The sequence below is a fragment of the Grampus griseus genome (assembly GCF_964374135.1).
Source record: "Grampus griseus genome assembly, chromosome: 1".
NCBI classification, from domain to species: Eukaryota; Metazoa; Chordata; class Mammalia; order Artiodactyla; family Delphinidae; genus Grampus; species Grampus griseus.
This window is the reverse complement of record NC_139017.1, coordinates 43,560,531-43,848,888: the sequence shown is the minus strand read 5'-3', so window position 1 is coordinate 43,848,888 and position 288,358 is coordinate 43,560,531. Positions and strand designations below refer to the sequence as shown.

At 37.1% G+C, this 288,358-nt stretch overlaps 2 protein-coding genes and 1 long non-coding RNA gene across 4 annotated transcripts; 2 read left to right on the top strand and 1 right to left on the bottom strand.

Moving 5' to 3' along the window:
- Positions 1 to 58,422: 58,422 nt before the first annotated feature.
- On the top strand, positions 58,423 to 205,460 carry SYT14 (synaptotagmin 14; the record flags this gene model as incomplete). Its single annotated transcript, XM_082666857.1, is given in 7 exon segments — positions 58,423 to 59,209; positions 59,212 to 59,349; positions 62,959 to 63,174; positions 133,159 to 133,430; positions 137,981 to 138,430; positions 201,115 to 201,304; positions 205,147 to 205,460. Coding segments are annotated over 7 exon segments (2,367 nt in total).
- Positions 150,962 to 270,476, bottom strand: LOC309830367. Of its 2 annotated transcripts, none has more exons than XR_014297475.1 (4): positions 270,444 to 270,476; positions 267,294 to 267,392; positions 265,221 to 265,321; positions 150,962 to 151,043 (listed from the first exon to the last, which is right to left on the bottom strand). It is a non-coding gene; the product is annotated as an uncharacterized lncRNA (long non-coding RNA). The 2 variants fall into 2 exon arrangements; XR_014297476.1 differs by lacking the exon at positions 270,444 to 270,476 and adding an exon at positions 269,508 to 269,729.
- A 4,312-nt stretch (positions 270,477 to 274,788) lies between these two features.
- Positions 274,789 to 278,930, top strand: SERTAD4 (SERTA domain containing 4; the record flags this gene model as incomplete). The annotated part of the gene is made up of 3 exons (XM_082657892.1): positions 274,789 to 274,963; positions 276,193 to 276,308; positions 278,172 to 278,930. The coding sequence occupies 3 exons, from the start codon at positions 274,789 to 274,791 to the stop codon at positions 278,928 to 278,930; spliced, it is 1,050 nt and encodes a 349-aa protein (XP_082514018.1).
- Positions 278,931 to 288,358: the final 9,428 nt, after the last annotated feature.

Genomic DNA, 288,358 nt, shown 5'->3' with positions numbered 1-288,358 from the left:
TAAGGTCCTAGAGTTGCAGACAAGGGCTGGCTTTTCTTCCTTTCTTTTTCCTTTTTGAGTTGGCTTCTATCGCTATTTTATTATGTCTTCTATCCTCCAGTAGCATTTTACTCTTTGGTGGAAGAGATGGTGTGAGTTTATGGGTTGCAGTGCCATGAAAGAGGTAGCAGTGGCAGGCAGGGATCCAGTTTTAGAGGTCCACATGTCAGCTTTCTCCTTGTGTAGTTGATGGAAACCAAAAGCCTATAGAAGGCCTGCTGGTTATGTAGGTAGGGGATTGAATTTCTTGTGTTACCTTCCTCTTGTGTGTCTATGTATTCTTGTATATTTAATTTGTTCAGCAAGTGGTTAAGTGCCAGGTCCTGTTCTAGGTACTGGAGATATTGTGGTGAATAAGACAGCTTACCCGCTCTCCTGTAGCTTATATTCTTGGGGCTGATGGGAAACAGACAATAAACAAATAGGATTATTCTAGCTAACCATAAATGCTATTAAGACCAAAGAACAAACACAATGGTGAGTGAGAGAGAGAGAGAGAGAGAGAGAGAGAAAGAGAGAGAGAGAGAGAGAAAGTGTGTGTTTGTGTGTGTGTGTGTGTGTGTGTGGACAGGACTCTGAGGAGATAACGTTTAAGCTGATATCTACATGATGAGAAGGAGCTGGAGTGTGAAGGTCAGGGAAGGTCATAGTTAGAGAACAGGGAATGCAAGTGTTCTGAGGTGGAAACAAGGCTTGTCATGTCCAAGATGTTGAAAGAAGTATGGCTGGAAAAGTAGTGAGTGAGTAAGTGAGTGTGGAAAGTCTCACAAAATAAGATAGGAAAGATAGATGGTATCCAGAACCTGTATGGACTTATAGGCCATAGTAAGGGGTTTGTGCTTAGTTTGAAACACAATAGGGTGCTAAAAGAGGGTTTTAAGCAGGGGAGTGATGTGATTTGTTGGTAGTACATGATCTGTAGGGGGTTAAACGTGGAAGTAAGGAGACCAGATAGGAAGCTATTGAAATAGTCTAGGTAAGAAATGATGGGGCTTGGGTTATGACATTAGTTGTGGAGAAGTTGAGAAATGCTTAGATTTAGGACGTGTTTTACAGGTAGAATTGACAAAACTTGAAAGATTAATATGGGCGGGGGGCGGAAGGGTAAGGGAGGAAGACTAAGGTTTTGGCATCACTTCTGAACGGTGGTGCTATTAAGTGAAATGGGAAAGACTGAGGGAGGAGCTGCTGGGGCAGGGGTGGTGATGCACAGAAATCAGGAACTCTGTCTTGGGCACGTTAGCTCTGAGGTGCCTATTTATCTTAGATATCAGGAAGGCAGTTAGTTGGATATCTGGAGATCGGGAGGAAGGTCAGAGTAGGAGATAAATTTGGGGGTACATGGTATTTAAAGCAGTGAGGCTAGTTGAGATCACCCAGCAAGTGAGTTTAGATAGAGAAGAGAAGACCAAATACAGGATTAATGTTAATACAGATTTGCATGTAAACATTAAAAAGATGTTTATGTTGTAGTTGTTGGACATGAATAGTTTATTATCTTAATGAATTTGTTATCTTTGGAATTAATTTTAAAACACACACTTAATGGTTGTCTTGCATTCTGCCAGGGATAATTGTTTAATTTTCTCAACTAAAAGCATCATGCAGGAATAAATGTTCTCAGTCAGTTTTAATTTAGTGGTTCTTCTAGGGGTTGGGATTTTGACAATTAGAGCGTCGACAAGGTAACAAGCCATAGTTTGTATACTAAGTGAATAGAAATGGTATAGTTGAATTTCACCTTAAAGTGTTCTGTTACAAAGGAACTTGTGGTGTTGATTTGTGTTAGATCCACTTTTAAAAGGGAAGCTGCAGCAAGTCTGAATTCAAACAAAATTACGATGTATGTAACATTTGTCTTAATTATCTTTTCTTTAAAAGTTAAAGCTCTGATTATAAATCAAAGTAATGCTTCTTACATTGTGAATAAGAGCATTCTCTTAGCCCTTCCATCCTTTTCACCCAACCTACTCTCAGAGGCAAAGGCTCTTAACCCTTTTAGCTGTCTTTTTTCCTGCTTACCTTCATATTCTGAATAAAGTGTCTCTGTTTCTTGCTTTTGAAAATATTTAGGCATCTGTTGTTTTCCTGCTCTTGTAGGTAAAGAGTTAGTTCTGGTGGATTAGCATATTGGTTAGGTATATGGTTCTAGAATCAAGACTCATGGGTTCTAATACTGTCTTTATGCCACGTATTAACTGTTTGACCTTAGGTGAGTAACCTTACGTATCTCACTGTCCTCATCTATGAAATGGGATAACAGTATTGTCTTCCTTGTGTGGTGTTGTGAGGATTAAACTAGTTAATACATGTTAAGTGAATGTGAGTACATTTATTGAGTAAAACCAATCAGTAAAAATAAATAATAATAAATTCAATAATTTTAATCACTATGAAAATAATATTATTTCATCCTCTTCATGCAGTTGTCCACATCCCATTTCTGCTGTATAGTTGTATTTCAGTTTTAGTTTTCAGAATTTACATTTTTATGATCAATAATGTTTGCAGTAAAGGCTTATTACACAATAAAATTATATTTCCTTTTTTGTACAGCTTCACCTCTCCACTTAAAATACCCCTCTCTTTTTATTGTATGCTTTTCAGGTACCCACCTCAACTCCTCATTAACCAGAGCTCAGAATCCTTGCTGATTTCTCTGTCATTAACATTTTACTTCTACCACTACTCTTCCCTTCATGTTGACATATATCTCTTCTCTATCTTATGCCATTAGTTAATGTTTTTCTGCTTCCTTAGGAAGTAATTAGTCAGCATATTGTATTATTTAAGGTATTGTTAGCTGCTATGTGAAGCAAACCCGAACAAATAATGACTTGAATAGGATAAAGGTTTATTTCTCACTTGTCTAAATCAGGTGTATCAGGTTGCTACATCACACTCTTGAGCAGTGATTCAGGGATCCAGTCTTCTGTCTTGCGGCTCGGGCACCTTCATTGTGTAGTTTTGGAGGTTGCTGCATTCATCTGCATCAAGCAGGGGTTGTGGGAGAGGGAAGGGAAAGGAGGATTATGCCTAGGAGATGATTATGGACTAGGCCTGGAAGCAGTGCACATTCCCTCAGATTCATATCCCTTGTCAGTAATTCAGTCATGGCTACATCTAACCTCAAAACAGACTGGGAAATGTTAATGAACCAGTGAGCCCAAGAAGTACAGTGAGCTACATTCTCCCACTTATCAATGAATCCACTCTAATGTGCCTACTTTTTCCAAGTCTTACATGTTCTGTTTATGTTAAGGGTAATCATCTGGGTAAATTCCCTCTAGATGTAGCTGTGTACTTTAAAGGTGTGACTTCAGTGAGAGAATTTCAGGCTAAGTAGAAGAGGAGATTGAAATGGACAGATAGAATAAGGGTCTTTTGTTGTATTTTGTTTTGGCAGAGAAGGGGTTCTGAATCCTCTGATTTTGTGATTCTTTGGTCTTTGCTGGACTCTATCCCATTTTGCTGCTTTTCCTCATCTCCACCCAGTTGCCAAAGGGCCTTCTCCCTTGTTGCCTTTTTCTGCTCCAGAAATTGAGTTACAAAGACCACCAGACCACCGGTTTAAATCATGCTTGCCTTGTCAGCTCCCATGTATTGATACTTTGAGGTTCCTTCCCTGTGCTCTAATCTACTCAATTATTTATTTATTTTTTATATTTTCAGATTTAGGGTGGACTTATTTCTCTGACTGTAGTTTTAGGTCAGCCTTTGGCCCCCTTGTCGTCTTCCCCCTTCTGTCTTCTCAGCAGTTTTTCTTTTTCTTTGCTCATGACAAAGCCTTTCAGTGGGGTTGGAGCTGGGGTAGGGATGTGAGAAATTGTGCCCTATGATTTGTTAAGTTTTGTCTTTTTACTAACAGTTATTTTGAGGTTTCAGTATTCTCTGTATTCAAGTTATTCTGAGGACATGGCTTTTATATAGATTTACTTTTTACTTCCGGTTTTGTATAGTTTGGGGAGGACAAATTGGGAGGCATGGAGCTAGGCAGCTTCCATTTTTTGCAGATACTCAGAAATATCTATGGTCTTTGAGCAAAAATTTTAATATTAATTTAGTCTGACTTCTAAATATTCTTTTTTCATTCTTTCTCCTTTTCTCTCTTTAGCACTCTTTGAGACTTTGGGGGGGAAATAATATATTACTTTCAAAAGTTTAAAGTCTTAACCTTTTAAACCTTAAAGTCATATTTAAGTCATTAAAGCAGATGAAATTAATTTTTTTACATGGTTGAGGTAGGAACCTAATTTCATTTTTTCTTTATAGAGTTCTAGCACAATTTACTAAGTGTTCCAAATATTTCCCACTGTTCCATTAATAAACACTTATCTATTCCTTTACTTCACTAATTATTAGAGCTTTGTGATTCTTATCTATTAGGGCAGATTCTTTTTCTTTTTCTTTTTCAGTGGTGTCATGATTATTGCTGGGCCTTTGATTTTTTTGTATAAATTTCAGAATCAGTTTGTCCAGTTTCTCAAAAAGCCCTTTTGAAATTTTAATGAGAATTACATTGAATTTTTACATAAATATGGAGTTTAACTTCTTGTCTTGAACATGGTGTATCTTTGCATTTGTTTAATGCCTTTCAATAAAGTTTTAAAAATTTCTCTATAAAGATCTTGCATAATTTTTGTTAGATTTATGTTTAGAAATCTCATATTTTTTTGTTGCTGTGGTAAAAGAAATCTGATAATAGAAATGCAATAAATTTTTGTATATTGATTTTATATCCAGTCTTATTGCTAAACTGTTTTAATATTTCTATAGATATTTTGGGTTTTCTATGTAGACAGTTATATCACCTGCAAATAATGACAGTTTTATTTACTCCTTTTCAGTTATACTTTTTATTTCTTTGGCAGCTTCTAGGGAAAAATAAACAAAATAGAATTCTATAAGGATTATCTGTTGTCCACTTCCAAATGCTTGACTAAGGATGATCTTAAAAATGGACAGTAGCAAGCGTTGGTCAGATGTGGAGAAATTGGAATCTTCATGTATTGCTGGTGAGAATGTCAAATGGTGCAACCACTTTAGAAAACAGTTTGAAATTCTTCAGAAAGTTAAACATATATGGTTGATTTTTGAACAACATGGGTTTGAACTGCACAGGTTCACTTATATGCAGATTTTTTCAATAAATGTACAGTCGACACCCCACATCTGTGCGTTCTGCATCTGTGGATTCAACCAACTTCAGATGGTGAACTTAATACATGATTGATGGTTTTCCGAATCCATAGATGCAGAATCGTGGTTACAGTGGGCTCACTGTGGACTTCAGCATCATTGGATTTTGGCATTCACAGCAGGTCCTGAAACCAATCCCCCATGGATACTGAGGGACAACTGTAGTTATTAGATGACCTGGCAATTCCACTCCTAGGTGTATATTCAAGGGAATTGAAAATATATGTTCATATAAAGCTTGTACATGAATGTTCATAGCAGCATTTTTCATAATAGCCAAAACAGTAGAAACAACCCAAATATGCATCAACTGATGAATGGATTAAACAAAATTGGTATATCCATACAGTGGAATATTATTCACACATAAAAAGGAATAGAATATTGATGCAAGCCACAACATGGACACATCTTGAAAACATTATGCTAAGTGAAAAGAAGCCAGACACAAAAAGCCACGTATGATTCCATTCATATAAAATGTCCAGAATAGATAAATACATAGAAAAATATACAGAAAGTAGATCAGTGCTTGCCAGGGCTGGGAGGAAGGAGGAATGGGGAGGTATTGCTAATGGGTATGGGGTTTTCTTGAGGAGTGATGAACAGGTTCTGGAATTAGATAGTGGTGATGATTACACAACTCTGTGAATATACTAGAAACCAATGAATTATACACTTTAAAAATGGTTGCTTTTGTGATATTTGTATTTTATCTCAAAAAAATAAACTGCTTATATAGTGTAATTTTAGTCTTTTTTTAAACTAATTTTAGTCTTATTGGCCACTCTGTGCAAAAGTTTGCATCACCTGAAATTATGTTCCTTTGATGTTTATTACTTTAGATCGTTTATGTCTTTTATGAACTCATAATTAAGAATGCTATGCCTTACACAGGTGAATATGTGTGTTAATATGTCCAAGTCATATTAGCCTGGAAAGTGATATTTAGTTTTATGTTAAAGGACTCTCTCTATGGTCTTGAATATAGTATTTTCTATATATTAAATCTATCTTTATAGCATTACTGAGTAGAGTTTAATTAGTATTCACAAATCAACATATAATATCCTAACACAAATGACAACCTGTTTAGGAAATTGTAGAAAATAATTCTTGTATTAGTGGCTAGAGAATAGGAGGTATCAGTGGTGAATTTTTCTCTTTAAAAATGAAAATGGCTTTATTTTCCATGGGGAAAATGTATAGATGTTCAGATTTATTATCTGCTATATTTTTCCTTAACTAGAAGAAGATCACTTAGGTAAGCCAGTAAAATGTAAACGACTGGTCACAGTTGAGAAATAGTAACAGAGATCAGCTTTCTAATCTTTTAACCCGTTTGGATCAAAGACTGTCTTGAAGCTAAGTGGTCACCTGTGTGGTTCTTTGTGTGCTGCTCATCACTAGTCTAGATGACCCCGACCTTTATGGTTTCTTCCAAATATGATCCTGAATAATAATGTAAACCTCATCAGTTAACATCTTAGGGGGAGTAGTTATCACCCACCTGACAGAAGAGCCTTATATGAGTGTTGACAGGGTTGTGTTTGGTAACGGTAGAGTTACAAGTTATGGGGCTGGATTAGAGAATATCTTCTATTCATTCAATTTTGATAGTTTCTTGTCCTGATAACAGTTGTGAAGAGAGTACAAGGTATAAGAGAGAAAGAGAATTTGTAGACAATAGCTAGAGTGATTATAGTAAATAGAGCTAGGAGGGGAAGCTGGGCGTGGTGCTGCCTTCCCCAGCTTTTTGACAATTAAAGGAGCGTTTCTGTATGTTCTGTGCTTTTTCCTTTGAGTTGGATGCTACTGCTTTGTGGATAAATGGTAATCCAATTAGGTTTCCATCCTTTCCTGCCTGTGCCCTCAGATCCTCCTTTTCAGTTGGTGGACAGATTTGTTCTCTTTCCTCCTCTTTCCCCTTCAGTGCAGTCCGAGCATTTCCATTTCCCTCTTTTACTGGTGTTTTTAGCTATCTCTTTTTGGGGAAACATTGGATAAGTATCTGAAAATGTAGATAATAATTTTGAATATAGAATTTGCAAAGTTATAGAACTGTATTGTGACTTTTGGGGTGCTGGAGTAGGGTAGGAATTTTTTGGTTAGTGACCACACTTCAAACCTTTTGTAGTTCTAACGATCCAGAGTAAAAGAACAATAAAAAGTACTTTTTCTTCTTTCTAGTATTTAGAAGAGCTAGTGTTTAGTAGAAATAATCCACATTTTGGATTCAGGAGACATGGCTTAAATTTCCCAATTTGCTTTATCCAGGCTGGACAATTGAATAAGTCACTAATTTTTTTGAGTCTCAATTTCCTTATATATTAAATGGTGATACAATTAATGTTTTCTGAACTTAACTCACAAGACTTTTATGAGGACTGGATAAAACAAAGCACATGAAAGCATTTGTAGCCAGTGAGTTGGCATATGCATATTATTACCTTACTTAAGGGGGTAGTGACAGCTCTTGGAACTTGCAGACTCTTAGCAATGGGTCAGATGTATTCTGTGTGTATGAATCTGGAAGGTATGTTCTGATAGTTTCTACTGCTTATTCTTTTAGTGGTTTGACATTCAGCATTTTGAGCGTATGAGAGCTACTAGTGAGTTCACTAACATGAGTCTTCCAAAATGTTTCAGGAGTTCATTTAAATGATGGAATATGTATATAGGAAACACTTTGCTGATCTCTGAATAAGGAAGTGGCTCCTAGTATGGAAAATTCTGACCACTAATCTTGGATGTTGGCATATAAGCAGATCTCTATGTTCAATTTCTATGCAAATCCAGTAAAATCATCCTTCATATATTGTTAAATCAACACTCAAATGTGAAATACTAAAAGTTACGTAAAAATCGTAATTATGTTTTATTCCTCTGTTTCTTTATTGTGACTAAACAGTATGTTATAAATAATGTGCTCCTTTTCCCAGCATGTAATTTAGTTTGAATTTATCTTTTAAAAATATCTGGAGTCATAATATAGTTCTCCCTATTTATACTATTTTCATTTTTTCTGGCACCTAGGATAGCTGTCTTTCCCTTTCAGTACAGCTCAGTGACTTCTAGGTAGTGCTAATGAGAGATATTCTTTTGTTTTTTTTTTCTTTTGCGGTACGCGGGCCTCTCACCGTTGTGGCCTCTCCTGTTGCAGAGCACGGGCTCCGGACGCGCAGGCTCAGTGGCCATGGCTCACGGGCCCAGCCACTCCGTGGCACATGGGATCCTCCCGGACTGGGGCACGAACCCGTGTCCCCTGCATCGACAGGCAGACTCTCAACCACTGTGCCACCAGGGAAGCCCAAGAGATATTCTTGAGTTGAGGGGACGAATAGATTTTTGTAGCTATTGTGTTGAAGTACATTTTAAGGTTTAAGGTTTTTTTTTTCCCTGGCTCAAGAATTTTCAATTAGGTTGTGAATTTATACAGCCTTGATGGTAACGAAGAATAGGGCTTTTGCTACTATAATTAAAATGACACTTTCACTTACAATTTAATAGAAGGTGGAAATCATGGAGCTGTATTTTCTTTAATTCATTCTCAGCTTCCTTGAACTTCTTAATGAGAGGTTTATGTGCACCCAGAGGGAAGAGAGCCTACTGCATTGACACATGCTTGCTATTTTTAGTTTTATATTCCAAATTGAGGCTGCTGTAAGTTAATATCAGCATTAAGTGAGTAAAGCAGCCCCTCAGCAGTTGAAGGGGGAGGTTGAAGTTCAGGACTTAAGGGGAAAGAATGTATTGTGAAGGTCACAGGAGTACAAGAATCTGGAGTCATTGTCATAAAAATGGAGAGCACACTCATGATGAACACTGTGTGAGAGCCAGTCCTATACCTCACCAGGTCCTTTCTTTCTCTGAAATACTTCTGTCTGAAAGTACCACTTACTGTCTTATCCTCTTATTTCTTTTTCTAAAGCCTGTGTTAGTTGGAGTTTTGTGAGTGTAAAACTAAGGTGTTTTGCAGAATGACATCTGTGGACCAACTTCATAAAGTTAAAGGCTCTTTCCATTTTTCCTAAGCCAATATGCATTATTCAGCTATGTTATATACACTCTTTGATAACTGACCCTGAAAAAGGAAAGGAAGTTATTTATAAGCACTAGGGCAGAAGAACCAGAATGTTTTTAACTGCCCAGCCCTTAGTCCAAGGGAAGAGTTCTAGGCATACTTTGGCTCAGGACAGATGTCTCACTGATTTGAAGTGGAGATGTCCAGGGTATACTACCCATCCTTTTTTTTTTTTTTTTAACCCTTCAGAGAAGAGGATTAGGGATGGATTCTCGATGTCACCCTGACAATTGATGTCATACATACCAACCACTACTGCCATTATCAATAATAATAGTGCTCCCATTATCAATTTAGTTTTGATTTCTCTCTCCTAAGGTTTTTTTTCCCATCAGAAGCAGGGTAGGGGAGAAGAGATTTTTGTTGTTGTTCTTATGGATCTATTTCATCCTAAGACCCAGACAAAAGAGTGGGATGTATACTAATTAACATTGGCTTAAGTACATTTTTATTTATATGAACTTCATATACAAAGAGATATATATGGCTGGGTTCTTTGAGCAATAAATTTAATTTTCTGGTTATTTATGCTGCCTTACGACCATTTTCAAGAGGAGGGAAAATATCTACAGAGGAAAGTTTCCATACATCAGCTGAAATATGCTTCATCTTTTCCACCTTTTTTTTAAAAAATTTATTTATTTTTGGCTGCGTTGGGTCTTCGTTGCTGCACTCAGGCTTTCTCTAGTTGTGGCGAGCGGGAGCTACCCTTTGTTGCGGTGCATGGGCTTCTCATTGCGGTGGCTTCTCTTGTTGCAGAGGAGGGGTTCTAGGTGCTTGGGCTTCAGTAGTTGTGGCACGCTGGCTCAGTAGTTGTGGCTTGTGGGCTCCAGAGTGCAGGCTCAGTTGTTGTGGTGCACGGGCTTAGTTGCTCTGCGGCATCTTCCTGGACCAGGGCTCAAACCCGTGTCCCCTGCATTGACAGACGCATTCTTAACCACTGTGCCACCAGGGAAGTCCCTCTTTTCCACCTTTCAACCCCCAGAGTTAGATTACCACAAACAGACTTTAAAGAAATATGTCCACAGAGTGAGAGTGATACAGGTGGTGAATATGGCTTATATTTGGAGATGATTTCCCTAAAGAATTCAGTTTTCAACTCAGTGAATCTCTAAGTACTGTAAAATGTGGGCATCTTTAAACATTTAAGTCTTTAATTAACTTGCAAGTTATTTTAGTGTGAAGGAAGGACCCAGCTTAACATTTATCTCTGATTAACCAGTTATAAAAATACCAGTTGTTGAATAATTCATCCTTGCTAATGTGATATACCTCTGTTATTATAAACTAAATTATATATACATGGGTCAGTTTCTGTAGTTAGATTTTTTAATTTTCTTTTATTGATTTGTCTTTTCTGGAACCACAGTAGATTGCCTTGTGTAGTATGGACGTTTTAACAATATTCTTCTGATCCCTAAGCATGGTATATCTTTCCATTTGTTTGTGTCTTCTTCGGTTTCATTTGTCAGTGTCGTATAGTTTTCTGAGTAGATGTTTTTACCTTCTTGGTTTGATTTATTCCTAGGTATTTTATTCTTTTTGATGCAATTGTAAATGAGATTATATTCTTAATTCCTCTTTCTGATACTTGTTAGTGTATAGAAATGCAACAGATTTCTGCATATTAATTTTGTATCCTGCAATTTTACTGAATTCATTTATTAGTTCTAATAGTTTTTTGGTGGCATCTTTAGGATTTTCTACATGTAGTATCATGCCGTCTGCAAACAGTGACAGTTTTACTTCTTTTTTTCCACTTTGGATTCCTTTTATTTCTTTTTGTCTGATTGCCGTGGCGAGGACTTCTACTACTATGTTGAATAAAAGTGTTGAGAGTGGGCATCCTTATCTTATTCCTGATCTTAGAAGAAATGCTTTCAGTTTTCCACTGTTGCATATGATGTTGGCTGTAGGTTTGTCATATATGGCCTCTATACCCACTTTCTTGAGTTTTTATCATGAATGGATGTTTAATTTTGTCACAACCTTTTTCTGCATCTATTGAGATGATCATGTGGTTTTTATTCTTTATTTTGTCAGTGTGTGTATCACACTGATTGATTTACAGAAAATGAATCATTCTTGCATCCCTGGGATAAATGCTACTTGATCATGGTGTGTGATCCTTTAAACTTATCGTTGAGTGTTGGTTTGCTAATATTTTGTTGAGGGTCGTTGCATCTGTGTTCATCAGTGATACTGGCCTATAATTTTCTTTTTTGTTGTGTCTTTGTTTCATTTTGGTATCACAGTGATGTGGCCTTGTAGAATGAGTTTGGAAGCATTCCTTTCTCTGAATTTTTTGTAGTAGTTTCAGAAGAATAGATGTTAACACTTCTTTAAATGTTTGGTAAAAGTCACCTGTGAATTTTTCTGCTCCTGGACTTTTGTTTCTTGGGTAAGTTTTGATTACCAATCCAATTTCATTACTGGTAATTGGCCTGTTCATATTATCTATTTCTTCCTGATTCAGTCTTGTAAGGTTATACATTTCTAGGAATTCATTTCTTTTAGGTTGTCCGATTGGTTGATGTATAATTGTTTTTAGTAATCTCTTATGATTCTTTGTATTTCTTTGCTGTCAGTTGTAACTTCTCTTCTTTTGTTTCTGATTTTATTGGTTTGGGACCTCTCTTTTTTTTTTGATGAGTCTGGTTAAAGGTTTATCAATTTCATTTATCTTTCAAAAAACCAGCTCTTAGTTTCATTGATCTTTTCTATTTTTTTTAGTCTCAATTTCATTTATTTATGCTTTGATCTTTAATATTTCCTTCCTTAGATTAACTTCAGGTTTATTTGTTCTTTTTCTAGTTCCTTTAGGTATAAGTTTAAGTTATTTGAGATTTTTCTTGGTTCCTGAGGTAGGCCTGTTTCACTATAAATTTCCCTTGTAGAACTGCTTTTGCTGTGTCCCATAGATTTTGGAATGTTGTGTTTCCATTTTCCTTTGTTTCCAGGTGTTTTTAAATTTCTTCTTTGATTTATTCAGTGACACACTGGTTGTTTAGTAGCATATTGTTTATATTCCTGGTGTGTGTTTTTTTTCCCAATGTTCTCCTTGTAGTTGATTTCCAGTTTCATAGTGTTGAAGTCAGAAAAGATAGTTGATATTATATCAATCATCTTAGATTTATTGAGACCTGTTTTGTGGCCTAGCATGTGATCTATCTTGGAGTGTGTTCCATATTCACACATTGAAAAGAATATGTATCCTATTGCTTTTGGATGGAATGTTCTATATATCTATCTGGTTTAAGGTGTCATTTAAGGCCAGTGGATTTTTATTGATTTTCTGTTCAGATGATCTGTCCATTGATTTAACTGGGATGTTAAAGTCCCCTACTATTATTGTGTTACTGTCATTTTCTCCCTTTATATTTGTTCGTATTTCCTCTATTTAAATACTCTTATGTTGGGAGCATATATATTTACAAGCGTTATATTTTGTTGGATTGATCCCATTATCATTATGTAAGGCCTTTCTTGTTTTTTTTTTGTTACAGTCTTTGTTTTAAAGACGGTATTTGTCTAAGTATTGCTACCTCATCTTTCTTTCTTTTTTTTTTTTTTTTTTTGTGCGGTACTTGAACCTCTCTCTGTTGTGGCCTCTCCTGTCGCGGAGCACAGGCTCCGGACGCGCAGGCTCAGCAGCCATGGCTCGTGGGCCTAGCTGCTCTGCAGCATGTGGGATCTTCCTAGACCGGGGCACAAACCCGTGTCCCCTGCATCGGCAGGTGGACTCTCAACCACTGTGCCACCAGGGAAGCCCTCATCTTTCTTTTTATTTCCATTTGCATAGAATGTGTTTTTCCATCCCCTCACTTTTATCTATGTGTGTTTTTAGATCTGAACTGAGTCTCCTGTAGACAGCATATATATGGGTCTTGTTTTTCTGTCCATTTAGCCACTCTTTGTCTTTTGATTGGAGCATTTAGTCCATTTACAACTAGCATAATTATTGATAGGTGTGTACTTAGTGCCCTTTTTAAAAAAAATTATTTAATTTATTTATTTTTGGCTGCATTGGGTCTTCATTGCTGTGCGTGGGCTTTCTCTAGTCGCAGCAAGCGGGGGCTACTCTTCGTTTTGGTGCGCAGGCTTCTCATTGCAGTGGCTTCTCTTGTTGCGGAGCACGGGCTCTAGGCGCATGGGCTTCAGTAGTTGCGGCACGTGGGCTTCAGTAGTTGTGACTCGTGGGCTCTAGAGCGCAGGCTCAGTAGTTGTGGTGCACAGGCTTAGTTGCTCCACGGCATGTGGGATCTTCCCGGACCAGGGCTCAAACCCGTGTCCCCTACGTTGGCAGGTGGATTCTTAACCACTGCTCCACCAGGGAAGCCCTGCCCTTTTGTTAATTGCTTTCTCGTTGTTTTTATGCCTTTTCTTTATTTCATTCTTCTTGTCTTGCTCTCTTCCTTTGTAATTTGATGACTGTCTTTAGTGATATGTTTGGATTTCTTTCTCTTTATTTTTTGTTTATCTGTCATTGGTTTTAGGTTTGTGGTTGCCATGAGGCTCATATATAACACTCTATTTATCTACAGGTGTCTGTTTTAAGTTGATCATCTCTTAAGTTCAGATGCATTCTAACAGCCCTACATTTTTACTCTCCCACCCCACTTTTTATGTTTTTGATGTCATATTTTACATCTTTTTATCTGGTGTATCCTTTGAGTATTTATTGTGTGTATAGATTATTTTACTACTTTTGTCTTTTAACCTTTCTTACTAGGTTTGTATGTGATTGATCAACTACCTTTACTGTATGTTTGCTTTTACCAGTGAGATTTTTCCTTCCATCATTTGTTTATTTGTAGTTGTGGACTTTTTTTATCCTGCTTAGAGAAGTCACTTTAGAATTTCTTGTAAGGCTGGTTTGGTGGTGATGAACTCTTGTAGCTTTTTGTTGTCTGTAAAACTCTTCATCTCTTCTTCAATTTTGAATGATAACAATGCCAGATAGAGTTTTCTTGGTTGTAGGTTTTCTTCCTTTCAGCACTTTGAATATATCATGGCACTCCCTCTGGCCTATAAAGTTTCTGCTGAAAGTTAGCTGATATTCTTATATAAGTTCCCCTTGCATACAACTAGTTGCTTTTCTCTTACTGCTTTTAAGATTCTCTCTTTATTTTTAATTTTTGACATTTTAATTATAATGTGTCTTAGTGTGGACCTGTTTGTATTCATGCTGTTTGCAACTCTCTGTGCTTCCTGGACCTGATGTGTTTCATTCTCCAGTCTAGGGGAGTTTTTAGCTATTTTTTTTCTCAGGTGTGTTCTCTGTTCCTCCCACCTCCTTCTGGGACCTTATAATGTGAATGTTAATACACTTGATGTTGTCTCTAAGTTCTCTTAAGCTATCTTTCATTTCTTTTAATGTCTTTTTTCTGTTCAGCTTGATTTCCAGTACTCTGTCTTCCAGATTCCTGATCCACTCTTCTGTATCATCTAATCTACTGTTGATTCCTTCTAGTATATTTTTCATTTCAGTTATTATGTTCTTCAGCACTGATTGGTTCTTTTTTATATTTTCTAATTTTTTGTTGAAATTTTCTTTGTTCATCAGTTCTTCTCTCAGGGTTGACAAGTATCTTTATAATCATTACCTTGAACTCTTTATCAGGGAAATTGCTTATCTCCATTTCAGTTAGTTCTTTTCTTTGGAGTTTTTTTCTTATTTTTTCATTTGGAACATATTCCACTGTCTCCTCATTTTGCCTAATTCTCTGTGTTTATTTTTATGTATCAGTAGGTGTTTTACGTGTCCCAGTTTTGGAGAAGTGGTGTTATGTGGGAGTGTCATGGGGCCTAGCAATGTGCTCCCCTCTGGCCATCAGAGCTGGATTCTCCAGTGGTGTCCTCTGTGTGGGCAGCATGCACCCTTCTGTTGAGGCTGGACTGAGTATTGTTGGCCCCCTGGTAGGTTGAGCAGGCTCCCTGTGTGACTGGCTCTGCAGCCTGGCAGTGTGCAACTGTTTTGGGCCTGCTAGTGGGTAGAGCAGGCTCCCCTTGAGGCTGGCTGTGTGTCCTGGCAATGCATGACTGCTTTCAAAGATTAGCAAGTGGGTCTGATGCAGGTGCCTTTCAAACTACTGCTTCTGTGCCCTTTAAGAGTAGTCTCTGTTTTCTATAGCCCCCAGCTATCCTGAATGTGAGTCGTGCTGGGTTTCAAAACCAGATATTCTGGGGGCTCATTTTCTTGGTGCAGGACTCTGGGGCTGGCTCAGAACACTTGCTCCTCAGGGAGGACCTCTGCAGTTGTGATATCCTTTCTGTTTTGGGGTTGTCAGCCCTGATGTGTGGGTTCTGACTGGACTGTGTCTCTATCCCTCCTACCTGTCTTGTAGCTCCTTGTTTATATCTTCAGTTGTGGAAAATCTTTTCTGCTTGTATTCAGGTCATTCTCATAGATAGTTGTTCTGTAAATAGTTGTAATTTTGATGTGCTCATGGGGGGAGGGAGATGAGTTCAGGATCTTTCTACTCTACCATCTTGATCTCCCACCCCCTCCCAGTTGGGCTTTTGATAGAGATTTCATTGATTCTCTAGATTGCTTTATGTAGTATTGTTACCTCAATATTAACTTTCAATCCATGAACAATGGATGTCTTTCCATTTATTTCCATCTTTTAAAATTTCATTCACCAAAATTTTGTGGTTTTCAGTGTATACGTCCTGTGGTTTTTTGGTTAAATTTATTCCTAAGTGTTTTATTATTTTTGATGCTTTTCTAAATTGAATTATTTTCTTAACTTCCTTTTCAGGTTATTGATTCCTAATGTATAGAAATGCAGATGATTTTTTGCGTTAATTTGTACCCTTCAGCTTTGCTGAATTTATTTATTTTTTTGAATATTTATTTATTTTTGGTGTGTGTGTGTCTTTTAGGGTTTTATTCATATAAGATTATATTATCTGTGAACAGAGATAAGTTTTCTTCTTCCTTTCCAATTTGGATGCCTTTTATTTCTTTTTTCTTAGCTAATTGTTCGGGCTAGATGTTCCAGTATGATAATGAATTGAAGTGGCAAAAGCAGGCATCTTTGTCTTGTTCCTGGTCTTAGAGAGTAAGCTCTCAGTCTTTTACCATTGACTGTGATGCTAGCTGTGTGTTATTCATATATTGCTTTTGCCATTTTGAGAAAGATCCTTTCTATTCCTGGTTTATTGAGACTTTTTTTTAATTATGAAAGCATGTTGTATTATATCAAATGCTTTTTCTGCATCAACAGAGAGATGATCACTTTTTTTCCCTCCTTCGTTCTACAAATGACGCGTATTACATTGATGGATGTTGAACAACTCTTGCATTCCTGGAATAAATCCTACTTGGTTATAGTGCAGAATACTTTTAATATGCTGCTGAACTTAGTTTGCTAGTATATTGTTGAGGATTTTTGCATGTATATTTTTAAGGACTGTCTGCCTGTGGCTTTCTTTTATTGTAGTATGTTTGTGTCACTTTGGTATCAGGTTAATGCTGGCCTCATATAATGTGTTAGGAAGTGTTCCCTCCTTTTCTTTTTTTAAAAATTTATTTATTTATTTATTTATTTATTTTTGGCTGCATTGGGTCTTCGTTGCTGTGTGTGGGCTTTCTCTAGTTGTGGTGAGCGGGGGCTACTCTTTGTTGTGGTGCTTGGGCTTCTCATTGCAGTGGCTTCTCTTTGTTGTGGAGCACGGGCCTTAAGAGCCTGCGGGCTTCAGTAGTTGTGGAACACGGGCTCAGTAGTTGTGGCTCACGGGCTCTAGAGCACAGGCTCAGTAGTTGTGGCACACAGGTTTAGTTGCTCCGCGGCATGTGGGATCTTCCTGGACCAGGGCTCGAACCTGTGTCCCCTGCATTGGCAGGCAGATTCTTAACCACTGGGCTACAAGGGAAGTCCCCCTCCTTTTCTGTTTTTTGTGTAAGTGTGAGAAATTTTGGTATTAATTCTTCTTTAAATGTTTGCTAGAATCCACCAGAGAAGCCATGTGGTCCTTGGTTTTTCTTTGTTAGGAGGCTTTTGAGTTACTGATTCACTCTCATAGATTTATTCACATTTTCTGTTTCTTTTTAAGTCAGGTAGTTTGTGTGTTTCTAGGAATTTATTCATTTCATCTACATTATGCAAGTTGATGTACAGTTATTTCTAATATTTTCTTATAATTCTTTCTGTTTCTGTAATGTTGGTAGTAATGTCCCCACTCTCTGATTTTAGTAATTTGAGCCTTCTCTCCTTTTCTTCCTCAATCTAGTTAAAGGTATGTCAATTTCGTTGATGTTTGCAAGCAACCACCTTTTGGTTTCATTCATTTTTCTCTGTTGTTTTTCATTCTCTATTTTGTTTATCTCCACTGTAATCTTTATCATTTCATTTCTTCTGATAGCTTTGGGTTTAATTTGCTCTTCTTTTCCCAGTGTATTAAGATGGAAATTAAGGTTATTGATTTGAGATCTTTTTAATGTATGTGTTAGAACTTTTCCTCTTAGCACTGCTTTTGCTACATCCCATAAGTTTTGATATGTTGTGTTTCTGTTTTTATTCATCTCAGGGTATTTTCTAATTTCCCTTTTGATTTCTTTTTTTTTTAACATCTTTATTGGAGTATAATTGCTTTACAATGGTGTGTTAGTTTCTGCTTTACAACAAAATGAATCAGTTATACATATACATATGTTCCCATATCTCTTCCCTCTTGTGTCTCCCTCCCTCCCACCCTCCCTATCCCACCCCTCCAGGCAATCACAAAGCACCGAGCTGATCTCCCTGTGCTATGCGGCTGCTTCCCACTAGCCATCTACCTTATGTTTGGTAGCGTATATATGTCCAAGCCTCTCTCTCGCTTTGACACAGCTTACCCTTCCCCCTCCCCATATCCTCAAGTCCATTCTCTAGTAGGTCTGTGTCTTTATTCCTGTCTTACCCCTAGGTTCTTCATGACATTTTTTTTTCTTAAATTCCATATGTATGTGTTAGCATACGGTATTTGTCTTTCTCTTTCTGACTTACTTCACTCTGTATGACAGACTCTAGGTCTATCCACCTCATTACAAATAGCTCAATTTCGTTTCTTTTTATGGCTGAGTAATATTCCATTGTATATATGTGCCACGTCTTCCTTATCCATTCATCTGATGATGGACACTTAGGTTGTTTCCATCTCTGGGCTATTGTAAATAGTGCTGCAATGAACATTTTGGTACATGACTCTTTTTGAATTATGGTTTTCTCAGGGTATATGCCCAGTAGTGGGATTGCTGGGTCATATGGTAGATCTATTTGTAGTTTTTTAAGGAACCTCCGTACTGTTCTCCATAGTGGCTGAACCAATTCACATTTCCACCAGCAGTGCAAGAGTGTTCCCTTTTCTCCACACCCTCTCCAGCATTTGTTGTTTCTAGATTTTTTGATGATGGCCATTCTGACTGGTGTGAGATGATATCTCATTGTAGTTTTGATTTGCATTTCTCTGATGATTAGTGATGTTGAGCATTCTTTCATGTGTTTGTTGGCAGTCCATATATCTTCTTTGGAGACATGTCTATTTAGGTCTTCTGCCCATTTTTGGATTGGGTTGTTTGTTTTTTTTTGTTATTAAGCTGCATGAGCTGCATATAAATTTTGGAGATTAATCCTTTGTCAGTTGCTTCATTTGCAAATATTTTCTCCCATTCTGAGGGTTGTCTTTTGGTCTTGTTTATGGTTTCCTTTGCTGTGCAAAAGCTTTGAAGTTTCATTAGGTCCCATTTGTTTATTTTTGTTTTTATTTCCATTTCTCTAGGAGGTGGGTCAAAAAGGATCTTGCTGTGATTTATGTCATAGAATGTCCTGCCTATGTTTTCCTCTAAGAGTTTGATAGTTTCTGGCCTTACATTTAGGTCTCTAATCCATTTTGAGCTTATTTTTGTGTATGGTTTTAGGGAGTGATCTAATTTCATACTTTTACATGTACCTGTCCAGTTTTCCCAGCACCACTTATTGAAGAGGCTGTCCTTTCTCCACTGTACATTCCTGCCTCCTTTATCAAAGATAAGGTGACCATATGTGCATGGGTTTATCTGTGGACTTTCTATCTGGTTCCATTGATTTATCTTTCTGTTTTTGTGCCAGTACCACACTGTCTTGATTACTGTAGCTTTGTAGTATAGTCTGAAGTCAGGGAGCCTGATTCCTCCAGCTCCGTTTTTTGTTCTCAAGATTGCTTTGGCTATTCGGGGTCTTTTGTGTTTCCATACAAATTGTGAAATTTTTTGTTCTAGTTCTGTGAAAAATGCCATTGGTAGTTTGATAGGGATTGCATTGAATCTGTAGATTGCTTTGGGTAGTAGAGTCATTTTCACAATGTTGATTCTTCCAATCCAAGAACATGGTATATCTCTCCATCTATTTGTATCATCTTTAATTTCTTTCATCAGTGTCTTATCATTTTCTGCATACAGGTCTTTTTTCTACTTAGGTAGGTTTATTCCTAGCCCTTTTGATTTCTTCTTAAACAATTGTTTGTTTAAAAGTGTGTTAATTTTCACTTATTTGTGTATTTTCCAATTTTCCTTCTGTTTCTGATTTCTAGTTTCATTTCACTGTGGTCAAGAATAGATCGACTGTATGATTTCAGTCTTTTTAAATTTAATAAGACTTGATTTATGGCCTGTCATGGGGGACTATTATATATGCACTTGAAAAGAGTGTGTATTCTCCCATGTTGAGTGGAATATTCTATATAGGTTTGATAAGATAGGTCTAACTGGTTTATAGTGTTGTTCAAGTCCCTTATGTCCTTACTGATCTTCTCTCTAGATGTTCTATATTGAAAATGGTATATTGAAGTCTCCAACTCTTGTTGTAGACTATTTCTCCCTTCAGTTATTTCAATTTTGTCTTCATATATTTAGGGACCCTGTTGTTAGGTGTGTATATGTTTCCAATTCTTACATATTTTTGTTCTATTCAATCTTTTATTTTAATATAATATTTGTTTTTGTGACCCTTTTCTGTCTTAAAGTCTGTCTTTAATAATAATGTAGCCACCTCAGTTCTCTTCTGGTAACTATTGCATGAAATATCTTTTACAACTTTTTACCTTTGTGTGTTTGTATTTAAAGTAAGTCTGTTGTATATAGTTTCAGCATATAGATGGATCTTTTTTTTTTTTTTGCGGTACGTGGGCCTCCCACTGTTGTGGCCTCTTCCATTGCGGAGCACAGGCTCCGGACGCGCAGGCTCAGTGGCCATGGCTCACGGGCCCAGCCGCTCCGCGGCATGTGGGATCTTCCCGGACCGGGGCACAAACCCGTGTCCCCTGCATCAGCAGGCAGACTCTCAACCACTGGGCCACCAGGGAAGCCCAAGATTTCATCTTAATAACTGTTTTTAAGCAATTTGAGTATCATACTCCTTTTTGTAGTTTTGTTCATGATTCTTATACTTGGGTTGAATCAGCTTCTTTAGTTTGTCATTTTCATTAAATTTGTAAAAATTTTGAACTTCATATTTTCAAATGTTTTCTTAGTTCTCCCTTCTCTGGCCTCTTTTTTATGGACTCTAATTATATACGTATGTATTTGTGCACCTGAACTTGTCTCACAGTTGTCTCACAGTTGTGTCAAAGTTGCCTTTCTGTTCATTTTCTCCATCTTTTTTCTTTCTGTTTTATTCAGATGCTTTCTATTGGTTTGTCTTCAAGTTGACTAATGTTTTATTTTGTTATATTTAATCTGCTGTTAATCTTTTTACCTCCGATCTTATAGTTTTCATCTTTAGAAGATTGATTTAGGTTTTTAAAAATGTATATCCATGCTTCTTAACACATTCAGTCTTTCCTCTAACTTTTTGAACCCATGGGATACATCATAATAACTGTTAGTATCTGTGTCTGGTATTTTTGCTTTAACCATCTTTGCTGCAAGCATTTTCACCTAACTATTTGGGTGTAAGGCAGTTTTACCGTAAAAGATAAAATAACTCGTTGACAGTTTGGTTTCATTTCTCCATTGACACACTGCACCCCTTTTTATATTACACAAATCTTAGCCCTCATAATGGTCTATACAGTGACCAGTAGGCATGTGGTCTTAAAATAGTGCATGATAACAGCTACGTATATTGAGTTGATAGAAAATATGGTGATAAAACTTACTCTAAGTGTGAAATTAGAGAGTGTAAAGCCAGATTGCATACTGTACTAGAAAATAATGTATTATTTCTCAAGTCCTTTAGCGATTTGAAGGTTCAGAGATGAACTCACATTTCCCATAGAAGTTTGCAGTGTGTATCAACAGACATGTGACAGCATACCAAGAACAAACAACAGTGTAGAACAGCGGTCCCCAACCTTTATGGCACCAGGGACCAGTTTCGTGGAAGACAGTTTTTCCACAGACAAGGGGTGGGGGGATGGTTCAGGTGGTGATGTGAGCGATGGGGAGCAATGGGGAGCGGCAGATGAAGCTTTGTTTGCCCACCCCCTACTCACCTCCTACTGTGTGGCCCGGGTTGGGGAGCCCTGGTGTAGAAGGCTTTCACAGGAAATTCAAAGCTCAGTTTACAGGTTTGCATCCTAGTATTTGGAAACTGATATCTCTCTTAATGAAGAAAGAAATTGTATTGAAAAAGTACAAGTGCAGTGCCAAACAAGGAGGTGTATTAAGAAGGAAAAAAATGTATAAAATGCTGTGAATGAAAGACTTGGAGACAGTGCTTGTTACAACTCATAAAATAAAATCAGTTTTTCATATAGTATTGCTATGAATTTTTTTTACACGTTTTAAATATATTCAACATTTTTATATTTTGCTATAGTCTTTTTAATTTATTAAATTTATGTTTCATTATGTCCTTTTAAACATCCTTTTTTGTTGTTATTTTATCCTTTTTGGCAAAATTACCTCACGACCAATTAGTTATATGGTGAAAATATTTATGTTGATATGTAGCAAAGACATATACAGCAAAGATGCTTACGGCAAAATTACCTATAACCATGTATCCTTGTCTACTAATTCTGTCACCTTTCTGAGTCAGTTTTGATTGTTTTATTTTTTCTAATTTTCACCCCCCTTCTTTGCATGCCTAATTATTTTTTATTGGATTCCAGACGTTTTGAAGTTTTCCTTGTTGTGTTGGCTATTTTGTTTATATTTTGACCTTTGTTCTGTAATAGGTTGTTACTTGGAAACAGTTTGTTCCTTTTGGTCTTGCTTTTAATATTGTTTGGTGGGATCATACCCTGGTTTACTCTAGAGTTAACTTTTCCTCACTTTCGAGCAAGATATTGTAGTATTATAATCAGTGCCCCATAAGGTTCGGTATTTTTCATTTTGGACTTGAGAATAGACACTGTTTCTGTGCTGTGTGATATTTGATCACTCTTCTCTTTAATTCTTTTGCAGGATTCTTTTCCCAGACTCTGGTGGTTTTCTCACATGAATGTCTTGAGCAATACTCAGCTGTATACTCATGGGTGCCTCAGTGTGGCTTTCTGGACTTCTCTCTGCACAGCTTTCTATTCTCTGGTACTCAACCAGGCAAACTCTAGCCTCCGTAGCTTCCTTTTATCCCCACGTTCATCTCAGCTCAGGGAGACCACTGGGCTCTGCTTGGGTTCCCTTTCTCTTTGCTGCAGCCTGGAAACTTTCTCTAGGATAAGCTTGGAAAATAATAATCTCTTTTTTTTTTTTCCTCAATGATCACTGCCCTTTCTTGCCTGTGTCCAGTGTCTTGGTGCCATTATTTCATATATTTTCTCATGTTTTAGTGTTTTCAGGTAGTAGGATAAATCTTATCCCTGTTACTCTATCTTAAATTGGAATTCGAAAAAGTGATGATCAGAATAGGGCCATTTTTTGGTATCTAAATAGTTGATACATACATCTGGAGCAGAGGATATCAGGATAGAGACTAGGAAACTACACTTTTTTTTTTTTGCTGTGTTGGGTCTTTGTTGCTGTGCTCAGGCTTTCTCTAGTTGTGGCGAGCGGGGGCTCCTCTTTGTTGCAGTGCGCGAGCTGCTCATTGTGGTGGCTTCTCTTGTTGCGGAGCGTGGGCTCTAGGCGTGCGGGCTTCAGTAGTTGTGGCATGCAGGCTCAGTAGTTGTGGCTCATGGGCTCCAGAGCACAGGCTCAGTAGTTGTGGCGCACGGGCTTATTTGCTCTGCGGCAGGTGGGATCTTCCCGGACCAGGGATTGAACCTGTGTCCCCTGTTTTGGCAGGTGGATTCTTAACCACTGCGCCCCCAGGGGAGTCCTGGAAGCTACACTTTATTTTATTTTATTATTTTTTAAATAAGCTCTTTCAATTTATTCAACTGTAACATAATCCAGTAGTTCTGGTGAGATTCAATTATATAATGGCTTAATTGAAAGAAAATTAAACAAGTATATGTCTAAGTTCTTTCACACTAAATGAGATTTTAAATTACTCTAGGAACAGATATTTCAATTCTGATATGATGACTTTAAACAGGGTGGTATTTGATATTCAGAACAATCAATAAGAATTTCATAAACATTTGAGAGCTATCTTCTATTGATCTTGCACAAAATTAAATCAAATTACACTTTATGCCCAGATGACGAAAGTAAAGAAAAAGAAGTTGAAAAGCCAATTCAAACTTTGTTAAGTAATTTTAAAAAATGCCTTCCATGATAGTAGCAAGAATGGATTATCTTCCCTATCTTAGCCCTAGTAACCAGGCAACCAGGAGTAGGCTGCACATGCTTATCATCTTACAAATTAGTTAGGTATTTATCGAAAAAGCCTGCTCTATAACCACACTTTCATACCCTTCATGTTTCTACATAAATATGGCTTCTTGGATTTTATATATATATAGAAATATATATATTTAACATCTTTCTTGGAGTATAATCGCTTTACAATGGTGTGTTAGTTTCTGCTGTATAACAAAGTGAATCAGCTATACATATACATATATCCCCCATCCTCTCCCTCTTGTGTGTCCATCCCACCCTCCCTATCCCACCCCTCTAGGTGGTCACAAAGCACCGAGCTGATCTCCCTGTGCTATGCAGCTGCTTCCCACTAGCTATCTGTTTTACATTTGGTAGTGTATATATGTCAGTGCCACTCTCTCACTCTGTCCTAGCTTACCCTTCCCCCTCCCTGTGTCCTCAAGTCCATTCTCTATGTCTGCGTCTTTATTCCTGTCCTGTCCCTAGGTTCTTCAGAACCATTTCTTTTTTTTAGATTCCATATATATGTGTTAGCATACGGTATTTGTTTTTCTCTTTCTGACTTACTTCACCCTGTATGACAGACTCTAGGTCCATCCACCTCACTATAAATAACTCAATTTCCTTTCTTTTTATGGCCGAGTAATATTTCATTGTATATATGTGCCACATCTTCTTTATCCATTCATCTGTCAGTGGACACTTAGGTTGCTTCTATGTCCTGGCTATTGTAAATAGTGCTGCAATGAACACTGTGGTACATGACTCTTTTTGAATTATGGTTTTCTCAGGGTATATGCCCAGTAGTGGGATTGCTGAGTTGTACGGAAGCTACACTTTAAATTGATATGCATTGAGAGAGTCCTGGATTAGAGAATAAGATATGATGAAATTTAGTTAAGAACAGTAGATAGAAATTTGATTATTGAGAAGAATTAGAAATTGGACAGTGTAGATTTATGAATGAAAAGAAGTAAAAAATATTAAGGTAGAAAATTAGTTTTATCTTCTATTTATCTTAAGGGAAGACATTCTCTAGCCACCTGACATTTAACTTTTGAACAGTTGTTTTAGAATATTCCAGCTTGATTTCTGAATGGAATTACTTATTTGTTTTATTATTTTTTTAATTTTAAAATTTGTGTATTTTCCAGTTTTATTACATAATGAAAAGAGAATATAACATGTCACATTTCTAATTCTTTTATTTTTATTTTTTAACATCTTTATTGGAGTATAATTGCTTTACAATGTTGTGTTAGTTTCTGCTGTATAACAAAGTGAATCAGTTATATGTATACATACATCCCCATATCCTAAATTACTTATTTTAAATTGTAATATTCCAGAAAGGGTGATACCAAGGTAATTGCTTATATTATTTTTCTTCACTTGAAAACTTAAAATTTAACAATGATAGAAGATAACATGTATCATATTTACTTAAAAGTTAGATATATTTTATAATACTTTTTAAACACATGGGGGAAAATTAGAGTTTAGTGTACAGTTATGTTATCTTGTAGATATATGGTGCCATCTAATGGCTAATGTGAAAATCTGTTTGGTAAATAGCATAATGCTCAGCAGTTTGTTCTATGCTGAGTAAATTTAACACTGAAATCTTTGGTGCTTTTAATGTCCAAGGTACATTTTTTATTTAAACACTAAGGTATATGTGTATTTTCATTTCAGTTTATAGTATCTTTAAAATTCAACTACATCAGTATGATTTGTCATCACATATAAAAGCATATGTGTGCAATTTACATATTTTAAAATTTATTCAGTATAAATTTTGCATGTAAAACCAATTTTAATAAGCATGTCAGGTTTGCAAATCTTTCCATCTGCTATCTTATATAGTTCTTGTTCCCTCTTCCTGGTCCCAATATGTACTTAGAAATTAACGCCTTGTGGAAGTTCACTACTATTGTAACATAATTCATTCTTCTTCCCTCCTTTATTCTCTATTTACATTTTATAAAATATATCCAGAATGTGAGAACGATAGAAGAGATTGGCAATTTTTAAGTGTTGCTCCAGATTCTTAGAGATTCTGTGGAGTCACTCCAGGGGCTGGCATGGAGGTGGCTAAGGTTGGAGAATTAGCATTTTGAGAGCTCTAGAAGTCCTAATCCAGTTTTTCCTAAATATATTTTATCATGGAACCGCTGTCTTCCTTATTTTGGAAATTGTTCTGTATTCCCTTTTATAAAAAAAAATTATTATTTTTTATTATTAATTAATTAATTAATTTTGGCTCTGCTGGGTCTTAGTTGCAGCACGTGGGATCTTCGTTGTGGCATACAGGATCTTTAGTTGCGGCATGCAGACTGTTAGCTGCGGCATGTATGCAGGATCTAGTTCCCCAACCAGGGTTTGAACCCAGGCCCCCTGCATTGGGAGTGTGGAGACTTACCCACTGGACCGCCAGGGAAGTCCCCTTTTTTTTTTTTTTTTTTGCGGTACGCGGGCCTGTCACTGTTGTGGCCTCTCCCGTTGCGGAGCACAGGCTCTGGGCGCACAGGTTCAGCGGCCATGGCCCACAGGCCCAGCCGCTCCGCAGCATGTGGGATCTTCCCGGACCGGGGCACGAACCCGTGTCCCCTGCATCGGCAGGCGGACTCTCAACCACTGTGCCACCAGGGAAGCCCTGTATGATCCTTTTAATGTGTTGTTGGATTCTGTTTGCTAGTATTTTGTTGAGGATTTTTGCATCTATATTCATCAGTGAAATTGGTCTGTAATTTTCTTTTTTTGTAGTATCTTTGTCTGCTTTTGGTATCAGGGTGATGGTGGCCTCATAGAATGAGTTTGGGAGTGTTCCTCCCTCTGCCGTATTTTGGAAGAGTTTGAGAGGGATAGGTGTTAGCTCTTCTCTAAATGTTTGATAGAATTCACCTGTGAAGCCATCTGGTCCTGGACTTTTACTTCTTGGAAGATTTTTAATCACAGTTTCAATTTCATTACTTGTGATTGGTCTGTTCATATTTTCTGTTTCTTCCTGGTTCAGTCTTGGAAGGTTTTACCTTTCTAAGAATTTGTCCATTTCTTCCAGGTTGTCCATTTTATTGGCATAGAGTTGCTTGTAGTAGTCTCTTAGGATGCTTTGTATTTCTGTGGTGTCTGTTGTAACTTCTGTTTCTTCATTTCTAATTCTGATTATTTGAGTCTTCTCCCTTTTTTTCTTGATGAGTGTGGCTAAAGGTTTATCAATTTTGTTTATCTTCTCAAAGAACCAGCCTTTAGTTTTATTGATGTTTGCTATGATTTCCTTCATTTCTTTTCATTTTTTTCGGATCTGATCTTTATGATTTCTTTCCTTCTGCTAACTTTGGGTTTTTTTTTTTTATTCTTCTTTCTCTGACTAGTTTAGGTGTAAGGTTAGATTGTTTATTTGAGATGTTTGTTTTTTCTTGAGGTAGGACTGTATTGCTATAAACTTCCCTCTTAGAACTGCTTTTGCTGCATCCCATACGTTTTGGATCATCATGTTTTCATTGTCATTTGTTTCTAGATATTTTTTGATTTCCTCTTTGATTTATTCAGTGATCTTTTTGTTATTTAGTAACGTATTGTTTAGCCTCCATGTGTTTGTGTTTTTTACGGTTTTTTCCCTGTAATTGATTTCTAACCTCATGACGTTGTGGTCAGAAAAGATGCTTGATATGATTTCACTTTTCTTAAATTTACTGAGGCTTGATTTGCGACCCAAGATGTGATCTATCCTGGAGAATATTCCATGCACACTTGAGAAGAAAGTGTAATCTGCTGTTTTTGGATGGAATGTCCTATAAATATCAATTAAATCTATCCAGTGTATTGTGTCATTTAAAGCTTGTGTTTCCTTATTAATTTTTTGTTTGGATGATCTGTCCATTGGTGTGAGGTGTTAAAGTCCCCCACTATTACTGTGTTATGTCGATTTCCTCTTTTAGAGCTGTTAGCAGTTGCCTTATGTATTGAGGTGCTCCTTCCTGTGTTGGGTGCATATATATTTATAAATGTTATATCTTCTTCTTGGATTGATCCCTTGATCATTATGTAGTGTCCTTCCTTGTCTCTTGTAACATTCTTTATTTTAAAGTCTATTTTATCTCATATGAGTATTGCTACTCCAGCTATCTTTGGATTTCCATTTGCATGGAATATTTCATTTCATTTTTCATCCCCTCACTTTCAGTCTGTATGTGTCCCTAGGTCTGAAGTGGGTCTCTTGTAGACAGCATATATATGGGTCTGGTTTTTGTATCCATTCAGTGAACCTGTGTCTTTTGGTTGGAGTGTTTTATCCATTCATGTTTAAGGAAATTATTGATACGCATGTTCCTATTACTGTTTTCTTAATTGTTTTGGGTTTGTTTTTGTAGGTCCTTTTGTTCTCTTGTGTTTCCCACTTAGAGAAGTTCCTTTAGCATTTGTTGTAGAGCTGGTTTGGTAGTGCTGAATTCTCTTAGCTTTTGCTTGTCTGTAAAGCTTTTGATTTCTCCATCGAATCCGAATGAGATCCTTGCTGGGTAGAGTAATCTTGGTTGTAGGTTCTTCCCTTTTATCACTTTAAATATGTCATGCCACTCCCTTCTGGTTGTAGAGTTTCTGCTGAGAAATCAGCTGTTAACCTTATGGGAGTTCCCTTGTATGTTGTCATTTTTCCCTTGCTGCTTTCAATAAATTTCTTTGTCTTTAATTTTTGCCAATTTGATTACTATGTGTCTTGGCATGTTTCTTCTTGGGTTTATCCTGTATGGGGCTCTCTGCACTTCCTGGGCTTGGGTGGCTATTTCCTTTCCCATGTTAACGAGGTTTTAGTCTATAATCTCTTCAAATATTTTCTGGGGTCCTTTCTCTCTCTCTTCTCCTCCTGGGACCCCTATAATGTGAATATTATTGCATTTAATGTTGTCCCAGAGGTCTCTTAGGCTGTCTTCATTTCTTTTCATTCTTTTTTCTTTATTCTGCTCTGCAGTAGTTATTTCCACTATTTTATCTTCCAGGTCACTCATCCATTCTTCTGCCTCAGTTATTCTGCTATTGATCCCTTCTAGAGTATTTTTAATTTCATTTATTGTGTTGTTCATCATTGCTTGTTTCATCTTTATTTCTTCTAGGTCCTTGTTAAATGTTTCTTGCATTTTCTCTATTCTATTTCCAAGATTTTGGATCATCTTTACTATCATTATTCTGAATTCTTTTTCAGGTAGACTGCCTATTTCCTCTTCATTTGTTAGGTCTGGTGGGTTTTTACCTTGCTTCTTCATCTGCTGTGTGTTTTTCTGTCTTCTCATTTTGCTTATCTTACTGTGTTTGGGGTCTCCTCTTTGCAGGCTGCAGGTTCATAGTTCCCGTTGTTTTTGGTGTCTGTCCCCAGTGGCTAAAGTTGGTTCAGTGGGTTGTGTAGGCTTCCTGGTGGAGGGGACTAGTGCCTGTGTTCTGGTGGATGAGGCTGGATCTTGTCTTTCTGGTGGGCAGGTCCACGTCTGGTGGTGTGTTTTGGGGTGTCTGTGGCCTTGTTATGATTTTAGGCAGCCTCTCTGCTAATGGGTGGGGTTGTGTTCCTGTCTTGCTAGTTGTTTGGCATAGGGTGTCCAGCACTGTAGCTTGCTGGTCGTTGAGTGAAGCTGGGTGCTGGTGTTGAGATGGAGATCTCTGGGAGATTTTCGCCGTTTGATATTATGTGGAGCTGGGAGGTCTTTTGTGGCCCATTGTCCTGAAGTTGGCTCTCCCACCTCAGAGGCACAGCACTGACTCCTGGCTGCAGCACCAAGAGCCTTTCATCCACACGGCTCAGAATAAAAGGGAGAAAAAGTGAAAGGAAGGAAGGAAGGAAGGAAGGAGGGGGATAAAATAAAGTTATTAAAATAATAATTATTAAGAAAAAAAATTTTTTTAAAGAAAAAAAACGGATAGAACCCTAGGACAAATGGTGAAAGCAAAGCTACACAGACAAAATCTCACACAGAAGCATACACATACACACTCACAAAAAGAGGAAAAGGGGAAAAAATAATAAATCTTGCTCTCAAAGTCCACCTCCTCAATTTGGGATGATTCGTTGTCTATTCATGTATTCCACAGATGCAGGGTACATCACGTTGATTGTGGAGATTTAATCCGCTGCTTCTGAGGCTGCTGGGAGAGATTTTCCTTTCTCTTCTTTGTTTGCACAGCTCCCGGGGCTCAACTTTGGATTTGGCCCCGCCTCTGCTTGTAGGATGCCGGAGGGCGTCTGTTCTTCACTCAGACAGGACAGGGTTAAAGGAGCAACTGCTTCGGGGGCTCTGGCTCACTCAGGCCGTGGGGAGCGAGGGGTGTGGATGTGGGGCGAGCCTGCGGCGGCAGAGGCCGGCGGGACGTTGCACCAGCCTGAGGCGCACCGTGCGTTCTCCCAGGGAAGTTGTCCCTGGATCCCGGGACCCTGGCAGTGGCGGGCTGCACAGGCTCCCCGTAAGGGGTGTGTGGACAGTGACCTGTGCTCGCACACAGGCTTCTTGGTGGCGGCAGTAGCAGCCTTAGCGTCTCATGCCTGTCTCTGGGGTCCGCGCTGTTAGCCGCGGCTCGCGCTCGTCTCTGGAGCTCCTTTAAGCAGCACTCTTAATCCCCTCTCCTCGCGCACCAGGAAACAAAGAGGGAAGAAAAAGTCTCTTGCCTCTTCGGCAGGTCCAGCCTTTTCCCTGGACTCCCTCCCGGCTAGCCGTGGTGCACTAACCCGCTGCAGGCTGTATTCACGGTGCCAGCCCCAGTCCTCTCCCTGCTCTCCGACCGAAGCCTGAGCCTCAGCTCCCAGCCCCGCCTGCCCCGGCGGGTGAGCAGACAACCCTCTTGGGCTGGTGAGTGCCGGTCGGCACCGATCCTCTCTGTGCGGGAATCTCTCTGCTTTGCCCTCCGCACCCCTGTTGCTGTGCTCTAGTCTGCGGCTCCGAAGCTTACCCCCTCTGCCACCCGCGAAGGGGCTTCCTAGTGTGTGGAAACCTTTCCTCCTTCACAGCTCCCTCCCACTGGTGCAGGTCCCGTCCCTATCCTTTTGTCTCTGTTTTTTCTTTTGCCCTACCCAGGTACGTGGGGAGTTTCTTGCCTTTTGGGAGGTCTGAGGTCTTCTGCCAGCGTTCAGTAGGTGTTCTGTAGGAGTTGTTCCACGTGTAGATGTATTTCTGGTGTGTCCAATAAGTAGCTATACCCTCATGGACAATTTTCTTTCTTCCTCATTAAGGTTTTTTCCCTAAGGTTTTATCTTGTTCTTTTGTTTGAAATGCATTCCTCTGTTTCTTCATTTTGCTTGATTCTCTGTGTTGGTTTCTATGCATTAGGTGGAACAGCCACCTCTCCCAGTCTTGAAGGAGTGGCCTCCTTTTTTTCCCTTTGTGCTTGGTCTGTTTTCACTTGCTCATAGCAGGGGTTGTGTGCTGAGGCCACACATCAGCCCTTCAGACCAGCGTTCCTCTTGTGAAAGGGCCGTGCGCCACACTTCAGCTTTGTGGACCCCGCACAGAAGCTCCGAGACGACCGGTAGAGTTTTCTATTCAAAGTTTTTCTGGGCCTGAAAATTTCTTTTTCAGTAGTTTTTAAATCATGAATCAAATTTTTTCATAGTTTTAGGGCTATTTAAATTATCTATTTTATATTGGATAGTTCATACAGTTTGAGGAATTGGTCCATTGCACCAAATTGTCAAATTTATGTGTGTAGGGTTGTTTGTGGCATGCCTTTATTATTCTTTTGATATCTGCAGGATACATAGTGATATTCTGTTTCATTCCTGATGCTGGTAATTTGAGTCTTCTCTTTTTTTCTTTGTAATTCTTGCTAATCGTAATCTTTTATCCAACTAGATTTACACATTTATTTTGCTTACTTAACTCTGAATGTATTTGAGTTTTCACCCCCTAATTTATAATTTGTTTCATACAAAATATTTTTTTGTCAGATTTTGATGTCAGAATGATGCTAGCTTTGAAAAATGAACTTAAAGCTTTTTATCTTGTGTCCTAGAACATATTTGAAAACTTGCTTATAAATCTTTTTGGGCCTAGGAGTTTTATTTAAGGTAATTCTTTTGTACTTACACATTTTTATTTTATGCTGATTTTGTAGCTGTTTGGGAATGTATCTGTGCTGAAGTGTACAAAGTATTTGCCTTTAAAAATTTAAATATCATCTCTACCTATGGTTATATCCCTGTTCTTGTATATAGTATTCTGTATTTGTAAATGATATATTGGTTCAGATGATGAGATCTGAGTTAAAAAAAATCTTTGTTTGAATCTTGACTCCACCACTTACAACTCTGTGAATTTGAAATTATTCAGTTTATCAAGTTTCAGTTAACTTTTCTTCAAGGGTTATGGAATATGAATGAAATATTACCTGTAAAATATGGTATAGTAAGACTTAAATTAGTGTTAGTTTTATTGTAATTATTGATTAGACTTGCTAAAGGTGTGTATATTTTATTTTAGTTCTCCTCCACCCCCACCAAATCTAAGAAAAAGTTCTTAGATTCTTTTACTATTTTTACCTAATTTTAGTAATTGATGCTTTTATCTATTATTTCTTCCTACTGCTTTCTTTCTGGCTATTTTATGCCTTCTTTTAAAAACTTCTTCAGTGGAATGCTTCATAATTTTCATCCTCTTGCGATTAAAAATACAGCATTTAAGACTGAATTATGTTTTCACTAGCCTCCAAGTAATGAAGTTTTATTTTCAAGATATTTGTGAAAATACAGGAGATGAGATATCAGAAATTTAAGATCAGTGACTCTTGTTTTCATTGGGACTAGAAATCGAGCATTGTTTTGAATCTGAGATAACCTAAGACCTTCATTTCAGTTATGAAAATTTGCAGTGATAAGTTGGCAGCTTTGCTGTCTTCCTCATTTTAAAGTGAGTGCTTTTGTGTTGTAACGTCTTACCTTTAATTTTGTTTTCTATTCATTTTTGGTAGATTCTCTTTGTCAAGCTAAGGAAGTTTCCCTCCATTCTGAATTTACTGAGTTTTTTCTTTTTTATGTTATAGACGGATGTTGGATTTTCTTAATGAATTTTTTACCTCTATTGAAATGATCTTGTGTTTTCTTTTTTACTTTGTTAGTGGGATGAATAATATCAGTTGATTTTCTAATGTTCCATCATGTTTGCATTTGGGGGATAAATCTAACTTTGTCTTGATATATTTCTCCAAGTCTTTCTGGATTTGGTTTTTGATAATCATTTTTTATATTTTATGTTCATGAACATGGAGATCAAGCTATCACTGCAGTAATGCTACAGAACAATCCATTCTAAATCTCTTATAAATATAAGCATTTATTTTCACATATCTGAAGGTCAGCCGGTTTCTTGCCTTTTTGGAGCTTGCATTCTAGTAGGGCAAGGGCAGTAATAAACAATTAACAAAATTAATAAATTATTTGGTACTTTTGAAAATAGATATGGAAAGTAGACTAGGGAAAAGGAGAGGAAGGTTTGGTAATGGGTTGCATTTTTAAGTAGGATGGACAAAATAGTTCTCATTAAGAAGGTAACATTGGAGCAAAGACTTGAAGGAGGTGAAAGAATTAGCTGTGTGACAATTTGGGAAAATGCCATCTAAGCAGAGGGAGCAACCAGGCAAAAACAACCTGGCTAATATTTGAGGAACATCATAGTGGCTTGTGTAGCTGGAGTAGAATGAGCTAGTCCGGAAGCAGTAGGAGATGAGATCAGAGGAGTAATAGAGAGCCAGATCAGGTAGGAGATGGGGAACCATGGGGACATTTTGAGCAGAGGATAGCTAGTTCCGATTTACATTTTGAAGGGCTCATTCTGGATCCTGTGGTGAGGATAGACTAAGAGGGACGGGATTGGAAGTAGGTAGTCCAGATAAGAGCTCTTGCAGAGCTGGAATGATTTATCAGGTATCACCATAACCTAGGTAAACTGCCCCTAAGGACTATCCATAATATTAGTTCTTTTTTAATTTGAAGCATTATAAACATTAAAAAATAGTGTTTTAGAGCCAACACCTATGTAACTACTACCCAGGAAAGAAGTCGAATGCTGCTATTCTTTAGAAGTTCCCGTGCACCTTTCCTGATTTTATGTATATATGAAATTAATTTATAGGCATTCTTTATATATTTTAGGTATGAGCCTTCTCCCCCTTATATGTGTTACAAATGTATTATCCCATTCTTTGGTGTGCTTATTCATTTTATGGTATCTACTGATGACTAGAAATTCTAATTTTTAATGTAGTCATTTTCTTCTTTGTAGTTTGTTCTTGCTGTGTCTTGTTAATAAGAAATCCTTCTTTACCCTGGTAAAGTACAAAGACTTGTCTTCTAATTGTGAAGACAAGTCTTTTTAATTTAAAAAAAAAATACAAAGCTTTTCACATTTGGATCTGTAATCCACGTGGAATTGGCTTGTATGTAAATTCATTTCCCCCTATTCCTGGTTTTCCCAGCACAGTATATTGAGAAGATGTTCTCTCTCCACTGGTCTGCAGCCATCTTAGTCATACATCAGAATCCATATATGCATATGTCTATTTCTGGCCTATCTATCCTGTACTATTGGTCTATTGTCAATCCCTATGTCAGTATCACCTCATTTTAATTATTAAACTTTTAAAATAATTCTTGATGTCTGATAGAGCATCACCAGACAGGTTTTTATTCTGTGCCCATCAGGCAACTTTTTAATTACTGTTTCAGCTTTTCGGGTACCCTAATACCAGGATGATGGTTGTCCTGTTATTGTAAAAGAGTTTTCTCCAGTGTAAATTTTAAAAGTGGTTCATATATCCTCTCCCATTTGAATGTGGCTACTGTGCAGCAGAATCTGAAAGATGGATTGATCATTTCTATGCCAAAATTTATTTTTATTCCTCATATAGATCTTCTAGGCCCTAATAAAGACAAGTCTTGGACTTCTAATAGTGAAGACAAGACGTTAGACAGTGATGAACTCGTCAAAGATAATGCTATTATGGAACGCTGCTTGCTGGCCAATCAGTTGCTAGCAAGTGCTTCTTAACTTGCTCCCTTTAATCCATTACATGATATGCCTTAGTGGTGTTAGAATTTTTAAGTAAAATGTGAATATTTTTGAGTGTAGATTATACATTTTTTATGAAACAGTTATTCCTCATTCCTAAAACAAATGCTTAATGAATGCCTACCATATTCTAGGTCCTGTGCTAGGCATTAGGAAGGGAAACAGTGATGTATTTTAAAGTCCCTGTCTTTATGGAGCTATCTTTTGGCAGAGGGAGACAAATAAACTGGCAGTTACGATCCATTGTGATAAGTCCTATGAAAGAGACATGTTCAGGCACCATGCGAACATACATTTAGAGCCTCTTACTCATCCTTAAAGTCCTATTGGGTTTTCTGGAGAAGTCCACATCTGAGCAGGGTCGTGAAAGGTAAGAGATTTGAATTGGCAAGGTCAAGTGAAGAGAGAAGGGAGACAGAAGGGCGGTTCAACCAAGTATGTGGGAAAAACTGGAGTGAAAAAAAGGGCTGGGGCATATTGGAAACATAACACTTACTATGAATAAGCAACTCTGTCTTAGAAATTATCCTTCCTGATTTATAGGGAGTAATCGGCAATTTATCTTGACAGTTAGTAAAAGCTGTTTCTATTTCAGTGATTTGTAGGAGCTCTGATACCCCTCTTTTAAGTGTAAAAGGCTATTTGCATATAAAACATTCAAAGGAATTACCCCATCGCCTTGATCTTTTGATATTTTCACTCTAAAAGATCTAGGGGAATGATGTAGTAAACCTCATTAATAATTGACTTAAGCCATCCATTTAACTAAAAGATGGTGATTTGTCCAAACGAATATTCTAATAAGTATCAAAGTTAATTGAAATCTAGTTCTCAGAAAATTTTTTTCCTTTAGGAATTTTTCACTGCTTTGAAACTAAAGGCTAAGTGGAAGAATATGTATGTTTTTATGTGTTGAGAGGAGTAAAAACATAGGAAGTAGTTTTCAAGCAATTTAAAGAGGCTTGGCTGTCACACTCACCAGGACTGAAGGTGGGAGACTTAATAAAAGAGGAAAGAATGTGAGACAGGAGGAGTTGATTCCCCTTCTTTAATGGTCAGAATTGTAATAGACTCTGACCTGACCTTTAGGTCTTTACTTGCACCAGCAAAGACTTTGCCTTCCAACATTTATTAAACATTGCCTGATCTTTACAAATATCACTTTTCTTTGTTAATACTGTTTTCTTAGTTTCATTTACAAGTGCTCTTTTTAAAATAATTTTTCAAAATTTATTTATTTTTATTTATCTATTATTTTTGGCTGTGTTAGGTCATTGTTGCTGTGCGCGGGCTTTCTCTAGTTGGGGCGAGCAGGGGCTACTCTTCGTTGCGGTGCGCGGGCTTCTCATTGCGCTGGCTTCTCTTGTCGCAGAGCATGGGCTCTAGTTGCGCGGGCTTCAGTAGTTGTAGCACACGGGCTCAGTAGTTGTGGCTCACAGGCTCTAGAGCACAGGCTCCATAGTTGTGGCTCACGGGCTTAGTTGCTCGGCGGCATGTGGGGTCTTCCCGGACCAGGGCTCAAACCCGTGTCCCCTGCGTTGGCAGGCAGATTCTTAACCACTGCAGCACCAGGGAAGTCCCCCATTCATCTATTGATGGACATTTAGATTGTTTCTAACAAATGCTTTTTCTGTTTATTTTCTTCTGCTGTTTTGACTTAGTCCTTACTGTAACATACTCTCCAAATCCATCCTTTACTCTTCTTTTACAACTTTTCTGAGTTTCTGGATCTACCTTAGCATTTTTATACAATTATATTCAGCATTATAATTATCATCTATCAATACTAATTTATATCCCTGTTTTTGAAAGGTCTCAAAATTCCTTTATGAATATGAACTTTCTAAATATCTTCATCACACTAAATTTAGCCATTTGGGACTTGTTTAAAACAGGATGTTCTTAGCCTTTCTCTCAAGCAAATTGCTAATCTCAATGCTCTAAATTTTATATTCCTCCAGCCTTTCTTGATAGCCTGTTTTAGTTCTTAATCCTCACAGTTAAATAGTTATTTCTCTAATCAAGTTTTTGAGTATCATTACACATCATTTTCTATATTTTCTGATCTTAGAGTTCTGTATTATGTGGTCTAACTGTTCTGTATATACTAAAACCTTCAACACCTTTTGTCATTTCTTCCACAGTGCAAAGTAATTTCACCTTTGGCATAAGAACTTTTAATAGATATTTAGTGAATTTAATTATTTCTCTGTGAACCTTTTTATTGTTCTCGGTTGTATTTTGAAATTGGAGACCGTACTGCGTTAATAAGAATCTGAGAGCATAACAGAAGACTTAGTTTTCACTTGTTAGAAACTTTACACTGCTGATTTCTATCTTACTTGTGTTATACCGTTATTTTACATTTTTTCCCAGCACATTTTAAGCCAACATTTTTATTAACCTTTATCAGCGTTTGGCCCCTGGTGGGATAGTAACTTGCCATTATCTGTATTAAACTTTGTTTTGTTTTGATGTCTTATTTCTTTAATATATTGAGGTTCCTCATGTATCTTTCTTTTAATGAATTAGCCACCATGCCCAACCTAGTGTTCCTAGCATCTTCTACAGAATTAATGACCATATTCTCAGTTCCTTCATTCAGGTTATTGGTAAAGGTATTAAGTTATAGTTTTATAGAATGATTCTTTTTAAGCTGATTATGAATCATTGAGTTTTAGATGTAATCTTACATCCTTTTGTGTAGATTCATTCTTTCTCTCTCTATCCATATCCATATCTCAACCCTCAGTCATGGCCACAGCTATTTGCTATTCCCTGACTTTAGTTTGCTGGACCAGAAAAAGAGAATATTCAGTTAGGGAGGGAGTGACTTATATGGCCTCTTTGACATTAGACCTAGTCACCAATTAGGGCAATTATGATCAACTAGAGAGGTTGGCACAAGGCAAAACTGGCTCTAATATCAGTGCTCGCCTGAGAGATAGCCTAAGTGGTATGGCCTGCCATGAAGCCTAGTGACTTACTTGTTGGAGTTTCAGACCTTCATCTAGAATCTAGATCCTGTCTGTAAGTCTGTAGATGAAATTGAAATTTCATTTTAGAGAAAATTGTGAGCTTTTCCCAAGAAAGCTAGACATCGTATGTGTTTTCCTTGTCTACATAACTAGTCATTCTTTCACAGAAAGAAATTAACAAGTTATCCTGACATATTTCACTGAGACATAAAGATTGTTCCTTGGTGTCACATGTCTTTCTAGATAATTGAAACTTGGTATTTTGATAACTTGTACTAATAATTTCTCATGTATCTGCCATGGTTGTCTTTAAAAAATAATAGCATTTGGCATTTAACCCACAGACTATATTTCATTTACTTGAATATCAGTTGATATTCATAGAAGAAAGATCACTTGTCAAAGCATGTGAATGGATTGCCAACTTTCATATGCATTCAGAAAATCTATAAGTAATTTATATTTTGTTAGATGAGTGTGATATAATGCCATGGATTGGACGTTCTCTGTCATTGGAAATAGAAGCATTAATGGAGCAAGTATAGGAAAAGTATTTAAAAATTAATATAGGCCCTTATATTTGTGTTTTACCAGTTTATATATTTGAGACAGCCTGAAAGGTAGGCTCCAAGAAGTACCTCTTTCTTCTGGCCTGTTCAGTTGAGGCACCTAACATGTCAGGTATCACCATTTTTCGCTTGGATTACTGAAATTAAAAAATGTCTTTTACTAGTCCACTCCCATCTTTATTTCTACACCAGAGTGAACTTATCACTTCCATGCTTAAAATACTTTATAGAGCCCCTGTTGTTTTCAGGATAAAGTTCAAACTCCTCAACAGTCTTTACAAGGTCTTTCATGATTTTGCCCTTGCTTACTATCCAGCTTTATCTCTTGGTACTTTATACTTTTTATTCTATTCTCTTAATATGTCATTATCTCTTTCCTGTGGGCTTTTTTTTTTAATACTATAAATACTATTCTTTCTCTTTGCTTTGTTTCTTCTTTCTTACTCTAGAATCTTCATATTTCAGTTTAGGAGTCAGTTCCTTCGGGAAGTCTCTATCTCCCAAGCCAAGGTTAGGTGCCCCTGTAGTACTTTATTAAGCCTCTGGGTTCAGGGACCACATTTGTCTTATTCAGGCTTTCATTTCTATTTCTTAGTATTTATTGAATAAATTAAAATACAATTTAGTACTTCTCAGGCATTTACACTGACAGAAAAAAGAACATTTGCCCCCATGGGTACATAAAGATACCCACTAAAAGCATTAAAGTTTCATCATTTTGAATTTTATTTTTTAAATTTCTGCAAATTTTATTATTTAGTTTTGTATTTTGTTCATTTAAAATATAAAAAAGTTTACTTACTAGCTAAATTATATAATATCTCCCTAAATCTCTAACTAAAATAGACATTACTGAAAGATGTGTCATGGTACACCACCAGATTTTATTCCTCTTAGTTTCATCATTCCATTGCTTATCTCTTCTCTTTTTGATTGACATATTCTTTCTTCAGCTGTGTGATTAATGCTGATTTGTTACAGGTGATTTGGTTAACTTACAGAACCATTCTTTATTTTTAAAACATTTTTAATTAGTCCCTATTTTAATATTTAAAAATCGTATTCACAGCCTCTAAGTACCAAGACTCAAACTGCTTCCTATTTGATTCTGCTCCAACACTACCTTGCTTGTTCAGTAATGCTAACTGTAGCTGAAATCAGAGGGGATGTATTAGAGCTGTTTGCAAAGCTCTCAGAGTAATTTTTCTTTAAAATGTCAAATATTTTAGCTTTCATTATATCTGGTATGTTGTATCAACAAAAAAGGTAGAAAGGCATAACTTTGCAAATGGAACTCCACATTTTTATTCAATATGTGTTGGGAATTCAGGTAAATAGTCTTTAAATTTCAAATTGCTGTATTGAAGTAGGAATGCAATATGATGTTGAGCTTTTATCACCACTAAATAAAGTGTGCTGGACCTGTTTAGTGGTAAGAAGAAAACATGATATGCTGTTAAGGTAGATGCACTTTTGATTGCACACATACATATTCAGACACAGTAAATCCATATGCCTTATTTTCAGCAAAGGTTATGTCTTCCCAAAATGGATCAAGTTTAGTGCTAAAGAAAGATTTTTTTTTAGGGTGAGCAAAGGATGTTTTAGTCACTTCAGGAAGAGAAGTAGAGTGATGTCAGCAAGATTAGGCGGTCCCAACACTTGTCCCCCCACAAAAACAATGAATAATCAACTAACTACCAATGAAAATAGCTCTAGGACAGCTCTGGAGTACAGTGAAGCAACTGGAGCTATCCAGTGGAACATAAAAACTGAGAACAGGGCTTCCCTGGTGGCGCAGTGGTTGAGAGTCCGCCTGCTCATGCAGGGGACATGGGTTCGTGCCCCGGTCTGGGAAGATCCCACATGCCGCGGAGCGGCTGGGCCCGTGAGCCATGGCCGCTGAGCCTGTGCGTCCGGAGCCTGTGCTCTGCAACGGGAGAGGCCACAACAGTGAGAAGCCCGTGTACCGCAAAAAAAAACACAAAAAACAAAACTGAGAATAGTTTCATAGAAAAGTATAAGAAGCATTTTACTTGAATCACTCCATCTCCAAGTCCACTACAGCTTGACACCAAGAAAGATACCATTGGCATGACCTCCCCTCTGGGGGAGAGACAAGCAGCAAGACTCTTCCAGCTGTTGCCACTGCCATTGAGGAGCCTAGTAGCCCTCCCCACTGCTGTGGACACCTGCGGCTTTCACCCACTGAGGACCTCCACGATCTTTGTCAAAACTGACCTCAGCTGATGGAGTTGCCTGGAATCCACCCACTGAGTTTCCTTGGGGTCACCACCACTGTCTCCTTCACCCCACTGCCCAGGAGTAGAGTTGCTGCAACACCTGTATGGGGGCTAGAGCCACCTTTTTGCTCCTCCCCACTTCCAGGCTGGAGCTACCATATCCTCCCTCCACCCCTCCCCAGCCTGGTGCCACTGTCTTCATGCCTTAGATCCTGGCTCACAGTTTTTTCACATGCACTGGAACACTACCAATTGAGATTTATCCCTGGCATGCAGGGGTGATTTAACATACACAAATCAATCAATTTACTACAACACATTAACAAAATGGAAGGAAAGAACCATGTGATGATCTCAGTAAATGCAGAAAAAGCATCTAACAAACTCAATATCCATTCATAATTAAAACTCTCAACAAAATTAGTATAGAAGATACTTATTTCAATGTGATAAAGGCCATATATGAAAAGCCCACTTACTATGATAAGTGGGGGGAAAAAAATGAAAACTTTCCTTCTAAGATCTGGTGCAGGGTACAAGGAAAGAATTCCCAATCCACCACTTCTTTTCAACATAGTAGTGGAAGCCCCAGCCATAGCAGTTAGATAAGAAAAAGAAATAAAAGGCGTTCAAATTTGAAAGGAAGAAGTAAAATTATGTTTGTAGATGACATTGTCATGTTCATATACATAGAAAACCCTAAAGACAATCCTATTCACAATAGCAACTAAAATAATTAAAAACTTAGGAATAAAAGCCAAAGAGATGAAACACTGTACACTGAAAACAGAACATTGATGATGGAAATTGAAGAAGACACAGATAAATGGAAAGATGTCTTCTGTTCATGAATTAGAAAAATTAATATTGTTAAAATGCCCACGTTACCCAAAGTGAACTATAGGTTCAGTGCAATCCTTATCATGATCCCAATGGCATTCTTTACAGAAATAGAAAAAAAAACAGTCCTAAACTTTGTATGGAATCACAAAAAAAACTCAAATAGCTAAAGCAATTTTGAGTTAGAAGAACAAAGCTGGAAACATCACACTTCCTGATTGCAAAATACATTACAAAGCTACAGTAATCAAAAAACTATGGTACTAGCATAAAATAAGACATATAGACCAGTGGAAAGAACAGAGAACCCAGAAATAAATTCATGCATCTACAATTCTTTCACGAGGGTGCTGAGATCACACAGAGGTAAAGGATAATCTCTTCAGTAATGGTGTTAGGAAAACTGGATATCCATATGCAGAAGAATGAAATTAGGTTCTTTTCTCACACCATATGCAAAAATCAACTTAAAATGGATTAAACACTTAAATGTAGGACTTGAAACAATAAAACTACTAGAAGAAAACATAGGGAAAAAGCTTCTTGACATTGGTCTGGGAAAGGATTTTTTGGATATGACACCAAAAGCACAAGCAGTGAAAACAAAAGTAGACCAGTGGGATCGCATCACATTTAAAAACTTCTGCATGGCAAGGAAACCATCAACAAAGTGAAAAGGCTTCCTATGGAGTGGGAGAAAATATTTGCAAACCATGTATCTGATAAAGAGTTAATAACTAATATAATACTGTATATCAACTATAGTTCAATTAAAAAATGAAATATATAAGGTACTTATACAACTCAATAGCAAAAAAAAAATAACAAACAAGGACAAACAAAAGAAAACAAAGCAAATAACCTGCTTCAAAAATGTTCAAAAGAAAACATACAAATGGCCAACAGGTATATATGTAAAGATGCTCAGCGTCATTAATGCAAATGAAAACAACAAGATATCAGTTCACACATATTAGAATGACCTTTATCAGAAAGACAAAAGATAACAAGTATTGAAGAGGGTATGGAGAAAAGGGAACCCTTGCACACTGTTGGTGGGAATGTAAATTGGTACCGACATTATGGAAGAGTGAAAGTTCCTCAAAAAGTAAAAATACAACTACCATATGATCCACCATTTCTGGGTATATATACAAAGCAAGTGAAACCAAAATCTCTAAGAGGCATCTGCACTTCCATGTTCATTTCAGCCATTATTTACAACAGCCAAGATATAGAAACAACCTAAATGTCCATCATGGATGAATGGATAAATAAAATGTGTATATGTACAATGAGATATTTTTCACCCTTAACAAAGAAAGAAATCTTGCCATTTGTGACAATATGGATGAACCTGGAGGACATTATTATGCTAAGTAAAATAAGCCAGATGCAGAAGGACATATACTGCATGACCTCACTTAAATGTGCAGTCTAAAACACTTAAACTCATAGAGTAGAATGGTGGTTGCCAGGGCTGGGAGGAGGAGGAAATGGGAAGATGTTGGTGGAGGGGGGTACAAAGTTTCATTTATACAAGATGAATCAGTTCTGGAGATCTAATGTACAACAACGTGACTAAAATTAATGATGCTATATTGTATACCTGACATTTGCTAAGAGAATAATTCATAAGTGCTCTCACTACACACACCCACAAAAATGATAACTATGTGAGGTGATGGATATATTAATTAGCTTGATCCTGGTGATTATTTCACAATTCTACCTTAAATATATACAGTTTTCTGTTGTCAACTATGCCTCAGTAAAGTTGGAAAAGATATATAAAGCCAAAAAAATTTTTAAAGAAGAGAACTAGTTGATATAATATTAAAATATAGGAGGAAAGTCTTAGGTTTGAAAGAAACTTGTTTGTATTTATCAGAATTTAATGGTTCAGAATTAAAGTCTGAAAGAAGCATATCTGAAACTGTTTGACGTCACAAATTGGCTTTAACTAGAAGATTCTCCTGCAGTTGGTGTTGAATTTTCAAAATCTTACTAATGAGGATCTTACTGAAAGGGATGGGCAGATAATCATTGGAAAAGTAAAGTAGAGGAAGAAGTGGCCTCATCTTTTGCCCATACCACTTGACATTCAGATAATTTTGGAGAAATTCATATACATTGAATAGACAAAAAATTTGAAGCAGGGAACCCTAATTTGTTGTTTAAAAGAATGACTATGCTTTGCTATTGGGTGATTCACCAGGAAAAAAGTTTTCCTTAGTCTAAACTTCATTGGAATTATAATTCCGAAGCCTCAATCAAGACTGCCCTTGAAGACAAATCTCTCCCAGAGACAGAGCTTTATTAATTATTAATTAATAAGTATTTGCTTTAAATATATTATAAGTGTAGTAAGTATATTATTATCAAGTCTAAGTCTTAAGTGTAAGGTTTAAATATATATTTGGTGTTTCATACTTAATGTTTGAGGGGTTTTTTTCAATTTTTTTCAAGATTTAGTATTTTCTGCTGTTACAATATTTGAATGAAATTTCAATTTCAAGATTTAGTATTTTCTGCTGCTGTTACGATATTTGAATGAAATTTCAATTTACTACTTACTTATAGGAAACATAGGTTTAATTTATTGATGGTTTGACGTTTGAAACAAGTTGGGTAGCATCTATTTTATCAACCTTGTCAGGTAACTGTCTCCCAGGGGAGACAGACAGACACTGACTAAGACTATGATCTTAGTCAGTGTCCCACATCACTGCCATCTGTGCCTCCTCCCCCACCCCCATTGTCCCTTTAAATTACTCAGCAGTGAATTATATCACTTATGAGTAAACATTTTTTTTACTGATTGTTTTTTAATAAAATCTAGTATTATACTGATAGATATGTATTATTCCTTTCTTTGATTTATATGTCATTCTTCCAGTTTTGCATCATTTATATTATAATATAAAAATTTCACGTAAGTTTTCATTTGTGGAAGTAACTGAGATGTTACAAAAGGAACTTTAAACAAAACATATCAAATTAATCTTTTATATTCCCACATTGTTTCTTGGAATCTCTGATAAATTCTCTATTTTATGTCCAAACCAGAGCAAAATAAATTGTGGATTTTTTCTGATTAAAATATGTGAAAAATATTTAGGCCTTATTAAATAGGAAGCAAGTATTTCTTTTAAAATGAAAGTTGACTTCTTTTGTAGTTCCCATTTTGTTCAAGAGATAGAATTGCATCTATTAAATGAATTATTAAAGTCTCCATGACTTTAGAGGACTAGTGTTTCCTGCCCAGTAGGACAAATCAGCAATACAGACCTTATAATGCAAATTGTAAGTTGTTTCTTTTTATCCTTCTTTTTTAAAGAATTATAAGAATCATAGGTACTCCTTGTTTAATTTTGCATTTAAAATATAATGGATAAAATAGTTTTGTAATATTTATTTTGTAATTTATAGTTAATTTGTTTTGACACAAATTTTATTTAGAGAAGAATATTATTATATAAATAAGTTTATATTGAAAATATGTTGGCTTAATAAATAAATATCTTCCTTATAATTATATTTCTGTATATCTTTGTGTTTTTCTCATTAACTTTACATAGAAAATGTTCTTTTGTGACAACAGAAAGTAGAATTTAAGTAAATTCTACAATACTTTCAAAGTCAAAATAGATTTGATATTGCTTTTATTTTATAAGATTGTAATATTTTTGTTTCCATGACCATTTTATCAATAGAAATTAAAATGAATTTTACTATTATTATTGAAGCTTGAATTTTGACAAAAAGTGGTATTTTTTAGCTTATCTTTTATAAATATATATATTCATTTCTAAGTATATAGTACAGATAACTACTAAAGCCATTTCCATCTATATAGCATAAATCATTATTAATCTTGGACAAGCTAAACTGTATTTTCTGGTGAAATATGTCTTGTATGCTTCTTGACTTTTCAGTGTAGTCTTTAGATACTTCATATAGAGAATCATATAGTTCACAGACACTTTCCTTGTATTTTTATTGAGCATTACTAATACATATCAAGCTTATTGTTTTATAGCATACTTTCTGTTTTTAAATTTTTATTTATTTTATTAGCTTTTCAAACATGGCGTATAATAATAAGTATATAGTATTTATTTTGGCTTCTAAGCTGAGTTCTAAAGTTAATTTTAGAATATTTTGAAAAGTATCTTGAATAGAAAATATTATGATTCCAGTTTTATGATTTATATATTTATTTTGAGAAAGCTGAAATCAGTTGCTGTATTTCAATGTATATAAAAAGCTAAACCATGAAATGTTTTCTCATAATATATGTACTAAGCTATATTATTTGATCGCATGGCTTTCCCTTGTTTTTTATACTGCAGGTTGACATATAAGAAAGCAGTAGTGTTACTTGGTGTTTAAGACCATGGACTCTGGAGTCAAAATGTCAGGGTTTAAATCCAGGTTCTACCATTTCCTAGATTTGTGACTTTGGACAAATGTATTACTCTTTGGGCCTCAGTTTACTCATCTAAAGACTAAGATAATATATAGTATTTACCTATCACAGAATTGTTTTGAGCATTACATTTTAAAATGAAAGAGATTATAATAGTGCCTGGCAAAGAGGAAGCAGTAAGGATTAGTGTTTAACATTTTGGGAGCAGGAATCGGCGTGCCTGTATTCATATCAAGATTTTGTCACTGAATAATAATTTTAAGATCTGGAAAATTCTACTTATTCTTATTGAGCCTCAGTACCCATATCTGAAAAATTAGGTTGTAGTGAGGATTCAGTTAGATAATGCTCGTAGTGCACTTTCTAAAACAGCCCTTAGCAAATATTAAGCACTCTTTAAATGTTTGATATTGTTAATTTTGTTATTTGTTGGTCTTGGTTTTATTGTTTACATTAAAGTTTTGAAAATTTGGATATGAGAAAACAATACATCAGTGAATTTTGACTTATTAACTAACTCTAAATTTGCTTCAGCAAATTTATTTCTTCAAATCTGTAATATTAAGCTAAACAGTTTAACTGTGCGCTGTTAGAGATTTTGGAGGTTCTCCTTAAGAGGTAATATACATTTTTAAATAGCATTTACTTGCTTGCAGTGGATGATCTAGAATGTTTGAAAAGAGTAGATTTATCTATAGATAAATTAATCATAATCTTAGAAATATGTCGAATGGCTTTATAAGCAGATTTACAGTATAAATAAGAGTTTGGAGTAAATTCCATCTTATACTGAATGAAAATATATTTTATATTTGTGAGATCTGAGTTAGTGTAATTTTATTTAACTTTTTTGATGGTGTATAGCATTCATATCTTTAGGGTAATTTCGGTGTATTTTTCTATTGTAGTTTCATGGACAGGTGGGGTTTATCAAATGTTTTTATACCTAGAACTGTTACTGATCAACTTCTGGTATTATCTCATTTGAAATCATAAATGCTATTTCAATCCTGAGATAAGGATGAAAAATAAAAGTCTGAAGCTTTTTAATATTTTCTATTAGAAAACTATTTCTTTTCTACAATTACATTACTGTTTTAATATTTTAAATACAAAATGTTTTCAATGAAATGTAGGTAATGGGCATTTAGTTAAGCAATGGATAAAAAAGGAGTTGTATAGTATATTTACCTTAGTAGTATATTTGCCTTGTAAGTATAAGGCATCTTTCACCTTTTCTTAGTGAGAAAAGATTCTTTTCGTAGTTTGTTCAAATTTCACAGTATATATTTATCTAAAAACTTGTAAAGTAAGAGATTTACCATTAAAGCCTAGTACCTATCATCTGCCAGTTCGGTTTGTATTTAGTCAGTGATGTCTTTGACATGCAATTGGATGAGCAAAGGGGAAAACTCCCAACTCTTTTATAACGAACCTGACCTTCATCAGAGCATTATCTGCATGTTTCCCTGTTTACTAGGCATCCACAGTGAAGTAGTCCACTGACATTGCTAATATGTCAAAACCTAAACTTGGTACCTGCTTCTTTCCTACTGCTCTCTTAGCTCCCATGCCCTAAACCACCTGCCTTTCCTCTCGTATTTTTTTCATTTTGGTAAATGCTGTTACTAATTCACCCATTCACTCAAGCCAGAAACTTTAGAATTATTTTCAACTTCTCTTTATCCTCATCTTCTACAGTAATTGACTGGGTTATTATCAATTTTCCCTGAACAAAGTCACCCCTCTTCTCTGCCACCACTGCTACTGCTTAGTCCTCATATTTTGCCGCCATTCACTCCCTGCTATTTTCCAGGTTTTCTACTGTTTTAAGCAATATTGTTCTACAACTACAAAATATGTAGGATGGTATTCAAGGTTCTTTGACAGTTTGGACCTTGCTTTCATTTCCAGTCATAGCCGTTCTGGTATATTCTTGGTCTTTCCTGAACACACATTCATTCGTGCATTTACAAATATTTGTATAATGTCAGCTGGTGGTGCTAGGTGCTTGGAGGATACAGAGGTAAATAAGACAGCCAAGAATGTTGCCCATTAGTGCTGATATAATTCTATGCACACTGTTTCTCGTTTTGGATCATGCTCTTTCATCTGCCCTTTACACTTTAAGAGTTTCTAGTAATCTTTCATACCCTACCCAAGTGTCATCTCCTTTCTGAAGTGTTACAAACTTTGCCAGGTAGTGTTCCTTCTTGTGTTTCAGTAGTACTTTATATTCTATACTTCTATTATAGTGCTTGCTATATTATACTTGTTTATAGTTGACCTTTCTCCCTAGGTTAAATTTAAAAGTGGGAGGGGAGGAGAGAAATGAAGGAGGAATACAGAAATAAGGATTAAGGCAAGGCATAGGAAGAGACAAGAAGGGAAAGAGAGAAGGAAAACAGGAGAAGCAGTATGAGCAGTAAAGACATAGACTCTGAGCGTGGCCTGTGCTTTTCATGCGTCGCCTCAGGGAGCGCTCGCCTCGTCAGGAAGCTCAGGGTAAAAGCACAGCTGCCAAAGCAGGAGTGAGAGTGACTTGACATTGGGAGGCAGCCCAAAGAGGCTGCAGCCACAGGAGGCTGGAGTCCTGGCTACTGTCGGACTTCCCCGAGGGCTTCAACCGGGCCCCTCAGGCTGTGTACCGGCTGAGCGCCGCCCGCCTCATTTACCCCGTCCTGCTTCATGTCACTGACCCAGTCGCCCTGTTGCCAGAATGAGCTGAGGTCTGAAAATTGCTCAGCAGGACCAGGCATAACACGGGCCTCTTCTCTTGCGGTTTCACTTGCCAATGACCACTGTCTTGATAATTCCATGTAGCCAACAGGGTCTTGGTCCTCCCACCTGGTGTCAGGCCTGAGCCTCTGAGGTGGGAGAGCCAAGTTCAGGACATTGGACCACCAGAGACCTCCCAACCCCACATAGTATCAATTAGTGAGAGATCTCCCAGAGATCTCTGTCTCAGTGCTAAGACCCAGCTACACCCAATGGCCAGCAAGCTCCAGTGCTGGACGCCCCATGCCAAACAACTAGCAAGACAGGAACACAACCCCACCCATTAGCAGAGAGGCTGCCTAAGATCATACTAAGTTCACAGGTATCCCAAAACACACCACCGGATGCGGCCCTGCCCACGCCAAAGACAAGATCCAGCCTGACACACCAGAACACAGGCCACCAGGAAACCTACACAAGCCACTGAACCAACCTCACCCACTGAGGGCAGACACCAAAAACAACGGGAACTATGAAACCACAGCATGCGCAAAGGAGACCCCAAACACAGTAAGTTAAACAAAATGAGAAGACAGAGAAATATGCAGCAGATGAAGGAGCAAGGTAAAAACCCACCAGACGAAACAAATGAAGAGGAAATAAGCAGTCTACCTGAAAAAGAATTCAGAGTAATGATAGTAAAGATATCCAAAATCTTGGAAATAGAATGGAGGAAATACGAGAAACGTTTAACAAGGACCTAGAAGAACTAAAGAGCAAACAACCAATGATGAGCAGCACAATAAATGAAGTTAAAAATTCTCTAGAAGGAATCAGTAGAAGAATAACTGAGGCAGAAGAATGGATAAGTGACCTGGAAGATAAAATAGTGGAAATAACTACCGCAGAGCAGAATATAGAAAAAAGAATGAAAAGAATTGAGGACAGTCTTAGAGACTGCTGGGAAAACATTAAACGCACCAACATTCGAATTATAGGGGTGCCAGAAGAAGAAGAGAAAAAGAAAGGGTCTGAGAAAATATTTGAAGAGATAATAGTTGAAAACTTCCCTAACATGGGAGAGGAACAAGTCAATCAAATCTAGGAAGCACAGAGAGTCCCATACAGGATAAACCCAAGGAGAAAAACACCAAGACACATATTAGTCAACCTATCAAAAATTAAATACAAAGAAAAAATACTAAAAGCAGCAAAGGAAAAGCAACAAATAACATACAAGGGAATCCCCATAAGGTTAACAGCTGATCTTTCAGCAGAAACTCTGCAAGCCAGAAGGGAGGGGCAGGACATATTTAAAGTGATGAAAGGGAAAAACCTACAACCAAGATTACTCTACCCAGCAAGGATCTCATTCAGATTTGACGGAGAAATTAAAACCTTTACAGACAAGCAAAAGCTAAGAGTTCAGCAACACCAAACCAGCATTACAACAAATGCTAGAGGAATTTCTGTCGGCAAGAAACACAAGAGAAGGAAAAGACCTACAATAACAAACCCAAAACAATTAAGAAAATGGTAATAGGAACATACATATCAATAATTACCTTAAATGTAAATGAATTAAATGCTCTAACCAAAAGACATAGACTGGCTGAATGGATACAAAAACAAGACCCGTATATATGCTGTCTACAAGAGACCCACTTCAGACCTAGGGACACATACAGACTGAAAGTGAAGGGATGGAAAAAGATGTTCCATGCAAATGGCAATCAAAAGAAAGCTGGAGTAGCAATTCTCATATCAGATAAAATAGACCTTAAAATAGACTATTACAAGTACAAAGAAGGACACTACATAATGATCAAGGGATCAGTCCCAGAAGAAGATATAACAATTGTAAATATTTAGGCACCCAACATAGGAGCACCTTAATTAGGCAAATGCTAACAGCCATAAAAGGGGAAATCAACAGTAACACAATCATAGCAGGCGACTTTAACACCCCACTTTTACCAATGGCCAGATCATCCAAAATGAAAATAAATAAGGAAACACAAGCTTTAAATGACACATTAGACAAGATGGACTTAATTGATATTTATAGGACATTCCATCCAAAAACAAGAGAATATACTTGCTTCTGAAGTGCTCTTGGAACATTCTCCAGGATAGATCATATCTTGGGTCACAAATCAAGCCTTGGTAAATTTAAGAAAATTGAAATCATATCAAGCATCTTTTCTGAGCACAACACTATGAGACTAGATATCAATTACAGGAAAAAAATCTGTAAAAAATACGAACACATGGAGGCTAAACAATATGCTGCTAAATAACCAAGAGGTCACTGAAGTAATCAAAGAGGAAATCAAAAAATACCTAGAAACAAATGACAATGAAAACACAACGACCCAAAACCTGTGGGATGCAGCAAAAGCAGTTCTAAGAGGGAATTTTATAGCAATACACTCCTACATCAAGAAACAGGAAAAATCTCAAATAAACAACCTAGCCTTCCACCTAAAGTAGTTAGAAAAAGAAGAATAAAAATACCCCAAAGTTAGCAGAAGGAAAGAAATCGTAAAGATCAGATCAGAAAAAAATGAAAAGAAATGAAGGAAATGATAGCAAAGATCAATAAAACTAAAAGCTGGTTCTTTGAGAAGATAAACAAAATTGATAAACCATTAGCCAGACTCATCAAGAAAAAAAGGGAGAAGACTCAAATCAACAGAATTAGAAATGAAAAAGGAGAAGTAACAACTGACACTGCAGAAATACAAAGGATCATGAGAGATTACTACAAGTAACTATATGCCAATAAAATGGACAACCTGGAAGAAATGGACAAATTCTTAGAAAAGCACAACCTTCTGAGACTGAACCAGGAAGAAGTAGAAAATATAAACAGGCCAATCACAAGCACTAAAATTGAATCTGTGATTAAAAATCTTCCAACAAATAAAAGCCCAGGGCCAGATGGCTTCACAGGTGAATTCTGTCAAACAGAGAAGAGCTAACATCTATCCTTCTCAAACTCTTCCAAATAGGTAGGAACATTCCCAAGCTCATTCGTTGAGGCCACCATCACTCTGATAACAAAACCAGACAAAGATGTCACAAAAAAAGAAAACTACAGGCCAATATCATTGATGAACATAGATGCAAAAATCTTCAACAAAATACTAGCAAACAGATTCCAACAGTACATTAAAAGGATCATACACCATGATCAAGTGGGGTTTATCCCTGGAATATAAGGATTCTTCAATATACACAAATCAATCAATGTGATACACCATATTAAAAACTGAAGGATAAAAACCATATGATCATCTCAATAGATGCAGAAAAGGCTTTCGACAAAATTCAACACCCATTTATGATAAAAACTCTCCAGAAAGTAGGTAGAGAGGGAACCTACTTCAATATAATAAAGGCCACATATGACAAACCCACAGCAAATATCATTCTCAATGGTGAAAAACTGAAAGCATTTCCTTTAAGATCAGGAACAAGGCAAGGATGTCCACTCTTGCCAGTCTTATTCAACAGTTTTGGAAGTTTTAGCCACAGCAATCAGAAGAAAAAGAAATAAAAGGAATCCAAATTGAAAAAGAATAAGCAAAGCTGTCACTGTTTGCAGATAACATGCCACTATACAGAGAATCCTAAAGATGCTACCAGAAAACTACTACAGCCAATCAATGAATTTGGTAAAGTAGCAGGATACAAAATTAATGCACAGAAATCTCTTTCATTCCTATACACTAATGATGAAAAATCTGAAAGAGAAATTAAGGAAACATTCCCATTTACCACTGCAACAGAAAGAATAAAATACCTAGGAGTAAACCTACCTAAGGAGACAAAAGACCTGTCTGCTGAAAACTATAAGACACTGATGAAAGAAATTAAACAACAATACAAACAATGGAGAGATATACCATGTTCTTGGATTGGAAGAATCAATATTGTGAAAATGACTATACTACCCAAAGCAATCTACAGATTCAGTGCAATCCCTATCAAACTACCAATGGCATTTTTCACAGAACTAGAACAAAAAGTTCACAATTTGTACGGAAACACAAAAGACCCCGAATAGCCAAAGCAATCTTGAGAAAGAAAAACGGAGCTGGAGGAATCAGGCTACCTGACTTAGACTATACTACAAAGCTACAGTAATCAAGACAGTGTGGTACTGGCACAAAAACAGAAATATAGATCAATGGAACACGATAGAAAGCACAGAGATAAACCCGTGCACATATGGTCACCTTATCTCTGATAAAGGAAGCAAGATTATACAGTGGAGAAAAGACGGCCTCTTCAATAAGTGGTGCTGGGAAAACTGGGCAGCTACATGTAAAAGAATGAAATTAGAACACCACCTAACACCATACACAAAAATAAACTCAAAGTGGATTAAAGATCTAAATATAAGTTCAGACACTATAAAACTCTTAGAGGAAAACATAGGTAGAACAATCTGTGACATAAATCACAGCAAGATCCTTTTTTACCCACCTCCTAGAGAAATGGAAATAAAAACAAAAATAAACAAATGGGACCTAATGAAACTTCAAAGCTTTTGCACAGCAAAGGAAACCATAAACAAGATGAAAAGACAACCCTCAGAATGGGAGAAAATATTTGCCAACGAAGCAACTGACAAAGGATTAATCTCCAAAATATACAAGCAGCTGAATATGAAAAAACAAACAAACCAATCCAAAAATGGACAGAAGACCTAGAAAGACATTTCTCCAAAGAAGATATACAGATTGCCAACAAACATATGAAAGGATGCTCAACATTGCTGATCATTAGAGAAATGCAAATCAAAACTACAATGAAGTATCACCTCACACTCATCAAAATGGCCAGCATCAAAATATCTACAAACAATAAATGCTGGAGAGGGTGTGGAGAAAAGGGAACCCTCTTGCAATGTTGGTGGGAGTGTAAATTGATACAGCCTCTATGGAGAACAGCTCCTTAAAAACTGCAAATAGAACTACCATATGACCCAGCAATCCCACTACTGGGCATATAACCCTGATAAAACCATAATTCAAAAAGAGACGTGTACCACGATGTTCATTGCAGCACTATTTACAATAGCCAGGACATGGAAGCAACCTAAGTGTCCACTGACAGATGAATGGATAAAGAAGATGTGGCACATATATGCAATGGAATATTACTCAGCCATAAAAGGAAAGGAAATTGAATTATTTGTAGTGAGGTGGATGGACCTAGAGTCTGTCATGCAGAGTGAAGTAAATCAGAAAAAGAAAAACAAATACCGTAGGCTAACACATATATATGGAATCTAAAAAAAAATGGTTCTGAACAACCTAGTGGCAGAACAGGAATAAAGATGCAGATGTAGAGAATGGACTTGAGGACGTGGGGAGGGGGAAGGGTAAGCTGGGAAGAAGTGAGAGAGTAGCACTGACATATATACACTTCCAAATGTAGCTAGTGGGAAGCTGCTGCATAGCACAGGGAGATCAGGTCGGTGCTTTGTGACCACCTAGAAGGGTGGGATAGGGAGGGTGGGAGGGAGATGCAAGAGGAAGGGGATATGGGGATATATGTATACATATAGCTGATTCACTTTGTTATATAGCAGAAACTAATGCAACATTGTAAAGCAATTATACATGGCTAATGTCTGGGCATAACTTCTTGTTTTTGGTAGCAGGATCTGGTCCTCAACACCAGCTTCATATTCAGGCAGCACTCTTACCATTCCTGCCACCTTCTCCCTCACCCTCATCGTCCCTCCCTTACAATATCATTCTCTGCTCCATCCTCTGTGACAATATTACTGAGCCAGCTTTGAATAGGCTGTAATGTCATATCAGTTCTACACCTGGATGCCTGGCTTTCACAAATAACGAAAAGCTAGGAGATTAAAGCACTCATCATTGACTGGTGGGTGACTTCATTTTTAACAAATGAATTAGATGCTAATTGTCATAGCTCTTCTGATTGAAAGAAAAATCTTGAAGGAGATGACATTTTAGTTGCTGCTTGAGCAGTGGAGGAAGAAAGAGTAGGGGATATTTGAGGCTTAAGATTCATTCTCAACTAATAGTTGAGTATTATATGGAAGGCACTGGTGATAGAAAAATTTAGTTCCTGTTTAACTCCAAATGACTGGTGTAGAGAGATAATGCAGAAGTTGAAAGAAAAGAGATTGCTGAGGATTGGAGAAGTTGGAGAAGGTTTTGTCTGTTCTCACTCTACCAAATCTCCCTGGATGATTTCATGTATTCTCTTGAGATCAGATTCTCTTGAGAACCTGGTAGTTCATCATAACAAAGTTTCATGGAGTTTCTGGAATATATCATGATCTCCTGTCTCTATATGCACATGCTGTTTCCTCTGCCTGGAATAGTGTTAACTTGACTAATTCTTAATAATGCTTAAAATATAATCACAGCAGCCATTACTTTCAGAAAAGCTTACTTGATCCTTCAACACTGAGTTAAGTATTTCTGTAGTTCTCGTAGTCCTTGTTCTTCCCCAGTCATAACCTTTATTGCACCATGTTGTAACTGCCTTCACTAGACTGTTCAAGGAAGACAGGAAATGGGTATGTGATAATGCCTGGTATATGGCTGCTGCTCCAAAAATATTTGTTGGTTGAATGAATGAGTGGGATTTGGTAGAGAGGACACTTGGTCACTCCAGGCAAGGGGAAGAGGGCAAACAAAAACAAGGCATGGGGTAATGCGTATAGCTGATCCTGAGGCAGTGAGTGGAATCATTTGATTGGAGTGTAATATTGAAAAGAGAGGCTGCAGCTTTCAATGTGAGGAAGTCCAGAGTTTGTTTAATAAAAAAAGGCCATTGAAGCTTTTACAGATAAGAAGAATAATATACATTCCCATAAATTCGATTAAGTGATAGACCTGTGCTTGGGAAATAAGTTTTTCTAATTCTTGTTTTAAAATTTTTGTAATACTTTTCAATGGACTTAAACATATGATAACTGCCTCTTTTAAACATATGATAACTCCTCTTTTATAGACTCGTCTTTTAAGATTGTACCCACATAATTTATAGGGAAAGTTTTAGAAGATTTTAATACTCTTGAATAAATTGAACAACTCATTAAACTGTGCAATTTGTTTTTCTTATAAACTGAACTGTTGTGAACTATGAAAATTTTTAAATATAATTCAAATAAGGCAGTAATCTAACACATGTATAGGGGTTTCCTTCTTGTTTGTAACTTGAAGAAGAATAAATGCTTACAGCTGTGACTTTTTTTCCCCTCTAGTATCTCCAGAGGCAGTTGGATTTTTGTCAGCTGTTGGGGTGTTTATTATCTTGATGCTGCTCCTTTTTCTCTATATTAATAAGAAGTTCTGTTTTGAAAATGTTGGCGGGTTTCCAGATCTTGGTTCAGGATACAGTACAAAGAAGAATTCACAAGATAAAATTTGTAAGTATCATATCGCTGCTTTTCTTTGTTTGGTCTTTCTGTCTGTACTATTTATTACTTTCTTTAAAAATATATATATATATATATATAATAAAAAGCTTGATTTTGACATGTAGTAAACTAACCTTGAGCCACTATTCTGAGAGTAAAAGATGTATTAAGTAAATTATGTTCAGTTATCTTTTTATTGCCCATGAATTGCTATCATAGTGCATAAAGATGAATTGTATACCATCATTGAATGACACTTTTATTTTTCAAATATAAGGTGTGCTTTTGAGCCTGTTATATGAACACATATGCTTTAAGAAGAAGGATATATCTTATTACATTTTATGCTTTAATCCATTGTCCAGATAGTTCCCTAGAGAGCTTTTTTCCCGTGTCCCTAGAAGGCTTTTGAAAGTATTCACCCTTTATCTTTACATGCTGTTGAATTCTCAGTGATGGATAGTTTTATTGTTTGGAGAATGTGGTTTTCCCTGGTAACTTAGTGTATAAAGTCTGATTATGAAAATTAGTGTTCCTCTCCCTCCCTTGGCACCACAGGCATATTATATGACTTAGTGTTACTAGATAGCAGGAAAGATGAGGGCTGTGAAACTGTTCTTTCTCTTATGAAAACATTTTATATTTTAAAATAATTACAAGAGTTCTTTATTTGCTATTTCCAAAGACTGGCTTACGTAAATGATAGCAGGAGTAAGTTGAAAATTGTAAAAGTAAGACATTAATTGAGAAGAATTGTAAGGAACAGTAGAAGAGAAACCTTGCTTTTCTTGTCCATGAATATATGTTGAAGAGGTGCTTTTCTCTTATTTCTGATAACTTAAAAAGTGATAGCCTCATTGTTTATGAAAATCTTATTATCGAATTACATCACGCAGCTTTTGCATTAGGAAACTATAGTACTTTATGTGGTTTTGGTTTGATCAAGTTTAATGTTTCTCATACGTCACTTCAGTCCTGTTTTTTCATCATTTGTGTAGAATGAACTGGTTAAAGATACCTCTTTTAGCAGCCTCCAGTAATTCTGTGTTTTAGCATTTTTGGTAAAAATGCTTTTACCCTTTACACTTTTAAAAATTATTGAGGACCCCAAAGAGCTTTTGTTTATGTGAGTTATAGCTATTGGTATGTACCAAATTAGAAGTTAAAGGCTAAGAAAATTTTAAAATATTTTTTATCGATTTATTTTAAAATATCCAACAATAAGCCTATTACATGTTAATATAAATGTATTAATTTTAAAAACTATATATTTTCTAAAACCAAAAAAAAAAAGTTTGGTGAGAAGAGTGACATTGTTTTACATTGCAAATCTCTTTAATGACTGGCACAGAAGAAGGAAGCAACTGGATTCTCACATCTGCTTCTGCATTCAGTCTGTCATATGGCCTCTGGAAAATCCAAGTGCTCATTTGTGAGTGAATGAAAATGAAAAGTTACATATTCTCTTACTCTTATTGTAAAAATAGTTTTGACCTTGAGGATCCATTGGAAAGGTCTCGGGGACCTTATTAATTTTTCTGAGGCTGTTTCTTATTCACTTATTAAATAAGAATAATAATATTTACCTCCTAGAGTTATTGTAAGATCAAGTAAGATAAAATTTGTGAATCACAATGCCTTACATGTAATAGCAACTCTGCAAATGTTCACCCTCTGCTCTTCCCTATTCTAACCTCTATGCAAAATTGTTTAGATATGTAAACAAATATATATATAGGGGAAACCCTTAATATATTTTTTATTTTGAAATGATATTGGTACTTTGTTAATAAGATAGGGTAGTTCCCATACATAGACTATTAATAAATAAACTAAAAAGTACATAATAAAAATCCTTTTTATACTTCTTCTTGCAGGTATAGAATAAAAACTCAATAGTATTTGAGGGGAAAATATTGTCTTGCTGCTGTTATGATAGCTGTGGAGTGGGAAAAAGTCATTACGTTTAAACCAAGTGGTTTTTTTTTTTGAAGCGTCTTTACTTCAACATATTTCTTCCATTGCATAAGCATTTACAGAAAAATTAAAAGATACAATGTGAAATACTGATATTGGGCTAATGAATAGCACCATTTAAGTAAATGTTAAATTCAGACTTGAAAGTGGTTGATTTTTTGAGAAGAGAAAATTCCATTTTTGCACCTTTTAGGAACAAGGAGTTAGAAAATGGCATTTTTCAAAAATTTTCAGCAGAATCTGCCTTCAGTGTCCTCTCTGGTGGACACAATCAGTAATGCTGTGGAAGATTTGACCACTGCTGTGGGGGAAGTCAGCTATGCTTTCACTGACTCGGTTGCTGAACAGGTAGCAAGTATGATAAGCGGCTTCCGCCCAGAAGAGGAAAGCCCTGCAGCAACAGAAGCTGTAGATACTTCTAAACGAGAAAATACCACGTTACCAGAAGTCTCTAAAAACACTAATTGTCAGAAAACACAATTCGATTTAGAGCACCAAGCAAATCGAATAAATAGCTATAATACTTCAGTTTCACAAAAGCAAGATCAAGGAATGAATGAAGAAGGAGTATTTAAACATATTAATAATAGGCAACAGACACTATCAAAATATCAAGAAACCGATACTGCTGGTGATTCTTCTTTGAAAGGCCAGATGAGTGATGGTAGGATATCAGTTAGCAAGCAGTATGCAAGGGCTGGATCTACTTGTCAAGAACTTGAAAGTACTGACAGATGTAGAAAATATGGATTAGGAATTTCCAATAATGGTAAGCATGACCTAAAGGAGGTAAGATTTCAAGAAATGCAAGAAAATTATTTAAAGAAGGCTGAAAAACATATTAAAAGTAAAGGATCCAAAGGGAATAAGTGTTCAGGAAATGAATGTTCTCCAAAAGGTATTTTGGAAAGCAATAGACATATGATACAGAAATCCATTAAGAAAAAAGACATACATCCAGCAGCATCAACTAATTCTAAAGGTAAGTGTTATGGAAAATCAAAGAACAAATAAATCCAACAAAATACTACAAAGTGAAAGGAGACATAAAAACAAAGAAAAACGAAGCCATTTCTGCCAAAAAAGAAACAGCAAAGAGTAAAGATGAAAAATATTCTGAGATAATACCAGAAAAAGGTGAGGTCTCCTAATGTGAGTTTGAGTGATAAAATTTTCTCTTGATTTTTTACGTTAGGAAAGCATCCAAATTTCTAAATTTTTCTATACATGTCTGTATATCTAATTTAAGACTTTCTTGAATCCTCTTACTGGGAGACATTTTTAAAGTCATACAGTTTTTTTCTCACAGTCATTTCAAAAGCATTCATGTTATTTGTATACCTCTAATTTAGTTACTGCCCCTGGTCCCTGCATTATTTGGCCAATTTTAAGGGCCTTAATTTTACTTAATGCCCATTTATTTTTCAATCAGAAGTTCTGTGGTTTTCTTAAGTAGTGTGCATACTTTAATTGGAATTTATTTGGTGTGCTACAGTTAGATTTAAAAATTTTATATTTTTGTAACCAACCCTTAAGCCCTTTATACCGTGTTGCTCTTCACATCTTTCCTAGTAAGAATGTACCAAACGTTTTGTTTTTCCTTGAGAGCAATAGATTTTTATCTTATTGAATAACATGCTTCAGGATATGTATCTATTCATTTAGCCATACATTAAGAGTTCTATATGACATGTTTCCAATGTGTATACATGAACAATCTATTATTATTCATGAGTTCTCTTTGTAGAATTAAGATTCCAACTAAGCAGTTATAGTTTTCATCCACAATATTTGTGACAATTTTTAAAACAATTAGCTGACAGTTACTTGGTTTTGGTTGCAGAATTGCTTCATATCGCTAGTTAGTACACCTGGTTATCCTTTAGTCATTTTCATTAATTGCTGATCTGATCACAAGGCCAGAAGTACACTGGCTTTTATTTATAAAAGATACATACAGTATTTTTATGTATATTTACATTCTCATAAAATAACCAAAATACTGAGTAGCAGTAGAAATGAAGAAGACTGTTTCAGTTCTGCTACATGACTTTGTGCATAATAGGGTCTGCTATTTATCAATTATATGAATGTTTTTTAAATGGTATAATAGAGGCTGATCCAGGATGGATGAGCTAATTAAAAAGGAATGCCAATTTTTGGAAATACCTCCATTTTGAAGTCTATTCTTGTAGCAGTTTTTTGAATGTCAGATTCAGTGTTTTTTTGGTAGCCTTGGTTTAGTTTTGGTAGCCTTATTACTTGAAGTAGCAAAAATTAAAAGAGAAATAAAATTAAGAAGAATAGTTTACATATTATTTTATTCATAAAATAACAGTAGAATGGATGCTAGTAATAAATACTGCAGTAGCAATACAGAATTTTAAATTTTGTTTTGATTTGTTTTCATTAAGAAACATGCTGCTACCTAAAAGAAATCAAATATTTCTGCAGTATTCTAGATTATAGTCAGCACTAAACTGAAACATGTTATGTTCTAAAATCGTTTTGAAAATCATTTGACCCATATGGATTGTCCCTTCATTAGCTGAACTATAATGTTGCTAGTACCTGTGTCCTAGTTTCTGACAGAGCTTACAAGGTATAATAAGAGGAAGAAGAGTTTCCTTCTCTGTTCCTGAATGCAGGGCTACTTTAGGTAATATTTTGTAGTAGGTGAATTTCTAGTTACCCTCCTCAGAACTCTCCTGCTGCCTTAAGACCACCACCATGGTATCCCACAAGTGCTAAACCCTGGGAGTCAGAATGCCTAGGTTCTAGACTAGATCTGCCATCTCAGCAGATGCCATCTCTGTCCAATAGAACTTTCTGCAATGATGGAAAAGTTCTACATATCTATATTGCTTCATGCAGTAACCACTGTCTGCATGTAGCTATTGAGTACTTGAAACGTGGTTAGTAGCACTGGAGAACTAGATTTTAAATTTTATTATTTCTACTTAATTTAAATAGCTGCATGTGGTTGGTGACTACTAAATTGGACAGTGCAGAATATAACATCAGTCATAGTTTCACCCTTTGATGGTTTTATTTTGCTGAATTAAAAAGCAGGACTTAGACTAGTGACGTCCAAGCTCCCTTACTTCTAACTGTAAACATTCAGTTTCTATCCCATATTTTAAAATTACTCATTCTGTGTCTCCCCACCTGAATTTCAAACATTGATTTGTCTACTGCAGATGATCTTAGCTGAGTATAATGAGAGAAATATCTAGACTGAACTAATAAATTCTGACTGCTATGGTCTCTTTATCCTTCTAGAGTTATTTTATAATTCTGAGAAGGTTGCATCATGGTCTAAATGAATGTCAACATGATGCAGTTTCAAAATTTTTACCTTAAAAAAATGGTAATAACTAGTGTTTTTTTTTTTTTTTTTTTTTTTTTTTTTTTGCGGTACATGGGCCTCTCACCGCTGTGGCCTCTCTCACTGCGGAGCACAGGCTCCGGACGCGCAGGCTCAGCGGCCATGGCTCACGGGCCCAGCCGCTCCGCGGTACGTGGGATCCTCCCGGACCGGGGCACGAACCTGCGTCCCCTGCATCAGCAGGCGGACCCCCAACCACTGCGCCACCAGGGAAGCCCCACTAGTGCTTTTTAAAATAATATAAAATTAATTAATTTACCTTCTGAAAAATTTATTTGAAATTTGGGTATATTCAAGTAGAATTTTCATAGTAAGTCTGCCTTTCACAGATAATGTGTTAAGCTTGGTGTATATGCTTCCAGACGTTTTTGTATGTACGTGTAAACTTATACTGCATGTATGTGTGTATATGTTGCATGTAGGCATACGTATGTTAATCTCTTTTCTTCTCTTTTCTCTTAACATGAGAAAAGCTTCTCTTTTCTCTTAACATGATGTGGTAGTTATTCTTTCCCTGTGAGTACTTGTAAGTCCACCTCCTCATTTTTAATGACTGTATAGTATATCATTGCATAGATGTATCATAATTTACTTAACCAAGGCTCAGTGATGCACATTTAGCTCATATTTATTTTTGTTTTCCTTTGCTGTTAAACACAGTGCAGTAAATTGTCTCAAATACATATCATTGCTCACTTGTTAATTATTTTCTTAGGCTGAATTCTTAGAAATGGAATTGGTAAATTCCTAGAAATGGGTCAAAGACTATGCAGATTAGAAAGTTTGATATGTATAGCCAGATTGCTCTCTAGAAAAGTTGTACCACTTATAATTCCATCGATAGTGTATGTCTGTCCATTTCTTTGTTCTGCTTCTAACACTGAGCGTCATCAGTTACGAAAATTTTGACTAAGATGATAACCAAAAACATCTCTTGTAGCATGAATTATTTGAATCAGGTCCATATGTATTGGCAATACTTATAACTTCCTTTGTGTGCTACTGATGCTTTAAAAATAATTGTGTAAGATGGAGAGCCTTATTACTCTGTTTACCTGTACCGTGGTTGGAAAATCCCTATGACTAATATTATTTATATAATTCAAATATACAAGTCAGTTTTTTCTATTAAAACATAAAAATCTAAAGCTTGGGCTTCTTAAATGAAAAACTATTTTTCTAAAGCTGAAAATTCAGATTGTGTGTATGTGTATATATATGTTTATATATATATATATTTGTGTGTGTATGAATATATGTGATACATATATAAGCATGTAACATGTATGTAACTATAGCAAATTCGCTACATTTTATTGCGTTATATTTTGATCTGCTCTCCTTGTCGTTCCAAATAGATAATTCCTACATTGACAAAGATGAGCATGGTTCGTCCTCTGAAAGTGAAGATGAAGCACTGGGTAAATATCATGAGGCCTTATCCAGAACACACAATTCCAGACTACCATTGGCAGATTCTAGACAAAAGAGCTATACTTGGGAAACAAGACAGAAATATAGCCCTCTCTCTGCAGAGTATGATGGATACAGTAGCGAAGCATCAATAGATGAAGGTAAGATAGGTTAAGTTGTTTTTTTTTTTTTACACTATAGTATTTGATTATTTGTTTCTAAAACTCTAGGTGTCTGTGGTTGTACAATAAATAAGAGATAGCATATATGGTAGGGTCACATTTCTGGGAATATAATTTATTCAAATTCAAATCTTTGGGCTCAAGCCAAAAACCAAAACTAAAACCAAAACACCCAAAAGCAAAACACCAAATAATTTAAATACAGTGGTAATTCTCTCTTTTCATAATGAACATATGCCTAGCAATCATGAGATGGGAAGTGTGAATCTGCTGTTGTCTCAGATGCAATCAGTTCCTAAATACCTGTTACAGGAACTGATATGGTCTAAGAATCTCACAGTGTTGAATATGATTCTACTGTGTAAATGAATGCTTTTTCATTCAGTATGGGCCCTAACATGAGCCAGATACTTCATGTGGCATGAAGCAGAAGGAGTGGTGATCTCTTCCACGTAGGAGGAAAAACTGTCTGAGATAGATTTATTGAGAGCCAGTACTGTATACTACGAGACTTTAAGGGAAATTTAAGGAATTTTCAAGGATTTTTTTGTCCCCTGTTAATTTTTGCCTCATGTGCTGACATTGACATTAGAAGTCAACCTATGTAGAAGATACAGGTCCACTCTCAAGTGTTTTTATATCTTTCTAAAAGAGAAATAAAAAAGGTTTTACCATTACCTAAAGCATTTTTATTTCCACATCTAAGTAAGTTGTTTGTGTGATTGATACAATGTGTGACTACTCCTAGTAATTATTATATTTATGCCCAGATATGAAGAAAAGAGCAATGTATTTTAAATAGCATTTTTATTATTATATCAAACACAAACTAACCTTAATATTGTAGCTGTGGTTTGTGTTTTGGGGCCTGTTACTATTGATGACTTACTCTGGCACATACAGTTGTCAAAGGAGTTAAATTTTTGTATTTGGCTTCATGCTAACTAAAGATTGATATACCTCCCTTTTATTCTGCTAGTACATAGTACAGTAAGAAATTAATCAAATATGGAAGGCTTATTATGAGATGCTAGGAAAGAAATAAAAAATATTAGACATGGACTCTACCCTCAAAATTACCTTTCTTAGTACTAGAGAAAATAAGACATGTGCTTACAAAGAGAACTAAATAATGTAAACCCTGGCTCATGAATAGTAGAGCAGAAAGAGAATGGGTCTTGAAGCCTGATCCTTGTTCACGTTCTGGCCCTGTGACTTACCATATTAGCGGCAAAACCTTGGGCAGTGTACTTGATAGTTTCTAGGTTTGTTTCATCGTCTCTAAGTGTGAATAATACCTTGCTGATAGGGTTGTCATGGACATTAAGTGGTATGTGTGGTGTTTTTAGCATAGTGTCTGGTGCGTGATAGGTAAGTGATCAGTAAATGGTAGTCATAGTTATGGGTGGTGAAGCATTGATGGTGATGATAGTGAGTAGCTGCTGGCAAGCCCTGAGTGTGTAGTCTGTGACCCTAGACACTTCCCTTTCTGCAGCTTCAGTTTAGGGTTTTATTTTTCCCTGCTCACTCCTTCTTCTGCCTCTCTGCTGGCCTGATTGCTTCTTCCTTGTAGTCCTATTATTCTCGCGTGGCTCAACAATCTGTGGGAAAAGGGGTGAAGAGAGAAGCATAATCTCAGTGGCTCTTCTGTTCCTGCCCTCACCTCTGGAATCACCCTCTCATTTCATTTCACCTATATATTTAGGACCCACTTGTACTTTTCTACCATTTCTACCCTAAATCATTTGATAAAGCACCCAGGGTAGATTGATTTTAGGCATTCTGAAATTATTTATTTCATAAACATTTGTTGAAAGTTTTTTTATGTGCCATACTAGATCCTGTGGATGTAAAGATGAATAAAAACAAGCTTGTTTTAAAGAGCCCACAGACTGGAGGAGGATGACCAGTGAGTACATGTGTAATGTAGTGTGTTAAGAGGTCTGCTAGTTACATGAACAACGTAATGTAGAAATACAGAGGAGGACTGAGACTTTGTTTGGGAAGTGGCGAAAGGGGAAGTCTGATGTATGATGCAGCCTTCACAGGATAGGTGAACTAGACTTGAGGGAGAACTGTTCAACCACCATGTAATAGTGATTGCAGGAAAGCAGAAGACAGTGTGTTTCAGTGTCTTTAACCTAGGATCTGTGCTGAATGCCATGCTCAGGAGTTTGGATGTTGTCTTATAGGGAATGTAGAACCCTGGAAGGTTTTTAAGCTGGATAGTGTGGCACTTTTAGGTCAGTGTGTTTAAGGATTATTTAACTACTGTAATAGAAGATGAATTGGAGGTAGGAACTACTGGAGGCAAAAGCACTGGTTAGATAAACAGTGATGAGATCCTCATTAGCAATGTTAATTGAGGGACAAAGAATTTGTAGATTGAGGGATGGTCTCAGTATATCCTGGTGAGTGACTGAACATATGCAATGACTAAGGAATTAAGATTGTTTAATTAGTTTAGAAAGCATAAGAGAAGTAAGTTTGTGGGAGGGAGATAATTTAGTTTCAGTCATGCTGAATTTGAGGTGTCTGTGGAATATCCAGGTAGAGGTGGATATCCTTGTTGTTAAAATACTGTCATTGGGATTTAGGATGGGGAGATGATCAAGTGGTAATGTAAGATAACAGTAGACTAGGAGGATAGTTTTTTGTATCATAGATTATTGCTAATTGAAAAATCAAAGATTGCTGTGAGTGCAAAATACACTCAACAGCAATCAGTGGAGTCAGGGAAGAATAGGAAAACTTGATTAGAGAGGGAGATTTCAGAGCTCCAGATTTTAGAGAAAAGCAATTTCAAGTGATAGTAAGTTCTGAACATGCCCACAGGCAAAGATGCAGAAGTACGTATAAAATGCTAAAAGGTTTTAAGGAAGGGAGTGAATTACCATCCATTGGGGAAGATGTGAGAGAACATCCATGAAAATGGCAATTGGGTTCAGCTTTGAAGAATGGGTATAAAGTTGAAAAGAATAAGCAGAGGTATTTTAGATAGAGGGAAGTTCATAAACGCCAGAGTACGCAGTGGTAAAATGTAGGGACTATTTCAGGACAAGAGAAAAGTCCTCTTGGCTCTAACATAGGTGTATGTATGTATATGTGTGTGTGTGTGTGTATGTGTGTATATAAGTATATATATGTATCAGTATATCAGTATATATACTGTATATTAGTATACACACACACACACACACACACACACACACATATGTAAAATAAAAAGGAAAAAGGTGAGGTCTAAAGCCTGGAGTGCCTCACTGAGTAGAAGTTTGGATTTAATTTGTTAACCAGTGAAAACTCACTAAAAGTTTTTCACCAAGGAACCATGACCAGATGTGCTTTAGAAAGAGTAATGTAGCAACAGGAAGGCTATAGGAAAAGACACCAATTAAGGAGGTCTTTGGAGTCATCTATGTGGGAAATGGTAAAAATCTGAATTGAAGTAGTGGCAAGAGGAATATAGGAGGATAGGAGAGACATTACAGAGGTGCAATTTACTGGATTTAGGAACTAAATGTATTTGGAACATTAGAAAGAAGGAAGGAAGTGTCAAAGATGACACTAGTTTCCAGCAAGTATGACTAGGAAAATGATGAGGTCATTAATATAAATAAGAAATCCAGAGAGGGATGGTTTTTTCTTGGATGGTGGGTTGGGGTGGAAGATAAAAGTGGTTTTGTGTATATGGTAAGGCAGAATATTTAGGCAACTGGAAATGGCTGTGGATCTTGAAATCATGAATGGAGTTTGGGAGAAGGTTTTTTTCAGATTGTATATACTTAGAGAATAGGAACCAAGGGAAGGGATTAAATTGTTGAGGGAGAATATATGGAGAGAAAAGATAAGAGAGTCATTTCCTTTCATTAACAGAGAATTAAGGATGTCACTTAAACAGAGAAGAGAAAGTAACAACCATAAAGTGGAGAACCAGGAGAATGTTGCATTTCATCAGACACGGAAGGAGAGTTTCGAATGCTACACCACAGAGAAACTGGGGAGGATGAGAATTCAGACAAGCCCCTTTGTCCAGTAGAAGATGATCAGTTACTTTCAGTGTACATTTTAGTAGTGTAGGACCATACATGAGATTGAAGGTGGTTAGGAGAGAATAAGTGGAAGAGAGTGTACATTTGCTGCCTGCACTTTCATACCACTTGTTCTCTATCAACTTTCAGAGTCAAGAATCTTGAGAGGTAGTTGAAGGGGTTCACCTTCTCCCTCCAACCGAACAATAGTAACACTCCTCTGGTATATATTTGGGAAGGATGGGGATTTGTTTCTAATACACATTTGAGTCTCTGCCAGGTGGTTGTGCCTCTGCATAGTTGACTCAGGAGAAGTACTGCTCACTTCATGTCTGGTCACCTAAGAGGACTACTGAGTATAGTTCTCTTATAGGATTTGGTTCATTCTCCTGAGGTACAAGGAAAGGGATCGGTAGAGTAGGTTATGCTTCTCTTTACTGCTCTGACCCTTTGTTCTGCATACTATTCTGCAGGTTTATGAAGGTAACACTTGACTAATGTGGGTTGAGGTGACTAAAGGGAATTATAAGGTAGAAGGAAAAATATTTTTAAATGTACATTTTTTACATGACATATTGTTACCTCATTAGGGCTGGTAAAGAACCATTACCCCATTTCTCAATCTCTGAATAATTCCAGTAGAGAAGCTTTGGAACAGCCAATATTGGAAATATCTACAAGAGTAGTGAGGGTCAGGGAGGGCCTGGATAGGGATGAGGAGGACCAGTGCAAGAGAACTTTCTGATCAAGTAGGGAGAACTACCATTCATTGAGCTCCTACTGTGTGCCTGACTCTGATAGTTTCTGTACACATTGTTATACTTAGGCTTCACTGCAGCACATTGTGGTAGATAAGATTATTTCCATTTTACAGAAGTGAGAGGAGATTTTAGATCAAATAAGTAATTTTTAACCTAAGGTCACACAGTAAGTTTATAAAGGCTGTACTTGTCAAGTCCACTGCAAAAATGAATGATGCTTTAGCTTCTGTTTGGTCATCACTGCTGCTTTAGTGTCCTCCCTAAGTCTCTTTCATTCATAATTAACCCCTTCAGTTGGGTCCTTTAGAGCAGTTTATATATTATAAATCTGAAATACAGATACTGTAGAAAAAGTAAGAAAATATTATGGCCTCTATTTGTTGATCATATTTTCTCCTCTAGGTGGCCATGTTAATCTTCCATTTTTTGGAATACAAAAGGGGATAATATCTATAAGAAATTTTTCTAGGAAAAATAAACATTAAAATAATTTATCAAATTTTTTTGTTCACAATTTTAATTTATTTTACTATGTTGTTCTTAAAATTAAGCAGATTTTCTGATAATCCTCTTATTTTAAAAAGGCCTAAGAGTTAGATAGTAGGTTGTGATATCTTGTTTAAGTTGGTAAGATAGAACAACCTTTGAAATTCCATTCATGCTATTTAGTACTTCCCATTTTTATATTAGATGGTAAGATAGAACAACCTTTGAAATTCCATTCATGCTATTTAGTACTTCCCATTTTTATATTAGATAGGAGAAGCCTATTAGATTTTATATAAACAAACTTAGTGTAAAATTATTAGAATGTCTCTGTTATTTATAGCTTTGCATTCTCAGTTCACCATAGAGATTACCAAGCTATATTTACATATGGCGGAATAGCTATATTATTAAAAATCATATGATGTTATTTTTTTTGGTGAGTTAATTTTAAATGCTATTAAAAATAGTTTCCAGCATCACTTATGTCTTAAGGGTACATGTAACCCATATATATATACACACGCACACACTTGCCACTCTCTTTCTATGGCTGCTTCACAAGCTCCATGCTATTGATTTTGATGTTTTCTTAAAATTAGGGTCATTAAAACACATTTCTTTATTCCTTTTATTTAAATGTTACTTTTAAAATAATTTAGTACTTAAGAGTAATAAATTCTTTGTTTATATTTTCTTTAAGTGTATTTTAACTGCTTTATACTGTTCTGTTGATTTTCACAATTTCTGTGTGAAGAGGGTAAGTATAAAAAAATTGTGTCTGTGTTTTCCAGATGCCTTTGACACAAAAATTTTTAGTCTTAAAATAGTAAAAGTTATTTATATTACATGGTTTATTTAGATTTTTGATAAGCCTTTTCTTTGACTTCAGGTTTTTGTTCGTGAACATTTCTCCTCTGAAGAATTCTTTATTTTGTGTGTGTGTGTGTGTGTGTGTGTGTGTGTGTGTGTGTGTGTCTGCACTCTAAGTATGACCAATTTGGGGAGAAATTGATCTTGAAGACTTTTCCTGCATCTTTGTGTTTTGGAGATCTTTTTATGTGATGAGATCAATTGTTACTAGTAGTGTAGAATTCTTTTATAGTTCTACTTTTGCAGGCCACCTGTGACCTGTAAAATGAGATGTCTTTGTGCAATTTAGGTAAAGGCATAGCCTGCTGGGTGGATGAATTAGAAAGCAGTACCACCTTTGAGCAAACAGTTCATCCTGAGAATATAGCTCAGTTAGCAGATACCACCTATGTAAGAAGAAAAAGGCATTCCTTCCTCTAGGTGTAAGCTTTGGTGGACCCAACGCACACTGTACTTAAGCACCCCCCTCAGCCAGGTACTTATTGCAGTGCACAGCCTACACAGCCGTACACAGTGGTCCTAAAAACCTATTTTTATACACTTCCAGTCTTAAAATAAGCTGGTGGGATTGCTGTGTTTTCCATGGTAAATCTATATATATCTTTCATAATTTTTTTTTTGTCTGAGATACTTATCTAGTAGTGGAATGATAGAAATTAAATCAGAGACATTAAAGATATCCTTAATTGACTGATTACAAAACTGACACCTAGAGACGTGCAACTTTACTAAGATCATACAGTTCATTAGCAGCAAAACTGAGGCTCTAAGTGTTTGTAACCAGAGAACAGGTCAGTGCTTTTAAAAAGAACTATTCAGTAACCAAGCGAGTAAATAAGAGAGATACACTATAAATCGAACATGGCCTGTGTCCATTGCTAGGGGTTGAGGCATGTCTGGGAAGTGGAGGAATAATGCTAATGGCAATCTGACAGTTAATAGGACCTGACACTTTACAGGTTTCTGTTAGCAAATCCTATAGGAACTCAGTCTCAGATACATTTAGGGAGCGTTACATAGAGTCACAAATGGACTGACAATAATCTTATTACCTGAAGGCAATAATGGGTGATTTAAACTGACTAGAACATCTATATTTGCCGTAAGTTTAAGCTTACCAACAAGGTACATCTCCTAGGAAACTGTCCCTAATGAGGTAGGCAAGTGTGTTTGTACTTTGTGAGGTAATCTCTTTAAGGAAATGGAAAACTCAAAGCTATTTCTGAAGACTAGGCCCAACATGGCTGTCAACTTTGGAGCCCAGGGAAGAAACCCTCACTGTTTTAGAGTATAGTAGTAATCTGGAGGATAGCATGGTGGGAAGGCCCTATGGTAAAGGAGCCCTCCAGTCAGAGGGTTGTTTATTAATGTGTCTACAGTAATATATATGTTTATTGTGTTTCAAGCTCTGCTGAAGTCTTTGTATAGAACTTAATTTTATCTTCACAGAAATATTTTGATTTTATTACTTACTTATCTGTTTAATTAATTAACTTTGAAAAAGCAGAAGCTTAGAGAGGTACATTAACATGCCCAAGATTGCTATCTCATTGTTCTAAGAGAATTTCATGAAGACTTTGGACACCTAGGAAAATCAAGAACCATACAACTGGGAAATATCTGGGGTTTTGGTCTCAAACTTAGATATGAAGCATATTATGCCTGCTGTATTTAGCAGAAAACTTGAGCAGCCCTTAAGGAAATACTGGTGATTTATTACTTTACCTGCTAGGCTTATTCCAAAAAGCCAGAGCTGGTTTTTTGAGATACTATAAAACTTCATGATGGACTATTGTGGGAAATCACTTAGATAAGGGGAAGGATTTTGGGAGTTGGTTCCTATGGGAGGTATTCCAATTATCTTGGGTACAGAAATCTAGAACTAGTCTCCTGTCACCTGCAGATGTGATTGTATTAAGCATACCACCGCAAAGAGCATAAGGGTCTATGCAGGTGGCACACTACCTGTGCCCGCAGTGTTACACCTTAGTTTTATTATTATTTTTTAAGGTTTGGCAGAAATCTTGACTGTAGACCTTTGCTTTAGAATATGTGATAGGAGATTTAGGAAGCTCCATCTAATATTGTCTTTGTAACAGTCTCAACAGTAATAAAGGTAACACTATCACTATGATACTTAGGTATAGTTCTAGGAACTGTGAGAAGGCAACAGTTGTTAATATGGGCATCTCTGATAATAATAATAAACTAATCAACCAATAAAATGCTACACCTTCCCTTGTGATGGACTGGTAGGAACTTAAATGGTAAATACTAAGAAGTTAATGTCTGTCACTCATGTTCATACCACCCAGAATCAAGCACCATTAGTACTTTAGCATATTTTTTCCAGAAATTTTTTATGGCTATGTTTTAAAAAACTTTATGTAGTAATACATTGGATACATTTTGCTTTTAAAAATTTAACCTGTTAGGGTGGAGAGGGATGAGTACTATTGGCTGCCACCTCATCACACTTCCAAGCTGGAAACATGCACTGTGGGGAGGGAGGCTGCTAGTACATGCAGTAGCTAGGCACTGAAACTCGTGTGGTTAGCCCTGGGAGAGGACTCCATCTAGGTGCATGGAGACAGCCCTGAGGGCCTGGGATGTGGTCTGGACCGAACCCAATGTCAGTACGTGCATAGTGGGACATGGCCATCAGAAAATACCTCGAGACAAACAATAATGACAGCACATATTGGGATGCAGCAATTGCAGTTCTAAGAGGGAAGTTCCTCAAGAAACAAGAAAAATCCCAAACGACCTAACCTACCACCTAAAAGAATTAGAAAAATAAGAACAACAAAACCAAATGTCAGCAGAAGGAAGGAAATAAAGATCAGAGAGGAAATAAATAAAATAGAGATAAAAAAAACAATAGAAGAGATCAATAAAACCAAGAGCTGTTTTTTTGAAAAGATAAAATTGACAAACCTCTAGTCAGGCTCACTAAGAAGAAAAGAGACAGGACTCAAAAAAACAAAATAAGGAATGAAAGAGGAAAAATAACAAATGATACTGCAGAAATACAAAATATATATAAGAAAATACTATGAACAGTTATATGCCAACTAATTGGACAACTTAGAAGAAATGGACAAATTTCTAGAAACATACAGCCTGCCAAAACTGAGTCAAGAAGAAACAGATAATTTTAACAAATCAATCACTAGAAGTGACATAGAATCTGTAATAAAAAAAACTTCCTGCAAACAAAAATCCAGGATCAGGTGGCTTCAATGGGGAAATCTACCAAACATAAAAAGGAGAACTTACACCTATCCTTCTCAAACTATTCCAAAAGATTGAAGAGGAGGGAAAACTCCCAAATTCATTCTGTGAAGCCACCATCACCCTGATATTAAAACCAGACAAAGACACTACAAAAAAAAGAAAATTACAGGCCAGTATCTTTGATGAACATAGACGAAAAATCCTCAACAAAATATTAACAAACCAAATCCAACAGTACATAAAAAGGATCATACACTATGATCAGGGTGGATTCATTCCAGGTTTGCAAGGATGATTCAACATATGCAAAGAAATCAGTGTGATACACCACATTAACAAAAGAAAAGACAAAAACCATATGATCATCTCCATAGATGCAGACAAAGCAATTGATAAAATTCAACATCCGTGCATGACAAAAACTTTCACCGAAGTGGGTATAGAGGGAACATATCTCAACATATTAAAGCCATTTACAGCAAACCCAACAGCCAACATAATACTCAGTGGTGAAAAGCTGCAAGCCTTCCTGCTGAATTCTGGAACAAGTCAAGGATGCCCACTCTCACCACTTCTATTCAACATAGTATTGGAAATCCTAGCCACAGCGATCAGACAAAAAAAAGAACTAAAAGGTATCCAAATTGGAAGGGAAGAGGTAAAACTGTCACTATGTGCAGATGATATGATACTCTATATAGAGAATCCTAAAGACTTCATATAAAAACTATTAGAACTAATAAATGGATTCAGCAAGGTAGCAGGATACAAGATTAACATACAGAAATCTGTTGCGTTTCTTTAACAATGAAATATCAAAAAGAAAGTAAAAAACCAATCCAGTTTAAAATCATGTCAGAAAAAATACCTAGGAGTAAAAATAACCAAGGAGGTGAGAGACCTATATGCTGAAAACTATAAAACATTGATAAAGGAAACTGAAGAGGATTCAAAGGAATGGAAAGATATCCCATGCTTTTGGATTGGAAGAATTAATATTGTTAAAATGGCCATACTAAAAAAAAAAAAAAAAAAAATGGCCATACTACCCAAAGCAATCTACAGATTTAATGCGATCCCTATCAAATTACTCATAACATTTTTCACAGAACTGGAACAAATAATCCTAAAATTTATATGGAATCACAAAAGACCCAGAATTGCCAAAGCAATCCTGAGGAAAAAGAACAAAGCTGGAGGCATAGCCTTCTCAGACTTCAGACAAGACTACAAAGCTACAGTAATCAAAACAGTGTGATATTGGCCCCCAAACAGACATATATTATAGATCAGTGGAACAGAATAGAGAGCCCAGAAATAAACCCACACACCTGTGGTCAGTTAATCTACAACAAAGGAGACAAGAATATGCAATGGAGAAAAGACAGTCTCTTCAGCAAGTGGTGTTGGGAAAGCTGGACAGCTACATGTAAATCAATAAAATTAGACCACTCCCTCACACCATATACAAAAATAAACTCAAAATTGTTTAAAGACCTATATATAAGATATGACACCATAAAACTCCTAGAAGAGAACATAGGGGAAACATTCTCTGACATAAATTGTAGCAATATTTTCTTAGATCAATCTTGCAAGCAACAGAAATAAAAGCAGAAATAAATAAATGGGACCTAATCAAACTTAAAAGCTTTTGCATAGCAAAGGAAATGATCAACAATACAAAAAGACAAACATATGGAATGGGAGAAAATATTTTCAAGTAATACAACCAACAAGGGCTTAATTTCCAAAATATATAAACGGCTCATACAACTCAATATCAGAAAAACAATCTAATCAAAAAATGGGCAGAAGACCTAAATAGACTTCTCTCCAAAGAAGACATACAGAATGGCCCACAGGCACATGAAAAGATGCTCAGCATTGTTAATTATTAGAGAAATGCAAATCAAAACCACAATGAGGTATCACTTCACACTTGTCAGAATGGCTAGCATCAAAAAGTCTACAAATGGGGAATTCCCTGGTGGTCCAGTGGTTAGGACTCCACACTTTCACTGCCGAGGGCCTGGGTTCAATCCTTGGTTGGGGAATTAAGATTCCGCAAGCCTGTGCAGCACAGCCAAAAAAAAAAAGGAGGGGTTTGTAAAGCACCTATACTCCGATAAAAAAAAGGGGGGGAACTCTCCTATACTGCTGGTGGGAATGTAAATTGGTACAGCCACTATGGAAAACAGTATGGAGGTTTCTTTTTTTTTTAATTGTTTTTTTAAAAATTAGTTATCTGTTTTATACATACTAGTGTATATATGTCAGTCCCAACGGAGGTTTCTTAAAAAACTAAAAATAGAGCTACCATATGATCCAGCAATCCTATTTCTGGGCATATATCTGGAAAAGACAAAAACTAATTTGAAAATATACGGGCACCCCAGTGTTCATAGCAGCACTGTTTACAATAGCCACGACATGGAAACAACCCAAGAACCTATCAGTATAGCTAGTGGGAAGCAGCCGCATAGCACAGGGAGATCAGCTCAGTGCTTTGTGACCACCTAGAGGGGTGGGATAGGGAGGGTGGGAGGGAGGGAGACGCAAGAGGGAAGAGATATGGGAACATATATATATGTATAACTGATTCACTTTGTTATAAAGCAGAAACTAACACACCATTGTAAAGCAATTATATTCCAATAAAGATGTCAAAAAAAAAAACAACCTATCAATAGACGATTGGCTTACGAAGATGTGGTATCTATCTGTCTGTCTGTCTATCACATGGAGTATTACTTAGCCATAATAAAGAATGAAATATTGCCATTTGTAGCAACATGGATGAATCTAGAGAATATCATACTGAGTGAAGTAAGTCAGACAAAGACAAATATGATATCATTTATATTTCAGAATCTAAAACATAATACAAATGAATCTGTATACAAAACAGAAAGAGACCCACAGACATAGAAAACTAACTTATGGTTACCAAAGGGGAAAGGGAGCGTGGTGGGGAGGGATAAATTAGCGGTTTGGGATTAACAGATACAAACCACTATTCATAAAATAGATAAGCAATAAGGATATAAATAGGGAGCTATGTTCGATATCTTTTAATAACCTATAATGGAAAAGAATCTGAAAAAAATATATGTGTATATAACTGAATCACTCTGCTGTACATGTGGAACTGACAAAATATTGTAAATCAACTATAATTTAAAAAAATTTAACCTGAAAGCTGAATATTCCCTTGATCCCTTCACCCTTTCTCAGAGGCAACCATTATAGCTGGTATATATGCTTCTGGTCCTTGTTTTCATACTTTACATATACATATAAACTGTTGGAAGAAAGTATACTTTTGTGTGTTTTTAAACTTACATTAATGTACCTTTTTCCTTGTGGGAAGAGGAGTAAAGTAGATAGTAAAAGGAAGTCAGGAAATATCAGTTAATGGAACAGCTGGATAAGATCAGAATTTTTCCTCATTAGACTCTGAACTTCTTTAGACCAGGGACTGAGTCTTCTGTTTTTGTTTTGTTTTTTTTAAAGAATCAATTTTATTTATTTATTCATTTTTGGTTGCGTTGGGTCCTTGTTGCTGCACACGGGCAACGTGTAGTTTCTGTAGTTGTGGCAAGCGGGGCAACTCTTCACTGTGGTGCGCAGGGTTCTCCTTACGGTGGCCTCTCCTGTTGTGGAGCACGGGCTCCAGGCACACGGGCTTCAGTAGTTGTGGCACACAGGCTCAGCAGTTGTGGCTCACGGGCTTAGTTCCGCGTCATGTGGGATCTTCCTGGACCAGGGATCCAACCCATGTCCCCTGCATTGGTAGGCGGATTCTTAACTACTGCACCACTAGGGAAGTCCCGAATCTTCTGGTTTTAAATACACCTTTCCTCCTATCCCTTTGTGCCTAACGTAATCTGATTAAAGCCATTAAGTAATTTTCTTAGGGTGGGTTTATATCTCAAAGAGTTAATCTAAATCAATTTACAGTTAGTGCACCCGTGGAAGATTCATTATAGGTAGAAGTTTCTAAATTATCACTTGTCTATCTAAAACAAAAGAAGTTAAACAGGAAAAAGGGGGAAAGGAAAACCTAATCAGAGCATTAAAACATGAAATCATAATTGTCTATTTATGATGTTAACTCCTCATATATCTTTCTCTCATTTTTTCAGAAGTGATTCTGACTCTGTACTGCTTAGTTAAAAATCCATCACTGAGAAAGAATGTAAATAGTTATAAATGAATACTGGAACTGAAGAATATATCGGTGTTGTGTTGGTTTCTTATTAAAAACTTTATCGTGAAGACAATAATTAGAAATTGATTGATTTCCCTATACTGTTTTCCCAGTTTGCTCTTCCAAGTTTCTCATTCTGCACGTTGAGTGTGGTACAGACTTAACTAGGCATTTGCACTAAATTTATTTACATGTCCTCTAAACTTGTTCACAACACTTCTGAAATTTTAGCACTTTTTTTTTTAAAGAGTTTGTCTTGAAACTAAACCTCAGTGTGAGGAGAGATCATTCAAATATCCTTTCTTTCCAGTTTCTGCTATAACAAAAGATAGAATATGAAGTTAAGGGAAGAATAAGGAAGACAGTTATGACCACGAAAGCATGAACCAAATTGTTTATATGATAATGTCAGAAGGCTATGTCTTACCTGTCCCATGTTTGGGCAGATATTAATCATGGTTTGAATTTCAGAAGGAAAGGGAAAAGAGACCTGAGTGAATGCAAACTTTTATTGGGCAATGGGGATAGACTGTGAAAGTGGAATCAGACATATAACTATACAAATCATACATCATGGCATACTCCTGCTCCATTCATGTTGAATAATTACTGAGCTGTTTCAAAGAGGAAAATATCAACTTAATTATCAGTTTTTGGTGAAATGAAATTGAGGTTCTATTTTAATTTTAAAATTCTGAAAAATCTCTCATCTAAGCAGTCTTGATGTGGGGCTCTCCTTTGGAGACTTGCTGCCTTTAAGAAAATAAATTACATTGAAATCTCTGATGCGTGAATTCAAAATTACATTGAGAAGCTGAGAGGTGTTTTGATGCTTTGGCATATCTCTTTCCTTTTGCTTGATATCTACTCAAAGGATAACGATTTTCTTAGAACATATGGTTATATTTAAGTCTCTGAGGTGTTCAGAAATACCGTCAACTGAAACTAAGGTAATTTAAATGGATTTTGAGAATTCGTATGGTAGTTATTTAAGGCCTAGACAGTTACGAAGAAAGTTCTTTTCTTTTTACAATTTAAACCATCTTTTAGTTATTGTGCCTTGTCTTAGTAGTTAAGAGAAAAACATACTATGGGATTTTGGTCATTGGTAACTTTGGAAATGCTTCTTTAAGTATAAATTTAATTAAGCATCAATTATCTATGAGGAAAATATTTATAAACTAAATCTTTTAAAATTTCATAATGAACAGCTTTTTCAAGATGATAGATTAAAGTATTTTTGAAGTCTAAAAATCTGTATTTTTACTACATTGACAAAAGATTAATTGCAGTTCCATAAATTACATTAGTTATAATATGTTGAATGATTACACTATAGTAAACACTATTCTAAACACTTTACATAAATTAACTCTCTTAATTTTCACAATAATCCTAAGAGACAAATGCCGTCAGTGTCCATATTTTGCAGATGAGGACACTAAGCACAGTGAGGCCGAGTAACTTGTCTGAGGTTGTACAGCAACTGTGTGAGGGAGCCAGGATTCAAATACAGTCATCTGTCCTCAGATCTGATGCCCTGAACCTCTCCACTGAAATACCTCTGTCTTTTTACATAACTTTTACACCTAAATAAGTTCTTAATATTGCTGTTTTTATTGTGTAAGTAATACATGTTCATTATTGAAAAAATCAGAAGTTACAGATGAACGAATAGAAGTTACTCATATTCCCACCATCACAAAACTATTACTTTCATTTTCATGTATCCTTTTATAGATATTTCTCTTTGCATGTGTATTTTTAAATCAAAATGGCTTCTATTTTACACAGTGTGTAGTAATCTGCTTTTGTTCGACTCAAAAATATAGTTTTCCTTGCCAATATGTATACTTCTATGACATCAAATATACAAATTGTATAATATATTACTACATGGATGTACCATATTTATTTAGTAATTTCCAATTACTGACATTTAGTCTGTTTCTTATTTTTCCTTATGAATAAGGTTGTTCTTAATAATTCCTAAAATTTGACTTCTTTTCTACCGTGTTCTTTGACATTCTTTGTTCCTTCAAGATACTGACTTGAATTGCACTGCTCAGAGGAGCTTTTTTCACTCTGTGATTATGTTTTCTGTGTGTTGTTTTTTTTTTTGCGGTACACGGGCCTCTCACTGTTGTGGCCTCTCCCGTTGCGGAGCACAGGCTCCAGACGCGCAGGCTCAGCGGCCATGGCTCACGTGCCCAGCCGCTCCGCGGCATGTGGGATCTTCCTGGACCGGGGCACGAACCCGTGTCCCCTGCATCGGCAGGCGGACTCTCAAACACTGCGCCACCAGGGAAGCCCTGTGCTTATGTTTTTAATAAGGCATCTGGATGTGATTTGTGCATGTTCATGTTTTGTATAGTGCCAAAAACAATTCAAGGTGCAGTACATTTGTGAGGGCATTGTAGTGACTCAGAAATGGTGATGTTAAAAATATTTAACAACTGGTATGGTAATATAAACTAATATATTAATCAAGAGGAAATAAAAATTGAATATAGTCATTTTATTCTCTACCTAAATTAAAGTTTTTCTATTATAAAACTAATTACCAAAGGGTATAAGTTATAGGAAAAACTATCAAGTTATTCTAGTAATTTCATACTCATTTAATTGTTTTTAGATATTGTTGCTATGATCTTCTGTTTGCTGCTATTACCAGCTAAATGATATGCTTTTCTGAGCCATTATTTGACATTGGGAACTATCTCAAACTCTTCCAGTTATTTTCCCATTAAATTTGTAGTCATTAGTTGATTTGTCTTAATAACTAGAAACTTTCTCTTAATAGTAATGTTATTTATGATACAGAATCCTATATCAGCTTCTGCTGAACTAAAAAATTATATGAAAATGTTTTCTAGTCTGCATAATACTGACATATTTTTAATATATTCACTATCTCTAGAAACACTAAATGCACAAAAATAATTTATTGGAATGCTATATTTAATAAAGTTGAATTTAATCCATCAAGATAGATGAGAGAGAAAGAAAAAGAAAGAGGTGAACTTGGGCGCTTTGTTTCTGAGCTGCCCAGGTTTGAATCCTGACTCTGCCATCTTCCTCTCTGTGCTAATATTTTCTTATCTGGTAAACAGATGTGATGCTAATAAATATAATACCAAAACAAGCTAATATTTGTTTATAACAGTGCCAGTCACTGGACAACTGATAGGTAAAGGTTAACTCTCATTTTTAGTAATGAAATTAATATTATTATGCCAGTGTTGGGTAGGCATTCAATGAGTGTGTGAAACTCAGAAGAATATTAGGAAGGGGTTCCCTGTCCTGGGCATCTCCCCAGCTTCATATTGCCAGCCTACCGTGATCTCTGTCCCATTACAGGAATGTTTGCAGTGCAATACCAAGATGATGCCTGCAGTGACTTCCATTACCACCTACTCCTCTGCCATCCTTAGATCTTTCAGAGCCAGTCCTATAGCGGCTGTAGTTACCATAAGGAGCTGCATGAGGGGATGTAGACAGGCAGCAGGTAGCTATAACTTGGGTAGACCAGATGGACATTGAGCATTCGTTTGCTGGAGGGCCAGTGCCAATAGTGTCTCCTCCTGTAGTGTCTGTGGGAACATGTCAGGATAGGGCCTGGATCACTGCTGGGTGGGTGCTAAGGCATCCTTTACCCAGGGCTTCTGAGGTAGCCAGATAGGAGGCCTTAGGTTAACCTTCTGGAGTCCCTATGGTGTCCAGGAGATGGAACTTGGGGTGGCTACTTGCTAGACAACAACCAGCCTAAAGGAAGTTTCCAGATGACGAAACTGAAGCTATACTGGTACTATATGGTGAATGTCAGCCCTGAGCTGATCGCTGATCATGGTTTGATTACTAGTGAAATAGGTAAAGCCCAATAATTTACCAAAAATTATTTCCTAGGGGTAGTATATGTGTGTAGGCAATATATGAATGCTTAATATTTACACTGCTATTGAGAGATCTCCAGCATATATTAAGTGGGGAAAAAAAGCAAGGTCCAGAAAAATGTGTGTACTATACTACCCTTAATGTGAGAAAGGGAGAATATGTTTGTATTTGCTTATATTTAAAAATAATGGAAGGGAAAACAAGAACTTTAACAAATAGTTCCCTGCAAGGAAGGGAGGGATGGAAGGAGGGAATGGGGTAGAGGGGACAGGGATGGAAACTAGACTTCTCTGGAAAGCCTTGTTTTACATAATTATAAAACAGAATTAAATTTAAAAACACACCCTAAAAACCAAAAGTACAGTAAAACAAAGGAACTTAGTTGTGTATTCAGTTAGCTTAACCATACAGAGAGGGATGTTTAATTTTTTTTTTTTAAGTGAAAGTTAGGTTGGTAGGAAGATGTTACTGTAATCCAAAGGGCATATCATAGTTATCACCTGCAGTAGTAGCAGTGGGGATAGAAATAGGGAGATTTGAGACATATTTTGTTATGAAAATCGACGAACTTTCAATTCAATATGGGGGGTGACAGAAAGTGAGAAATCTAGGGTAGATTCCTGGGTTTTCGGTTGATCAGTGAGGATGGTATGAGAAAAACTAGGATAAAAATTAGGATTTTGTGGACATGTTAAGACAATTTGAGATATCCACTTAAAATATCAATTTTATAGTTCACTGTATGTATCTGAATACATAAATTTCCTTTCTGCAAGGAAAGATCTGGGCTAGAAATATGAATTTGGGAATCATAACTGTATACATGGTATTTAAAACAAGTAGCAGGATACAAAATTAATGCACAGAAATCTCTGGCATTCCTATACACTAATGATGAAAAATCTGAAAGTGAAATCAAGAAAACACTCCCATTTACCATTGCAACAAAAAGAATAAATTATCTAGGAATAAACCTACCTAAGGAGACAAAAGACCTGTATGCAGAAAATTATAAGACACTGATGAAAGAAATTAAAGACAAATACAAATAGATGGAGAGATATACCATGTTCTTGGATTGGAAGAATCAACATTGTGAAAATGACTCTACTACCCAAAGCAATCTACAGATTCAGTGCAATCCCTATCAAACTACCACTGGCATTTTTCACAGAACTAGAGCAAAAAATTTCACAATTTGTATGGAAACACAAAAGACCCCGAATAGCCAAAGCAATCTTGAGAACGAAAAACGGAGCTGGAGGAATCAGGCTCCCTGACTTCAGACTATACTACAGAGCTACAGTAATCAAGACAGTGTGGTACTGGCACAAAAAACAGAAATATAGATCAATGGAATAGGATAGAAAGCCCAGAGATAAACCCACACACATATGGTCACCTTATCTTTGATAAAGGAGGCAAGAATGTACAGTGGAGAAAGGACAGCCTCTCCAATAAGTGGTGCTGGGAAAACTGGACAGGTACATGTAAAAGTATGAGATTAGATCACTCCCTAACACCATACACAAAAATAAGCTCAAAATGGATTAAAGACCTAAATGTAAGGCCAGAAACTATCAAACTCTTAGAGGAAAACATAGGCAGGACACTCTATGACATAAATCACAGCAAGATCCTTTTTGACCCACCTCCTAGAGAAATGGAAAGAAAAACAAAAATAAACAAATGGGACCTAATGAAACTTCAAACCTTTTGCACAGCAAAGGAAACCATAAACAAGACGAAAAGACAACCCTCAGAATGGGAGAAAATATTTGCAAATGAAGCAACTGACAAAGGATTAACCTCCAAAATTTATAAGCAGCTCATGCAGCTTAATAACAAAAAACAAACAACCCAGTCCAAAAATGGGCAGAAGACGTAAATAGACATTTCTCCAAAGAAGATATATGGACTGCCAACAAACACATGAAAGAATGCTCAACATCATTAATCATTAGAGAAATGCAAATCAAAACTACAATGAGATATCATCTCACGCCAGTCAGAATGGCCATCATCAAAAAATCTAGAAACAATAAATGCTGGAGAGGGTGTGGAGAAAAGGGAACCCTCTTGCACTGTTGGTGGGAATGTAAATTGATACAGCCACTGTGGAGAGCAGTATGGAGGTTCCTTAAAAAACTACAAATAGAACTACCATATGACCCAGCAATCCCACTACTGGGCATATACCCTGAGAAAACCATAATTCAAAAAGAGTCATGTATCAAGTTCATTGCAGCTCTCATGTTCATTTCATAGCCCGGAGATGGAAACAACCTAAGTGCCCATCATCGGATGAATGGATAAAGAAGATGTGGCACATATATACAATGGATATTACTCAGCCAAAGAAAGAAACGAAATTGAACTATTTGTAGTGAGGTGGATAGAACTAGAGTCTGTCATACAGAGTGAAGTAAGTCAGAAAGAGAAAGACAAATACTGTATGCTAACACATATATATGGAATTTAAGAAAAAATGTCATGAAGAACCTAGGGGAAAGACAGGAATAAAGACACAGACCTATTGGAGAACGGACTTGAGGATATGGGGAGGGGGAAGGGTAAGCTGTGATAGGACGAGAGAGAGGCATGGACATATATACACTACCAAATGTAAGGTAGATAGCTAGTGGGAAGCAGCCGCATAGCACAGGGATATCAGCTCGGTGCTTTGTGACCGCCTGGAGGGGTGGGATAGGGAGGGTGAGAGGGAGGGAGACACAAGAGAGAAGAGATATGGGAACATATGCATATATATAACTGATTCATTTTGTTGTAAAGCAGAAACTAACACACCATTGTAAAGCAATTATACTCCAATAAAGATGTTAAAAAAAAAAAACCAAGGGACTCTATTTTAATGATGCCTGTTTATTATATACTACACTATAATCAAATCTGCCTCGCAGACTATTCCAGATTTTTGATTAGGATAATATTGACACAGTGAATTTCAGTAATGTGGACAAATGGAGTATGCTTTTTAAAAAAAAATCATGTAAAATATTATACTCCTTTGTATTGGCATCTCAGTTTAAAATAGTTCCCCCTTCTCTGAGGACTATCTCTAATTTCTAGGGGTGGAGCCCCAGCAGTTACATCTGTATTTCATGACCGTACCCCTGTGGCTGTGGTTGATTGATCCAGCGTTCTAAAGAGAAGGTGCGTCAACTTCCACTTTTGGGTCCCTAGAGGGATCCTGGTTCATGCCCCATTTTAAAGGCTTAGTTTTTCAGTCGTTTCTTGGATCATGTGACATATATCCTTTTTCATATACATTTATATCTCTAGCCTACGGTAGCTCTAGTTGGTTTCTGTTGCTAACTAATACAGAAATGTATGTGGAGACCCTTGTGTTTTACTATCTGAGGCTCTGTATTGAGTTTCGTTAAATTTTGAGAACCTTTAGAAATTTCACCTCAATTTTTCCCCCATTTAAGCCATTGCTGGCATCTATCCTTTTGTGGAAAACTTCTATTGCTTGAGACAATGTTTTAGTGAATCAAGGGCATAAGAATCTTTTGTTTCAGTTTCAGAACTTGTCAGGGTGCTTCCTCCAGCAAATGTGATGGATTTATTCTTTTTGGATCTAATAGTGTTGATATTAAAGATATCTTCCTGCTCAGACATTTTTATTCAAAGGATAAAAGTGTCTTAAAAGTTTTCCCCTTCCTTGGAATTTTCAGAAAGTGATTCTCTTTATTTTTTGATTTTTATTTTGTTCATAAATTTATTTATTTTTGGCTGCGTTGGGTCTTTGTTGCTGCACGCGGGCTTTCTCTAGTCGTGGCAGATGGGGGCTACTCTTCGTTGCAGTGCGCGGGCTTCTCATCGTGGTGGCTTCTCTTGTTGCGGAGCACGGGCTCTAGGCACACGGGCTTCAGTAGTTGCGGCACATGGGCTCAGTAGTTGTGGCTCACGGGCTCTAGAGGGCAGGCTCAGTAGTTGTGACTCACAGACTTAGTTGCTCCACAGCATGTGGGATGTTCCCGGACCAGGGCTGAAACCCCTGCAATGGCAGGTGGATTCTTAACCACTGTGCCACCAGGGAAGTCCTAAGTCTCTTTAATAATACTATATATTCTTATTGAATATATATATGTATAAAATTTTCACATGTATTTAGATTTTAAAATAATAGAAGCATTCAGTGCTGCACACATTCAGTTGAAAGTTTCTAATACAGTGAAAATTGTGGAAGTTAATTTCATCAGTGTGAATTAATCCACAAAATATTTTCCTAATGTATTTGACAAAACCTTGTCAAATGAAGATCTGTTTATTCAGAATAATGCTAAATATAAAGTAAATGCTTTTCCCAAATTAATAAGATTTCTGTACATATGAGGTGCTTTGAATGCGTTTAATTTGAAGTTTATTTATTTCAGAATGTTACATTTCCAATTAATACATTTTAAATTTTGTAAGTTTAGCATACTTTAAGGGAGGACATATTCTGTGTGTTTTTGTATGTGTGGGTTTTTTTGCATTCAGTTAAAATAAACTTTAAAAACAGAATAATGCTACCAGCATCTGTGAAGGAATATTCTTTCCTATGAGATGAAGGCTTGGAAAAAACCTTCCTCAAGCCATTTCATGTCTCTGATGTAATTGTAGTTACATGAATAAACAAGAAGGGTTTTTACCAAATGAAACAAAACTCCTCATCTTTCTGAACTCTGGTTTAGGATAGCATTTGGATGAGATCTACCCTTGTAATAAAAATTTAAGATCTCCTATTGTGTTCTCACCAGTCACACACACACCAAAAAAACCCACATATTTTTTAAAAACGGAGAGCACAAAGAAACATCTGGAGGTGATGGATATGTTTATTACCTTGATTATGGCGATGATTTCATGGGTGAATGCACATGTCCAAACTCATCAAATTGTGTATGTTGAATATGTGCAGTTTTTGTGTATCAGTTATACCTCAATGAAGCTGTTAAAAGAAGGAAAACTTTTAAATAGAATAGCACTTGGAGATAACATTTTGGAGGTGCATTTATCAGTAATAACTAGTAGACTCTGTGTATATGAAATCAAATGAAATATTAATAATAAATAAGTAAAATCATTATATTAAAACAGAAACTAGGGCTTCCCTGGTGGCGCAGTGGTCGAGAGCCCGCCTGCCGATGCAGGGGACACAGGTTCGTGCCCTGGTCCGGGAAGATCCCACATGCCGCGGATCAGCTGGGCCCGTGAGCCATGGCCGCTGAGCCTGCATGTCCGGAGCCTGTGCTCCGCAACGGGAGAGGCCACAACAGTGAGAGGCCCGCATACCGCAAAAAAAAGAAAAACAAAAAAACCCAGAAACTAGATTTTCTAAGTCTTTATGGGAATATTTTTCTTTGTTTGTATTATAAGTAGAACATTTCCCAGTGACTTTAGAACTTCTAAATTTTTAGAAAATTATCATCTTCTAATTAATCCTCAAATATTTTGCAAATTTTATTGTATGGTCTATTTGTCCTTGGGAAATACATTCTTTTGTGTCTTATTTGATAATATAAATTACACAGTAAAAAAAAATTACTTGATTTATTTTAATAGTAATTACTCATTTATTGAATACATTGTTTAGTAAGTATTTTTTAAAATCAGCTTTATTGAGATTATTTTACATATAAAATTTACTCATTTCAAGTGTGTAATTCAGTGATTTTTAAAGTAACTTTATACCGAATGGTACAGCTATCACCTTAAATTATTTCTGGAACATTTTTATTCTCCAAAAAGATCTCTCATGCACTCTTACAGTTAATCACTATTCTCACCCTTAGTCTCAGGCAATTGCTAATCTACTTTCTATAAGTTTGCCTATTCTGGACGTTACGTATAAATGAAAGCATACAACGTGTAGTCTCTTGTGTCTGGCTTCTTTCACTTAACATAATGTTTTTGAGTTTTATCTCTTGATGTTGATGTGTCGGTAGTTTGTTCCTTTCTATTATTGAGTCCTGTTTCATTGTATAGATATACCACATATTCTGTATACATTCATTGGTTGATGAACATTTAGTGCATTTTCAGTTTTTGACTATTGCAAATAATGCTATTATGAAGTCACATGCAAGTCTTCGTGTGGTTTCCAGTAAGTAAGCTAAGATCTTTATGTTTAATGCATTTAATCTTCTCAACATCTCTATATGTTAAATAGTAACATCATCCCCATTTTACAGATGAGGAAGCTGTAAAATTACGTTAACATCGTACACCTAGTAAGTGGTGGGCCCAAATATGTAACCACTTTCATTAGTTTCTCGTATATCCTTCCTATGGTTTTGTTTTTGTTTTTGCAGAAATAAGAGTGTGTATTTTATTATTTCCCCATTGTTATGTAAAAGGTAGTATACATATATATACATACGCACGTGTGTGTATGTATATGTATGTATATATATAAAATTTTTTATTTTGCATCTTCCTCTTGTTACTTAGTATATCTAGGAAATTACTAGGTCATAGAGATCATCTTCCTTCTTTTTACACCTGCAGAGTACACCTGAATAAGTATATAGCATAGTCAACCAGTCTCCTACATATCGGGGAAATATCTTTCAGACTACTTTTTAAAAATTTTTTTATTTAAAAAAAATTTTTTTTAATTGAAGTATGGTTGACTTACAATGTTATGTTAGTTTCAAGTATACAGCAAAGTTATTCAGTATTTATATATATATACACACACACACACACACACACACACACACACACACACACACATATATTCTTTTTCTGATTCTTTTCCCTTATAGCTTATTACAAAATATTGAGTACAGTTTCCTGTGCTACAGTAGGTCCTTGTTGGTTATCTATTTTATATATAGTAGTGTTTATATGTTAATCCCAAACTCCTAATTTATCCCTCCCTCCCTTTCCCCTTTGGTAACCATAAGTTTGTTTTCTATGTCTGTGGGTCAGACTACTGTCTATACAATATTAATATCAAGTTTCTTTGAAGACTAATCAGCCTTATATCTGTTACTTTGTTTCCTTTATACTTAATATGGTTGAGACTACTAAGTATATTTTAGTTGTTTTTAACAGATTATTGAACTTTCTTATTGGCTGTTATATATGGTAACTTTTGGGCCTTTTTTCACACACACACACACACACACGTGTATATATATATATATATATATATACACACACAGTCAAATTTCTTGGTTTGTATTCTGAACTGAAATCTATCAGGAATACTCAAAGTACTAACAATGACTTATTGAATTCTTTTCAAGCTCTTATCTGTTAAGTTACTCTTTAAGAGCAGTTTATTTGAACTCTTAATTACAGAACTTTTAGTATATTCAGGCTCTTGGGTGTTTTTTCCCCCATGGTAAACTGTTTAGAACCAATTTTAGATATTAAAAGCTTCCTAAGCACAGAAACAATGGCATTCGTAGGCAATTTAATAAATAATAAAGAGTTACCAGGCAGGAAGCATTGTGAATGGTTAGGGGTCCATTCAACAGATTGCTCACAGGAAATTAAAGAGGTATATTAATTAATAAAAAGTTCCACCTCTCTATTAAAAGTTTATAAGTTTTCCTTTTAAAAAATCTCAATCCATAATGTGTTACCTTTAAGTTTTAGGTGTGACATTAAATGCCAAGGTCATTCTGCTGTATTCTCTACATTTTTTTACAACTTCCAGTATTATAATTTTATACAGAATCTGCTACATGGCTGCAGACTTTCTCCCTTCATTTATTTACACATAAAGACATAGTCCAGATCAAAGAAGGCCAAATTATACCAAAACATGGAAATTTGGTATCCATACATATAATCCATTATTTACTTAATTCTTCTTTGCTCTTTTACTACTGATTTATGCCACGGTATTTTTTTGAATGCCTGCTGTGCTATGCATATGTAGAAAAATAGTTTTTAAGAGAAAATGAACTTCTTTCTCCTGAGTCTGAGCAGCGGCAAATGGTCATGAGTTGCTGGTAGTAGTAAAATATGAGACTGAAAAGTTGTTGGTATAGGTCATTTAGGTCTTCGCTGCTGGGCTAAGCAACTTAAACTTTCTTTTCAGTGATAAAGAGCCATTGTAAGATTTTTAAATAGGAGCATTACATGACCTGACATTTGTTCTAGCAAGAAAGCACTGCAAAGTCTATGAAGAATGGATTAGAGATCTGAGAAATTAGAGGTAGGAAGATAAGTTAACTGTTCAGGCAAGAAATTTTTATGGTTTACTTCAGCAACAATAGGAATCTTGTCAAGTAGCTAAATGTAACAATTTCTAGCGTTCATTAGGCAATTTTGTGGATTATGTCTGCAGAATGAGTGCTTAAATGTTCAACTTCTGGTATCAAACTCATTAAAACCTAAAGCCATTAGCCCTTATTCTAACCCTGGTCTTACTATCAGAACACCTTTTAGTTTTTATAAAACTAATTCATGTAGATAAGTACATAAAAAATCAGCAGTCTTCTGATTTACTTTCTCATTTTGGTGTAGAATATATCTTCCAGTAGCTTCCAGAGAAATGTTGTATTGAATGTGAGCTTTTTGAAATGTTGCACTTATCTTTATTTTAACTTCCTAAGTGATGGATGGTTTGGCCAGATATTTAATGCTACTTTAGAAATCATTTTCCCTTAGGATTGTGAAGACATTGCTCTATTGTCTTCACATTTACAATGTTGCTGTAAGAAGCCTATTCCATTTTGATTCTCAGTCATTTTTCGATGACTTATTTTCTCTGGAAATTTCAGCATATTCTCTTTCTCTTATATTGTACAATTTTATAATGAGGTACTTTGAGCACAACTTAATTATAACTAGTTTCTGATGCCATTCAGGTTTCTTTTTTAATAATAACTTTTATTTTTTTTAATTAATTAATTTATTTAGTTTTGGCTGCATTGGGTCTTCGTTGCTGCTCACGGCCTTTCTCTAGTTGCGGCGAGAGGGGGCTACTCTTTGTTGCGGTGTGTGGGCTTCTTATTGTGGTGGCTTCTCTTGTGGAGCACGGGCTCTAGAGCGCAGGCTCAGTAGTTGTGGCATGCAGGCTCAGTAGTTGTGGCTCGCGGGCTCAGGAGTTGTGGTACATGGGCTTAGTTGCTCCGTGGCATGTGGGATCTTCCCGGACCAGGACTTGAACCTGTGTCCCCTGCGTTGACAGGCTGATTCTTAACCACTGTGCCACCAGGGAAGTCCTGGCCATTCAATTTTTCAGAAGAATCCTCCATCACCCTTCTTTTGGTAGGCATGTGGTAGATGCTTGACTGCCAGCTCTCTAGGAACTGAGTAATAATAGGCAGCTAAGTGTCTTGCCAATCATCATACAGATTTTCACTTATTCTCTGTTTTCAGTATGATGACTCTCCCTCTTCCTCCTATGCCTATGTTGATGTCCCTTAATTGGGTACGTGGATGCTTAGTATGGAGGATGCAGTTTGAGGTCGGGATGCTAATTCCTTATCATGAAGCTTTTATCTGCCTTTCTTTGTTTTTGGCAAACACCTCCCCTACCACCTTCCATAGTACCTGAGCCTTTCTGGAGTTCTGTGGAGTGAATTGGTTTGTTTCTCATCATATTCTAACTTAGTCATGTGAGTCAGGAAATGAATACAGTGTGGACAAACTTAATTCGAATCCGTCTTTGATTTTTATTATCGGTGTAACACAGTTAGCTTTTGTGAGTATAATTTATTGAAAAAACTGAGTTCATAAACTTGGAACTATCTACAGAAATGGGAACAGCTGGCTTTTCACTGATGTTTTATTAGTCAAGAAAGCAAAAGTATCCCATTTTTTTCCTATCAGAATGTTACTCTTAAAAACAGAACTATCTCCCATCCAAAAAGTTAATTCCAGTTATAGTTACTGGTTAGATAGTTAAAATTTAAATTAATTTTAAATTAATTCTTAGTTACCATTTTCACTTCACCTCTGACAAACCTTTTAGAAACTACCTCTAAACAAGGATGTCTCTCTTCTTAGAGAACATTTAGAAACACCATGTAATTACGATTTTTGATGCTATATTTTAAAAGGACTTTGCTCTTTTGCCTATAACTAACCAGGATTTTGGTGAAAGTTCTTTAATTATACAGGTAGACGTAAAGTTTGCCTATTTTAAAATCACTTAAAATATTGATATAAATTAGACCCAAAGCCTTATTTTCATAAGTTTATGTTCTTTCAAGTACATTCAATGACAGTGTTAACAAAAGCTGTACTGACTTAAATATTTCCAACATTTGGACTAATGGAGCTGATGTCTCTCAAGAGCTTGCAGTGAAACCATGTATAAAGGAATCTAAGGGGTGTGAAATCAGATGAGAATTGGACCAACTAAAGCTAGTTGAGACCCCCAAAATATTCCACAATAATTAAACTTGTGCCCCTTGGCTGGGTTCTGTGGATCCTTAGGAGTAGCTTGCTCTAGGAGTGAGATCAAACGAGGGGTGGGAAATGAAAATGGGGAGATGGAGATCTAGCTCCTCATCTCTTATTGGCTTAAATAAGTTAGATTTTATTTGAGCATAGGTTTCTGTACCTAGAAGGTTTTTTCTGAAAGTTAGTAGTACTGATAGTTGAAATCAAAAGATTGAAGACAAATTTGAGCATAAGGTAGTATCAATATCTAAATCAGGCTTTCCTTGTTCTCCTGTTGCTAAACACCTCCTTCGGTTGGTTATTGTTTCCTGTGGTCATCATGCTTTTTCCTGACTTTGTACCTTTGTTGATATTGTACCCGAATTTGGAATATCATAGTCTCTTTCTACCTAGTTAGCTCTATATTTCAAAGCAAAAGTTAAGGCCAGCTCCTGCCATGAAGCTTTCATACTAACACTCCCACACATCGATCTTTTATTCTCAGAATTTCTGTAGCTCTTGATTATATTACTTTGGGTTGTTCTTTTGTTACATACGATAATTTATTTCACTTCACTACGGTGTGAATTCCAGTTTGTCACATAGCGCTCACAGGGTACAAATTTAATAAATCAGTAATTTTTTTTATTTAACTGAAACAAAATCATGAACCTGATTTTCCCAATTAAAATCTTTTTCCCTCATTACCATGAAACATTAATTTCGTTAATTATTTGCATATTTGGACTTGTGAGTGTGATGCTTTAATGTGCTTTATGCTCTTTCTCCTTTTGCATTCATCTTGATTTGCCCACAGAATGGAATGATAAATCATTCATATTTGACAGCTATGCTCCTACTTCCCTCTACCTTGGCAACAGAATTCTCCTTTGTATATGTAGATTCCTTTTGACTGTTTAGGGGTAAAGAGGATCATCCTTCAGAATATATGGAATATCTATACTTTGTGTCCCTGTCTGCTCTCACATAGGCATTTAATCTTCTTAGTTTGTATATCAGGACCTATGCTGCAACAAGTTACAGTGATGTTTGGGGATGATAGTTTATCCCTAGATCAGGATGTTTAATGGGACTTCTATTGAGACATCTGTTATACTGTAATTGGTAAGTCAGGGCCCAAAGATGGATTGAGGACATGATACGACTACATTCCGCACACCCTGTCCTAAATCTAGAGCCAACTGACAGTCTGAGTCAGAAACTCCCCTGAGTATTTATTACGAGGTAAGGCCAGACTGATTCTATTACCCCCAAATATTCCAACTCCCACATCTCCACTCCCATTCTGTATCAGATAGAAGACTGAGAAAGGAAAAGAGAGAGTTGGAGTTTGAAAGTTTGAAGATGGTATATTAACAGCTCTTTTCCCATTCCACCTCTCATTGGGCACTTAAAATTCTTGGAAGGCATGGAGATGTCTTCAAAGTTTCATGAGAAGGAGCATGGAAAGTCAAAGAGAGCATAGTCATGGGACTGATCAGGCAACCAACAAGCTAGAAGTTGCCCCACCTAATAAGGGGACTAGGGGCATGGGCTGCTGACCACAGGGGAGGGAAGACACGGCTGCCCTATTCTGGGGAGGCTGAGGTGAGGCTGAACATCACCCAAGTGAATTACGTGCATCAGCTAGGAAGAAACCACCACATCAGCAAAAGCTGCCACAGCTGATCAGAACTCCAGTGAGGTTTGGGGTTCCCTACCACCTACAGGCAGCCAGTAAGGCAGTCCTAGCAATTTCTGCCATTTTCCCTCTTCAACACATCATAGTAATTAGAGTTGGGAGAACAAGGGGAAGAACATGTCCCAGAATTAAGGTACCAAAGTTTTGGAGTAGAAGGAGGATTGAAAGTACAGACTATCCTTTGTCCCCCACTCAAGGTTCTGTGAGCACAAGCTTAGTCAACATCTGTGGGAGGGAGTAATAAAAGCTAATACTTGTGTCGTGCTTACTGTGTAAAAGGTGCTGTTTTAAGCTCTTTACTTGTATTCATTCATTTAATCTTTTAACAGCTCTATGAGCTGTTAACTATTAACTGTTATTAACTATTTTACAAATTAGAAAACTTATAGAGATTAGATTAGATTTGAGTTAGACCTGGGAATGGAGTTTTTAAATTCTACTAGCTTGAGATTTCTTACAAGCAGAAAGTGACTGGGAATGTATGAACTTTGCCCTAAGACCAAATTAAGGTCAGTATGGGGAAATTCAGTATCATACCACTGAAAGATAGAGGTCAGAGAAAAAAAATGTGCTACTTCATGCTATGGTCTACTGAATTGAGAATGTTTAAAACACTGCTTACATATTTAAAGTCAGTTGGACTCAGCTTTCATGTATTTAAAACATATATAATAAATACAAATATATATAGTATATAATGAAAACCCAGCTTTTTATGTTTTTCTGTAATTAATGAAATCCAATATTAGAGTTGTAGAGTATATAATATTTAGTAACTTGGCAATGAATTTAGTATTTAAGTGTTGATAAACTCATTCCTGCTAACCTGAATGAGAGAATGTGTGTGTGTGTATGTGTGTATCCATCTCAAATATTGCCAAGTTTCTCTGTCACGTGGACATGAATAGGATCACATTAGCATTAATGGTCAAATTTTAGTAATACCAGCTTTACCTGTGCATGCAGACACTCGAATCTCTTGCATTTCCCATTCCTTCAACTATTTTAGGGCGTTCTCAAGGGGTGCCATTTGCTACTCCCTTTTTACCTCCGTTGCTCTAAACCGATCTTCTTTCTTCTGCCCCCCAAAACACATTGTCAGCACTGCTTTTAACTGTACTAGTTGGTCTCTACCACCATGACACTCAGTAATCCCTGAGACATGACGGCTCAGCATTCTTTTGCAAGCGAGAAAAAGAATTATCTTTTTGCATTATGCTTAGTTTGGGGAATCCTGGCCAAGTTGTGAGCTCCAAAGTGTTAACAGGGTCTAAAGAGGCTCTTCTTTCAGTTCATGCACAGCATGTTTTCTTCCCAGAGTGTGAATACCTGGCCACAGTAGTTTGGCCTGATGGGTTCATCACCTTGCATGGGGGTCTCCTCTTTTCTCTAACTCCAGGCTCTAAAGCTTAGAGTGATTTTCTGTGACAGGTATCTCCTTCCCATTGCTCCTCTCAGAAATTTGGATTGTCTCATTCACTTCACTCTCTAATAGCCCAGACACACTGGCATGTAGTCTTAGCTTAAGATGTTTTCCGGGAGACTTCTCGTCCCTGAATATAAATCAGTGGGTGCAGGTAGCTCAACAGGGAGTGGAGAGTGGAGAAATGTGGGGATGTGAAGTGGGAGGTGGGAAGTTGGGGGATAAGCGTGTCATCTAATTCCATATATGAGCTGTATCTGCATCTTAGCTCTAGTCTAGCTTTGGCCTTTGCCATATCTGTATTACTGTTAAAACTTCATATGCAACTTCATTATTATTATTTTTTTTGCTTAAACCTACTTAAGATAAATGGTTCGAGCCACCATGTATGGTTGTACAGGTGTGTACTCAGCAGCCCTTAAGTGGTAGATATGGCTTCTCACCCTACCCTTCCTATAAACTGTTACTTTGGGCATGTCACAGGCTCTCTCTGCTTCCTTTTGCGGAAATGATAGGGTTGAGCAATATGACCTAAGGTTCATTCCAGTTCTCACATTCTGAGGTCCTGTGTTCCTGAGTAGAACTGTTAAAATTTCATTTTATTGCCCTCATAATTTCCAGTATAATAGGTAAAGTGAGTTGTGAAAAATAAATTATTTATGTATGCAGTTTATAGTCTGTAATCATTCTTTTAGTTCTTGTTTGTTGACTCGTAGCCGCTATGTCCAAATTAATATGTCCAAATTAATATGAAAATACTCTGCTCTTTGGTGCTATACGACAAATATTGTCCAAAGTAGGTTTGTAAATAAAGGAAGAAAACTCTGAGCTAATAATTTATCTTTGGAGAGCTTTAAAAACATTACATGGTTGTAGTTGTGGGCAAGAAATACAGAAATTTAAAGGGAAATATCCTCTAAAGGAAGGAAAAAAATTTTGGTCCATGGTCCATGCCACTGTTCTGGCTAGGTGATAGCGAACTTCCATCTTTTTAGGGCAGTTTTCCACTTGCTATTGCTATTGTAATTTTGAATTTCTGTGCATCAGTTTCTCTAGCGTTAATTGGTTGTTGAATTACTCTAAAACTTTTTTCCTGCTACTTTCTTACAGAATAGTTCTTGGACTGGTGTGGCTAATAGTGCTATCTATAAGCTCCTAATTAAATTCAGGTCTTAATCAATGAGGATATCTTTGATTTATCCACTCTGTCATCTGAACTTTTGTTTAAATTTTCCATCTCTGCAAGAAAACTGCAAAGATATATTCTGTGTAAGTGAACTAGATTCTCTGTCTTCATTGAAAGGACTTCCATGCCTTTACTGTATTTCCCAAAGGCCTGCCATTTAATCTTTTTTTTCATTATCTCAGATACCATTGAATCCTTTCTCACCATCCCATTAATTTCATCCTTCATATTACTGTACCTTGATATTAATGGACTGTCATGGTAGAGGATATTGTGTTTGGTATGTCTGTAATACTGAATAGCACTAATAGGAAATTTTTATAATTAAGTTGAGTTGCCCAAGCAAGGTTGTCGTTCATATCTGGAGGGTTTCTTTAAATGACGGGTCAAATTTGAAGCTTCGAGGAGGAGAAACTATCAAAATATATACATTTATTCTTGTTTATGAGAATTTTAGTCCAGAAGCGCATCAATTACGTGTCACATTTCAAGTTATTGTTAGATACAGTTATGTTTTTTAGTAGCCTCAAAAATAGACCTTTATAGATTAAGACCCAGTTATCGTTCGTATTTTATTTTTTAAAAGCAAATAGCCACTGTGAGGTGACAGGGACTAGAGTCTGGTATTGTAGATATTCAGGGCTATCTCTTGACATACTTAGCTGATAAACCTCAATTTAAATTCTTAAATAGAATCAAGCCTTTCTAGACCTAGGCCATTTCTAGACATATTACTAGTTATAGAAATTTAGTAGTTTTTATTTAAGAAATTTAAATGAAGTCAACTTTACTGATATTAAAACCGTAATCTGAATTTAAGTGTAAAAAGAACTCCCAATTCACAGTATAACTTAGATCCCTGATTTTGTAATTTTATGTATGTTCTGGTTGTTGGCAAAACTTCATATAATCTATTGTTATATTGTGAGCTTTGCTATTTGACTCGTGTTCAGCTTTATCTCTTTCACTATTTAGAATTAATTTTCTAAGACTACTGTAGTGCCTTATTTATTTTTTCAATTATCTCTTTATTCAATAGTGTAAAGATCTATTATACAGTGGCTTTGCATTTTTGGCATTCCATTGCAGAAAGTATCAATTTGTCACATAAAAAGAAAAATTAGATATACTTTATTCATGTTAAAGTCACACCCTAGCTTTTTTAAAGGCAGCTTTGACTTAGATTTGCAAGCCTGAGGATATTGATTTGAATTATGCATGACTGTCTGGTGTGCGGTTGCATTAGCCTGCTGGATGGATAATGTAAACATGTTCTGAATTTTAAGTACATGACAGTATATGAGTGGCAGGTTAAAAATAGAACTAATAACCAAGTGCATATTTGGATATTTGATTTTTACAGTGTAAAACTATACAGGGATGATCTCTGCAAATGGTTGACTGCCAATATAATAACTTGTTTTGTATTTTATAAATATAAAATATGTTATCTGATAAGTGTACTACGTCAGTAATTTTTTTCTAATTTGTTGAACTTTTGACAGTAGAAAACAAAAACGCAGTAATGTGCAAGTGAATAAGGATCACCTTTCACAGATTATGAGTTGATTGCTTAGGCATGCCATTTCCTACATGTGTGGGGTTTTTTTTTTTTTGACTCTTTGAAGGGTTTTTTTTTTTTTAATTCGGGTATAGGTGCTTTACAATGTTGTGTCTGTGTGTGTGTGTGTGTGTGTGTGTGTGTGTGTGTGTGTGTGTGCTTTAAAAGAAAAAGTCAGGAAGCTTTTTGTTGCTAGTTATAGCACTTTACCACAAGCATGTGCATTTTGAATTCTGGAATTGCAATGGGTATAACTAAACATTGTAGTTTACAAATGAAATTTGACATTCTAGCCTCTTAAAATCCTGTATGTTTCATTTCCATGGAAATTGGGAAAAAACAGTCAATTCTAATTATGGTCCATATCTTTGACACCTATATTTTATTTTACATTTCTAAATATAAATTTCCTCTAAAGCTATAATCGCTCTTAAATTGTGAAAAGAATTGCTAGTTCTAGAGTTTGATATTAAATGTTTTCACTTCTGACGTTTATGTGCTTGTATTACATATGTATGTATTAATATATTTGTTTGTGAGTTAGTGTTGGTAAATTTGACCCATTTTTCTTTTGCATTAATATTATTGATAAGAACCTATGGATATTAAGAAAATTAGCCGTAGTTGTTTGTTAATAAATATTTTTGTAGTTGGTTTTTTTAATATTATTGATACTGATTTTCTAACCCAGAATTTTAATGTTATGTTAAGATTTTTTAGTCTTTTTACTTTTGGCTTCTGGATTTTATGTTAGGTTTAGAAAGACCTTTCATATTTTGAGGTTTGGAAATTTTTTGTATGTTTTCTTCTAGTATTTTTATGGTGTCACTTTTTACCTGTAAATCTTTGATCCAGCTGGGATTTCTTTTGATATAATGACTGAAGTGGAGATCTAGCTTTTTTCTTTTCCAAATTACTAGCCATTTATTATTACGTTATTGACTGAACAATATAATATTTTAACTACTGATTTGACATACACTAAATTTCTTTTTGGACTTGTATCTATTTCTGAACTTTATTCTGTTCAATTACTTCCTCTATTACAGTGTCTAATGATATTCTGTAACATTATATTATTCTTTGTCAAATTTTTTTTTTTGGTTATTCTTGTACATTAATTTTTCCAGATGAACTTTAGAACAATTCACATACTATTTTGATTGGGTTTCTTTTTAACACTGATTTTAATTACCAATGTGAAGTTTTTCAGTGCCCCTTCTTTCCACTTCAAAATCTTTTTATTTTTTCTATCATCTCTACTACAGGTCAAATTTTCCTATGCTTTTGCTACTTTCTGCGTATGACCTCAGCTAGAATCAGTTATCAGCAATCACTTATCGTTTTTTATTATACAACTTAATTCTTTCCATGATTCACTTCCTTCTGTTCTTAAACATTCCGAGGTCTTCCTACATAAATGCTGTCCATCCTTCTAATTTTCTTCTTCTGTGTTTTTTCTTAAAGTATTTTTTAAAAATCAACTTAAGATAATATCTTTCTAATCTTTTGAGTTACTCTGTGCTAACACCCTCTTTCCTTTCCTTATAAATTCTCTTTAAAAGCAAGTTAACAATGTGTTCATATCTTTACCAGCTATTATTTCTAGTCACTTGAAAGCTGGATTTTAACTCTCTCACTCTTGTGAATTTTTTTTTTTTTTTTTTTTTTTGCGGTACGCGGGCCTCTCACTGTTGTGGCCTCACCCGTTGCAGAGCATAGGCTCCGGACGCGCAGGCTCAGCGGCCATGGCTCAGGGGCCCAGCCGCTCCGCAGCATGTGGGATCTTCCCGGACCGGGGCACGAACCCGTGTCCCCTGCATCGGCAGGCGGACTCTCAACCACTGCGCCACCAGGGAAGCCCTAGTGAAATATTTTTAAATTAATTTTGTTATTATGGTAAAACATACATAGCAGAAAATTTACCCCATAGATGTAGAACTATAAAATATTACTATTTTTGTGTCTGGCTTATTTCACTTAGCCTAGTGTTTTTGAGATTCTCCCATGTTGTACTATGTATCAGAACTTCATTCCTTTTTATGGCTGAATAGTATTCCACTGTGTGTGTATATATGTGTGTGTGTGTGTGTGTGTGTGTGTGTGTGTGTAAACCACTTTTGTTTATCAGTTCATTCATCAGTGGACACCTGGGTTGCTTCTACTTTTTGGCTACTGTGAATAATACTGCTGGTGAACATTGGTGTACCAATACCTGTTTGAGTCCTTGCTTTCAAGTCTTCTGGGTATATACCTAGAAGTAAAATTACTTGGTTCTGTCAGTTTTTACTTCATTTATTTTGGTGCTCTGTCATTACTAGGTGCTTCTATGTATATAATTTGTTATGTATTTCTGCTGGATTGACCCTTTTATTATTATAAAATGTCCTTCTTTATCTCTAGTTAACAATTTTTTTTGTTTGTTTTAAGGACTATTTTTTTGCTATCAGGATAGCCACTCCTGCTTTCTTGTGGTTTGTTTTGCAAAATATATCTTTTTCTAACTCTTTAATTTCATTTTGTTTATATCTTTTAATCTAACGTGTGTCTTCTGTAGACAGCATATAGTTGATCATGTTTTTCTAAATCCAGACTGACAATTTGTACCTTTTGATGGGATTGTTTAATCCATTCACACTTAATATTATTTGATACAATTAGAATTATATCTGCCATTTTATTTTGTTTTCCTTCGTACCTCAAGTCTTTTTTGTTTCTCTGCTCCTCCTTTAATACTTTCTTTTGCCTGATGGGGATGTTTATAATGTAGCATTTTAATTTCTTTAATTACTTTTTCATTGTATTATTTGAGGTTGTTTTGTTTGTTTGTTTGCCTAAGGGTTTACCATATACCTCTTAACTTTTCCAAATCAGCTTCAAATTTGTTAGCTTAACTCCAGTGATATATAGAAACATTACTCTTAGCTCTGTTCCTTTTCCCCTTTTATGTTGCATTATTATTATACATATTATACCATTAATTTTACAACTTGAAGAATGCATTGTTAACAAATTATTACTTTACCATTGTAGTCATTTCCTTAGCCAATATAGTTTTACTTTCACCTACCACACTTTGTGCTGTTACTAGCAAATATATTACATACATAGTACATTTCTATGTATTATAGGCCCAACAATATACTATATACATATTATTTCATACAATTGCTTTTTAAATAAGTTAAGAGAATAAGGAGAAAATACACATTTCTATTGTCTTTTATAATTAATTACCTTTACCATCATATATTTCCTTATGGATTGGAATTACCACCTGGGGTCACTGGCTTTCAGCCTGAAGAACTTCCTTTAGTATTTTTTTATAAGGTGAATCTACCAGCAGCATTATCAGTTTCTGATTATCTGGAAAAGTCTTTATTTTGCCTTCATTTTTAAAAGCTGACTTTGCTGGATATAGAATTCCTGGTTGACAGTTTTTTTCTTTCTTTTTTTTTTTATCGTTTTGAATATTTTATCCCATTGCCTTCCATGTTATTGCTGAGAAGTCAGCTGTTAATTTTACTGGATTCCTTTGTATGTGAGGAGTCATTTTTCTTGGGCTAGCTTGCAAGATTTTCTCCTTGTTTTTGACTTTCAGCATTTTTACTATGATATGTCTGTGTTTCTCTGCCTTTATCCTGTTTGGAGTTTGTTGTACTTCCTGAATGTGTAAGTTATTGTTTTTCAGTAAATGTGGGGAGTTCTTTGACATTAAATCTTTGACTATTTTTCTGCTTTTTTTTTGCTCTCCTTCTGATATTCACATTTCTTGTAGTTGGTGTGCTTAATGGTGATCCACTTTAAAACTCTCTTCATTTTTCTACATTCTTTTTTCTCCTGGTTCCTGGGCTTGTAAAATCCGTATGTATATAGCTCACGTTCACTTATTCTTTCTTCTGCCAGTTCATATCTACTGTGGAACCCTTCCAATGCAATGTTTATTTCAGTTACTGTAATTTTCAGCTCCATAATTTCCATTTGGTTGTTTTTTATAATTTCTCCTCTTTAATGATATTCTGTATTAGATGCAACATTCTGATCATACCTTCCTTTATTTCTTTAATCATGGTTTCCTTCAATTCTGTGACTTTTTAATGGCTACTTTAACATCTTTGTGATAAATGGTGTTTCTCACAGACAGTTTCGGTTGCCTTTTTTTTTTTTTCTTTTTTTCTAGTGTGTGATTCATACTTTCCTGTTTCTTTGAATGCCTCATAACTTTCTCTTGTTGAAAACGGGGCATTTTATATAATATAAGAACTCTATGTACTGATGCCCCCCATGCTGGGGGCTTGTTATTGCTATTTGCTTATTTTCTTGTTTAGTGACTGCCTGGGTTGTTTTCATGAAGTTTGTTTCTCTACCACGGGGTTCAGCTCTGATGTTAAACCACAGCTTTGGGGAAGGCCCACAGTCACCCTGGGTTAACAGTGGTTTCAGTAAGGCTCTCTTTCTCTCTTTCCCTGGCCACACCCAGCTGTTACACTCCATTAACTTCCAGCTGATTGCTATGGTACTTTTAAAAATGCCCTGAGTCGGGGCTTCCCTGGTGGCGCAGTGGTTGAGAGTCCACCTGCCGATGCAGGGGACACGGGTTCGTGCCCCGGTCCGGGAGGATCCCACGTGCTGCGAAGCGGCTAGGCCCGTGAGCCATGGCCGCTGAGCCTGCGCATCCGGAGCCTGTGCTCTGCAACGGGAGAGGCCACAACAATGAGAAGCCCGCGTACCGCAAAAAAAAAAGGATCTGCTTGTTCAAAAATGCCCTGAGTCATAAATTGCTCTGTAAACTAATCCGGTCAATGTCTACCTCCTTTGAAGGAACAGTTTCTGAGGTCAGTGTTTGATTTTTTTTTCTGACCTTAGGAAGGGTTCTCTCAGTTGTCTCAGTCCCCTGTTCCCGCCTGCAAAATAGCTGGCCTACAGTTTAGCCTGCATCCTTATTGAATCTAAACCTCCTCATTGTCTTTTCCCACAACCTCCTCTATTTTTGAGAGCACCTCTAGGCTTGAAGTTCTTCATTCTTTGTTGCAAAGAAGTCAGGTCTTTTGAGATTAGATTAGGAGCTAGGTAGATTTTATGACCTGTTTCAACCCCTGGCTGTACTCTGAGCCAGGACTTGGGAAATGGAGAATGGGGGTGGGGACAATGGCAGGCTTCTCTCTGACTGACACTTCTGCCCTAGGAGCTGAGTGCTCACTGTGGGGAGGCAGCAGCCTGAAGTTCTTTCTGACTTCTCTCTCCTGGTGTGGAACTCTGCCTCACCAGCCTGGACAAAGGTGATGAGAGCTGCAGTATTCTCGGCATGCCATGGCCAGGGTTAGAACCCTGCATTCCATGGTTGGGGGCTGGGCAGAAGAAGGGAGCCCCATCTCTCAGTTGCACTTGCTTGGGACTTAGCCACAGCAACACTGGAAACAGGATGAAAAATGCTGATATTTTGCTCCTCCTTGGCAAGAGCCCTCCATCTGGGGCTGAGGGGAGATGGAACCTTTGTTCTTGGCTGCAGCTATCTGGAGTAGTCTCTGCCTCGCTAAACTGGGAGGGGTAAGGGAGGGGAGCAGTCTTGGATCAAGTACTACAGACTCTTGTCTTTCTTTGCGAATTTTCATAGATATTCTTGAATAGATGTTTCTTCATTTGCTGTTTGTTTCCAGAGATTAAAATAAAAAAACTTTTTTTATAGTTTTCACCAGTTTCGCTGGAGAGCAGATGAGTAGAGCTCCTTATATTGTCAACCAGAAGTTGGTCTCCTAATAATTTATTTTTAAATTAAATATTTTAAGCATACAAATAAGTACAGATAATTTCATAATGATGCACACATTCTCTAGTTTTTTTAGATTCTAACATTTTATTATATTCCAAGAATTTTTTTTAAAGAGATGAAACCTTGGATAGATTTGAAGACTTCTGTATATATACCTTTGTAGTCTATAACTTGGTATTTATCATTCCCATGCATTTTTGACATATTTTAAAAATTTACCCTCCGTTCACAGTGTGTAAGCCTTGCAGCTGATCTTTTATATGTTCAGCAACACTTGTACTTGCCAGACTTCTGCATTTTTGGCAGTCTAGTAGATGGCATTCAGCATTGTGGTGGAGTTCCTAGAAAGAACAGATAAGACAGAAAAAGAAATGAAATTTGTAAAAATTTGAAAGGAAGAAATAAGATAGGCATTTCTGGGAAGTACGATTGTTTGCCTAGAAGAGGAACAAGACTGTATAGGCAATTATTAGAAAAGATATTTTATCCAGCATCTTTGTTCATTGTTTCTAATAATTTGTAATAATTTGCCTCTAGCTCTGGCTAGGAACTCCTGTACAGTGTTGAATGCTAACAAATGCTTCTCGATCCTGTTTTCAAGGGATTTCTTCTAATGTTTTCCTTTTGTTATATTTGCTGTAGGTATATAGAAGATATTATTTACTGAGTTAAGTATAACTTAAGGATAACCTTTCTGTTCCTAGTTTTCTAAGACTAATTATTTAGTCATAAATTGATGTTTAACTTTATCAGTTGCATTTTCTGATTTTACAAGGTTACATAGTTTTTAACTTTTAATCTGTTTATGTTATAAATTATATTTAAAAGGTATTCCTATGATAAACCAACCTTGCATTCTTGAGATAGAATCAAATTGTCATACTATATTTGGTTTATTGTTGTTTTGTTTCCCTTAGGATTTTTACAGCTATGTTCCTAAAGGAACTTACTATAAACTTTTCCCTTCTCATATTGCCCTTTGTTGAGTTCTAGAATCAAGGTTTTACTAAAATCACGAAATGAATTTTAAGTTATTTCCTCTTTCCCATTTCCTTAGAACATTATATAAAATTGAGTATCTGTTCTTTAAATGTTTGGTAGAATCAATCTGTAAAATCATTTGTACCTTATAATTTTTTTGTGGGTAGATTTTTTATTGATTCAATACTTAAATGTTGTAGGCATAATTGGGTTCTTTTTTCTTCAATCAGTTTTGGTAAATTGTATTTTCCCAGGAATTCTGTTTTATTTTTATACATTTTCAAATTATGCTTATAAAGTTATTCATAGTATTCTTATTTTGGCCCAAAGGGTTATTTTTTTCCTTAGTTTTTTCAAGGAACTTGGTTTGGGTTTTTAGCAATCTTCTCTGTTGAATATATTTTAAAATTTTATTTATTCTGTGTTTTTTTACTATTTCCTTTTTTTCCCTATTTTCTTTGGACTTAATCCTTTCTTTAACTTCTTGAGCTGAAAACTTTATTATCCTTGTCTTTTTTGTTTTCTAACATATTGCAATTAAGGATACACATCTCTTTACTACTTTAACTGTATCACACATTTTAGTACATAATATATTCATTTACATTTGTTTCTATGATTTCCTTAATTTCTGTCATGATTTCTGTTTTAGTTCATAAGTTATTTTGAAGTTTAAAAAAATATTCAAACTTACAGAAGATTTTGTATGGATACCAAGGGGGAAAGCGGCAGGTGGGAGGAATTGGGAGATTGGGATTGACACGTATACACTATTGATACTATGTACAAAATAGGTAGTTAATGAGAACATACTGTATAGCACAGGGAACTCTACATAATGCACTGTGGTGACCTGAACGGGAAGGAAGTCCAAAAGGGAGGGTATATATGTATATGTATGTGGCTGATTCATTTTGCTGTACAGTAGAAACTAACACAACATTGTAAAGCAACTATACTCCAACAAAAATTAATTTTTTAAAAAAAGAGGATTTCCAAATATATTGAACTTTAAAAAAATCTCTTGTTTGTGAGTTCTAAGTAATTACGTTGTGATCAGATAACAGAATCTATGTGATATTGACTCTTGCAATTTGTTAAGACTTGCATTTTATGGTTAATATATTTTTTTTTGGAGGAGGGGAAAGGTTGTCAATGTTCAATATCTCCATCAAAGGAATATGTATTCTTTAATTCTTGGCTGCAAGTTTCTATGAGTGTCCTCTAGTCAAACTTACTGTGTTCAAAATGCTGTATCCTTCCTAAATATTTTTCTGCTTTACCTTTTTTTTAAATTGAAGTATAGTTCATTTTCAATATTATGTTAGTTTCAGCTGTACAACATAATGATTCAGTATTTTTATAGGTTATACTCCATTTAACATTATTACAAAACAATGGCTGTTTTTCCCTGTGATGTACAATATATCTTTGTTGCTTATCTATTTTATACATAGTAGTTTGTATCTCTTAATCCTGTACTCCTAACTTGACCTTACCCCCTTCCCACTCCCCGCTGGTAACCAATAATTTGTACTCTATATTTGTGAGTCTGTTTCCATTTTGTTATATACGTTTGTTTATTTTATTTTTTAGATTCCACATGTAAGTGATAACATACAGTATTTGTCTTTCTCTGTCTGACTTATTTCATTAGCATAATATTCTCTAGGTCCATCCATCTTGTTGCAAATAGTTGTTTTTTATGGCTGAGTAATATTCTGTTATATAAAATATCATATAAAATAAAAAATATATATATTATATACATATAAAACAAAAATATATATTTTTATATATATAAATAAAACATCTTCTTAAGCCAGTCATCTGTTGATGGATGGCTTAGGTTGCTCCCATATCTTGGCTATTGTAAATAATGCTGCTATGAACATTGGGCTGCATGTATCTTTTTGAATTAGTGTTTTCATTTTCTTTGGATATATACCCAGGATTAGAATTGCTGCATCATATGGTAGTTCTCTTTTTAGTTTTTTGAGGAATATCTGTAGTGTTTTCCATCATGGCTGCACCAGTTGACATTCCCACCAACAGTGTACCGGGGTTCCCTTTTCTCCACATCCTCACTAGCAATTGTAATTTGTGGTCTTTTCCATGATAGCCATTCTGACAGATGTGAGGTAATATCTTATCTCACTGTGGTTTTGATTTTTCATTTATCTAATGTGTATCTGCTTTACCTTTCAATCACTGAGAGAGATATGTTATATCTTTCACTATTACTGTGAATTTATCTGTTTTTTCTCTTGGAATTCTGTCAGTTTTTCCTTAATTATTTTAAAGTTATGTTTTCAGGGACTTATGTTTATAAATTTATATGTTCTGGTAAATCATCCCATCTATCATTATGTTGTATTAACTATCTTTATCTTTTTATTTTTATACCTTTTGGAGGAGGGTCTCAAAAACTATTATGTTACATATATTATATATAGTATTATATATTTCCTATATATTTATTGCAAAACTTATTACAGTTATTCACGTTTGAATTTATTTCCACCATGTTATTTTGCTCTATTCACTCCACTTTTTCTATGCTGCTCTTTTTTTTTTTTAAGATTTCTTTATTATTTATTTAATTTATTTTTGGCTGTGTCTGCACTTAGTTGTGGTATGAGGGATCTTCATTGAGCCATGCTGGATCTTTTGTTGCAGCGTGGATTCTTCGTTGTGGCGTGCGGGCTTACCTCTAGTTGTGACGTGCGGGTTTTCTCTCTCTAGTTGTGGCATGTGGGCGCCAGGGTGCGTGGGCTCTGTAGTTGTGGTGCGCGGGTTCCAGAGAGCGTGGGCTCTGTAGTTTGCAACACGTGGGCTCAAGTTGAGGCACGCGAGCTCAGTAGTTGTGGCGCGCGGGCTTAGTTGCCCCGTGGCATGTGGGATATTAGTTCCCTGACAAGAGATCGAACCCTCATCCCCCCTGCATTGTAAGGTGGATTCTTTACCACTGGGCCACCAGGGAAGTCCCTCTATGCTGCTTTTTCTTCTTTTTGCCTTTATCCTGATGTGATTTTTATTTGATGGCATCTGTGTCTATAGAAATGTCCTCAAAAAAGAGGATATTACTTCTGAGATCTAGCATAATATTAATGTAAAATGTCTGAAAAATGTAACAGTCACTTATATTACTTGGTATAAACGTCTTCTTCTCAGGAGGGCAAAGCGTTTTTTATTCTTTTCCTCTTTTAATCTTTACCTGTAACCTTTCTTGACATGCTTTCCATCTCCTTTTGCATTGTGCAATCACCATACATTTATTTGTAGAATCGCGAAGCCAGATAGGATCTTGAGAGCTATGGAGTTATGCAGGAAGGTCTACATATCAAATATCAAAAGCAAAAAGTAGTTTTGAGCAAATAGACTTCAAGAAAGTAGAAGTCTAGTCTAGTTCTCTCTTATAATTCATCACATCTTTAGTAATTTTCACTTTAATTAATTTCTTATTTTATTCCAATTCCAAAATGGAACTGTTAAATGTTATGGATTCATAATAGTTAAAATTGCAAGGATCGTTTTTTTTTAATTGTAAAGATCTTTTAAATTATAAACTCATTTTCTTCATTTTATGCACACAGGCCCAGAGTTTATATGCTTACTTAGCTTCTTAGTAGCATAGTTTCAAACCCAGATTTCCTCCCTCCCTGTTCAATGTTCTTTATCTTTTCTTCTTATCTCTGACATAAATGCAAATTAGGTTTTCTTCTGGGGGCCAATGGAGTTTCAGTACCTTGCGTAGTGCCTAGCACAAAATAGGTACCAAAATAAATACATTTACCTTTTTCTGAAAGAGAAAGATAGGTAAACTTGGAATTGCTCTGTTTTAAGTGTTTTATACTTTGTTATATGTGAGCGCAGAAGAGGCCCGCTGAAATCAGGTGGGTGCTTTTCAGTATGGGTCTGCATGTTATTTCTCCAAACCACTCTTAACGGAACATGGCTTTGGGTCTCCTGTGGCAATCATGAGAGAAGCTGATTCAGGTGGTTACATTTTCTCTGGTATTCAGCTAAATTCAACAAGGATAGTTTGAGTATAATTTTTTCCACAAACTTTTGCTGCAGTCATTAGTGGTAAAGAAAGCAGATATTAAATATTTCCTGTGAGTCCTTATAAGAATTTCAGAGATGTATTATTTTTCCCTCAGCCAATTCTGATTTAAACCAAGTAATCCTATTTCCTTTAACCGTTCTTATGGTTTCTATTTAGAAACTTTCATAGTCTTTCAGTAACTACAAAAGATGCTTTCCCCCTCTACAGATGGAGAAACTGAAGCAGTATGAGGTTTGACTTGGAACTTGTGTGTAGAATTCACTGTATTAGACTGAATTTGTGTATTATATGTGCTGCTTATAAATTCAAGAGCTTTCCTTAAGTAAATCAATGTTTGTGTTTACTTAATCTATATGATCTCTAGATCACAAGTCCTTATAGATGGAATAATATGTATTACCAGGTTGATGTTTCTTAATCATAAAATTTAGAATAATTAAACGTTAACTGAAGGACATATCTGTCCATAATAAAGTAATTCTTGCAAATTGTTATGTCATGTGAAGAGAAGGAAACTGTGTATGTACATTTGTCTTTAAAAGTAAAATTATATAACTCTATAGGAAGTCTACCTCACCACCCCTTACGTATTTATATTATTTTTTAAAAATATAGGTCACAAAAGGAGATACTGAAATTATTTCTTGTTAGAAGTAGAGTTTGATCTTAAATTCCTGATTTTTTTTAAAAAATGTTTTATGTAGTGAAAAGTTTTAACTTATTAAGAAAATTAGATTGCTACAGTAAGGAAGGAAAAAATGTAGATAGAATGAGATGATTTCTGAAATTGTCCAAATAATTTTTTCTGGTAATTTTGCCTAATAATACAGATTCTATTCTATTTTGCAATGGTGTTTTTGGTACAAGGCAGCAGTTAACTTAGGCATTGTATATGTTCTCATAAATGAGTTCTTCTGAAAACTTTTATTGTGGGCTATATGATATGAACGTCCCTGTGAGATATTTTCTTTAACATAATTAGAAGTGTTCAATACTAATGATCTCAACACCTAAGTCTAAGTTTCACTTTGGACCCTATGAATTACTGATGGACTATTGTACTAGTTTATTTTAATATTTGAACCTTTTCTTTTATAATACCTTTTTTTTTTGCCCAGTGATTTGTTGTCTACTCAGATTTTTAAAATAATTTGCTGGTCAGCTGGTTTGTTTACTTAAAATTTTTTTTCTTTTTTTTAAAACACCATGAATAATGGTACAAACAGTTAGAAATTCATGGTATCTAGATGGCTTAATTCCTGCCATGTCAGTTTTCTTGTGTTTGATGAGACACATAAAGCAGTTGTAGGAGAATGCTTGTCACTGGTATCCATGGTAACTCCAAAGATACTTTGGAACTCAGATGGATAGAGTAAGCCACAGTAATAGGTCTCATTATAAGGGCAAAATACATAAAAGGTTCAGGCATATGCTTTTAATTAGTTTCCAAAAATAGCTAGGACTGGAAAAGATGCAGTGAAGTAATATTTTTCAGTGTTGGAAATAGTATGGGCAGCATTTGAATATGATGATTGTTTTTTTTCTTACTAAAGTAAGGGAAATGTACACTCTGAATACTCATGGTAGTATAGTTTCTTAATCCTAATTTGATCATGAGAGTGCACGTTGATAAAAGGTAGGCTTAGTTTCATATTGATACAAATGTGGAGTTTGCTTATCATTCTTAATTCTTATCCCTACAACATAGTTTATTCAAAACAGCACTATTTAGGCTTTTTCTTATAGATTCTAATGTACATAGGAAACATACTTTCTATCTACACAATGTGCAAGAATGAGTCCATGCATTTTTATTTTAAAATGCAAATAAGACAGTAGCCAAAATTCTTATTGTTCAGGTATATTAAATTTTCAGTCTTCTTTGGAACATATTACATTTGAATGAGTTAAGATAGGATTCTGGAAAACTAGACTAGAATAATTAAGTATTTTCTGTTAGAGAATTATGGTGGATAAAAGATTAATAACTCTTTTAAGACAAAATTCTTTAAAGATTTCCTTTTGAATTGCAATCTGTAAAGAATAATCTTGTATTGCATTGCAGTTCAACACATTATTTCTTCCTGTTGCTATAGAAACTAATTCTAGTGCAGCTGTGATTGCTAATCAAAATTCTAACATTATACAACCTTTTTTCCCCTTAGTGCTTCATTTTATTTTTAGTTACAAAATAATAAATTTCAAATGGTGAGTTCATAACAATGGTCAAAACATTAATGGAAATTTTTTTAAAAAAATGAGCCCTTTTCTATGAAAATAGAGGTATTCTTATTGTATAGTTTCAATATGAATAAAAAGAAAACAAAACCTTTTAGCTGAATTACAAAGATCTGTAATTGCCATATTACATCAACATTGTGAAGCACTTAACTGCTTCATAATCCTAAATTGCTACTATTTCAACCATCTATTTTTGAAGTGTCTGGTTACTTGGTATTACAAAAAATGAAAAAATAAAAATCCTTGGAATGCCTGAAGTCTTTTTACACAAAATGGTAATGAAATCTGCCTTATTGTTTCATTCTCAGAGAATTGAGATCACATCCCCAGTTTATGTCAGAAGGAAAAGCTAATTAGTTCTCATTCTTGCCTTATTAGTATATAACCACCCCCCTCCCAACCCCACCCCAAACTATACTGTTAACATCACCCACTATAAATCTGTGCATATTTTACAGGCCAGAGCTGAACTCCTTTTTTGTCTCTAAGAATATTGGGGTTTCTTTTCCGTTTCATAAAACAATTACTCACCAAATTATTCATAGCAAAAAATGTAGTATATAAACTCAACAAGACTTAAGCTCGATTTTAAAATTAAATCTTTGGTATGTGTTCTAGTATTATTTGCATATATGGTACTTAACATTTTTATTTTCTGATTTGATACATTAAATAAGGCAAACAGCTAAAAGTTATTATTTCAGATTATTGATTGATTTAAATTAAAACACATGTGAAAAAAACTGTTATCTTCTTTTATATGAATAAAATAAAACACAATGGGAAATGTGGCAGATAGGATTTTTTTTAATGTGTATTTATTTATTTATTTATTTATTTTCTTATTAGTCATCCATTTTATATACATCAGTGTATACATATCAGTCCCAATCTCCCAAATCATCACACCACCACCCCTACCCCCCCATCGCTTTCCCCCCTTGGTGTCTATACGTTTGTTCTCTACATCTGTCTCAATTTCTGCTCTGCAAACTGGTTCATCTGTACCATTTTCTAGGTTCCACATATATGCATTAATATACGATATTTATTTTTCTCTTTCTGACTTACTTCACTCTGTATGACAGTCTCTACATGCATCCACATCTCTACAAATGACCCAATTTCGTTCCTTTCTATGGCTGAGTAATATTCCATTGTATATAGGTACTACATCTTCTTTATCCATTTGTCTGTCGATAGGCATTTAGGTTGATTCCATGACCCGGCTATTGTAAATAGTGCTGCAGTGAACATTGGGGTGCATGTGTCTTTTTGAATTATGGTTTTCTCTGGGAATATGCCCAGTAGTGGGATTGCTGGGTCATATGGTAATTCTATTTTTAGTTTTTTAAGGAACCTCCATACTGTTCTCCATAGTGGCTGTATCAATTTACATTCCTACCAACAGTGCAAGAGGGGTCCCTTTTCTCCACACCCTCTCCAGCATCTGTTGTTTGTAGATTTTCTGATGATGGCTATTCTGACTGCTGTGAGGTGATACCTCATTATAGTTTTGATTTGCATTTCTTTAATAATTAGTGATGTTGAGCAGCTTTTCATGTGCTTCCTGGCCATCTCTATGTCTTCTTTGGAGGACTGTCTATTTAGGTCTTCTGCCCATTTTTGGATTGGGTTGTTTGTTTCTTTAATATTGAGCTGCATGAGCTGTTTATATATTTTGGAGATTTCTGTGCATTAATTTTGTATCCTGCAACTTTACCAAATTCATTGATTAGCTCTAGTAGTTTTCTGGTGGCATCTTTAGGATTCTCTATGTATAGTATCATGGCATCTGCAAACAGTGAGAGTTTTACTTCTTCTTTTCCAATTTGGATTCCTTTTATTTCTTTTTCTTCTCTGATTGCCGTGGCTAGGACTTCCAAAACTCTGTTGAATAATAGTGGTGAGAGTGGACATCCTTTTCTTGTTCCTGATCAAGAGGAAATGCGTTCAGTTTTTCACCATTGAGAATGATGTTTGCTGTGGGTTTGTCATATATGGCCTTTATTATGTTGAGGTAGGTTCCCTCTATGTCTGCTTTCAGGAGGTTTTTTTTTATCATAAATGGGTGTTGAATTTTATCAAAAGCTTTTTCTGCCTCTATTGAGATGATCATATGGTTTTTATTCTTCAGTTTGTTAATATGGTGTATCATGTTGATTGATTTGTGTATATTGAAGAATCCTTGCATCCCTGGAGTAAATCCCACTTGATCATGGTGTATGATCCTTTTAATGTGTTGTTGGATTCTGTTTGCTAGTATTTTGTTGAGGACTTTTACATCTATATTCATCAGTGATACTGGTCTGTAATTTTCTGTTTTTATAGTATCTTTGTCTGGTTTTGGTATCAGGGAGATGGTGGCCTCATAGAATGAGTTTGGGAGTTTTCCTTCCTTTGCAATTTTTTGGAAGAGTTTGAGAAGGATCGGTGTTAGCTCTTCTGTAAATGTTTGGTAGAGTTCGCCTGTGAAGCCGTCTGGTCCTGGACTGTTGTTTGTTGGAAGATTTTTAATCACAGTTTCCATTTCATTATTTGAAATTGGTCTGTTCATATTTTCTATTTCTTCCTGGTTCAGTCTTGGAAGGTTATACCTTTCTAAGAATTTGTCCATTTCTTCCAGGTTGTCCATTTTATTGACATAGAGTTGCTTAGGATGCTTTGTATTTCTGCAGTGTCTGTTGTAACTTCTGCTTTTTCATTTCTAATTTTATTGATTTCAGTCCTCTCCCTCTTTTTCTCGATGAGTCTGGCTAATGGTTTATCAATTTTGTTTATCTTCTCAAAGAACCAGCTTTTAGTTTTATTGATCTTTGCTATTGTTTTCTTGTTTCTATTTCATTTATTTGTGCTCTGATCTTTATGATTTCTTTCCTTCTGCTAACTTTGGGTTTTGTTTGTTCTTCATTCTCTAGTTCCTTTAGGTGTAAAGTTAGATTGTTTATTTGAGATTTTTCTTGTTTCTTGAGGTAGGCTTGTATAGCTATAGACTTCCCTCTTAGAACTGCTTTTGCTGCACCCCATAGGTTTTAGATCAGCGTGTTTTCATTGTCATTTGTCTGTAGGTATTTTTGATTTCCTCTTTGATTTCTTCAGTGATCTCTGGGTTATTTAGTAACGCATTGCTTAGCTTCCATGTGTTTGTGTTTTTTATGTTTTTTTCCCTGTAATTGATTTCTAATCTCATAGCATGGTGGTCAGAAAAGATGATTGATATGATTTCAGTTATCTTAAATTTACTGTGGCTTGATTTGTGACCCAAGATGTGATCTATCCTGGAAAATGTTCTGTGTGCACTTGAGAAGAAAGGGTAATCTGCTGTTTTGGGGATGGAATGTCCTATAAGTATCAATTAAATCTATCTGGTCTATTGTGTCATTTAAAGCTTGTGTTTCCTTATTAATTTTCTGTTTGGATGATCTGTCCATTGGTGTAAATGAGGTGTTAAAAGTCCTCCACTATTATTGTGTTACTGTCAATTTCCTCTTTTAGAGATGTTAGCAGTTGCCTTATGTATTGAGGTGCTCCTATGTTGGGTACGTATATACTTATAATTGTTATATCTTCTTCTTGGATTGATCCCTTGATCATTTTGTAGTGTCCTTCCTTGTCTCGTGTAACATTCTTTATTTTAAAGTCTATTTTATTTGATAGGAGTATTGCTACTCCAGCTTTCTTTTGATTTCCATTTGCATGGAATATCTTTTTCCATCCCCTCACTTTCAGTCTGTATGTGTCCTTAGGTCTGAAAGTGGGTCTCTTATAGACAGCATATATATGGGTCTGGTTTTTGTATCCATTCAGCAAGCCTGTGTCTTTTGGTTGGAGCATTTAATCCATTCACATTTAAGGTAATTGTGTGTATGTTCCTGTTACCATTTTCTTAATTGTTTGGGGTTTGTTTTTGTACGTCCTTTTGTTCTCTTGTGTTTCCCACTTAGAGAAGTTCTTTTAGCATTTGTTGTAGAGCTGGTTTGGTGGTGCTGAATTCTCTTAGTTTTGCTTGTCTGTAAAGCTTTTGATTTCTCTATCGACTCTGAATGAGATCCATGCTGGGTAGAATAATCTTGGTTGTAGTTCTTCCCTTTCATCACTTTAAGTATATCATGCCACTCCCTTCTGGCTTGTAGAGTTTCTGCTGAGAAATCAACTGTTAACCTTATGGGAGTTCCCTTGTATGTTATTTGTTGTTTTCGCCTTGCTGCTTTCAGTAATTTTTCTTTGTCTTTAATTTTTGCCAATTTGATTACTGTGTGTCTCGGCGTGTTTCTCCTTGGTTTTATCCTGTATGGCACTCTCTGCGCTTCCTGGGCTTGGGTGGCTATTTCCTTTCCCATGTTAGGGAAGTTTTCGACTATAATCTCTTCAAATATTTTCTCGGGTCCTTTCTCTCTCTCGCTTCTCCTTGTGGGACTGCTATAATGCGAATGTTGTCGCGTTTAATGTTGTCCCACAGGTCTCTTAGGCTGTCTTCATTTGTTTTCATTCTTTTTTCTTTGTTCTGTTCCGCAGCAGTGAATTCCACTATTCTGTCTTCCAGGTCACTTATCTGTTCTTCTGCCTCAGTTATTCTGCTATTGATTCCTTCTAGTGTATTTTTCATTTCAGTTATTGTATTGTTCATCTCTGTTTGTTTGTTCTTTAATCTTCTAGGTCTTTGTTAAACATTTCTTACATCTTCTCAATCTTTGCCTCCATTGTTTTTCCGAGGTTCTGGATCATCTTCACTATCATTAGTTTGAATTCTTTTTCTGGAAGGTTGCCTATCTCCACTTCATTTAGTTGTTTTTCTGGGGTTTTATCTTGTTGCTTCATCTGGGACATAGCGCTCTGCCTTTTCATCTTGTCTGTCTTTCTGTGGATGTGGTTTTTGTTCCACAGGCTGCAGGATTGTAGTTCTTCTTGCTTCTCCTGTCTGCCCTCTGGTGGATGAGGCTATCTAAGAGGCTTGTGGAGGTTTCCTGATGGGAGGGACTGCCAGATAGGATTTTATAATACAGTTGTATTAATTTTTTACTTCCATTTACTGATAATCATATTTTATGTGCTGATTGACATGAACATATAAAATTTTAGGAGCATGTAATATGCTGGACACTTGAGAAAGTACTGAATGTCTCAACTTTGCACTTGGAAATAAAGTCAGCTCTACTCTAATAGATTTGTTGCATCTCTGATGTAACAAATATAAATACTATGTAATCTGATGTAATGTAATATAAATACTATGTGTCTCAAGCTATCTATATTCCTCAAAGAGAGCTGGGAATTCTTTCCTTAAGCATGATAATTCTTTAATTTTTTTAATGGAAATCTTTCTGATTTGTATTTTATATGTAGTTTAATTGAATCTTTAATGGTAACTTAGGGTCTTCATTAATATTGATTACTAGGTAAAACCAAAGTATGTATGTAGAAGTAAAAATATATGAAAATAGCACAAAAAGTGGGAGGAAAAGTATTCTGTTGTAAGATTTTTGTGTTATATATGAAATTATTTGAAGATAGATTGTGATAAGTTAAAGATATATATTGTATAAATCCTAGAACCACTGGAAAATAAAGCAAAACTTAAGGCTAATAAGCTAATAGTGGTGAGAGAATTGAATTATAAAAGTACTCAATCTAAAAGAAGTCAGAAAAGGAAGAAAAACGAACAAAGAATAGTTAGGGCAAGTAAAAAACAAATTACAGGAGGGTAGATTTGTACTTAACTATATAGATGAGGTATTGACAAACTATTCCCCATGAACCAAATTTGGCATGCAGCCTGTTTTTGTATGGCCTGTAAGCTAAAAATGACTTTTACGTTTTTCTTAATTATGAAAAATATATGTAACAAAATTTACCATTTTAAACGTTTTAAGCGTACAGTTCAGTGACACTAAGTAAATTCACATCACCACCATCCATACCTTTTCATCTTCCCAAACTGAAACTCTGTACCCATTAAACTGTAACTCTCCATTGCCCATCCCCCAGGATCCTGCCAATCACCATTATCTTTTCTGTCTCTATGAGCTGACAACTGTAAGTAACTCATAAAAGTGGAAACATACAATATTTGTCCTTCTTTTGTCTGGTTTATTTCACTTAACATAATGTCTTCAAGATTCTTTCATGTTGTAGCAAATATCAGAATTTCATCCCTTTTTAAAAAATATTTTTAGATTTATAGAATAATTGAGCTGATAGCACATAGAATTCCATATACTTACCCCACTCCCACCCCTTAACCCTTTATTCCCACACAAAGTTTGACCTATTATTAATATCTTGTATTAGTGTGGTACATTTGTTAAAATAAATGAGCCAATATTGAAACATTATTATTAATTATAGTCAATAATTACATTGTTTTGTTCTTTGTGTTGTACAGTTATAGGGGTTTTGAAAAATGCATAATAACATGTATCCACCATTAGTTTTATACAGAATAGTGTCAGCACCCTGAAAATTCTGTGTTCAACCTATTCGTGTCATACCTCCCTCCCTTGGAATCCTTGGCAACCAATGATATTTTTATTGTCTCTATAGTTTTGTCTGTTCCAAAATGTCATAAAGTTGAAATCAACAGTATGTAGCCTTTTCAGACTGGCTTCTTTCACTTACCAATATGCATTTAAGGTTCCTCCATGTCTTTTCATGGCTTGATAGCTCCTTTCTTTTTATAACTAAATAATATTACATTGTATAGATGTACCATAGTTTGTTTATCCATTCACTTATTGAAGACATATTGATGGCTTCCAGTTTTGGGTGATTATGAATAAAGCTGATATAAACATTCATGCACAGATTTTTGCACAGACATACATTTTCAACTCAATTGGGTAACTATCTAGGAGCGCAGTTGCTGGATTGTAAGGTAAGACTATGTTCAGCTTTGTAAGGAATTGTCAACTAAAACGATTGTAGCCGTTTTGCAGTCCCACCAGCAATGAATGAGAGTTCTTGTTGCTCCACATCCTCACCAGCATTTGGTATTATCAGGTTTTTTTAAATTAATTTTTACTGGAGTATAGTTGCTTTACAATGTCGTGTTAGTTTCTGCTGTACATCATCCCTTTTTATGGCTGAATAATATTCTCTTGTATGTATATACCAGATTTTTCCAGTTTTAAAGTATTATTAAACACACACAGAGAATGTGTGGTAGACACTATATGTGGCCTACAAAGTCTAAAATATTTATTTTGTGTGGTCTGTTAGAGAAAGCTTGTTAGTTCTTGATTTTGATAATTACGCTAAATCTAAATGATTTAAATATGCCAATTAAAAGGCAAATATTGTCAGATGAGTTTTTTAAAGCAATATTCAACCATATATTGTGTATGAGAAACCTAATGTAAATATAAAGGCATAGATAATTTAAAAGTTAAAGGATAGAAAAAAATGATATACCTACCATGCAAACATGAATTCAGAGGAAGCTGAGAAGGCTGTATTAATATCAAAGAAGACTTTAGAATAAGTATTATTATCAGGGATAAAAGGGACATTTCCACAAGAATTTGAGTCAATTCATCAAGAAGACATAATAATCCTAAATAACAGCTTCAATAAACTTGAAGCAAAGGAGAAACAGAAATTCACAATTATATTATATTCAGAGATTCAGTATTTCTCTCGGTAATGAATAAGAGAAGTAGACTGAAAATCAATAAAGATGCAGAAGACTTCAGCCACAAAATCAACCAGTTTTTTTTTTTGTTGACATTGATAGAACACTCCACTCAGAAGTAGCCAAATACACTTGATGGAGAAATGGTTTTGACTATATTCAACTTCGATTCATGATAAAAACCTTCCATCAAACTTTTTCAATCTGTGATTACAGGCTCTAAAAAATAACAAAATTTTAAAATCCCACAAGGCTAATAATATTTAGTGGTGAAATATTGAATGCTTTTTTTTTTTTTGGTAAAATCCAGTATATGACAAGAATTTCCACTCTCACTACTTCTATTTAGTGTTTTTAATTGAGAGTCTAGCTAGAACAATAAGGCAAGGGGAAAAAAAGTCATAGAGCTTGGAAAGGAAGAAGTCGTCAAACTATCTTTACTTGCTGATGATATGATTATATAGAAATTTCTAAGAAATTTACAAGGAATTTTTAGGATATCAGGTCAATATACAAATATCAAATGTATTTCTATATATTAGCAAAAACAATTGGGAAATATGATTTTTAAAACAATATCATTTATAGTAGTATCATAAAACCGAATCCTTAGGAATAAGAGTAATAAGCAAGACACTGAAAACTACAAAACATTGTTAAGAGACTGTAAACAAGAATTAAATGTAGTGGTATAGCATGTTAATTAATTGGAAGATTCAATATTGTGAAGATGTTTATTCTCCCCAAATTGATCTGTAGATTAAATATGATCTCCATTAAAATTCCACCAGGCCTTTTTTTATTTGTAGCATATGACAGACTAAAATATTTATGGAAATGAAAGGGGCAGAGAATAGTCAAAACTGTTGTGGAAAAGAAGAGCAAAGTTAAAGGGCTTACACTACCTGATCTCAGGATTTAGTGTAAAGCCACAGTAATCAAGGAAGTGTGGTATTGGCACAAGGATAGACATATAATTAAGTGAAACAGAAGAGTCTGGAATGCAGACTCACACATATATGACAATTATTTTCAACAAGGTGCCCAGGTAATTCAATGAGGAAAAAAGTCTTTCAGTAAGTCGTTTAGGAACAACTGGATATCCATATGGAAAAAATAATAAACACCAATCCTTGCTTCACACCATACACAAAAATTAATTCTAGATAGGTCATAAATGTAAATGGTAAAACTTATTTAATTACTAGAGAAGACATAGATAATCTTTGTGACTTTGCATTATGCAAAGATTTCATTGATAGGAATCAAAAGGCATGAATCATAGAAGAAAATTGGAATGACTGTGACTACATTAAAATTTTTGCTCTTCAAAAGATACTATTAATAAAATGAAGAGGCAAGCCACAGACTTGGACAAAATATTTTAAATGTATTGCAAAGGAGAAATAGAAATTCACAATTATATTCAGAGATTCAGTACTTTTTCTCTCTTGGTAATGAATTTCTCATTTGCAATAAATGCATGAAAAGATGCTCAAATCATTAGTCATTTAGGGAAACACAAACTAAAACCACAATGAGATTATCACTACACAGCCAGTGAAATGCTTAAAATTTAAAAGACTATCAGTACCAAATATTGGTGAGGATGTGGAATAAATGGAACTCTTATGCATTGCATTTGAATGCAAAATGGTAGAGCCAATTGGGAAACAGTTTGGAAAGATAAATTGTATCCCTACAGTAGAATACAGATTAACAAAAAGTAACAAACTTCTGATAGACGCAAAAACATAGTTGAACCTCAGAAGCATTTACAGGAAGTAAAAGATGCCAGATACAAAGGACTATATACTGTGTGAGTCTATTTATATGATATCCTGTAAAAGGCATAACTATAGTGAAGGAAAGCAGATCAGTGGTTGGCCTGTGGCAAAACTTGTGGGAGACCAAGGGACATGAGAAAACTTTAGGGGAATGGAGACATTCTATATCTCCTTTGTGGTGGTGGTTACAGAACTATATGCATTTGTCAAAACTCATTGAAGGTTACATCAAAATGGCTGGAGTTTATTGCCTACAAATCATACCACAATAAAGAGGATTTTTTAAATGGAGGACTTAATTGTAATCCTCTAACTAACCATTATGGGAAGGCACTCTGAATTCCCCCTAGCACTGATTGACTTCTGATACCTCTGTTACTGCTACCTGGTAAGCCTTGGGTGGTCCGTCTTTGCACATGTACAGCTAACTCTTGGTCACAGACTCATTGGGGTCCTCCACACAGACTTTGGAGGCCCCGTTCTCTGCACAGCTTTCTCCTTTTCAGTGCCCTGCCCCACAGTTTCCAGCCACTTCAGCTGCCTCAAATCCTTCACTTCAAACTTCACACTTCAGCTGCCTCCGCAGCTCAGATGACTGTTTTGGCCTGCTTAGACTCTAGTTCTTGTTCACAGAAATAATGTGACATGCTTTAATTAGAAGAGTTCTAAAATGTTGGACAGTTAGTGACATCTTGTAATATCGGCAATTCTTTTATTTCCTTAATGTTAAAACAGAAAATACAGTTTGAGTTCATGGTCTGTAAACCCAGAAGTCTCACTGCCTTGCCAGTTAGGTTTGGGTCACATTGAGATCACTCTGCAACAATTATTTTGCCCATTAATCAACAAAAATGTTTAAGGTAATATACTGTGTTTCAAGCTTTGTGTTGCTACGCACTGCAGGTACAAAGGTAAAAGAGACAGTACCTGCTCTCTCAGGGAGCTCACAGTTCATAATATCTGAACGGATAAATACAATACAGTGTGCACGATAGAAGCAAAGTGTGTTGTAGAAATATTTAGTAGGAACACTTAGGCTAATCTACATGCATGGATGTGTGTATTTGGGGGGAGGGTGGATACATTTGGGGGGTAGGTGATGAATACAACTGAGAAGGCTAGGAGAGAGTTAATGTGAAATGTTTATATTTTAAATCCTATTGGATGAAACTAGGAATTCCAATCGAAGGAGCAGAGCAAAAAAGTAAAGTAATGCAGTTGTTATACAACTTAGAAACTTGTAAGTTGTAAGTTCTTTCAATCTGGGAAAGAATTTGTAAGTTCTTGTAAGTTCTTTCAATCTGGGAAAGAATTCGAATGTGTGAGGTTAAATTTTAGAAATGTTATCTGCTGCATATTTGTGTTTTAAACTATATTGGAAATGTAAATATTTTCAGGCACAAGAGCCATTCTAGGTCTGCCAGTCTTTCTTCTCCTAAGTTCTTACATCCGGCCGGACCCACTAATTGAGGCCAACTCTTATTCTAAGCAAAGTTGAAAACCAAACGGACTGCTACAAATTCTATCCACTGAGAAGAGTTTCCTTTTTTCTTATCTTTCAGGGCCACCTCTGAAAGATTATAAAGATTATAATCCTATATAATACCAGAAAATTCCAGTTCTGCTGGTTTGGGGCATATCATTAGACATAATTTTTTAACCCTCAGTTAAGTAGTCATAGCATACTTTGAGACTGTGCATGCAGGTGAAGCAAGCTACGGCAGGAGTAACTGTCATACCTCCCTGTGCCTTCAGAGCCTACTTAGTCCTCATGCAAGATCTGCCAATTCCCCTTGATGGTGGAGTACAGCTTGACATTCGTAACTCAATAGCTAGGTGATCACATGCGATCTGCTTCATACTGGACAGGTTGGATCACGTTGCTACCTGGTGTCCCTTGATCTTCCAGTTAGTCTCTGTTTGACACTAATATTTGGTCAGGAGCTGTTTCTCAACAACAAACCACTTTTCATTTCACTTGTGGAAGTGAGTATGATCTTTTATCAAAACCTAAGAGTCAAGAAATGAGAGGCAATGAATTGATTTTTGACTCAGAAAGTAGATGTGCTGAGTAAGATTGTACTGTTAGAAAGTCAGTAGCTACATGCGAAGTATGGTTTGAATCAGGAATTATTTCAAGCTACCAGGGAAATAAAGTAAGAAAGATTAGGGTTTCAAGGCAGGGTGCAAAAATAATCTGAACTCTGTCGTCTAATAAAATGTTTTTGGAGGTACGAAAACATCATAATTAAAAATATCTAAAGGCCTCCAATGCAATTCTACCATCAGAACTTCTCAATGATACTTTTAAGCATCATGACCTACTGCAGACATTTGAAGACATTTGGTTTGCTGAGTCTTAAAGGTCACGTGTAGAGCTTATGCTACTGTACCCGGATCATCTGGAGAGACTTAACTTGCTCTGGGTGCTACTCAAAGCTAATAGCTTTTTATTTTACCTTATAAATGGATCAGAGCTATACACTCAATTATGGAACATGCTGCTCTCAAAGTTTAAAGCGGCCAACCAAACTTTTTGTCTCCTTCTTAGTGGGAGGCAGACAAGGGGTAGCAAATGCTCTTTGACTTTGGGAGGAATATTCTAGCATACCCTGGATCCTCAAGAACTTCATTGAGGAGGCAAGCCCTGTGTTTTCTTAAGATTTAGTCCTCACTTCTGTTACACATGTAAATTTGCCAAGAAACTTCATCTGTCAACTCTTCTACTCTTACAAATCCTAATAGATTGCTGTCTTCTAGAGCAGGATCAAGGAGATGGAGCGTGGAATGTGGAGGCAGCCAAAGTCTCTGCAAAAGCGGATCACGGCATAGAGCAAGAATATTTTATTATGTTTCCCTGAAGCAGGGCAGTAGACGTATCTGTCCTTCCCACATGTAAATAACCTGTTGCTTTTGCTCTCTCTGGATTATTATGAAGGGAAAAGCATTTGCTAAATTAAAGCTACATATCAAATACCAAGGCTGTGTTAATTTGCTCAGTAAGGAGGCTCCATCTGGAGTGGCAGCTCCAGCTAAGTCATCCTCTAATTAACTTTATGATAATCTGCCATTAATTTTCAAGCCTGTTAATTTTTGTAGAGGCCAAACTAGTGAAGGCAGTCACCAAACCTGCAATTCTCAAGTCTCTGACTGAGACTAATCTCTGCTTTTCCCTTGGGATGTCTTGTTGCTGGAGAAAGGAAACTGCAGTGTTTCCAATTGTCCCTTCCTGTAACATAGACGCTGCTTGGAAAGCCAAAGTGTGGATTCTGCCAATTGTTCAGAGTACACATTCTAACTGTAAACCCAAGAACTGGAAAAAGAGAAGCAAGGTGATTTCTGAAATTTACTCTTAGATATTTGATATTATCTGATGCTATTATATGTGGAATTGGTTTTAAATTTCACTTTCTAATTGTTCATTGTGTGTATGTAGAGATTCAATTGATTTTTTAAATATTAATCTTGTATCCAGTGTCCTTACTAAATATGCTTACTAACTCTAATAGCTTATCTCTAAATTATTTTGTGATTTCTATATCGCAGTCATCATCTACGAGTAGTGACAGTTTTATTTCTTTCTTTCCAATCCCTTTACATCTTCTTTTTCTCACCTTATTACACTGGCTAGGACCTCCAGTACATTGTTGAATAGAGGTGGTGATAAAAGGCATCTTTGTCTCATTCCTGATCTCAGAGGTAAAGTTTTCAACATTTCACCAGTAAATTTGTTGTTTGCTATAAGACTTTCAAAGATACCCTTTATGAGTTAAAAGAAATTGCCTTCTATTCCTTGTTTGCACAGAGATTTTTTATCATGAATGGATAATTAATTTCATCAAATGCTTTTTAAAATCTTTACTTTAAAATAATCCAGAAAGGATGTGTGTGGAAAATGGAAGGTGTAAATGAAATACAGTGGTACAATTTTTAGTAATTATTAAAGCTGGATAAGTAAAAAAACCAAAATCTGTTACAATTATCACATTACTTTTAACTTTTATTCTTTAAATGCAGTGAATTTGATAGATTAATTCTCTAATGTTAAATCCATGTTGCATTTATAGAACAATTTTACAGTCCTTTTTACCACCTTGAGTCATTTGAGGGTAAATGGCTTGCTGATCTGATGCTTCTTGACCGCTAAATACATTAGTGTATATTTTTTACAAGTAGGAATATTCTCTTACATAACTGTAATCCAACCATCAAAAGTAAGACATTAATACTGATATATTTTTAACATTTAATTCTCGGAACCCACTCAAGGTCAACAGTTGTCCAAATAATGTGCATTATAAAAGGATCTAGTTCAAAATCATGCCTTGCATTTAGTTACCATGTCTTGTTAGTCTCCCTCGGTCTAGCACAGTTCTTTGGTCATTCCCTTTTGGAGATTACACTTGTTTTTTAGAATATCTGAGTTTGTCTGATATTCATCACAACTAGATTCAGGTTATGCATCTCTAGCTGGAAGCGGTACCATATTCTTCTCATTGCGTCTTATCAGGTAATGCACAATTTTGATTTATCCCGTCACGCAGAATGTTCAGTTTGATCTCGTCATTAAGGAGGTGTGTACCAGGCTTCTCTACTAGGTTACTCTTGATAATTAAGTCCTTTGTCAGAATGTATTTCTAACTACATAAATGACGTATTTCTCAAAATTCTTTCAGTTTATTCTTATATTTATATCTAGATGGATTCATGGTTTCCTCTTTTTCTCAATGTCTTATAATCGGTTACTATAATTATTTATTTTGAAGCTCAAATTGTTAGTGGGATTTAGTCAGTGTGAACCCCTTCAAGCTGGTTTCTTTGTCCTTTTGACACGACCCCATCATTCTTTGAGTGTGTCCTTAACTCTCAACACAAGAAGCTTGTCTAGGCTTGTCTTGTATTTTCCTTTTCTCAGCCCTGGAATTAGCCATTTCTTCATGGAGTCGTGGTTCCTTTTAGTGAAGAATTGATTGAAAAGCCAAGATCTGGGCAGTAGGTATGCTCATTGCTATCAAAGTGTTGTTCTTAAGCCCTCTCAGTGGATAGAGCTAGTATACTCAGGAATGTGTGTGTGTGTACACACATTATATGCATATTTACACTATAGTTCTACCTATTACTAACAACCTGAGTTCACACTGATATCTTTTCATTCTAATCCAACACCACAGAGTTTATTCTAGTGTCTTCCCTTTCCATATTTGTAACTCCCTTTTCAAACACTGAAAGGACTGGCTCGCATTAACCATTATATATTGTTTAATCACCACCACACCACTCCCCATCACTCTGCACACATCCTCCCCTTTCACCCCATTTACGTTCCAGTATCACATACAGCCTTTTCCACTCCTGGATGTCCTTGTAACCCTCAGAACATGGACTCTGACAGCCCAGGCCAGCTTGCCCGACATTGAATGTCCTCATCATCCTACCTAAGCTCTGACTTCCTGCTTGGGTTCTGACCCCATACTGCAGGACTTCCCCTTTTCCCACTTGGACTCAGACAGCGCACTCTAGGCTCTCCTCCCACGTGGATACCCTCCCCATCCAGCTGAGGTTCTGGTTTGCCTGTGTCAGGCCACCTGTTGGTGTGGATGCCCTCCTCAGCCTTCCTGGGCTTGACAGCCCACACCAGTGCCCCCTCCGTGGCTCTGATCCTACTCAGGCTCTGGCTCCCCTTCCCTCAGTGTAGACACACTCCTCACTCTGTTTGGGCTCTGTTGCCCCAGACTAGGCTTCCTGTCCATGGGGAACCTTCTTATCCTTCTGGGGCTCTGGTTCCCTATGCTGGACCTTTCTCATCCAGATTGGGTTCCATCATGCTGCATGGTGCTGCCCGATGTATGGATGTCCTCTTTGCCCTCCTTGTGCTCTGACATCTCACTTCTGGCCTCTCCCTGAATGAAGGCCCTCCTCACCCGACTTGTGCTCTGACATACGGCTCCGGGCCACTGCGGCTTCTTGTGCCACCACCAGGGCAGACCACTGCCTGCCTCTGCCCCACTGAAGAGCTTTAGAACTGATAAATTTCCAAAAAGGGAAGAACAAAGGGAACGCTTGCTATCTTTTTAATGTCTAAAGGATTTGAAATGATGTCTTCCTTTTTACTCTTGATATTAATAATTTATGCCATCTCTCTTTTGTTCCTGACTAGTCTCTTCTAGCAGCTTATTAATTTTATTAGTGTTCTCAGTGAATTTTATTTTGGTTTGCTGATGCTTTCTATTGTATGCGTGTTTTCTCTTTTTGATTTCTTCTCCTAATTTCATTCCTCCTACTTTGTTTGAGTTTCACTTGTATGTTTTTTAAATTTTTAACGTCTTGAAATGGGTACTTAGATCATTGTTTTCAGCCTTCCTCTCTCCCCTGCCCTCCCTGGCATATGCATTTAAGCCTGTAAATATCCTTCTTAGCCACATTCCACAAGTATTTCTTTTTTTGTTGTTGTTAGTTTCTGCTTTATAACAAAGTGAATCAGCTATACATATACATATGTTCCCATACCTCTTCCCTCTTGCATCTCCCTCCCTCCCACCCTCCCTATCCCACCCTTCTAGCTGGTCACAAAGCACTGAGCTGATCTCCCTGTGCTACGCGACTGCTTCCCACTAGCTATCTATTTTACATTTGGTAGTGTTTATATGTCTATATATACACTACTGCTTTCTCACTTTTCTACAAGTATTTCTGTGGATTATTTTTAATATCATTATTTTCAATATGTTTTCTAATTTCTATTATGATTTCTTTTTTAATCCATGGGCAATTTAGAAGTTCATCTTAATTTCTTGTTATTTTATCTAGATATCTATAGATTTTTTAGTTATATTTTTGATTGTGATTTCTAGTTTAATTCCACTGTGGTTAGATAACATCCTTTTTACACTTCCAGTTTTGAGAAGTGTGTTGAGCCTTAATTTATTACCCAGTATATGATCAATTTTGGCAAGTTTCCCCAGGCATTTGAAAAGAAATATGAATTCTACAGACGTTGACTATTCACCACTTTTTAGAGTTGCAGTTCCCAAACTCTGAAAACCACTGTCTTAAAACATGATGTTAAGAACTACAGGTCATATTCCTGATATGCATGCATCCTGTTTTTTTCTAGCATAGGAAGATACTTTGTCTTGTTTTGTAGGTACTGTGCAATATGCAAATGGAAAATTAAAATGCTTAAAATATATTCATGCATGAACCCTTTTATGGATATATCATTTCCATAAAATAGGGTATGAAATTTGATTGTAAAATGAGGGATAAGGTAATAGTAGGGCATCATCATCATTTTGGTGTTTGATAGTCCCACAAAAAATTTCTTCCCAAGGCTGGATGTTTACAGTATAATTTAACAACTCCGACATAACTTGTGTTATTTTATAAAAACAATTGTCTTAAAATGTTTGCAATAGCAATTCATTTTAAGCCAACTCTTAGTTATTACGCTGTATAGACAATATAAAGCAGTTATCAACTAGAGAAAAAAGATATTATTGCAAAAGTTAAAAAAGGAGAAATCCTCATAACTATCTTTTTTATGAAATTTAGATTCCAGATACATTTGGTGTTCTTCACTTTGAAAAGTAAAGTGCAAGAGTAAACTGAAAAGGAAAGAGAAAAGTGTGTTAATATTATTTTCAAAGCTTTGAGGATTTATACAATAATATATAATTATATAAACCTACATATATACAATTTATATATTCCAATGTTTATGTATATTATATATATATATCTCATTTATATGTTCCAAAATATTTTATATATTCCAATTCACAGCTTTAAAATTGTCTCTCTCAAATCCAGAAACAGTATTGAAGTCTACCCATGGAACCTACTTAGCACCTTTAAATATCACTAAACTTCTTTGGAGTAACTTGTGCCTTGGTCTTTGGAGCACATTTACACTAAATCTAAATAAGAGCCAGACGACTGGAGCTCAGCTGTGTAAGTCCCATAGTTGGTGGCAACTAGGCAGGGACCTGATATATTAAAAGTAAACCAAAGGAAGTAAGGTATAACATAATCACCAGACAGAAATTGTGTCGTGCTGTCCACATAAAAAGTTCAGAGAAGGATTATTAAAGTGGAAAAAGAGCTACAGAAAGAGAAGATATTTTAATAAAAATGAAAACTGAAATCAACTGCCAGACTGATGTATAAGGAGGGCAAGGATCCTTTATCTTTCTCCTTCCTGGAATCTTTAGGCATCTACTTTTTTGTTTTGTTTTGTTTAACGTGTGTGTATTTTTATACTCCCATTAGTGTATTTTGGAACGGAAATATTGAGTCATTTTTTACTTTTCCCAGTTTTATTGAGGTTTAATTGACATACAACTTTGTATTATTCCAAGGTGTACAACATACTGGTTTGATATATGTAAATATTGCAAAATGATTATCACAGTAAGTTTAGTTAACATCAGTCACTTCACGTAGTTACAAATTTTTTCTTCTGATAAGAACGTTTATCTACTTTTATTCTACTCTCAACAAATTTTAAATACACAATACAGTAGTAGTAACTGTAGTCCCTCTGCTATACATTACATGCCCAGGACTTATTTATCTTATAACTGGAAGTTTGTACCTTTTGACCACCTTCACCCTTTCCCCCCAACCCTCATCCCTGCCTTTTTTTGCCACTGTTTTCCATATCTATGAATTCGGTTTTTTTAGATATAAGTGACATCATACAGTATTTATCTTTCTCTTTCTGACTTATTTCACTTAGCACAATGTCCTCAAGGTCCATCCCTGTTGTCACAAATGGTAGGATTTCCTTCATTTTTATGGCTGAATAATAGTCTGTTGTGTGTATATACCACATTATCTTTATCCATTCATTCGCTGATGGACACTTAAGTTGTTTCCATGTCTTAGCTATTATAAATAATGCTTCAGTGAATATGGGAGTGCACATATCTTTTCAAGATAGTGATTTCATTTCCTTCAGATAAATACCCAGAAGTGGAAATGCTGGATCATATGGTAGTTCTATTTTTATTTTTTCTGAGGAATCTCCATATTGTTTTCCATAGTAGCTTCAACAGTTCACACTCCTACTAACAGTGCACAAGGATTCCCTTTTCTCCACATCCTAGCCAGCACTTGTTATCTCTTGTCTTTTTGATAATAACCATTCTGACAGGTGTGAGTTGATATCTCATTGTGGTTGATTTGCATTTCTCTGATGATTAGTGGTTTGAACACCTTTTCATGTACCTATTGGCCATTTGGATATCTTCTTTGGAAAAAGGAAGTTTTTACCAAAGACATTTTTTAGTTTCTCAACCCATTTTTTAATCAGATTGTTTTTTCACTGAGTTGTGTGAGTTCTTTATGTATTTTGGATATTAACACCTTATCAGATATATGATTTGCAAATATTTTCCACCATTCTGTAGGTCGCCTTTTAATTTTGTTGATTGTTTGCAGTGCAGAAGCTGTTTAGTTTGACGTAATCCTACTTGTTTATTTTTGCTTTTGTTGCCTTTGCTTTTGGTGTCAGATCTAAAATATTAAGAACAGTGTCAAGGAGCTTACCCACTATGTTTTCTTCTAGGAGTTTTATGGTTTCAGGTCTTATGTTTTAAGCTGATTTATGTATATGAGGTCAGACAGTAGTTCAATTTCATTATTTTGCATGTGGCTGTTCAGTTTTCCCACCACCATATATTGAAGAGACTGTCCTCTCCCCATTGTATATTCTTGGCTCCTATGTCATAAATTAATTGACCATACGTGTGTGGGTTTATTTATGGGCTCTCTATTCTGTTCTCTTTATCTTTGTGTCTGCTCTTTTGCCAGTACCATAGTGTTTTGATTACTATAGCTTTGTAATACACTTTCAAATCAGGATGTGTGATACCGCCAGCTTTCTTCTTCTTTTTCAAAATTGCTTTGGCTATTTGGAATCTTCTGTGTTTCTATACAAATTTTAGAATTTTTTATTCTATTTCTATGAAAAAAATGCCATTGGAATATTGATAGCAATTGCATTGAATCTGTAGATTGCTTTGGGTAGTATGAACATTTTAACAATATCCTTCCAATCCATGAGCACAGAATATCTTTCCATTTTTATTTGTGTCTTCAACTCCTTTCATCAGTGTCTTACGGTTTTTAGTGTACAGGTCTTTTTACCTCCTTGGTTAAATTTATTCCTTGGTATTTTATTCTTTTTAATGCAATTGTAAATGGGATTTTTTTTCCCTTAATTTCTTTTTATGATAATTCATTGTTAGTTGATAAAAACACAACTGATTTTTTTATATTGATTTTGTATCCACCAACTTTACTAATTATGTTTATTAGCTCTAACAGTTTTTTGGTGGACTCCTGATGGTTTTCTATATATAATATTATGTCATCTGCAAATAGAGACAGTTTTACTTCTTCCTTTCCAATTTGGATGTCTTTTTTTTTTCTTGCCTAATTGCTGTAGCTAGGACTTCCAGGACCATGTTGAATAAAAGCAGTGAGAATCAGCATCCTTGTCTTGTTCCCAGTCTTAGAGGAAAAGCTTTCAGCTTTTCACTGTTGAGTATGATGTTAGCTGTGGGCTTTTCATATATGGATTTTATTACGTTGATGTATGTTCCCTCTGTACCCAGTTTGTTGAGGGTTTTTATCATGAATGGATGTTGAATTTTACCAAATGCTTTTTCTATATCTATTGAGATGATCTTATTAGTTTTATATTTCATTTTGTTAATTTTTTTTTAAATTTTATTTATTTATGGTTGTGTTGGGTCTTCGTTTCTGTGCGAGGGCTTTCTCTAGTTGTGGCAAGTGGGGGCCACTCTTCATCGCTGTGCGCGGGCCTCTCACTATTGTGGCCTCTCTTGTTGCGGAGCACAGGCTCCAGATGCACAGGCTCAGTAATTGTGGCTCACGGGCCCAGTTGCTCCGCGGCATGTGGGATTTTCCCAGACCAGGGCTCGAACCCGTGTCCCCTGCATTGGTAGGCAGATTTTCAACCACTGCGCCACCAGGGAAGCCCTGTTAATGTTTTTTATTACATTGATTGGTTTCCATATGTTGAACCATCCCCTGGAATAACTCCTACCTGATTATGATGTATGATCCTCCTAATATATTCTTGAATTCAGTTTGTTAATATTTTGTTGAGGACTTTTGCGTCTGTGTTCATCAGGAATAGTGGCCTGTAATTTTCTTTGTTTGTAATGTCCTTGTCTGGCTTTAGGTAATGCTGGCCTCGTAAAACGAGTTTGCCAGTGTTCCCTCCTCACCTGTGTTTTGTAAGAGTTTGAGAAGGACTGGTATTAATTCTTCTTTAAGTGTTTGATAGAATTCACCAGCGAAGCCATCTGATCCTGGACTTTTGTTTGTTGGGAAGTTGATTACTGATTCAATATCCTTACTAGTAATTCGTTTGTTCAGATTTTCTATTTCTTCATGATTCGGTCTTGGTAGATTGTATATTTCTTGGAATTTATCCATTTCTTCCAGGTTGTCCAATTTGTTGGTATATAATTTTTCATACTAATCTCTTATGATCCTTTTTATATGTGGTATCAATTGTAATTTCTCTTCTTTCATTTCTAATTTGAGTCTTCTCTCTTTTTTTTTTCTTGGTGAGTGGCATCTACTCTTTTCCATATAGATATGAACAGTGAAATGGATCCCATCCCCAGCTTCAATTTGATGGCTTCTGATTAATCTAAACCGTTTATGGTAATCACATTCCCCCTACCACAGATGAGTTTAGAAATAGACATGTGACCCAGTTCTGTCCAGTGAGATCTGTGGGGTAATATGCTGAGAGACTTCTTGGAAAGATCATCTCTCTTTTTGAAAAAATTAAGGTAAAGGAAAAGATGGCATGCTGATTCCTAGAACCACTACGTTGGGAATTTTTTGATTGACTTCATGGTACAGTAAGTATTTAGATATTACAATTTAACTTATAATTCAATGGCTGATTAAATATACATTTTAAAGGGAGAGAAGATGTTGTTTTAGTGATTTAAAAACTATCAGTAGAGAATATATTTAGAAACAACAGAAAATTCAAATATCAGGTTTTGTTGTGTTTTTTGTTTTTTGGCCATGCTGCGAGGCATGTGGGATCTTAGTTCCCAGACCAGGGATCGAATCCATGCCCCCTGCAGTGGAAGCGCAGAGTCTTAACCACTGGACTGCCAGGGAAGTCCCTGTTTTTGTTAACAAAGAGGGATTTATTTGTCTCAGGCATCAAGAAGTTTGGAGATAGCTACTTAGTGATTTTTCAGATGCTTCTTCATTATTCTTAGTTTTCATTCTCATGCTTGTTACTTCATGGTTACAAGATGAGTGCAGCACCTCCAAGCAGGAGGAGGGGGAAAGGCCGGTGGACAAAAGGGGCATGCCAGTTGAGTCTGCCTGCTTTTGTCAGGAAAACAAAAGTTTTCCTGGAAGCCCTGTTCTGAAATCTGGTTTATTGTGTTTTATTAGCTACTATTTGCAATCCATCTATTTAATCTATTCTATCTTCTCAAATTTAGCTTCAACCATATTAAGTCATTAACTTTTCTACTTTGTGCTTATGTTTTCTAAAGTGGGTATGTTAGACTCAGTAGGTGAGACATTTAATTTCTTTTTACAAAATTAGGGCTTCTGAGCAAATATGTAAATCTATGCTAAGTTCAATATTTTTCATTTGAACCAGACATTGTAGTAATTTTTCAATGAGTTTCATAGTTCTTATGTAAAGTTTTTCTAAGGAAGAACAGAAGACCTATTGAACATTTGAACTGAACTCCATTATAAGAATTACAATACAAACTACCTTTTTTTCAGAGTCCCTTTTGAGAAAGGAGCGTCACAGTCCATTAAAGGAAGAAATGAGCAGTGTTTAAATTTAATATCTGTTATTGTGTCCAGGATTTATCTACACAGACTTAGCTATTCCTCAGTTGTATACTGAACTCTATTTCCTTACATACCCTCCTGTCCCCACCTCTGTCCTGTTCACAGACATGTTTATTCTCAGTTATTTAGATACATCATTACGGTAAAAGTTAAAAGCATAATTTAAGAGAGGAAGAAAGTGTGGTTTCAGATTAACTGCTGGAGGTGGAGATGCGTGCCATGGACAAGGTGGAGCCGTACTTTAGAAGGATTACAGATTCAGGGTGTGGTGGGGCAGGGTGTGGCCTCTTTATAATGCAGGCGGGGTGGAATGCAGCCTTCAGGCTTTGCTGGGGATGGGGGAATTAGGCCTCCATTCAGAGTGCACCCATTCCAGGATTCTGGATCTAGGATAGATGTGGAAAAATAGTTTCCGACTCTGCTAAGATGAATGCTAGTTTAAGTTCATCTCAGTAATTGAAGACAATAAATGAGGTTTATATTTGTTTCACCTACCATACTTTTACTATTGTGGCTAGAGAGGTCACAGATCATAAGGGAATAAATGAAGTTTGTATGCTCTAGGATTGTTTTGAAAGAAAGACCTAAATAAATCATCAATTTCACTAGTATTTTTTACTCTCCCATTTTTATAGTATAAAACAGGGTCTCGTTATATAACTTTTATTTTTCCTGATCTTATTATGCAGGAGGAGAGGAATGGGAAACCAGATTATTTGATTTCTGCATCTGAACTAGGGAAGAAGACAACTCATTAGTAAATCTAGTAGTTACTTTGCCACAGAATTTTAATCCAGTTTTTTTAAGTTATTACAATTATTGTGGACTGTACTGCATGTCGAGGCTAATTGGAAACAGTGACCAGATTCTTAATCATTATCAGGAAACTGCATTCAGAGAATGAGAAGAACACCCCCACTGGATGAATTGCAGCCACCACCATATCAGGATGACAGTGGTTCTCCCCATCTCTCATGTACACCCTCAGAAATTGGGGACAGTAAATGTGAATTTTCCCACTGCAGCAACAGTCCAAGATGCTCATATAACAAGTGTCCAAGTGAAGGAAGCACAGGTCATGAAATAGAAAGTTTTCATAATAAAGGATATGAAGAAGATGTTCCAAGTGACAGCACTGCAGTCCTGAGCCCTGAAGTAAGTAAAAGCACATAGAATTTTTAAAATGAATGTTATTTGGAAGATAATAATAATCCTGTGCTTATCCTCTTGGTCAGAAGGTTTTATCACTATCTTGTCCTTTATGGCTTATGGTACCAGTTTCTGTTTTTATCCAGCAGATTTTTCAGGGCTGTCCCAACCATCCTTCAACTCCCTTTCAAAAGAGGACAGGTAGATAAAAATGAGAGCAATATGCAAGATATTGAGAAGTATCTTGCCTCAGGGTTCAACCTCAGTAGGGGTTTAAAAAAATTTTTTTTTAACATTTTACATAAAACATTCTGGAATTACCCATTTCTTTTATCTTAAGGTTCCTATTTATGTTTGTGTTTATTTTTTAAATTATTTTATTTGGATATTTTTACTATTGGGAGGTGGCCCTTTAATGTTTTACAAGCCTTTCAGAATAATGTCTGCATTTCCATACTATGGAATATGGAAGGGATAAGTGATGCTCAGCTTTACTAATGAAATTTGAATTCATGGCATCATGCATTCAGAGAGGTTGGTTGGTTGTGTTTTAAGTTATTTCCTTTTTTTGGAGCAAAAAATGTGAAAACAACAACAAAAATAAGTGTGTTATACTTTTGAAGTCTTTCCATGTTGTAAAAGGGATTTGTTTTAATCTTTCAATGATGATAAAATCTATAAAGGTAATCTAGAGGTTTTCATTAGGCAGTATTTACTTTTAGGTTTCCTTTTTTTCCAGATGGCAAGTTTTTACAACTTTTGTCCCAGACAACATTTCATGATACTGCAGTGTGTCAGTGTTCTTACTAGGTGAATTTTATCTACTGCCAAAATTAAATAATGAAAGTACAGCTCTGAATAGAATTTCCTCAAAGTTTTTCTTATATAATTTCTAGGAACACTTTTTATCTGTTACTACTCTTCTACTATTTCTAATATTATTATATAGTATCTAACTTATCTAACTTAGAAGAAAATTCTGCATTGGTATTATAAATTTAACATAGTAGTATTTCATCATTTTCCACAAAGAATATTTCTCCATGTTTTGTACCTGAGCAAATTTGAGATAACTATTTTATAGATTTGCAAACTATATAGATAGCCAGCACATAAACAGTGAAACCTGGATTGTGGAACTAACAACAATAATAATAGCTATCACCAATTGTGCCAATAACTTTTCTATAAGCTTTACATAGCTCATTTAACTCTAACAACCTCATCTTCAGAAAGTTGTTATTTCCATTTTAGAAATGAAAACATTAAGACTCAGAGCATTAAGCAAGTTGCCCAGGTATAAGTAGCTCTTAAACAGTAGAACTGTAATTCAAAGCCAGGTCTGCCTGACTACAAAAACAGTGGTCTTAACAACTACGCTCTATTGCCCCTCTTGACTTGAATCATTGTGTGCGAAATTACTTTGAAGTATCGGTACCCTCCAAGTACACCACCAGGCAAGCTATCCCAGAGGACTCACAGACCAAATTAAGATGCTCAGGTTACACTTGTGTGTGTGTGTGCATGCATGTATGTATGTGTGTTTTAAGCTATTTCAAATGTAAAGCAAGAAGGAAGAGGAGCAAGATAAGGTAGGAGAACACACTTAGGATAGGATGCCCTTAGATACAGGTGGCAAGACAACAAACACCGTGTGAATCCTGGTTTATATAATGTCCTTATGTTCAGTCTTACTCTTTCTGCTCCATCAGCATTCCCTAATTACGGCACGGTAACAAGGACAAAAGTTGAGATTTGAACAAGGGTGCCAGGGGCCAAAAACACATACTTGTTTTATGGGAGAGATGCAGGGGCAAGTACTCCTGGCCACAAGTAAAACTTGCAGTTAGTCTACTAAATAGACATAGATTTTATCTGCATTTCTTAATAGAACACGTGGGTGACAGAGCTGTCAGCCCAGAGGTGACATGATCATAGCTTGGCCTTTCCATCCCTTTCCATAGGTAATAGTCATTTGTTCTATCTTATTTTCTGTTTATTCTGTCTTTGACATATCTTAACAAGTTATTAACTTAGTTATTATATATATTTACCACATGTTCTGAATTCTGCCTGTGTCTCCCAAGTTACTTCCTTACTTATTATCTGTAGTTAACAGAACCTGTGAGTTTTGCCCATATTTCAGAAGCTTGCTGTGTTAACACTTCTTATTGAGTCTCCTCCATCCTGCTTGTTTTTGTGTCTTCTACAGCGAAACAGTATGTTCAAACTACAGCAAATGCATGTCACATAAATATTTAGGTGCTGATAGCCTGTGTTAGTGTAAAATTCATTCTTGTGTTTTTTCAAGTTTACTTTGCTTCCTACCATTCCTTTAATAGATATTATTTATCAAATAGAAAATTCTTACCTTCCTATTGGTTTAATCCAGGATCCAGCTATTTTAGAACCTATCTTCCTACACAGTTGAACTAGGAGAGGAGTGAGGAGGGTTCAGAAGGATTCCCTGGCAAGGAGTTCATTAACTGTATTGATGACCTGTTGCTGGCTAAAGATTATTGAAAACTTTGACTTAGAACCTTGAAAAGAGGGATTATTTTCTAATTATCTGTTTGTAGAATACAAATAGTAGCTTTTATCTGTAAAAGTCCCACCCTTTTAACCCTCAGTTTCACAAGGAATGCCCAGGAAAAAAAAAAAAAGGGAGGCACCAAGAGAAACAAAATTCAGAAATAGTTATCTGAGACCGTATAAAAATCTTTATTACCTTGAAAATCTTAGCTGTCATGACACTGTTTTAGAAAATATTTAATTGAAAAATAAATTAATGTAATTAATCATTTAATTAGCAATTATGAAGTAGCATGCAGTAAAACATTTTGTTCTAAACTGTCAGTTTAACAGAGTAAGAATATTTTTACCCTGATCTAATCATATTGCATAAAAAACTGAATTATTCTATGAGAGTTTGTTCCTACTCCTAAAGTATTCTTCTTTACTTGTCATCTTTTCTTCCATACACCATACAAAATTGAGTCATCGTAGGTAGACATGTAAGATCTATGAGGTCAAAGACTTGTGTCTTTTTGGTTCTCTGCTGCATCCCCCACCCAAAAATATGTCCTGGCACATAGTAGGTGCAATAGTTAGGCACATGTTAAGCTGCTGTAACAAGGAGACAAGTACAATGGCAAATACAGATACAAAACCACAGAAGATTGTTCGTCTTTCATTTAACAATACTCCTGGGTGAGTAGGTGACTTTGCTCTACAACATCATCCAGGGGCCCAGTTCCTGCTTTTTAGTCACTCTTCTGTCCCCTAGGGTGTTGTCCTAATCCACATGGTCCAAGCTGACCCACACATCCTATCTGTGTATCTGCTTGTGGGAAGAGTGAGAGATAGAGAGTGAAGAGCCCGTAATTTTTTCTACAAACCTGATCTGGATGTTTCATACTGAACTCTGTTTCTCTCCCTTTGGCTAGAGCAGAGTTTCATTGCTATATCAGTTGTAAGGAAGACTTCAAAGTAAAGTTTCTTGCCAGACAATGTGTTTCTGGCTAAAACCCAGGTAGTTTTTTTGAGGCATGCGAAAAGGGAAGACCAAGAGTCAGTAGTAGTGCCTACTACAGTACGCATTAAATAAAAGTTCAGAAAAATTCAGAAGATTATAAAATTGGCCCACATTTTAAAATGAAAAACACTTAATATTTATTAAAATATTTGAAGGGGTGAGGTGGTATAGCTGAAAAGTCAGAGAGCTGAATTTGGCACTGTTAGTCACTAGCTGAAACTCCTATTACATTCCAGATAGTTAGACTAGCAGGAACTTTAGACAATTCCAGGCAAAAGAGGTACAGTTTCTTTTAACCTTACAATTAAAATATATAGTTTCGTGCTTTCTTGAACTTTTGGAATATGTATTCTGCCATTTTCAACAGTAATTAGTATTAGAAAATAATACGTAGTTTTAAATTCTGGTTAAAAATTGAAGTAGTGTGTGTGTGTGTTATGGAAAATAAATATTTGGCTGCAAGTATTTTGAGGCCTTTGTGTTTATACTTTCATATTTCACATTTCCATTGATTTTCAAGCCTAAATGTGTTAACATTCTATTACAGATGGGGACATTTGAAACAAATCTGAAAATGGTACCAAATTTTTCAGTAGCATTATACTTTCATTTATGTTCTCTTTCTCTCCAGCCTAATATTGAGCTGTCAGTTGTTTTGTTTATAATGTTACAAATTTAGTAATTTTTTTTTACAAAAGGAGCAGAAATATACATAGTAGTATATATTTTCGTTTCTCATGGTAAAAACGTATATCCAACTTTCTCAAAATTGTGATGGTGGATATTAAATTCTATGTCTTTATTATAATAAGTTTTTGAGTTTAACTTACCACTTACATTACTTTGTCCCCATAGAGTAGCTTTTGATTGTAGTTGGCTGTTAATTATTATTACTTTCTTTATGATAGCAAATAAAAACAGTTTTCATATCATTCTTCTAAAGAAATATCAGGTACTTATTTACATGCTAGATTAAATAATAGAGTTAAAAATTGAAAACATTTAAATTTGCTTTTCTTAGGATATGTCAGCTCAAGGATCATCTTCACAGCTTCCTAAACCTTTTGATCCTGAGCCAGAAGCTAAATATGGCACGCTGGATGTGACTTTTGACTATGACTCACAAGAACAGAAGCTGCTGGTAACAGTGACAGCTGTCACAGATATCCCAACATATAACAGGACAGGTGGCAACTCATGGCAAGTACACCTTGTTCTTCTACCTATAAAGAAACAGAGAGCAAAAACCAGCATCCAAAGAGGACCATGCCCTGTCTTCACAGAAACATTCAAATTTAATCATGTTGAATCTGAGATGATTGGAAATTATGCAGTTCGGTTTAGACTGTATGGTATACATCGCATGAAAAAAGAAAAGATTGTGGGGGAAAAGATTTTTTATTTAACAAAACTGAATCTTCAAGGGAAAATGTCATTACCTGTGATATTGGAACCTTCTTACAATCATTCTGTGAGTATCTGATCAAATAGCCCAAATACAGTTTATGTCATGGTATATAATATACAGAATTTTTAAAATCTGTGATCAACCCAACAACTTTCTCAGCCTATTTTTTACATAGTAATCATACCTACAAAATATCTAGGTCCTAAATAGGTAGGTATAACTTTCTGTCATCTGTAAAAGTAGCCCTTGAAGATTATGTATGATTTATTTTATGTATTTTATTTTATCTTCACAGAGTCTGGCCTGATGTCTTACATATCTATTCCTTTGTTAAACATTTATTACAGGATTGCTTATGACATCATCTGAACTCCTTATAGAATTTATTGTTTTCTTTCCAGGTTAAAACTAGGTGATACTTTAACAGCTATCTAGCCCATATCTTATTTGATATACTGCAGAAATTATTTGCTTTTATAGAATTTGTGCTGCTGCCTAGGTCATAACTGATTATCCTTCCAGAACTGCTATGAAATTATTTTTAAAGGTTCAGAAAAAACTCTGCCCTTGTTATACTTTCCACTCTTTTTTTTTTTAAACAAAGATTTTGCAGTGTTTCTGAGAGAATACTTCCATTTAGTACTATGAGCTCTTCTCCCTTTTCTCTTTTTTCCTCCAGGTACTGATCACACACAAGTGTCTCTCCCTCACTGTCCGTCTGTCATCTCTCTCTCCATGTTTTTAACTAAAGTCCTGCAAGGCATTGCAAATCGCAGGAGAGTTGCACTCTTTATTTAAACCAGGGAGATACACTATGCCACATAGTTATTTAGATTATGAGAAAATCTGTGATATGCTGGAAATACAAATTTTGAATTATATTTATTCCTCTCATAATTGAATAAGAAGCATTTTTACACATAAATATACAGATTTGGAGTAGACTTATATATTAACATAAAGGTATAATATTTTAGAGTTGTTTTTAAGCCTTTAAGTGTATTAAGCATAAGTGCAAGGTTAGAGTCTCACTGAATTTATAGCAGGCAGCGTTTGATCTTATAGGACCTTCATTCCCAATAGAACCATACCATTTTAGCTAGATGATTTCAGCATCTTTAAAAACCAAAAGGTGATAATAAATATAGTATATCCCTATGGGTTTTTAATATAATATTTATCCTTTATTGGGTAAATTGATAACTTGTTTTAATTTTACATTTTAGAATTACTGTTTGGGGAAAATGTCTTTTTTAAATGATAACAGCAGTTTATCAGAGGAGAGGCAAAAAAAGTGCAAGCACTATTTCAGAGGGAAGAAAATAACTTAATAAAATTGAATATTCTATAATTCTTGCTATGATTTTTAAACTTTCTCATTATTTGGTTTGAGTGATCACTAGTTAATCTGTGGAAAATGCATCCTTGTATATAGAAATACCTGATTTATATTAGAAGAGAATGACTGTATCATCAAGAGGTATGTATTTTGTGTTTCTTTATTTGCTCTGAGTTATCTGTTCCCAATTCTGTATTAATTATCTTCTTTTCACAAAGAAAATGAAGCCATACAAAATAATATGTTTTTTTCCTCTGGTCAAACTAAATGATTTCTATCCACACCTACATCACATGTGTTGGCTTATGGGGTTTTTTTCGTTTTTTTTTAACATCTTTATTGGAGTATAATTGCTTTACTATGGTGTGTTAGTTTCTGCTTTATAACAGAGTGAATCAGCTATACATATACCCCCTTTTCCCCTCCCTCTTGCGTCTCCCTCCCACCCTCCCTATCCCACCCCTCTAGGTGGTCACAGAGCACCGAGCTGATCTCCCTGTGCTATGCAGCTGCTTCCCACTAGCTATCTGTTTTACATTTTGCAGTGTATATATGTCCATGCCACTCTCTCACTTTGTCCCAGCTTACCCTTCCCCCTCCCTGTGTCCTCAAGTCCATTCTCTGCGTCTGCGTCTTTATTCCTGTCCTGCCCCTAGATTCTTCAGAACCATTTATTTCATTTTATTTTTTTTAGATTCCATATATATGTGTTAGCATACAGTATTTGTTTTTCTCTTTCTGACTTACTTCACTCTGTATGACAGACTCTGGGTCCATCCACCTCACTACAAATAACTCAATTTTGTTTTTTTATGGCTGAATAATATTCCATTGTATATATGTGCCACATCTTCTTTATCCATTCATCTGTCGATGGACCATGTGTTGGCTTATGTTTGATTCTGTATTTCTATATGTCTGACAACCAGTACAATAAATTTCTGTGGAGTGTTCAGAAAAAGAAAAAAGTGCTAAATAGATAGCTTCTAAGACAACATTTAAATCTGAACAAAACTATTTATCTTCTGCTCTTAGAGAATTTTTTCTCTGTATTACCATGCTTCTCAAAGTTAGTGTCTGTGTTGAATTGTTGCTCTGTCTTGGCCTTCTTTCTTTCTCCACCTGCTCAAAATCTCATTGCTTGTTTTTGGCTTCTGTTTCAAAAACAACTAGTGTCAAAAACAGCTAGTGTATGACAGTTGTGAGGTTAAGACTCATAATTCTGTCTATCATCTGTCTTGTCGTAAAAATAAAATACTAAAAGAATGTATGTGTTCTGTCTGTGCTGTAGTATTAATGTTCTCTTTGTTTAGGTGTTGATATTAACTGTATAGAGAAATCATGTGATTGTGGATTACTTAGGTGATTTTAGCTCTAATTTTGTAAGATGTAATAATATATGAGTGAGAGGTACTTTCATAATTAAACATTTATTCTTATAGCTTTTGAATAATTACTACTTCTTCTTGCAAGAATATTAGCCTTTTGGCAAGGGAAAGTTTTAATCCAGTTAAAAAATTTACAGACTATGGTTAAAACATATTCAAAGCTTAATTACAGTTCATTTTCATGGGTAATAATAGAAAATTAGAATCCTGCATATAGAATTTAGTTTCACAGCTAGTTTTTCAGAAACTGATCAAATCAATACATTGAGAGAAAAATGACCAGTATCACCAAACTGACTTTCTGAGAACTAAGCCCTGAGTTTCCTTGAGGGTAAAATTTAAGTTTGATATTAAGATAAACATATAGTTTGATCAGTGAACAGTGGAAAATATATGAAGGGTTGAAAAGCATGAGTTCTTTCTACTAACTAGTTGTGTCAGTTTGGATAAATTATCTAATCATTTTGAGCATCAGGTTTCTTGTTTGTAAGATGAGAGAATTAAAACAAATGATCTCTAAGGTTCTACCCAGCACTATATTCTCTGATTCTACTAATATATATTGGGAGAAAAGTTAATGGATTTTAGGTGAGTTTTGTATGCTTAGCATATGACATTTTGTTGTGGGCATTTATTATGTTTTCTCACTCCTTCGTACTTTTTTCAGCAACCTTCTAATGTCTGAGGAAGTCCCAACTAAGTCCCACCTCCCTAAGTTAAGCTGTATAATTCACTTCCCTAGTTTCACTGGTAGCTAGAGCACGAGCCATGTTACCTAGACGCTCCACTCATATTCATCTCTAGGAAACCTCAGCACAGACTGAACAGAGAAGCAGATGCTGCACTCAAATTATGTTCTCATCAGGTTGAAGGAATCTGATATCGAGTCATCAGTAATTCTGAAATAGATTTGCTGGTACAGAAATTGTATTGGTGCTGAACGATAATAAATAATAATTACAGGAAAGAAAAGACCTTGGCATAGAAGTGTCCAGTAGAAGCAGTAGCAGATGTCCTCACAAGGTCAGTTCTGCAGTATGGTTTTAGGGTTTTTTCTTGAGAAGCTTAGCCATAAACCTGGTTCTCTAGTCATACCACTCCCTTTAATAAATTGCTGTTCCGCTTAGATAGTTAGCTTCCAATGATTTCAAATAAGAACCCTGACTGGTAAATGTTGAAATAGCCATATGGTTTAGTATTTACTTGCTTTAGTCAGTTCTTAAGTTATACTCAATAGTTAGAATGTTGTCAGTTACCCTTCCTACCATGGTATATCCCTCTCATAAGCTGAATTTTTCTCATACACTCAACTTGTTCGTATGGCATTCTTTCCTAGTGTATAACCCCAGTTACTTTCTTCACTTGCATTTTTGGTACCATATAGTAATCTCTCTATTACAGTTATCTGGAATAGCCTCTCGCCTTTTCCTCCCTCAAGTTTTATTTCTTATTAAATTTATTAATAATATTATATGTAGTCATTATGATTTATTAATAATGAAACTTTATTCTTTCTCTCATAAACATAGAACCCTTCCTGTACAGACAGTACTTAATTAGTATAATCTATGCAAAGTAGTCTGTCTAGCTAGAAAATTGGGACTTCAGTCCTACAATTGCAAAGCACTGAATTTGGCTAACAACTTGAATGGGCTTGGAAGTAGATTTCTTCATCAGAGCCTCCAGATAATATCCCAGCCCAGCTGAAACTTTTATTCAGTCTTGTGAGACCCTAAGTGGGACATCCACCTGAGCTCATTTGGACCCCTGACCTACAGAAAATGTGTTGCAACTTAAGTTTTAGTGATAGAGGGTACTTAATATGTGCCTAGATGTCTATAGTTCATTAAATCTGGCTCCATATTTCATTTCTGTTTGAACACATAAGAGTTATAGGAAGTAGACATGGGAGTGGGTGGGATTGTCTTGGGTGAGAAGAGAAAATCCTCAGGAATTCCTAGATGTAAAGATTGGAGAAAGGTGGGGTAGAGTAGGAAGAAAGAGATAGTAAAATATCACAAAATCCAAGAATGACGTTTTTAAGGAAGGAATACTCAACTTCGTCAAATGCTCCAGATGGAACCAATAATCTGAGTGCTGAAAACTGTCCACTGAATTTAGGATATGCAAGTAATGGGTAGCCTTAGAGAGACCTGTTTTGGTGAGGTAGAGGGGTCAGAATCCAAACTAGAGTGGCAATCATGTAGACAACTCTTCCACCAAGTTTGCCTGTGAAAATAGAGAGAGGGGGGGTTCAGGAAAGATGTTTCTGAGGTTAGGGGAGATTTGGGCATGCTTAAGTACTAATGCAAATGGTAAAATATATAGTGTAAGATATAGGAGAGCTAATTGAAGACAGCTATTAATTGAGGTCTGGGATGAACAGAGAGGCAAAAATGTTATGAGTATTTTCAAGCCATTTATTTTAATTGTAGACCATGACATCTAAGTGGAATAAAGAGAGAAGTGAAGCTAGAAGGGGACTGATAGGCAGGGGAAAGTAGAAAGTTTAGTGGACTGAAAGTTCCAAGGATATCAAGGAACAGATGTGAGGGTAGTAGTTGAGCAGGAATTATGGAAAGATAAGGGGCTGTGGTTAGAGAGGAGAATGTTTTCAGTTAATGTGATGTGATGAGAAGGGTTCAGAGTATGATGGTGGGAGTGGGCAGCTGAGATGGAATAAAAGGTAAAGACACTGGAGATGGATAAGTTGGTCAAGAGAGACCAGGTTCTTGGATAGGTTATCCACATGGACATTGACTGAAGTCACAAAAGATGGTGGCAGCAATTGAAATGTGAGAAAAGATAGAATCAAGGATCGTTGTTCTCAAGAAATGATGAAAAAATGTTCAGGGAATGAAGAGGAAATGTCTAGGAGAGAATATCTATGAAGACAGGATAACAAGAGCCTTAACGGAAATTAGTTATTCTTTTCCACAATTTTAGGGAAGCAGTGTTTGACAAAGCAGCAGAGAACTTTGCTTCTTGACTCTGAGACTCTTTGGGTATGAGAGAATAACCAGGATGAAAAGTCTACAGAGGGTGATATATCCTCAGGGAAGAATTGAAATTCAAGTAAAGCAAGGTATTGAGGGTTCAGGGAAGAAACTCAAGCTCTGGACGAGTCTGTCATAGATCAGGAGGGCCAGAAGGCATAGTAAAAAGATTCTGAAAAGGAGGAGCATGATGGAAGTTTGTGTTACATAAGGGAAATTGATTCATCAACATGTTCAGATAAACCTAATCATTTAAAAATTCTTAGTAAGTTCCATATAACATTATTCCCTGATAGGTATCACGATGCTTAAAACAGCTCTATTAGGAATATTTTACAACCTGGTATTCAATAAGCATGCATCTCAGGGTAATCAAATAGGAACACATCAGGATTTGCTTTATTTTTAACTCATAATTGACTAATTAGGGACATACATACTTATATAATTTCTCATTCAAGAGTACAATGCCACAGTTTCCTAAGAGTGATCACCCTTCCTCATGACTTACAGCAATGATGGGCTTATTTTAGACTCTTGTATTTTCCACCTTTAATTTCTAAAATCCCTGTATCTCAAAAACAGCCTGTATTTATATTACTGGATTAAATTAATTTAGTTTGATATTTGTACTATTACTTTTATTTTTAAGAGAGGTAAATTATTGCTCAGACATAATTGAAATATGTGCTCCTCTAAGAATCATACTTTAGTCTCTATTATTAGCAAGTGGGTTTTATTTCTTTATTTTTAAAGTGGAATATAGTTGCTTTACACTGCTGTGTCAGTTTCTGCTGTACAGCAAAGTGAATCAGCCATACATATACATATATCGCCTCTTTTTTTGGATTTCCTTCCAGTTTAGGTCACCACAGAGCACTGAGTAGAGTTCCCTATGCTATACAGTAGGTTCTCATTAGTTACCTATTTTATACGTAGTGTATACATGTCAGTCCCAGTCTCCCAATTCATCTCGCCCACCCCCTTTCCGTCTTGTTATCCATATGTTTGTTCTCTACGTCTGTGTCTGTGTTTCTGCTTTGCAAATAAGATCATCTTTACGATTCCACATATATGCATTAATAGACGATATTTGTTTTTCTCTTTCTGACTTATTTCACTCTGTATGACAGTCTCTAGGTCCATCTATGTCTCAGCAAATGACACAATTTTGTTCCTTTTTATGGCTGAATAATATTCCATTGTATAGATGTACCACATCTTCTTTATCCATTCCTCTATCAATAGACATTTAGGTTGCTTCCATGTTCTGGCTATTGTAAATAATGCTGCAGTAAACACTGGGGTGCATGTATCTTTTTGAATTATCGATTTCTCTGGGTATATGCCCAGTAGTGGGATTGCTGGGTCATATGCTAGTTCTATTTTTAGTTTTTTAAGGAACCTCCATACTGTTCTCCATAGTGGCTGTATCAATTTACATTCCCACCAACAGTGTAAGAGGGTTCCCTTTTCTCCACACCCTCTCCAGCATTTATTGTTTGTAGATTTTGTGATGATGGCCATTCTGACTGGTGTGAGGTGATACCTCATTGTAGTTTTGATTTGCATTTCTCTAATAGTTAGTGACATTGAGCATCTTTTCATGTGTTTGTTGGCCATCTGTGTATCTTTTTTGGAGAAATGTCTATGTAGTTCTTCCACTCATTTTTTGATTGGGTTGTTTGGGGTTTTTTTGATATTGATCTGTATGAGTTGTTTGTATGTTTTGGAGATTACTCTTTTGTGAGTTACTTCGTTTGCAAATATTTTCTCCCGTTCTGAGGGCTTTTTGTCTTGTTTATGGTTTCCTCTGCTGTGCAAAAGCTTTTAAGTTTAATTTGGTCCCATTCATTTATTTTTGTTTTAATTTTCATTACTCTAGGAGGTGGGTCAAAAAAGGTATTGCTGTGATTTATGTCAAAGAGTGTTCTGCCTATGTTTTCCTCTAAGAATTTTATAGTGTTCGGTCTTACATTTAGATCTTTAATCCATTTTGAGTTTATTTTTGTGTATGGTGTTAGAGAGTGTTTTAATTTCATTCTTTTACATGTAGCTGTCCAGTTTTCCCAGCACCACTTATTGAGGAGGCTTTTTCTCCATTGTATATTTTTGCCCCTTTGTCATAGATTAGGTGACCATAGGTGCGTGGGTTTACCTCTGGGCTTTCTATCCTGTTCTGTTGATCTATATTTCTGTTTTTGTGCCAGTACCATACTGTCTTGATTACTGTAGCTTTGTAGTATAATCTGAAGTCAGGGAGCCTGATTCTTCCAGCTCCATTTTTCTTTCTCCAGATTGCTTTGGCTATTTGGGGTATTTTGTGTTTTCTTACATATTGTACGATTTTTTGTTCTAGTTCTGTGAAAAATGCCATTGGTAATTTGATAGGGATTGCATTGAATCTGTAGATTGCTTTGGGTAGTATAGTCATTTTCACAATATTGATTCTTCCAATCTAAAAATATGGTATATCTCTCCATCTGTTTATTTCTTCTTTGATTTCTTTCATCAGTGTTTTATAGTTTTCTGAGTACAGGTCTTTGGCCTCCTCAGGTAGATTTATTCCTAGGTATTTTATTCTTTTTTGTTGCAATGGTAAATGGGATTGTTTCCTTAATTTTTCTTTCTGCCCTTTCGTTGTTAATATATAGGAATGCAAGAGATTTCTCTGTATAGTTTTGTATCCTGCAACTTTACCAAATTCATTGATTAGCTCTAGTAGTTGTCTGGTGGCGTCTTGAAGATTTTCTATGTATAGTATCATGTCATCTGCAAACAGTGACAGTTTTACTTCTTCTTTTCCAATTTGTATTCCTTTTATTTCTTTTTCTTCTCTGATTGCCGTGGCTAGGACTTCCAAAGCTATGTTGAATAATAGTGACGAGAGTGGACACCCTTGTCTTGTTCCTGATCTTAGAGGAAATACTTTCAGTTTTTCACTATTGAGAATAATGTTTGCTGTGGGTTTGTCATATATGGCCTTTATTATTTTGTGGTAAGTTCCCTCTATGCCTACTTTCTGGAGAGTTTTTATCATAAATTGGTGTTGAATTTTGTCAAAAGCTTTCTCTGCATCTATTAAGATGATCATATGGTTTCTATCCTTTAATTTATTAATATGGTGTATCACATTGATTGATTTGCATATATTGAAGAATCCTTGCCTCCCTGGAGTAAATACCACTTGATCATGGTGTATGATCCTTTTAGTGTGTTGTTGGATTCTGTTTGCTAGTATTTTGTTGAGGATTTTTGCGTCTATGTTCGTCAGTGATACTGGCCTGTAATTTTCTCTCTTTTTTTGAATTTTATTTTTATACAGCAGGTTCTTATTAGTTATCTATTTTATACATATTAGTGTATATATGTCAATCCCAATCTCCCAATTAATCTCACCACCACCCCCAACTCTCCCCCCTTGGTGTCCATATGTTTGTTCTCTACATCTGTGTCTTTATTTCTGCCTTGCAAACTGGTTCATTTGTACCATTTTTCTAGTTTCCACATATATGCGTTAATGCACGATATTTGTTTTTCTCTTTCTGACTTACTTCACTCTGTATGACAGCGTCTAGGTCCATCCACATCTTTACAACTGACCCAATTTCGTTCCTCTTCATGGCTCAATAATATTCCATTGTATATATGTACCACATCTTCTTAATCCATTCATCTGTCGATGGGCATTTAGGTTGCTTCTGTGACCTGGCTATTGTAAATAGTGTTGCAGTGAACATTGGGGTGCATGTGTCTTTTTGTGTAATTGTCTTTTTTTGTGACATCTTTGTCTGGTTTTGGTATCAGGGTGGTGGTAGCCTTGTAGACTGAGTTTGGGTGTGTTCCACCCTCTGCAATTTTTGGGAAGATTTTGAGAAGGATAGGTGTTAGCTCTGCTCTAAATGTTTGCTAGAATTCGCCTCTGAAGCCATCTGGTCCTGGACTTCTGTTTGTTGGAACATTTTTAATCACAGTTTCAATTTAATTGCTTGTGATTGGTCTGTTCATATTTTCTATTTCTTCTTGGTTCAGTCTTGGAAGGTTGTACTTTTCTAAGGAGTTGTCCATTTCTTCCAGGTTGTCCATTTTATTGTCATATAGTTGCTTATAGTAGTCTCTTATGATCATTTGTGTTCTGCAGTGTCAATTGTAACTTGTCCTTTTTCATTTCTACTTTATTGATTTGAGTGCTCTCCCTTTTTTTCTTGTTGAGTCTGGCTAATGGTTTATCAATTTTGTTTATCTTCTCAAAGAACCAGCTTTTAGTTTATTGATATTTGCTATTGTTTTCTTTGTTTCTATTCCATTTATTTCTGCTCTGATCTTTATGATTTCCTTCCTTCTGCTAACTTTGGGTTTTGTTTGTTCTTCTTTCTCTAGTTCCTTTAGGTATAAGGTTAGATTATTTATTTGAGATTTTTCTTGTTTCTTGAGGTAGGCTTGTATAGCTATAAACTTCCCTCTTAGAACTGCTTTTGCTGCATCCCATAGGTTTTGGATCGTCGTGTTTTCATTGTCATTTTCCTCTAGGTATTTTTTGATTTCCTCTTTGATTTCTTCAGTGACCTCTCGGTTATTTAGTAACATATTGTTTATCTTCCATGTGTTTGTGTTTTTTACATTTTTTTCCTGTAATTGATTTCTGCTCTCATAGCATTTTGCTTGGAAAAGATTCTTGATATGCTTTCAGTTTTCTTAAATTTACCAAGGCTTGTTTTGTGGCCCACGATGTGATCTGTCCTGGAGAATGTTCCATGTGCGCTTGAGAGGAAAGTATTTTCTGCTTCTTTCAGATGAAATGTCCTATAAATATTAATTAAGTCTATCTTTTCTAATGTGTCATTAAAGGCTTGTGTGTCCTTATTTATTTTCTGTCTACATGGTCTATCCATTGGTGTAAGTGGAGTGTTAAATTCCCCCATTATCGTGTCACTGTCGCTTTCCCCTTGTTTGCCTGTTAGCGTTTGCCTATGTGTTGAGGTGCTCCTGTGTTGGATGCCTAAATATTTACAATTGTTATATCTTCTTGGATTGATCCCTTGATCATTAAATAGTGTCCTTCCTTGTCTCTTGTAATACTTTCTATTTTAAAGTCTATTTTGTCTGATATGAGTATTGCTACTCCAGCTTTCTTTTGATTTCCATTTGCATGGAATATCTTTTTCCATCCCCTCACTTTCAGTCTGTATGTGTCCTTAGGTCTGAAGTGGTTCTCTTGTAGACAGCATATATATGGGTCTTGTTTTTGTATCCATTCAGCTAGTCTGTGTCTTTTGGTTGAAGCATTTAATCCATTTACATTTAAGGTCATTATTGATATATATGTTCCTATTACCATTTTCTTAATTGTTTAGGTTTGTTTTTTTACGTCTTTTTCTTCTCTTATGTTTCCTGCCTAGAGAATTTCCTTTAGCATTTGTTGTAAAGCTGGTTTGGTGGTGCTGAATTCTCTTAGCTTTTGCTTGTCTGTAAAGCTTTTGCTTTCTCTGTCAAATCTGAATGAGATCCTTGATGGGTAGAGTAATCTTGTTTATAGGTTTTTTCTTTTCATCACTTTAAGTATGTCCTGCCACTCCCTTCTGGCCTGCAGCATTCCTACTGAAAAATCAGCTGATAACCTCATGGGGATTCCTTTGTATGATATTTGTTGCTCTTCCTTTGCTGCTTTTAACATTTTTTCTATGTATTTAATATTTTTTAGTTTGACTAATATGTGTTTCAGCATGTTTCTCCTTGGATTTATCCCATGTGAGACTCTCAGTGCTTCCTGGACTTGGTTGACTATTTCCTTCCCCATGTTAGGGAAGTTTTCGAATATAATCTCTTGAAATATTTTCTCTGACCCTGTGTCTTTCTCTTCTTCTTCTGGGACCCCTATAATTCAAATGTTGGTACATTTAATGTTGGACCAGAGGTCTCTGAGACTATCCTCATTTCTTTTCATTCTTTTTTCTTTATTCTGTTCCGTGGCAGTGATTTCCACCATTCTGTCTTCCATCTCACTTAATCCGTTCTTCTGCCTCAGTTATTCTGCTACTGATTCCTTCTAGTGTATTTTTCATTTCAGTTATTGTGTTGTTCATTACTGACTGTTTGTTCTTCAGTTCTTCTAGGTCCTTGTTAAACATTTCTTGTATCTTCTTGATCCGTGCCTCCATTCTGTTTCAGAGATCTTGGATCATCTTTGCTATCATTACTCTGAATTCTGTTTCTGGTTGATTGCCTATTTCCTCTTCATTTATTTGGTCTTGTGGGTTTTCACCTTGCTTCTTTGTCTGCAACATATTTCTCTGTCATCTCATTTTGTCTGACTTATTGTGTTCACGGTCTCCTTTCCACAGGCTCCAGGGTCGTAGTTCCTCTTGCTTCTCTTGTGTGCCACTTGGTTGGTGAGATTGGTCCAGGGGCTTGTTTAGGCTTCCTGGTGAGGGACTGGTACCTGTGCTCTGGTGCCTGGAGCTGAGTCTTTTCCCTCTGATGGGCAGGGCCACGTCTGGTGGCTTGTTTTGGGGTGTCTTTGAGCTTAGTTTGATTCTAGGCAGCCTGTCTGCTGATGGGTGAGGCTGTGTTCCTGTCTTGCTAGTCGTTTAGCATGAGGTGTCCAGCACTGGAGCCTGCAGGCAGTTGGGTGGAGCATGGTCTTGGCGTCAAGATAGAGTCTTCATCCTGCCTTCCACAGACTGTGTGCTGTATTCTCCTTCGATCCCCCAAAGGTCGCTTTCTGTCCCAGCTGATTTCGCACTGTGGGGTTCTTTTCTGATTCCAGGAACCTCTCCTCACCTTCAGCTTCCTGCCAGGGTTGGTGGTCCCTTTATTGATTCCTCGTTTCTTTTTTTCTTTCTTTCATTCTACCCAGTTGTGAGGAGATTTTTCTTGTCCTTTTAGGTATCCAAATTCTTCCACTAATGTTCAGCAGGTGCTCTGTGAGAATTGTTCCATTTGAATGGAAACAGCTGAAAATAAATAAATAAATATATATATTTAAAAAAAAAAGAAAAAAACTTACACCTAAAACTAAGACAACACTGTTAAACAACTATACTGTGCTATAAAATAAAAGTCTTTTAAAAAACTAATCATCTATTTTCATATTCGCTACAAATCACATACTACCATTGTCAATAAAAATCTACATTTTCTAAATGTAGATTACACTTCTTCATCATAAAGCAATTTAAAATTAATACTTCATGATAAATTAATGATCACAGTTAAAAATGACTACATCAAAGAGAAAGCTGCATGTATGTAATTCAGTTTCCTAGACAATAACAGTAATGTGAGTCATGGCTCACTTTAGTATAAAACTAAATAGTTATAGGCCTATTTAGAGGCAGTTATTCAAAGAGAAAGTAAGTGAACATATATCACTGGTAGAGGGGAATAACTAGTCTCACATGAAGAACTGTTAATCAGATAAATCAGTGAAAGGGAGAAGCTAAATTACAGCATAGAAGGACGCTTTTTGTTTAAATCAGAGTCTTAGTTTAAATGTTAAGCTTAAACTTAGTTTAAAAAGAAGTCAAGTTTAAATGTTAAGTCTCAAGAAGTTTTGAACATGCAGAAGAATTGAGTGGGAGAAACTAAAATTTCAGTGACTAAAATCATTTGTTTTTTATATCTAGTCTGGGGAACGAAAAACATCAAACATCTTAACTGGCGTTCATTTAGTTGAACAATCCAAGTGCTAAACTATAAACTATCAAGGACCAACTCATACTTCATTTTTTTTGTATTATTTTTTCAAAAAAAGCCAGAAAAGTAAAGTATAAGTGTAATAAATATTACAGGTAATATTTTCCTTTTCTGCTCTATTTTATTTTATGCAATTAATTTTTCTAAGATACTGGTATCAATTGTTTATAATACTAATGAGAGAAATTAAATGTTTTTTGGAAAGAGAGTACTATTTGATCATTTTAGAGTGGAGTAAAGATTATGATAGGTAAATTTGGGTCCAGGTGAGCAACATATTCTATAATTAAGAACATTAAAATGCATTAAATGGAGCAAGAGGGGATAAAATAGTGTTTTCTAAAGAAACACCGTGGAGAGAGATATAACATTCAAATTCTAAATATCGACCACGATTTTTTTTTAATTTATTTATTGGCTGTGTTGGGTCTTCGTTGCTGCACGCGGGCTTTCTCTAGTTGCGGCGAGCAAGGGCTCCTCTTCATTGTGGTGCACGGGCTTCTCACTGCAGTGGCTTCTCTTGTTGCAGAGCACGGGCTCTAGGTGTGCAGGCTTCAGTAGTTGTGGCTCGTGGGCTCTAGATGTGTGGGCTTCAGTAGTTGTGACTCGCAGGCTGTAGAGCGCAGGCTCAGTAGTTGTGGCGCACAGGCTTAGTTGCTCTGCGGCATGTGGGATCTTCCTGGACCAGGGCTCGAACCTGTGTGCCCTGCATTGGCAGGCGGCTTCTTAACCACTGCGCCACCCGGGAAGCCCTTGACCACTATTTTTAAAAATTCTTTTGGAGCATCTATAAGGTGGACATCCTGAACACATGCCTTCTTCATCATTACCAACAGCTGTGAAATATATATATTTTACCTTAAAGAAGCACTTTATTACATTACCGCAAGCAATTCCCTTTCTTCTGGATTGTTTCACAGTAATAAAATAGTTGTATCCACTGTGCCTCTTGTTCATTATCTTAGGCTTTTCGTAAATGGATGATAATTAATGAACAATACCATTGAGTGAGCTTGTCCTTGAGGCCTTCCCTTTAGAAATAAAAGAAATACCAAACAGAAGCAACATTTTTTTTTCCTAGTCATTCTCCTCATCGTGTTAATATTAAATAGCAGGGTAGTATCCAATGGGCAACTGTATTTTGAAACCAAAATCCTTAATTCTAGGATTTTCACATTTAAAGTCTTGACAGATAATTTAAAATAGTAGGTTCTTCATTGGAAAAACAACATTAAAGTGCTAGATATTAATTTTGAAAAATCGTAGATATGAAAATCTATTTTATCAGAATATATTTTATAAAACAACCAGTAGTATTGGTATTGATTAAAGTTTTTTCATCTGAATTAGGAGTATTGAGGATGTTCCTTCCTAAAGAGTTGTGGTTTTAGCTGCTGTGACATTTATTTTGAGGTTGATGGGGTTGAATGCTGCTTTTCCAGGGTGATGCCTATTTAGGCATACAGTGGGAATTTAAAGAGAACTGATAAATACTAATTACAAAAACGTTTTCCTTTCTGGAAAATTTGAAATTTAATTTTAAAAAGAAGCAGTTTTTACATTTGATGCATTTATGTTCTTATGGTAGAATATGAGCTTAAGACATACTGCATTCAGGTCTAGGACAGAGGAACTTTATTTTTAAAAAATTATACTTGAAGGAAACCTTTTATTAGTGGGTTTTCTGTCTCATCATCACATTTGTTTTATGGACTCTGTAGGGACATGTAATGAGCCAGAAAAAATATCTATTTGACAGTTACATTTTCTTTTATTCTCTTCAAGGCAAGGAACAACTCTGGTCAAAAATGATTGTACATTTAAGCTTGTATGTAAATTTCTGATGCTATTTATATGAAGCAGGTATATTTAAATGATTTCTATCCCTGAAAATGAGCATGGCTCTGCAAGTACACTGTGTGCTCATTCATTACTGGGAACTCCTATTTGAGTGAAATACACATTTTTAGGTGTTGAGCATGCAAAGCTGTTGTTGTAAAAAAGGCTGATTCTGCATAGTACACATGTTAGCAATTGGGATACTCTTGGGATACGTGACCTAAGTACTTCCCAAGGTCGTGATGATTAAATGAGATGAGGTATGTGAAAACCTTCATAGACTAGCAATATGAGTTGTGAACCTGAAATAAAATATGTATTCTTTTGTTTTTTTCCTTGGCTGCATCAGGTCTTAGTTGCAGCACGCGGAATGTTTTTGTTGCGGCACGCAGGCTTCTCTCTAGTTGTGGCCTGCGGGTTTTCTCTCTCTACTTGTGGCATGCAGGCTCCAGAGCACGTGGGCTCTGTAGTTGTGGCACGCAGGCTCCAGGGCCTGTGGGCTCCATAGTTTGTGGCATGCGGGCTCTCTCATTGAGGCGTGCGAGCTCAGTTGTTGTGGCACACGGGCTTAGTTGCCCCCGCAACACGTGGGATCTTAGTTCCCTGACCAGGGATCGAACCTGCGTCCCCTGCATTGGTGGGCAGATTCTTTACCACTGGACCACCAGGGAAGTCCCAAAATACGTATTCTTAATATATTTTAATCATTCTGCCATTATTTATTGTTTTATAGTTTAAAGATATCCTCTGATCTTACAAAAAATAATGACTTTTGTCTTCCCTTTTCCTCTTTGACCTAGAATTGTTTATATAGGCTATATCTTACCTACTTACAGTGTTGGTTTTGTAGTCTGTCACTTTGGGGCAACTGATAATTAGAGTAGTACTAATTACATTCTTTTGAAGCAGAAAAAAGCTAGTAGAGCTAATTGGAAGTGAAGACAAGTCTGGTACACATAGATTTTTAATTATCTCATGTTACATAATCAAAGTATATAATTTATATAATCGAAGTTATATATCTCTTAATATTTCCATATTCTACAGTAATAAAATAAACTGAACTTTAATTTGGCTCATTTTTAAAGGAATACGATAGCATTTAGTTGATACAAAATATCATGTATTATAAGTACATTTTTCATATTAGTCAGCTTACCTGGGGGAGTGGGTATATTCTTCTTTGAAATGAAAGCTGTCATTGTCCCTTAGCTGTATTCAAGTTCTAAAACTGTATTCTTTATACTAACTCACTTGTGGTTTGTCATAAAAGGTTTAAAATTGCTTGATAGTGGAAATTTATAATTTTAACACTGAAATTGTTAGATTTTCAAGATCAAGTTTATATTTGCATTTAGGAGGGTTGGTATAGCATAGAGGTTCTGAGGTCCCTGGTTCCACGTCTTGGTTCCCCACTTCTTCCTAACTATGTGTTCTTGGGTGAATACTCAACCTCTGTGTGTCTCATTTGTAAAAAGGAATGATAAAAAAAGAGTTAATCCATGTAAAGAACATCATCTGGCACAGAGCAGGAACTCTAAATGTTATAAATTAAATAACATTAGACAAATGTTAACTAATGTTGTTTATTGGGTCTTATTCATGTGTGAATAAATTTGGTCTGAATTAAGTGCTAGTTCTTAAGTAAAAATTTACATTGTCTTTTTCAAGTTTCAAAATCAGAAGGAACATTGCAGTCTGGAAAAGAGGAAAATAAAAGTGCTTTTTTTAAATTAATTTTTATTGAAGTATAGTTGCTTTACAATGTTGTTAGTTTCTGCTGTACAGTAAAGTGAATCAGCCATATGTATACATATATCCCCATTTTTTTTAGATTTCCTTCCCATTTAGGTCACCACAGAGCACTGAGTAGAGTTCCCTGTGCTATACAGTGGGTTCTTACTAGTTATCTGTTTTATACACAATAGTGTATATATTGTCAATCCCAGTCTCCCAACTGATCCCACCCTCCCTTCCCCCCTTGGTATCCATAAGTTTGCTGTCTACATCTGTGTCTCTATTTCTGCTTTGCAAATAAGTTCATCTGTACCAAAAGTGCTCTGATCCAACAATACAAAGAATGCTTAGTCCAACAATACAAGTAGCTGGTAAAATAATTTTTTTAGGAACTAAATATAATTCAATCCCTGAATGTTTTTAAGATACAGCTTTTTAGAAATATATTTTGAGTAATTGTTAAGAACTCTGAATTATAAATATTATTTAAATACACTTATTATTTTCAGGCATATAGAGAACTGCGTATTACATTAGCAAAATGTATAAGGCAGTAGGCTAGGTTATTCTGAGATAACAAACCCTGAAACTTTTAATGCCTTATAAACAACAACGGTTTCTTTCTCACTTGTGCTGCATGTCCGTATTATGGGTCAGTTATGGCTCTATTCCTTGTCGTCTTCATTCTGGGATCCAAACTGATAGGGGAGGATCTTTCTGAAACTTTGCTGGTTGTCAGATAGAGGACGTGGCAAACTAATCCTTATCTTTTAAAGCTTCTGCCCAAACTTGACACATGCTACTTCCACTGACATTTCAAGGGTCTAAAGCAGAGGTTGGCAAACTTTTTCTATAAAGTGCCAGAAAGTTAACTTTTTTTAGGCTTCACAGGCCACATATGGTCTCTGTCACATGTTCTTTTTATTCTTTCACCCTTACCTAACTTATTTTATTTGTTTATTTTCTTCCAGTTTTATTGAAATACAATGGACATACAGCGCTATATTAAGTTTAAGGTGTACAGCATAATGATTTGACTTACATACATTGTGAAATGATTATCATAGTAGGTTTATTGAACATCCATCATCTTATATAGATACAAAATAAAAGTAATAGAAAAAAATTACTTTTTTCTTGTGATGAGAACTCTTTTAGGGTTTACTCTCTTAACAACTTCCATACATAACATACAGCAGTGTTCATTATATTTATCATGTTGTACATTACACCCTAGTACTTATTTATCTTATAACTGGAAGTTTGTACCTTTCGACTGCCTTCATCCAGTTCCCCCTCCCTCTAACCCCCACCTCTGATAACCACAAATCTGATCTATTTTTCTATGAGTTTGCTTGTTTGTTTGTTTTAAAGTATAACTGACCTACAATACTATGTTAATTCCTGGTATACAACATAGTGATTCAATATTTCTGTACATTTCAAAATGATAACCAGGGTAAGTCTAGTTACCATCTGTCACCATACAAAACTGTTACATAATTATTGACTGTATTCCCCACACTGTACATTTTATACCCCTAACTCATTTCTTTTGTAACTGAAGGTTTGTACTTCTTAATCTTCCTCACTGATATCTCTTCTCCCTTCACTTCACTTCCCTCTGGCAACGACCTGTTTGTTCTCTGTATCTATGACTATGTTTCTGTTTAGTTACGTTTGTTCATTTGTTTTGTTTTTTAGGTTTCACATATAAGTGAAATCATACAGTATTTGTCTTTCTTTGTCTAACTTATTTCACTAAGCATACCTTTAGGTCTATCCATGTTTTGCAAATGGCAAGATTTCATCCTTTTTTATGGCTGAGTAATGTTCCATTGTATATGTACCACATCTTCTTTATCCATTCATCTACTGATGGGCACTTAGGTTGCTTCCATATCTTTGCTATTGTAAATAATGCTGCAGTGAACATAGGGATGCATATATCTTTTTGAGTTAGGGATCCTAGAGCTAGTGTTAGTCTAGTAGTGGGCAGGGCCATTCCTGACATGACTGGCTTCGGGATACAGGGTTTTCTAGAGCTGGTGGTACCTACTGGTGGTTAGGTCCAGATCTCAGGGCAGCTGGCTAAGGGGCCCAAAGTGTCCCAGAGCTCGTGTTGGCCAGCTGGTGGTCAGGGTTGGGGCCCAGGGCATCCCAGGGTATTGCCAGCCTGCTAGTGGGTGGACTGCATCTTGACATGGCTGGCTGAAGGGCCATGGTGTTGGCCCACTGATGGGTGGGGCTGAGGCCTAGGGAGTCCTGGGGAATGCTGCCCAACCCTTCGTGGGCGATTCTAGGTCCCTGAGTGGCTGGAGGCTCGTGGTGTCCTGTGGCAACTGGCCTGCTGATAGGTAGGGTTGTGTCCCCACCCAGCTAGCTGCTTGGCCTGGGAAGACCCAGGACTGGTGCTGACCAGCTGGTGGACAGGGCCGGGTCTCAGCACTTACAGGCTAGAGGGGGGATTCCAGAATGGTGCTTGCCAGCACCGGTGTCCACATGGTAGAAAAGGCTCCCAAAAATGGCTGCAGCCAGGGTCTCTGTCCCCAGAGTGAGTCCCAAAGGCATCCTGCCTCTCTACGAGGCTTGCCAAAACCAGCAGGTGGGTCTGACCCAGGCTCCTTTCATATTACTTCTTCTGCCCAGGGTCTCAGAGTGTGTGAGATTTTGTGTGTGCCCTTTAAGAGTGGAGTCTCTAATCCCCACGGCCCTCTAGGTCTCTCAAAAGTAAAGCCCCACTGGCCTTCAAAACCAAATTTCCTGGGGGCTTATCTTCCCAGTGCAGAACCCCTGGGCTGGGGGCCAGATGTGGGTCTCAGACCCCTTGCTTCTTGGGGAGAACCTCTGCAGTTTTAATTGTTCTCTTGTTTGTGGGTCGCTTACCCAGGGGTATGGGTCTTGATGATACCACATGTCTCCACTCCTCTTACCTGTGTCATTGTGGTTCCTTTATTATATCTTTAGTTATGGAGAATCTTTTCTGCTAGTCTTTTGGTTGTTCTCATTGATAGTTGCTTTTTAAATAGTTGTAATTTTTCTGTGCCTGTGGGAGGAGGTGAGCTCAAGATCTTTCAGCTCTGCCATCTTGGTCACTCCCCCTAGAACCTTTTTTTTTTTTTTTTTTTGCGGTACGCGGGCCTCTCACTGTTGTGGCCTCTCCCGTTGCAGAGCACAGGCTCTGGACGCGCAGGCTCAGCGGCCATGGCTCACGGGCCCAGGCGCTCCACGGCATGTGGGATCTTCCCGGACCGGGGCACGAACCCGTGTCCCCTGCATCGGCAGGCGGACTCTCAACCACTGCGCCACCAGGGAAGCCCTAGAACCATTTTTAAAAATATAAAACCACTCTTAGCATGCCAGCTGCATAAAAACAAGAGGCCACAGGCAGCATTCGTTTTAAACCTGTAGTTTGCTGACCTCTGGTCTAAAGCAAGTCATGTGATATCAACAGTGAGGGGCAGTGAATAATTGTGAACAATAGTCCATACAAAGAATTAACTAATATTATTTATAATTTGCATGTCAGTAGCTTGTACCTAAAGTTTTGCGTTTATAGTGTAAAAATTTGCTCTCTTGGGACATTCTCTCTCTTTTTTTAATTAATTTACTTATTTTTGGCTGTGTTGGGTCTTCATTGCTATGTGCGGGCTTTCTCTAGTTGCGGCGAGCAGGGGCTATGCTTTGCGGTGCGTGGGCTTCTCATTGCAGTGGCTTCTCTTGTTGTGGAGCACGGGCTCTGGGCACGCGGGCTCCAGTAGTTGTGGCTCGCGGGCTCTAGAGCGCAGGCTTAGTAGTCGTGGTGCACGGGCTTAGTTACTCCGTGGCATGTGGGATATTCCTGGACCAGGGCTCGAACCCATGTCCCCTGCATTGGCCAGGCGGGTTCTTAACCACAGTGCCACCAGAAAAGTCCAAGACATTCTGTTAAATCTTATTTAGGTAATAACTTTGCATAGCAAAGTCTTTCCTAAATACTTAGCCTTGTCCAGTTATCACAGTTTCTGAATCCAGGTTCTTAATTTATAAACATATTATTGAACTTGAAAAAATTAAATATATGACAAGTCCTAGTATATATTAAACATGTTTGCATAAACTGACACTACCAGAAGAAAATGTAGGGTTTGTTTATTCTTACAGTTAAACATAGTGGATTAACCACATACGTTTATTCCCTTTTTTTATTCCCTTTTCTTTCTGTGATCCACTAAACTGATAGTATCTTGGTTAAAGAATTAAATACACACACACATACACATTCATATTTATACCCACAAGGTCAGAGAGAAATGGAATGAGGGCATCAGCAGATGTGAGAGATTAGTGTCTGGAAGACAGTGTGGGTGGAGGAACCTAGTGAAAAGTGAACATAGACGCAGGAGAGAACTAATCTGACCCACAAAACCATAAATACTAGGTACAGCGGAGGATAGTGTGAGTCTGGGAATTAAAAATGAGAATCTCTCAAAGTCTATAAAATGCGCTGTTGTATCTCCATCTGGCATGAAGAATAGTGGCAGGCTTGTGCCTAGAGCTGGGCAATACATATCATATCATTACTTCTCAGGGAAAACTCAGTGGTCCAAGCTAAGACCACCTCATGCTGATACTTAGGGGTCCCCCACACTTTTATGATGGTCAGTGAACAAATTATGTTTAAAAGTATAGAGTTTTCGATCAGCTCTTTGATGATGCATTCTTAAATATGAACAGGCAATCAAGGCTCAGGAGACACCAAGGGAAAAACTCTACCAGGAAAGAGAAAACCAAAGATAAACATTTTTTTAAAAATTAGCCTCAGGGAAGAGTACATAATGTAGAGATGAGAAGAAAATTAAAAACGAATTCAAATTAGAATTTTCAGAAAGATTTGATAAGATATTATATACATATACACTTTTTTAAAAGAGGACGAATACTCTGTAAAAGGAACAATCGTAGAAGAAAGGGCTTTTGTGAATTACAAATATGATTGCCAAAATAAAGCATGTTCTGGACGGGTCAGTACAAGGATTGGAAGATTGGCAGACTATGGCCCATGGGTCAAATCCAGCTCACCAGCTGTTTTTGTAAATAAAGGTTTCTTGCAATACAGCTATGCCCATATGCTTACATACTGTGTATGGCTGCTTTTGCATTACAGCAGCAGAGTGGGTAGTTGTGACTGAGATCATACAGCTCATGAAGCCAAAATTACTTACTCTCAGGCTCTTTACAGAAAAATTTTGCTGATCCATTATTCAGAAGATAGAAATGAAAAGAAATCTCCAGAAATAGAAAAGAAAAATAGAGTACAAAAGGTAAATGTAAAGACAAAAAATAGAGACTTAGACAATCTAAGAGGGTTTAACATATGACTAAATAGTGAATCATAAAAAAAAAAACCCTAAAAACAGCAGAGAGGAAGTTGTATTAAAATACAAGAAAATTTGCCAAAGCTGAAGGACTTGAGTTTCCAAATAAAGAACCTGAACAATAAATGAAAAAGTCCAGACTAGGCGCATCATTGTGAAATTTCAGAACACCACGGGTAAAGAGAAGATCCTAAATGGGCCCAGGTCACATAAAAATGAATGAAGATCAGAATGGCGTCAGACTTCTCAGCTACAATGCTAGATGCTAGAAGCTTAAGCCTTCAAAATTGCAAAGGAAAGTAATTTTCACTGTATGAAGTGTTTTGTATGTATTAGCTCCTTAAATCTTCATCATAACTCTATTATGGGTATCATTATTTATCCCCATTTTACAGATGAGAAAAATGTACTTTAGTGACTGACTATTCCAGTGTCACTGTGTTACATTTGATTGCTTGGCAATCTGTAAATATTCCCAACCTTTTCTAGTTTCTTTCCTGTGCTTCAGAGGAATACACTTCCCAGATTCCCTAGAGTTCTGAATGCTAATCAGGTTCCCCCAATTAAACGCATTCACGTAAGATTTGCAAGGTGAAAGTGAGACAGAGGCCACCTTCCTGCTGCCCCAGGCAGGCACGTTCAAGGGAAGGTGTTTTTCTACCTCTAGCAACATTCTAATAGCTAGTTTTCAGCTTCATGGATGCTAAGAAGTAATTGCAATGGCAGTGATGACTTCCTGATCCCTTGATGAAGCTAAAATAGTTATGTTTTTTAACTCATACTGTATCTCCCCACCTTCTTGGTAAGTACAGTAGATTCTTTGGTGAGTCAGATTTTCCGTGTTCTAGGAGTCATTCCTGCAGGACCAGCCTGGACCCTGCTGCTCCAGCTCTCCCCACAATTCTGTACGCACCTAATTTCCTGAATTAAATCTTCTTCTTAAAATACCTGAAGTGATTTCTGTTTCCTTCACTGAACCCTGACTGACAGAGTTCACAGTAAAGGCTTATTGTTAATGTTGGAATAAGAGGTCTGAGATTTTAGATTTTAAATTTTCAGGTTTTAAAATTTGTATCTAGGTAGTCCGTGCTGTACCAGGACACTGTCAATTGTAACTAGGGTTTGATTCTAGTTAAAATAATTTTTAACATATAATTTCTGAAAATAATTACACCAGTAAAAGAGGTTAAAGAAAAGGAACATTCATTTACTTTCTTCAACTTGAATAGTGCTTCCATGTGCTGGGTACAGTTTTAAGAACTTGATGTCATTTAATCCTGACAATTACCCTTTGAAATAGGTAATAGGTGCCGTTAGCCTCAGTTTACAGCAAACAGGCATAGATAGGTTAACTGAACTGCCCAGGGTCACACACTTAGTAAATTACAGAGTGGGGATTTCAGTACATCTCTCCACAGTCTGTGTTTTTAGTTATTCTGTATTTTATCATAAGTACACATAAGACTAAATTTTACCTAGAAGAGGGTTGGATTTTTCTTGGAATGTTGATAGAACCAACTTTAAATTATGAATGTCTTTACTCCCGTGAAATTTGTTTTTATTAGATGTAATAATTAGAATCTCTAAAATGTCAAGATTGTGATTTTTAGGGAAAAAATGTAATATAAAACAGATCCAGAAATGAAAACTAAAAACGCTTTTTCATAATTAACACAGGTATCCTACTGAGAAAATATAACCAAAATAATTTCATGAAAAAGTGCAGGATTCCCTCTTTGTTACTCTGTACCATTTCTTTTCAAACTTTGGTCCTCTTGGAACTGTTAGATTTCTTGGATATTTCTCATCATTTACTTCTGAATCTTTTATGATCCTGTACCCTAGAATATATTGAAAATTGTGTTACCTCATTATCCTAAAATCTCACAGCTCAGATCAATTTAACAGTTTACTAAATTGTGTTACATATATAAAAGTAGAGACATTTGATGATGTATGTTCCTTGGTGAATGGGTTCTCAGAACAGGGGTTTGAATGTTTAAAATGGGAAAGGTGATAAGGTGTGTGTTTACTGGTAGTCTTCCCACACCCCCCACACACACCTCTAATGAATGCACTGTGTTCCTGTATGCATTTATAAGTCAAAAGTTCATTTACTGGTCAGTGTTTAGACAGTGTTTAGAAGTTTGGATTAAGGCTAATTAAGGCTAAATATTACAAAAGATTCTAGAGGAACTTAAGTACCACTTAGACTTTATTTCCATTGGATAATAAGACAGATATATTTCCCATTCTCAGCCTCACACCCATGGCAGTGGCTCTGGCAGTCTAGAAATGGAGATTCTCTATTGAGGAATCCAGCAGAGAAGGCAACAGTGTAAGTGAGGCTGTGTTGGCAATGCTAAGTGGAGGCCCTCAGCAGACTTCCTCTTAGATTCCATTGACCAGGATTTGGTCACACGCCCATGGCCTCTGCAAGAGAGACTAGAAATGCAAGTGCCTGGCATTTTAGTCTTTGGAGCGAGAGGTGAGCTCTCCCAGCAAGAAATGAAAAGATTGGGAATGGCTGTTGAGTGGGCAACCGACAGGATTCACTATGGCTTACAACCAGGGATTTTGGTAGCAGGCTTCAAGTTTATATGTTCATGAGTTCACATTTATGCTTTTAACATAAATGTACATTTTTGGAAGAATATATGTAAAACAAAAGATTTCTCCTTTCAATTTCTCCCCTCTTTCCAAGTATACAGTATTTCATATTTAAAATCTGATGATCAGACCCTATATATGAGCACTAATTATTTTCAAGGTGGATTTATAAATGTAGTTTATGCACTGGTGAACAGCTGTCTTATACTGTTAAAGCAAGCAACAGTTTATACCTCATATAAAGTATTTCTTCCCTTCACCCTAATTGTTCTTTTAATAAGAACTCAAGACTTTTTTACCTGTGGGTTTGTTTCATATTTTTACGTACATATTATAAATGCCACTCCAAACAATGAATATTTAAAATGCAAAATTAAAATCTAAAATGTTTGTTCTGAAACGAATCTAATACCTAACGCTCTTCTCTCATGTAGTTTAAAAGCAGTTTCTCACAGTGAGCTCTCTCAGTCATTTACATCAATTTGGGGGCTCAACACCAGATCCACAAAATCAGAATCACTAGGAAGCAGCCTAGCAATCTTTATTTTAAACAAATTCCCCAAGTGGTCATTAAATACATTAAAATTTCAAGGCCACTGGTATAGAAAATGTTAATAATAAAATATATAAGGTTTATACTTTGGGGTAACTTCAGAGGATATATTTTTATTTGTTTTCTGTATTTCATTAGATCTCTTCATCTTTTATTGCCTTTGGTTTCATTTTCAAATATTTAGCAGTGTATGTTCTTTGGACATTCAAAAATAATTAAGGGAAGTAGAATTATAAAGAAATGTCAGTGAAATGATAGTAAAAATATGAAGAAAAGTTTCATCTCTGGAAAATCCCACACCTTCATTTAATTAACTGAAATTACCCATGAAGAGTCAGTGATTACATTGAGTAAATACATCAGTTAAGGTTCTATCAGTTTCAAGAGAATGCAAACCAACTCAAAATGGCTTGAGCAATAAGGGAAGGTTCAGATAGTAGGTCTGCTTTCAGGCATGGCTTGATCCAGTGATTCAAATATCACTAAGGTCCTGGTTTCTTTCTCTTTCTACTCCCCTACTACCCTGTCTTCCATGTGTCAACTTTATAATCAGGTTTCATATAGTGGCCCTGTTGAAACTTCTTGTGTCTCACTAGGTTACATGCCCATTCAGAACCAATCACTATGGCTACGGGGTGGGCTGCACTGATTAGCTTTAGCCCTAGAGCTGAGCAGTGGGTCACTTCCCAAACCACATTTGATAAGAAATGAAAAGGAGTTCGTTCAGCTACTGGAAGGAAGTGGTGAATGGATGCTAGGGAGATAACTGACTCATGTCCGATATAATGTTTATTTCAATTCCTTGAAAATAAAATTCACCAAAACTTTAGTGATTGGACATACCATCAATGAAATCCTATTTCAGGAAATTTGATAATACCTCAGAATTAGGGATACTTTTCTGCGTGTCGCTTCAGGAATCTTGAGTTCTGTGTTTCACACAGTGTCTTTCTGATATGCTTAACTGACTATGTACCAAAGCCTAAAAATTGTGCTTCTCAATCCTGATTACACTAGTATGACTTGGGGAGTTTTTAAACGAAAGATGAATAGGCCCCCATGTAGACCTGTTGAATCAAACACTTAAAGGAGTGGGGCCAGAGTATCTGCATCTTTAAAAGACTCTACAGGAGACCCAGATGCCTGAGCAGCATTGATTATCGTTGCCCTGTAGAACCTATCTTATCTCCACATCTTATTCTTCACTGTCATTTCCTGGATGGCCAGAGGACTAAAACAAGTCATTGCCAAGTTCTGAAACATCTGTTGCATCTGACTATAAGATTTAATGTGAAACTAACCATATCATTCAGAAAACTCTACTGTAAGACTTGTTAATACTACATTTTTCCAAAACAATCTGCTCAAATTGTAACCAACTATTAAAAATCACCTTTAACACAAAGAGTTTTATTTTAAATACTTGTAAAGAGAATTAGATTTTTATAAATTATTTTGAAATAGGCTGAATAGGAAGAAATGGTTATGCATACTAGTAACTGTTAAGTTTCATTGCCTTTGGTTTCTTTAAAAACTTTGTATTTCAGATATATTATAAATTATTAAAATTATCTCCTTGACTCATTAGAAGCTTGACATATTTTGAGAACAGAAAAAGATGAAAAACATTTTGAAGGGAATTAAAGTCCTTATGGCCATAAGAAAAATTGTGTCACCAAAAATATTCACTATATATAAAACCTAGAATATTATAGATTAGATTTTGTTTGGATTCAGTTTATTTAAACAAAGTTTATTGAGGCACTGAAGATATTAGAGCTAAATTTTTCAGAAATTGACAAATTCAGCATTTCCTGGGTTTCAGTGGTCTTTTAGGAACATGAATTTGGGAAAATATGCCAAGGGCCCAGTAACTGTCCTCAAGGCCATCTTTATAGTGTAGTGCCACCTGGACTATTCTGAAATTCAGACTGTAAAATTACATAGGTAGGGAATGAGAATAGCGTTACAAATTTTATTCCAAAATAGTACACCTCGTGAAAAAGTGAAATAAAAGGCATTGCTATTTCTGTTAACATTTCATTTCCTGGAAACTGCTTTGAATGCTCTATGAGGATATGTACAAAAGCAACAGTAATCATGTGAAATAACTCTGATAGCTAGGGAATTCATTATGAATGAAGTTCCATTAAGACTCTCAGAAATATCCTTCTATATTCATATTTTAATGAACATATAAAATCATATTTTGCTATTTCATTTGTCACTAAATTATTCATAACATTCAAATTTTGAATCAGAGCTAATCTTCAAATAGTCTGTTTTGTGGCATAAGAGAATTGTCATTACCATTTTAAAGTTTAAGAAAGGAAATTTGAAGTTCAAGGTGTTTATAAATTTAAACTGAAATCATCATTGTTCTAATGCATTAGTGAGAGTGTCATTAAGATTTGTGCAAAGTAGCTACACAGTACCTGGGACTTAGTAAGCCCTCAGTAAATATTAGTTATGCCAATATCATCATCATCACTGCATTACTACTACCATCACACTACTACTTTCACCTTTTACCTATTTTTTGCATAAGAGTAGCTTAGTTTCGTTTTCTTTTGGTAGGAGCCCACAGTTCATTATCTTCACGATTCATTTGGTCCCTGTTAACATTCTACGTGGATAATTTTTAAAAATATTTTCCCTTTTGATATGGATAGTCTCATTAATATAGAAGTAGGACTTATAAAATATGAAAGAAAATGTAAATTTTGGAAGCTTTAATTTTACACTAGTACCATATAAACTACCCTAAATATCTTTCATGGCTTTTTCATAGATACAAGACATGAAATATTTATTCTGTTTTTAAGTAGTAGTATTCTGTTAATATATATGTGTATACATACATATTTATATTTATTTCTGTGTCTATATTGAAAGCCATGCATTCACACTGAGTTTCAGTTCAGCGCCACAGGGTTCATTCTAATTTGTAAGTACCTTCTTCGATAGTGAGAAGCCTCCTACTATCCTTAACGTATTAACTTCATTTGATCAGTCTTCTTATATGTAACCAGTATTCCACTGCAGCCATCACATCCTCCATACCCTTACCCTCCTCCCCAGACTCAGGCTTCAAATCCCTGTGTCTCTTTGCTCCTCCTGCATGGCAGTCCTCATCACGCTTGTCCTCTGACATCCCTACCAGTCTGCGTCCCCACCGCCACCACCGCGTAGAGGATCTCTCAGCCTGCCTACGCTTGGCTGTGGCACCCTGTGTTGCATCACCCTTCTGTGGAAACAGCCTCCCTACCCTGTGTGGGATCTGACAGCCCATACTGACCCATCCTATTAATGGGTGCCCTCACCCTGCTAAGTCTCTGACAGCCCATTCTATTTCACACCTCAGTACCCTCAGCAGGATGTCTTCCTGACCCTGCTGGGGTCTCTATACCCCAGGCTAGGCCACACCTCCTCATCCTGCTCAGGATCTGATAGCCACCATCAGGCTGCCCACCTGGATTCTTTCTCCCCACGCTAAGTGACCACTTCGTATCTTCTGCCCCACCCCAGCATGGACATGCTCGTCATCCTGCCTGGGCTGCTGGCCCACTCCTCTGCAGATGCCCTCCTCAGCCCGCTTGGACTCAATGGTTTTTTTTAAAGTTAATGACACTTTACCAGGCCCTCAGTGAGGTCAGGAATAATGACGATGATAATGATTATGCTTGTGCTGATCATAGCAACTAACTTATATTGGCCACTAAGACAGAACATATGACTATACTCTATGTCACAAATCATTGAGATATTTATCTTGTCTAGGTGTCTATAAAATGACCATCAGGTATAAACTTAAGAATATTGCAACTAGATATAAATTTTGGCCTCCTGGGATTAAAGCCTAAGAGAAACTGGTTCAGCATGGAACTGTCCATGGTACTGACAAGTTCCTGGTGTCTCTTGGATTCTCATGTAACTGGCCTGAATCTTCCCTACTGTTATAGGTCTGACTATACCTCTTAACTGTTCCTGAGATTTCCACCCCCCCCCAGCTTTATTGAGATATAATTTCCATATAACATTGTGTAACTTTAAGGTGTTTTAAATTTTAATGATTGAATACATATGTATAGTATGAAATGCTTACCACAATAAGGTTAGTTAGTACATCCTTTACCTCACTTACTTACCATTTTGTTGTTGTTATGGTGAGAACATTAAAGCTTTACTCCCATAGCAATTTTCAAGTACACAATACAGTATTATTAATTATAGTCACCATGCTATACATTAGATTCCTGGAACTTACTCATTTTATAACTGAAACTTTGTACCCTCTGGCCAACATCTCCCCATTTCCCCCACCTCTCAGCCCCTGGCAGCCACCATTCTACTCTCTTGTTTCTTCGAATTTTATGTTTTTAGGTTCCACATAAAAGTGAGATTGTACAGTGCTTGTCTATCTGACTTTTGCTTTATTTTTTTCCCTTTTATAAAAAATTGAAATATAGTTAATAAAATATTATGTTTGGTGATTTGCATACATTATGAAATGATCACGATAAGCCTAATAACCATCTGTCCCCATACAAAGTTACTATAATATTATTGACCATATTTCTTATACTGTATGTTACATCCCTGTGGCTTCTTTATTTTACAACAGGATGTTTATATCTCTTAATCCCCCTCGCCTATTTCACCCCACACCTCCCTCCCTTCTGTCAACCATTCATTTGTTCTTTGAATCAATGAGTCTGTTTTCATTTTTGTTAGAATTTTCTTCATTTTTAAAGCTGTGTGTGTGTATCAAATTTTATTTATCTGTTCATCAGTTGATGGACACTTAGATTGTTTCCATATCTTGGCATTGTGAATAGTGCTGCAGTGAACATGGGTGTGCAAATATATCTTCAAGATAGTGATTTCAGAAGTGGAATTGGTGGATCACATGATAGTTCTATTTTTAATTTTTTGAGGAACCTCCATACCGTTGTCCATAGTGGCTGCACCAGTTTACATTCCCACCAGCAACACAGTAGGTTTCCCTTTTCCTCCGTATCCTTGCCAGTGTTTGTTATCTCTTGTCTTTTTTAAAATATCTATTCTAAAATGTGTGAGGTGATACCTCATTGTAGTTTTTTTTAATAACAAAGGCAGCTACTGTTTATTAAGAGCTTCCTGTATGTCTACATATATTGTCTATTTCAATTCCTACAATAATCGTACAAGTTCGAAATTTTTGAGCCCTTTTTATAGAAGAGGAAACAGAAGCTCAGGGAGGCTGCATGACACACTCAAGGACATGGTTAATAACCTGGACCCAGATACTTCTGACTCAAATTTCCATAGTTTTTTCCAGACACGCAGGCTCAGTGGCCATGGCTCACGGGCCCAGACGCTCCGCAGCATGTGGGATCTTCCCGGACCAGGGTACGAACCCATGTCCCCTGCATCAGCAGGCGGACTCCCAACCACTGTGCCACCAAGGAAGCCCTCTCATTGTAGTTTTGATTTGCATTTCCTCGATGATTAGTGATTTTGAGCACTTTTTCATGTGCTTGTTGGCCATTTGTATATCTTCTTTGGGAAATGGTCTATTCAGGTCCTCTGCCCATTTTTAAATTGGATTGTTTGGTTTTTTGCTGTTGAGTTGTGTGAGTTTTTTATATGTTTTGCATATTAATCCATTATCAGATATGTGGTTTGCAAATATTTTCTCCCGTTTTATAATTGTCATTTCATTTTGTTGCTCTGGAGAAGCTATTTAGTTTGATATAGTCCCACTTGTTGATTTTTGCTTTTGTTGCCTGTGCTTTGCTGTCAAACCCAAAAAAATCATTGCCAAGACTGATGTCAAGGAACTTTTCCCCTATGTTTTCATCAAGGAGTTTTACAGTTTCACATTTTACATTTAAGTTGTAATATATTTTGAGTTAATTTTTGTGAGTAGTGTAAGACAGGGGTCAAATATCATTCGTTTGCATGTGAATAACCAGTTTTCATGACACTGTTTATTGAAAAGACTATCTTTTCCTCATTGAATATTCATAGCTCCCTTTTCAAATATTAGTATATACTTGGGTTTATTTCTGGGCTCTCAATTCTGTTCCATTGATCTGTTTGTCTATTTTTATGCCAGTACCTTACGGTTTTAATTATTATAGCTATATAGTATATTTTGAAATCAAGAAGTGTGATGCCTCCTATTTTATTATTATTTTTTCTCAGGATTTCTTTCAATATTCATGGTCTTTCGTAATTCCACAGAAATTTTAGGAATGTTTTTTCTATTTCTGTAAAAAATGCCATTGGAATCTTGATAGGGTTTGCATTGATTCTATAGAGGGGTTTTGGTAGTATTGATATTTTAACAACATTAATTCTTTCAGTACATGAACGCAGGATACCTTTTTATTTATTTGTATTGTCTTTGGTCAGTGTCTTGCAGTTTTCAGAGTAGAGATCTTTCACCTCCTTGTTCAAATTTATTTTTGATGCTATATAAATGGGATCATTTTCTTTATTTCTTTTTCAGAATATTTGTTTGTCGTGTACAAAAATGCTACTGATTTTTATATGTTAATGTTGTATCCTGCAACTTTACCAAATGCCTTGATTAGTTCTAAATGTTTTTTGATTGAGTCTTTAGGATTTTCTCTATATAAAGTTATATCATCTGTAAATAGAGACAGTTTTATTTCTTCTGTTCCAATTCTGATGCTTTTTATTTCTTTTTGTTCCCCGATTGCTCTAGCTAGGACTTTCATTACTATGTTGACTAGAAGTGGTGAGAGTGGCTACCTTGTCTTTTTCCTGATCTTAAAGGAAAAGCTTTCAACTTCCACTGTTGAGTATGATATTAGCCATGGATTTGTCTTCTATGGCCTTTATTATGTTGAGATATGTTCCTCCTTTGCCTAATTGGTTGAGAGTCTTTACCATGAATTGATGTTTGATTTTGTCAGATGCTTTTCCTGCATATATTGAGACGATCATATGATTGTTGTCTTTCATTCTGTTAATATGATGTAGCACATTGACTGATTTCATACGTTAAACCATCCTTGCATCCCAGGGTAAATTCCACTTGATCATGGTGAATGATTCTTTTAATGTGCTGCTGAATTTGATTTGCGAGTATTTTGTTGAGAATTTTCGCATCTGTATTCATCAAGGCTATTGCCCTGTAGTTTCCTTTTCTAGTAGTGTCCTCATCTAACTTTGGTATCAGGATGATGCTGACCTCGTAAAATGAGTTTGGAAATAGTCTTTCCTTTTAATTTTTTTGGAAGAATTTGAGAAGTATTGGTGTTAATTCTTCTTTAAGTGTTTGGTAAAATTCACCAGTGAAGCTATCTGGTTCTGGGTTTTCTTCATGGGGAGATTTTTGATTACTGATTCAATCCCCTAACTAGTAATTGGTCTGTTCAAACTTTCTATTTCTTCCTGATTCAATCTTGGTAAGTTGTCTGTTTTCCATTTCTTCTAGGTGCCCAGTGTGTCCTCTTTTTTTTTCACTTGGTTAGTGTAGCTAAGGGTTTGTCAACTTTGTTTTTTATTTTCACAGAACCAACTCCTAGTTTGGTTGATCTTTTCTATTACTTTTCTGTTCTCTATTTCATTTATTTCTGCTTTAATCTTTATTATTTCCTCCCTTATGCTAACTTTGGGCTCAGTGCTACTTTTTCTAGCTCCTTAAGACATAGAATTAGGTTGTTTATATATGATTTTTCTTGCTTCTTAATGTAGATGTTTATTGCTGTGAACTGTGATTTTAGAACTGATTTTGCTACATCCCATAAGTTCTGGTATGTTGTATTTCCATTTGTCTCAAGAAACTTCTTTATTTCACCTTTAATTTCTTCTTTGATCCATTGATTGTTCAAGAAAATGTTGTTTAATTTCTGTGTAGTTGTGAATTTAGTTTTCCTCCTGTTATTGATTTCTACTTTCATACCATTGTGGTCAGAGAAGATACTTGGTATGATTTCAGTCTTCTTGAATTTGATAAGACTTGTTTGGGGGCCTAACCTATGGTCTATCCTATAAAATGTTCCGTGTGCACTTGAGAAGATTGTATATTCTGCAGTTGTTAGATAGAATGGTCTCTATATGTCTCTTAGGTCCGTATGGTCTGTAATGTGGTTCAGATCTGCTGTTTCCTTGCTGATTCTCTGACTGGATGATTTGTCCATTGTTGAGAGTGGGGTATGAAAGTCCCCAGCTATTATTGTATTGCTGTTTATTTCTTCTTTTAGCTCTGTTTTTGCTGTATATATTTAGGTGCTGTAATGTTGGGTGTATAGATATTTATAATTGTTACATCTTTTTGATGGATTGACCCCTTTATCATTATATAAGGATCTTCTTTGTCTCTTTTAATCATTCAGGTTTTGAAGACCATACCAATTACATCCAGTTCTAGGATTATCTCATTATTAATATCATGATTAATTTTATAAATAATATTGTCTAACTTTTATCCAGCAGACATGTCTTTTCTTGAAAACTTAGCAAACACTTTTTAAAGGTACCTTTAGGATGCTTGAAAATTTTGCAGTTCTGCTATGGGTGTGTTGCAAGTAAGATTAATTTCTATTCTAGGCTTTAATTTCTTTTGAATTTACAAATCCTGAAATTTTAAACATCAGGCTCTTTTGCACATTTATATTTCATGGGATATTTAAAAGTATTGTTAGACTGTAAATTAGAAGGGTAATCGTGGCTGGTAATGGTGGGCTAGGATAACTAGATTAACCCTTTCGCTAAATGTAACTGAATAAAGCTGGATGAAACATGGAAAAATATCTTAAGCACGTAAGAGGTAATAAGATTTTGAAGAATTACCAGGTTCAAATATAGGGAAAAGACTGGAACCCAAAAAGATAAGCATAGCCCTAAAGCCACTTCTGCCTTGAAGTCATTTGTCAAACCAGATGATAAATAAGTAAATATTACGATCACTTATTTGGCTCTGTTTAAGTCTGTCATCTTGCTATTTGTTGCCTATTGGTTCTGTGTTCCCCTTTCCTCATTTGTTCTTTCTTCTTTTGGAATAATTTAATATTTTGTTATTTCACTCTATCTCCTTTATTGGCTTAATTACCTGTATCTCTTTATTTTGATTTTGATGTTGTTACTGTGTTGTTTTAGTGGCTGATGTAGTCATTATGGTGTACATATTTAACTTATACTGTACCAGCAGTAATATTTTTCACTTCATGTACAGGCTGATAGCCATATAATAATATAATTTTATTTTTCTTCTTTTAGTCTCTGTTACTGTTGTCATACATTATGCTTCTGTGCTATGAATCCCACAGTACATTGTTATTATGTTTTGCTTTAAAAAATCAATTACATTTTAAAGAGATTTAAAACATGGGAAAAAAGTCTTTTATGTTTACCTACATATTTACCATTTCTGGTGCTCTTTATGTTCCTTTGTGTAGATCCAGATTTCCATATGGTATCATTTTCTTTCTGCCTGAAGACATCTTTTAAATTTCTTATAGTGATGGTTTGCTGGTGACAAACTCTTTCACTTTCTGTGCATCTCAAAAAAGTCTGTTTTGCCTGTGTTTTGGAAAGATATTTTGCTGGGTGTAGACATTTAAGTTGATAGTTATTTTTTTTCCTTTCAGTCCTTAGAAATGTTGCTCCATTTTTTTCTGGCTTACATTGTTTTTGACAAAAAGCCGCCTTAATTCTTATCTTTGTTTCTCTGTATTTTTCCCTCTGGCTACTTTAAAGATTGTCTCTTTTTATTTAAGCAACCTAATTGTTATATTACTTGGTATAACTTTATTCATTATTCTTTTGCTCAGTATTTGTTAAACTCCTTGGAGCTATATGGAGGTTTTTAGTTTTAATTTAATTTTAATTTGGATTTTTTGCGATTATTTCTTCAAATATTAATTTTGGCCCATGTACATATGTATTAGACCATTTGAAGTTATCCCACAGCTTGCTGATTGATACTCTGTTCTTTTTTATTTTTATTTTTTCTCTCTGGTTTGCTTTTGGATAGCTTCTATTGCTATTTCTTCAGGTTCATTAATTTTTTCTTCTGCAGTGTTGTCTATGTTGGTAATATAGTTTGGTGTATTTTTCATCTCAGATGTATTTTTCCATCTCTAGGAGTTAAATTTGGGTCTCTTTTTTATCTTCTTTATCTCTCCTTAACATGCTCACGCATTCTTCTATTGTCTTGAATGCTGGGAGTATATTTATAATAGCCATTTTAATGTCCTTTTTTAGAAATTCTGTCAACTCTGTAATTTCTAGGTCTGTCACTTGGTTGTTTTCCCTTATTATGGATTATATTTTCCTTCTTTTTTGCATGCTGATAAATTTTTTATTAAATGCCAGACATCGTGGATTTTCCGTTGTTGCATGCTGAATTTCTTTGCCTTTAATATTTTTGAGCTTTGTTCTTGGATGCAGTCAGGTTACTTGAAAACAGTTTGATCCTTTTAAGTTTTGTTTTACAAAGCCAGAGATTCTTTAGTCTAGGGCTAGTTTAACCCCACAACTCAGGCATCATCCTTCTAATTACTCAACTTGATGCCCCACATGTTACGAGTTTTCTCCATTTGGCTGTTCAGAGTGTGAATTATTCCCAGGCTTATGTGAGTTCTGAGAATTGTTCTGCCTGGTTCTTTTCATTGCTTCTCTCCTTGGCTATAAGTCGTTTCCTCACATGCATGTACACTAATCAAAACTCAGCTGAAGATTCAAGGTGTATCTTTTGAAAACTTCTGGATCTTTGACGACCTCTTTTTGCTGCTGTCTACGCTCTAAACTTTGCCCTGTTAAATCTTAGTTACCTTGGCCTCCCCAAATTTTCCATACTGTGTCCCCAACTCACGGAGACCCCAGTCTCTGATTTCTCCCTACCTACGTTGCAGCTTAGAAACTCTCTCCAAGCAGTAAACTAGACTGTCCTGCACTGCCTGTTGCCCATTATATAAAAACTATTTTTACATTCATTTTGTCTGTTATTTTACTTGTTTAAAACGAGAGTAAATCTAGTTCCTGTTACTCCATCATGGCTGAAAATAGAAGTGACAAATTTATTTTAAAATGTGCAGGACAGGGGCTTCCCTGGTGGCGCAGTGGTTGAGAGTCCACCTGCCGATGCAGGGGACGCGGGTTCGTGCCCCGGTCTGGGAAGATCCCACATGCCGCGGAGCGGCTGGGCCCGTGAGCCATGGCCGCTGAGCCTGCGCGTCTGGAGCCTGTGCTCCGCAATGGGAGAGGCCACAACAGTGAGAGGCCCGCGTACCGCAAAAAAAAAAAAAAAAATGTGCAGGACATAAAATGGACAAAACAATTTTGCAAGAAAAAAAGGATGGAATATTTATGTTCCTGATCTCAAGATTTACTACCAGAGCCACAGTAATTAGGATGGTATGATATTAGTATAAGGATAGACTAATTCTTGGTTAATATTAATAAAACTTCTATGAAAATTCAGGTACAAATCTTTGTTGAAATGTTTTTATTTCTCTTGGCTAAATACCCAGATAGATCAATAGAAAGTCCATAAATAGACTTATACAATTGATTTTCAACTAAGTTGTCAAAGTAATGCAATAGGTAATGATTGTTTTTCAGCCAGTGGCTTTGTAACACCTGACTGTGTCAGAAACAAAATGAATTTCCACCATATGTAAAAATTAAGCTGAAATGGATCATAGTCCTAAATGTAAAATCTAAAACCTATAAAACTTCCAGAAGAGAACAGTAGAAAATCTTCAGTACCTTGGAGTAAGCAAAGATTTCTTGAGTCAGAGAAAGCACTATCACAAACAATTGTGCTTTATCAAATATTTTTAAAACTTCTGCTCTTCAAAGACACTGTTAATGAAAGACAAAAAGGCAATTCATAGAGTAGAAGAGAATATTCCTAATACAATAAGACTTGTATCAAGAATATATATATATTTTAACTATTAAAATAATAAAAAGATAAACAAAATGATAATTCACAGGCATCAGATTTGAACAGACACTTTTCTAAAGAAAATAATGCAGTTGACCAATAAGCATATGAAAGAAGTTCTTAGTATCATTAACTGTCTTCGAAAATGCAAATTAAAGCCAAAGAGATATTATTACACAATCACTAGAATATCTAAAATTGAAAAGACTAACGTTACTAACCGTTGCTAAGGCTGTGTTGGACCTGGAACTTTCATACACTGCTGGTGGAATGTAAAATAGTACAATCACTTTGTTTCTTATTAAGCTTCCACTTAACATATATCCCAGCAATTCCTAGCAATTAATTTCATCCAAGAGAGATGAAAACATTTCAACAAAGATTTGTACCTGATTTTTCATAGAAGCTTTATCAATATTAGCCAAGAATTAGAAACATTCCGGATGCCCATCAACAGATGAATACACAAAATATTGACTAGTCATGCCATGAAATACAAATAAATAATAGAAATTAATGAACACTGATAGGGCAATATGGTTGGATCTCAAAAACATACTGAGCAAAAGAAGACAGATATATACCATATGATTATATGTATATAAAGTTTTAAAAAAGGAAACTAGTCTATAGTGGTAGAAATAAGATCAGCGGTTGTCTAGGATGGGAGAATTGATTGAGAAAAGGCACAGTAGAACACTTTCTGATTATTTAAGAGTTCTGCATATTGGTTGGGAAGTGGTTACCCAAAAATGTATACATTTATCAAATTTTATTAAACTGTACACTTAAAGTTGCTACATTAATCTCATATCTGAAATGATCGTTCAGTAAAGTTGATTTTTAAAAATCAAAAAAAAATATAAGAAGGAAAGAACAGAACAGTTAGTAAAAATAGAAAGCACAAAGGAACATGATAGATGTGTCAGTAATAACATTACATGTAATTGACTACTCTAGTGAAAGATAAAGATTCTCATATGGATTTTTTTAACCTGTATGTTGTTTAAAAGAAAAATCTTTAAAACAAGATTACTGTTAACTGTGAAGAGGCTGAGAATTTAACCTCCTTCTAGTTGACAAGTTAGGCTGCCACAGTTTAGTGGATACTGGCAGTAAAGGACTTTACTGTGCTTGCCATTGTAAGCAGCATTGTCATCAACATGTTTGCATCAGTTCCCCTGCCCTCAAGTTCCATAGGGGCAATACAGGTGGACCCAGAGGGATGCCTGCAAATCAGATCCCATAAAGGGGAAACCTCCGCTCTACGTGGTGCCTCAGGGGTCCATGTTTCTTTCATTGTGTTGCTCTGTCACATATCCCCTAGCACAGGAGGTCAGTAGACTTTTTCTATGAAGGGCCAGATTGTCAGTATTTTAGGCTTTGCCAGCCATGTATGGTCTCTGTCACATACTCTTCTTCTTCTTCCTCTTCTTTTATTTATTTATTTGCAATCCTTAAAAAATATAAAGTCCATTTTTAGCTTGTAGGATATAGAAAAACAGATTTCAGGCCAGATTTTGCCCACAAACTGTTCTTTACCAACTCCTACTCTAGAACAGTGTCATCGTTGTGATTGTTCAAAGCTTGGTCTGAGTTGCATCCAGATTCCAAGTGATGAGAAAGGGGAAAAGAGGATAGAGAAGAGGCATGTCCAATGTCTTAAGGCCTGGGCTTAGGAGTAGCATGCATCTCTTCTACTTATATTCCATTTTCAAGAGGTCAGTCACATGTCCATACATAACTCCAAAAGAAGCTGAAAAAATGTGGCAGCCGCGTGCCCAAAAGGAAGTGAAGAATAGATTCTTGTGGACAATTAGCAGTCTCTGTCACAACTAGAGAAAAAGATAGGAAAAGAAAACAAAAACAAAGAGAGGGAGGTATCACAGAAGCAAAGGATTGAGTTTTAAACAAGAAAGGGTAGTTGGCTGTACTGAATGTTACCTATTAGATTTAATATGCAGGTCTCATTAGTGACCTTAATGAAAGTAGTTCTGGTGGAGTGGTAGGAACATGAGCTCAGGGGTGAGCGAGAGCTGAGGATATGGGTAATGTAGACAAACTCTTTAACCAGGTTTGACACTGAATGAGGAAAACATGGAAGAAAAAGGGGGAAAGAGAGAATAGGGTATCTGGAGGAGGGGTTGGGATCCAAATAGAGTTTTTTAAAAATAGTAGTGAGACTTGGGCATATTTAAATATGGATGAGAAGAATCCAGTGAAAAGAGATATTTAGGATATGAGAGGAAAAGAGACATACACTATTTTTAAGAAGGTTTGAGGAAATAGAATCTAGACAACATGTGGAGAAATCGGTCTGAAATAGAAGAGATTCCTCCTCATAACAATGATAAGAAGGGAGGAGAGGATCCAGATGTAAGAAAGTTTGTAGATATTTTGGCAGGAAATTGAAGATTCCACATGGTGTGTGTGTGTGTTTGTGTGTGTGTGTGTGTGTGTGTGTGTGTGTGTGTGTGTGTGTGTGTGTGTGTAGCAGGAAGCAAGGATAAGTATGGAGGAAAAAAATGGTGTCGAGTTATTTTAGGAGAATGAATGATTTATAATCATTGAGAAAAAGGAAAAATACATTTACTAGGGAAGTATAACAAGACTGTAAATATAACCAGACAATGACCCAGGCAAGGTTCTAATCCACTCCATTGTGTGATAACTTCCCCAGTACAATGAAGGAGTTACTAAATTCATCCATGGTTAGTATTTTGCCAGCCTATTAAGTATGTTGAATAGAGAGAGAATCAAGGAAGTTTAAGGCAAGAGAATGATTGAAATGGTGAATCTTGATGGAGGAGGAAGTGCAGACAGGAACGGGCTGATGAACAAAATTCTAGCATCAAGGGAATGGAGGTCCAGTCAAAGTAGTGGTATTGTGAGAGTAGTAGTTGAATGAGCAAATTAGATGACTAAGAGGATGTGCTTAGCAGCTGGGATTTTTACTTAGTAACTTTGGTGAAAAGCTAACAGAGCCTCTGATGATGCTGAGATCCAAGAAATAATGAGATTGGGAGGAAGAAATCATTAGAGGTGAGAAAATCAAATATCTTAGTGCCCATGGGTGTTAGAAGGACCTTTGTGTAGAAATTTGATTCCCCTTAAGTCAGAAAGTTGTTAGGGGAAAGGGTAAGTCTGGGAGCCCAGTGGGAATCTTCAATAAATGAGCAGGACTTACTAGATGATGAGTAGTTGAAAACATGGCTGAGAGGGAAGAGGATGGTGCAGTCAGATGGCAGGAGCTTCAGACAGAACTGTGTTGCACAAAAATGCTTCAGGGTTTTTGAAAATATATGCCTCAAATTTTATAAAAGGAAATTTTTTTCAGTGTTATGGGCAGGTTTGAGGGCTTACTCCATAATTTTGTATCAGCCCCCACCAAAAGCACCTCAAATAATAATGTGAACTCTCAAGGAAGAGGGTGTGAGCCCCATGTTTGAGAGGGAATTGCGTAAGACACAACCTCCAGCTCCTGTGTTCATTTTCTTGATAAGCTGTTGATACTCTCCCACCAGCATCCCCATCACCATCCCACCAGTGCTCTTCCAATAATTGCTTTCCCCAGTCTTCCTCGGCAGAAATTTTGGGACCTCGTTGATGTTACAAACTGTGCAGGAAAAAAAGTATAACATTGAATATTAAGATGAAGCCAAATTATAGAGATTTTTGAAAATCAGAATGGGAATTTAGGTTTATTAGTAGTAAATGACTATTGGACTAAGAATAGTGAGTTCAGAATCCTGAGTCCTGGTACATTTTCTTTTTTATTGAAGTATAGTTGATTTAAATATTATCTTAGTTTCAGGTATAAAGCATAGTGATTCAGTATTTTTGCAGATTATACTTCTTTATAGTATATTATGAGATAATGGCTATAATTCCCTGTGCTATACAGTATATCCTTGTTGCTTATCTATTTTATACATAGTAGTTTGTATCTGTTGATCTTGTACCCCTAGTTTATCTCTCCCCACTTCTCTCTCCCCTTTGGCAACCACAAGTTTGTTTTCTATATCTGTGGATCTGTTTTGCATATACATTCATTTGTATTATTTTTTACGTTCCACATATAAGTGATATCATACAGTATTTGTCTTTCTCTGTCTGGCTTATTTCACTAAGCACAGTATTCTCTAGGTCCATCCACATTGCTGCAAATGGCAAGATTTCATTCTTTTTTATGGCTAATATTCCAGTGTGTGTGTGTGTGTGTGTGTGTGTGTGTGTATACCACATCTTCTTAATCCAGTCATCTGTTGATGAGCACTTGGGTTGCTTCCATGTCTTGGCTATTTTAAAGAGTGCTGCTATGAACATTGGGGTGCATGTTATCTTTTCAAATTAGTGTTTTTGTTTTTTCCATATATATCCACACCCAGGAGTGGAAGTGCTGGATCATCATATGGTAGTTCTATTTTTAGTTTTTTGAGGAACCTCCATACTGCTTTCTGTAGTGGCTGCACCAATTTACAATCCCACCAACAGTGCTACAAGGGTTCCCTTTTTCTCCACATCCTCACCAACATTTGTTATTTGTAGACATTTGATGATGGCCATTCTGACAGGTATGAGGTGATACTTCATTGTAGTTTTGATTTGCCTTTTTCTAATAATTATCAATGTTGAGCATCTTTTCATGTGCCTGTTAGCCCTCTGTATGTCTTTGGAAAAATGTCTTTTCAAGTCTTCTGCCCATTTTTTGATGGAGTTGTTTGGTTTTTTGATACTGAGTTGTATGTGCTGTCTGTATATGTTGGATATTAACCCCTTGTTGGTCATATTTACACATGAATTTTAGAATCAGCTTCTCCATTTCTGAGAAAAATGCCTTTGGAATTTTGATACGGATTGCATAGAATCTGTTGATTGCTTTGGGAGGTATTAGCATATTAACAGTGTTAAGTCTTCCAATCCATTAATATGAGATGTCTTTCCATTTATTTAGGTCTTCTTTAAATTTCTTTCAAAAGAATGTTTTACTGCTTTTGGTATACAAGTTTTACACTTCTTTTCTTAAATTTATTCCTAAGTTTTCTATTCTTGTTGATGGTTTTGTGAATGGAATTATTTCTTAATTTTGTTTTCAGAGTGTTCATTGCTAGTGTATAAAAATACAGTTGATTTTTTTTATTGAAGTATAGTTGATTTACAGTGTTCTGTTAATTTCTGCTGTACAGCAAAGTGATTCAGTTATACATATATATACCTTCTTTTTTATATTCTTTTCCATTATGGTTTACCACAGAATATTGAATATAGTTCCCTGTAGGAACTATACAGTAGGTCCTTGTTGTTTATCCATCCTATATATAGTAGTTTGCATCTGCTAACCCCAAACCCCCAATCCATCCCCCCTCACCACCTACCCTCCTCCTTGGCAACCACAATCTATTCTCTATGTCAAACTACACTTGATTTGTGTATGTTGATCACGCATTCTGCAGCCTTGCTTAGGCACACTCATTAGTTCTAATGTTTTTTGTGTGTGTTTGTATGTGTGTGTGTGTTTGTAACATGTATGTTAGGATTTACTGTATTCAAGACCGTGTCATCTGTGAATAGAAATAATTTTATTTCTTTTTTTTCCCCCAATCTGAATGCTTTAACAGAGACTCTCACCTTGACCAAATTTTAATCAGGTTCGCCTGAGCCCTCTTTTTGACTAGGACTCTGCCTTGATCATGGTCTTGTCTTTAACCAGCTCAGCCCAGGCCAGTCTTAGCAAAGAATCCTGCTAAGTCAGTTTAGGGAGAATCCCCCCACTTTGATATCTGATCAAGTTCTTCATCCCCCCACTTTTGATATATAAGTCTTTGGCCTGCCTTAAGCAGTAGTGCTGTTAAGTCAGTTTAAGAAGAATTTCCCTACCCTTGACGTCTCTTCTTAGAAATTTTCCATTCACTGACCCTCTCACTCTGCTCATTGGCTACAAATCCATAGTTGTCTTTGCTATATTTGGAGGTGAGCCTTATCTCTCTCCCCAGTTATGATAATCTTGACACCTATTGCAGTAGTCCTGAATAAAGTTTTCCTTACTATATTAACAAGTGTCAGAATAATTTTTAACAGCCTTTTATTTGTTTTTCTTACTAATTGCCCTGACTAGATCCTCTAGTACAATGTTGAATTGAAATGTTGAAAGCAAACATCCTTGTCTTATTCCTGTTCTTAGGGGAAAGCTTTCAGTCTTTGACACCTAGGCATGATATTATCTATAGGTTTTTCATATATGTGCTTTATGAAGTTGAGAAAGTTCCCTTCTCTTCGTAGTTTTGTTTACTGTTTTTATCATGAAAGGATGTTGGATTTTGTCCCATGTTTTCTCTGCATCTGTTGAGATGACCATGTGGTTTTTGTCCTTTATTCTGTTATTATGATGTATTGCACTGGCTGATTTTCATATGTTAAATAATGTTACAGTCCTAGGATAAATTCCACTCAGTCATGGTGTATAATCCTTTTTATATGTTTCAGATTTGGTTTGGTAGTATTTTAGTGAACTGAGGGTGTTTGTGATATGCATAAGAGAAATATACCTGTAGCTTCTTTCCTTGTGATGTCTGTGCCTGGCTTTGGTATTACTGGCCTCAAGGAATGAACTGGGAAGTGTTCCCTCCTTTTCTATTTTTTTTTTTTAGGTTTTTTTTTAATGTAGACCATTTTTAAAGTCTTTATTGAATTTGTTCCAATACTGCTTCTGTTTTATGTCTTGGTTCTTTGGCCAGGAGGCATGTGGGATCTTAGTTCTCTGACCAGGGATCGAACGCGCATCCCCTGCATTGGAGGCGAAGTCTTAACCACTGGACTGCCAGGGAAGTCCCCCTCTTTTTCTGTTATGTGGAATGGTTTTTAAACATTTGGCAGTGTATTTGTTTCCTAAGCCTGCCGTAACAAACTGTGTGGCTTAAAACAACAGAAATTTATTCTGTCACAGATCTGGGGGCTAAGAAGTTTGAAATCAAGATGTTAGCAGGGTTGGTTCCTTCTGAGGGCTCTGCAGGAGAATTTGTTCCATGCTTCTCTTTTACCTCATCTTAACGTACATCTTAATAAATCTGCAAAGACCCTGATTCCAAATAACTTTACATTCATAGGTAACAAGTGTTAGGACTTATACATATCTTTTGGAGGGCACATTCAATCCACAACAGGTAGAATTTACCAGTGAAGCCATTCTGGCCTGGGCTTTCCTTTGTGGGAAGTTTTTTTTGTTGTTGTTTTATTACTAATTCAGTCTTTACTTGTTATAGATGTTCAGATTTTCCATTTCTCTTTGAGTCAGTTTCAATAGTTTATGTTTTTCTAGGAATTTTTCCGTTTCATTTAGATTATCTAACTTGTTGAATTGTAGATAATATTTCCTTATAATCTTCTGGAAGTTCAGTAATGATGACCCCTCTTTCATCCCTTCTTCAGTAATTTGAGTGCTCTTTTTTCTTGGTTACTCTAGCTAAAAGTTGGTCAGTTTCATTGATCTTTTTGAAGAATCAGTTTTCAGTTTTTTGCTTTACTCTGTTGTTTTTTGTAGTCTTTCTACTCTAGTCTTTATCATTTTTCTTTTCTTTGCTTCAGGTTTAGTTTGCTTTTCTTTTCTAGTTTCTTAAGGTAGAAAGTTAGGTTATTGATTTGAAATATTTCTTCTTTTTTTTTTAATATAGACATTGTCTGCTGCAATTTCCCTCTAAGCTAGTTTTCACTGCATCCCATGTGATTTGATATGGTATGTTTCTCTTCTTATTCATCTCAAACTTTTTTTCTAATTTCCTTCATAGTTTTATCTTTGGCCCATTGGGTATTTATGAAAATGTTGTTTAATTTGCATCTTATGAACTTCCAAAAAAATCTTTCTGTCAGTGGTTTCTAATTTAATTCTGTTGTCATTGGAGAACATAATTTGTATGATTTTCAGTCTTTCTGAATTTATTGAGACTTGTTTTTAACCTAATATATGGTCTATCCTGGTCTATTCATAGAGAAATGTTCCATGTGCACTTGAAATGAATGTGTGTTCTATTGTTGGGTAGGATGTCCTGTAGATATCTTTTAGATATAGTTGGTTTATAATGTTCATGTCTTTTATTTCCTTATTGATCTATCTAGTTGTTCTACCCAGTATTGAAAATGAGGTATTGAAGGCTCCAACTATTACAGTTGAATTGTCTGTTTCTCTTTTTAATCTGTTACTTTTTGATTTATATTTTAGACTTCTGTTATTAGGTGTATATATACTTTTATTGTCATATCTTCTTGATAGATTGACTCTTTTATAATTATGAAGTGTTATTTGTCTCTGGTATCAATTTTGTCTTAATAGCTATTTTGTCTGATGTTAATATAGCCACTCCAGCTCTTTCTTGGTTTCTGTTTGCATGGTATATCTTTTTTCAGTCATTTTACTTTCCATCTATTTGTATCTTTGACTCTAACTTATGATTCTTGTAGACAGCATATATTTTGTGTTATTTTCTAGTATACCATTTTAATTGCCTTGTTGTTTCTTTCACTCTATTTTTTAAGTTATATTCTTAGTGGTTTCCCTGGGGATTACAATTCGCATCTTAATATAAAATAATCTAATTCAAATTAATGCCAACTTAATTTCAATAGTATACAGAAACTTTGCTCTGTTCCGTTCCCCTCTCCTTTATGTTATTATTGTCATACAAATTACATCTTTATACATTATAAGTTCATCAACAAATTTTATAGTTATTCCATGTCTTTTAAATTAGATAGTGAATAAGTTATGAATAAGTTATGTATTATATTCCTGTTGCTGCTGTAACAAATTACCACAAACTTAATACAACACAAATATATTATCTTACAGTTCTGAAGGTCAGAAGTCCAAAATGTATCAGCAGGGCTGTGTTCTTTCTGGAAGCACCAGAGAAGGATCCTTTTTGCTTTTTATTTTTTTCCTTTTTTCAATTTCTAGAGGTCATCTGCATTCTTGGCTCATGGCCCCTCCCTTCATTTTCAAAGCCAGCAGCATAGCATCTTCATATAGCTCACTCTCTCTTCGCCTCTTGTTCTTCTGCCTCCCTATTATAAGGGCCCTTGTGATTACATTGGGTACATTCAGATAATCCAGGATAATAACCTATCTCAAGATCCTTAACTTAATCACATCTACAGTCTCTTTTGCCATATAAGGTAAAATATAGGTTCTGGAGATTAGGATGTGGACCTTTTAGGGCCAGGGGAAGCATTATATCAGCCTACCACAAGTTACAAACTAAAATACATTTATTCTGACTTCTGTATTTACGTATGTAGTTACGTTTACTGATGCTCTTTGTTTCTTTGTGTGGCTCAAGTCTAGTGTCCCTTCATTTCAGCCTAATGGACTCCTGTTAGTATTTCTTTTAGTCAGGTGTATTAGTAGTGAATTCTCTCCGTTTTTGTTTATCTGGAAATTTCTTGATTTCTCCATCATTTTTGAAGGGTAGTTTTACTGGATTTTCAGTTCAGCACTTTGAATATGTAATTATACTTTCTCCTGGCCTCCATGATTTCTGATAAGAAGTCAGCTATTAATCTCATTGAGGATACCTTGTACGAGATGAATTGTTTTTTTTTTTACTGCTTTCAAGGTTCTCTCTACTTCACTTTCTACAGTTTGACTCTACGTGTCTTGGTGTGAATATCTTTTAGTTTATCCTACTTGGAATTTGTTGAGCTTCTTGGATGTGTATATTAATGTTTTTCAACACATTTGGGAAGTCTTCAGTCATTATTTCTTCAAATGTTTTCTGTACCTTTCTGTCTTCTCTCCTCCTGGAACTCCCATTATGCATATGCTGGAATACTTGATGGTGTCTGACAGGTCTTTGAGGCTCTCTTCCTTCTCTTGATTATTTTATTTTTCCTTCCACTCAGACTGGATAAAAACTGGATAATCTCAGTTGACTTATCTTCAAATCTGCTAATTCAAATCTGCTGTTGACCCCTCTGTTGAATTTCTTATTTCAGTTATGCTTTTCAACTCCAAAATTTCTTTAAAATTTTATATCTCATTATGGATATTCTCTATTTGGTGAGACATTGTTCTCATACTTTAATTCTTTAGACATAGTTTTCTTTAGTTCTTTGAATATATTTAAAAGAGCTGATTTAAAATCTTATCTGTGAAGTGCAACATCTGGGATTCCTCAGGACAGTTTCTATTGACTGCTTTTTCTCCTGTGTATGAGCCATATTTTCCTCATTTCTTTGCATGGCTTGTAATTTTTTCTGAAAACTGGACATTTAAAAATAATTTAATGTTTCAACTTTGGAAGTTGCTGCTGCTGCTGCTGTTGCTGTTGTTGTTTTTTTGTTTTTTTTTTGTTTGCTCTTGGGGCATGCTTTCAGTGCTCCAGTGTTAAGTTTACAACTGTGTCTTAGCTTTCACTCCATGCACGCACAAAGCCTCAAGGTCAGCTAGACATGAAAGTTTATGACCTTCTTAGGTCTTTCTTAGGCATATGCATAGTCTTACACATGTGCATGGATTTTAGATTCCTAGGGATGTGTTGGAATTTATTGAATCCCCCTATGAACCTCTCATTCCCAAGATTTTCCTTGTAAGTTTTTCTGTCAACCTCTTGTTAGCCCTAGTTGATACTGCTTTCTTGTGAGGCTGTGATGTTAAACAATTGCCACTGATTGTTTCCAACAAACATCCTAAGGATACAGCTGTACTGTACACCTATATCAGGCTCTAAGTAAGGTGAAATCAAAACAAAGCCTGAGAATGGAGCTTTTCAGGGACTTGAAAGACAACTCAAGTAATGATAATTCTCTGGGAATCAGACTTTGGAGAAGCTCCAAACCTTTTCTTACCCTTCCAGTGTCAGCTAGACTGCTCGTTTTCACAGCTACCATAGTTGTGAGGCTGTTGGTTTTCAAGGCTATCATGGAACTGGGGAGAGGGAATGGGAATAGGGTAAATTTAAAATGCCCCAAAGCTTGGTTTTCAGCCACTTTTCTTGAATAAATACTTTTTGGATCATTGCAAACGTTTGCTTAATTTACAGTTCTGAAAACATTGATTTTAACAATTTTTGCCAGTATTCTTATTGCTTTTATGGAGGAACAGATTGTCAGAGGTCCTTACTTCACCATTCTCCTCTTAAGTATTTTTGAGTAGAAGTATGTCACTGTCAAAGCTAATTTTATGGACATCTAGTTTACCAGTGTCTCATGTCTTTCCCCTGGCATGGAGATTGGTGACACAGAGTGCAGTAAGTGGACTCAAAATGGTCATCCAATTAAGTAAAATCTAATAACATTATCAGAAGAGAGCTACAAGGCCAAAAGTTCAAAGAATCAAAAGTAAGTAACAGACTGAGTGGACCAGAAGGATGACCTAACTGAACATGGAGACTTCTCCTTTGCCTGCTCTCTCCCCATCCTTCACATCCCCCATTTCTCACTCCCATGTACCCATGACAGAGTGCATAGATCATGGTGTACAGGAAGCGTCAGAATGGGGGAAAGCTAACTAAGATGCTATTGCATTGTAGACAAAGTTTTCTTGTAGTGGTCTATTTTCAAAACACTTATCAGATGTTAGCTCATATAACCTTATAACTGGACAGACCATGAACAAGAATCTGTATTTTATAATGGAGAAGAGTGAGACTCTGGATAGGTAAGTTACCCAGAGTTTTAGAGCTAGTAACAGGTAGCATTGCTCTCAGCTCTTTTGATTTTTTGTCAAGTATTCTTTGCATTACTAGGTGATAACACTCTCTTAGAGAAGTTTTTATAGTAAGGATGAACCAATTTTGAGATGATTTCTGGAAGAAAAACCACTAAGATGTGTCTGGTTGGATATGTGAGATTTAAAAGAGAGAAGATGCCTAAGATTTCTAGCATAGAAAGTATAATTTCTGTGCATTGCAACTATCCAGAATATAAATTCTATTCTAACATGGGCAAATAAAGATCAAATTGCTAATTCAAATTGTTAATTCAGTGAAAGAATCAGGGAAGTAATTACTGAAGATTTAATTTAAGCCAAAATTACCAATTTTGCTAATTTTCCACAAGGTGTCAGCAGCACTTTAAACAATAGCAATTGTAGAGGTTACTTGGAATGCGATATCTAAATTTGTTAAATATTATGCAAATTGGGAGTCTGTTATTTGTTCCCGCTATCAGATTGTTTGTACTTAAGTAATTGAAAATTTTCATATATTATTTAGTGCTACATTCACTATTTTACCATCTGCATTATTATAGCCTTCCAGCCTACTGTAGGGTTACCTAACTATAATACTAAAGTATAAGTTTAGACTTCTCAGAAGATTCAAAATATTACATATTGGAGAAACTGGGTCAGCAGGGGGCAGCACAGTCTTATAATGTTTAAAATTTGGTCATTTGAAAGGACCATTCAGAAACAGAAGGATATAAAGACAGTGTGGTACATGGTTTTTCAAGTTTTTCAAGCATTCACATCCTTTATTTCTAATGAAATATTATTCGTAACCCAAATATATAAAGTAATTTTACTAACAGAAATCTTACCTTATAATATTTATTTATAACATCAAACACCAAAAATAATGGAGCTGTTTCTTGAACAAAAAATTCAGAATAACATTTTTGAGATAGTACTATTTCTGTCTTCCTTTTATAAATAAGGAAATTGAGTATCAAGGAAATTTTAAAACATGTCCAAGGTCATACAGATGGCAAAATGTCATAGTTTACATGCAAACCAACTGTCTTACTTCAAAGCACAGATACTTACAATTATACAATTGCTGATAATATGTTTTAACCTTGCTTCAGCTCTGAAATTAAATCCATATTATTTCTTTCTTAAATATTACACAACAAAAAAATAAGTCTGATTCACAGATAAGGAGTTACAAATGGTAACTTTTTAAAAACAGCTTGCTCTGCAATCTTCAAATACTTCTCAGTAAACAGAAATGGCAGGTGAATCTTTAGTCCAAAATACAAAATTAAATCTCCAATCCAGAAATGCACTGGTGTTCTCTAATATGTTAACAATTGGTGTAACTACTAAGAAAGTTGACGGTTATTCCGTGTTTTTTAGGTAAAGAAACTAAAGCATGGAGATGCTAAGTACCTTGCCTAAAGTCACATTCCATAACTGACAGACCCTGGTAGTCTGACTCCAAGGTTTGCTTTCCTTACAAGTACACTGTATCACCTATCTTAATACTCATTTATGTGCATCTATAGCTATTATTTTAGTTTTGAAATAGTTAAAAATATATTTTAAAAATGAAATTCAATAGATTCCATTAACCACAGTTATAAAACCAGTAGCCTTTGGATAACAGAATATAACCCAAAACTTAGGAGGCATTTTGTAATAATTTTCGGCTGTTGTTTTACAATTATCATTCTATTTCAGTTTCCAGTAGTAAAAAGAAAAAATTATATTTCTATTAAAAACACAGATTCAGATCATCTCATTCAAAACAAATTATTTAAAGGGAAGCTTGAATACATTTGGAACACACTGACCTGCATAGGGAATAACTGTGATTCTAGCACTCTGTTAGGTTAGTGTCCAATTTTAAAAAGCTCACACCTCCCCTGGGTATGTATGTGAGGGCATTTCTGGGGTGCAGAGTCTGTACTACATTAGCAATACAATATATGTTTCCATGACTCAGATACCTTAGAGAAAGAAAGCTTTTGCAGTTTTCAGAAATATGATAGATCAGTAAGAAGACAGAGAAGTCAGCTACATTAATTTTGAAACAAAAGCCCTAGGTTTTAACATGTGCTAAAGCTGTCAGGTTACAAAAATCGTACATGATTACGCCCACTCTAACATGTTTCTAGATCTCCAGTAATAATTATAATAAATTTATTTCTAAATAAATTATATTATAATCATAATAAATCAGATATTTTTAAAGTCTGTGTTTTCCTCCAGGGTAAAAAATTGCAATTTTTTGCTCAGGAGGTAAAGTATACACAAAGACAGACTACAAGTGCTTCTCAAGGAAAGACCTTTCTCAACAAAGTAAATTGTGACTTCTGCCCAAGCACTCAGTCATGTGCGTGCTTGGCCTTACATTATTTTTCTGAGCTGCAGACCTGAGATGTTGCCCCCCGGTCACTGTGCCTCTCTTCCTCTCCACTGCTTGTAGAGCAGGTCCAGTTTTTCTCACCCCCGCATTTCATGTTTTTCACAACTTATTCTTTTCCTTAAACAATCTTTATTAAGTGCTTGCTGAGCAAGAGGTACTGTACTAATTTGGGGACATAAGAGATGAATAAAACAAAGGTTCTACCATCAACAGACTTACAGTCTAGTAGGAAAGACAGAGCAACAGTTACAGTGCAGTATAGTAAGTTTATGATGGACATGTTCACCTAGTTAGGTGAGTAAAATTTGGCTTCAACCTTACTTCCTAGAGCTACATTTTCTACCCCTCTCCCCACATGCATCAGCCGCACCAGATCAATTTATTTACCAAACGTGCTATCAACTTTTGGGCCTTAGCTCATCACACTGTCTAGAATGCCCGTCCTTCCCTGTGCCTTTTGAAATCCTTTTGGGGCCTACTTCAAAATCTCTTCTCAGGAATATAGTTTCTGATATCCCAGAGTTTATCACATCTACCTGTATTCTCGCATAAACCTTTCAAGACATCATAGTCTGCCTTAAAATCAATTCATCTCTCCCCTAGAACAGTGCTTAGTGCAGAGTAGACATTCAATAAACTCTTATACTGCTGACTTCCAAAACTGTTTTGTTTCTATTCAATACTGTTTCCTTCAGTAAGATAAAACAGTATTTGGTCTATTGATTACTTTTTTGCGAGTAGCCTAAAGTCTGGTCACAAATAAATTAAATCAAAATTGTGAGATGAATAAGAGTGTTTCTAAAAGTTATTAAACAAATGAGAATATAAATATTAGATATGAAGATGTGATAGATACTGTTGATTTTCTACCAGTCTACAGTCCCCATTACTTCTTAGTTCTTTCCTTACATAACATCCTATTTTGTTCAAGTAGCCAAACCTAGGTAATACATAATTCCCACAGAAAAAAACAATCCCCCTTGAAGATGAACTCACATTAAGAAAGAGTATAAGCAGAAAGAAATGATCCATCATGAATGACAGCAGACCCAAAAGATAGATAGGTTGGCATCTCTAGGACATGAACTAATAGAACACTGTGAAAGAGGTTATAAAATAAATATGCTTAAAATGAATAAAGAGCTAAAAGAAGTAACAGAAACCACAAGGAAAGAACAAGACAATACTAGAAAAGAGGCAGATTTAAATAATGACCATATGGAACTTCTGGAATGAAAAAATAGAGTCATTAAAAATAGAATCAATGAAAAATATGAATAACAGGGTAAGGAGAATGAAGGGTAGAATGAGAATGTTAAGTACATTTTCTTATAAAAACTCCAGAGTGAGAGACTAGAAAAAGTGAGAGGCAACATTTGAAGTACATAGATCATCAGGTTGAAAAAGTGCAGGTGCTCATAGGCAGGATTATCAAAAATGAATCCACACCTTTAAAGATTACAGTGATAGGATGAAACACCAAAGACAAAATGATAAAAGTAACTACAGAGAAAAGATAAGGAAAGGGAACAACAACTGTCTAACAGAAAGCTTCTCAACAGCCCTAAATACCAAACGGCATTGGTATAATATCTGTAAGGTGCCAAGGCAAATAAACTATGAACTTAGAATATTATAGCCACCTAAATTATTGCTAAGGAAGGGGGTAAACTCCAGATATTTTCAGTCAAAGACCAGGAGAGTTTAGCACTCATAGCTCATTGCTGGGATAATTACTAAAGCATATACTTGTGTATGAAGAGCACTGAATTCAAAAGGAAGAAATAAGATGGAAGAAGTGATGGTGAGCTGAGAGATTATTGAGTATGTAGAATATCTAAAGAAGCAGAGATAGATCGAGCAGAAAACTACTAGCAAAGATATGAAAGATTTGAGTAACACTTTAATGTATGTATGTGGGACCTCTACTTAATAAACGTAAGCCTATGTAGAACAGTTACAAATGTCAACCATATATATGCCAGGCCACAAAGGAAGTCTCCACAAATATCAAGGAGTCAATATCATATCAACTTTGTTCTTTGACCACATTGGATTGAAATTAAAAATTCATTCAAAAATATCTGTGGCGCACACACATACCACATGCTGGACATCGTTCTAGTTATTTGGTGTACATTAGTGAAAAGCAGAAATAAATTTTGACCTGCATGGAATTTAATTCATTACGGGGGAGGGGAGACTTGAGATACAGTAAAGGTAATAAATATAGTAAATATATAGTATGTGAGAAGGTTATAAGTATTATGGGTAAAAGAAACAGAGTGAACAGGATCAAGAATGCTAGTTGGAAAGGAGTTGTAATTTAAATAAGAGGTCATTGGAGACAATGTAACATGTGGGCAAAGACTTGGAAGAGAGGAAGGCTTAGTCGTTTGCATATCTGGAGAAAGAACATTGCAAGCAGATGGAACAACCAGTTCCCAGAGCCCAGAGTACATGTGTTGTCTTCAGGAAAGAGCAAGGAGGCCCATTTAGCTAGAAGTCCAAGACTGAGGAGTAGAATAGCAGGAGGTAAGGTCAAAGAGGCAGTTCTCCTCCCACCCCTCAAATCTATATATCTAGATATGCAAACAAACAAAAAACTCTCTAAATGAACTCAGGGTCAGAGAAGAAAGCATAATGGAAATTAGAAATATTTAGAATCAGACAAAACGAGAACACTATTAAATTTATGGTGTACAGATAAAACAATATTATAGGGAAATGTATAGCCTTAAAGATATTTGTAGGAAGATAAGAGTGCAAATCGATGAGCTAAATATTCTTCAACTCAGGAAGTTACAAAAGGAAAACAAGGAGAAATTAATGAAAGAAAAAAAGTAAAGAGGTCTAAAAAACAAAAGCTGGGTTTTTTAAATTGCTGCTAAGTAAGCCTCTGGAGGTAGATCAGGAAAGAAAAACATTACATTAAATGAAAGGGAGGACATAATCATCAATTCAGTGGAAATTTCAGAATCATAAAGAGAATAACTAGAAAAACAAGTTTGGAAACTTAGATGAAATGAGCAATTTTTTTGGAAATATAAATTTCTAAAAACTGATTTAGGAATAATAGAAAACATGAAATGACTTATTACCATTAAGAAATTCAATCAGTAGTCAAAAAGATTCTCATAGAAGAAAGAGAAAGAAAAAAAGATAGTTGAGTTTCAAAGGCAAGTTTTACCCAACTTCAATGAACAAATAACTTTCCTGGAATAATATCTGTTTGATGAAATGTGTATATATATACATACACATACATATATATATGTGCATTTTTTTCTGAATTCAATTTAACATTGTTTAACTTGAGGTTTCTGCCTATGTTTCTAAGTGAGATTGGTTTATAATTTTATGTTCTTCTTGTCTAGTTAGTGTCAAAATTATACATCTCAAAAGAGAAGCTGGGTACTTTTCCTTTTCATCCTCTGAAATAGTTTATATAGCACAGTAGTTGTTTGAGAGCATGGGGAAAATTTTATAAACTTTTTAAACCAATTTTATAAACTTTAATAAACCAATCTCACAAGCATGTGTGCAGAAATGCCAATTTAAATATGTTCTTATTGAATGTAGCAAAAAATAATATGTGCATGTGTATACATGCAAAATTTCTGATAAGAGCAGGAGTTTTTATGACCATTTTGATAAGCTGGAGTTTTTATGACCATTTCTCCATGATGATATATTCAAACATTAGTAATAGAAAAGATTTTGTTTTTGTTTTACAATTTTTGCTGTATTTTATATCTTATCAATAAGTTTTCAGTGTTAACATGAAACAACTTTCTGTATGAAAGAGAAAGTGAGAATTTTCTACTTTTTTTCCCACTCTTCATTAGCTAACCTGTATATCAGGTATACTGTGTTCCCTGAGTGTAGTAACATTCCCTTTTGCTGAACCATCTTTTCCTCTTCCTTGGTTCTTGCAAGGCTAAGGCCCTCAGACCAAACCCAGCAAAGAGACAGAGGGAAGTAGTCACAGTTGGTGCAACCCCTCAGTAGCAGGGTTGATAGTCCTTAGTGAAGGCCAAGGGGAAAAAAAGCAGGGCAAACAAGTCAGTTGAATAGGCTCTGTAGTAGACATCTGTTTTTTCTGCCTAGCATCCATGTCTTCTGTGGCCATAGTGTCCAGATTTTGCTTGGGAGACCAACTTGCTCCTGTACTTTGGATGAAGTGACTTCATTCCAAAGCCCAGAATTAGATCTCACGTGTCTTAACTGGTGAGTTCTAGGGTTTTGGTGAGAGCAATCAGGATGATGTCTTCCTCTTTCCCACAACACTCAGAGCCACTGAAAACTCTGGTAACTTGGAGCGAAGAGTCTACCTGAGAATAAAGCCAAATTTGGGAAACAAGCCTAAGGAATGGAGGAGAACTGTTTCCTAGTGACATGGGTTGAAGCCTGGATCAGTGAGCACCTGAAGCTACCCTTGTATTAACTGTTATATTACAGAAGCTAGTAAATTCCCTGTGTCTTGTAAGCCAGTTAAATTTGGTAGCAGTTTGGTGGTTAAGTGCCTGAAGCTTCTCAGCACCAGGCTTCCCTGGAGGGAGGGAGACAGACTGATGTTCTGCAGGCTGAATCCTAGTGGAAGTACAGGGGCCCATAGACGGCAGGAGGGCTTGCTGCTGCCATCCAGCTCTCTGTCCGTCCTTTTGGATGCTTTCTGTTTCTGTCCCTCCTGTGTTTTTGGTTGGGAGCTGTTGATGGCCTCTGTACCCTGTTGCTTTGGGGCAGACCCTTCCTGGGAGGGCCACTTCTTCCCCCCCGCCAGTGGCCATTGTCTGTCACTTGCAACCAAAAGCATCCTGATTCCAACACCACTCTGAAATGTAAACTATCCACCCATCCACTGCTCATCCCAGTAAGTTATCCTTTAGAGTCAATGGGTGTGTTTTTACCGCTACCAAAATACAGAATGGCTGTCCTTTACACTGGATTGGGGAGGGCGTGGAAGTGGAAGGGGGGTAAGATTTGGAGCAGCTGTGCTGTTCTTGCTTTCTCCTTCCTTAAATTGCCTCTGGTTATCTCCTCCTTACCTTGTCTGATAGGCACTCAGTGCCTTGGGGCTAGGGAAGGGCCCCTGAGGAGCGAGCACCGCTATTGGAGATGCAGCTCACCAGGTTTGCAGCAGGTGGCTGCCCTCTGGTTACACTTCAGTGCCCTCATCGCTCCATTTCCAGGAAAGTATAATGGAAGCATTTTGGGTCAAATTACCTTAAAAAGCAGAAAATTTCTTCTAGCCACAGTGAAAAATAAATTCAACAGAAAATATTCAAATTCATAATAATTATCATTGTAGAGTTCATCACTTTTACCTTAAAAGTACTGAGTAGAAGTGGTTACAAGTAAGGTGGAGTCAGTTTAGTATTAATAAAAAGCCCCATACGTTTACCTAATAGGAGTTCTGTTGTATTTTCAATCTTACTTTTTTCTCTCTATATTTACAAGTTCCTACCTGATTTTAACCTATTAGCACCATTAAAGACATGTAATGTCTGCCATAAGTACTAATTCTGCTTATGGTAAACATTATATAGAGTTTATTCACTTTTCTGAAAAATTAAATATTTTTTTTTCTACTTTTACAGAATTGCTTATAATCCTTCACCCTAGGGCAGAGGACTCAGGCGGAAAGAGAAGAAGTATTAAAAAAGAAATAAAGTATTATGTTAGATGGGAGGAAGTTATACTTTTACTTTAGGGAGCCTATGGGACGATTCCTTTAAGTAGACCCAATTATGATTGGGATTTGTTTGACTTTGGGTTAATCACCTGCAGTTACTGCCACCTAGGGAAGCCTCAATTATAAATTAATGATGGAGTCTGCAGTGAGAGTAGGTAGAGATTCCTGAATACACACTGAATGGAGCAGCATGCCCTGAGGAATAGTTGGAGGAAAGATGCCATTTGAGTATATAGTATCTGTATTTAATTTGTCTTTACTGCAGTTGCTCTATTTATATAGTTATTCTGTACTGCTTTTGCTGTAATCAGTGATCCCCTTGGATTGCCACACCTATACCAACCCTGGATAGGCAGTTACACTGATGGCAATAGAAAGACCATGAGATTAGCACTTTTTCTAAGGTATAAATTCAGAATGAACTCTTCAGACAATAGTTTTTTGTTTTTTCTGTTAAATACTACTGTATTTCAGCTGGGCTTACTAAAATAGAATGTGATCACCAAGAATCTTATCACTCTTGCTTTTTTTTGTTGGGCTTAGAGACAAGGACATTTTTGCAGCAGTAAAGCAGGGAGATAAGTTAGCTGTTTTTCTCAGGAGCAAGAAAGACCTTTCCCAAGACTTTCTCGGGCCGTCACTTTGTTGCGCAAAATCGGCAATATGACCTCTGTGTTGATAAGAAAATATTAGATTCACATCTTATTATCTGACAGTAGGTTAATATGAAAACTGCTATACTATGAAAAATGTATTTCACAGTATTCTAACAGATGCTGCTAGTATAATCGCCTAATGTAGCAAATGCACCAAATGTGCTTGAGCATGTTTTTGACACTATTTTCATAAGTGATGATATATCCTAATTGAAACTTACTAAAATTATGTTTTCTCCTCCAACTGTCATGAAAACATACCAAACTATGTGTTTTGTGTACCCATGATTTAGGAATATAAGATTTATCTTCCTTTTGGTTTTCTGCTCTACGGTTTAGAGTTAGATTTGAAAATATGAGATTTTTATCCCTCTGAATATTAGTCCCGTGAGCTAATTCAGTCACCAAGTATGTATTAATTCTCCTTGATTACTTGTCTAGGCCAACCTAGATTCAAACTTGAAGACTTGTATAAGACATTTTTAGATTTTTTAAATCTAAAAATCTAAATCCGTAATTTTTAAATCTAAAAACTTGTTATAGAAAATAGTATTATAGTCTTTTTTTTTAAACTCATGGAGTGAATCCCTTTAGGAATGTTCAAAGAAAGTCCTAAACATTTTTATTATTGTTAATTTGTATATGTTGTATCCTTGTGTCATGTAATTCTTTCATTAAATCTTTTTTCTTGTGAAACCAAACACACAGTAGAAAAGTGTAAAAGGCAGAAATGTACAACCCATCTAACTACCATCCAGGTCAAGAAATAAAACATTACCAGTACCCCTCAGAAGCCCCCATGTCCTTCCTAATCACTGTTTCTTCTCTCTCCACCCCTAGAGTTAACCAAAATTTTAACTTTTAAATTAATCACCTTCTTGCTCTCTTTATAGTTTTACCACCTATTCATACATCTGAAATACTAGGGTTTAGTTTTGCCTGGTCTTTATTTGGTTTTTGTTTTGGTTTTTTGTTGTTGAAATTTACATAAATGGAACCGTACAGCTAAATATCCTTTTAGGTTCAGCATTTTGCACTCAAAATCATGTTTGTAAATGTAGTTATAATTAGTTTCATTGCTGTATAGTGTATATATACTGTATGTACAGTATAGTTGCTGAATTATATGAAGTCACCACAAATTGTTTATCCATTCCACTCTTTGAGGTCATTATAAATAATGCTACTATGGACGTACTTTCATATGTCTCTTGGTAAACATTGCACATATTCCTGATCGAGATGTATATATATGGAATTGACAGATATTATGGTATGTGTATTTTTAACATCTTAAAAGAACATATCACTTTACACTATAACCATTGGAATATGAGACTTCCCATTTCTCTGTGTCCTCACCACACTATTGTTTTAGCCCAGCTATTTGTTGTGTAGTGTTAGCTCATGGTTTTAATTTCCTTTTCCTTGATTAGTAATGAAGTTGAACATCATTTCACATATTTATTGACCATTCTTTTGTGAAAGTGCTGATTCAAGTATCTGTCAAGTGTTTTTATATTGTGTTGTCTTTTTCTTATTGATTTATAGGTATTCTTTACATATTTGGGATTTGAGCTAATTGTGAAGTATATGTGTTTCAGAGGTGTTCCACCTTTGTTGTAAATTAACTGTCTATTATGCGTGGATTACTTAGTGGACTTTCTATTTAACAGTCTCTTAGACATTGTTTTATCACATTGTCTTAAATAATGTACCTTTATTATAAATTTTGATACTCAGTAGAGCAGAGCCCCCTATCTTGTAATTTATTTTATTATTTTTATTCTGGTAAGAACATCTAACATGATATCTACCCTTTAACAAATTTTAAGTGTACAATATTGTTTACTGTAGATATAATATTGTACAGCAGATCTCTGGAACTTAATCATCTTGCAGAACTGAAACTTTATACCCATTGAACAGTAACTCTCCATTTCCCCCTCCTCCAGCCCCTAGCAACCCCCATTCTACTCTCTGCTCCTATGACTGACTATTTTAGATATCACATATAAATGGAACCACACAGTATTTGTCTGTGACTGACTTATTTCACTTAGCATAATGTCCTCCAGGTTCATCCATGTTCTCACATATGGCAGATTTCCTTCTTTTTTAAGACTAAATGATATTTCATTGTATATATATACCGCATACATTTTAGAATTAGCTTGTCAAGTTCCACAAAGAAACCTGTTGAGATCTTGATTATGATTGCATTTATTCCATCAATTTGGAGACAGTATTGCAAAATTGAACCTCATAATTCATTAACATAGTATATATAGCACTTCTAAATTTCTCTCAATAATAGTCATAGTTTTCTGTATAGAGTCCTTGCATGTCATTTGTACATTTATTCCTAGATATTTTATATTTTATGTTGTGATAAATGTTATTTTGAAATAAATGTTATTTTCGGATTTGTTCCTGGTATATAGGAATATATGGATTCTTAAATTTTACCTTTGCAGGCGACTGTAATACCTCTGTGGAGTTGATTAGATTTCACATGTGCATAACTATATAGTATGCATATAAGGACGGTCCAAGTCATTATACCTTTTATTTCATTTTATTGCCTTTCATAAGGCTAGGACCTTCACTGGCTGGAATCTCCAGTGCAGTGCTGATTAGAAGTGGTAATAGTTGACATCATTGTCACATCCCCAATTTCAAAGGGGAAACATTAAAAAAAAATTAAGTATGATGTTACATGTTGCTCGATTTGGTTTGCTCAGCATTTATTTAGAGTTTTAAATCTAAGTTTATGAATGAGAAAATCCTGTAATTTTTTAATAATGTCCTTGTCGGATTTTGGTTTTAAGGTTTTGCTAGTTTCTTACAGGAAACTGGGGAGTGTTTCCTCTTTTCCTGTTATCTGAAAGAGTTTGCATAAGACTAATATTATTAATTAGAAGTCACTATTGTAGCCATCCAGCTAAAGTTTTTGAGTTTTATTTTGTTGGTTTTGGAAAGGTTTTTAATTGCAAATTCAATTTCTTCAGTAAGACTGTTCAGATATTCTATTTCTTCTTGTGTCCACTTTGCTCAGTTGTACTATTCTAGGAATATGTCCATTTCGTCAAAATTTAAAATTTGTTGGAAGAAAGCTGTTCTTACTCATTTTTTTAAAATCTTTTCATGGCCTATAGAATATGTAGTAGTGTCTTTTTTCATTCCTGATATTTTTTCATTTGTGCCTTGTCTCTTTTATTTCTGAATTGGACTAACATTTATCTATTTTTATTAATCTTTACAAATAATTTATTTTAGTTATCATTTAGTTACCCATGGATTATTTATATTTGTTTCCTTAATTTCCAAATGTATAGGAATTTTCTTCACTAGAACTTAGTTTGGATTTCTAGCTGATTCAAAAAACATTCTGAATGATTTCCATCATTGAAATTCATTTTTGAAATTCGTTTGCTTTTTTAAATTTATTTATTTGTTTGTTTGTTTGTTTTTGGCTGCATTGGGTCTTTGTTGCTGCACGCGGGCTTTCTCTAGTTGCAGCAAGTGGGGGCCACTCTTCATTGCGGTGCGCTCCTCTTGTTGTGGAGCACGGGCTCTAGGCACGTGGGCTTCAGTAGTTGTGGTTCACAGGCTTAGTTGCTCTGTGGCATGTGGGATCTTCTCAAACCAGGGATCAAACCTGTGTCCCCTGCATTGGCAGGCGGATTCTTAACCACTGTGGCACCAGGGAAGTTCCCGTTTGCTTTTTTTTTTTTTTTTTTTTGCAGTACACGGGCCTCCCACCATTGTGGCCCCTCCCGTTGCGGAGCACAGGCTCCGGACGCGCAGGCTCAGTGGCCATGGCTCACGAGCCCAGCCTCTCCGCGGCATGTGAGATCTTCCCGGACCGGGGCACGAACCCGTGTCCCCTGCAACGGCAGGCAGACTCTCAACCACTGCGCCACCAGGGAAGCCCCCGTTTGCTTTTTTAATAAATATTTTTGTAAAAACTCCACTGCATGCTTGAGAAAATGTATGCTTTATAGTTGTAGGATGGAGTGTTCTGCATATTACCATTAGGTCAGTTTTACTTATTGTGGTATTCGAATCTTCTACATCATTACTGTATCTATTTGCCTGCTTGTTTGGTCAGTTACTGAAAGGAGTATGTGGACAACCCCACCGGTTGTGGATTTGCCTATTTCTCTTTCTAGTTCTGGCAATTTTTGCTTCTTTTATTTTGAGCCCATGTTATTAAATAATGCAAATTTGGAATTACTTTATCTTCCTGGTAAGTTTGCAGTTTTATCATTATTGAGTGTACCTCTTTATCTCTAGTAATAGTTACTGCCTTAAAGCTAACCTTGACTGATACTAATATAGTTACACCGCTTTTCTTTTGGTTATTATTTGCATGGTAAATATTTTCCCACCCTCTTTTTTTCAATTTCTGTATATCAGTGTTTTACATATTGACTTATAAGTAGCAGATTTTGTGTTTATTTCATCAAAGCCTGCCAATCTTTGTCTTTAAAGGACACTTAAGACATTTACATTTAATGTAATTGAGTCTGAATCTGTGTCGGTCTTTTAAGGTCAAAACATCTTTTAAACAATTTTTTTACATTCAGGAAAGAGTTCATTGACACCTATGAGTTTAAGAAATTTATCTTCTCTGATTTGTATCCAAACATGCAAGAATTTATCAGACCTTCTCATCTCCTGTCATTCCTTTGACTGCTGTATAATGAAAAGAGATCCAGGAACTAAAATATGCTAAGAACATTTCTAATCTAGTGTTTTGGGAATTTTGCATACAACTCTTGCTTTTTTCATGACTTATCTACCTAATTCCAATAAGCAGGGCATTACCAATGTATCTATTAATATATCTTTTTTTACAAAATACTATAAAGATTTCATTTTTGATTGCAGGGCTGTAACTCCCAAATGAGCGCGTCAGAAGTCTCCTGTAGTGAAAGTACATCCTCCTGTCAGTCTCTTGAACATGGCTCAGTTCCAGAAATCCTCATTGGCCTGCTTTATAATGCCACAACTGGGAGACTATCAGCAGAAGTGATAAAAGGCAGCCACTTCAAAAACTTGGCAGCAAACAGACCACCCAGTGAGTGAAAAATATTTTTCTTAATTCTAGTGTTTTCTGTACTTATGAGACTCGCAGTGTAGGGCCTTCAGTCCTATCATTTAGTCTTAACCAATCAATGATGGTTTAATCATCAGCTAATCTGTTTCATGTTTTCTATTTCCAGCCATTTGGGAAGTAGAAAGATCTGAAATTCAAAATATTAATTGTAAGGTGGCAAGACTTTAACTTTTTCTGTGTCTGCAGAATGAATTAGCCCCATCATAGCCATTATCTTCTAATGCCAGAAAAAGTTACAGGTTTTTTTTTAAAGGTAGTAACACTCCACAAATATGATGACGAATGCTTATAGCTGTTGTTTTTAACTGAAGATCGATGTCATGTTTCCTGTCTGCATGCAGTACTATGAACTAATGTGTGTACTTCTATATTTTTCCTTCTTTTCTCCCTTAACAATTTAAGAAAAAACTGTTTCTTCACATTTTTCCTCCTTTAAAATTATAAATCAGTACTGCCAGCAGAATCTTTTCTTAAATGGAATGTGCTTTGCTTTTACCAGGACAAACAGAATAAGGAATAGTTTGATATTTATGCTCGATGCTAGGAAAGGAAGGCTAGATGGTGTAGATACCTCTGCCCTGTCTATATGCCTCTCACTCTTCTCTCTCTTATCTCTCTCCCAGCTCAGGAGGCTGGGGATAGGTTATGCACAGAGAAATTGTCATGCAGTATACCTCCAAAATTGTTTATTGTGATCTGTAGAAATAAACTGGGAAAGTAGCAGCCTCTTTATATTTCTCTAAAATTAAAGCTGTTAATAACGGCCTAAACTCAAAATTTGACAGGAAATCTTGAATAATAATGCCAACCTTAAATTTGTTTAACAATTTCTTACAGGCTTGCTTGAAGCAATATTTCACTCCAAGTATCAAATAACTGTTGGAGGGGAAACTTTTTCCACCCTTGAATTAACTTTACTTCTAAATATCCTAAAAATTATTTTTTCAATCAAAGTGAAAAGTCATAAAAATATATTTAGTGTGCCCTCAGTAGTACTGGAAACCTCACTTCTTACATACATCATGCAATGTATCTGTGCCTTCATTAAACGTCAGAAGGCCAAAGTTAGATTTCTATTTCTACCCTTGGACGAGTGACCTAACTTCCCTAAGGCTGTTTCCTTATATGTAAAATTAAGGTTGTGTTTCTCACAGGGTAACTGTAATACTCAAATCAGATAAAGGCACGTAAAAAGGATGGAATTATTATTTGTCCCCTTTTTCCTTTCAGAAGGAAACATTCAGAGGGTGGAAAAAAGCAATTACTAGAGTAAAGAGCTTTGGAAGTGTGACTTGGTTATCGTCATTAATCCACAGTAGGAATGAAAACTCAAGTGGCCTGGGAAGTAACTTAAATGAGCAGAATTTGTAGATGAGAGAGAAGGAGCATGGAGAGGCCTGTGGTAAATGCAGGGGTGCACACCCTGCCTTAGGACATTCAGATTCAAAATTTTTGAACGTGGTCTATTATTTGGGGTTACATTTAGCCACAAGCTGTCAGTTTGCAATTCCTGCTTAGCTAATAGTTTAATTTTTTGACAAATCTTTAACTTGAAATGCTAGAAAGCAGCAGAATGAAATGACAGATTTGCCTTTCTGTCCTTGTTGCTGAACCCACTCTGATAGAAACAGAGAAACACTAATCAGAACTAAAATGAAGCAGGGGGTGGGTGGAGGTAGGGATGGACAATAAACAAGTTAAGAGAGATTTGCATGCACAACATAGAGTAGATCTATCAGGTTAAAGAATAGATTATAGCAATTTCCATTATTTTAGAATTAGATCTTCAGTAGTAGGACAGTTCATGGTATTAGCTGGGAAGTAACTAGTAGGTAAATATAAGTCAACATTAAAACTAATTATATGAAGTAGAGTATTTATAAAGTAAAATATGACAATTTTATCAGTTTGTCTATTGTATATAAGATTGTGACCCTTCATATATACCTAGGTTCTAAATTTTGAACTATGTTATAGACTGACTAATCCAATTTTTATCCCAAAGGAACAGTGGTAACATTCAAGAACAAAAATTTTGGTAGTTCTATTTTATTTTGCATAACTTAATTTTATATTACATTGGGAGTAAAAAAAAAAGTGTTTGAAGTGTTAAATATTGCATGGATAAACTTAAAAATTTAGAAAAATAATGATCCTTTAATGACTTTTATTCAGTCTTTTATGGTCCGATAATTTGCATGATTCTATGTTCAATGTGCTTTAGACCAAGAAAATGTCCTTATAAAGGTGTCCCCCTTTAAAACAGTGTAATTTTTGTTTAAGATGACACAATGACCTTAAAAATTCTCATTCCATGAAATTTACCCAACATACCCTTTTTTCAACCCTCTACCTGAATTAAAATGCTAAAGTTTTGTGTTCTTCCACTCCAGTGAACAGTGTTTCCTCTTTAATTCTAACCTTTGACCCTCTTTCACCCAACAATTGACATCTGGTCATTATTTCTTTTACTGCTTTCCACCCCCTGTTGTCAGATGGACTGTTCTGTTGTCTAAAACACTTGATAGGTGGACAGGTTTATATAATCCGAGGTGAGTTCCTGTAGAGGCTAATTGGATGTTGTCTTTTCATGCAAAAACAAAATACCCTAAAACTTGCCAGCAGTGAAGCTGTCCACCATGTTGATTTCCAAAAAAAATGCACATTTATTATCTGTGGTACTTTAAAGAAAACTAACTTAGAATTTATCTCTGATTATGGATGATGGTATTGAGTATCTATAAAACTAGCAAAACTTTTTAAATTAAAGGTTTATTTTTTCATTCATTATATTTTGACTCATAAGTAGAAATAGATATTTCATGAGAAATATTGCAATTTTCATTAAAATTAATTGAAATTTTGATACGAAGTACACATGATGGATCTACATGCTGAAGATAATTTGCATGAGTCTAAAGAACTTGAAAACACAGTTGTTTGAAAAGAGGGTTTATCTCCCAAGTAACCAGGTAATGAACTGTTATGTTTCACTTGGTACACTAAACATCACATCAATTTTTTTTTTTTATAATTCATGAAAATAGTTAAGATACCATACCTAAAATTTCACATTAAATTGTGCCAAAAAGGAATCCTGTAGTATTTAACTATCCAAAAAGCACATTAAATGTATTCTTGCATGAAACCAGGAGAAAGTTTTACTTGATCTGCTAAACTTTGAGCCCTTAGTGCATTTGGCTTCATATTGGCCCTTAAATGTTTTAAAAATATATTTAAAAACCACATCCATGCAGAGATTTTTTTGACATTTCATCCTAAGCTGTTTTGATGTCATCTTTGCATTCTTGTCTTTCTCTTTCCCTCCTTACCATTTGCCTTCATTTCTATTCGTTTGTTTATTCTTACACTCTGAAAGCACAGTGGAATGCTTTACAGTGTTGTGGCTAATTGAGCTTGCTAAGTGTTTATTAATGCTATGATGTCCTGCTTAGTGAAGCTAAACGGGGGTGGGGATGGGAAGGGCGGGTAGTGGGAGGTCAAGGATGGGGGTGGGAGGGTGGAGGAAGGATTATGAGGTATACCTTTAAATTCTAACTCTAATGTAGAAATAGTGAGGTTAAGATATTATTACCCCCAAAAGATTTGATGCCTACTTAGCATTCTCTGTACTTGTCACATTTTATTATCATTTAATCAAAATGGAATTATTGGATTTCTACTAAACATGGTATACACCATATCCTTATAAAGTATAAACACTTAATCTTCTCAGCAAGTGTTACAAGAAAGATGTTTTGAGTTTGTTTCAAATATCTGTGGTATGTTGTTTTTTTCTATAGATACATATGTTAAATTAACTCTACTGAATTCCATGGGTCAAGAGATGTCCAAATGCAAGACATCCATCCGCAGAGGGCAGCCAAATCCAGTATACAAGGAAACGTTTGTTTTTCAAGTGGCCCTATTTCAACTCTCTGATGTGACACTCATACTGTCTGTGTATAACAAACGCAGCATGAAGAGAAAAGAGATGATAGGCTGGATTTCTTTAGGTCTGAACAGCTCTGGAGAAGAGGAACTCAATCACTGGACTGAAATGAAAGAGTCGAAAGGACAGCAAGTGTGTAGATGGCACGCGTTGCTAGAGTCGTGATGACTAGGATTAATGAGCAATTGCAGTTCAAGGCAGCATCATTTCTGAGTACAACATTACTCTTCTTACCTAGTCACCATGGGAAGATCTATTCTTTGAAGAATCATCTTTAACATTCTACCCAAATGCTTTAAATTCTGTGGAAAGAACATCTAATACGGACATAAATGAAGAAAAGAAGTGTCTCTAGTAGAGCTTGTTTGAGAAAATGAGAAACTTTCATCTTTCTTAAACTGACAATCCTCCAGAACTTTAAGAGCGTCGTTTTGGTTTGAAGTTAATTTTACTCTAGCAAAAGAGCCAATAATTTTATGAAAAATCAAAATTATAAATGATTTTGAAAATCAGAATTTTTAGTTACAGCACCCTTTTAGGTCACCCTACATATACACAGGACATATTTTGACTGGCTCATCCCTGGTGTTCGTAATGTTCTTTAATATGAGAAAGTCATTCTCCAGCGTTGTCAGTCAGATCTAACGGTGAAAGGTTTCAATCACATTGAAAATCATTTTATTTCAGATATTTTCCCTTTGTGCACTTAGTTTTGTTGTGCCTCAGTTCTTCTCAATAGCACTAAGTCTAAGTGCAAGCAAGTATTCATTTTCATAAGGGAATGTTTTTTATGTGTTATTTTAAGAAAAGCTCACTTCTTCATTTGCCTCTGATTTTGCCTGATCCAAAGAGACCAAGTTACTGTACTGGTCCCTTGCAAGTCTTCTAGACAGGTTGTACTGTAGACCATGTAACTTTCTGTTGAAAGCACTTCCTGTATTCTTGTATTCCAATGTAGGAAGCTAATAGAGCAGGACTTCACTTTAAAATCTCTTTCAATGGTTGACTCTTAAAAATTGTAATAATGTGAAAATACATTTTTTACAAACTAAAAAAATATAGTGAATAAGCTGTTGAAAATTGAAAACAATTCAAGTTAAAGAAAATTTTAATCATCTGCTCTGAGTATTTAGTAACCAACACTGCATAAAGCAGGTAGCATTCAAATAAGAAACAGTTCTCTTCACTCTTACTTCAATTTGTATTTGTGATCTAAAGACTCTCCAGTTCCAAGTGTGAATCAGAACATCATGTTAAAAACAGTTCTGAGATTCCTTAAGACGTTTCTAGTGACTTGTGACTAGATTTTTTGAGATTTACAGGTACGTTCTTCAGCGTGATGTCATCCTGTGCCTTCCATGTAAGTTAAATTTGCTCATACAGCTTGAAAGTTGTATTTGCAAAATTAGGCCTTCAATTTTTATAAATGTGAAGATTAGATTCCTCAGAACAGTGTCACAAGATCTTTATTTCCTCAGAAGGATGTAAAAGTTGTATAATGTGCTAATTTTTTTAAATGGCAAGGCATTTGTTGTTTTTATATTTAGGAACTCTGATTACCAGGAATATTATAAGCTGTTTTCTTTTTAATTTTGCTTCTTATCCAATATATAATTTTATGCATATACTTTATTAAATAGAATATGTTTTTTATATATGAAAAATATTTTTTTTCTCTTTCTAATTTCTAGTTAAATTAGAAACATACTATTTACCAATTACTAAAAAGCGGTATATCATTGTTCCTAGTCCCAACTAAGTACTATGTATTATTATAAGCTAGAACTTGTTATTACCATAATAACAAAACCATGCATAGATATTATTACTTCAGCTTGGCTGTACTGAAAGGCCTTAAAAGAAACCCAAAAGGACAGTGAACTCCTAATATTTTTTAGTTTAAAAAATGGCAGCTCTATGCATTCATACATATGAGTTATATGATAAAATACAAATGCCGTATCAGGTGACATGGGGTTTAAGAATGTGTGTTAGAGAGTTGCATTAAAGGGAAAAATCTATTCTTTTATTATTACATTAATGAGCATTTTCCAGGGTTTTATAAATGAGTTAGGTTATAAAGTTAAAACATGAATCAAATGACAGAATATCTCATGAAAGTATTTTTAGCAACAGTTATGCAAAGAGATTGGAAGGGGGGCAGTAGATTTTACTGAGAAATTGGTTTTAGGCATTTGATGCTGCAAGTATCTTTTCTGGCTTTGAAACAACTAACTGCATTGCTAACAACTGGGATCGCCCTAATAATAAAAAGAGTCTTATCTGTAGCTGTAACAAAGCCTAATCAAATACATATGAGACCAGCTTGGTGCTTTCTCCTACAGCAAGGAAAAGAACACTAACTAAATGTTATTTGTTAAATCTGTCTTTCTTCAGACTATGCCCAGAATTGTGTGTGTGTGCTTGGATACATCCTTAGGGGTTTATCTGGTCTGAGTATATCAAATCCGGTATGGCCTAAAATTTAATCAACAATTTTTAAATATTTCAAGAAAGACCCTACCTCCACCCCAGCTGCCAAGTCCTTAAAAATTATGAAGTGTATGTATGTGTATCTGTATACACACACACACATGCCTATACACACAACATATATATACAATATGTATATGTGTGTGTGTGTGTGTATATACAAATATATATATGTATTTGTATAGGTGAAGGTGCCCTGGCTTTCTCAGCTAACTAAATAGAAAAGCATTTATCAAGTTTATGGATTATTTTTCTCCTCCGTATGTTTACGAGAAATTATATTTGGTTTTGGGTGCTATTTGCTGCCATTCTCCTCCACACACAGCAAAATATATATCTTTTTATCCTTTGGATTGACACAGCTTAGAGTAATTACTCCCCCAAATTTGTCTCTTATTTTAGAAAAAGATTAAATAGGGCTTAAGAGACCCACTCACTCTACTGAATCTAACTACGAGACGGTACTACTGCTCTTTTGTGTGCTTGGATTTGCATGAAAGCTTAAAGGCAAAACATTGTATCTTAGCAATTAAAGCAAATAGGGGCCCACTGGTGGGCAGCAGGTGTTGTCTGAGAAACTTGAGAAAGATAACCCACTTTCTTATTTTCCTCTTAAAATCCCCTAAGTTTTATAATAAAATGAGATAGTCCAAATACAGCGACTGACTGGCATTCATGGGAGCTCCTGAGCATGGAATTACAAGTTTTATTTGTCTCCCAAATGAGCTGCAACATGTAGTTGTTTATTACTGCCCAGGAAGCAAAGTATATTTTATTTTATTTTTATTTTTTATTTATTTATTTTTTGCGGTACACGGGCCTCTCACTGTTGTGGCCTCTCCCGTTGCGGAGCACAGGCTCCGGACGCGCAGGCTCAGCGGCCATGGCTCAAGGGCCCAGCCGCTCCGTGGCATGTGGGATCTTCCCAGACCGGGGCCCGAACCCGCCTCCCCTGCATCGGCAGGCGGACTGTCAGCCACTGCGCCACCAGGGAAGCCCGCAAAGTGTATTTTAAATCAGAAAAGAATTTGTTTAGTATATCCTCTTACCTTTAAGAAGTTTTCTTCCGTAATCTTATGTCTTCTGTACTATTCGCATTTTGTGTGAAATCTCTTTGCGTATTTTCTTACTGTGCATTCAGTGAATTCTCAATAATGTTGTATTTAGTGACAAAAATAATAAACTGAATCACAATTTTTAGAAAAGAAAAACCAGTGAGAAAATATCTAAACTACCCTTATTAATACATACATGTTTAAGTGTAGGGCCTGGTAGGGCACTTTCATCTAGTCTAGTTCAGAAGCCCAGGGCTATATGTTAAATCATTTTCTTCATACCATCATCATTTTCACTTATCTAGTGAATCAGAAGCATAATCAATGCTTGCAAAAGGAAGGTAGAACCAGTGGGGCAAGAGTTCATAGAACTGAGGGTGTTCTTTAAGATGGAGATAGAGATCAAATGATATCATAGTTTTTCAAGTGAACTGAGAGATAGGCTATTTGAAAGTGTAAACTTTAGATGAAACTACAACAGCAGTCACCAACAAATTTTTCAAGGTCTCTATCCAGCTGTTAATGGCGATAACACAAATTCACTTCCATGAAATTGCCATTTGCCTACATAAACTAGATAGTCTACTCATAGAGATTTTTCTCATTGATAGCTATTATTCGGAAGTTTTCATTTTTTTTTCCATTTTACTGTCCCCAGTTCACCCATGACCTACACTGGAGGTGGCCATCAGTATCATCGTCACCAACCAAACTCAATATTGAGCACAAGGTTAAACGTACTATGGAGCACTTTTCTTAAATTCACTTTAAAACATCATCTGTATCCACCAAAATGTCTAATAATGATGATGGTAACCGCTATAATTTAGTAAGGTCTAGCACAATAATTTATTATTTTGATTCTCACAACAGTGGTATGAGGTAAATGATATTATCAACATTTTATAGATGAAGAAACTGCAGGATAGAGGTTAAACAGACTGGCCTAAGGTCATCCAGTAAGTAAGTAATAGAACTGGGATTAGAGCCCACATATAAATTACTCTAAAACCTATATTATACATATTGCAATTGCATCCCTCTTTACTAGTTGCAAGAAAAAACAGGACAACATTATATTCATCAGTAATCCCACCCACTTTAATTGGATGGCAGCACTAGAAAAAGAGAAGGAAAAAACAGAGCTTGGGAAAGAGAAATACCAGGCAAAGAAGAAAAGAAGATTAGAGGGGTTTTTTGTCTTCTGGGGACACAGATGGTACTTTTGTGTCATACTTTGTAGATGACATATTTTCAAAGACTTGGGGATTAATTTACTCTGCCAGTTTACCCTATACTTACTTATATTCTGAAAGTGTATTAATCAATTTGTTCTCTTCCTTGTCCACTGTTGGGAATCCAAAATACTTTAATTGTACATGATCCCCTTTCTGCCCTACGAAGTGGATAGCCTGTGTCCATGAACACGTATCTTGCCCATACCAGTGGTGAAAGGAAAGACTTGTCTTCCTCTGCACTCTGATTGCAATTTAAATTGCTTCTCTACCCTTTCTTAAGGTTTAACTGGATTACAGCTAATTTTATTACATATGTCTCTCCCCTCGGTAGTACTTAATGCTTTATCTTGTTATCTTTATGTGCCCCTTGTTCATAGTAGGCACACTATAAATATTGACTAAACTAAATTCCCTACGGAGGAAATCAATAATACTGTTATATGGCTCAATATTTATGAATCTTATGCATGGATTTATTTATGTCTTCATTAGTACCTACTATGTACCATGTATTTTTCTAAGTGCTACAAATGCAGAGATAACAAATTGGGTAGACAAAGTCTTTGCCCTAATGGAGCTTGCATGCTAAGGTGGGGATAGCCACAGAATGATGTAACTTTAGCACAAGAGTACAATGTGGAGTTCAGAAAAATCTTCCTGGAGAAAATAACCCCTGGGTTGGGTCTTAGAGAATAAATACAGATTAGACTCCCATCAAGGAACTTATTCTCTCCAAGGGCAAAATTTAAAACAGTGGTTCCCAAATTATAGTGTGTTTAAGAATTATTTTGAGAGCTTAATTTGTATTCCAAAGCCCCACCTCCAGAGATTCTATTTCATTTGGTCTGGAGTGGAGCCCAAGAATCTACATTTTATTAAGCTCCCCAGGAAATTCTGTCTGTGAGGCACTGGTACAGAATATTGAGCTCATTATATAGAATTATTGGCAGCTGTCTAACCATAGATTAGTTCTTGAAGTGTGATAGTGATAAAGAAGAGCAAGATTAAGACTAGGATTAGTGCTGTTGATGTGTGTGTGTGTGTGTGTGTGTGTGTGTGTGTGTGTGTGTGCGCGCTGCCTTAAAGAGAAAGATATTTAATGAGAAATTAAAAGTGATACTTAATTATGAGCTCCTGTGCATTCACATTCAAGATAACTTTTTCAAAGTGTTTCATGGTATAATAAATTCTATTATGTTAGTTTTATGATTCCTGAAAATTACTTTGGATTATTTTCAAATATTTCCTTCCAAACTGTCTTTACAATGATAGACACAAGGCAAAGAGAGTCTGAGGAAGGTGTTTACCTAGTACATCTGTCAATATTCTAAATGAAATAAGGCTGACCTTTAAGTATGTATGGTGGCAGCCATAAGTGGTGGCATTTTTCATTCTTGTGTATAGTAAGCTTTCTTATCTTTTGTCATCATCCTGAATGGCTTCATTGTCATTACACTCATCAGATGAACCTCATTCCTGTACTCATTCCTGGATTCTTCACTAGAAATAGCAATGTTTCTATCACTTCTGCTCTGATCTCTATTTCCTTGATTGCTTGGCTCTTTCTTAGGGTCTTTTATTTCAAGTAACAAGTTAATACAGCAGCCTCAAGTCCTCCTTTTTCTCTAAAAATAAATGCCGTATATAGGTTCATCTGAGTTCCTATTTCCCTTCATTTATAATGTAGGCATACCTCCTCCTCTGGTGTAATATTTTGCATGAATGTATTTTACATTTTGCAAGTATTTTTCCCAACAAATATCTGTGATTAACCCACTGAAAAATGAGGTTATTTGAATTTTGAAATAATATGGTATGGAATTAGGCTGTTTTGTGACTGCTGCTGTATCATTGTGTTTGGTCCGATTATAGCTTGAAATCTGGTTAACATAATCTTAACGTGAAAGAGTTTGATAAACTTGAATTATTAGTCCATTATCAAAAATGAATGTAAGAATCTTGCTTTATTCTCCCCCTAATAGACAAGTATGTATCTTGCTTAAAATGTTCCTTCTTTCTTCCTCCCACACTTTTTTCCCCAGTCCTATTCATGTACATTCACACTGGAATTCTGAGTTCATCACAGCTGCATAATTCCTAACAAAAAGTGATACCCTGACTTTTTTCATTTTAATCACATGTGCTGGATAGTAGAGAGGACTGGATAGGTTTTCTCAGAGACTAGAGAGAGAGCAAAGCATGACCCTCTTTAGTCATTAAGTTTCTTGTATCTCTCGTAATGGTTGCTATTGTTGCTGTGCACCTAATCTTGAATAGTGTGAAGTTCCCTAATATCATGCTGTATGGGTTGGGAGCAGAGAAGGAAATTTGATTATTAATCTAACAAAAATATGGCATAATTTTATTGTACATAAAATTAGTACATAAAAATTTCTAAATAATTAATTATGAGAACAAAGTCACTGATGTGGCAGTAGTTTTGCAAGATGTTTGACGTTATTTCAATGTCATTTTGACAGTCTGCATCTCAAATTGTCCTATTATTTCAGGGTCCTTTTTCACTCTTTTTTTATTATTCTGATGACTGTTTGATATTTGATTTTGTCTTTTAAATATTCAAGACTATTTTTAAAAGAAAAAACCTAACACTTTTCTGTTTCTTCCTTTAACATGTGATCTCTCACCTGACACTTTTTGTGATTAAAATGAATACCCAACAGATGAAATATAATACTCTATTATACACTGAAAAAATAATTATCTGAAATTTGTTTATATATTCAGGTATTGCTTGAATGCTTATTTCCATAAATCTAAGCGGTTAATATTAACTATGGCTATTGTATTCAATGAGAAAATAGGGATTTTTCCCTTATCTCTGAGATTTATTGTCTCTCTTGGCTTTTACATCTGGTTGAAGGCTGTGAACCTCTTGCCAGCACTTCATTTGTCAATTTCTGAGTGTGCCCACCTCCTCCAGATGGTATTATTTTCGGTAACAACCAAACCTTTTATACCCTCAGGGTTGGTCCTTACCAGTGATTCCTGTTCGTAACCCCCATTAATGTTGATGAAAGTAATATATAAGCACCAGTAGAAGAAAAGACCCCTAAAGTGTAAAGGATCAATATCTTAGCACTCTGGTATAAGATGACCCCGTTAATACCTCCATAGGATTTCAGTCGTAATGGAGTGGAAGCCAACTTCTTGGAAATGAGATTTTAGATCATTATATCGTAAATTCTCTCCTTTTGGTCTTCTCTCTTCCTCCTCTAGCTTGAACATTCTTTTTATTTTAAATTTTGTGAGAAAGCCTTTTCTAAATTCCTGGTTTTAAAATTGTTCATGTTGACTTAACTGGGCACTTTCATAATTAAAAAGGAAAACTGAAGTAGATAGTGTCATTGGAAGGCTTTGGGCAGGGAGGGTGCTTGTTCTTGTTGGGGCATTCTGTTTGCATAAATATTGAGAATATTTACAACATTCTATAACTATGTCGCATTTGTTTTGTGAGGGGAGACCAGGGTAGCTTTTACATATAAATTGGCTCTCTTAGTATTTACGTATATTTTAACAGTCCTTTGAAACACAGCTAGGAAATAATGGTGACATTTCCAACAGTATTTTGCAATTATAAATATTACTTTAAATTTACTCAGAGAAAATTTCCAGTAGTAGCTTGCATTACAAAATTAATTTATAATGTTTCTACATAATTTTATTGAGATGAGTTTTCTTTTTGTGGTGAAAATAATATAGTGGCAACAATTTTGAGGAATCTTTAAAGCTGTCACAGAGGGAATAGCCAAACTTTGGCTGGATTTTTACTAGAATTTTGAAATAAGAAAATGTATCAATATTACTTTTCAGTTCAATTAGTCTTGATGAGAAACAGTTATTATATGGGCTTTAAGGGTCTTGATAAATGTTGGCATCTGTTCTTTTTCTAAAACTCATGATGGTCATCACTGCTCAGTACTCTTACATTGTGTTTTATTTGTCAAAATAATGTAATTTTTATGGAAAACTCAATTAGTGGAATCTTTTATTCAGTATTCCCTTATTTTCTTTCCTTCTTCCTTTCCTCTTTCTTTCTTTCTTTCTTTCTTTTTGAGGCAAGAAGCTTAATAGTATAGTTTCTACAGAGCTTTCTTACTTATTTTTCTAATAATGTATATAACAGCGTGATGAAGTTTAAATGCTCTATGAGCAAAATACTCTATTAAACAACCTGAAGAAATGCACTGCTGATTAACATTTCCTTTGGTCTTAAATTGTCTCCAAATATTTTCTAGTGATTCTATACCATTAATGGATCTTACTAATATAGCGTCTGTGTGGTTATCAACAGTGTTGTATTATTGTCACATATTAATTTGCATTTTTGATTAAAAATATAAACAGATGTGTGTGTGAAACAACCCATTTTATAGAATGAGCATATATCTAACCATTTTCATGTAATTGAAAATGTGCTGTATGTTGCATTTTTTTCTCATGTCAACTTTTCTACTATCTATACACCGATTGTCTCGGTGCCTTTTTCCTTTTGTATAATTGTATTACTTAAAGAAATTGCTGACCTCTGTGTAAACAATGTAAAAACTGTTAAAATTATTAATCCAAGGAGATTTTAATGGCAGTTTAATTTTCCAGAGAATAAATTTTTGTGTGGGTTACAAGTTACTTTTCTTCACCTTTCTGTAAGAAATCTCTTTACATTTTAGTGCTCGTTTGGAATTAGTAAGCATCTGACTTCTCTGATGATGATACACAAAAATCAGCCTGAATTCTTATCGACAAATAAGTGTTACTGTGACTGTTACACAAAATAAAATAATGTCAGTTCCATAAGCAGATATCAAGTGGATATATGTAGATGTTATTCAGATCTTGAGTTTGAAAGGAATCTTATTTAAATGTGCTATAAAATATTGCTATCAAAATGTTTGGGTCATATTATTTTCTTTAATTCTAAGTCAAATCTGACATGCAAAGAAAATAGACTACAAACAAATTTAAACATTTTAAAATAAACTCCTTTAAAGTTTTCAAATCAGGAATAAAACTAAGTAGCTTTAAAGTGATCATAGTATCTTTAGCTGCAGTATGCATACATATACACTGTTATCTAGCCTCCTCTTTCATTTAATGTGAACTTGTCATAATTCATATGAGTATTCTCATTCTGTTTAACAAAATCATTTTCTATTTGGCAAGAATAGTTTGTTGATTTTTAATTCTTTTTTAATTAGGTAGTTATTGTATGTTTCCCAAAGACCTTGAATTTAGATGTTTTTCATATTTCATTCCCTTGTCCATTTTATTTCCAGCAACAAAGACTTATAAGAACAGACTTAACAAGTACTATTTTCCATATTCAAAAGAGTTTAAACTTTTAGTGCTCTAAAACTGACAGAAATTAAAGTTGCTACATTAACCTCTGAGTGTCTTTGAATCCTTAGTTCCATAACTTAACCAGAAGCCTTTTAAGTTAATTTTTTAAAGAGTAGAACACCAGTGCCCAATTGGTCTGGTTTAGGGTTTTTCTTTTTAAAAGAGTCATCGTTACTTAAACACAAGGAAAACATGAAACACTTCTGCTTAAAATAAATGGACTCATGATCTCCAACTAAGTTTACAGAATTTGTATCCCTTCCCAGTACGTGCTGCTGCATTCCCCCCTTCCCCCATGTTGGGCTTCCATTATTAAGACATTGAAGGTTGAAGAAGGAAAAATAATAGACTTGCTTATGAGTTTACCGCAAAAAAAGTCATATTCGTCTGGGTCATGGCTTGTCTGTCACAGAATTACAATTGATATAAAATGAAATTCCAGCAGAAAATAGGCACATCGGCATTACAACAAGCAAATCAATAAACTATCATTTTTTATTGTTACAGAGAGATTTAGTTATTCATCATACCATGTTACATACTTAAGATTAAGTTTTAATTGTAAATTGACTATAACTCCTTTGATCTTCAATATACAAAGTAATATTTAAGTCAATTTTTTTCTTTCCATAGGTTATCAAAATATTCCATGATGTTTCCCATTTGAAAATAGTCATTTCCAATTCAAAAATAAAAGGTCTCAGTAAAATATGTGAAGTATTTTGTTTGAATAGTACTTTATAATGAAATATACCTATTTGTAGGGCAGGAATAGAGACGTAGAGGTGGAGAACGGACATGTGGACATGGCGGGAAGGGGAGGGTGGGACGAACAGGGAGATTAGGTTTGACATAAACACACCATGTGTAAAATAGATAGCAAGTGGGAACCTGCTGTATAGCACAGGGAGCTCAGCTAGGTGCTCTGTGACGACCTAGATGTGGGGGGAGGAGGGCAGTGGGGGGCCCAAAGGGAGGGGATGTATGCAGACATACAGCTGATTAACTTCATCGTACAGCAGAAACTAGCACAACATTGTAAAGCAATTTTACTCCAATAAAAAGAAATGAATGCATATATTAGAAAAAATAGTATAATACACTAAAGGCTTCTACCTAAGTAAATGCCAAATAAATGGGAACAAATTTTAGAAGGATCTCACAAACTCAATGAGTAAAAGGAAAAAAATGAGAGCATATTCTCGGTTGACGTAAGGAAATATATCTAAGGGGAAACTTTCCAAACAGTACTTTTAATACTTTTAATATACCCACTCTACCGAAATTCATGTTTTCTCTTCTTCTTGGTCATATGGCTAGCTTACTTTTTCTTGGCCTCCCTTGAAGTTAGGTATGGCCGTGTGACTGAGCTCAACCAATGGAATATGAGCAGAAGGTGATGTGCACCAATTTCGAGGAGGCTTTTTAAGAAACAATTTTGTGCTCTCCATGCCTTCTTTCCCTTTCCACTGGCTAGAAGCGGAGGAAAATGAAAGCCGAGGGAATGGCAGAACCATGAGTTGGAAAGATCCTGGGTCCCTGAGTCACATCACAGAAAAGAGGCAACCAGATATATTTGCCTTGGAACATTAACATAAATGAGAAGAAAAACTTCTATTGTATTTGAGAACATTTTAAACTCATTTGTTACTGCAAACAATTGAAACTAAAACAAATATTGGGACCTTACAGTGGGTGTTGTGTGAGGATGAAAACCTTCAATATGGTACATTGGTTTAGCAGCCAAGCAGCCAGCAGAGAGGAAATAGATACAGCAGGCTGAAAAACTGTAATTCATTATGCAGCGGCAATATGAGTTTTACTTGGAAGGGGGTCTGTGTGACTGCTGAACCTGTAGTTTAGGGGAATTGGACAGAAGAGACAGAGTAACAGTGTGTTTGAGATTTTTTTGTTGTTGTTAAAAGATATTACAAGAAAGCAGTCAACTCAGGCTATAAATAAATGGTCTTCCAGCAGAGACTGAAGGGCATGGAGAGGGCCCGGAGATAAAGTCCCTTAGGGGTTTGAAAAGTCTGCTGCTTCTGAACCCCAAATGTTAAGATTAGACTAAAACGGGTCTTGAGTTAAAAAGACCCATTAAATCTGCACAAGAAAACAAAAGGACTCAACCATGTGGCAAAGTTCAAAATTTTCAAAGCGATGCCTCATTTCAAAGAAAAGGTAAACTTACATGCTCATGAAGCAATCTATGAAAGTTGTATAACCCCCAAGAAGGAAATAATTCTCAATGCCTACTTCCAACGAAACCATAGCATGAGAGGGAAAAGGAAAACCTTCCCAGAAGTCAAAGCAGGGAACCACTGAGAATGATGGATGAGGGAGTTTCTCTTAGAGAAGAAGCCCAGAGCAAATCACAACTCCTCTACCAGGAGGGAAGTAGGTGTTTTCACTGCTATGAATCAATGACTGCTGTATGTTTCTCATTGTTCCCCTTTTCAAATGAGAATTTTAATTGCAGTTATCCACTTCCAGCTCCACATTGTATATTTGGTAGAAGTTGGGGGTGGGTAACTTGTCTTTAAATTCCCAGATCCCTGGATTTGATGGGAAGGAGAGCGCATCACCAGAGATATGGGACTTTGAAAGGACGGCAGTAACTGGGTGGAACTTGAGGTTGTCTCCCTTAGGGAGAATGTAAGCTATTTAAAAAAACTCTTTGTTCTCCTCTTCCTCAACACACACTAGACTACATTTTCAGCCTCTCTTGCAAATGTTTGTGGCTATGTGACTGAGTTCTAGCCACCTGGAATTTGAGGGGAAGTGTACATGTCATTTCTAGGCCGAATGCCTCCTTCATCATCTCTTTCCCCATCCATTAGCTGATTACGAGTGCCCAAGGGGATGGTGGAGCGCAGGACGAAAGGAGCCTAGGTTCCTGAACCACTGCTTGGAGATCGTCTTCCTACCAGCCATCTTCCCGTGTTACATGAGCAAGAAATAAACATCTGTGTTTGTGAGCTGTTATATCAATTACGTTTCAGGCCTATTTTGTTCCTGCAGCACCTACCTTACACTAATAGGTAAGCTCATGGGTTCCAAGCTAGCAACTGAGAGAAGTCTGGATGTCACCATTGCCAAAAAGACAAAACTTCCATACGATGTGAGGAAGGACAGTATCTGACAGATTGTTCAGGGGCCAAAGCCAAGGAATGAGGTAGGTCTCAGGAGCACTGACTGCCAGCACTACCTGAAGAGATTATTTTGAGGAACAGGTTTTAAGGCTACTGGAGTGATTCAAATTACTTGCCTCTCCAGCTTGACCAGAGAAGCGGGTTTAAACTATGACCCAAGAGATGAGATGAGGTGATGGGTGGAAAGCCTAAAACCTAGGCATCAAACCTAGAGACAGAACTGAGGCAGTAAGAACATTGGAGGACCACAGGGTAAGGGAGAGGAGGAAATGGAGCTGGAACAGATAGCAGAGTTAAGGCAAGGACACCAGAAAACATTATGACGGACGAGATGAGAGCCAGATTGTTAAAAACAACCAAACAAAAAAACACCTTGAATCCAGTTCAGAGACTATTGGACTTGAGATAAGGTTTAGAGTAGATGAGTGAGTTTTAAGAACTGTCGTCGAATAGGGGGTCAGTTAGGAAGCTATTCTTAGAATCCAGATGTTTTACAAATGTTAAATAACTAGACATGAGGTGATACCAGCAGTTTAGCTTAGGGGGATGGAGAATGTTTTTTAAAAATGAAGTTGAAAAAAAATGTGTTTTTTTTTTTCAGTGAGGTTGGTGGGACTTCCCTGGTGGTCCAGTGGTTAAGACTCGGAGCTCCCAATGCAGGGGACCCAGGTTTGATCCCTGGTCAGGGAACTAGATCCCACGTGCGTGCCCGCAACTAAGAGTTCGCATGTCTCAACTAAGAGTTCGCATGTCTCAACTAAGAGTCCACATGCCTCAACTAAGACCTGGCATGCCGCAACTAAAAACCCCAGGCAGCCGCTAAGGATCCCGCGTGCCGCAACTAGGACCCGGCGCAGCCAAATAAATAAATATTTTTTTAAACATGAGATTGGTGAGGGAATTCCCTGGCGGTCCAGTGGTTAGGACTCGGTGCTTTCATTTCCTAGGGCCTGGGTTCAATCCCCGGTCGGGGAACTAAGGTCCTGTAAGCCACAGGGCGTGGCCAAAAAAATAATAATAATAAAATTGGTAAGACACTGTTGTTTAAGGAAAAGTCTCTGGGACTTGATGACTAATTGAAAGTGGTGATGGGGGTAGTGCTTGAGAGAGGATGGAATTAAATAGAGTGATTTTTGAGGAGCAGGTGAGTGAGGAATGGAACCACCAAATAAAGGAGTCCAGAAAAGAAGCTGGGTTTATAAGGGTTGGTTTCAGCTATGTTGACTTTCAAATGACATTCTGTGGGAAATGTCCATGAATTGGAAATGAAGGACTGAAATTTAGGAAAAAGATACAGATTAAAATGTGTCTTGGGTCTCGTGCAAAGCTGTAAAGTGATTAAGTCACAGGAGTCAAGAGCCGACACATCCTCTCACTAGAATGTGAGTCCTGTGGTGACAGAAACTATTCATTTGGTTCACAACTGTATTCCCGGTGCCTAGAACAGTGTCTAGGGCATAACTGATATTAATGAACCTCTGACTGAGGTTTGAAATCTTGAGAGGTATGGGTGGGAGGATTCTTTGGTGTTTTCTTTTTTTGTTTTTTGTCTCTTTTTTTTTTGGTAATTATTTCAGTTGAATAGAATTATCCAGAAAGGTGCTATTTAATGTGTGAAATTTACCAAAGCTAGAAAAATATACAGGGCTTCCCTGGTGGTGCAGTGGTTGAGAGTCCGCCTGCCGATGCAGGGGACATGGGTTTGTGCCCCGGTCCGGGAAGATCCCACATGCCACAGAGCAGCTGGGCCCGTGAGCCATGGCTGCTGAGCCTGCATGTCCAGAGCCTGTGCTCCGCAACGGGAGAGGCCACAACAGTGAGAGGCCTGCGTACCGCAAAAACAAAAAAAAAAAATACAAATACATTTTAGAAATATTTCCTAGTACCTGAAATGAAAAAATTTCTTGTCTAACCATGAAATTTGATTTATGAAGCCCCATGCCATCTGTGATCTCTGGTTCATTAGTTGATAAAAATTCCATTTCTGACATAGTTATAATTGTTAATGGGAAAACAATATTAAGCTAATACTAAGCTTATTAATATTTTAAATACACTTTATTTTAAGACAGTTTTATGGGGAGGATAAATAAGGAATTTGGGGTTAACATATACACACCACTATATACAAAATAGATAATCAACAAGGACCAACTGTATAGCACAGGGAACTCTACTCAATATTCTGTAATAACCTATATGGGAAAAGAATCTGAAAACAGAATGGCTATATGTATAATTGAATCACTTAGCTGCATACCTGGAACTAACACAACACTGTAAATCAACTATAATCCAATATAAAATAAAAATTAAATTTAAAAAAGAAAAATTAAAGAGACAACCAAAAAAAAAAACAGTTTTAGATTTACAGAAAAAGAATAACACGATAATACAGAGTTCCCACATACCCTGCACCCTGTTTCCCCTATTACTAACATCTTACATCAGTGTGGCACCTTTGTTACAATTAATGAACCCATATTGATACATTACAGTTAACTGGAGTTCATCATTTAATCAGATTTCCTTAGTTTCCACTTAATGTCCTTTCCTGATCCAGGATACCACACTACATTTAGTCATCCTGTCAGTTTCTCAGACTTCCCTTGTTTTTGACGACCTTGACAGTTTCAGGTAGTACTGGTGAGGTATTGTGTAGAATGTCCCTCAGTCCGGGCATTGTCGAATGTTTTTCTCGCGAGTAAACTGAGAGTATGGGTTTTCGGGAGGAAGACCACAGAGGAAAAGTGCCATTTTCAGGGCATCTTATCAAGGGTGCATACTATCCACACGCGTTATCACTGTTGATGCTGACTTTTGATCACCTGGCCAAGGTAGTGTTGGTCAGATTTCTCCAATGTAATTCTCCAACGTAAAGTTATTCTTTTTTCCCTTTGTATACTGTACTCTTCGGAAGGAAGTCACTATGCACCAACACTTAAGGAGTTGTGCTCCACCTTCCTGAAGGCAGAGTGTCTACCTAAATTAGTTGGAATTCTGCACAGGAGATTTGTCTCTTCTCCCATTTATTCAATCATTTAATATCAGTATAGACTCATAGATATACTCTGGGTATATACTACTCTATTTATTGTGTTGTTCAAAATGTTCTAGCTTTGGCAATTGGGAACTCTTTCATTTGGCTCCGGTGTCCTTTTGACATACCTCCTTCATTGTAGGTGCATTATTTGCTTCCCTTCCCTTCCTTCCTTCCTTCCTTCTTTCCTTTCGTTCTTTCTTTCATCCTCTTGTCCTCTCTTTCTTTCTAGTACTTCCTTACTTTCTGGCACTGTAGAGATGCTTCAAGCTCAGCTCATCTTGTACATTTCTGGCCCCAGTCCTAGAATCAGCCATTTCTCCAAGAAGTCTCTGTTCCTGTTATTAGGGAAAGGTATCAGAAACCAATATCTGAGCACTAGGTATGCTTGTTGCTCCTGGGGTATCATTGGTTCCAAGCCCTCTCAGCTGGCAGGAAATATATAATGTGTATACTAACCTGTGTATACATATATCTACAAATGTGTGTATTTAACAATCTGTATCTATATTAAGCTAAACATGAGTTCATACTGTCTTCAACTCTAACCCATCACCACATGGATCATTCTAGCCTCCTCTCCTTGCTTGTCTGTAAAATCCCACTCCAGCAGTGAGCATTCGCCACCCCTTTGCGGGATCTTTTCTATTCCAGTATACGTGTACAGCGTTAAACCATACCCCATGAGTAACAGCTGTATCAACTAGGGAATAGTACAGTTTCTTTTGCCTTTATTCTTTCTTACAAATTCCTCCCATTTTCAAAGCTGCTAAGGTGAGCACCTTTCCCTACTCCCTTCAGTGAGGTTGTCTTATATATTCATAATACAGTTGGATCATTTTATTACGTCCTGCATTCCATCCTGGGGTTCCTTGACTTCCTAAATAATTTTTAAATATTTTCATACATTAAGGTTCATTCTTTGTATTTTAAACTTCTATAGGTTTTAATAAATGCAGTGTCATGTATCCACCATTATGGTACCATAGAGAATAGTTTCACCACCCTAGATGAACACAAATTCTGTGTTTATTCAACCCTCTCCTTCAAGTTCAAGCAATTACTGATCCTTTTACAATCATTTTGGAGGGGGGCCTCTTTTTAGAGTGTCATATAATTGAAATAATATTGTATATATCCTCTTCAAACTGGCTTCTTTCACTTAGCAATATGCGTTAAAAAACCATCCATGTCTTGTCATGACTTGATAGCTCGTTTTTTTTGTTTGTTTGTTTGTTTTGCGGTACGCGGGCCTCTCACTGTTGTGGTCTCTCCCGTTGCGGAGCACAGGCTCCGGACGCGCAGGCTCAGTGGCCATGGCTCACGGGCCCAGCCTCTCCGCGGCATGTGGGATCTTCCCGGACCGGGGCACGAACCCGTGTCCCCTGCATCAGCAGGCGGACTCTCAACGGCTGCGCCACCAGGGAAGCCCGATAGCTCGTATTTTTTTTATCATTGGCTATTATTTCATTGTATGGATATACTATTGTTTATACATTCACCTTTTGAAACACGTCTTGGTTTCTTCCAGTTTTTATCAACTTTAAATAAGCCTGCTACAAACGTTTATGTGCAGGTTTTTGTGTGGACATAAATTTTCAAACTAAAATTGCATAAATATCTAAGCATACAATTGCTGGACTGTATGTTAACACTATGTTTGGCTTTGTAAGAAACCGCCAAACTGTCTTCCAAAGTGTCTGTAGCATTTTGCATTCCCACCAGCAATGAATGAGAGTTCCTGTTGCTCCACACCATTGCAAGCAATTGGTAGTTTTTTGGATTTTAGTCATCCTGATAGGTATGGAGTGGTATCTCACTGTTGTTTTAATTTGCAATTCCCTACAGATGGGGTATATGGTTTCCATCTGTACATTTTCTTTGATGAAGTATCTGTTCAGATCTTTGCCCATTTTTAAACTGGTTGGTTTGTTTTCTTAATGCTGAATTTTAAGGGTTCTGTGTATATTTTGCATACAAATCCTTTATCAGATAATAAGTTTTGCAAATTTTTTCTGCCAGTCTGTGGCATGCCTTTTCATTCTCTTCACATTGTCTTTCACAGAGCAGAAGTATTTAATTTTAAAAAGTTAAACTTATCTATTATTTTCTTCACGGATTATGCTTTCAGTTTTGTATCTAAAAACTTTTTGCCAAATCCATGGTTACCTTGATTTTCTCCTTTATTTTCTTCTAGAAGTTTTATAGTTTTGCATTTTACATTTGTATCTATGATGCATTTTGAGTAAAAACAATTTGAAAGGTATATGATATGTGTTTTTTGTTTGCTTTTGCATTTGGGTGTACAATTATTCTACCACCATTTGTGGAAAAGTCTATCCTTTCTCCATTGAATTGCCTTTGCTCCTTTGTCAAAGATGAGTTGACTGTATTAGTATGGGCTTATTTCTGGGCTCTGTTCTTTTCCATTGATCTGTGTGTCCATTCTTTCACAAATACCATGCTGTCTTGATTAGTGTAGACTTGTAATAAGTCTTGATAATTGGCTATTGTGAGTACTCTTATCTTTGTTCTTCTTTAGTACTGTGATGGTTATTCTAGGTATTTTGCCTTTCAATATAAACTTTAATGTTAGTTTGTCGATATCTACAAAATAGTTCATTGCAATTTTGATTGGAATTGGGTTGAATCCTAAGATCAACTTGGGAAAAATTGGCATCTTCATAACATTGAATCTTTTAATTCAGGAAGACAAAATATTTCTTCATTTATTTAGATCTTTAGATGATTTCTTTCATCAGAACTTTATAACTTTCCATATACAGCTCCTGTACATACTTTGGTAGGTTTATACCTAATTTTTTTTTTTTTTTTTTTTTTTGCCACACCATGCGACATGCAGGATCTTAATTCCCCGACCAGGGATCAAACCACTGCCCCCTGCACTGGAAGCATGACTTCTTAACCTCTGAACTGCCAGGGAAGTCCCTAATACTTCTTTTCTTTTTAGTGCTATTATAAACGGCATTGTCTTTTTAATTTCAAATTCCAGTTGTTCATTATTCATATGTTGGAAAGCAATTGACTTGTATATTAATCTTGTGTCCTGTGACCTTTCTATACTCACTTAGTAGTTTCAAGAGTTTTTGTTGTTGTTAATTCTTTGGGATTTTCTACATAGACAATCATGTCATCTGCAAACAAAGGCAGTTTTCTTTCTTTCTTCCCAATGTGTATATATTATTTCTTTTTCTTTACATATTGTCTGGGACTTCCAGTAAAATGTTGAGTAGGAGTGGTGACAGAGGACACCATTGCCTTGATCTCAATCTTAGGGAGGCATTGGTCTCTCATCATTAAGGATGTTAGGCTGTAGGGTTTTTGTAGATATTCTTTATCAGTTTGAGGAAGTTCTCCTTTGCCCCTAGTATGCTGAGAGTTTTTATCATGAATAGGTTTGAATTTTGTCGAATGCTTTTTCTGCATTAATTGATACTGATCACATGATTCTTATCCTGTTTAAGTAGTAGATTACATTGGTTAATTTTCTAATGTTGATCCAGCCTTGCATTTCTGGAACAAATATCACTTGGGCATGGTGTATAATTCTTGTTATATATTGTTGTATTCAATTTGCTAAGATTTTGTTGAGCATTTTTGCATCTATGTTATAACAAATATTGGTCTGTAGATTCCTTCTTTGTAATGTCCTTATCTAGTTTTTGTATTGGGGTAATGTCAGGTTCATAAATGTTTGTTAAAGTTCATCTGTGAAACCATCTGCGCCTGGTGCTTTCTTTTTTGAAGGTTATAAGTTACTGCTTTGATTTTTTAACAGATTAAGCCCTATTCAGATCATCACAGAAACACACATCTTTTTGTGTGTTTTGGTACTTTGTGTCTTTCAAGGAATTTGCCCATTTCATCTAAATTATCACATTTGTGGGCACAGAGTTGTTACTAATATTCCATGATTATCCATTTAATGTGCATGCGATCTATAGGGATATCCCTTCTTTCATTTCTGGTATTAGTAATTTGTGTCTTCTTTTTTGTTGTTCCTGTACTAGCCTGGCCTAGAAGTGTATCAACGTCATTAACATTTTATGGGACCATCTTCTGGTTTTGCTGATTTTCTCTGTTGATTTCTTGTTTTCAGTTTCCTAGGTTTCAGCTCAATTTTTATTGTTTCTTTTATTCTGCCTGCTTTAATTTTAAATTGGTCTTTTTTCTCTAGTTTCCTAAGGTCCACTTAGATGACTGGTTTTAGAACTGTCTTCTTTTCTAATATATGCATTTAAAGCTGTAAATTTTCCTTTAAGCAATGCTTTTGCTGTATCCCACAAATTTTGATAAATTATACTTTTTATTTTCATTTAGTTTAAATATTTTTAAATTTTCTCTTGAGATGTCTCCTTTGTCGTATGTGTTATTTAGAAGCATGTTATTTAAGTTCCAAATCAAGAAATGTAGTTGATTTTTACTTTGTTCAGCTTTTTCTTATTTTAAGGATATGTGACAATTTCCAAGCTCTATATGTTAAAGCTGAAACCAGAAGTCCTTGGAAAGGTTTGTAAACACTTGAGCTTATTTTCTCATTCGGAGATATGACTTACTGTTGGGCTACACCCCACAGGCCTATAAGGCCTGTGCTTGCCCTGCTTCGAGACCAAAGAAAGAGCCCAGAGTCAGCAACAGAGATATTAGTGGTTTAATGGATGGGGGAGCTTACACTTCTGAGGACAGGCAGGAGGGCGTGGTGGCAGTCTTTCCTCCCAGGAGGCGGGGAGGGGGCGAAGTGGGTGAGGGGAAGATGAGTGGTGGGGGGAGATTATAAGGGAATTGACATTGGCATGAGGTGGGCTCATTAGTTACTAAGGAAACCAGTAGAGGGGCACGGCCCTCACCACCCCTTTGATAAGAACAGTCACTAGCTGGGGCAGGGGCAGGTATGTAGGAAGGTCAGTCATGTGAGTCCTGTGAGTACGGTACAGGTGAGAAAGGCACTGGTCGGGCAGGGGAGGTACAGAGAACAAGAGAACAGCCGTCTTGAGTGGCCTGACCATACACTTACTCAGCACAGCGTTATGAGCTTTAAGCAGCTTGACTGGGATTAGCCAGCACTTACTTATTGTTTAGGTACTTTTATTTCTTTATTTCCATCTTTTCACGCTTAATGAAAAGAAACTCATGAGCTTTAGAATAGTAACTTCATATGCTTAAGAAACATTATTAAATCGACCATCTTTATTCTAAATAATACTAATACTTTCCATAAATTCTATTTTCCAGCTTTTCCATCCTCTAGATCTTTTTGAACTACTATTTTAACATCCTCTTAATCTGTGAAATCTAAACCACTACTTAATTATCTATCAAGGGTCAGAACATGATAAGGACTTACTTTATGACCCTACATTTTACACCACTCATCTTATTTTCTTTATTTTTGAATCACATATGAGGATTCAATTTTAATTATTTACAGACTTTTTAAGCAAAAGTTTTGTTTAAACAAAACAAAAATTTTGAGATTATTTTTAACTACTAGGCAGTATTTTGCTATATTTGTTCTTAAACTATGCAATGCAGATGTTCACCCAAATTACTTTCACATTTTGTTAACTGGAAGCTGCCATGTATTGCATATCATACACACATATAGATATCCAGAGAATGTGAAAGCAACAAAAATATGTTAAACTTCAGTGGAGATGTTTTAATGAATCAGAAACAGAACCCTAGAATATTTATTATGAATCCCAGCTTTACAAGGGATAGGATTTCAGACTACATGTGTGAGTATGTGAGAGAGAGGGACAGATTGAATGTGTGTAAAATTTTCTTTGTAGAAATATCCATACTTGTCAAAGGACTTTAACCATTTATAATCTGAATCTATCCTATAGATTTTATGATATTAGTTTTTTCTTATTATTTGATAAAAGTAGAACATCAAAAAAAGCCACTTTTACTTGGGCCTGAAACCCAAACAAGGCAAAAAATTGTTAAAGTGCAATGCTATAAGTCTATAAATGGTACCCAGGCTTACAACTGCTATAATGGTTGGTTCTTCTTTGGGATCTGGGGAGGGGGGCATTTCAACAAGGATCTAACAATCTAAAAAGAGAAGTACATATTTTCTAGGGAATTGGGATGAAGAGGTAGCAGATTGAACACAGGCACGAAGACAGAGGCAGCGTGCTTCTTCATGAGTACCATACATCACTGATCATGGCTGGAGCATAACATGTGAGGATGATAGGATGAAAGATAATGCTGGAGAGACAGGCAAGTACTGGATCATAGAGGTCTGTGTTTGCCTTGCTAAGAGTTTCATTTATCAATAGGCAGTGGAGAATCCCTGAAGAATGTTAAGCTAGATAGTAACACGATGAGATTTTCATATTCTTAAGACCATTCTTGCAGCTATTTGGAGGATGCATCTGAGCAAAGGGAAAAACTAGAAGCACAACCTCCTATAAATACGTCATTGCAGTAATCTAGGTAAGAAATGTTGGGGGCTTGAACTAGGATAATAGCAGGGGGAAAAAAGAGAAAATACTCAAAAAGACAGAACACGCCTTGGTGAGTGACTAGATATGGAGGATTAGAGAGGGAGAAGTATGCGAAGATACTCCATTTCTGGTTTGGACAGTTGGATAGAAGATGTTGCTATCTACTAACAGGGTGAGCCCCTCTGAAGGTAAGTTTGTTTCAGATGCCTGTGAGGATATCCCAGAGAAGATTTCCATGTGCAGATCCAAAGCCCAGAAGAAAACTCTGAGGTGGGTTTCCCTGGTGGCACAGTGGTTAAGAATCCACCTGCCAATGCAGGGGACACGGGTTCAAGCCCTGGTCCAGGAAGATCCCACAGGCCGCAGAGCAGCTAGGCCCGTGAGCCACAACTACTGAGCCTGTGTACTGCAACTACCGAAGCCCATGTGCCTAGAGCCCATGCTGCACAACAAGAGAAGCCACTGCAATGAGAAGCCCGTGCACCGCAACGAAGAGTAGCCCCCGCTCGCCACAACTAGAGAAAGCCTGCGTGCAGCAGTGAAGACCCAACGCAACCAAAAATAAATAAATAAAATAAAAATAATTTTTTTAAAAAAAATTTAAAAAAGAAAACTCTGAGGTGAAGAAATGAATTTGTGGTTCATCAAATTTCAAATTATTTGAAGTCTGGATAAATGGGGTTTGTTATATGCCAAGAGTATATAGTATAAGCAGTATATGTTACATGGGTGAACATTTAAAAATCATTTAGGCAACACTAAACCCAATGGGAAGATGGCATAGTGTCTAACAAACACTCCTACCATTCGCTAAAAAGGATTATTATAAAATAATTAGAAGAGATTTCAAATAAATTAAATGACAACTAAAAATTCACACTAGATTGTGAAGAGCCACCATAATTAATGTTGTGTTTACTTAAGTTGCTGTTGTCCCTCTGCCAGTTAGATCATTATAAGGAACTAGTTCTTTTTCTTTGCTTTTTGTTTTCTTTTGTTCGTGTTTTTTATTCTGTTTGGAACTAGTTTCTACAACTGATGTTTCATGGTGCAGGGACATAACTGATGTTAGGTGGAAGGACAGTAAATACTAACTAAATAATGAAAATTTTGTAAGCTGGTTAAAGTAACATGTTGAACCATATAAAGTAATAAACATGTTAAAAACAAATATTTACATGTTACATTGAGCATTGTGCTCTGGTAGTCTTAAAACATGGTATGCTACTTATCCATTTAAATAATACTGCCCTTTCTTTAACACCATACACAAAAATAAACTCAAAATTGACTAAAGACCTAAATGTAAGACCGGACACTATAAAACTCTTAGAGGAAAACATAGGCAGAACACTCTTTGACATAAATCATACTAATATCTTTTTCGATCTGTCTCCTAGAGTAATGGAAATAAAAACAAAAATAAACAAATGGGACTTAATCAAACTCAAAAGCTTTCACACAGCAAAGGAAATCATAAACAAAACCAAAAGACAACCCACAGAATGGGAGAAAATATTTGCAAATGATGCGAGCGACAAGGGATTTATCTCCTAAATTTACAAACAGCTCATGTGACTCAATATCAAAAAAACAAACAACCCAATCCAAAAATGGGCAGAAGGCCTAAATAGACATTTCTCCAAAGAAGATATACAGATGGCCAAAAGGCACATGAAAAGATGCTCAGCATCACTAATTATAAGAGAAATGCAAATCAAAACTACAATGATATATCACACCTCACACCAGTCTGAAAGGCCATCATCAAAAAATCTACAAACAATAAATGCTGGAGAGGGTGTGGAGAAAAGGGAACCCTCCTACACTCTTGGTGGGAATGTAAATTGGCACAGCCACTATGGAGAACAATACGGAGATTCCTTAAAAAACTAAAAATAGAGCTACCATATAATCCAGCAATCCCACTCCTGGGCATATATCCAGAGAAAATCATGGTTCAAAAGGACACATGCACCCCAATGTTCTGGCAGCACTGTTTACAATAGCCAAGACATGGAAGCAACCTAAATGTCCATCGACAGAGGAATGGATAAAGAAGATGTGGTACATACATACAATGGAATACTACTCAGCCATTAAAAAAATGAAATAATGCCATTAGCAGCAACATGGATGGACCTAGAGATTATCACGCTAAGTGAAGTAAGTCAGACAGAGAAAGACAAATATATGATATCACTTATATGCAGAATCTAAAAAACAAATGATACTAATGAACTAATTTACAAAACAGAAACAGATTCTCAGACTTAGAGAGAGAACCTATGGTTACTTGTGGGGGGGGAAGTGTCGGGGGGAGGGATAGATTCGGAGTTTAGGATTGACATGCACACACTGCTATATTTAAAATAGATAACCAACAAGAATCAACCGTATAGCACAGGGAACTCTGCTCAATATTCTATAATAACCTAAATGGGAAAAGAATTTGAAAAGAATAGATACATGTATATGTATAACTGAATCACCTGAAACTAACACATTATTAATCAACTATACTCCAATATAAAATAAAAATTAATTTTAAATAAATAATACTGCCTATTCAAAACATTTTAGAAACATATTCTTTTGGTATTATTTTCAGAGCCTCCCTAGTGGCCATACAAGAAACCTCATATAAAACTTCCATATAAAACTTCATTGTTTTATAGTCAAACTTCATATAAAACTTCCATATAAAACTTCATTGTTTTATAGTCAAGTCTCATTTTTCAGAAAAATCAGAACTTTTTTTCCTCTTTTTTAATGTTTTATTATGGGAAATTTAAAACATATACAAATTCAACAGAATAGAAAAAAATGAACTTTTATGTACTGCTCACCCAGATTTAATAGTTATCAACATTTTGCTGTTCTTAATGCATCTATATTTTCAGACACACTTCCCACTCTCACTTAATTTTTATTTATAATTTTTTAGTTTTTAAGGTAAATTTCACATACATTGAAATACACCAATGTTGGCTGTACAATTTTGACAATGGATACACCTTTGGAACCCTACACCTCTATCATGATAGAAACCATTTTCGTCTACTAAGAATGTCCCCTTGTATCCCTTCTTAGTCAGTGGCACCTAAAAGCAACCACTATTTAGTGAATTCATCTTATGTTAATTTTGCCTGTTCTAGAATTTCAAATAAATGGAATCATGCAGTATGTACTCTTCAGGTCCAGCTTCTTTTGCTCAGCCTAAGAGCTTTGAGATTCACCTGTCTTGTTGCATGTATGAGCACTTCGTTCCTTTTTATGGCTGGATACTATTCCATTGTATGGATAGCCCACAATCTGTTTATCCATCCTCCCTGTCCCAGTTTCCTATGGCCACCTAACAAACCACTCCAAACTAAGTAGCTTAAAAAACTGACAGCCATTTATTTCACTCATGAATCTGCACTTTGTCCGTGGCATGGGAGGGACAGCTTCTCCCTGTTCTACATGGCGTCAACTGGGGTGACTCAAAGGCTGGAGGTCACTTGAGGGCTAGAGGCTGGAATCATCTGAAGACTCACTGACATGCCTGATGGTTGATGCTGGCTGTCAGCTGGGAACTCAGCTGGAGCCTTGGCTTCCTCACAGCCTGGCAGCTGGGCTCCAAGAACATGCATCCCAAGAGAACAAGGCAGGAGTGTGGCATTTTTATGACCTAGTTTCAGAAATCACAGAGCATAGCTTTCTTTATACTCTATTGGCCATCACAGTCATAAAGTTCTATCTAGGTTCAATGGAATAGCACATAGACTTCATGACTCATAAGTGTCAATGTCACACTGTAAGATGTGTGGGATAGAACATATTATGATAGCCATCTTTGGATAATGCTATCTGCCACAGTCTCCCTTCTGGCCACAAGAGTTCACATCCCTCCCACATACAATGTATATTCAACCCCTCCCACAAGAGCCCTAAGCCTCTAACCATTATGGTATTCACTGATGGTCCAAGATATCATCATGTCACGTCATTCAGGTCTAAGTGTGGTTGAGGCTCCTTGGGGGCAGTTCCTTGAATTCAGCTCCTTGAGTAGAGTTCTGAAGAACTATGAACTAAAGAAATAAGTTTTATACTCAACATAGACTCTCCCTACAATGATGGTTCAGGCAGAGGATAGCCACTCCAAACCCTGCTGTTCAAAAAGAGTTCTGCCCTCTGAGTTGTCCTTCCTTTGCCATTAAATGTAGAAGGGCTTTAAAGAAAAGCCCTTTTCTACCTAGGAACCTCTGTGGGGCTGCTGCTTGACAACACCCTCAAGATCTTTAGAAGGATTTTTTGTCCATTTGAAAAGGTCCATAAAACACCATCTTGTCTTTCTGAGATCTTAACAAAGAAATTTCCAGTCATGTCCTTGGCTTCATATTTAGACCACATTTTTCTGCAGCACCACTGATTTCCTAGAAGCCATTTCTTAATTTGAGTGTCATTTACCATCTGGAGAGGCTGAAAATGAGAAAGTTTAATTTTTGCACCCAGCAATTCCTGGGTTCTTCTAAGTTTAACCGTTTCTCTTATCTCTCTTCTAATCCAGAGCCAGTGAGAGGTCAAGTGGCAGTTTCACACTTGGCCTGCAAATCTCCTTAACTAGATTATTGATTGCATTGGGTGCATTTCCTCTTTTCCATATTACTGTAGGTGACTTTGGGGACAACTCTCCACCACTATAAAAAAAAGGTATTTTTCCCCAATGCCCAATAACATTTTCTTCGATTTCTTTTCAGTCGATAATGAGCTGTCAGCTAGGACACTTACGCATGAATTCTTCTTGTTTCCTAGCACCATAGTGTCTGGGTTCCAAGAACTAGTGTCCCAAGAGAACTGGCAGAAGTGTGTGGCATTTGTATGACCTAGCCTCGGAAGCCACATAGTGTCACTTCCTCCATTCTCTGTGGGTTGACACAGTGACACAGGTCTATCCAGGTGAGAATGGAGGGAATATGGGAGATATAATATGAGGTGGCAGCCATCTTTGGGAAATAAAATCTGCCACACTACTGTTCAGGGATATTACTTAGCTTTAACTTACGGTTTTAACTTTATCTCATTCACAAGTCTAGGTCCCAAAGGATATTTTTATATTTCTGAAGATCAAACCCATTTTCAAGGAACTATAACTGAGGTATTGGGAAGAATATCGTGGAGGCTTTCAAATACCCAAAGAGTTTTTTAAATATTTTGAACAAAAATATTGGAAAGACTGTTTGAACAGTCTAACTGTTTGAACAAATTCTAACTCAACCCTTTAAAATAGATTGTTTATATGTGTAATCGAATGCATTGTCTACTCCGACTATCAATTACAATGGTTAGATTACCACTATCAAGAAGAGAATTAAATTTTGCTGGCAAGGGGCAGACTAGTTAATTTCCCAAGCTCCCCAAAACCTGCGAATAATTTTATGAGACCTTTGATATGGTTAATTATTAGCATGCTTAATTTTTCTTTCCCACTAGCACATTTCCATGAAGAAAATCAACTAATATATACTTTCTGTGAATATAGCCCAAGAGTATGTAACAATCTAATTGTATGCTTAATTCTTCCAAGAGGTAGCTTTTTAAAAGTTGGTTGTAGGATCTCTTGCTCAATTCTGTATCCAAAGGAAGACATAACTGAGGCAGGCTTTTAGGGAATCCCTGAGAAGTAATTTTTTTTTTTTTTAAGGGCTTCAAATGCTTGGCTTTCTAATTTATTTATTTATTTATTTATTTATTTATTTATTTATTTATTTATTTATGGCTGTGTTGGGTCTTCATTTCTGTGCGAGGGCTTTCTCTAGTTGTGGCGAGCGGGGGCCACTGTTCATCGCGGTGCGCGGGCCTCTCACTATCGCGGCCTCTCTTGTTGCGGCGCACAGGCTCCAGACGCGCAGGCTCAGTAGTTGTGGCTCACGGGCCTACTTGCTCCACGGCATGTGGGATCTTCCCAGACCAGGGCTCGAACCCGTGTCCCCTGCATTAGCAGGCAGATTCTCAACCACTGCGCCTCCAGGGAAGCCCCCTGAGAAGTATTTAATATATAATCCTTTCTGCTATATTTGAGACACTCAACACATGGAGAGTACTCTAGGCATAGGGCTACAGAAGAAAAATAAGCACAGGAAGAGACATGCTTGGGGTGGCTACAGATATTCTGGATCATTGCAGTCACCCTGAACAGGACTTTTGACTTAAAAGTAAGAGAAGCAGAATGAGTAATAAAAAAAAAATTCTTACTCAAAAGTGATTAATATGTTCTAGTGAAAATTAGCAGGTTTTACTTGAGTGTCTTTCTCTACATACTTGCTGTGTAGGTATAACAGTTTAAATCATGTTAGTAATAGTTACAAGTTCAACTTTTAAAACACCTGAAACTAGCACAACATTGTAAATCAACTATCCTCCAATAAAATTTCTTTAAAAACAGATTTTAAAAGAAAAATTTGCATCTTCACATGTCAAATAAGCATGCTTGGAATGACAGCCTTCACTTGGGACCATGTAACTCTTACCAAGACCTCACCGCCATTTACTGTTGCTCTATTCTAATTGCGGAAGGAAGGAAACACCCAACCTTTAGAGTATCAGATTTGCAAATATAGTCATAGATTCAGGGGGTAATACTGTTTTAGAAAATAGTTTAAGTATGACTTTAGAGGAACTGACAGATTTTTCTTCTATTTACATTATGTGAGCCATCTTTAGGAGGGTTGCTACAGCTCCTCAGCTTTCTCTCCTAGATTTAAGCATCAACCTAATTTTTCCAAGTCATATGATGCTGATTCTTCAACTGACTTTACTTTGTCATTGAGAACAAGGAGAGAGAGCCTTATGGAGATGGTAGGACTTGAAATACTTCTTAAAGGATAATAAGATGTTTGAAAGTATAATTTGCATCAATGTTATTTTGAGTCATTGTAGTATCTTGATTAATTAATTGAATTGTTCTATAAGCCAAAAGTAAACTTAAACATTAGCCATACTAATTAGTAATATGTAAGTACTGATTTTACTACATAAATCTTAATGTCAGCCTTCGAATGCAAAGGAAACTTCCTTGCTTATGTTCTTTTTTATTTTTATTTTTTTTAATATTTATTTATTAATTCAGCAGTGTGGCACGCAGGATCTTTGTTGAGGCATGCGGGATCCTCCTTGCTGCATGAGGGATCTTTTTTTAGTTGCAGCACATGGCATCTTTAGTTGCCGCATGCGAACTCTTAGTTGCAGCATGTGGGATCTAGTTCCCTAACCAGGGATTGAACCTGGGCCCCCTGCATTGGGAGCATTGAGTCTTAGCCACTGGACCACCAGGGAAGTCCCACTTATGTTCTTTTTTTAAAAAAAATTAAAATAAAATTTGTTCTTTTGAATCATTATTAAAGATAGATAGATAGATGATAGGTGATAGATAATAAACCTTCTTTAACACTGTACTGGTAGGCTATAGGAAACCTTAAAAGGTGAAAATGAATTTGGTTATTCATATTATTCAAGGTATATTCAAGGTTTTTGAGTCTGTATTTCTTTTTTTTTTTTTTTTTTTTTTTTTTGGCAGTACGCAGGCCTCTCACTGCTGCGGCCTCTCCCGTTGCGGAGCACAGGCTCTGGACGCGCAGGCTCAGCGGCATGTGGGATCTTCCCGGACCGGGGCACGAACCCATGTCCCCTACATCGGCAGGTGGACTCTCAACCACTGCGCCACCAGGGAAGCCCTGAGTCTGTATTTCTTGAAAACTGTTAGTGGAGGTTTGTCATTGCCTTCTCATTGCCACTACAAACACAATCATTTTGCTCCCAATAATTTCTGATTCCCTCCTTCATTTTGATTTTGATTTTGTTCTAAATGGATCTGTCTTTGACAGCAACAGAGTAAAATTTCTTGAAGGGGAAATTGCTCTATACGATAGTTTTGAAATAAAATACCTGCCAAATTGGATTGACTGGGGCTCTGAATGCAGCAATATTAATATTAAGTGAAGAAGTTATCTTCCATAAAAACCCTTGGGTGAAATAATATGTGAGTTACAGGGCTATATTTCAAGATGTCAAATTGGGGTTCATGGTATGAAAATGAAATGCTCACTGAAATAATGCCAAATGCACTAGAAACTAGAGACACGTGCCTAGCGCTTGAGGCAGAGAAAAGAAAGAAAAATTGTTTGGACCATCCAAGGCTTTTTAGTCTTTATTTCTTGAAACCCATTAGTGGATGGTCATCTACCTGCTCATTGTCACTACAAATCTAATCACTTTGTTCCCCATAAAGGTATTTCTGATTCTCTCCTTGCATTTGATTTTGTTCTAAATGGGTCTCTCTTTGACAGCAACAGAGTGAAATGTCTCAAAGGGCATTTGGGAGGTCAGGTGGTAGACGGGGGGCATAGGAAAAAACCTCAGGCATCACAGTTCTTAAATCAGTGGGCCTCAGGCTTCCATGTGCTTGAGAATCACCTGGGGAGGGAGAAGTGTTAAAAATACAGATTTTCAGGCCTCATAGATGCATACCGAGACAACCCCGAAGATCAATTAGATTTACCTCTAGGGCCAACGGCGTAACCCTTGACTGGATCTATGCATCAATTCCTCTCAACTTGGGAGAATTACCCTTTCTGGTTCCTTCCTCTGAAAACACTTTAAATGTTTCTTCTGAAGTAGCCTGAATGTGAGGCCAAACCCTGATGTCACCTGGAAAAATTTCAGGTGCAGAGTTTACTCTCAAGCATCTTCAGGCTTTGAATGAATGTGTGTTCTCTGGAGGTCTAGAAAATGTTAACTGGCTTTAATGTTTATTGTAGAACTAAACTATATTTGTTAGACATTGAATATTGTTTTCAAAATGTTTCAGTCCAGTTATGTGTTCATTAAATATGTTTGTTTCTAGCAGGACATTTTATTTGGGCAGGAACTTCTCTTTAACCCTTGTCACGACTAGCATCTTTTTGGAATTGAGCCAACTTCATAGGTACTAAAGTGTAGATTCAGTCAGCTTAACTTCCACTGACGTGCTTTGCATCCATTGATTTACGCATGGACTGAGGCATCCCCTTGAGAGGGGAAGCGGCAAGAATGTAACTGCCATCCAATGAGGCTTAAGAATAAAATAACATTTCTGATGAACTGAGGTAGGACCAGACCAAGTCTGGATCCCAGGAAATGGCTGTGGCACCCCTAAGAGCAAAGGGGGATGTCTTAATCATTGTTAAATAAAAAACAGCTCCCGAATTTAATGCCTTATAACAAAAAAATCATTTATCTTGCTCATAAGTCTGTGGTCAGGAATTGGGACAAGGCACAGAGGGAATGGCTCATCTGTGCTCCATGATGTCTGAAGGTCTTAGCTGGGATGACCCCAAAGTTGGGAGCTCCCATGACCTCCCCCACCCCTCGTCTCTCTCTCTGCACACAGCCTGTCCACATGGCTAGCTTGAGCATCCTCAAAGCATGACAGCCTCTGCGTTTTCAGACTTCTTATGTGGCAGTCAGGGCTCCAAGACAAGTGTCATTAAGAGGCCTGGGAGGAAGCTGCAAGTCTTCTTATGACCTAGCCTCAAAAGGTCCCAGAACATCACTTCCGCCACATTCTATCAGTCAAGTGAGTCTCTAGGACCAGGCTAGATTCAAGAAGAAGGAACTAGACTCCGCCTCTCAGTGGAGGCAGTAGTAAGGAATTCATAGCCATCTTCAATCTCCCATAGTTTGTCCTCTGGCCACAATATTTACAATCATTGTACATGCAAAATACACTTACCCCCTCCCAAGGCTCCCAAAACTCTCATCCCATTTCAGCACTGACCCAAAGTCCAGCGTCTCATCGTGTAAATCAGGATGAAGCACCTGGGTGCCATTCCTTAAATACAGTTCGTATGAATCTGAAGACTTGGGAAATAAAGATACAAGTTATCTGCTGTAAGGTAACTACAGTTAACACTGCCATTCAAAACAGAGAAGTTTGGAATAAAAGGCTCCTAATAGTCACTGGTTCACAATAATTGTGAAATCCATCCAAATCCATATCAAGAGTTCATCTTCCCTGAAGCCATTTCTTACACTGAGAACTTTTGCTGAAAGAATCTGGGGATAACACAGTTTTATTTCAAACCCAAAAATGGGAGACCTTCAAGGTGGCAGAGGAATAGGACGTGGAGATCACCTTCCTCCCCACAAATACATCAGAAATACATCTACATGTGGAACAACTCCTACAGAACACCGACTGAATGCTGGCAGAAGACCTCAGACTTCCCAAAAGATATATATTTTTTTCTTTTTTCTCTTTCTGTGGGTGTGTATATGTATGCTTCTTTGTGTGAGTTTGTCTGCATAGCTTTGCTTTTACCATTTGTCCTAGGGTTCTGTCTGTCCATCTTTTTGTTTGTTTTGTATAGTTTTTAGTGCTTGTTATCATTGTTGGATTTGTTTATTGGTTTGGTTGTTCTTTCTTTTTTTTTAATGGCTTTTTAATTTTTAATAATTTTTTAATAACTTTATTTTATTTTATTATTTTTTACTTTCTTTCTTTCTTTTTTCTCCCTTTTCTTCTGAGCCATGTGGCTGACAGGGTCTTGGTCTGACAGGGTCTTCTGGCCAGGTGTCAGGTCTGTGCATCTGAGGTGAGAGAGCTGAGTTCAGAACACTGGTCCACCAGAGACCTCCCGGTTCCACGTAATATCAAATGGCAAAAGCACTCCCAGAGATCTCCACCTCAAGGCTAAGACCCAGGTCCACTCAATGACCAGCAAGATACAGTACTGGACACCTTACGCCAAACAACTAGGAAGACAGCAACACAACCCCACCCATTAGCAGAGAGGCTGCCTAAAATCATAATAAGGTCACAGACACACCAAAACATACCACCAGATGTGGTTCTGCCCACCAGAAAGACAAGATCCAGCCTCATCCACCAGAACACAGGCACCAGTCCCCTCCACCAGGAAGTCTACACAACCCACTGAACCAACCTTAGCCACTGGGGGCAGACACCAAAAACAACGGGAACTACAAACCTGCAACTATACATGATACTATACACAGAGAATCCTAAAGATGCAACCAGAAAATTATTACTAGAGCTAATCAATGAATTTTGTAAAGTAGCAGAATAAAAATTAATGCACAGAAATCTCTTACATTCCTATACACTAATGATGAAAAAATCTGAAAGAGAAATTAAGGAAACACTCCCATTTACCATCGCAACAAAAAGAATAAAATACCTAGGAATAAACTTACCTAAGGAGACAAAAGAGCTGTATGCATAAAATTATAAGACACTGATGAAAGAAAATAAAGCTGATAAAAAAGTTGGAGAGATATACCATGTTCTTGGATTGGAAGAATCAGCATTGTGAAAATGACTATACTACCCAAAGCTATCTACAGATTCAAGGCAATCCCTGTCAAACTACCAATGGCATTTTTCACAGAACTAGAGCAAAAAATTTCACAATTTGTATGGAAACACAAAAGACCCCGAATAGCCAAAGCGATCTTGAGAAAGAAAAATGGAGCTAGAGGAATCAGGCTCCCTGACTTCAGACCATACTACAAAGCTACAGTAATCCAGACAGTATGGTACTGGCACAAAAACAGAAATATAGATCAATGGAACAGGATAGAAAGCCCACAGATAAACCCACACACAAATGGTCACCTTATCTCTGATAAAGGAGGCAAGAATATACAATGGAGATAAGACAGCCTCTTCAATAAATGGTGGCGGGAAAACTGGACAGATACATGTAAAAGAATGAAATTAGAACACTCCCTAACACCATACACAAAAATAAACTCAAAATGGATTAAAGACCTAAATGTAAGGCCAGACACTATCAAACTCTTAGAGGAAAACACTGGCAGAACACTCTATGACATAAATCACAGCAAGATCCTTTTTGACCCACCTCCTAGAGAAATGGAAATAAAAACAAAAATAAACAAATGGGACCTAATGAAATTTAAAAGCTTTTGCACAACAAAGGAAACCATAAACAAGACAAAAAGACAACCCTCAGAATGGGAGAAAATATTTGCAAGTGAATCAACTGACAAAGGACTAATCTCCAAAATTTACAAGCAGCTCATGAAGCTCAATATCCAAAAAACAAACAACCGAATCCAAAAATGAGCAGAAGACCTAAATAGACATTTCTCCAAAGAAGCCAGACAGATTGCCAACAAACACATGAAAGGATGCTCAACATCACTAGTCATTAGGGAAATGCAAATCATAACTACAAGGAGGTATCATCTCACACCAGTCAGAATGGCCATCATCAAAAAATCTACAAACAGTAAATGCTGGGGAGGGTGTGGAGAAAAGGGAACCCTCTTGCACTGTTGGTGGGAATGTAAATTGATACAGCCACTATGGAGAACAGTATGGAGGTTCCTTACAAAACTAAAAATAGAACTACCATACGACCCAGCAATCCCACTACTGGGCATATATCCTGAGAAAACCATAATTCAAAAAGAGTCATATACCACAGTGTTCATTGCAGCTCTATTTACCGTAGCCAGGACATGGAAGCAACCTAAGTGTCCATCGACAGATGAATGGATAAAGAAGATGTGGCACATATATACAATGGAATATTACTCAGCCATAAAAAGAAATGAAATTGAGTTATTTGTAGTGAGGTAGATGGACCTAGAGTCTGTCATTCAGAGTGAAGTAAGTCAGAAAGAGAAAAACAAATACAGTATGCTAACACATATATACGGAATCTAAAAAAAAAATGGTTCTGAAGAACCTAGGGGCAGGATAGGAATAAAGACGCAGATGTAGACAATGGACTTGAGGACTTGGGGAGGAGGAAGGGTAAGCTGGGACGAAGTGAGAGAGTGGCATGGACTTATACATACTACCAAATGTAAAATAGCTAGTGGGAAGCAGCCACATAGCACAGGGAAATCAGCTTGGTGCTTTGTACCACCTAGAGGGGTGGGATAAGGGAGGGTGAGAGGGAGACGCAAGAAGGAGGAGATATGGGGATATATGTATATGTATAGCTGATTCACTTTGTTACAAAGCACAAACTAACATACAATTGTAAAGCAATTATACTCCAATAAAGATGTTAAAAAAAAGAAGACATTTTCCAAGTGAGTTGAAAATCATACTATTATTCAAATATTCAATAAATATGTATTGAGTTCATACTAAAAAACCAAAAAATGTCCTGACACCTTAATAGGTCCTCTAGATTCTCAAAAATTGAACAGTTCCATCTTTAATTTTTTCCTTCACTTCTCGTATTTTATAATAAGTAACTAGGAAAAGCCAAGTAGCACTTTGAGGATTCTGCCTGGAGATCTATACAGCCAGATGCTCACGATCTCTCTTTCCCACATTACCACAGGCAACAGTTTGGCTAACTGTTCTACCAGGACAGAACGCGTGTGTCCTTTCCTCCCGCCTCTGATAACATTTTCCTCATCATCCTTCAAGGCCTTACGAAGAGTTTCCTGAGGCCCTTCCAGTTTCCACACACCACCCAGTCCCAAACCAATGTTACAAGCAACCCATTCTTGGCACCAAATTCTGTTTCAGTTATCAACGCTGTGCAGCTACTCAAGATAACAATCATTTGTTTTGCTCATGAATCCGTGGGTTGGAATTCAGACACAGAACAGTGGGGAGGGTTAATCTCTACTCCGGATGTCTGAGGCCTCAGCAGGTAGGACTTGAATGGCTGGAAACTATAACAGAGTAGGAGCTGGCTTGGGCATTTACAGCGTTGCGGCATCAAGGTAGTCAGACCTTTAAAAGTGGTAGCTCAGAGCTCCAAGAATGAGTGTACTGTGGCCCAGAAGGAAGCTGCAAGGCTTCTCATGACATAGCCTCAAAGGTCCTTGAAGGTCACTTTTGCAACATTGTATCTGTCAAGCAAATCACTATAGCCAGCCCAGATTTAATGGGAGTGAAATTAGATTCCACCTGTTAATGGAAAGAACAGCAGAGAATTTGCAGCCATCTTTGTTTGAAAGAGATCTACTTTTGTAACGTGATTTCATTACTTGGAATATGAACATTTGTATATATTGCAATGTCAAATAATAGCAAATGGGGACTTCCCTGGTGGTGCAGTGTTTAAGAATCTGCCTGCCAATGCAGGGGACACAGTTCGATCCCTGGCCGGGGCAGATCCCACATGGCGCAGAGCAACTAAGCATGCTGTGCACCACAACTACTGAGCCTGCACTCTAGAGCCTATGAGCCACAACTACTGAGCCCTCAAGCCACAAATACTGAAGCCTGCGCACCTAGAGCCGGTGCTCTGCAACAAGAGAAGCCACTGCAGTGAGAAGCCCGCGCACCACAACAAAGAGTAGCCCCCACTCACTGCAACTAGAGACAGCCCACGCACAGCAATGAAGACCCAATGCAGCACCCCCCCCCAAAAAATAGCAAGTGGAAAGTGAAATGGGTGATTGACTATAATTAAGAAAAATGCAGACCATTGAAATGGTGAAGCAGATACAGCTATACATTAGTTTTCATATTCGTATTCTTTTAACTTGGCAAAACGTCGCTCAAATATATTTAGACACAAGGTGTCAGCACAAGCTTGAATTCAATTAATTCTCATCAAAATATCTGGATAATTGGGTAGGGAAGAGTTGGTCTAAAGAAGGCAATGTAGCTTAGTTTCTCTATTTTGTGTTTGGCATTCTGCTTAGTTATTTAGTTCTAATCATTTTTAAATGCTATAATATAAACTCAAAGGGGTGTTCTAAAATGATATTAAGAAAAAGCACAAAGCCATAGGAAGGCAATAAAATTTATCCAATGGGATAACAAGTCATGCGAATTTTACAGAAACAATAAACCCTTAATAGGATTATGAACAATGTGTAAAGTTTACTTTTGTTTTGTGACTAATTAGAAGTCATGCCTCTCAGACTTTTGATAATAGGAAGCTATTTCTACAAATATACGTTATCACTAACAGGTACCTGCTCTGGCTCGAGCAGAATCCATGCAACTGTTTTTAACTGTAAGTTAAAGAACATATTTTTCCAGGTTTCCACTTCTTACAACAGGAATTGATTTATTTGTATCCCTCCACTGAGAATCTGATTTCTCCCACAGTCTTTAGAAATAAAGCTGGACATTACATACTGATAGAAGGGTCAATTCAACAAAATGACATAACAATCCTAAATGTGTGTGCACTTAGAGCTGAATCTTTGCTTTCATACTCAGTTATTTTCTTAGGATAAATTTGCTGGAAGTAGGTATGTACACTTTTACACCTTCTGATAAATCGTGCCATATTGCCCTCCAGAAAGGTTGCACCAGTTTTTACTCCTAGCCAGAAATATATGAAAAATGCCTGCCTCTCTTCATTTTCACCAAAACAAGATGGCCATTCCATCTAAGATTGTTTTTAAATGTGGTTTTATTACTTCTGATTTCTCCTACTGATAGCGACTACAGAAGTATAGTAATTTTTTTTTAAGTAGGGACTCTTGTATCTGCTTTCAAAAACAATGAGAATGGGGACTTCCCTGCCTGCCAATGCAGGGGACACAGGTTCGATCCCTGGTCCGGGAAGATCCCACATGCCGCGGAGTAACGAAGCCCGTGTGCCACAACTACTGAGCCTGTGCTCTAGAGCCCGCGAGCCACAACTACTGAGCCCGCACGCCACCACTACTGAAGCCCGTGCACCTAGAGCCCGGCAACGAGAGAAGCCATCGCAGTAAGAAGCCCGCACATTGCAATGAAGAGTAGCTCCCACTCACTGCCACTAGAGAAAGATGGCGTGCTGCAACGAAGACCCAACGCAACCATAAATAAATAAATAAATAAATAAAACAACCAATGAGAATGGTGTTATTTGTGTGTAAACCTAGTGCTCTGAAAATGCTTCAGAGTGGTTCAAAGTTTTTCTTTAAAATTTGATGTGGAATGGTCATGTCACACAAATATGTGTGTGTGTGTGTGTGTGTGTGTGTGTGTGTGAGACAGTGCCAAGGTAAGTAAATTCTCCCCTCACAGCCTATATACATATTTCTATCACTAAATTGTCACATCACTTTATAATTATCAAAATATGTTTTGCCTGATAGATTGTGACCTTCCTTAAGGTCAGGGATTTTTGTTTTATATGTTTTTGAGTTATCTCACAGCTACAGAGTCTGGTATGATAACCATTCAATACAGGTTTAGTGAAGGAAGGCTGGAATGAAGGAAGAAATGAGGGAAAGAGATGTGAATTTCAACCTGGTCTTTACAGAATCACAGATTTCAGTTCACATAATCATATTAAAAGAGGTTAACTGTTTTTTTTGTTTGTTTTTTTGCGGTACGTGGGCTTCTCACTGTTGCGGCCTCTCCCTCTGCGGAGCACAGGCTCCGGACGCGCAGCCTCCGGACGCGCAGGCTCAGCGGCCATGGCTCACGGGCCCAGCCGCTCTGCAGCATGTGGGACTTTCCCGGACCGGGGCACGAACCCGTGTCCCCTGCATCGGCAGGCAGACTCTCAACCGCTGCGCCACCAGGGAAGCCCAACTGTATCCTTTTTTAAATTAATATGTTGGCTTCTAAATCAGTCAATTATAATAAAATCCACATAGAATGCATTGCAGATGCCTACCTAGAGCCCATCAGGAAGTTCTCTCTGGGACTTCCCTGGTGGTCCAGTGCTTAAGAATACATCTTGCAGTGCAGGGGGCGCCGGTTCGGGGAACTAAGATCCCACATTCTGCGGGGCAACTAAGCCTGTGCGCCACAACTAAGACCCGATGCAGCCAAAAAATACATACTTTTTTTTTAAAAAAGAAAGTTCTCTCTTGTATGAATTTTTTCAAAAACACTAGCTGATAATCTGCCTTTCACACTAGTGAGAGAGTTTGGACTGGCTGATAATTGTCAGAATGTTATATGTGAACTTCCTCAACCCATGTATAGAGGATTTATATCCCTTTCTTTCCTGGTTAATTTCAAATTTTGGCTTTGTTTTATTGAAATGAGGGTAAATTTCTCATTACAATTAGAATTTTATATTTGTGTAAAATGCTTGCAAAAGCCAATCTAATAAGTATTTTCATTAGTCTGAAACTTCTATTTAACCAGAATTTTGCTAGGCGTTCATAATGACAACTCTAAAGTTTGCATTGTTTTGAAATGCATTCTGAATTATCAAGGACTTAATTGTATTTAATATAGGCTTATACATCATATTCAAACAATTTGAATATTGACATTGAATGCAGAATCAGCAATAATTTTAGAACAATAGTTGATTTTAGAGATTATCAAATTCAACTGCATCATTGTACAGATAAGAAAACTAAGGACCCAGATAGGTGAAGTCACTTGTCCAAAGCCACACAGCTGGTTAATGTCACAGTGCAGCTGGATCCCAAATCTATTGAGTTCAAGCCAATTACTGTATCCATTTATTGGCCAGGTTGACTAACAGAATACTTTTTTCTTCAATTGATCGTGTTCCTTACCTAGAGAAAAGTGAGATTTTTCTGTAATAATATACAAAAGAATAATGGGGCCATTGGCCAATCACACAAAAGACATCAGATCTCTATAATGAAGAAAAATTAATATCCTAAGTTCTGAATATTTTGAAATGGAATCTCTCAGAATTAATTCTTCAACCTAGAATCCCCCTTATCTTTTTATAACTCTAGTTTGGGCACATAGGTAAGCATCTGGTACCTATTTGTTAGCTAATAATGAAGAATGATAAGAATTAACAAGAAGCAACTCAATCCTTATTCTTCTCCCCCAATGATCAAGCTGAGCATCTTTATCTCATTAGTATCTGACTGTGAAATACCTTGACACCTGAAAAGACTAGCAATTTATTTATCAGGATATGGTACCTGATTGTGAGGCTTTCTGCTGGCAGAGATTTTTTTCAAAGATTCATCTTCCTCCTGGAGTAAATATCATATTTTTAATTATTCATAATGTTTCTCCTGTTTTACCACAAGCTTCCTCAGAGGACAGAAGTGCATTAAGGCTCTTATGTTACTATAAGAGTGTGAAGGGTGAATAGCAAAAACATTTATATATGTAGAGCATTTCGTTGCTCTTCTGGGCAAACAAAATTAAACGTGATTTGCAAATGGTGCAGTCAGAAATAACAAAAGGTGTAAAGTGACGCAACAAAATTTATACTGCTTGCACACCAGAAAACGCTAATGAAAAATGCTCATGGCTGAAGTGGAAACTGGGAAGATTTCACATTCTTAACAGCTATATTAGGGACGTAAAAATGTGAGCATGCCTATAAATATGAATGGAAAAGCGTTATTTAGATTCATGCTAGAGAGATACTCAACAATTGTAAGCATCTTTTATACAAGCTAACTTTGGTAACCTTCATCTTCTCATATTGAAGACTTAATAATTAATCCAAAAAAGAGAGAGACTTTCTCCATATGGTAAGGTTACCTGGAACCATCAGGTTACTATCTTATAAATGCTAAAGTTGAAAGTAGTCCTATATTGCGTTCAGGTTCATTGCCGAATAATTTACATGCAGGAGAATTCATCATGTTTAGTGTACAGTGTACAGTCCTGTGAGTTTTGACAAACATTCACAGTCCATCACCACCACCACACCCAAGACACAGAGCATCTCCCTCTCCCCAGAAGTGTCCTCATGCTTCTTTCTATTCAACCTCTTCCCCCAAGTTCAACCCACCAGTGCACTAATCTTTTTTCTGTGTTTTGCCTTTTTAAGAACCTCACATAAATGGACTTGTACAGTGTTAAACCTTTTGAGGCTGGTTTCCTTCACTTAGCGTAATGCATTTGAGATTCACTCATGTTGTCCTGTTTATCTGCAGTCGGTTCCTTTTAATGGCTGAATACTCTTCCACAGTGTGGGTGTACCAGTTTCCGTACCCATTTCCAGTGGACGAGCATTTGGTTTGTTCCCAGTTTGGGGCGATTATAAATAAAACAGCTATAAGCATTCATACACAATTTTGTGTGTGTGAACATAAGTTTCTATGTCTCTTGGGTAAGTACCTTGGAGTGGGACTTCTGAATCTTACAGGAAGTATATGCTTAACTTTATTAACAGTTTATTAACTGTCAAACTGTTGTCCACAATGCTTGTTAACATTTCTCATTCCCACTAGCAATGTACGAAAGGTCAAGGTGCTTTGCATCCTTGTCAGTATTTGTTATCAAAAGAAGTTTTTATTTTGGTTTTTAATGTTAGCCACTACCTATGTTACACACCTATTAGATGTGTAACGGTAACACACTGTGATGTGAATTTGCATTTCCCTAATGACCGGTAGTGTTGAGCATCTTTTCATGTACTTATTTGCCATCTGTATGTATTCTTTGGTGTGGTATATGTTTAAACACTTCGCCCATTTTCACATTGGGTTGTTTGGTTTTTTTATTATTGTGTTTTAAAGTTCTTTATGTTTGTAATGTGGTTACCAGTCCTTTAGGAGGTAAGTGTTTTGCAAATATTTTATCTCAGTCTGTGACTTTCTTTTCATTCTCTTAACAGTGTTTTTGAAGAGCAGAGGTATTTAGTTTTGTTTTGTTTAGTTTTTGTGGGGTTTTTTTTTGCATATGGCTGTCGAATTTCTAGCGCTGTTTCTTAAAAAGACTGTCTTTTCTGTATTAAGTTGCCTTGGCATCTCTGTCAAATATCAATTGACTGCAGAAAGCGGGTCTATTTCTGGACTCTCTGTTCCATTCCATTTATCCATATGTCCATTCTTTCACCAAATACCACAGTCTTGACTACTATAGCTTGATGGCGGGTCTTGAAATCAGATAGTGTGAGTCCTCCAACTTTGTTCTTGTGTAAGTCAAGGGGAAGTGATAAGAAATGCAGGTAAAGTGGAGAATGTATGACCAATCTAGAAACACTCTAATTTTTAAAAATTTGTGTAGGCCAACAATACATATCTGTAGGCTGAATTCAGTCTGTAGACTGCCAGTTTGTCTAGAAGGAAAAGACTTCCTGGTGGATCTCTTGTAGAGCACCAGCCCTTGCAGGAGATCTCTGCAGTCCCCATGACAACGAGGCTTGACCTCAGGAGCCTTCAACAGTTGACCCCAAGTAGGGAGGAGCTGTGTGGCACAGGGAGCCACGGCTGTCTTCAGTGAGGGCCCGGGGCACTCTGCAAAGCATCCTTAAAGAATGAAGTCAGGCTTCTTGTGTTCTTTGGTTTCCTATTATGCACATGTTAACTTTTAAGAAATAAATGTTATTTTGAAAACCTTAAAAAAAAAAAAAAAGAAGAATGAAGTCAGGGACTTCCCTGGTGGCACAGTGGTTAAGAATCCGCCTGCCAATGCAGGGGACACGAGTTCGTGCCCTGGTCCGGGAAGATCCTAGATGCTGCAGAGCAATGGGGCCCGTGCACCAGAACTACTGAGCCTACGCTCTAGAGCCCCTGAGCCACAGCTGCTGAGCCCACATACGACTACTGAGACCTGCATGCCTAGAGCCCGTGCTCTGCAACAAGAGAAGCCACCGCAATGAGAAGCCCATGCATCGCGGCGAAGAGTGGCCCCTGCTCACCACAGCTGGAGAAGGCCCGCACACAGCAATGAAGACCTAACACAGCCAAAAATAAATAAATAAATGTGTTTTTAAAATTATTATTATTATTATTATTTTGCGGTACACGGGCCTCTCACTGCTGTGGCCTCTCCCATTGTGGAGCACAGGCTCCGGACGTGCAGGCTCAGCGGCCATGGCTCACGGGCCCAGCCGCTCCACGGCATGTGGGATCTTCCCGGACTGGGGCACGAACCCATGTCCCCTGCATCGGCAGGCAGATTCTCAACCACTGCGCCACCAGGGAAGCCCCTAAAATTATTTTAAAAAGAGAGAGAATGAAGTCAGAGTTCCCATTGCTTACTGATGGTTGAAATTCCTTTAATTGAGGGAAAAGACTTGAAATTCACAGAGATGAGGCTTAAAATGCAACTAGCTGTTTCTTAAAAAGTTAACCATAAACTTACCATATGACCCAGCAATTCTACTCCTAGATACCTATTCAAGGGACATGGAAACATATGTCTGCACAAAGGCCAGCATGCGAGTGTTCACAGCAGCATTATTCATAATAGCCAAAAATTGGAAACAACCCAAATGTCCAGTGAAGGTCTAGCGAACACATAAGCAAAATGCAGTATATCCACAGAATGGAATACTATTCCGTGATAAAAGAGAATGAGTTGATGCCTACCACAGCATCTCAAAAATGCTATGCTAAGTAAAAGAAGCTAAACACAGAAGACCACATACTGTATGCTTTCATTTATATGAAATGTCTTGAAGAGGCAAATCTATAGAGACAGAAAGTAGATTAGTGGTTGTCTGGGGTTGAGGGTGACTACAGGGATATACTGTAAATGGACATAAGAGAATTTGAGGTGGTGAAGAAAATATTCTAAAACTGGATTATAGGGCTGGTTGCACAGCTCAGTAAGCTTACTAAAAATTGCTGAATTGGACACTTACAATGAGTGAGTTTTACAATATGTAGAAGATACCTCAATAAAGTTAAAAAATAACTAAGTGTCTGTTTGAGGTAACAGTTTAGTGTGAATGAGTCTCAAGTACACTGCAGTTAGTCAAACTCTGAACTAATATGGGTGGTTATAGAGCGTAGACTCTTTTGTTTGGGGAGAGGTTGAGGAGAGCAGAAAGCCTTTTTGGGAGGGTGGAAGGGAAGAGGAGGGGCACAGGAGAGAGGCTGCACTGCAGAGGGATTCAGAGCTTGGAGAGCCAGAGCTTGGTCCCTATCTTGTTTCCACCACTTACTAACAAGTCATCGTGGGCAAGGTACTTATCTTTAAACTCCACTGCCCCTCAGTGAAATAGTGTCTCTTTTAGGACTACTGTGAAACAACAATGAGATAATCCATGTAGCATACTTAGCACAGTGTCCAACCCATAAAAAGAGCTTTTATAATTACCTATTATTATTATTAAAATAGCAGTTTGTGAATAGAAGACCAAGTTGCAAGGTGTCACTTATTTGCAGATGGTGTTCCTTATTTATTCTCAAGTGGGAATAGATTAAGCCTTATCCTTCATAGCATAAAGTGCAAGCTTAGATATTACCAGAGTCTCCCTCAATCCATCTGAAGTTTCTCTGATCTCACATGCACACCCTCACCCTTAAGCACAGGAGTATGATTGCTGGATCCTTTCTCAGGAATCTCCTGGTTTCTCCACCCTAATCTTGCGCCTTCTGAATCTTCCTCCTTCCACCCACTCCATCCTTCAGCTGGAAATGCCATCCATTTCCTCTCCAGGCAAGGAGGTGTTGCTTTATTTCATATTCCAAGTTCTCTTATGCAGAACTTTATGTTCAGATCTTTGAGCTTTGGTTTTGGTAAGTAAAGGGAAGGCTTGACATTTTCTCTCTAAACCAAGCCTGGCTTTTAAGACTTTTCTCTTATTCAGATGCAAAAAAAAAAAAAAAAAAAAAAAAAAAAATGGCAGTCAGAACTGAACAATAACTTTGTTTTTCTAGCTGGTATCTGCCCTCTCTCTAAAACAATGAAATACTGATTCAGTGAGTGAAGACATCATCCAGTGAGCTTCACATTTTTAAAAGAAATTTAAGACTACATTGGTTTAAATTCTTCAAAATTATTATATCTATTACTAATGTACAGAGGAAAAAAACATTTTAAATACAAAGAATCAAGGAATTTTAAATTATTTTAGATTATCGGTGAGAGTGAGGAGAGGCAGACATTTTCATACATTGTTTTCACACATTTCTGGTGGCTGATGAGTATAAATTTGCTGATGAATGAATATAGAGGTCCAAGTGGTCACCTACTACAGCTTGTAACCTGTTCCCCTCTGCTCATCTCTACCAAACCCCTTTCTCTCTTTCTCTGAAATTTTAGAGAAGTGACGATAGAAAATCTCTAAACATGGAGAATATTAAGAAAGAAAGAAATTAATTAGTTAATTTTCTCTTTTATAAATAATTTAGGTTGCAAACCAATTTAGATACATGAAGGGCATAACTTTCTGCTTCCAATTATCTTTTGAGATTTGGGATAGATTATCCAGTCCATTCATATCAAGAAGCATGTTATCGTGGAATGTATAGACTGCTTTTAATTTTGGCCATCTTGATTATATTTTTAATCTATTAATCTTGAATGTATTTTTTAATCTATTAATTTAGTAAATTTCTAATATGCTGGAAATGTTGATGCTTGCGGTCTGAAAGGTCTATATTCATGTAGGATATCCTGATTCAAATTTTCTGTTCTCCCAGTAGTAAGCTTTGCATTTAGAAAATGTGGCCTTTTCATCTAGGTCAACCCAGAGGCCTAATGGGAGAAATTTTTTCCTATTCCATATCTCTTAGAATGAAGCTTTTTTAAAAATAAATTTATTTATTTTATTTATTTATGTTTGGCTGCGTTGGGTCTTTGTTGCTGCGTGCGGGCTTTAGTTGTGGCGTGGACTTCTCATTGCAGTGGCTTCTCTTGTTGCGGACTACGGGCTCTAGGCATGTGGGTTTCAGTCGTTGTGGCTAATGGGCTCTAGAGTGCAGGGTCAGTAGTTGCGGTGCACGGGCTTAGTTGCTCTGTGGCATGTAGGATCTTCCCGGACCAGGGCTCGAACCCATGTCCCCTGCATTGGCAGGCGGATTTTTAATCACTGTGCCACCAGAGAAGTCCTAGAATGGAGCTTTAAGAAGCAAAAGAGACTTCTGATCATACATGACAGATTAAGCACAGATATTTACCTCCACTTCCTTCCAGAACCTCACGACATGAAATAGATTTCCTAAAAGACATAAACCAAGAAAGGCCATGAGAAAGAGAAAGGATATGACAGCATAACATGTTAGAATTTGGAAAGTAAATAGATGAGTGGTAAATGACTTATTAGATAAAAGAATGCTGAAATTTAAACCAGCAGCGAGACAAAGTAGGGTTACACAGAATCAAAACAATGAACTCCACAGAACCTCAAAAAGGCTCAGAAATTATGGGTATCATATACCTCAAAGTGCTGGTCAGGTGGGGCTAAAAACAGGACAGGGTAAATCTGTGTAGGAAATAAAGCTCTCAGATCCCTTCTTCTACCTCACATAGTGACTACCTTTTCAACATCCCAGTAGAAGACTGGTTTAATCTCTGAAGGAGCTGCACCAGGTGGCTCAGGACATGGGACATCAGGAAGCCAAAGACAGGGATACACTGCTGGTAATGAAAGTCTGCATATGAAAGGTGAGAATCTCATTGCCTTTCTTTAATCTGATGCCCAAGAATGCTGGCATTCAGGCTGATACCCACAAGCAGAAAATGGAAAGATTCTTCTCTGGGAAAATTGACCAACCCGAGAGACTCACAGATACCGACTGCAGAGGATACTTATGACACTGTCCACCCCAGTCACCCTGTGATGAAGATCACCATTCCAGAAGCATCATCACCACTCACGCAAGGGCTTGAATACAGTTTCTTAGTGCCTCAGTCCTTAAGTAAGACACACAATAGCGGAGACAGATTGTGAGATAGAGCTGAATTACTCTCACAGAACGAAAAAAAAGGCAGAGGTGGAATAAGAGAGGGAAAATTAGAGGACCAGTCTGGACTAACCAATAATCCATGTAATAGGTATTCCGGAAATAATGAGTAGAGAAAATGAAGAGGAGGGTGTTATTATAGAAATAATCCAAGAGAATGTCCTAGAACTCAATGACATGAGTTTTCGGATTATGCCCTACACCCTCCCATGCCATGATATGTCATAAAATTTCAGAACCCTGGTAATAAAGATAAGATCCTAAAAGCTTCCACAGATTTTTCAAACTATCCTATACAAGAGATGAGGAAGCTGAAGAGCATCAAACTTCTCCATAATAACAATGGAAAGTAGAAAAAATGTAACAGTATTCAAAATTCTAAGGAAAATTATTTTCAACCCAGAATTCTCTACCTAACCAAGTAATCAAATAAGAGGATAAAGACATTTTTAGATGTGCCAAGTTGGTATTCTGACTGGAACAAGGAAAATTTATTATGAAGAATTATTAATTAGTACAAGATACTTAACTAATAAATGTGGTAAAAAAACACAAAAAATACACAAAAAAGAAAAGAAAAGAAAAGAAAGAACCCTAGGGGAGGAGGGATAAATTAGGAGTTTGGGATTAACATATATACATTGCTATATGTAAAATAAATAACCAACAAGGACCAACTGTATAGCACAGGGAACTATACTGAATATTTTGTAATAACCTATATGGGAAAAGAATTGGAAAAAGAATATATATATATGTATATATATATATATATATATAACTGAATCACTGTGCTGTACACCTGAAACTAACAGCACTGTAAATCAACTATACTTCAATTTAAAAAAAAAGAAAAATAGATCCCTTGAAATAGAACCCTAAAGCATACAGGAGTACCAGGTGTAGGCTGCAGTTACTTCTTCTAGGGCTGAGGCAGAGTACCCCAAACCAAGGAAGGAATAAACTCAGAAGAGCCTCCTCTCCCTAAGGCTGAGATTCAGACCTCATCATAGAGGGCGCTGGTGAGACCCATTAGTTGGTGGAGATATTCACTAGGGTACCGTGGGCCACAGCTGGTCCACAGGAAGCTGCCCACTGGGGTGGGGTGAACTGCAGCCAGTGTGCAGGAGACCACCCACTGGAGCAAGCGGGAGGTGGCTCACTAGAAGTCACTTGTTAGAGAACTGGAGGAACTCACTGGAGGTGAGTGGAGAAACTTGTTGGAGGGCAAGAGCCACTGAGTTCCCTGCACACCTGTTGGCAGCTACACGTGGGACCTAGGAGGAGAAGCCCTTTCCTCTGCCATGCCTTGCAGTGTCTTTCCAGAACCTGGTTATTGACCGAACCTAACACTGCTGGAAAAGGAGACATGTTCACAAGGTCCACCTCTACTTCCATAAAGAAGGACAATGGAGCCGAGAGGCAGTAATTGATAACTGGCACACAACGTCTCAGAATATTTACCTCCCAAGTGCCTTTTCTCAGGAAGCTACTAAAAATGTGATCCCCCAAAAGAAAGTAAATTAGGAAAGAAGAATATATGAAATCCAAGAAACAAGAGATAGGGGATTGATCACAGGAATGAGGTAAAGGGAATCCCAGAAGGATGATAATGAAAGACCCAGAATGACAGCTAAAGGCAGCAGCCTAGGGAGCAATCAGGATCTCTGATTGGAGCAGGAAGATACAGGGCTCCAGGAGGGATGCATCAAGACAGAAAGTGTGTGTGTGCGTGTGTGTGAGAGAGAGAGAGAGAGAGAGAGAGAAGAGTCGGGGGAGCGCTTGAGGGAGGGGGGTGTAAAGAGGAGGAAGGAAGGAAAGGAAAGAAAAGAAAAGAAAAGAAAAAGGTTTGAACTACTGATGAACTATTGAAAGGAATTTATGCTCTGGCAGTGAGTTTGGAGGTGAATTAATGATAGATATATCAAAAACTAAGCAAAAGAGAGAAAGAAAGAAAGGAAGGAAGGAAGGAAAGAAGGAAGGAAGAAAGAAAGAAAGAAAGAAACCCAACCCTGACAATTATTAATACAAGAGGGAAAAAAAAAACTATTTTACAAAGAAGGTTCACTACATGGCTAGTTGTGCAAAGTATTTACATAGTCCTAAGAATCTAAACAAATATTCAACTAACCAAAAATCACGATATAACTATTGGGTTGGCCAAAAAGTTTGTTTGGGTTTTTCTGTAACATCTTACGGAAAAGCCCGAACGAACTTTTTGGCCAACTCATGTAGTAGGAAGATGAAGTGAGCAGAGGGAAGAATAAAAAGAGATATGAGAGTATTAAAGCCCCTTCTTACACAGAAATCAATGATAAATGATAATCAAAATGAAAAACATGAGGAAGAAACATTATAAAAATGCTATTCAGAAATATGAAGGTAAATACCAAAAGAAAGACCTAAAAGTGTTAGCAGGGGTTTTTTCTGGGTAGCAATAATTTGGGATGGGGACAGGTGGGATAGGGATTGTCAATTTTAGTTATAAGACTTACAGAATTTTGACATTTTAAGCTATGTATATAAGTATCTTCAATAGAAATTGGGGGAAAAATAAGTAGTAAAGGGAAAGTTCTTCCTTAAGTTTGATTTGGAACTTAAGTCTGGGTTAAACACATTCCTTCAAATTATTTCAACCAAAGACTTACCCAGGGTCTATCTCACTGCTTTGGACATATACTCAGGAACATAAAGTCCTTAGGCAGTAAGGACACCCTCCTCAAATTGTATGATAGTCAAAACCAATATGTTCCTGAGAGAATGAGAAACTACAGTGTAAGCATGACCCATCTTTACAGTAGAGAGTCAAGATTACCCAGGTGGAACTCATGGAAATCTTCTTTGTATGTATTAGAAAACATACGTATGTTATGGAGGATGGTGGAACATTCAAATACATTTCTGGAAAAATTTCCATGTGTTCATTCTTTGGTGTTACAGATACTTCAGAATTAAAACTAAGAACAGCCGCTAGAAGTTACTTTAAGGATAGAGATTTGGATTACTTTGGCTGCTAAGATATATACATGGTTACACTATCATCAGAGGTTTTGAGAGGTGTCTCCTCCCAAGTACATGCCCCTCTAGCTCTTCACAAGTATATTATGCTTCAGTTCAGTGTGTCAGATATATATTGAACACTCCATTGTATGTTATGGGTTGAATTGTGTCCCCCCCCACCAGCATTTATAGGTTGAAGTCCTAACCCCCAGTATCTCAGAATGTGGCCTTATTTGAAAATATGGTCATTCCAGATATAATTAGTGAAGGTGAGGTCATTAGAGTGGGCCCTAATCCATCATAACTGGTGTCCTTATTAAAAGAGGACATTTGGACATAGAGACACACACATAGTGAGAATGCCTTGTCAGGATGAAAGCAGAGACCTTGGTGATGCTTCTAAAAGCCAAGGAATGCTAACGATTGCCAGCCAACCGCCAGAAGCTAAGGGCTTAGTATGGAACAGATTCTCCCTCACAGTCCTCAGAAGGAACGAACCCTGCCAACACCTTGATCTAGACTTCTAGCCTCTAGAACTGTAAGAAATTAAATTTCAATTGCTTAAGCCTTGCAATTGGTGTTACTTCATTATGGCCGCCCTGGCAAACTAACACGGTATGTAATATGCTTTCTCTATTAAGTGAAGGTCTAATTCCCAGATGATTTTCTTTTTGTTGCAAATCTTTTCCAAAGAGTCAATATAGGTATAGTGTATCTTCACAACACAAATGCATCATCAACTGAATTAGATTCCTTTTTAGAGTTACATTTGTATAGTTGTGTATGAGAAGCTGGGGAGGGGGGTGAGATAGCAGAGAAAGAAAATGTAATTACTGATTTCTTTAAACTGAACAAATGCATTTATTTTTACATCAGGGGTGGAAGGTATCAGATCATTACGACTTTCCAGTTGCATTCTTTATTTGATTTTCTACCTAATCCAATTCCTGTCAGTTTACATTTCATTTGTAAGTTTTCTTAAAAGATGAATGCACATAGTTGTGTGTAGAATGCTTAATATCTATACACTGTAAGGCAAGAGTAAGCCTGCCTTTCCATTTAAAATATTCTCTGACGGCAAAATACTGTGGTTCTAACTGGACAACACTGTCCTGAGACATACGCATTACACAGAAGTTCAAATGGTTTAGGGATCTGTGAAAACAAATGGAATTGAAAATGTTGCCTAACACAGAAGAAATTTCTAATTAATGATATATACGTGTTTCAGTGCACAGTCAACCACTTATGTCTTTAGAACACATGGTCTATCTCAATGTGCACAACCGGAGTATCTCTAGAATAAAGGCCTGAAAAGATTCTATTCCTTTTAGAATTAAGAACTTCAATTCTGGCACTTGAGTCTATACATTCAAAGAAGAGTTGAGGATTGTGATATAGCTATGCTGATAATTCAAGTTAAAATCACATTTTCTTTGATTATCTGGATGTTGCAGGCAAACGGAGGAAACTATTAGTATGAATTATTATCCAGAGAATTGAATCAATTTTCCATTTCACTTTACTCATGTAAGCATGGCCTAAATCACTGGGTGAGAAGTATTCCTAGCAATGAACTGCATTTAAAACCTCAATAAAAAGTCATTTTTATCTAATGGCCAAACATACATAACAATAATAACAATGATTCCTTATATGTACATGGGTTCGCAATTTACAAGCATCTCCCTATTTGTTAAAAATATTTCATCTGCTCAATTTTTCCCCCAAGGTGGGAACCGGTCAGAAAAATGAGGAACCTAGAGGTCAAAGGACTTGATGGAGACTACGCAGTATAGGACTCATGAGTGTTTATTCCATTACATCAAGCGTTAATTTTTTTGTGCCATGAGCCTCTTAGGGAATTTGCAGAAGCCTTTGGACCCCTTCGCAGAAAAATGTTTTTAATTGCATTTTAGAATCACCATATGATTACAAAGGAAACCAATTATATTAAAATACAATTATCAAAAATAAAAATATTTTAAAATGTTTGATACGGTGATACATGGGCTCTTTATTAATGCATTAAATATCAATATACAGTAGCAAACCTAATAACTACCACAATTTCAAAAATATTGAAATTGATATATCTGCAACAACTGTACTGTGATATGCAAAAGGTTGTGATTCCTACTGGTGACAATTTAACTGGCACTGCTACATATGAGACCTTGGATGTCCTCAATAAATAGTAAGCCAAACAGGATGTGGTATTAGAGTTTTGAATGGAAATAGTTATTTGACCGGTTTCTGGAGTGGTTCAACAACTCTTGCTGGGTTGTGAAGAATGAGACAGAGACCTTGGAGTAGCTACATGTTGGACTGGGGTGCAGGGTACCATCATTGGAAGGTCTGGAACCCAAGCTAAGCTATATGCATCCTAGAGCCAGAAAAGCTCCTTCATGAAGTGTAGGTGGCAGTGGCATTTATTCATTCAACAAGGATTATCTGCTGGGAACCAGGAACTGAGTGGACCTTCCTTAGCAGCTTGATCCTATCTTCAGTTATTCAAAAGCCAGTCATAGGGCTTCCCTGGTGGTGCAGGGGTTAAGAATCCGCCTGCCAATGCAGGGGACACAGGTTCGATCCCTGGTCCGGGAAGATCCCACATGCTGCGGAGCAACTAAGCCCGTGCGCTACAACTACTGATCCTGCACCCTAGAGCCCATGAGACACAACTACTGAGCCTGCGTGCCTAGAGCCTGTGCTCCGCAACAAGAGAAGCCACTGCAATGAGAAGCCCGCGCACCACAACGAAGAGTAGCCCCCGCTTGCCATAACTAGAGAAAACCCACATGCAGCAATGAAGATCCAACACAGCCAAAAATAAAATAAATAATTTTTTTTAAAAAAGCCAGTCATAAAAATCCAAGAAACACGCATCCTGATTATTGGGTTAGGCTTTCAGGACAGGGACGTATATTCTACTTCTACTCATACCATTTCTTCTCCCCAAAATCTTGGTCAATTCACGTGCGTGTGCGTGTGAAAGTATTTTTATAGATTTTGTTTTTTAGAAGTTACAGATTTACCAAAAAATGAGAAGATAGTACAAAGAGTCCCTGCACTTAGTTTCCCCTATTATTGACACTTACATTAGTGTGGTACATTATTACAATGAATGAACTCACACGGATACATTACAATTAACTAAAGTCCATCATTTAATCAGATTTCTTTAGTGTCCACTTAGTGTCCTTTCCTGATCCAGGACAGCACACTACATTTAGTCATCCTGGCTCCTTAGGCTCCGCTTGACTGTGATAGTTTTTTAGACTTTCCTCGTGTTTGATGACCTTGACAGTTTCAAGGAATACTGGTGAGGCAGTTTTAGAATCCCTCAGTTGGGATCTGTCTGATATTTTTTCATGATTGGACGGTAGCGATGAGTTTGGGGGCGGAAGACTACAGAGATAGTTTCATTTTTATCACATCATATCAAGGGTACATACTATCAGCGTGATTTACCACTTTTAATGGTGACCTTGATCAACTGGTTGAAGTAGTGTTTGTCAGGTTACATCATGGTAAAGTTACTCTTTTTTCCTCCTAACAACTCAATTTTTACATCTCTGTAATTAATTACTAAAGAAAAAAAAATAGTTCCCATACAGCATGTTAATCTAGTCCTTTATAGAAGCATAGACGTAGAGGAGATTTGGGGAGATTAGTTAGCTCAGTTTCTGGGCCCAAGCCATCCTGCACAGATGGGTTTCTGGCTGGCCTACTTTTAAAGATAAAAAAGGAAGGGAACTCCACAGTGAGAGAATTCTGAACTCTTGACAGTTGATGTTCTACAGCTCAATCAACAAATAAGTAGAATGTCCTCACCACGTGCAAGCTGCCTAGATACGTGTGTAGCTCCAAGGCCTTTACACCATCTTACATCTTTCCTGGAACAAGTTGGTATATATGTAAATAAATATATGAGTGAAGAGACAAATGACTGAATAAAATAGAATGCAATATAACATAGTGGGAGTCAGGATGAAAAAACTCTAGTGAGCAGTTTTAGACTCATAAAATCTAAATGTATGCTCTGGGCCCACCAGATTGAGGCATACAACTTTAGACAAGTCACTTGACCTTTCTAAACCTCAGTTTCCTTAACTGTAAGATGGAGATAATCACACCCGCTATTAACAGCTGTACAAATCAAATTACATACAGAAAGCATTGAGCATGTAGTAGGCCCTCAGTGTACTGTGGTTATTCTTACTATACAAGGAATAAGTAAGTGATCCCACTTTAGAGTCGCTCTGAATTAAAAGGGATCTGTTTTAGGGGGATTTTCCTCTGCTGAAATTGAGTTTAAGGGATGCACACTGTATATTCTTCTTAGTTTTCTTCCTGATTTCCACCTTCCTCCACTCCTTTCTTTCTCTCTTGTTTTTTTTTTCAGATTTCATTACCTCTCTGCTGCTGCCTTAGACTGCTGGAGGCCTCATATCATTTCCCACTGCCAAGCCCCCATTACACTGGTATTTCTGAAGCAGCAGAGCTTCTTAGTGCCTGGTAAGAACTGCTTCTCCCCCAGGTAGTCAGAGAGAGGCAGAAAGCTGGAGAAAAGGGGGGAAATGTTTCTGTGCCTCGGGTTCCTGTGTGTGTTTATTTTGTTTTAAGTGGTTGCTTTGCTGATCCTATTACTGTAAAGGGTAATGATATTTGGGAATAAAAGTCTATGAATAAGTAATGATAATAGAAGTAAGAACCAGAACTGTGGGATATAAAGCGTGTGTTTAAAATAGTCTGTCATTTTCAACTCTGCCTACTAAGCTTTTTCCTAGACTGAAAGACACAGACCTTCGGGGAGAGAAGCAGGCAGCCTGGGACCCAGTCCACAACCAAAGGGCAACCGCCGCTCCACAACAAACCAGCTTCTCTATTGTGGTCAAACTCTATCTCCACCACCACCACCGGGTTTCTCTGGTGCAGGCAATGAAACTTTTTTTCAAAGTTAAATAACCAGAGTAATAAATGTAAAATGTGTTGATTTAAGAATGGAAGCTACAGAATGAGAACATTTTAGGGTCTGCTTTGAGAACTTTATGTTTCTTGAGACACAGTTATTCCTCTCGCAGAGCATCTGTGGTTGTGTACACTGCTGTAACAGGAAGGCCACCCAGGGATCCAATTAAAGTGCCGAAATGAGCCAGGCTGAACCATAAGGAAATATGAGGAGAAGAGACTGCGGCTCAGGATGAGGATTCAAACCCTAGCATCTGAGACATCATGCATTTCATTATCTGGAAGACTGGTCAAACCGGCGTCCTGAAACTCAGCACAAATGGCTACCAAATCCTGGTTCTAGTGAGCTAAGAGAAAACAGATAACTACATAAGAAGCAAGGGCCCTGTGCCCAAAACACCCAGCCTACAGTCCACGAAGACCAGATCCTCAGACTGCAAGCCAAGACATTACAACTAATGGGAGCCATTGCTCTGGTGCCAATCATGGCCTCGGATTTATTGCTTTCGAGGCTAAGGTCACAGGCTGAGGCATTCTCCAGATTCTGCAATTGAGCACAGGACACGCCACCCTTCCTGATTCCCCCCCATCAAACGCCAGGAGTCTGTTAGGGCAGAACTGCACAAATGGGAAACACCCATCAAATGCAGCAGGAATATTAACTTCACTAGGAAGCCTTTATATGCCATTACTTTAGAAAGGATTCCTTGTTAGTCCTACCATTAAACAATTAAATTGTCAGAGATGAATTCTGTGCATGTGTGTGCAGAGCGGGCGTGTGCGTGCAGGATGTGTAATTTCCCACTCAGGTGATGTCTGCTGCAGGTCTCTCTGTCTCTCTGTCTCTGTCTCTCTCTCTCCACCTCAATTGTATGCTTTTCCCTTTACATTATTGAAAATAAATACATCTTCCTGGTGGCATAAGCAGTTTTTGTTATGAATTTTGATATGCCTATGCATTTTATATCACTCAGAAACTAGGAATACAAAACGAAATGCTCAAAGACAAATCTGTCTTCAACTATCCCCCTGGTGAAACATGACTCCTTATTCCCCTTTCCTGACACTAGTTATTGATACAGTTGGTTTACTCTATTGGCACTGTGTACATGGACATTATATGAAGTAGATCGAAATCAAGCTAATGCCTACAGATGGGCAGAATGATAACCACATATTTCCCTTACGTTTTCATCCTCATTAGAGCTTTATGCCTTCACAATACTGATTTCCTTCTCCTAGTCTCTGTTATAGAATGTTTGACCTGTGGAAATCAAACATGCTTGTGAAAAGCGCACATATTTCACTTAAACCCAGTATTGATTCGTTCAGTAAAGAGACAGCATACCACTTAAAACAAATTGGGTAATATTTAATAAATGTAATTAGGGTCACACTTAAATCTCTATAATTTTATATAGCTTAAAATTTTACTTAATCAGATTACATCCTTGCCTTCGTCAGCTACCAAAACTCTTCTCTGAGGCTTTAATCTTTTAAAAACTGCAAAAAAAAAAAAAAATAGAATAGCTATGCACCAAGATGAAAAGACCTCTAGAAATTACACATATATAAGACAAAAGGCGAGTCCAAGAAAATACTGCCAACTCCTCAAGCCCCTGAAAGAACCATGTTGTATTAATTCTCTATGTGCCAATGCAATTATTAGTGACTTAATAAATGCTTCTTGATATGATGACATAGTATCATAAATATAACCTGCTGTTCTGATATTAAGCCTCATAAAATGTTTAGCTTATCTGTTTTACAACAATGTACTTATCTGTAGATAAAGTAGGAAAGGGATTTTGAAATCAAATTGCAAGTAGCTACAGTTTCTCCACAGACTGTCCCCTTTTGGGGTCTCATTCCCCTTGGTTTATGTCTTTTTTAAAAAGGATGACAAAATTGTGAATTTTGGATCTTACCCTTGTTTATGTGGTGAGATTTCTATTCAGGCTTAAGATTAACTGGGGTCCACTCTGCTGGCCAGCTCTGCATCCCCTCCTGCAACCCTACCTAGCCTCTCCCTGGCCTCGCCAAAACCTGTCTTCAGGATTTAGATGAAACACCACACCTCTTTATTCAGTAACTCAGACTTCTGAACCAGTGCTCTGGCACAGGTGAACACATGTGTTTAAGGTTTTGGTCAAGAAAAAACTGTACAGGCCCTTGATCCCAAAGGAAGGAAAGGAATATGGGTGGGGAAATCTCCTTGGAAGAAAAAAAGGAAAATAGTTTAACAGAAAAAGGTGATATACCCAGAAAGTATTTATATCACCATTTTTCATTTATTTATTTACTAAATGAATATTGTAAAAAGTTCATATTGTAAAAACTTTAAACCCACCCCACCCCCAATACACACACATACACACACACACACACACACACACACACACACACACACACTTTGACCATTTCTTGCTCACATAATTCTTCCTTCCGACAATAGCACTGCCATCTTTCCAAATATGAAGATTTAAACCTTAGAGTTGGCTTCTATCCGTCCAGTCCCTCATCCCTGGATCACACCATGTAAGCACTTGCCCTTAATCCTCATGGGGGGTTCCTCCCTCCCCATCTCTGGTTATCCAGGCCCCACCCAACTTTCATGCCGCACGTGGATCCATCTTTTTCCTGAAGACTTGGGTTGAATAGTAAGGGTGATGTACACCCAAGCACCACACTCTTGTAGCTAATACAAGATTCACAGCATTAAAAGTGTTTTAATAGAAATTTTTAAATGGCAAAAATTACCAAGTATGTTAGAAGAACATCTCTTTACAAATAATTGGTATGTTTACTGTAAACCATTCCTACCTAGTCACTAATATAGGTGCCCCCAAAGAGTACGCTGAACAAGGGATCATATACGTTGTGTGATTTCCATTCAGAAATAATACTTATTGGCTTGTGTTAGATCTGAAATCATGTCATTAATTATTAATTACTTTGATTAAAATTTGTGTGGTATTTAGGAGACTCCTATTAAAATACAAATATCCCTGAGAGAAAACACTCCAAGCTTGTTATCAATGATTTACATCTTTTCAGGGATTTTCTCAAGATTCTTTGATGAAATATCAAATCCCTTTCCACCTGTGATGGCAAATCAGTAGACTCAGTCACACGAGGAAGCACAGCATATAACCACTTCTGTGTTGTGATGTCAGGATAGTCAGGAAAGATTGCCTGCTACCCCCCCATCCACCAGCCCATCCCAAATTTCTTCTTTTAAATTTAAGCCAAAAGGGTCTTAGTACACCATTAAATACAAATATCCCTGAAAGAGGTCACACATTAGGCCAAAACATTATTTTAACCTCTGAATATTATCAGATTCTTCAAGGTGCTGACCCAAGCCTTTCACTCTTAAATTCTCTGTAATGTCTTCAATTACCTCATCATGTCCTAAGACTTCCACCTCCATAGTTATTGAAATCATCCTAAATTTTTATAATTTGCTCTCAAATTCTATCCTCAGCTAGACCAGAATATTCAGATGTCTGTCTGTCGGACATCTCCATCTGTCTGTTCCGTGAACATCTCATACGCAACATAAGCAGAGGCAACACATTCTATTCCCTTCAAACTTGCCTCTTCTCATTTGTTGTGGGTTCACTTAACCACACGGTAACTCAAGCAGAAACCTCAGAGTCATCTTTCACTCCTCCCTTCCCCACAACCAATCAATGATAATATCCTAAAGATTCCAACACTGCAACATCTCGTACCTGTCTCCTTCCTCCTCTCCAGGGACCCCCACTGTAACACAGACCCCCATTTCCCTTCACCTGGGCTGCTGAAACACCACTCTGCACTGTACACTACTTTTCCTAAAGCTGGGCTTTGATTGTGTCCTTCTCCAATTCAAAACCCTTTATTTCTCCCCATTGCCCATTAAATTAAAATCAAACTCATCTTGGTTTTCAATGTTTATTAACTTATGGCCTCATCTACCTTCCACTTTCACATGCTTTTTCTAACCCCTCTAGTAAAACTGGAATACTCACTGTTGTCTGAAGATGCCTTTAGCTTTCCAACCTATGTGCCTCAAATGGTTTCCTCCACTTGAAATACTTTCATCCATTTTCCATTTCCACCCATTAAGAGCCTATCCTTCAAGGTCAACTTCAAATTTTGCTTTCTTCAATAAGTCCTTCTGGAGTGCCCCCCTGCTGGATGCGATCTGTCCCACCATTGAACTCCCATGGCAGCCACTATTCCCTGAATTACTAAATAGTATCATTATTTTTATGCCTGTCTTATGCTATTCACTACACTGACAACTCCCTAAGTCTAGGAACAGTGTCTTATTCATTTCTACCTCACCTGCAGTTCCTAGCTCAATGCTCGCATATAAAATGCACATAATTATTGAAGGTTTCTTAGCAAGTTTTGATGGAGGATGAAAAAGACAGTAGAGGAGTTCCTGGCTTCTGAAAGGGTGGCTTTGCCAAGAAGTGACTTTACAGGGTTCTGGAGAGCAACTTTACATACTTTGTAACCTGAAGACTACGGCTTAGGACAAGCACCTTGGCAATGGATGGAAATCTGCGTTGGCGGAAAGGAGGGCTGGTCCAGAGCACGAGCACCCACCTGGATGAAAACATGGTACTGGGGACTTTCAATGAAGGCAGGACAGCATGAAACAATTCGGGTGCTTGGGGATCTTGGGAGTGTCTTCAGGTCCTGGAATGCTGCAGGGCAGATAAGAGCACTGGGTCAGAGAATTCTAGAATAGGCAAATGAGTAGGTGATAAAATGAACTGCGTGTTTCACCACTCTACATACACTAGACTAAAGTACCTCTATTTTAGCCTTGTTTGGGTTTCTGTACATATGTGAAACTGTCAGTTAATTGCTCAGTTAATCAGTACATAATTATTGAGTGCTTTCAGTATGCCAAGCACTGTGCTAGGTGCTGGAGATATAGGGGTGAATAAAAAAGACAAAAATCCCTGCCCTCAAGGACCTTTTTAGTGAGAAGGGATAAGTGATAAATAGAATAAATACATAAAATATAGAACTTACTAGAAGGTGATAAATTCTCTGGATAAAAATAAAACAAGATATGGAGACTAAGTGTTAGAATTTTGAGCAGAGTGGTCAGGCTTTGTTAGGAAGGTGATATGTGAGCAAAGACTTGGAAGAGGTGGAGTGATGATACTGTGCATCTATCCGGGGAAAGAGCATTCAGACAAATGTCCTGAAGTAAGCACAGGCCCGACATACTGGAGGAACAGAAAGAATTGGAGGTAAGCACAGGCCTGACACACTGGAGCCAAAGTAGCTGGAGACAGAGTGAGGTCAGAGAAGTAAAGGGAGACTTGCAGCCTGTGTAGGCCATTGTAAGGATGTGGTTTTTACACTGAGTGAAATGGAGAGCGTTAGGAAGAGTCTGAGCAAAAACTGACATCATTGGCTATTGGGTTGAGACTGAAAGTAGAAAGGACCAGAGACTGAAGCAAGGAGGAGGCTACTGCAATATCCCGGGCAAAAGTGATGATGGTGACTTGGACCAGGGTGGTGGCAGCAGAGATAATGAGAAGTGATCAGAGTCTAGAAAAACGTTAAAGGTAGAGCCTTAAGGATTTTTGGATGTATTAGATGTAGGGTGTAAAGGAAAAAAAGAGTCAAGGGTGACTCCAAAGCTATAGTGTGGTTTATTAACTGGAGTGGAGAATATTAAGGAAGGGGGAACAGAGACAATCGGGAATTTGGATTGGGATCTGTAAATCCTCTGATGTCTATTAAGCATCTAAGTGGAGTCTGGAGATCAAGAGAAAAATCTCGACTGGAGATCTAAATTTGGGAGTCATCAGAATATACACAGTATTTGAAGCTATGAGACTGAGTGATTTCCACAAGAGAGTGGTTAAAAGGAAGAGACAAGGTTCAGTGACTGGGCTTGAGGCACTATAGCTTTCAGAGGTCACAGAGAATCAGTAAAGGAGACTGAGAAGGAAGAACCAGTAGGGTGGGAGGCAAACCAGGTGTGTATGTTGTCCTGGAAACAGGATATAAGTTTTCAAGGAAGAGAGAGTGATCAACCTGGTCAAATGCTGCTTACAGGTCAAGAAAGATGAGAACCAAGAAAAGCCCTTTGGATTTAGCAACCCAGAGGTCACTGGTGTCATTGACAATAACAGTTTCAATGGAGTGATGGGATAAGAAAGCCTGATTAGAGAAGGTTTGAGAATAAGAGAAGAGGAATTGGAGAGATTTAATATTAGATATCTCTTTTTGTTGTTAAAAAAGGTTGCACTTTTTAAAAAATGCCAGTAATTCCGACTTTTTATAACCCAAATGGGCACTGTGTCCACAGTAATCTGAATACGTCAAGTTTTACTTGAGAAATCCCCCTTTCAAATGATAACAAGTTTTTGAGAAATGGGTTTCAGCAGTTTTAAGCCTGGCACTCTCTTTGTTCACTGAAGAAAAACAATCACGGTCTTCAGTGAATTTGCAGCTCAAGATATTTTAAGTTTCATAATCAAACTTTTGTCTTGGAACTTCAAACACACACGCACACACATCCAGGAATGATGACGTCAGAGCTCTCAGGTTGAATATTGCAGCTCATAAATTACATTCATTCATTCCAAATATTTCATTATTGATGTATAGTGAGTGAGTCCCTTCCTTGTGCCATAGCCACCACTTACTCACTTGAAATTTTTAAATGATGTTTCTCATTCCACGGACATTTGACTGCCTCCTCTGCCTGTAGACATTAGTTCGCATTGTCAACAGTTGGGCCCTGAATTTCTGCAAACATTAAGCTTGAGATTAAAAGTAGGCCAGGGAAAGCTTTCGGTAAAACATGCTAACCTAACATATCTGAACAGGACAGGGTCAAGTTCTTACTCAGAACCATAAGGGTGCTGTGAAGTAGAATGATTTCATACTTCTGTTATGATGTCATTTTCTCGTAACATTAAAGCCAAGAGTCCTCCCCACCCAAGGGCAATGCCAGTTTCCCAGAAGGCTCATTTCGCAGAGCCAAGGCTCCAAAGATGCCAATGCAACCCATGCTGATACTTAAGTCTCATGTTTTTCTCAATTTTATGCTTAATTTGCTCCTTTTGGTTTTATGTATTTTGACACAGCTAAGGGTATGTGGGGATTTCCCCATAGTCCTTTAAATGCTATAAAACTTTAATACAGGCAGATAAAAACAATCATAAGCCATGCCTCCAAGCCCTCACATTTAGTTCTTTATTTGAGTTAGGCACTAACCAGTTTTAGACACTTAGATTTTCAAGTACTCGCACTGCTTTAAATGCCCTTGTGCCTTTCCTCGCCCCACCTAAATGAAAATTACAGTTCTATCCATAACCTGGGTAGAATCTTTACAATTCTTAAATTATCATCATAACGGCCTATATATCGTGCATGAGCCAATGCAATTTAATCTGGTTCAGAATAAAGCCAAGATGGATGCCCAATTCCCAATCCTAGGCATGCAACCCTGAAATGCCTTTTGGAAAAAATGAAATAGTGCTCCTGGAAGTCTGTTGAGTTAGTCTGTTTTCAGCATAATTGCCTTCTCTCAGCTTCCTAATACCCTTAAAACCTCTGAGAGTCTTTAATGTACAAAGTTCAGCAAAAATACCTTCAAAGCAGATTAGTTCTAATTATGTTTAATATTTGTTTGCTGCCTTATTGAATAAACTACATTTGCTCTAAAAAAAAAAGAAATTCACTTAACTGCATGTCAGTCACCCAAATTTTAAGCGTACAAATGAAATGGAAAACATTTATTACACAAATTTAATTACAATTCTAAGAAATAAACATGTAGATTAGATAGGGTTCAATTTGCAGATGCTAATCCTCATCCTTGATCTTATTCCTTTTCTCCCTGATTTTCAGTCTGTGCCTCCTCTTGATTCCTAGGGAGCCAGGCAGCAAGAGGTTTGGTTTTTCACAGTCGGAGGATCTCTGTTTTAAAGAAGTGTTATATTTAGCACATCTGGCATAGTAGCAGTAAACAAACATTACGGTCTTTGTAACACTTTTGTGCAGGTGCCTTCCCCCCATTTTATTAGGTCTATGCCTTCCAAGCCTCTGTGTTCATTACACCTGAAATGACCCATCTCGACTATGGAGGGGTCCCCAGACAGAAGTTATGAATTAATGTTTCAAAACACAAACTCCAGTTGAGTCCAATATAGGGGAAAATTACTATTTGCAAAATAATGTGATTCCGGGGCTTAAATTAAATTCTTTTGACCAAGGACAGCCTCCTTTATTACTTTTTTATTTCCTGGAGGCTTTCCCTTGAGGCTCCCCACCCAGAAGGAGTTACCAATTCAAGTTGCAGTCTGACCAAGGTTGCTTTTTTGTACATATACAGCTCCAGAGGGGCGGGGGCGGGTGGCGAGGGGAGAATAACTGCTTGGTCCTGCAAAGACATCTGTTTCTCATCTCCGTTTGCTGTGGCAAAGGAGAAGAAAGTCTTTTGCAAAGGGTGGGAAAGGCACAGATTTCTTTCTTTCTTTCTCTTTTAAATCACACGCACGCACAACAAAAAAGTAAACCAAATAAAAAAAGAGAAGACGTCTCAGAAGGTTGCAGAGTGAATACATTATTCGGCTGGAGCCGAGCCCCCAGGGCTGGGGCGGGAGCCCGGGAGCGCGTGGGGTCTGGGCTGCGGGCTGGAGCTGGGCCCGCGTGTCCCCGGGCACCAGGAGGGGAGGGGAGTGGAGGGGAGGAGAGAAGGAGGGAGGGCGGGAAGGAGGGAAGAAGGCAGGGGGCGGGCTGGGGTGAGGGGAAGGCGCCCCGTGTGCTGCCTGAGGAGCGGCGGCGGCGGCGGCGGCGGCGGGAGCACAGGGAGGGAGGGAAGGAGAGCGGGCGCGCTTGTCATGTTCCTTTTCTCACCCTGGGGGCATCCTGCAGAACCTCTCCTCGGAAATCCACGGGGAAATGGCAAACAGGATTGACGGGTTTCACACGCTCCTCGCTAGACAGAGCCGCTCATTACCATAACCGTCTGCAGCGACGGCGGCGCAGCACCCCAGTCGCGGCGGCGGGACCTGCCGGGACCCTCGCCCGCCGCGCTCCAGCGGCCACCGCCGACCGGGCCGCTGGGCCGGGACCCGCGCGAGTGTGTACCGGCGGCCGGGCTGGCGCCGAGCCCGGAGAGGGCCAGGAGCAGCTCGAGAGCCGCGGCCGCCGCCTTCCGGCTGACCCCGCGGTAAGAGCCGGGCTGGGCGCGGGCGGCGGGGGCGGAGAGGCCGGGCCGGGTGGAGCACGACAGCCGGTCCCCTCGGGCGTCTTCTGGGGCTGACTGGCTCCCGCGCGCCCTTCCGGCCCCGGGGCTGCTCCGGGGTCACCGAGTGGACGCGCACCGGCCGAAGCGGGACCCGGGGCGGCTGGGGCGCCGGGGCGCTGCTGGGCGCGGAGGCGGCGCGGGCTTTTTTCCCGGCGCTGGCGAGCGCCGCGGAGCCTTTACCCGGGCGGGAACCACCGCCGCCTCTAGGGCTGCTCGCGCTGCAGCCCGCGCGCACCGAGGCGAGTCTAGGGGCGGGTGGGGACCACAGCTCTAGTGAGACCCCAGGGTCCTCAGTGGCCGCTTATTCCCTTGTCCTGGGGGACGGGGGTCAGTAGGAGGGATGCCACCAGGTCTGGACGCCGCGGCGCTTGGCAGGTGGGGAGGGAGGGATGGTGGATGTCAGGAGCGCGCGTTTGCAAGAAAAAGGAATAGCTGCAGGAGCTGACACCTTCTGTCCCCCCCGCCACCTCCGCCCCCGCACTCTCCTCCCAGGCAGCCGAGCCGCGCTGCGGGCGGCGGCGGCTCCTCTGTCCTCAGCTCACCTCCCCGGCGGGCTCGGCTGCTGCCCGCCTGGTCCACGCCTCCGCCTCTCTCCTCCCTGCCTCCCCTCCCGCCTCCACTGCCCTAGCAACTTTCCGGAGTGCCCGGCCGGGACCACAGAGGCGGGGGGAGAGGCGGCTCCGCGGCCGAGGGTGGCGCGGACACGGCGGGCGCCTGCGGGAGGCACGGGCAGAGTCCTGGCCGCCCGGCTCCAACGGATGCGCAGGGCGATCCCGCAGGCGCGGGCTCCGAGTGGGTTTGGCCGGCGAAGGGGGGAGGGCCGGGCAGGCATCTGCTGCGGGCTGGAGCGCGGGCCGGGGCCAGCCTCTCTAGAGCCCTGCCAACCGCCGTGAGTCATTTCCTTGGAATCCTACCTTTGGTGTTTATTGCCCATAGAAGGAAACTTGGTTTAAAAAAAAAAAAAAAGAAGAAGAAGAAGAAAAGGAAGAATAATCATAGCTCTTATTCTTCAGGAGAGGCGCACGGCTCCAGCACCGTGGAAAGACAACTTGCCTTTGTTCCCAGACACTTGGGGTGTTGTTTACTTTCTCCTTCGGTCGGCGGCCTGCAGGGGCTCTGCCCGCTTCCCCGGAGAGGGGCTTGGGCTGCGGCACCGACACGCGAGGGTGTGTCAGTGTGGGAACTCGGACGTGGTGTCTGCTGCCCGCCTGCAGGGGGTGGGTCTCTAAACCTCGGACCCCAGTCTTAGGCCTGGGATGGGGAGACCTGGCTCCCGGGCTCGGGCACCCGGGCACCCCCTCGTCTCCCTCCTGCTCAGCAGCCGCATTCCAGCCCCAGAACCCGACCTAAAGATTTTGGCCTTTCAGAGCTGCAGCTGAGGAAATGTATTTCCCAGGGCAGACAGGTGTACTGCTGGGACTCGTAGAAAAGTAGTATCTCTCTATTTAGAAGGGTTGAAGGATTTCATTCCACCCACCCAGCCCCTTCCATCACCACCACTACCACGAGCTGGACAAGCTGTTGAGGTCTTGTTAGGAACAGTGTCAGGTCAAGGGCTTGATTACACCTGGGCAGGACAGCTTAAACCGGCAGTGTCAAAGGTGTATCGAAAATACCAGCCCTTTATTTTCTTGCATTTCAGTATTGGAATCAGACCTCTAACTTCTATAATGCTCTTAATAAAATGTTTTCTAATGATGGATGAAGGGGAGGGGTTGGCAAAGAGTGACCAGGATCGCCTGTTGGATGGAAGGCATCACTGAATCTGCAGCTACCCTGTTATGTGTGCTACTTCTATTAGCATCATCATGGCTCCAAGGAAAGAAGAAGCCCAACTCATCTGGAAAAACCAAGTTGTATAGAAATGCCTGGTAACTTTACTGTGAACATTTGCTGGAAAAACTTGACACTTTAGCCCTTGGCCTTCTGGGAATGCTTGAGGTGTCATTCTACTACATTCCCTTGGCTGACGAAACAGACATGCAGGAGCCTGAGGATAAAAGGTTAGGACCTTTCTAGTTTTTATTTTTTTTAAACACTTGTGTAGACAAAACACACTTTAACACCGTTCTTTTGAATTCACTCACCAATGATGTTAAAAAAAACAAAATTTACTCTATATGTACATCTTTGTGACTCTAGTGTTAACAGCACACAAATTTGTGAATTTCAACTTCTGAACTCAGTAGCAGAATTATAATGTAAATCTCATTGTACTGAGAAAAAATGACAGTTTGGATCTGTACATATAATACAAATAAAAAGAATCATGGCTTCGTGCCCCATACTCCAATATTTCATGAATGTTAAACTTGCCTTCTTAATTTCCTAACATTCCAGTGTAAGTTCTGGATAGACTAGGAAGATTCAATTGCAAAATCTCCTCCCTGCTCCCAAATAATCCCGACTCATTTATTTTTTTTTATTCGGACTTACATAAATCACTCTTGGAACTCACCTCTCCAGTTTAGGATTTTGTGTGTAAAAGTTTCCCATTCAAGAAAAGAAAAACTTACTGAAACTAGATATCATAAAAGGAAAGAAACAGCCAAGATAAAAACTATTATGCCATGTTTCAAGTTCAAATGCATGAGTAGAATTTCGTGCGGGGTAACAATACTAACAAATTGAAACGCTGAAATCCTTAACAACCAAAACGCTACAAGGATAAGTCATTAAAATATAAACAAACTCTTATTAACATAAAATAGCACAGGACCCATATAGTGTCCTTTTAAACAAAGGTAATTGCTGCTAGGGGCCTGCAAATGCTTCTCTGTCTTATGCGATATGGATTTGTCAATGTGCTTTGGTTTATATGTAATAAAATTTCCACGTAGGCAAAAAGCTTGGATCTTATTCCCAGAATCTAGCACAAAGTGAGTGTAAATTTCAAGCGAGAAAATACTGTGGCAGTCAATGAGACAGGGGCTACCGACTCTGAGAAAAAGCTATATAATTCATGTGCTCCTGGCAATAGCACTTCCTGATACAGTTGTCTCTTAGATAAGTTAAGAAATTGGACCATTTCATAAGAGTCTTCCAGGAAATAAATACTTGGTTTGGATGTCGAGTTTGAGGGGTGATAGAATGGCTTAGTTTGTGAAATCAGTGTGGTCTAAATTTCTTGATTGATGACTCAAAGAACAGAATAAATGGCATGTCCGACCATTTCTTTTTAGAGAATTAATTGAACCTTTTTTATTCTCTTGAAATAAGGTTTTCTAATAAGTCCTTGCTGCTGCCTCTTCGGGGGGCATTTTAAAAGAAAGGGGGTAGGTAATTTAGCAGCCCAAATCAGCTGGGTCCTAATTCCAGCCACTGACCTGGACACCTCCCCTGTATGTCTGAAGGCCTGACTTACTTCTTCAGTGAGGTTGGGACAGAATTTCAGGTCTCAGAGAGGAGTCTGGGTGATGGAGTCATTGCTGCCAAGAGCTGCTCTGTTAGCCAGAAGGACATTGTTACTTAATGAAGCCCTTCCCCTTGTGCCTTTCCTCCTTTTACCTGGAAGTGGACCCTTGTTATACCATGTAGGTAATAATAGTCTCCCACGAGACAATAGTAGATTCACTCTTTCCCCCAAACATTACAAGCTGTATAATTTGGAGAAGAAAGCAAGAACTAGACCCTTAGCGTCTATTTGAAAGACAATCAATCTTCAAGGAAGCAGGCCTGTCATCACTCTTTGTGACAGTTCTTTAAACGGCAAAGTGAGATAGTGGAGGTTTGGGTCTCGTAAAGGAATTGGTGGATAATAAGGCACTGAGGCTGCTCTGCAGTCACCACTGATCTATGGCCCCGAGGTCTTCTGGCTTTAGATCCTCTTCTCCTTTGCACTCACTCTGGACCCTACCTTGAGCCCTACTTAGGACCAGGTGAAGACACTGAGCCCCCAGGGAAAAGCCCCCACAACCCAAGGTGCCGAGGAGCCCAGGGCGCATCCCAAGAGTAGAGAGGCTCCCAGTTTCCCCACAGACCCTGGGGAAGGGCGTGAACTGGACAGAAGCGCAGTGGTGTTTTGCCTCTTGGAAAGTTTCTGCCTTGCCTCTGGGCTTTGCGGTGTAGAGTTGTCCGCTACCTCTGGCCCTGAAGCCCTGGCTCCTGTTTAATATTCCGCCTGCTCCGTTGATGTTGTGCTTGGCTCCTGTGGGACTGCAACTCATGGCTGGAAACTGGAGCCAATTTTCTGTCTTCATCTCTCAGTGTTTTGACTGGAGGCAGATCCAGTTCAGGCCAATCAGGGCTGGTGGAAACAACTACCAAGTGTGTCTCTGTCTGCTTCGCTTTGGGAGAAGAAAGTGGAGAGAGCCCCAGAATGTTGTAGAGGAACTGGCCCTGCAGAAACAGGAAGAGGGGGCAGCGGGCAGCGGAACAGACTGAAGCTGAGAGCATCAGTAGGGATTCCGGGGAAGATTTCTGTCTCCTCCTTCCTTTTCTTTTGATTGATTAGCGGATTTCATCAAAGGAGACTCTCAGGGGATTGACTAGAAAATTGATTTTGCCTTATTAATAGAAAGACAGCGGCAAGGGTTTTGGCCTTGCCTCTTAGCGGTACATTTTCTGCGGGAAGGTCAGGAGGAAAATGTGTTTAGGAGGCAAAGCAGCTGTCTGGAAGAGGGCTGAGGGGAACCTGAGAACAATAAGAAATGGGGTTTTTAAAGATCCGCCCATGAAATGCAGATTGCTGAGCACAGAGGCTGAGCTAATAGCAGCAAGAGAGTTTGCTGAGGTTTTCTTTGAAAAAATAATAAAATGTTTCAGGGCAAAGGGGAGGACTGAGACGTAAAAGTTTCCCAAAGCAAACGAAGAAGGAGCCAAGGCCATCCCCTGGCTTGCTCTTGATTAGGGCTGTTTTCTTTTTTTTCAGATCTGAGGCTGTCAGAGATGACTCTGGTTCTGTCCATGAATAGATTCTGCGAGCCCATTGTCTCGGAAGGAGCTGCTGAAATTGCCGGGTACCAGACACTATGGGAGGCTGACAGCTACGGAGGCCCAAGCCCCCCAGGGCCAGCACAGGCTCCTCTGCAGGGAGACCGGGGAGCTGGTCCCCCGCTGGCAGGTACTGCCCTTGACCTTCCCCTGCTGCCCTCTGCGGCCAGACCGATGGGCAACGGTGGTGTCTGGGGCGCCCTTCTGAGCTGAGAGAGCTCGTGCTCCAGGGACGTCCCAGGCTGCCTGTGTACCGCTCATAAGTGAGCCCAAGCCTCCAGGGAAAGGACCAGGAGTGATGTTAATTGCATTCAAACCTGAGTTTCCATGTGCTGCTGCTTCGGGTAAAAGTCAGGCATCTGTATTTTTAAGAGAACCAAACCAGATCTTGAAACTTCAGTTTGAGTTTCAGTTTTCTACCTTCTGGAACTGTATGGTTCTCTCAGAGCTACACAAGCCCTGGTGGGCTTGACAATGAAATCTTTATCCCATGAGACATAAAGGAATCTGCACTTTGGGCCAGCAGCTATGTGGCTCTTCTTTTTATTAAGCGTGCAATTGGCTTTGGTATTATAGGAAAAAAAAAATTTTAAGCCCAGAAAAAGATATGTTCTCCCTGATTCTTTATTCTTATACTTTAAGGTGAGGTCCTTTGGATTTTTGTGTAGTACTAGTGATTGGAAAAAAACCAAAAACCTAAAATGTAAAATGAGTACTTGTTGAAGTCAGATTTGCTAAAAAGGATTAAGAACTTGCTCTTTAAAAATTAGACCCTATTTTTATTCATGGTTGATATGTTACATTTTTGAAAGCAAAAAGGACTTTTGTTACCCTGAATTTTAATTTTAAATTTAAAAATTTAAAATTTTAAAAGAAGGAATATTATGACTCCAGTGTGCAGATAATAATTTGCTTACTTACTGAGAGCCAGTAATATTTAAATGTTATTTGGTTATTAGTGCTTACAGTTAAAGATATATACATTTGAACAGTGGTGTTATATTACCATGGGTTTAATTAAATAATTGGAATAAATACTAATATTATTTCAGAGTTATTACACTACTCCCCTTTATGAATGTTGCTGTTTGCCTGTGCACAGAGTTAAGATTCTGAGTATTTAGTAAGTGCTGAAATATGTCATTTTCGTCTATAATTGTCTAGAAATCCTTGCCTAGCCTGGGTCACAGGATTCCGTATGATAGCAACTATTAAGACTAATGTTCATTTTTAATCACCACATGTACAGACAAATACGTAGCCAAGTTATCTTCTAAAAGGCAAGGCAAGGAAAGTATTTTGTTTGGAGAACCTCTGGCAAACCGCATGTCATTTGTCGTATCTGATTTATTACCACAGGATCACATTACAGGGGAATTTCAAATCCTATAACAACATCCAAGATCACATACTTTAAGAGGAAGTATGTGGAAGAAGAGGATTTTCACCCACCACTCAGCAGCTGTAGCCATAAAGTATGTTTTTTTTAATAGTCATTATTTTTATTAAGAGTTTAAGATACTTAGTAACAGTTGCTTGATCCATTTCCAGAAATTAAATTGTTCCACCCAAGCAATGAAAATGAGCCACTTCTCAGCAGAGCCATATTAATCGTTGTCACTTTTTTGGGTCCTGTGTTATTTTTCACAAGTATTTGAAGAAAGAGCCAGCAAGAGCTCCTCTGCCCAGAAATAACAAAATTATATAATCTGAAGAATGTCTTTTTTACTAATGATTTCATTTTCTCAAGTTGCATTAAGGGTCATTGTAACTGGTGCTTTCACGTGTGCAGAAACGCACCTGTTCTTTCCTGACCTGTTCCCCCTGTCTGAGCTCCAGCTACCATGGCCAATGCCACACGTATGTGCCTACATGGGGGTGGTCACCCAGGGCTTTTCCTGACCTCTCAGCGGGGGACTCACCATCCTTTGAACGTGTGCATGAAAGTAAGAAACGTCCTTCATGGTGCATTCATTACACATGTTTCATTTGTTAAAATATATAATTCATTCCCAGGAAAAGACCAAAGCTGACTTTTTTGCATGTATAAGAAGAAAATAACAGGATTGGGAAAGTGCACAGAAGTACGAAACTGGCTATCTAAGCTTTTGAAATACCAGTTCCTTTTCCTTATGGCTACCTTCCTTCAAAAACAATCTGCTGGTTTAATCGAGGAGAGGATAACCCAGACCAGAGTTTTTTGAAACTCAGAGAAGAATTTTAATTTTTTAATCATCTTCCTCACTTGTTACTCCCTCTCCCCCACTCCCACCCTTTAGATGTTGCTTTGACTCTGCTCATAAAATGTCATCAGCATGCATTGGCAGGTGCTGGGCTTTCCCCTGCATTTGTAGTTCCTCCGTTAGGTCAGCTTGGGCTGGTTTAATTCACAGCTCCTCAGGCTGGCTTTTTTTTTTTTTTATGACCTGGAAGAGCTAGCCCCCAGGACACAAGCATTTTAAGTCCTTTTTGGTTTCTGTGTTGTGGCTTATAGCAGTTTTCCAAATTGCCACTGGGTTTGTAGCAATGATCACACAGTGATGGTATCACACAGCTCAGGAGTGAGTCATCTGATTCCCTCTCTGCATCTTTCCACCTGCCCAACACCAGAAAAAGCCTACTTTGGCCCTTCAACCAACAGTTCCTTTTAGGGTTTGAGCCTCATTCATTATTTTTGTCCTTCTATCAAGCAAAGATAATTGCAAGAATGAAACCCAGAAAAACAGCCAGAGAGAGCCATGAGATCTGACAGCCAGATCTCATGCCCCTTGACGGCTAGGCCAGGGTCTGAAGTATACTTATGATGACCTGCATGTTGGCATACTCTAAAAAGCATTTATTGACATATAATATATATGTGTCACATAAAGGCCCAAGTGTCATAAGAGTCCAGCCTGATGAATTTCACAAAGTGTGAAATAGTCGTATAACTAACATCCAGATAAAGAAACAACATAACCAGCAACCCAGAACCTTTCCTGTGTCCCCTTTTAGTCACTACCTCTCTGCCCTCCAAAGAACCCCCTCTCCTGACTTCTAACAGCATAGATTAGTTTTGTGCATTTCGGCATCCCCCTCACCAGCCATTAAAGAGCAGACATCCTGACCTGTCCCTGCCGAGTTCTGCACTGTGGCTGGATTCCCCAGTGCTCGACATCACCAGTGAGTCTGCTGGGAAGGGGAGACATGAGCAGCCCCTGGGACAGCATCTCTAAATCAACCTGGGGAAACAAGATCACAGACTCCCAGACTCCCAAACTGCCAAGAGAGAAATGTGCTGTGATGATATTTTAATATAGACCATTTCCTAAGCTTTCTCTTCCTTTTTTGATTTTTAGACCATCTCAATCTTTGAGGAACGAGCCCACATCCTTTATATGTCCTTAGAAAAGCTAAAGTTTATCGATGATCCTGAAGTGTACCTCCGAAGATCTGTCCTTATAAACAATTTGATGAAAAGGATCCATGGAGAGATTATCATGCAGAATAACTGGTGCTTTCCTGCCTGTTCTTTCAATGGCACCTCTGCCCAGGAGTGGTTTATGGCTCAAGACTGTCCTTACCGGAAACGACCTCGGATGGCCAAAGAGGAGTGTGAAAAGTTTCATGCCTGCTGCTTGTACCAAGAATGTGGTGGTCACTACCTAAATTTACCCCTTTCTGTCAATGCTAATGTCGGAAATGCCTCCACCACTGCCTCTTCCTCCTCCTCATCTTCCTCTTCCTCTCCCCCTCTGCCTTTACCGAGCTGTTCCCACCAGGTGGATTTTGATGTAGGCAGTGCACCTATTTACAAGGGCGATGGCCAGATACCTGCCAATGAAATCTTTGTTACTAATGTGAGGTCACTTGGTGTCCAGGAAAAGGCCAAATTAAACGAGAAAGCAAATGATGACACCAACAGGGATGGTGGCCCCCTAAGCCATGAACCTGTGGGAAATGACCTTGCTTTTGAGTGCAAAGGCCAATTTTATGATTATTTTGAGACTGGATATAATGAAAAGAGCAATGTAAGTGAGTCGTGGAAAAAGTCCTTAAGGAAAAAGGAGCCTTCACCAAGTAACAAACTGTGCTGCAGCAAAGGAAGTAAGATATGAGCCGTCTTCTCCCCGAAACTTTGACGCACGCACAGCATGATCAATTAGCTCTCATAAATTGTATTTTGAATGGATTTTAGAGTTTTGTACAACTGATACAATTATGCCATGAACATGCCATGTCATTTTAATGCCTGGAGAGCAGATTGCATAAGACACCTGTGTAGTAGGCATCGGCGAGCTACTTATAAATGTGGTGACGTTACCGAGAACACAGTTGACGCTTAAAAGTATATCTTAGTTTTCTTACAGAAAAGATCAGTAGGTTAGGATGGGGGACAGTGTGCCCTTGTGATATTTCCGTGACCTCCAGGAGCCTGTCACTAGCGAAGAACCTTCCACCTGTTTGCCACTTAATTAGGTAGTTATTTGGTAAGCAAATCAATATAACCAGCAAAGAATGTCTGCTGCTTCTCTGTGATACAGTATTTTTTTTTCTGACTAAAAGACTGAAGACAGGGAGCTAGGTGAAATGGCTTCCTGGTGCTGTTAAGTGTTTGGATTCAACAGTCTTGTGTGACAGATGAAAACAGGAATAGAACGTAACGAGGCACACCTGTCTAGGGGCAGCAATCAACAAGATGAGTAGAGGCTAATCCCTGCTTGCCTGTGATGGGTGATGAGGCTTTTAGAGATATATTATACAGGGCGATTTGTGGTGCCTTACTTTATCTTAATTTTTGCCAATGTGAAAATTAAGGATAAATCAGAGTACAGCAGGGATTTAACAAACAGGAAAAAAAAAAAACACAGGGTGGATCAATATTGTTTGGAAACCGTTAATGTCGAACTATTGCGTTCAACTTTTGATTCAACATCTCTATTCTTCCTTTGTTTTTGATGCCCAATTGCTTTCGGATTTGGCATTTTTAGAAAGGGATGGAGGAAACAATAGACAGAGCTGTTAGAAACCAGCACTGGCTGCTCGAGCTTTTCTATGGCAACGGTCTGTTGCTGGGGTCTGGGTTTTCTGGGTTTTGGGTTGTTTTGTTTCGCTTTCTTGTCCGATGAAGTTCATGAACCAGTGGCATGCATCATACTTTAATCTGTTTTGCATCATTTCACTCGTTTAGATTATAAAAGCATGTGGTTTTTTATATATGACTTTTGCTGTTGATTACGAAGCACAATGTTGATAAATGATGTGGTGATCAATAAGGTTTTATCTTAAAGAATGTAAAGATTTTAGTTTGGGGAAGTTATTTTGGAGAAATGGGACTCAGTCGGCAAAAGCCCCTATGTATTTGGTCAACATTTTTCTCAATCATTTCTTTCATTTGTGCATTGGCAAGGATGTTCAGAGTACCCCTCTGACCATCCTTCCTTCCACCCCAGCCAACTCCGCCTGCTAAACTGTATTCCCATTTCCAAGGTTACTGGCTGACTTGGGCCTCCTTACACACTACTTCACAGGAACCAAATGCCAAACGGAGGAAATAAGTAAGTCCTCCCAGTTTCTCCAAGATAAAGCTTTTTTATTATTGCTATTAATATTAAATATAGGTCTCATTCATACAGTGTATGAGTAGGATCATCATTTGGACAATGTCCACAAGGACCAATTTTTAAAACCTGTTCTTGTGTTATGGCTGAATAGTGATATTTTGTCCTTTATTTTCAATATTTGATAAACATTTGATGTTGAAAACTTAGATGATAGATGCTTGTATATGATTGTGTTGTTGTAATAAAGTGAAGTTTTCTTGATATATATTTATTAAAATGATCAAAATTCATTTAGATTTTCTTATTTTAATGACTGTTGGCTATGTTTCTCTTTTCCATTGCTCTTTCTCCTTTAAAAAACTCAAAATGTCTAGAAACTGTCATGGGCAGTGGCCACACAGGCGTTTTCAAAGTTAGAGTGTACTTTGAGAGGCCCATCTAACAGGTGTTTCAGAATGCTCCTAGTTTGTAGGTTTAGATTTCTGTTGATTAAGAGCACAGTAAATGATGTGGTTTGTGATCGATAAGGTTTTATCTTAAAGGATCTGAAGGTTTTCATTTTTATAAAGTTTCTGAAAAAAATAGCATAACATGAAGCCATAAATACTGAATCCTAGCTGATTCCTTTATGAAATGTCAAATTGTCAAGAAGATGGCCCATGTGTAAACGGTTAAAATAGCTACAGAGGTTATTGCCAGTAGTATTCCATGCAATTCTGTATTGTTGTTACTCTTAGAGGCTAATATTTCATTTGATAAAAGGGGCAAGCTAGTTGGAAGCTAGTTAATTTGCCAAAAGTATCATTCTTATTGTGAGCGTAATACATCATGGAGATTTAAATATGAAAGAAAGGACTTATATTTTTGCTTTTTAATTTTCCACAGAACCCACTAGCGCTTCTTTGCAGGATGATGGGTGCCTTTGAATCCAGCAGCATTAAAATGTGTAATATTTAGTAATCAAGTTTTTGTTTCTAGGACATTTCCAGCATACTTTTTCTTTACTAAAAAATAATCCCTAAACACCCATCCAAGTAACAAAAATGTTTCTGGTGTTGGTGTGAAAGCGTTAGGGCTTCCTCTGTGCCTACCTTGTGATTTCTACTCAAGAGCTGTTAAGTCAGATTTTCCAGAGTGGTCAAGGCTCCCCTTCATAGTTAAGTTAAGTCTATGAATTGGGTTCTCTAGTTATATCCTCAGAGATGGGAAAAGCTAAAACCGCCCTCCACAGCACACTGCTGTCTCTCCAGCTGGAAGTAACACCTTTTCTTATTGCTCTGCTTTCTTTGCTTTAAGGAAAAGCTCATATGGCCGAATCCAGACTTTTAAAAGTTGAATGAGGGGAAACCTTCACTTAAGAAAATGGCCCAGCTCCCCAAATGTGCCTTTAATTGCTACTCCCCTAGGCATCTAGGTGCATGTCTGTAACCAAATCATTAACCTCTGCCTCTGGTCCTTCCTCTCTTAAAGTGTGTGATTTGTAGAGGATAGCCTGGCAAAGGCCCTTTAAAAGGGCAAAGGTATCATTATATGCTTCCACTCTTAAAATCCTATTGTTCTAAAGTTCACCTTGAAGGTGTCCTAGGGACAGGATTGTAGGCACAGGGACCTGGGAGGAAAACTTTAACGAAAAACTTAAACCTAGTGGCAGTGGCTATCTGACAACAATCAATAATTAGGGTAAAGCATCTTCGGCCTGATCTTTTAAGACAATGGAAATGTTGAACATTTTACCTGCTACTTTGTTAAATAGATGCTGAAGCGGGTGAATGTAAGGTATTTGCTTTTAGAGCTCATAGATTATAACTCCATCAAAGCATGGCTACCCACCCGTCCAAACGTGAACTTGCACTACAGCTTCCCTTGAGTACTTCTTTTCTGTGCATCAAGAAGAGAGCCAAGAACAACTTGCAGAAGACATGGGTGTTAAGAGGTACCAGCCTCACAATAAATATCAGACAGGGATATGAGGGTTTGTTTGCAATGCAGCTAAGCTTTCATGTCCCTCAAACAACTTATGAGCAGAAAACGTTTTTGAAAATAATTAGCTGTTCAAATCCACTTTTATGACAGTCCCTGAAATTTCTAGTCATTGTATTTGGAGTGAAATCACATTCCTGCCAGTTTTACTAGGCCTTATTCAAAAACAAGGATTCAACATGGCATCAATAATGGTGGTTTAAACTAGATACAGAAATGTCCTGTGAAGAGAAGAATGAAATCAATATTTAAATAATAAAAGAGACAATGTATGTTTTCTAGGATTTCATTTTAAGATTGTTGTGCTTTGATTCTGTGGTTTAAAATAAATGCATTAAGGATCTTTTAAGTTAACTGCACGATGCCTCCAGTGCTTTCTTAGTTGTAGTATAGTGAATAAGCAAGGTATATTCTCTTCACTTGGCTAAAACTTCTCCATTTTATGTGATGCAGCTACATGACCTGGAGTAACTCAGTTACTAGTTTAGAGATTATTTCCAGCCCTGTGTACTTGCCATATTTTAGCTGGGAGAATTCACTTAGGAAAAGCACTTGCAAAGATGTAAGTTATGAACACTTGAATCTCACATCCTGCCATAAAGTGCATCAGCAAGTGAGTTTAATAAAACATGCTGTTTAAAATAGTCTGTAATTTCCTGTTTCTGCATTTCCCTTCAGTATCTGTGACAGGCTGAAGAACGATGACTAAACGAAGGGAATTTACACAAGCTAGTCTGGTGGTGTTTGCAAACCATCACCATGAGCTTCATCTTCTCTGGTAAACAATTCTCTGGTGGGCTGTCTATTGCTGTATTTTTTTCCCTTGGTGTTGGTCCAATTTGTTAATTTTTAAAATGCAAACTACTTATTCACAGCCTGGAAACACCTGCTTTTGACCACAATGAAACTGATGGAATGTATGGAGATGAATTAGTCGTTTCTCATGAAATTTCCCGTATTTCTCAACCCCAGTCAATGGAACTGTTCCTTTCATTTAACATGAAATCTTATTAAATGCCATATCTTGGGGGGGAGGACACACACAGAAAAGAACTACAGAGATGTAAGTTGTGATCTTGCTTCCTGCTGAGATCCCAAGACAGTGTGTAAATAGCAGAACTTTGGGGAGGGGGGGATGGGTTTCAGCAGGAGTTGCCTCCAATCAGGTCATTCCATGGGAGCAGCTGAGTCCAGGCATCAGGTGTGTGATCCTCCACCACCCCATCTGATTGGTCAGCTCACACATGAACCCAACCCAGATACTTCTAGACACGGTGCTTTTCTGCAGATGTCTTCTGAGGCAACTGCAATGAGCTAAGCTCAGATGTGACGTATCCCTTGTATTCTGTCAATTAAGAAGTGAGCAGATCTCTCTGAAACACATCTGGCACAGTGCTCAGGCATCTATACCATCCTCAAACTCACACAACCCCTGTGTGCATAATAAGGAAAAGATGGAGAATGACAGCCTTCAAGGCAAGGGATTTCAGCAAAAGTTTGGGGAGTTGATCTCTGATGGAGTGGAGGGGAAGAAGTCTGGGAAATCCAGCACTCCACGTGCACTGAGGAGTGTGTTCACTTTCTTTACGGAGAAGTCTAAAGATTAAAAAGGAAAGAAGGCAATTTTTTTGTCAAACCTCTTTATGAAGACAAGAAAAACCATTTCAGGTACTAAGGGATTTCCTTGATTTTTTTTAGGAAGAGAGAAATGGCTTGTCTGTCCTTTCTGGGAGCTGGGAGGGGTTCTCATTGTTGTTCTTCAAGTCCTTAGATGCTGTGCTTTTCAATAAACCAACCAAACTGTCTTTGTGACTAAGTATAGGCATTAGCTCATATCTCCTATTCAGTTCAGGCACAATGGTTGCGGGTTTCTCGTGAAACTGGAATACAGCAGAGGGTTAAGAGTACGGGACTTGGAGTCAAACTGCCTGGATGCAAATTCCAGCTCTGCCAGTGCAGCTGTGCAAACTTGGCCTTGGCCAGCAAGCCACTTCACTTCCTAGCACCTCAGTTTCCTTGTCTGTAAAATGGGGTGGCATGCCGTACCCACCTTGTCAGTTTGTCATGATTAAAGACTTTAATATTGGGGAAGTGGCTTGATCTTGCCCGGGCACACATTATGGGTGTGAAATAGCAGTGAGCCTCCATGACTTCTCCGCTAATGTCCCCGGACCCCCTGAAAGCTGGAGCTGACAGTACCAGATCCTCTTTGGGGAAATTAGTCGGCCTCCTGGGTTTTGTACAGCAAGTTTGAAATTAAATAGGGGGATGGTGTCAAACCTGGGGACCCAGGACCCTTAGACAGCTATGAAAGTAGTCATTGGTTTTCCTGAGATATGTTTAATATTTCAAAAGCTTATTGGAAATCATAAAATTTCCTGAAAGCAGTTGTGTAATTGTCAGATTTCTTTACCCTTGGCTAGAATTAAATCAGCTCTGGGTTAACACAGCACAAACTGAGAAGAAACTCTGGGAAAATGAAGGCATTTTTCCCAATAAATAAATTTATTTTGAGGATAGTATCTTTCAGAACATTGGCTACCTGAAAGGCGTAAGAGGTGTCCTTTACAAATGAAAAGATTAAAAACCACTGACCTCTGATTCACCCCTAGGATTTGCCAAAGTTCAAGTTTATCCAATTACTATATTGAATGATTCTCTTAGACCTAGTTTTTCCTCAGAAAAAAATACATTATGGAGTAAATAAATACAGACCAAGCATTATTCCTTATGTTCCTATATCTGATAATGGAGGCCAAAACAGAATTTTCTGTATAATTATAACTTCGAGGACATGGCCTCAAAGTAGTTATAAAATAACTTCGATACAGTTTCCACTTACAAGATCTAAGTTTAGAAACAGCTCAACTAGGGAGTGGTTGCCCCTACTTCAAGACCTCATTTCTTTCTATGTTGCCTTTAAACTCAGAGCCCAATTGATGACTTCAAAATAGGATTTCATTTTTAAAATTACATTTCCGTGTCTCTCGATGTTCCAAGAGTATATATTTTTCCATAAGCTGAGGTACATCACCTGTAGTGATGCTTGCTGATTGCTAGGACTGAAATGAAGACAAAACTGAACCATATAGTTTGAGAATGAGAAATTGGTGCCAGAGTGAGAGAAAATGCAGTGTTGTGCCGTGATGGTTCCAGAACTTCTCTGGGACAGGTTCTCCTCCTACCCAACCGAGCTCTAGGATCTCATAAGTGACACCAGTAGTTGCCATTTGAGCTAGCAGAACAGCTGAGATGGGCATGGGGTGGGAGGACACGTCAACCTGCCCAGGGAGATCCAGGCTGGCCATCTCCAGACTCTTGTTCTCCCCTTACTTGGAAACTCAGCAGCTGGAGGAGATTTTTTTTTTAATTAATTTATTTATTTGGCTGTGTTGGGTCTTCCTTGCTGCGTGCGTGATTTCTCTAGCTGCGGAGAGCGGGGGCTACCCCTCGTTGCGGTGTGCTGTCTTCTCATTGTGGTGGCTTCTCTTTGTTGTGGAGCACCAGCTCTAGGCGCGTGGGCTTCCGCAGGTGCGGCATGCAGGCTCAGTAGTTGTGGTTCGTGGGCTCTAGAGCACAGGCTCTGTAGTTGTGGCACAGGGCCTTAGTTGCTCCGCGGCATGTGGGATCTTCCCAGACCAGGGCTCCGAACCTGTGGTCCCTGAATTGGCAGGCAGATTCTTAACCACTGCGCCACCAGGAAAGTCCAGGCGGATTGTTAACCACTGCACACCAGGGAAGTCCCTTGGAGTAGATTTTTTATTTTCCAGCGGGTAGTATTCCAACCAGTAAGCATGCTCAGTTGGAATTCTTAACCAGTCTAGCCTTAACCTAGCTGGTTTTAGCCAAGATGACTAAATGTGCAAGGGACATGAGGCATTGGCAGGTGTGTGTGTGGGGGGGGATCTCTCTGGAAAAGGTATTAGTCTGCACAGAAAGGACCCATAAAGAAATCCTGGGGCCATCTGTCTATCTGTGTGTTGCAATGGATGAATGAATAGATAAATGTTAGGAAGAACCCTGGGGTGGAGTTTGCAAGAATTGATTGATTTCCAATCCTTATGCTCATTATAGAGCAGACACGGTTTAACTCATTCTACAATTTTCTAACTTTTTACCTATAGTCTATTGCACTGGTTTCTGATCAAATGACTTCTGTTTCTTAACCATAGAAATATAACCAAGTATGTTGAGAGCTCTAGATTAGGAGTTAGGAGGCAGGTTCTTGCCGGGCTGTACCACTCACTAGCTGTCTAACCATCAACAAGCCCTTAATTTCTGAGTCTTAATTTCCCATCTGTTAAATGATGAGGCTCCACTCAAAGGGCCTTGGTCTCCTCTGGCCCTGACATTTGTGATTCTAACAACTGGAAATCTTTCTGAAGATTTTCACTTGAATTTTCTACACGTGTCACTCCTTCCTTTACTTCCCCAGTATGCCTTTATTATTTTTCCCCCAGTGAAACCGAGCTACTGCTTCTGGATGTTTCTTAAAGAATAAATCTCTGAGTTTTCGTCCAGATGATTGTATTCTGCATATGGCTGCTAACCAATTGGCTGAAATACATTCCTCCGGATAGGCCACGCTCCCCCGCGGTGTCTCAGTACAGTTACCCTCCCCCTCCCCGGAGAGGACTCCCCCCCATCCATTAGCCCATTAGCTCCACACATTCGGAGCCAGCCGGGCGCAGCGCCGCTCCTCCTGACACAAGATTGTCCTCCCCTTCAAGCAGCCAGCCTGCCTGTCCTACGCAGGCAGGAGATCCGAGAACCCTCTTCTCTCTCATGTTTATGAGTAACGAAATAGCGGACTTTCCCCCTTCTTTTTGTGAAGACAGTCCTTGAAGCTGTGACTGTAACTTTTTTTTTCATATGAGCCAAGATTATGGTGCCGTAAGCCAATTAGTGTCATTTGGTGGTGGTCCAAGTGCTTCCCCTGCACGAGTTTTAAGTTGGGGACCCCCGGAGGCTGCACTCCACATCTGTAGCTGGCCTGTCCTTCCTCTCCCCTTATTTGCTCGAGGTTTATGGGAGGATTAGCTGTGTGGTCTGGGAGGCGGCTGCTTCTCTTTCATCCGCACTGCTCTCGAGCCGCCGAGGAGCCTTTTACTTTTCATCAAGCCCTGGCACCTGGAAGACAGGCAGCCGGGGTGACTGGAATGAATCAGTGGATGCCCCGCAGGCCCCGAGGGGCGAGGCCCTGCTAGCGTGGGGGAGGGGAGGACGGGGGGAAGCTGCGTTCGAGGGGAGCAGCTCACCATCCCGCCAGGCTGGGCCAAGCTGGGATCCAGAGCGCAGGTCGCAGAGCAACCCCACACCCCGCCCCCACTCCCTGGCTGGCGAGGACTGGCGAGGGCTCGGGGCGCTCATTGTGCAGGCAGCTGGCACCAGCTGGGAAGGGGAATTAGCATAACAAAGAGCCGGAGCGAGCGCCGCGCGGCCCGGCTGGGGCTCTGCGGAGAGCCCCGGGCTCGGAGAAGCCGCGCTGTCATCAGCAGCGCACCCCGGGCCGCGGGGCCGGAGATCCTCGGAGCTGCCGGGCGGGACCCCATTGCAGACGACCGCGCCAGCGCGAGGTCGGCCAGCGTCCCGGCCGCCGGGCTCGCCGGGAGAAATTAGTGCGTGTGGGTGTGAGTGCCCGTGACAACGTGAGTGGGCGTGTGTGTGTGTGTGCGCGCGCGCGCCTGTGTCGGGATGCTGTGGGTCCCTCTGACTGTGCGTGAGTGTGTGCATGGGCGTGCATGTGACTGTGGCCGTGGGCATGTGAAGAGGCCACCTGCAGACTGGAGGGGACGCACTAGCTCCCTTCGCTCCCTCCCAACCTAGGCCTCTTTGTTTATTCCTTCCCTGGAGAGGAGGGAATCACCGGTTCTTAACTCTGGCGGCCCCGTGGAACCCCCTGGGGAGCTTTTACAAAGCCCCCGGCCCCCAACTCGCGAATAACAGGCCCCTGCGGGGGTCTCCGGCGCGGTGTCTCCTAATCCGCCCTCGCGGATTCCGAC